The following is a 220000-nucleotide window of genomic DNA, read 5'->3' as shown; positions in this document are numbered from 1 at the left end:
ACCATTGACTTAAAACTACTTGTGTAAAAAAACTTACCTGTACCATTGTCTCTTTTTAGAGACTGGAAGAAAAACATTAAGACTTGGTGTTGTTCCTACCTTAAATATACCTGTTAAATTACATCCAACTACTAAACCAACTGAAAGAAGACACTTAAATATAGTTAAAGACATAAAATCAATAAATAAAAATGCCAACACGCCTGTAAACAACACTTTTGAAAAATTTAAAATGCTTATTCAAAAGTTAAAGTTGAATGAATGGGAAATTAGTATTTTTGATGAAACAATTCTGCTTAAGGACATGGAAAATCAGTTTTTATTATCGAAGTTTTTAGTGTTTGTTGACACAAGTTTAGATTATTCATGCATTGTTTTTAGTCGGTCTTTCGTAAAAAAAATATTAAAAATTCAGGGTACCATCTGCTCAAAAAACTAAAAAATCTATAAAGGACTGTTTTTGAAAAACATGCTAAAGAAATTGGAAAATGTATTTTTGTTTCACAAATTGAACAAATCACTTTTATTCTTTACTTTTTAAACTTCAGCTTTAACAAAAAAGCTGGGAGGTAAAAGAGCGCTTTCTATGTGTTGAAGACATGAATGATTTAGATAAAGACTTTTTTTGGTAATATCCAAGATTCCTACGCGCTCTTCAGCCGTAGTCCAGTTAGGTGGAAGATTCTGCAAGAACTGACCGGAATCTGGAAAAAAGTAAAACGGTATCACGATGAACCTGCAAATGCAGCTTTTCGCTATAAGAGCGACGAGCATCAATTTAAGGTAAACAACTTCGGATCTCACAATGCTCTCAGTGGAAGATGAGCTGGCTAAGACATATGATGATATAATAACAAATTTTGACGGTAAAAAATCAAGAAAAGAGTGTTTTATATAGGCAGTTTTTTGTTGTTTTAATTTCTAAAGATTGTCTAATAATGCATTTTATGTTGTATTTGTGTTGCTTAGTTGCATTTTTTAAAGATGTAATCTTTGAAAGATACTTCCGCAAAATGGTTTTAACAGAAATATATCACAACTGAAAAAATTCATTTTAAAAGCTTGTGCAATTATATATTGAGCAATTTTTTTTTAAAATCATGCATGCTTAAAGGGGCGCCTACTCAAGGCTATGCCCCGGGTGCCATAAAAGCTCTCGGCGGCCCTGCCTACTTTAGACGAATAAAACTTGATTCTGGAGAATTCAAAGTAGTGAATTTTACAATTGATGAAATAAGATGTTCCATTTGTAGCGTAATAAAATCAGAAAGTGAACTCTCGAACAACATTGATACATTACTCAATTCAGTCCTGTGAAGAGTGATGACATGTGAATGTTTGTTCATGTGATTAATAGTATTTATTATTAAAGTGGTTTGAGTTTATAATTTTTAAACAGCTTGCAGAGTTCTTACTTCATTCAGTTGTTTTGTGAGTCAAGTTACAAATCTTCGATTAAATATTGTATGGGCGCCTCATCGTTTTTAACAGTAAAAAGTCCAGATTATTACAATATTGAGCTTGTGATACATTTTATGCATGAAACGACTGATCTTATAAAAAGAAATACTGGATGCCATGGTTTTGGCATCAGTTCTTGAAGTTTGAAACAGTAGCTATTTTTGCTGCAATTTGGAAAAAAACGCACTTTTTAATCTAAATCGTCATAACTGAAATTTTTTTTCCAGAATCGAATTCTGCGTAAAATTTTGTCTCAGAAAACACTAGTTAACATGAACTTTTTGAAAAAAGTTTATTATTTACCGTACCCAACTCATAGGCTTTACGCTTTGCATCACTTTTACAATTGTATAATTATATATAATTATGCAATTGTAAAAGTGATGATAAATATATTTATTTATTCAACAGTTCAACGCACATTTAACTTATTTGGCGTTTACTTTCGTACACAGAAAGGTTTTTTCATTATTTTTCTTTAAATCTCGCTCATATAATTGCTTTGTAACGGTTTATTTTTTCTTTTTTATATATAAAAAATCTTTTTCTTGTATAATTTTGAATGATACACATCTCTTCACATTCAGATTTCTTATACCATTTAAGCCTCTCAGTGTATTTTTTAAGTAAGGCTGACACACATATCTGTGGCTCTGTGCTTAGTCCACTTCTTTTTATCTTATATTCGAACTATCTGCCGAACTATATTACTAATCACATAAATATTTATGCCAACGATTGCAAAATACTCGCAGTTCTAAAATCTAAGGAGGATAAAAGAAGCTTGAAAATTGACAGATAACTTAGTAGATTGGTCGCATAAATGGATTTTGCCTCTCAACTTCGATAAGTGTAAAGTTATGCACTTCGGGCGTGGTAACTCAAAATCTTTTCAAAATTGTTCGATGCTTGAATTGAGTGGAAACAGAATTCACTGAAAATCACTGAACACAAATATGATTTAGGAATACTTTAATCAGATGTTCTCAAAGAAAACTTAAAGTTAGTCATCATCAGCAAAAGCCAACAGTAAACTTAGTAGACTAAAGAAAAAATTTAGAAGTTGTGGACTCTTTTTGTGGAAAATACTCTACAAAATCTATATAAAGACCTCAGTTAGAATTTGCTATCCTTGCTTGGTCACCACACAAGAAAAAAGGCATCGCTATTTTAGAGCAAGTACAGAATAAAACCACTAAAACAATCACGGATATAAAGCACTTGCCATATAAAGAATGACTGTCATTTTGGCTTAACAACACTAAAAGAAAGGAAAGTTCGAGGTGATCTGATTCAGCAGTTTAAACTTTTAAAATGTATTGATTAAATCATTTTTGATAACCCTCAAGTCTACGCACCATCGATTTCCAAATACAATTTGCAATATCTTCGACTTGAACGTCAAAGGGTAAAAAACTGCAAAGAAGGATTCAATTTCTTTACAGTTCGCATCGCCAATGTATGGAATACGCTACCTTTAGACGCCATAAGTGCTGAATCAGTCAACTCGTTCAAAGAGAGTGTTTACAAATTGAAATTCAATATCGATGAAAGATCGGACACACGAGTGTCTTTTTTTAAGGCATGGCACTGCCTGGTGTAACACTTTCTCATCAAAATATATAAATGTAATATATGCATATATAATTAATTTCTGAAATACATACCCTCAAACTTAAACTCATATATACATAGTTTTTGAGCTTTAATTATGCCATGCCGTCTACACATTTTACACACAGCACTAATTTTTTCTTATTACCTTTCTATTTCGGTACGTTTTTTATCCTCGATTTTCTATATTATTGATAAAATATACGTAAAAAATTAATAATAATAAATCCGTTTTCGAATGATAAATTTTAATGTAACAAGTATATGTATTGCAAAAAAAAATCTTTAAAAATACTTAATTTAATAACCCTTATTACCTTTAAGAAATGAAAATAAAAACAGTACACAGATTATTCAAATTATTAACTTTTTTTTTTTTAATTCAAATCTATTTTAATTTCCTATTTTGTTAGTTTTGTTTTCTTTGTTTTTAAAATTTTTAATATAATAAAAGTTGCAAACACTTGTGATCAAGTTGTCTAAATTCGAATAAAATAAAAAATAGTTAATGAAATTTTTTGTTAAACTTTGTTTAACGTCTAACTATCAGCTATTGAAAAGCCTGGGGCCGTATTCTCATCTCTCCGTTAAGCTTAACGGAGAGATGAGAATACGGCCCCTGAACTCTTGAATTTAGTCTACAAAAATCTTGTATTTTCAATCATTGAAACTAAATTTATAATCTTCGAGAAATTTTAAAATTTATACAATAATCTCTTAACGTTCTCTTAACTCAAAAATTTTAATTATAACTTATAAAAAATTATTAAAAAATTAAGTTTGAACTCCCCTTAATTAGGAGGAGATATAAGTTTTATGAGGATAGTTTTTGAATACTACGAAGTTATTTTATAAAATTAAAAAATTTTCTTTTACAATTACAACTTATTATAAAACAGTTCAATTCAATTTCTGCAACAATCGTTGTTTAACAAAATCGCACAACTGTCGTACGACATTCTACAACTATTGAAAACCAAGCTTATCAATAAAATATGTCTTCTATTTTGAAACTTTTAATTTTTTATAAAATTTTAAGCAACAATAAAAAAACTTCACGCATAACAACTTCCGAACATTTTTTGTAATGAAGAAGCACGTTTACTATGATGCTAGTAAACTTTATTGGTCAGTATATTTATTCAAATGATTGTTTACCATATAAATCATTTTAATATTGATTTGTTTGAATAAAACTTGACAGAAGTTATTCAGTACAATCTTTACGATTTTATAACTCAATACAGTTTACAATTGAACGGGTCCTATCAGGAACACCGTAAGTCATTTTTAGACAAAATGAGTCAAGCACCATATCGTATTATCTGAGGATAGAAACATGTTTCTTTGAGAAATGACATTAGTTAGACCTTTCAGTCAACGTCTTATAAAGTGTTGACTAACAGGTCTGACATATATGCAACATGCCAGACTTTTTAGTCAATACTTTATATGTATCATTTTGTCCAAAACTTATTTAATGACTTATGGTCTCTGAAATGATTCGATCAATTAAAATCAATTTTTTAAATTATTTTAATTATTTATAATAAAGCTATTTTATATAATTTTAATATTATTGAATATTAATTTTCTCTTTATTAGGACCCTTTCTATCCAACCCCAACCATGAAAATTGAAGGGGATTCTTTAAATCCATTGCGAAAAAGTCTTATAGTTGACGGAGTGACACTAAGCAAATCAATTTCTGATATAACTTGTGACTAGGGTCAGGTCATCTTTATAAAACAATGTCTTTTCTATAGCATTACGTTTTTAAACGAAACAGTAAACTTTCTGGTAACATGGAAAACATCGCAAGTTTTTTGAATTTGTGTTATTAAATTATAGAATTTAATTTTTTACAAATGTTATTAATATGTTTCAAAACCATTTTTTAAATCAAGTTTTTTTTTTAAACTCGAAGCTTTTAAGTTTTTTTTCACCTTTGTATTTGCCCGAAGTCACGTCTCCGCAAAACGTATAATGGAAGTAGCGTATGAATCTTGAGAAAAATATCTTCTTTTTTTTAACTCCGCCAAATTTGATTTCACATCAAAGGCTATATTTTTTTTTTTACCTGCTCATACGATGTTCTGTCAAAGAATCACTATGTTATCAATATTTGGTGGAGAATGTTGTTCTGTCAAAGATTATTAATAGTTAATAGTTATTAATAGTCGGTAGTATCAACATTTTATAAATAAAAGTTTTTTTATTTTATTATTTTATAGTTGATAGTATATTATTAACATTTTAAAATCTATTTTTTATTTCTCTTTTCATAACCTTTTTTCCCCCCTAAATTCCTCAACTTTGGTTCTTTTCGTGGCAACTTTAGCATTCTTACAGTCAATAACCTATTGGACAATTTAATTTTAAGTACGACATAAGTAGTAAATGTGTCGTCACAATCAGAGGCGATTCTACGAATAAAATGAGACGGCGGGGGGTGAATCCTCAAAAAGTACCGACTGGCTTTTAAAAAAAAAAAAGTTCTCAAAACGAAAATTTGACCGACTAGCCGACTAAATTGGTAAAAAAAACCCGGCTATAACTTGAAAATCACCTTCTTCGGGGGTGTAACACCCCCTCCCCCTCCCCCCCTCGTAAAAATCGCCTCTGGTCACAATTGTTAATATAATTAGCAAAATAAATGGAACTCAATTTTTTATATTTACAAAATATATCAATCGTTCTTGCAAATCATTTTCTTTTGAAAAATGAAAATGATTTCATTTTTTTGAACCATTAAAGTAAACAGTTTTACAGTTTGTAACAAAACATTTTTTAACCATTTTTATTTCTAAAACGAAATAAAAAATTGTATTAATATTAATATGTATTATTGTTTAAATTTTTGAACTGTTTGAAAACCTTTTATGATACAACACGATACAAAAATGTAGATAAAGCAACTTTTCCACAATTGCTTAAACTTGTTACAGACAGTAGGAAATTCAGTCGAGTGCTATAATCCTTTTGAAACTTGAGGAATTTTTTCCACTAAAGCGAAGTAGAATATCCAGTGAAAAATTGTCAAACGCAACCAAACAAAAACCGTAGAGCCTTTGGCATCGGATGTAATTAGCACAAGTAATAACGGAAATCAAAATAAAATTACACCAGCAATCAATGACATGTTTAATATATGCTCCGTACCCATGGGAGTCACAGGCTCAGATGAAATACAGGAAATTTTGACTCCAAGAGAACAACTAGAAGCGGTAATTTTGAAACATCTTCGACACACGCAACCTATGAAAAGCGACGAAAAAAGAAAAAGAATCAAGAGAACATTGGCGAAATGTCTTACATCCGATGAATCTCATGCAAGATTAAATGAAGTGTAATCAATCAAGGATTAAATGAAATGTAATTAAAAAAAATAAACTTCCAAAAATAACTTAATTTTTTTTATATTAAAGTTGACAATATCAGAACTGAATCTATTTGATATATTTTAAATAACTATTTTTTGTCATGTTTTAAGCGCCATTTTACATTTTTTTAAAAGTGGTTTAACATTTAAAGCATAAAACATTTTACAATCAAAGTTACCCCAGATAGAGGGTAACATTGACAGTGGCACTTTTAGCAACATAAATAATTATCAATAATACTACACAAAAAACAAAAATTTTAAATAGTTTATGACAGCAATATCTTTGGTAAACGCTCAGAAATATTGGATACCAAATTTTTTTTGTCGAAAATGCTAGAAAATTTTTTTTTCTAAAGATGTGTCAATGTTACACCACTTTACTAAACTTTGTGCATAACAATCATCACAATCACTTTAATGCAAATATTAGGTATTATATCAAACCTTTTTCAACCATAATACAACAACTAGCCGTAAAACCCTCTGGCCCCTTAATTTTAATAGAATGCAAGTCGTGTAATTACGGTTGGTCAATGCACTGAGGAATACAAATAAATCCAGACGTAACTAAAGATGCATTCAAACAAAAGAAAAATACGGTTTAAAATTTTTCCAAATCTAAAGATAGCATTGAAGCTCAATTGACTCAACAAAAGACTCAATTGACTCAACAAAACAAAATTAACACACAAAAAAGTGATAGAAGCGCAACAATAACAACAATAAATTCGACCTTTAAAAATTACCTTATATGTTAAACAGAAATTTAATCGTTAGTTATGTCGTAAGCTTTTTATCGTATCGCTTAGACATCTTATTTTTTAAGAACTGCAACATCTTGTTTTGAAATTTATTTAAACTAATTAGTAATAACATTTATAGTATAAAATTATAATTAAAATAGGGTTTTTTGTCATAAACCCTAATTTAGTATATAACTTGATATTTTTTAAAAAAAATAAACAACCTAACTTGATTTATAGACTAGTATTCACGATGTTTAAGTTTTTGGAGCAATTTTTGAGATATCATAGAGTTACGTTTTACTTAACTTGTCACCTTGCAATGCAAGTGGGCAGATGACACTTTGAAAAATGCGATTTTTCCAAGCTATTTTTAGATCTAGCAATTTTTAGTTTATGAATTAATAATATTGTGTCACTACTGATTTAATTTTATTTAATGGAATAAGTATTGACTAAAATGCTTTTTAAATCTTGCCCCGTTTTCCCAAACAATTTTTTTAATGCTTTGTATACAATGTATGATAATCTTATTTATCTTTAAATATCTCTTTACTTTGAAACATACCAAAAGCCTTTGAAAAATATTAGTTTTCTAAATAAAACTTTGTCAAACAAACATTATTCAATACTGTATTGCCAATCGAGCATCAAAGATAAGCAATATAAACATTATATTGCTAATCTTTGTAAACTTTCGAAAGTTTATTATTTCTATATAAAACTGAGCAAAAACTAACAAATGCAAACATGCAAAAACACTAAGAGAAAAAAAGAAAATAAAAAATCTAAAACATTAAATCTCTCCCCTGAACCGATGAAATGAATGCAATATATATATATATATATATATATATATATATATATATATATATATATATATATATATATATATATATATATATATTGTGATGCTGTTTTGTGCATATACTAACAAGAAAGTGCTCGATTAACTAAGTCAAAGCTATAATATAGTAAAGATAAAACTACGTGATTTTCACTGAAAATCACGTAGTTTTATTTTCTACTATATATATATATATATATATATATATATATATATATATATATATATATATATATATATATATATATATATATAAACACACACACAGGTTATACATATATATGTTAAATAATATTACTCCACTTTTGACCGTAGTAAACATCACATCGTACTTAAATTGTCTTTTCACACATAAAAACCATTGTGTCAAGAAGTTCTTGATAAGGAAGGAATTGATGAAATTACGCGCGGCAGTTAAGAGGATATATAAGTTTAATTTTTTCGGCAAACTTTGTTTTTGATGTTTTATTTAATACATAGTGTAATACTTCTTTTAGATAAATATGTAACTATTGCAATGACTGTGATGTCGGCAAATAAGAACATGCAAAATGTACATTGTAGAAATGCGCATTTAACGAACACAATAATGTTTGTTCAAACGGTGTTTTCAGACATTATCATAATAATTGTTTCATGTTTTGTCAAAGTTTTGTTTTACAAAGTTTATTAGTTAAAGGACATCAACAACGAAAAGACATTGTTTTGACACAACCTTAGTAGCAATGAGCGCTCGTCTAGTTATCGTTTCATTATTATATGGACTCAAATATGTTGGAGCTGTCTGTTTGCACCACCAATGTTCATTTTCAAATGGCCTTTTGAGTCAAGATATTTCCACAGAAATTAATCAACTAGTCGAGCCAAACATTAAACATAATCTGCTACAGATAATAACCTGGAACGTTAATTCAGAAAATAATCAAACAGAAGAAGCAGACTGGGAAAATAGTAAAAAAGAATTATGCGAGTATTTAAAGAAACTTGATTTAATGGTAAAATATTTTTATTATAATTGTATATTACTAAAAAAGTAACTAAATTATAAAAATTATTATTCTGATTGAAAAACACTTTTTGTAGAAACAAATTTTCAACATCATTTTTTTCAAAAATTATATTTAGATATTTGCAATGCAAGAGCTAACTGATACTCAACTCAAGTTTATGGCGTTATGCTTACCGCTCTATTCGTATGTTGGATCTGAGAAAAAACAATCAACTAATTCTCGACAGAATTCTATTTTCTACAAGCGCACGCATTTTCTTAAGAATATTGAAAGTGGTACATTTTGGTTGAGCAAAACCCCAAACGCTCCTTTCACCAAAGTTCACAATTCAGTCGAAGAACAGACGTGTACCTGGATTAAATTCCAATACGCTGTGAAATTAAACTTAGAACCACAAAGTCAAGCAATAGAACCGATAAGTGAAAAACTAACTCGTTTACTTCATGACGCAACTGGTAAAAGTTTTAGAAGACCAATGAAAATGGTGACAAGGAAGCGATTTGTATACAGCTGGAAGAAATTCTACGTAGCAACAACAAAAATAAGCAACGAAAATGCTGACATTGCTGAGAACCAAGTTAAGATACTTCTAAATCATTTAAGTAATGAAATAATGGATAGACGCAGTTATCCACTTATATTAGCAGGTAACATTAACTGGGAACAAGAAACGTCTGTTTATGATGAAATTAAAAATCACCAACTTAAATTAGTTAACACGATGGAATCTTCGAAAAAATTATTCCCTAGACCGTCCGTTATTGAAATCGTCAATGGTGAAGAAAAACCAAATGCTAAATTAACAGACCAAATATGGAACACTGGCTTTTCAAACATTTTGTCGGGTACTTTGATAGATAAAAGGAGCCAAGGAGAAGGATTCTCCGATCATCGGGCTGTTTTTGCAGCAGTCCTACTGGAACACTAAAGTATGTTGCTTATTCAAACAAAACACGAAATACTTTTTTATGTATATTTATAAATAAACATTTAAAACGGATGCACTGTTAACTGTAAAAAAAAAATTTTTAATCAAAACTATTATTAAAGAAGCTTTAATTTAATGCGTTTATATAAATAACATATCTTTAAATATACATTATACATTTACATGAAGAAAGTTATTTTTTAAGTTAACAAAAATAACTGTGCAACAATTTAACTCCACTTAACAAGTCTGAAGGAAAAGTAACTGTAGATAAAGTTACTCTTTTGAGATTTTACTGCATTTATATAGCATACTATATAATACAATACAAAACACTTACCGTGACAGCTGAAAAAAGTCACAGATAAAAAAAATTTATTTAAATAATTTCGTAATTTCTTCATGTCTCAACTTGCGTTTTATCGAACTTATCGTTTATCGAACTTATCGTTTTATCATTTTGAATGAATGTATCGAACTACATTTTTCTGCAAGTACTTTCTACTCTGCATATTTAGTTCAAAGAATAGGGTTAAAACAAACCAACATTTAGGATTCGCAAACAGCCTTTTTTACAAATGGGTTTGGGTTGACAAAGAGTCGTTTTCACAAACAGGTTTGGGTACACAATTAGATGTTTAGAAAAAAAAAAAACTTTTTTATTTACCCAATAAATAAAAATAATTTTTTTATTCACCTAATAACCAAAAAGAATTTATTGGTTGCTACTTTTACAAAGTACTTTAGAAAAAACACTTTTTAATTGGTCCAACAATCCTTTTTTCGCATTTTTTTCTTCAACTTGAAAAGTTCTAGTTGTAATATTAAAAATCGATCCAAAAGCGATTGCTATTACTGTGCATGTTAAGCAAATAACATTATAAGGCATACTAAAGTCTGGTAGAGGAACAGATATTAGTAGCAGTTCAGTATAAATACGTCGAAATAGTAGATCGGTACCACGATTGCATTTTTCAAAGCTGAAAATAAAATTACAATCAAAGCAATTAAATATTTTCAAAAACTTTTTAAGCGCAAATTCAGGTATAAAAAATCAACGAATTTCTCACAATTTAATTTTTTCGATTCAATTAAATAAGTTGTCATAAAAACATTTTTTGACGGGTATATTTTGAAAAAACCTGGATTTGCTTTGACAAAATATAAAACGTATGCGGTTACAGCTTATATATATTCAAATTTGTAAAACGTCGAAAAAATGAATTTCAGGATGTACGATGCGTAAAATTTATTGACTAAGATTAAATAATTGCAGTAAAACACTCTATTTTACAATACGTTAAGTCTTCCAATCAGTTTGAGTATTTAAAGCTTTGATATTTATTACGTGTTAAAACCATATAAGTATAAAAACATTTTAAAATTATAAAAACAGTACAAAAGAAAAAAAATTTAAGCCAAATCTCTTTACTGTAAATAATTTATTATAAAAAATATTATGGGCAGTTTTTGAATCAAAATACAACGTACTTGCGGCATGCTCTATATGCAATGCAAATGTAAGCTTTATATCATATATATAACTTTTTTTAAATTTACCTTCCCAAGGCCGTGAAGGCCACTACAGATGAGGAGGCTACTTAACTGTGGTTATAACCCTCTCTCAACTCTATAACTCCGAAACACGAACCTTGACGAACAATGTCGCTGCGCGGAAAAAAACAAATTGAGCGCGGTACAACCAGGGGCGTGGGATATATCATATCAAATGCATATGTAAGCTTTATATAATATCATTTATTATATTTTATTTATTATATTTTACCTATATTTATATATAATTATTAAATTTTAATATAAACAGTTATAAAATAGATTTAAAAATAGTTTTAACAAAAATTAAAATGCACTATTAAGTGCATTAACTATAATGTAATATTTTTAAATGTAACATAAATTAAGTGTGTTTGTTTACACCGTTATAGAATTAGTGTTTGAGGACTTTAAAGTTAATACATTTGTTTATTTAATTAAAATCGAGTAGTTTTAATAAAACAGGCCTAAAAACAGTCATATACTGTGCAAATATTTAAATAAAAATTAACATATCTGTTATTTTAATGTTAACAAACTATATTAATAAGTTAGCCAAAAAGATTGGGTTTCGATTTCTATTTAATTGTTTATTTGTTAAACAAAAATAAAAATGTTTTTGTCAATAAAGGTTTAAAATATTTTAAATAATGATATAAAAAAAAAACCAAAACATTTACGAACACAAAAATTAAAAAAAAAAAAAAACAGCAAAATTAAAATGACCTCGTCAAATATGAACATAATTCGGATATTCCAGTACTGTTTAAAAAATCCGGAAATTTTCCACTGATTACTGAAGATCTAAAAAAAAAAAAAAGCATTTGTTTAAAAGTAAGTGAGCATTAAAAACGTAAACTTGAATGCGACCCTGAAATGTGAAAAACCGTTAGTTAGAAATTACGATGGACGCTAAAACGATTAGAATTAAATTCAATTAAGAGCCAAATTAGATTAAATCTCTTAGAAGAAAAAAACTGTCATATGAAGAAAACGAAGTTTGTTAATTGATGAGTAATTAAATATTTTATTTAAATTTGAAAAGAAAATAAACTAAGCAGCAACAATTAATAAAAAAAACAAAACAATAACAAACACAAACTACCTATATTAACAATAAATAAAAAATTCAGTTCAGTTTTCAAACTTGAGTTGATAACAGAGTAATTCCATTCAACTTAGTAATTTTAAATCTTTTTAAAACAATGATTCATATTTTTAAACATTGTATTGTTAAAACAATGTTTAAATAAGTAAAACTTAAAGCAATGTTTAAACAAGTAAGGCTCAAAAACTGACAATTTAATTACTTATTATAAATTGCTTTTGTCAAATTGCTTTTTTCGTCATGTCATGTCATGAAAGTAAATTTCCAATTTTTAATTTTTGTTTTGAATATGAAACTACTAATTTATTCGATAGTTTTAAAAAAAAACCACACTGACAAAATTACAATTTTTTAAATAGGAAAAATTTGGCATTAAATCATATAAAACGCAACTTTCACGTCAAATTTTCAATATTAGTACCTAATTAATATTTAAATTGCTTTTTAATTGAAAAAAAAAACGTTAAATTTTTTTTATTTCTTCCAAAAATTCAAAAATTCCGTCTCCAGTTAGACAGCATCAAGCCAGTTGGAAGGCAGAAACCACTGGAGGCGGCCTCTTAAATATCTTCTGGAGGTGACCACCAAGGGCTTTGCCCTATTGGCGGCGGACGCCAATCGGGAGGCGGAAGTCAGAATACTCTGTAGCCAAATTTTTTTTGGGAGGCAGCCGTCAATCGTGGTGAAAGAAAAGTGGTGGTGAGAAGATTCTCATCGTTTATCAACTCTGATCTGAATGACGATGTTTTATTAAATAGTAAAAATTATTTCAATAACCCTGTGTTCAAAATTTTTTTTAAATATTCCTAAAGATTTTCATTCTATTTCATGAATACCCTGAATACCATTGATAACGTTGAATAACACTATTACTAAAAGCTATTTAATTAAATATAAAAAACAGTTATCAATTCAGTTATAAATTATTAAATAATAGATAAATATTTACTTATTGTAAATAACAGTTATTAATTCAGTTATGAATTGATAACATTGAATAGCACTATATTATAACATTGAATAGCACTATATTAAATAAAAGACAAATATTTCTTAAAGTATAAATAACAGTTATCAATTCAACTATGGATTGATAACATTGAACACCACCATTATTAAATAAAAGACAAACAATTCCTCATTATAAATAACAGTTATTAATTCAGTTATGGATTGATAACATTGAATAGCACTTTTAACATTTAAAAGTCAAATGTTTTTCAAAGTATAAACAAAGGTAATGTAAATTTTGGAGAAAAGAAGTTGCTGTGAGACAAAAAATAAAAAAATGTCAAACGCTTAACAAAGCAGAGCAAAAATTCGCTTACCAAGAATAAATATATTTTTTACAAATAATTTAAAAACTATTTAAGCCAAAAGCTTCTAATTCTCATTAACTGATTTACCATCGAAAACTGATTTTAAATAAGTCTAGAATACAAAAATTTGATGAAATGCTCCAAGATTTACCTAATTTTGAAGCCTATTTTTAAAATTATCATACATTTCTTTTAAGATTAAAAAAAAAAAAAAAAATCATTTGAATATTAGAGAATTCGGCCTAAAACTTTCTACTAATATAACAAAATTCTATTTGTATACTGTACTCTGTCTACATATTCCCAAAAATGAATATTTTACATTTTTTGTAACATTAAATGAAAATATTTTCAACTCTCTCAGAATATATGAGAAAACCACTAATCTTTCCCGATTTTCTACATTTCAAATAAACAATATTATAAATACCATAAACAATCCTGTGTAAAACGATTTCGTTTAAATCAATGTGCAATAAACATTTTAATACCCATCTCTATATTTTAAAAAAACATACATACCCCACATAGTACCCATGATGTGAATCTGGAGGATGCTGAAGCCAATCAAGAAATACATTCTCAAACTCATATTCAATTGTTAACGAACTTTGTGGTGGTAACAAAATGGAAAACTCTATTGAAGTTGGTTGCTCTCGCATATTTGCAGGTTTGAATGTTAATCTATCTATTAAAATTAAAAGTTTTATAATCTTCTATTAAACTTATGTTTAGTTCTATTGTATATATAGTAGTTAGTTCTATAGTATATATATTAATTAATTCTATAGTATATATTGTATGATATAGTTTTATAGTTAATAGTAGTAATTAAATAATAATAGTAATCAGGGCTTTGGAGCCGAGGTCAAAAAATTGGCTCCAGCTCCAGGCTCCGGCTCCCTTAAAGTTTTTAGCTCCAGCTCCAGAGCAGCTCCAAAGGAAACAAATCAAAATAATAAAATATTTTATAAAATATCAGGTTTTGGTAGTTATATCTAAATTGCTTGATATAAACTCAAGTGTAGAAAATCACCTATCTAGACTTGCTTGTGAGAAAGCTTTGCTTGTGACTACTCTTCACACCTCTGTATCCTTTTAGGTATTCCTCAATTCCTTCAAAAGCTGATTTCACTTTTAAACATTCCTTTTCTTCCAGTTGTGACAGCCATCCATGAATTTGTATTAAAAATATTTTTATTCAAAAAATTAAATTTTGGTCACACTACTCAATTTCTTTTTTATCAAGCTCTTTTTTAAACTTGTCTAATTCTTTATATGATTCAGCTGCTTTTCTTATTTCTTGACTTACTATTATATTTTTAGGATTTCTTTTATAAGTTTTTTTTTTGCTATTGCTTTTAAGGCTTGTTTTGTTCATATATCTGATTCTTTTCTAACAATATTCTACAACTAGCATCAACATAAACTGCGGCTAGAAATATATTATAAATTTCTTAGTTTCTTTACAACATACTAGACCTTTTATATAAGTTGGGTAGTGTATGTTTCTTTTAAACCATCACAATTAGCTAGCTGTAAAGTGTGAACAACGCAGCCTCAATCTTGGTATGTTAACACCCTTCTGAAGAACTAAGGTTAGATTTTTTTACCAAACTGCTGCACTTTCTTTCTTGATCGTATCCTTTCATAAATACTCCTCATGCTCCTCATCCTGTATAGCTTTATCTAGAATATTTTCATTTAAATCACCTGAACTTTTATTTAAAAGTGTGATTATCTCGAATGCTTTAAAGCAACTTTTAAAGTATCGTATGCAGCAACAAAAACCACATGAAATATTACAAAAAACAATTTGATCAAAATTTATATTTTAAAAACACTAACGCTTTTTTGAATGTATTAATAACATACACATCAGCTCAAGTATAATTTATAAAATATTAAATTTCTAAGTGCCTCAAGGTGAGCATCAAATACTTAACACTAGTGATCAACTGAAACCGAAATAAACTAAAATTATGGGTTTGAAAAATTTCTCTAGTTTGATGCTGAAACCGACATTTTAGCAAATATTTTACCGAAACTGACATTTCGGCTAGTCAAAATTAATTTCATGATAAAAAATTATTTTAAAATGCAACTTTACATTTGTTGTTTCTTTATACTTGTATTATTTTAGAATTGATTACACACATATCATAAATGAAGATTTAATGCATAAGTTAGCAATATAAATTTACATCAAAATTAAACAACTGGTAGATTTTCTCCGCAAAACAAGATTTTTTCGAGGTATTTTGTGTAAACTCTCAAAATTTTTGTAAAAATTCTTAAAATATTTTGTGATAATTCTCAAAAATAATAATTTTTTTAAATTAAATAGAAAGTTAAAATCTTACAAATTTTTCGGTTTTCGGTATGTTTTTCAACCATAATTTTGTTTTTTACCGAATTTATAAAAAGTACTGAAAACAAAATTTCGGTATCCGTTCAAATTGAAATTTTTGCCGAAACCAAATCAGAATTTCGGTCACTACTTAACACTACTTAACACTAAATCTAAACATATAATATCAATATCAAAGTATAAAATGCTTTATTCAGAAATCATAAAACTTTAAATGACATTATCAATTATTACTGTTTATTTAAAAAAAAAGTTTTTCATATAAAAAAATAACTTTATAGTACTTAAGAACCCCTTTAACAAAAAATATTCATACTTTGATCTTCCAAATTATCAAAGAGAAGAGTTAGCTTGAAACCAGCTCCAGCTAGAAATTTTTCAGATCCTGTTCAACTCCTTGTAAAAACACCAGCTCCAGATAGCTTCGATAGTAACTATTATTACAAACCCCTCTTTTTTTTTTTTTTTTTTTTTTTTTGGGGGGGGGGGGGGGGGAAAAAAAGGGGGGGGGGGCAGATTTGTAAAAATAACTTTAAAGTACACTTTTTGAGTTTCTACTTTAGTTTTGATTTTAGCTTCAGAATTTATAAGAGTTGTTGTTGTGTAATTATTTTCTGTTTTATTTGCGCCTGTACCTATAGGATTGCTTATGTTTTCAAATTTTTTGCTATCAGCTTCTGTCTTTCTCGGAACTCTTCTGTCTTTCACGGAAAAGCATATTTATTATAAACTGTATTTCAACTTTAAGGTATTTTGGGAAACAAACTTTATATGACTCTTGATATCAAACTTTTTAAATCGCCAAAAATTATTGCAGGATTAATGTTTAGTTTTATTTGTATATTTGTAATTAGTAACTTTTGATAGATTTTGAAACTATATAATTTATTTATTATTCTGAAAAACTTAAATATTTCTTTTTTGAATTTTCTGTGTTTTTTAATTCAAGGAAGTTGTTGTGTTTTTTTTTAATAGATCAAAATTTGCATGGCTGTCATCATATCTATATAACAAAATCAGTGAAAATAAGTATATTTTCTTTAAAGCTTGTTTTCAAGTGCTGTGTTGTTTTTCAAAGTGGTTCTGCAACAACAATCATAAGAAACATTCCAATAGTTTCAAACATTCCAAACATTCCAAATTTGGTATAGCTCTGATTGCTATGTTATATATATATATATATATATAAAAATAACACTGACTTAGGCAGAGTTCAATTATTTGGTAAATGTCAGTTATAGCTTGTTTAAGTTATAAAGACATAAAACACAGGTAAGTACAGCTTTTTTTTTTGTATTCTTTGCAATATCTGGGTCAAATTAGTTCAAACTACTATAACATGTAAAATAAAGATAAAATAACAATGTTAAAAGTAATCATATATAAAAAACCGTTAAGAACTCATTAAAAGAGTGAAACAATATCACAGTAAAACTGTTTTAATACTTGAATAGTTTTTATAAAATAGGGTCACCCCAAAACACTTGCAGTAAATTCTTTTGCAGTTAATTCAACTATGAAAGAAAAATAAGAGAATCTCTTGAGAACTACTTAACTATGCACAAACGTTTCCTTACATAAAATCCTTCCCACTGTTTTTAACAGGGACAATGGTGTTAGAATTGTGCTAAAGTGACACCTTTTTAAGAAAATTATTCAAATATCAATATATTTTAATTAAAAATGATGTCAGTTTATCTTTCTAATGTCTTTTTAACAGTTTTTTATATATGATTTCCTTTATTACTGTAATTGCAGCTTTATTTTATGTCTGATGTCAGTCTGAACTAATTAGATAAAAATAGTACAAAAATAGTGCAAAAAAAACCTTTCCTTTTATTTATTTATTTTAAAAACAAATTTACATCAAACACTAATTAAATTTGTAGTTACAAAATAGTAGTCACAAGAAAATAAAAAAGCTGGTTAAAGAGTAAAAAAACATTAGTTAGAGGACTCTAAATTAAAAAAAAATTATATAAATCAGAAAAATATGAAGACAGAAATGAATTCCAAAGCACTAATTTAAAAAAAAAAAAAAAGTTTGTTGAATATAAAATAAAATAGCGCAAAAACATTTGCTAAAATCTTTTTTGTACTAAAGAGCAAAAAAATAAACCTTTAAATTTAAATTTAATAGTTCATTAAACTAAATATTGACAGGTCTGCACAAGATTTATTTAGAAACATGCCTGTTAAGTTTACTGAACTATTGAATTTAAATAAAAAAGTTTATTTTCCGCTTTTTAGTTCAAAAAAGGTTATATTTTTTAGCAAATGTTTTTGTTATATTTTATTTTCTACTTTTTAGTCTTTGCAATGAGTTACGATGTTTAGCAATGCATTTGTCGATTCGTAACTAAAGTGAGCTTTTTAGCCATATTAAAGAAAGAGTTTTTTCTGATCAAAGGAACAAAAAAATTTTTCTCTAAAGGATAGAAATTTTTTATATAAAATATAAAAAGTAAAATAATATAAAGTAACAAATACTTCATTTGGTTTGCCACCTTTTTCCTCCCACTTTTGTAGTGTATTTTTATATTATTAAACAAAATTATGTTGTAAGTATTATTTCACATTTTTATTTCAAAAAAAATTATTAAAAAAAGAATAAAAATAAAATGCAAACCCACAAGCAATCTAAAGCGATTTTAAAAATGAAAAGATTAATTAATAAAAAAAGATTTTTTTTAAAAGCAAACCTGCAAGCAATTTAAAAAAAGGTTAGCTTGTAGTGCATGAAAGACAACAAAGAAAACTGATGAAGAGTTTTTTTTTTTTAATAATCCACCTCCCCAAGGCCGAGAAGACCACTACAGATGAGGAGGCTACTTGTGGTTATAACCCTCTCTCAACTCTCTAACTCCGAAACACAAACCTTGACAAACAAGGCCGCTGCCCAGAGAAACAAGTTTATGTCAAGTGAAAGAAAAGATTATAAAAACAATTACAGTAAAAATATGTAACTTAACTGAATGAAAGATTTCGTACACATGACTCAATTAAAAGTCAAATAAGATTGTGTTTTTGGCAGGAGTTATAAAAAATGGTAGCTTAATTAAAAAGTTACTATAGTAGCATTTATAGAAAAAAAAAAAAGATACAATCGTACAACTTGTCACGTACAGGCCTAAGATTGAATGATAGAGACTACATTTACAATACTTTTTTGCACATTGCTTACTCAGCCCAAATATGATAACAGTATTATATACAAGGATAAATAAATGGTTTGTAGAGCTTGAAATCAAGAGTCAAAAAAGGAAAGGATAGTAAAAAGAGGTAACCTATTTATTGCATTTACAGTAGCAAAATTTTAGATATATCAAATTTGTAGAAAAGTTTTTGGTGCTTTTAAAGCAAATTTTTTCAAAATAGTCTTAAATATGCTAAAATTTTTACCTAATGTTTTCTATGTTAACTCAATTCGTAATATCAATTTTAAAAATAATAAATCATACTGGGAAATTAAAAAAATTAAAGTTAATAAATTAGTTCCCAGAGCCCTGATCTCAATACTATTGCCCACTTTTAGTACATCAAGTTTTGGCTGTAAATCAAGTTTGGGAGTACATCAAGTTTTGGCAGAACATCCACTTAATCAAAAGAAATCAAAATCAATTATTTTTTTATACTCTATATTAACAAATTTGTTTAAATTCATATTACAGTTGATGAAACTGTTCTTTTTATTCTAGGTAATTGCAAACAGTTTTAAATAAGGTTTAACTTCACTTATAATGTTTTTGAACTTTTAACAACAAATTAAAAAATAAACAAAATTTGTTTCTTTTTATTTGAATAGAGTTTAAAAGGTAACTGGCAATTTTCAAAGTAAATATTAAAGCTTCATCAGACTTATCTTGGGAGAGAGGCTTTTAACAACGAATTTTATTACTGTCATAATCTTGTTGGATATATGCTTATCCACTTTTGCAGGCTAAAGCTTTGTTCTTCTGCAGGAAGTGCTTCTGTATAAAGAAAACAATGCTTCCATATGAAGAAAAAGCCTTTTATGATGAATCATATGATGCTGGAATGCACAGCCAGAGACAAGCAGTATCAGCCAAAAGCAGAAGCTTGACCTTATTAGACTTCTATCAGTTTAAAATGTTTTTTAGACCATTATCTTTTGTAACTTATTGAAAAATCAACATAATATTTCATAATTTTTTGAAATAAATTTTTATCAAAACTCAGTTGTTTCAAAACATTTGGAAGACTTTTGGAACAAAAATTGTAATTAGCTGTTATGATCTACAATTTTTGGTGTTAAAACGTTTATATGAATTGAATTCATATAAAGAACATTTGGTAAAACTTTTAGCTGACTTAAAAAACTTTGTAAAAAGTAATTTTTTTTAACAACTGAAAAAAATTTGGTGTTTTTCAACATTTAGGTAGAATAGATATATTATACAATTTACCATAATGTAATTGAAATTATTTTTATAAATTTGTTATTAATAGGTGTTTTCTCGCCAATAAAACTACAATAATGATGAGTGATACTTCAACTCTGTAAGAATGAGTTTTGATATCAAAAGTTAGACTTCTATCAGTTTAAAATGTAGATTTATATAGCAATATGCATTCTGGCCCATTTTAGCATTCACTTGCTATGTAAAAACAGACAATGTGCAAATGAACAAGAATTTTGGATAACCCAGCAAAATTGGGAGAATGTCGTTCAACCAAATATTTTTGGAAGATTTTGTAAAGTCTTATATACAAGAATAATTAGTAAACAGTAAACTTAATTTAAACTATTTTTATTATAATGCCAATAACGGTATAAATGTAATTATTGGCATTACAATAAAAAGCACTTAAAATTTACAAATGATAAAAAGTTACTATATTACAATATCCAAAAATATTCTCTATAAATTAATAAAGATAATATTAAATATAAACTATAAAAGTTTTACCTGGCAGTACCAAGATATTGTTGATTTTCACTTTAAATGTACTGAAATAAACTCGTAAAAAATATGGAACAACTTCAAAATATGTCAAATAAAATGATTCTGTTGTATGTGTGTTCTTTATAATACAAAAAATTCCACCCATTTCCACACCATATCCTACACAAAAAAATTGAACCGTTTAAAAAATCATTGATAGTAACAACTTTAAAAAAGCATACAAAATTATTTTTATTATTCAAAATATCTAAAAGTTAAGCCATTTAAACATTTGGCATTTAGTAACCATTCTGAAAAATGCTAAATAAAGGCAAAATGAAGTTAACCGTAGTATTTTTCTATTCATCAGCAAGTCCTTACATGTTAGTTTTCTAATTAGCTACAATGGTCTACAACAAATTGGCAAAATATAAGCAGCTTGTTACATTTTAGAAATCAGTTTTATCTAAAAATATCCGCTTTACTAAAAAGTCCCATTTTCAGCCATTTGGGGATGGCTCGTAAATTTTTCTAACACTTTGTATTGATCTGATATTAACAGCAAATAAGGCCATTAGATCTAACTATATAAAAATGTAAACATCACAAACTTGTCATGTTCACAACAAAAATGGCAGCATTTTTTATTAACCCTATTTTTCAATTATCAGGGCTGAATAGTGTTATTGGAAACCAGTGCCCCTCCAACCTGCTTTCTGGCCCATGTGAGGGATGTAACCCACTATCTGTAATTTGTTTTACAAAATTTTATATAATTGCTATAAAAACCATTTCTAGCCAAGCATTGTTGTTTATGTGAAAAGCATAGTTATCTTTTTTACAAAATTCTTGTATTATCCCTTAATAATGGCAATACATAATAATGTAGTTGAAAACAATTATATATGATAATTCATTTCATCCTTTTTTTAATAAGATAAGAGTAAAATCCTCTAGTGTTTTTGAGCTCAGGGTCATGTAATGTGGCAATAATGTCACTAACTGGATACCAATGCATATCTGTGGTTGTTGGATACTTGAAATAATTGCCTGCTTTTTGTAAACAGCTAATACAAACTGTGTCACCTTTAAGATCAGTTATCTTTCCAGGAAAGAATTCACCAAAATAATTCACTAATACCCAATCATTAATATTGATATCAGTATTCATCGATTTTTGTGTATTAATGCAAGTATCTTCCAGCATGTGAAAAGAGTCAAATGTACTGCTCATTGATGTGACATAAGCTTTTAAACAGCATGATTGAGGTGAGAAATAATGGTATGAGCGAGTACCTTTGATGGCAGGAACATTCTCAAATCGTTTAGCAAGTACTTCATGTATAATAGCAGCTGTTTCGGTTTCAGAAATGTAGATAAATCTGAAAAAGAGTTAACATAAATCATAATTCTATTTCTAAATATGTATTTAGTAAGGTCTTGTTTTAAGGAATCCTTTTCTATACTATTTGATTTTTTATAACTAAACATTCATACGTTATTTTTATTATTTTTGTTTAAATGCCTATTATGATATAGGATACTAGACATCAATTATTTGAAAAAATATCATAACCTAAATGTACATACACTTTGACAATAGCATGATATATACCTGATGTTTTTAATTTTTTCTTTAGCAACTAAGAACATGTCCCTCGGTGTCAAAATTTGATTGCCAATTGGCCTTTGAAGGAATAGGTTATGAATAACTCTTTTCACTGTACCACCTATTCCATCACATGCACTTTTTCCATGTGCATGTGATGTCCCAAAAAAATTCCAGTCTGTTTTTAGTCCATAGTCTTTTTCATAAAAACACAGGTTTGTCAAATTAAACCTAAAATACAATAAGAAAAAAACCTATACAGTTAAAGATTATCAATTTTGTATCCAATTTCAAAAACATCATTTCAAGGGCTGAAAATAGTTTGTCTAGAATAGGTAATTGTTATCAAAATTTTTTAAAAATATTGTGATATGAAAATTTAACCTATTTTTATACTGGCTGCTTGCACCATCAGTGAAATAATTGATCTACTGAACTTGTGGATATTCCTCTTTCAAAATTGGTATGATTTTGGAAACAAAACTGAAAACTGCCTCAGTATTGTGAATTAGATTGTCAGATATAACACAATAACATTTGCTTTCTGGTGATTGGTTTCCATTTAAAGATTGCACATATATGACAAATGGATGGAGAGTTGGTTGATTTTTGGAAAAATAGGATGACTGAACTTCATCTTGTATATTAAATGAAAAATTTTCAGCAAAATCCATTTGCATAATACATTCATTTGGCTTCATGTTTTCTTTGAGCTGGTTTAAAAAGAATGTCTGTGATTTGCTGACATAATGATGTTTAGTGAGGTTATATAACTTGTCTGTTAACTCTTCTAGAAACTCATCAGGACTTTTAACTATAGTTTCCAAGGAGCATCTATCAGTCTACAACCATTGCTTATAAGTTATTTCATTTGCTGAATCCCCTAACAGTTCATTTAACTTTTTTTCAATTCTCTTTTTTCCAGGACACTTCTCACACTCATGAAACATACATAGTTTATTTTCTATTGAACATACAGCTAAGGCCATCAGATCTTTTGACTTTATTTCATTTTTTAATGATTTAACCATAAGATTTGGATTTTGATGGTCAATACAAACACAGACTGTGTGCGTGCCAGATTTTCCTGCAACAATACAATGTTGTGGCCTTAAAAGAGCAAATGATGTCAGTCCCACCTTTACTACACCATTAGATTTTGATTCTTCTAACCATTTCTGGTAAAGTTCTGAAAGATTGCATAGTATGAGTCGTTTCTGAATGTGCTGTCTACCATCAACTGTCTTTATGCTAATGTAATCCTTTGCTCCTGGCAATAACCTGCTGTTACTATCATCCTCATAAAAGTTGACAACTTGATTTACAACTTCAGTAGTCAATTTTTTAGGATTTCTTATGTCTGTTGATCTCTCACCAAGGATTCCTTTAACATCCCGCAAAGCTCTAGCTTGCTTCACCATATATTGTGTTGTTTTAAATTCATTTATTGTTTCCTGAATAGTCCAATGGACTGGAGCTAAAGTGAGCAATTTTATTTTTGTATGTATGTATGTATGTATGTATGTATGTATGTATGTATGTATGTATGTATGTATGTATGTATGTATGTATGTATGCATGTGTGTATGTATGTATGTATGTATGTATGTATGTATGTATGTATGTATGTATGTATGTATGTATGTATGTATGTATGTATGTATGTATGATGTATGTATGTATGTATGTATGTATGATGTATGTATGTATGTATGTATGTATGTATGTATGTATGTATGTATGTATGTATGTATGTATGTATGTATGTATGTATGTATGTATGTATGTATGTGTGTATGTATGTATGTATGTATACATCCATACATACATACATACATACATACATAAGATCCAACAATTAAAAACACATACAAATAATGTAATGAAAAAAATGGAAACAAACTGCAATAGCAAAGTTTATTGAACAGAAAAATATCAAGGTAAGTTATTTTGAGTTATAAATGCTTATTTATTTACATTTACAAAAGGGTATATTATATAGAATCATTGCATTTTTAGATAAATAGTTAAAATTAACTAATAAAATTGAAACTCATACTTTGTTAAAAAACTTATTTAAACAAAACATTAAATCAATATTGTAATGGCTTGATTAGTCTTGTTATACTTCATATTGTTAGTAATGTATGAACCCACTGTCCTACTATTGCCTTGAATTATTAGCAATTCAATCAACTATAAAAAAATCATCATAATAAAGGATAAATCGCAATTTTATGATTAACTAAATTTTTTTTTGAGTGTCACCTTTTAAAAATAATGCAGGCTCTATATAGTTATTACCCCTTTAGTTGTGCTCCTATCCGGTATAAAGTCCAGATCAGGGAGAAAGTAACCAACCATATCTCTTTTTTTTTAAGAAATGACTTATGATAGGCTACATCCCTCACATGGGCCAGAAAGCAGGTTGGAGGGGCACTGGTTTCCAATAACACTATTCAGCCCTGATAATTGAAAAATAGGGTTAATAAAAAATGCTGCCATTTTTGTTGTGAACATGACAAGTTTGTGATGTTTACATTTTTATATAGTTAGATCTAATGGCCTTATTTGCTGTTAATATCAGATCAATACAAAGTGTTAGAAAAATTTACGAGCCATCCCCAAATGGCTGAAAATGGGACTTTTTAGTAAAGCGGATATTTTTAGATAAAACTGATTTCTAAAATGTAACAAGCTGCTTATATTTTGCCAATTTGTTGTAGACCATTGTAGCTAATTAGAAAACTAACATGTAAGGACTTGCTGATGAATAGAAAAATACTACGGTTAACTTCATTTTGCCTTTATTTAGCATTTTTCAGAATTTTTCCAAAGTTTAGGAGGCTGCAGTTTTTTTCTAACATGATACAAGCTAATGAAAATCACAAATTTTAAGACAGAAATATCTAGAAAATAGTTCTAGAAAAAATGAGCCACTTGCTGAAAGTTAAAAAAAAGTTATAAGGCCTTAAAGTTGTCTATTTTTACCATTCGAGGAACCGAGGGGGGCTACCTGAGAGTGTTTGTAAGGCTATAATTTCTAAACCGTTGCACTTGGAACTCTGAAATTGCACATTTAACCTATTTACATCATTTAGATAATGATATGTAAAAATCAGGAAAATCAGAGATGGTACCCCACAAGCCATTGGTTGAAATATAATGATTTGACCCATATATTATAATATAAATGTATATATTTTATTTCTTAGTAACTAAAAATAGTATATAATTAATAAAATGAACTCATCGTTTCATACTTGCAGTAATAACAAAAGCTAACATTTGGGCAAGTTTCTAAATTTCCAACTGCAATGATACCTACAAAAAGTTGTAAAATATTGTAAGATGTTGTAATATATTGCTTTCATGTAAGCAAAAAAGAGAAAGCTAAAGACAAAGGGTCAAATTTTGCTCTTGAGTGTTACCAACTAGTTGCTGCAGAAATTGAAAATATATGGCACAAATTCAGTTTTCCAACAAGTGAAACAGAGGGAATATTTGCAAAAGTATGTAGATTATTGGAAAAAGCATTTAACTTAAATAAAATATCAAGACTTGAAAGAAATGACAAAGCTTATGCCAAATTGAAAGCTTTTGACAGCATGTTTGACATATGTATGTACAACATGTTTGATATATATGTAATTGATATGATACAGAAAAAGAAAAAAAGAAATGCGTTTGCACTTTTAAAATACCAATGAAAGAATAGGATGCAAATGTTGGACAAAAGTAACACCAATAACAACTTGAACTGTTTAATCATCCCTACACATCTACTTTTTATTTAATGATCAACACATTTTTAAATGTATTTACTTTAAAACTTAAACACACACACACAAAAAAAAAAGTACCAAAACAACAGCAGTTAAATACGCATAAAAATGTTGACAAAGAGATGATTGCATTACTAGTAGCATTGGTACTTTAAATGCTATCTTAAGTGAATTACTATAGTACATATAAACACATTTGGAAGAGCGATAAAAATAATAGAAACAAAACTTGATAGACCAATCCAGTGGCTCATTTGTCAACTTCATCTAAATGAACTTCTGTTTAAATATGTTCGAGTTAATTGATGGAAAAATCTCTGCTCCAGCATTATTTAATGGAGATATTGGTAAAAAAATAACAGATAATTTAACTAATTTAGCAGTAATATTCCTTTTGGAAAAAAAAAATGGTGCTTTTTATTTACTTCCTGACAACATCCTCAGTACATTAAGCTCAGATCAAAAATATATTTTTAGTACCTGTTCATCTATTCAATCAGGAGAAGTTTTAAATAAAATATATTTAATAAAATATAAAATATTAAATAAATATTATATAATAATAGAAAAATAAATATATAATAAAAAATATAAAATAAAAAATAAATAAATAATAAGATGTTAAACAAAATATGAAATAAAAATGTTAAATAAAATATAAAATAAAACAATTTTCCTGGAAATACTTTTCATTCTCAGTGGCTCACAAAAGCAAAGCATGTTCTATGCTTATATATTTCTACAGTAATCTAGACAAAAGAACTTGTCAACTTGGTTACAATTATTATACAATGCTATGCGCCAGGATAGTTCCATATCGAATCACATTATTTGGCAATAGATGGTGCTCACAATTTATGGTCTCTGGCTCAATTAATAAGAAATGCAATTGTTGATATAAAATACAAGGTAATGGAGCAAGTTTTAAAATGTGACACATGTTTTGCCAACATTGAGAATATTTTATTAGCAATAATAAATAATGAAAGAAAAAAAAGTTAAAACTGCACCATACAAAATCTACTCAAGTCCAGAAATAATAACAAACACAATAGACATTTTAACTTCCCACAACACTTAATCATGTAGTCAAAGATAACTGTGAGTTGGTATATTGGAATATTAAAGAAGTCAATTTAGCATGTCATTTCGAAAAGGACACAAGCCACACTTCTTCAAATTTTAACTTTATTTATTGGTGCTTTACATAACTCCTTCTAAGAAGATGCATTTTCATAAACCACAAGTTAACTTTTAAGCCAAATAAAAATTAAAGCCTGTTTGAGAATGGCACAAGTCCTGGACTTATGCCTCTTTTATGCACGAAACAAAATGTCAGATGTGACATCACTTTAATAGTTAAAAATATGGAGAATTGAGGACTAGCAGAAAATATAGAAAAAGTGTTTCAGGTGTAACTAATAGTGAGAGTTATAAACATACTCACATAAAAAAAGTTAAAATTGATGGAGCACATAAAAACCACTAAGGGAATGATATTGGACTAAGAAATACGGGAACTTTTTGCAGGTTAGATTTTATTTTCATTATTTTGTTTATTTACATTATTTGTTTTGCCACATATAATAATTAAAATTGGTGCTATATCATTATCTCCAATTAATAACATAAGTGGTCATCCATAAAGTATGTACGCTTTTATTTTGATCTCCCCTCCCCCACATTTTGATATACGCTTTTTTGAGTACCCTCCACCTTCCTAAAAGTACCTACGCTTTTAATCTACCTACCCAACATTTTATTATATATATTTTTTATTTTTAGTTAATTTTATAATTGACCATCTGCCCCCATAACTCATATACGCCATTTGCAGACTCCCTCTGCCCTATCTGAGCGAACATACTTTATGGACGATTCCTAATTATTATATTACTGCCTATGTTTGTCTTTTTATTATATTACTAACTATGTTTGCCTTATTTACAGATGAAATTCAAAATACCCTAGACACATACTTGTAGTTATTAATTGAAAAGGAGGAAATACAAAAAAAAACATTCTAGGTCTGAAGAACCTAAAAAAAAAGAATTTTATCTTTAATTATCACATTAAGTTAAACAGTTTTTGAAAAATAGTGAGAAAAAAGCTTTTTGCAGTAAGCTTGGAGTCTCTTTTAAGCAAGTTAGACATTTTCTTAAAAAAAATAGCCCATAGATCACAGAAGTAAGTCATGATGCATTACTTGGTGATACATTAATTAAAGTGAGCATATTAAGTCATTTCTTGTTAAATATGTGTATTACTATAATACAGACACCTCATCTTATTATTTAGATGTGATATTTATGCAGATATAATGTTGGGTCGGATTAGAAAATGCTTCGTTTGCTTAGATATTAGACTGCTGAGAATACTTTATGTTTCTTTTGTGCGGCCACTGTTAGAGTTTGCAGTACAAATTTGGTCACCTATTCGAAAGGGAGAAATTAAGTTATTAGAAAGAGTCCAACATCGTGCAACTCGATTAATACCATCACTTAAAATAATCAACTATGAGTATCGTCTAAAAGCTCTTGACTTGACTACCTTGACAAAAAGGAGGCAACGAGGAGATATGATTCAACTTTTTAAATTCTTCAACAGTTTTAACGATTTGGAAACAATCAAAAAAATTAGTGTTCAACAAACTCAAACGAGAGGTCACAGCTTTAAATATGTCAAAGAAATCACTAAGCAAGCCTGTCGTGAAAACTTTTTATTTAATAGATCGGCTAATTTGTAGAATAGTTTGCCAAGCGAGTTGGTTAAAGCACAATCAGTTAACAGTTTTAAAGCAGGTCTTTATTGCTGGATGAGCAGCAATCAAGCAAATCGGCTGTCATAGTGCGTTAATGCCACACTCACTGGCTCACACCAGTTACAGCAATTCTTAATACTAATACTAATACTAATATTATACAAACAAAAATATTCAGATCACCCTGTTAAATATATGTTTTACTTTAAATATTTCCACAAAAATTTCAGCCTATAATTTGATAAAAAGCAAATGAATGTCTATGGACTGTGTAAAGGGTTAAATATTAAATTAAAAAATCCATATGTAAATGGCGATTCAAAGTCTATCAAACAGATATTGAGATCCACTAAAGTCAAAACTAAGTGCAAAAACTGCTACTGGTAAATCAGTATTTTGTGTTTCAAATATTATATATATATATATGTATAATAATTATGTGTTTTTTATTTATCTTCTCCAATATTCAGTTTCATAAACACCTTAAACTTTTTTTGTAAAAAAAATTTATATATTTTTTTGCAAAAATAGTTTAAGGTGCTTATGAAACCGAATATCGGAGAAGATAAATAGAAAAATATTTTTGTTGATCCAGAGAAGTTTTAATTAATAGAACTATATTCCCTTCGAAATGACAGGTTCACCACCTTTACTAAATGTCTTTTCAAATATAAATATTTTGAAAGCTAATGACATTTCAAAATATCCTAGTCATAGTCAGAATATGAAAAGATATTGTTGGAATAATCAAGGCAAACACAAAGATATTGTTGGAATAGTCACAAAAGATATTGTTGGAGTAGTCACAAAAGATATTGTTGGAATAGTCACAAAAGATATTGTTGGAATAGTCACAAAGGCAACAGAAATTGGATATGACTATGAAAAGTATCATAAATTTGTAAAGCACAATGAAAATAAGACATAAGGAGCAAACATGCAAATAGTGTTTTGTCACAAAAATTAAAAAAATAATCTATGAAATAGTTTTGCTTTTATAAACTTCATAATATAACGCAGAGATTTTCATTCATAACATGTTTTCTTCAATGTATCTAAATAAAATAAAATCGAGGTAAAATGCAAACTCTGTTTTGTCCCAAACTAAATTCATTCAAAAAAATATTTGTCCGTCTAACCAATGAAAACAATTTTATTGCGGCCATTTTTTTGTGAATCAAATCACTTTTTGAATGAAATGCGTTCAAATTTTGAGGTTATCAGCTCAAAATTTGAATGCATTTCATTCAAAAAACTGTTTTTGTTGTCAGCTGTACTGCTGTCTACTGCATTGTAGTGGTGTTAGATAACTTTGTTGTTGTGGTGATTTTGTAATATTTAATTGAAAAAATAATTAGTGATGTCGGACCATGAGAAAGATATAGTTCTTGTGGGTGATGCAAATTTGGGAACCAGGAAAAGAAAAGTAACAAGTGGAAAAAGAGCTAAATATAAAAAAAATAAAAAAATCTGGTCCCCCAGGCTCAAACATCTATGAACCTTGCAACCACAATTCATCAAACAGTCGTTTTTCATGTTATAAAATAACACCATCATTTGCTAAGAATATAAGTGATAATTTTTATAAAGAGGCAAATAAACAGAGACAAGATAACATGATTGTCAATATGTTAGAAGTTTCAACTGTTATCAAAAGAAGGCAAAGACCCACAGCCCACAAACAAAAGAAAGGAGGTTCACAGGAATTTCAAAGTAAAATATTTTTTAAAATTTCACCAGTTACCATGCTTGCATGTTTGTAAAAAACTATTCCTCAGTGTAATGAAAATAGGTCATACAAGATTGCAAAATATTAACCAGAAAACAAGTGTTGGACAGAGCAAGCCATAAGTCTATTGAAAAGAAAGGTTCTGTGAGAGCATTCATAAGTCAACTGCAGGGTATGGAAAGCCATTATAATAGGAATAAATCAGGTAGAATTTATTTGTGATGTGATCTTAGAATCAAAAATTAAACACTCCATACAATAAAACCTGTATAAACAATAAGAAGGTCCATTTTGCAACGTTCAGAAGAATTTTTGTGAATAAATTTAATATAGGTTTTAAGTCTCCAGCTTCTGATGTGTGCAGTTTCTTCACTTTGTTGAAAATACAAATAAAAATCTCTTTAAAAGGCTCCAGTAAACGTAATAATATATCACTCAAAAAAGGGATTCACAAGAAATAAGCTAATGTGTTTTATACACTTTGGAAAGCAGATGTACCAACTGCTTTAAGTTTTTGTTTTGATAAGCAGCAAATCCTGCCCTTGCCAAAAGCTTTCATTCAAGAGGCATTTTATTCAAGACAAATAAACATTCATAATTTATGTGTTATTGATCTTAGCTGTACTAAGCCATTAATCTATACTTGGACAGAAGAACAAGCAGGTAAAAGCAGTCAGGAGGTATCATCAGCCCTACTGCATTTTTTACAGAATACCGATTTTTAAGAAGTTACTACCCATTTTTTGAGATGGATGTGTTTCTCAAAACAAAAACAATATTGTGTTGAGAACAGCAACACATTTTCTTCAGATTCATAACTCAACAAGTATAAACAAGGTACAGTTTTATTCTCCTGATCACAGTCATAGTTTTTTACAGGCAGATAGAATTTTTGGTAGGGTGGAAAAAAGTCAAGAAAATGTCAATTTATTTTATCCAAAGATGAATACTATGACAATTACTCAGAAGTAGGTGAAGTGAGAAAATGTGGCTGGGATTTAAAAGACACAAAATCACTGCAGAAATACTATAAGGATCTCCCATGATAAGTGATGTAAAACAAATCTATACTATCAAGAAAAAGAAAGATAACCAAAACTCGATCAAAGTTAGAGCAATGCAAAATTTTTTTTTTGAATCAGATGCTGAAAAGTTTCTTTCACTAACTAAATGAAATGTTAATAACAGATATTTGAAAAACTTAACACTTGAGAAGGTGCCTTTATACCATTTCATCACTGCAGAGAAAAAAAAGATGTCAAAAAACTTTTGAGCTTCATGTTTGGGAATGAATGGCAAGACTTGAAAGAAAGATGTTTTGATTTTTAAACACACATTCTTGGCCTACCAATATCATCTGAACAAAAACTGGAAGAAGAACTGTGTGATTACCTTAATTATAAAATTAAAATTAAACAAATTATAAAATTGTTTGGTAAAAAAAAGCTAAATATGTTAATGTTTTTAATTTAGTTATTCTTTAAAAATTATATTTATATATAAATATATATATATATTATATATTATATATATATATATATAAATAAATATATATATATATATAAATATATATATATATATATATATATATATATATATATATATATATATATATATATATATATATATATAAAAGAACGTCCTTTAAAATACAATTATTGTTATTTTAACATCCAGTAATTTCAATAGTCAATTTAATAAATAGTAATTTGTCTTTAAATATAAACATTTATTTCATATTTTAAAAAATTTAATTTTATTTATATATAAGCCATGATAGAAATAACCATGTGTACAAGCTGGAAAAAGTTTGTGCCTGCTGAAGTTTATAAACAGCAGTCCAAAAAAATCATTGAAATGAACTTTATGTATCAAGAAAACTTTTTAATTTTTTATTTAAGCACAAGATAAATAAGTAACTGGTTTAAACCAGTTTAGGGAATTGTAGGCCCGAGTAAAAGCTAAAACTCCCCATCCCCGCTATAGCTTGTATTACACACACACACACACACACACACACACACACACACACACACACACACACACACACATAAGTATATATATTCGATAATTTATGCAACATATTTTTAGTAAACAATTACATACTTGTTCTAACTATCAGGGTAACAGTGTACACCAAAATAAATTCTTGCACCATCATCTGTGGCAGATACTAAATACTAATTACTTTGATACTAATTACTTTGAATTGAATTATCCAATTGAAAATACTGTTCATACCAGTAGTTATTAAATTTCAGCCAACAAACTGTGAAACTTACAATAACTGAGTAGCAATATAAATCAGCAAACCAGTGGTTTGTGCCGTTGTGGTGCAAACTAAAACTAGTTCTTTTTCTTTTACAGTTTTTTTGTTTAATTTTATTGAAAGAAAAGGTTTTTGTTTTTTCATGCATGAAAGAAAAATAGACATGCATGATATTTTTTTTTTGACAACAGTATCTTCAAACAGAAACTGGTGATGAGTTTCTTAAGTTTCAGCTGAAATAATATATAGTTTTTAAATAGGCCAAACCAGTCCTTTGAACCTTATTTCAAAATTGTTTAAATCTACTCTTTTGTTTATCTAGAAAGTTTGTTTTTGTTTGGGCCTTCGCTTGCAAATTTTATCACATTCTGTGGGCCGTATTTAGCAAATGTTGAAATTCTTTTTAATATATCTTGTTCCATTTATATAGCGTAAAACAGCTTTTCTTATTGCTTCTTTGATATAGGCCAACACGTTATCCTTATGAAGAGCAAATTTAATACAAAAGATTTTTACTATAAATGCAATTCCTTTCTCTTCTTTCTTTAGAAAAATTTCTAAAACAATTTTTAAAAATTAATGTAATGATGCTGTCTAAAGTGATTCATTTGATAAATTACAAGTTTTAAAAAAGAGAGAATGTTCTATTAGTTAAAATCCATAGTAAGCATAAAACCCCTAATAAAAAAATATTGAAGAAAAAAAAGTAAAATAACTATCCTTAATTAGATGTGTAATTTTATAAACATGTTTTCATAATCTCAGTTTTTTTTTTAGTCCTGACAAAAAAAATTTAAAGCACATGACACATGTGGCATTGCACAACACATGTCACATGTGGCATTAAATTATAGAAAGTGTAACTCAGTGAGATGGTGTTGATGTGAACAGTGAGTGGTGTTTATACCACTCAAGTAATGTAATTATCATAGCTGTATGTGCTTTTTTTTTAATGCTTTATGTGGGAATCAAATTTTTTGTCAGGTGGAAAAAGTTACTTTCAAGCAATGTAAAACTTAACCTCATAAACAGGGAGGCATCAATAATAAAAAAATCAATATAAGAATCGTCCCAAATGCGTAAGAAAGTTTATAAATAAATAAACTATTCCAAATATTATAGTGTTACTATTTTACTAACATACCAATAGTTAATATAACAAAATAATAACATATCAGTAATTAAAAACAATTTATAGCATGTCAGTAAAAAAAATAACTTTTATCATACCTGTTGCATACTTGTGTGTAATTAAATATGGCAAATTAACATCTAAAAAAATAAAATATTATAAAAAATTATAAAATTATAAAGAAACTAATAAAAAGTTATTTAGCATTCTGAAAAATACTAATGTTGATATTAATAACAGCAATATAACTTATTTAGCAAATCATTTAAAAATTTAGTTTAAAAAATTAGTCAAGTTTTATGTCATATCACACAAAACCCATTTTTAATCAAGAGTATTTGTCATAAAAAAATAAAAAAAAGCTTTTTTTAAATCTGCACAAAGTGCTATGAGTCATAAATAGGGCAAAAGGCTAAAATTGAGAAAATCTTAGCCTATTTGAGCATTTTAGATGCACATTACACATAATGTAGTTAATTAAACTACAGAATCGCTTTCGATGTTTAGTATAATCTTCTACTCCATGTAATTTTAAATTTATAATAAAGTCTGCCTTAACAAAAAAATCCCATTTTAAGAAATAGCTTTGCAACTTTTTCCTGTGTGTAATGAAAAGCTGAAAATATATACACTTACATATTTTTGAGAAAGGAATCCAACAAAAACAACTTAAAACATTACAAAATTTATTTAAGATAAAAAAAAATTTAAAAAAATGACTCAGGTCGGACGAATGATAATCATGATAACTCTGCTACTGTAATATGTAATCCAATGCAACCTGTTCTATGTTGCTGTCTTATAGAATTCGCTAAGAAAAGGCTAGAAGTATACTTTCTGTCATCAATACTATCTAACATCTCTTGTCTATAGTGGTATCTATTTGACTGTAAAATGGTTGAAGTTGTCTTAGCTACTGTGTAAGCTCACCAAATATACTTTATATGTATGTTTATGTTCTATTTTAACCTCTGGCATGGTGTTCACTCATTCATGGTGTTGTTCATTGTTACTTGTATTTAAAGTTGTGTATGTTTGCATTCTCTCTGAACATCTGGGGCTTCCAAAATATCACACTCAATGTTTTAAAGTACTGCTTACAAAAGTAACTTCTTTTAACTACTTCAGATCAGGTCAGATGGATCATCACAATTACCCAGCTACTGGTATCATGTAACACGCTACTACCTCCTCCAGTCCTGCTGCCTTTTAAAGTTTGCCTTTGTCAACATAAGAGAATTAAACTGACTTGAAATTCCCCTAAATTTAGCCTTTTGGTTGAGTAAAAGTTAGAGATGGTGTTTCGACAAAAATACTTATCTTATGCAGAGGTTAACTGCATCCAGGTACTGTCTTGTAGAAAATCTCCTAGGCAAAAACTTTATAGGTAAACAGAATAATTCTGTTGACTAGCTTCTTCATCACCCTTTCTTAATCTATTAAACTGACGTAAATGTAAACCTGTGTTTACATCTGCATCTTCTTAACTACATCTATTTAATTGACAAACTTGACTCAGATTTTTGCTGGTGCCTTGCAAGTTTTTGTTGCATAAATGAATGAATGATTTATAGATAAATTTAAAACTACCAATTAAGTGTTTGTCTTTTTTTTCATAATAGGATTCTTAAAAAAAAATATTTTTTTTTGCAAAGTCATTGCAATATATGAATTATTTTTAAGTAAATTTAAATGATCAATTATGCATTGTATATTTTTATTTTATGCTGTTTGTACAACCTAAAACTTTATTTTATGTAACATAAGTAATTATTTTAGTTGCATTTTATAATATTAAGTATTCAGTTTAAATTTTTTTAATATTTATAAAAATTGTTTCAATATTTTTTAAAAAAATTCAACATTGAATTACTTGGATGTTATCAAACTTCCTAAATAAAGTTCAGACATGAATAGGGATGTACCAGAATTCCGGCCAGATTTTTTTTCTTTTAGATCAATTCGCTTCCGGCTAGAATTAAAAAATTTTTAACTTTTTATTAATGACATGTGACGCAGACTGTAAATAAATTAAAAAATCATTACCCTACAGAGCAATGAAGAACTATAAGTAAACCTGGGTAAAAAATACAAATGTAATTTTATTTGCAGAAATAGTAGTACTGCAAATACATTAGCATACATTACCTCAGTTTACTGAGGTAATGCATGCTAATGTATTTTCTTTATGAGCCTGTGTCACATGTCACAAAGAAAAAATTAAAAATTTTTTTTTTTAATTCCAGCCAGAAGCTGGAAGTAAATCCAGTACATCCCTAGTCATGAAGTACAACAGGTAAAAGGATCTCAGAATGCTAGGTGTTTTTTAAGATCCTAGTTAAGACAAAATATTTAGGCAGCCACTTAGTTTTATTTTTAAGAATTGACAAAATATTCCTGTTAGAATGCCAAAAAGCCTAATTTTTTTTGTGGGGGGGGGGGGGGGGGGGCTGGGGGGTGGTACAATTTTCATATGTATTTAGGTAAATATTTAGGATATACTTTTTTCAATACGGACCTCAAAATATCTGGTTAAATAATAGGTTGTAATGCTTCCAATTTCGGTTAGAAAATCATAAATTTCTTCATAAAAGCATTATTTTCCCTGCTGAGTATATTTTTAAATGTTTGGTTCACTTACCCTTTTTTTAAATATATATTCCACTACAAAATGCTAGGTTAATGAACCTCAGAATGCTATGTCAATGAAGCTTAATTAAAAAAAAATTAAAAGATATTTTTATTCAATTTCTTCTTGACGTTATTAAATGAATATTTTGCCTAAAGTATACTTCTGTAAAGTTCCACTATCAAACCTCCTTCAAAACAGACTTTAGTCAGTTTTCTTTGTTTGCTTTGAAAACAAAAGTGTGTTTACTAAAGTAAAATGCGAGTAAGAAAGTGTGTTTCAATACTCCTTTGGACTTAATCTTAGAGTTAAACCAAATAACAAATCAAGATGCAATGTTCAAACAGATGTCATAGAGATGAAAAATAAGCAGTTAAAGGAAGGAGTTGAGTGGTGTCGAATCAGCAATAAAGATGGTTGGGCCGCAATTAATTCAGAAAAGTTTCCACTAGTATAACTGATCTAAGAACAGTTAACAAACAACATTGTGTCATCAAAATTTGAAAGAAGAAGGAATATTGTTCAATTTTTACCAAAGATGAGAAAATCGCTAGCCTTTTTTTAAAATAAAAGAACAGGTAATAAACATGATTGAGAAATAAAACTATTATCTTATAAACTGTTCAAGTTAAAACGAATAAAACCTTTGTTTTTTATGATTATTGCATTAAGAAAACTAAACTTAAGGTATTTAGTTTTTAGAATGTTTTAAATGTTTTGGGAGTAAGAAAGCAAGCATGTAGAAACCTTTGTGGAAGCCAGATCACTAAGCTATCACCAAATGCTCAATGAGCACTCCAAACAAAGAAGTTTAGCAAATCTTTTTGAAAGCACTTAGATGCAAAATATCAAAAGTACATCACAAAAAAGAGTCTGGAAACTGTATTTATAAATTGTGCCTATAACTGCACAAAAGAAATGGCGCCTAACCATCTTAATGAGCTGAAAAACTTATAAAAAGTAATATTTTCATTAATGCAAACCAAGTAGAAAAAGGTGTATGGCGGGAGATAATGATACCACTAGGTTTTACAATCATGATGAACCCTCTCCTCCCCCCTCACCTTTTGTAAACTATGGAGTTGATGGTACTCCAAATAGTTTATTTTATGCTTTTATGCTGGGAGAGGAAAAAGTTATCAAAAGATGATATAAGAAAATAGGGAATGCGTAACTAAACATCCTTTTGTTTCTTTTGGAGGAGATAAAGCAACTTGCCAAATAGTCAAGGAAAAAGGGATTAATGCCCCCATGGCTCCAAAGTAGCAGTTAAACAAACTCCAAATCTCTTTATCTCCACAAATGACAGTGGCAGTGAAAATCACAATACACTTTTAAGTGACTATCAAATGTTTGACCTCTATTTAGAAAAAAACAATATAAAACAGCCTATTGTTGTCTTATCTGATGTCCATTTTTCAAGATTTGACTGTGATGTATTGACATTTCTAAGAAGCAAAATATTCAAATTTTCATCACTCTACCTGACACAACTGGCGTTACCCAGCTCCTTAATCAAATCAATCAGAAATTAGGCTCTGAGAACAAAAGTACTAAATCTGCACTTTATTCTTTGTTTATGACGATCAACAGAAAAGGTTTTATGAATAAACTTACAGAGTTATGGCCAGAGTGTACATCAAAACAAACAATTACAAATGCAGGTAAAAAGTTGGGATTTCAAGCAACGGACTAAGTGTTGAGTGGATGCAGGAAGATAAGTTCTTAAAAGCTGAGCTGTGTATTTATGAAAATACTGAAAATAATCAATCATCAACAGCACTAACAATTTCATCTCCAAAAGATGTTCGTTATGGCTTAGCAAGTTATTGGAAACATAAATACAAAATTGTCATGAATACTTAGCAAGCAATACCTGATAAATCAATATCACTTGAAGAAATACCTAATTTGTTGCCTGTAACCAAAATAACACCTAAAGTGAAGAAGGTAAATGTTAGACTTACCCGGGTTCATGGCTCAACGGATGGGGAAAAATGTTAGAAACGGTTTCATCAACCAAAGAAGACATTGTCAAAATTTGGCAAGCTAATAGAGAAAGGAAATCTTTCTATTATTATATTAAAAAAGCAACAAGAAAAAATAAGGAAGAGTGTACATGGGTCTCGAATGTTTGTGCTGCAAATAAGTTTTGAAAATGCTCGTGTTGCTGTAAATTTTTAAAATCTACATGAGTAAAGCATCATCTGAGGTGGAACAGGTTCAAGACCAATTATGAACAAACCATTTTGTGAAAGAGGAACCAAAAAATGCTTACAATTTGAATCTGATAAAGATAACGTCGAAGACTTCTTTTCTATCTCTGATTTCTTCCAGAATACAACATATCATTCTGTTTTCATAAATTTTGGATTATAATTTATATAGATCTTATCTTTATATTTTTTGTTCATTATATGTTGTTTTTTTAAGTTTGTTTATGTTACATTTTATATTCAATTCTCAAAAGAAATTAATGTAGTTTATTATATAATTTTTTGAATTGGTACCTCCAAATGCTAGATGAAGAACCACAAAATGCTAGGTAATTTGAAATGCAATTTTAAGAAAATTGGATTTATTCTCTGCATGTATCCTTTTAGCACTGTTTTTAGAGTCTTAAAGCAAAGTTTCTAATAACATTTTGCTAACTTATTTTCAGAAGGGCTCCAAAAATTTAAAATTGTTTAAAATAAATTTTTTTAATGGCTAGTAGAATTTCTTCAACATCTTTTTAGTTTTAGAATGTTTTCTAAAGATAATATATCTTTCTAAAGATAATATAATATATAATAATATACACTATATCATTTGTTCAGATTATTTATGACTTTAAGTATTTAATAGAAAAATTTGGGTTCTATGTTACTTAATTAAAAACCTGACATTTGGATGTCCCACTGCATTCTGAGGTCCCTTTTTCTGTATTACTAAACCTAAACAACAACAAAAAAAAAACTTTGACCATCTAAAAAAATAATAGCCCGTCAATTCCATGTGTTAACCGGTCAAATCAAGCAGTCATTTAAACATTCTATCTCTAATTTCTCTGATTCTCCTAATAATTCTCTGGATAAAGCTGAACTTTAAACAAAATTTGCAAAGAACTTTTCTTCTAATTCGACTTTTGAATCTTATGACCATACTCTTCCTGCTATTCTTACTATACAGGTTAAACCCGTTGTTATACATTTAAATCACTCCAGCTTCCAATGCTAAAGTTGTTTTTAAACTAAACTCTTCTACAGTTGTCCAACTGTGCTTGACCGAACCTGGTTTTTTTGCCTGCTAGAAAATGGCATCTGAGGTTTCAATTTTTAAAAACTCTGGAGAACATTGTGACCTCTCCAACTATTGTCTGATCAGTCTTCTCTTTATTATTAGCAAGATTTTGAGTCATCTAACACCCTATCTTGAGCCTAATAACTTACTCTATGACAATCAATATGGTTTTTGATCTACTCGTTCTACAACTGACTTGCTGATTACTGTGACTGAAAAATTCTGTTGTGCATTAGATGGAGACAGAAAGCCAAAAGCTATTGCTCTTGATATATCTAAATCTTTTGATAAAATATGGTATGCTGAGATTATCAAAATCATTTCTTTTTTATTGCTTTATTAAAGTCATCCTCAAAGGCCATCTTTATTTCCAGTAACTTTTGGGGTACCATTAATTTCTATCCTTGGTCTATTTATCTATCCTTGGTCCTGTATTGTTTCTTATTTACATTAATCTATATTAAATCTAAAGTGGCTCTATTTACTGACAAATCAACTTTATACTTATGTCATCACAAAAAGCCTTCTCTTTTTGATTACTTAGTAAAAGTCTCACTTCCGTAGCAGCCTGAGACTTCCAGGAGTTTGTAAATTTTAACTTGAACAAAACTCAGTTACTAACTGCAAACAATTATCAAAATACTGTTAATATTTCTATATTAATAAATGGCAATGCACTAACTGAGTCCTCTTCTTTACGCCTTCTTATATTATCATACAGTTGCACTTCAATCCTTTGGAACTCTCTCTTATCTTCATGTTTTGTCATACAAACTACAACTTTTCAAGTCTTCTGTTGACCATTTCCTTGCAGTAATATAAATATTTGCTGTGTGCCTGTTCAACTTGGTGTTACATAATTTTGAAATTACTTTTTTTGCCATTTTCCAATGCAAATAAAATAAATAAATTTAATTTAGTTATATAATTATGCAATTTACTAATAATAAATTATAAAAACTTATAATAAATAAATTTAATTAAGTAGATTACAACAATTGGTAATAATAGAAGATATTTGTAAATACATTAATAAAAAATATATTATAAAATATTTTAATTAAGTCAATATTATTTATAATTTAAAATAACTTGAAAAATACTATGATCATAAATAATCTTAAAAACTCACGATGTCTTCTTATATTCGTTGGAACATAAAGTTCAAAACCTTGGCTTAAATCTTCTGTAAAATCATCACATAAAAAATAAATGTATATATTTATTCATTGCCAAAACAAATAAAAAATAAAAAAAGTGATTTGTTAAGGAATTAATAAAATATTAGTAATATGTGATAAAGATGACAAAACTTTTAGGATCTATAAACACTTACTAATTTGTTTAAGATTAAAAATGGCTCTTTGAAGCTGATTGTCACCACTTGTTACTGCTCTTATTAAATTTGGTTGAGGATTGATTTTATCTTTCAACTAAGTAATAAACTTAAATGTTTGCAAAGAATAAATTTTATTTTTTTAACACTTCAAGTTTATTATTGAAAAAATTAGAAAAATGTATTATATTAACAAGTTATTATATATTTAAAAAAAAAATTTATATTATTAAATATAAAACAAAAAACATTTTTTTTGTTTTATATTTATTAATACAAAATATATATATATATATATATATATTATAAGGTATTATATATTATATAAAATATACTATAAAGTATAATCCTATATAGATAATAAATATAATATAAAATACTATAAGGTATAATACAAAAATCTTTTTCAAAATAAATATATAAAGTCCTTTTAAACCTACAAATGATGTTGATTCTTTTAACTCCTATTCCAATTTGTCCAAATGGTGACATATAAACTTCTTTTATTTATGTAGAAATTTATTTTGATTAGCACTTTTCATTTTTGCTCATGTTAACCATTATATTCTTCATCTTTCTTTTAGAAATTTACTTACCTCATTTGGAAATCTTATCATTTAACTTACTTAACTGAAAAATTGCCATTTCAGTTAAATTTAAAAAAATAAAATGAAAAAACAAGGTAATACTTTTCATTCAGTCATTAACATCATTTTATCAGATTTGAAATCTAATCAGTAAAACAGTAAATCTTTTTAATAATATAACATCACATTTTGAAATGAGAAACAAAATCAAAGGTTATATAAATGATACTGACTATCTTATTGCTATTAACAGCAGTGCTTCTTTTTTTTAAGGTTGTCAACATCTGATACTATGTGGTAACATGGTATCAGATGTTGACATGTGGTAACATGCTTTAAAAAACGCAATTGATAAAAAGAAACAAACTTATTCATTAGTTAACTCAGAGGTTGTACTTTTTTACTTATTGTTCTTTGTCATATTTTCTTTTAAATTAACATGTAAACCTGGAAACGATATTTTTATTTTTATTTTTTATAATTCACCTCCCCAAGGCCGAGAAGGCCACTACAGATGAGGAGGCTACTTGTGGTTATAACCCTCTCTCAACTCTCTAACTCTGAAACACGAACCTTGACTAAGAAGGCCGCTGCACGGAGAAACAAGTTGAGCGCGGTACTACCAGGGACATGGCGGGAATTGAACTCGAAACCTCTCGCTTATGAAGCGAGCGCTTTACCACTACAGCATCTATAAAAAGACTATTCAAAATTTTTACAATTTTGTTAATGATGCATCTTTAATGGTTTCAATTTATTTCTGTCAATTTATTTTATTTTTTGCTCTTTAAAAACTTGTCACATTCGTCATTGAGCACATTAATATAATAAGGGAACCTATAAACATGGCTGTCAATCTTTTTTTTGGCTTCAATTTCCATTTAAGAGATGAGCTATTCAGTTTTTATATACATATATATATATATATATATATATATATATATATATATATATATATATATATATATATATAAATATATATATATATACACATATATATGTATAAATATATATATACATATATATGTATATATATACATATATATGTATATATATATATACATATATATATATATATATATATATATATATATATATATATATATATATATATATATATATATATAAACACGCACCAAACAATGGTTTGCAATAAATCAAATTATCAATCAAAATTTAATAAATCTCTATTTTACATAATCAATTATTAAGGCAAATATAAATATATTTTTTATAGCATATTTTATCTATAAAATGTTTATTGTTAATATATTAAATAATTTTATTACAAGATCAACTTATATAATAATGTAACTATGCGTATAATAATGTATGTAATTATGTATTACAATTATTATAGGATTTATATCTAACTCTTAATATATCTAATTATTATTATTCTCTTATTTGACCCTGTATTGTTGTTATGTTTGGGCTGGTTCTTCTAATGATGCTCTTTTTCTTCTAGAAAAGGTCTAAAAATGCATTGTAAACGTAGTTAGACCCGCTCTATCTGCTAAACTTGAGCCTCTTTCCCATTGTTTTAAAGTTGCATCTCTTTCTCTTTTCTGCAAATATTATCATGGTCGCTGCTCAAAGGAGCTATCATTTCTAGTTCCATCAACTAAAACTCATACTTGCTTGACTTGTCATTCAGCCAAGTCACATTTATTTACTGTATCTGTCCCTGCATGCTCTAAAAACTTTTATTCGTGTAGTTTTTTTCCTCGCACCTCAACCCTTTGGAACTCTCTCCTATTTTCATGTTTTCCTGACTTTCAACTTTCTAGATCTTCTGTCAACCGTTTCTTTGCTCTTTAACTCTATTCTTTTTTCTAGTAACTCCCAACTTAATAGTGGTTGCTTGCAGCTTTGTTGAGAGTGAATCAGAATAAAAAAAACTAAAAAAAAACTGTTATATAAACATCTAGTTAACTGGTATAAATTGACATTTGGTATTTAGTTACCAAATGTCAATTTACTAAAGTAAAAAATACCTGATTTTAATTAATAAAGAATACTTAACTTTAAATAATAGCTAATAAATAATCTAATTTTATTGTAATTATCTAGAACTTAGTTTAATTTTTATGTTTAACACCCATGGTATATGTGTTGTTAAAACATTTGTGTGATATTGATTTGAAATAAAAAAACTGATTATTTACAACTTAATAACACTTCCTGACATTACACTGTTTTACAGATTTTTTTTAATTTTGATGACCTCTTGAAAAATTATCATTCAAGGTTTACAAACTTTTCCTACACTTAATTACAATCAAGTTTTTATGATCAATATTTCTTTCTCCTAGATAAATTAGTCCTAGATAGATTGTCTTTTTTATGGTTAAGTAGCCTAACCTGTCTAATGTAACTCACTGATGTAATTAACTAATCTTGATTAAAAAAAAATTAATATTTATTTTAATTTCAAGTATATTTAATAACTAAAATTTATACCTTATAACAAACTTTTATAGAATGATTAGAATTAGTAATATTAATTTTTCTGTTACAGTGCTTAAATAATAAAATGATGAAACTTACTTCATATTCAATATCTACTATAATGTTACTTGAAGATGCTAATGGGCATGTTGAATGCAATCCACTTCCAAATATTTGCTTCAAAGACCAATCTTAAATGATTTAGTTACAAAATTATTAGCTTTATCAGAGTAATAAATATAAAAATTAACATAAATAAAACGAAAATAATAAATATAAACAATTTATACTACATATATATATATATATATATATATATATATATATATATATATATATATATATATATAATATATATATATATTTCTAAAGTTTCTATTCAGCACAAAAGGTAATAAATAAGACAAATTTTTTAATTTTTGTTAAAACCATTAAATTTATAAATACATGTTTTAACTATATCAGTGTAGAGCTTAGAGAAAACTGGAAAACTTCAAAAAAAAGTTTTAGTTTTTGGTTATTTTGAATTGTAAAACCAGTTTTAGACACAGAGTTTTTATTATAAAAAGAAATTTATATTATTGCTGTAAAAACCCAATATAACTTACAGAACATACTAGAATTAGATCTGTAAACTAAAGAAAATTTTTCATACTTAAACTAAAATTAAGTATTTTCATTAATCATTAAACATTAAAATTTTCCTTAATTTTTGTATAGGTAATGAATAGGCTAAAAAAGTTAGAAAACATATATTTCAAAAAGTATATATTTAAACTTGTGTTTACGAAAAATCTTTCGACAAATTCATAAAAACAGAATGTCTTAAATTTATATATCTTTAAAACCAAACTATTTTAAGTATTTTACAATTAAAATATTGTTGAAAGTTTCTCTCAGTATGAAAACTATTAATAATTAGTAGAAAAAATATTGAAACAAAATAAAGCAATATGCAATATCAAAGTGCTTTTAAATAAAAAACTATATATATTTTTACAATATTTGTGCTATCCACGTTACTTGTTAGGTTATTTTCTCACTCTATGTACATAGATTTGTAAATTTAATTCATAAATTTTTTGTAAGTTAACTATACTAATGTTTTTTTTCCCGCCAAAAGCCATGAGTTTCAGGCATATAAGGTTTTTTAATTTTAAGTTGTACTAATTGTAAACTTTGAATGACAATTGTAGCAGGAATAAAACTTGGTAAGTGATTGTTATAATTTACATTCTATATTTAAGATATTACATTCTATATTACACTCTATATTTAAGTTATAATAAGATATTAGGTTCTATATTACATTCTATGTTTAAGTTATAAGATATTACATTCTATGTTTAAGTTTAGTTTAATGTTTAAATACAGAACTACTAGATTTTTATAGCATAGTTAACTTAGTGATAATAACTAGTGATTAGTAACTTTGCGATAGTAACTTGTAACTTAATAAATACTTAATAAAAACTTAATAAAGGTAACATGTAACCACATAAACAAGTAGACATCCTTTATAGAAATGAAAAGTTTATAAAATAATTTCATGTTCAAATAATTTTAATTTATTTTTCACATTGTTAAGCTTTTTAATGCTAATTAATTTACAAATCAATTTCGGAACTCTGTTTGAAAAAATAATTACTTTTCGACAGCGCTGTCAATTTCGTATTGTATCACCCCAATGCCTATTAGATAATATCAAAACAAGAGGACAAGAAATTTTTAATGTTGCAGCAAGAATCACTGTCTGGAAGCATCGATTGTATAGACAAAACTTTTTAAAAATGATAAGCAATTTGCTAAACAGAAACACAGAATTGCTAAACAAATGGAATTAGTTGCCGCTCCTGTAGAAGAACCATCAGAAAATCATGAGTCAACTACAGAAGACAATGACACTCTGGTAGTAAAAATCACTAGATGATGACAGCAAATTTACATTAAAAGCCTCAGAGCCAAAGGTAATTTTGGCATAGACCCTTAAATACAGACCTACTAGATTCTATAATGGCAATGAAATTGTTATTGAACTTCCTGCTCATAAATCAAAAGGAATTCAGAGGTTTAACAGATTCATTATTTGTTTTTACATCGATTGTGGTTCACTTGTAACATCGCGATGATCCAATAAATGCATTGAGATGATCCAATAAATGCATCGAGATAATCCAATAAATACATAAGAGATAATCATAAGAGATGTAAGTAGGATAAATAAATTTAAGAAAAAATATTCTTCTGATCCAGCAATTTAGTGAGCATAATGACCAGATGGTGCAGACAGCTGGCCTAAAGATGATGACACAACAATAGTGCTACATTAATCCAGAATTAGCATCTCTTGCTTCGTTTGCACTGCATATAATTTTAAGTGAGGGAACAAAAATATTTTTGAGTTTAGCCAGTCTGCTTGAGGAAAACATTTATTTAGATCATTATCTAATAAAGAACCTGGCTTGAGTAAACAAATGTGTGGATTGTGGCATAGGGTTGATGCAAATATTCAATGCCACAATTACAAAAGATGAAGCTCAAAAACAATATCTGCTGCAAGTAGTAACTTATAATAAATGTCTTATTGTATTGTAAATATGATGTATTATTTTTAAACTTACTTTAGAAGTCATGTGTTGCAATTTATGTGTTGCAAATATTTTTAAACATACTTTAGGGGTCATGTGTTGTGATTCATGTGTTTCAATTCATGTGTTTCAATTACTTTTAAACATACTTTAGGAGTCATGTGTTGCAGTTATTTTTAAACATTCTTTAGGAGTCATGTGTTGCAATTCATTCTCAGAATAATTTTTTAAACAGTGAAATTTTGGAATTAAACAAACTTCTTAGCTACTACTTTTATAAATGTTAATAAATTATTATAATCAAAATTCATAAAAATTATTACGGTTAAAAGATCAAAGTTTAATTATACCAATCTAGACAAGTTTTTATTAGTGCATATTATCAAGTGAAAATTGCATGATCTGATATATTACTTATAGTAAAGATTTTGATGATTTTATTAGACTTTGGTTTGATATACAAGATAGCTAAGCTTATATTAAATAATTAAATAGATTTTGCAGTTAATCATTGCCATTTCATTAAACACATAAATAGCAATTTATTGATATGTTTATAATACCATATACAAAACCATTTATCTCGTTAGCTTGAAGCGAAGGTCATAATAAATATATAATTTAGTTCTGATAAAAAAATATATGATTTAATTTAAAACTAATTTAATAAAAATATATAATTTTATTCTGATAAAAAAGATACACAATTTAATTTTTCTTTAAAATATAAATAATTAAAATCTGATTTAAAAAATATATTCAAGTTTAATAAAGTTAAAATTGATGTTTGGGTTTAACTTAACTGTCAAATTTATTTTAAAATATTACTAAATATTGTTCAATATTTAAATTTTATTTACTCTTAAAAAAAAATTAGCTAATTTTAATCGCAATTGTTTTTTCAGTTCTTCTTCCTAAAGATTTTTTTTTTTTTTTTACTCAAACTTAAATTTTAAATAAACATGTTCCGAGGCTGCATCAAAAGTTTGCATAAAATGCAAGTTAAACTTTTTTTTATAACACAAGTTAAAGCGCAGCAATGATTTTTTAATAAATAATATATACAAGGGATAACTTTAATAAATGGTGTTTGGAAAAATAATCTTTACTTTCACAACTAAATTGTTAATAAAAAAATAAACTTTAAATCTTCTTCTTCTTTTTCTTTCGGCATTTCCCAATTAGGGGTCGCCACAGCGGATCAAACTCCTCCATCTAGCCCTGTCAAGAGTGTCCTCCACTGACACACCAGCCACTCTCATATCCTCCACCACTGCATCCATAAACCTCCTCTTAGGTCTATCTCTCCTCCTCTTACCTGGAAGTTCCATCCCCAAAACCTTCCTGCCAATATAGCTCTCCTGTCTCCTCTGCGCATGTCCAAACCATCTCAATCTCGATTCTCTAACTTTATCTCCAAAACATGCTACATATGCTGATCCTCTAATAAACTCATTTCTGATCCTATCCTTCTTTGTCACTCCAAATGAGAATCTTAACATCTTCATCTCAGACACCTCCATCTCCCTCACTTGTCTCTTTGTCAGTGCCACTGTCTCCAGTCCATACAACATAGCAGGTCTCACTACTGTCCTATAGATCTTACCCTTCATTCTAGCTGACACCCTTCTATCACAGATCACACCAGACACTTTGTGCCATCCGCACCACCCTGCCTACACTTTCTTCTTTACCTCTCTTTCACTTCCTCCATTACTCTGTACCCTCGACCCTAAGTAGGTAAACTCATTGACCTTCACCAAATCAACTCCTTGTAAGTGGACCTGTCCACCATCTGCCCTCTCATTCACACACATGTACTCTGTTTTACTCCTGCTCACTTTCATTCCCCTGCTTTCCAAAGCATATCTCCATCTTTCTAAGTTTACCTCCACTTGCTCCCTACTCTCACTACAGATCACAATGTCATCAGCAAACATCATAGTCCAAGTGGACTCCTGTCTAACTTCGTCCGCCAGTCTGCCATGACAATTGTGAACAGGAAGGGACCCAGGGCTGATCCCTGATATAGTCTTACCTCCACTTTAAACCTGTCTGTCATTTGTACTGCACATCTCACTGCTGTCACATATCCTGCACCACCCTCACATACCTTTCCGCTACTCCTGACCTCCTCATACAATACCACAGCTCCTGTCTCAAAACTCTATTATAAGCTTTCTCTAAGTCCACAAACACACAATGTAACTCTGTCTGTCCTTCCCTATACTTCTCCATTAACACTCTCAGAGCAAACATAGCATCTGTGGTGCACTTAGCTGGCATGAAACCATACTGCTGCTCACAGATCTCTACTTTTCCTCTAAGTCAAGCTTCCACTACTCTTTCCCAGATTTTCAGGCTGTGACTGATCAACTTTATTCCCCTGTAATTACTACAGCTCTGAACGTCGCCCTTATTCTTGAAAATTGGCACCATTATGCTATATCTCCATTCCTCAGGCATCTTCTGACCTTCCAAGATTCTGTTAAATAACCCTGTCAAAAACTCCACTGCTATCTCTCCCAAACATTTCCATGCCTGCACTGGAATATCGTCCAGTCCAACTGCCTTACCACACTTTATTCTCCGAATTGCAGCCCTTACTTCCTCCTTACTCACCTGGGGAACTTCCTGATTTACAACCTCTGTCTCTTCTAACCTTCCTTCCCTATCATTCTCTTGATTCATTAGTTCCTCAAAATACTCCTTCCACCTTCCCAAGACACTCTTCCATCTTTATCCTTAATCATCCAAACCTGCTGCACATCCTGCCCATCATGGTTTCTCTGTCTGGCCAATCTGTACAGATCCTTTTCCCCTTCCTTAGTGTTCAACTTCTCATACAGATTACTATATGCTTTTTCTTTAGCTTTTGCCACTGCTCTCTTTGTCTTGCCACACATCTCCTTGTACTTCTGTCTACTTTCTTCATCTTGCTGAAAATGCTAATTCTTTTTAGCCAACCGCTTTCCTCTTAAACTTCCCTGAACTTCCTCATTCCACCACCACGCCTCCTTGTCTATCTTCCTCTGTCCTGATGTCACACCAAGTATCTTCCTAGCCACATCCCTCACTGTATTTGATGTCTCATCCCAGGTATCCAGAACACCACCACCCAGTGCCTGTCTCACCTCATCCCTGAACTTTACACAACAGTCCTCATCCTTTAACTGCCATCACCTGATCTTAGGTTCTGCTCTCACTCTCTTCTTCTTCTTCACCTCCAAAACCATCCTACATATCACCATCCTATGCTATCCTATAAAAAATTCTATCCTATCCTATAAAAAAATAAACTTTTAATAAATAAAGTAAATAAATTAACATAAATTTTTTATTTGTTACTCGCTAATTTCTTTAAAATAAAAAAAATAATTTTTAGCTGCAAAGCTGTAATTAGAAATTTAAGAAAAAATCGTTTTTAAAAATTTAACATATTTTAATTCATTTATAAAAATCTTGAGAAAAGAAAGAAATTTGTTTCTATCAAACATGTTCAAAAATGTAATATTAAATTTAAGTATTTAATATTTAAAAAAATTGAAAAAAAATAAACATTCCATAATAGCATTTCTACATTTATTTAAATTTATTTAACTCATTTAGTGATAATTAATAATATTGCGGCAGTTTAAAAAATAAAAAAATTTTTAATATCTTTAAAAATAAAAAAATAAAGAGAACTTCATAACATCAAACTCACATTAATTAAGCTTTTTTTTTTAAAACATATATTTCATAAGATCTTGGACTTATTGATTATTAAATCAATATTCTTAAAGATATTTTCTATTTATATATATATATATATATATATATATATATATATATATATATATATATATATATATATATATATATATATATATATATATATATATATATATATATATATATATATATATATTTATATATATATATATATATATATTTATATATATATATATATATATTTATATATATATATATATATATATGTATATATAAGGCTTGAATTAACGCAAAAAAACAATTATAACATAAAACGCCTTGAAAATAATACGAAATAAATAAATAGAACTGTTCTAATTAATAAATTAAAATATTATTGTCATAAAACTTTAAACCTTATATTTGCGCAAGCACATGCTTATAGATCATACCAGTCTATAATCTATAAACCAAACAAGTAAGATAAAAGAAAAAAAAACATTAGATACCACATTTTTTATTAATAGTTGAGTAATGTAAGTTACTGTAGTAAATTAACTGGTTGTTTTGATTTGCTTTACAGGTAAATTTACTGAAACGTACTTTATCCATTGAGTAAATTGGTAGTGGTAGAGCGCTCGCCTCATGAGCAAGAAGTTCCGAGTTTGATCCCCACTAGTACAGCCCTCAACTTGTTTCTCCACACAGCGGCCTTGTTTGCTGAGGTTCGTGTTTTGGAGTTATAGAGTTAAGTGAGGGTTGTAACCACAAAAGTAGCCTCCTCGACTGTAGTGGCCTTCTCGGCCTTGGAAAAGTGATTAATTTAAAAATAAAAATAAACTAATCTAAATATAACTTTAAAATATTATTGGTTAAAGAATTAAAGGTTATTGGAATTGATGGAAAAATTGACAAGTCTACATTAGTACATTCTGTCAGTTATAACACTGATGAAGATCCTATTATTGTTGCTTCAACCAAAGAAGAACATCATCTTACATTTACAGCAGAATGTGGACCAACAGCACAAAATTATTTGAATCATGTAGTTATACCTAATGGAACTGGCGCAACCATGGCAAATGTTTTAACAGAACATAATAGTTTTCAGAGCTTAATCACTGTTATTGTAGATAACACAACTTCTAATACAGGTCCAGATAACGGTTTGGTTATAAAACTCAAAAAAATTCTTAAAAGAAGTTAGCTCCTTTTAGGATGTTTGCTTCATCAAGTTGAACTTCCACTGCAACACATTATATGTGAATTAGATGGAAATACAAATGGTCCTAAGTCTTATAAGGGGCTTATTGGAGATGCTGCATCTCATCAAACTCTTCGGAAATAGAGTTGTTTGTTAGCAGTGTGGGTATTTCAAAAGGTTTTATATCTAAAAAATTTCTTGCAAAAAAACCTGGACCAATTTTTCATGCTAGATGGCTAACTCTAGCTAAATATATTGTTCAAGCCTATTGTGTAATGTAGTTTGCTATTAAGCGCTCCAGAAAATACAAAGATGCTTGTCAACTTCTGTACAAACCCATTCAATTAGTCAAGCTTCAAGACAGCAGGATTCAGAGCATTGTTTTTAAGAACTTACAAGGAAATTCATATTGTTGTTTGCAAGAAAATTTCCTGTACTGCATGCTGCTGGATGAAAATCTGAATATAAGAAATCAAGCCCTCAACCAAATCCTTAAAATAAGAGCCCCCAACAACTCTTTGCATAACCTCAGAAAATCTGAGAGAGGCTATTAAATCAAACCTAAAACTTTGTGTAATAGATGTCTAATAATTCTTAATCTATGGAGAGAGCAGTCAAATTAACCTCAGAGGCATCTAAACAGGTTTATGGTTACGAAAAGAGACACAAATTCATTTTGACCAAAACCCAAAGTCAAAGAGAGAGTAAAAGAAACGTAAAAAAGTGTGACTATTTTATAAAATGAATGTCTAGTATGTTAGTTATACTTTTTGTTTATTTGTTTTATTCTTTAACTGCTGAATGATGTATTTACTTAGTAAATGACCGCGGCTATGGCCGGGGCCAGGTTTGATAACACATAGCCGCGACCGAGGATGAGTTTATGATAAGTGCTGCATTAATATTGATAGATCCTATAAAAATGTTATTTTTAATTGAAATTTATGATATGAGTTATAATTAAAAACAATACTTTTATAGGATCTAACAATATAAATGCAACCCCGGTCATAAACCTGGCCGGAGCTGCATTAAAATTGATAGATCCTATAAAATATTGTTTTTAAATAAAATTCATATCATAAATTTTAATTAAAGATTTTTATAGGATCTATCAATATTAATGCAGCCCTGATCATAAACCTGGCCCTGGTCATGGCTATGTGTTATCAAACCTAGCCCCGACCCTGGTCCAGGTTGCTTACTATATTTACTGTAGTCAATAATCTAAGTATAGTTCTATTGATATTAAATTCCTAATTACATAGACTTCCAGGGCTGGTTTTCTAGGGAGGGGAGCAGTTGGTGAAATGGACACAGGCTCCACAATTTAGGGCCCCCTAATGGGGGCCCTAAATCGTGCCTAATGAACTTCTTATTAAAACTTTTTTTTTGTAATTAATTTAACAACTATTCAGAATGACTAAAAATACGCATAAAATTATTGTAATTATTAAAAATTTGGTTTAATCTTAGTTTTCGATAGTTTTTCTGTTTTTTATCTTTGAAACCTTTTTTTTCAACCAACTGAAAAATTCAAGAAGCCTGTTAGTATAAAATTATATTTATATCGATGGGCCCCTAAAACTATTATTGCACCCGGGCACCAGAAGTAGAAAACCGGGCTTTTAGACTGCTAAAAAATAGGCTATAAAACATATCAAAATGGCTAAAAAGTGTGATTATTAAATCCAATTTCCTGAAGGGAAAATAACTTTAAAAAAAGTAAATGTTATTGTTTTGTGTTATTAACATTGCAATAAACAAATGCCAGGGTGACTCTTTATGATTTAAAAAAAAAACACCTAGTAGGCAGCGGCCTAATATATATATACATATGTTTTGAAAATTTGTATACATTTTAAAAACGCGCTAAAAAAATCTTAACTATGAAGAAGCTTGAAAAAAAACTTATCGTTAAAGAAGCAAACAAATTTTCATAAATAAAATAACGAAAAATAAAATAAAAATAACTTAACCAAAACTAAATTAAAAAAACTAACTAAATGTTATCTAAAATAAATAATAAACTATAGCGATAAGATTATCTTAATTAGGTTTGGAATAAATAACTATGAACAGTTTATCTTTACTAATGTTTTTATAATATAATATTATGCAAAAAGCTTTTTAAATAAAATAACAACTTACATCCAACGATTGTTTAACAAATGTGCACATTTAAAAGTTAAAAAAAAATTCTTAACAATTTGTCGCAGTAACATAAACAAAAGAAAAAATAATTAAATCATTTATTTAAAAAGTTGATAAAATTTTATTTTTATTTAAAGACATTTATAATAAAAAATACATACTTATATAAATATAAAAAATATATATACTATTCATTAATATTCTTATAAAAAATCATCAGCAGTGATTTGTTACTTTAACTAAATGTGTTTCAATAATATAAAAACTTAAGTAAAGATTAAAGTTATTCAATTCAAACGGCTTTCAAAAAAGTTTTTTTTTTCTTCTCAACAAAATATATCTACTTTTCGATTTATTTGCTTTAATGATTTTTTATATAGCTAATTAAAGAGACTGTCGCTGTTTAAGTTGTCGCTTTTTAAACTAAATTTTTTTAATAATTTTTCCTTTTTTAATTAATAAAAAAATTATATAAATTAATAATACAAATAAAAAACTTATACAACTTTTAATGATACTTTAATTAAAATCATTAGCTACTTTATTTAAAAGCGTTTTGCTAATATAAAAACGTTAATAAAGATAAACGTGTCAAAGTTATTTATTTTCAATGTAATTAAAAATCAATTTTTTTAGCGCATTTGTTAAAAACCGTGGTTAAACCATCAAAATAAAATATTTCTTTCATGGTTAGATAAAGACTTGAAATCGCACGCATTCCTGGCCAAGCCTATATATATATATATACATATATATATACATATATATATACATATATATATACATATATATATATATATATATATATATATATATATATATATATATATATATATATATATATATATATATAATGTAATATTTTTACAAATATTTCATACCTTTATTTATGCCAGTATGATGTGGATCAAACACTAATGACAAAGTTTGTTTTAGTTCTAGATATACATCATCACAATCACCCTAAAAGATTTATCAATTACATCATCATAGTTTCTGTAAACAAACAGTATACAATATCAGCAAACCCTCTAAAGAATTTTTAAATTACACCATTGCAATCACCTTAAAAGAATTAAATTACATCATTGTAATCACTTTAAAAGTATTAAATTACATCATTGCAATCACCTTAAAAGTATTAAATTACATAATTTAAGGTAAAATTAAACTTTACATTGCACATAGAGCGAAGATGAACTGCAAGGGAATGATATGAAGAATCAAATAGATGACTAGCAATCAGTAAAGAGCCCAAACCAGCCTAAGAATAAAATATTATTATAATAAAATAAGAATTCTAATATTCTTTAAAAAATAAATTTTTTTTTAAAATACTAGCTTTTTTGCATTTTTTTTATTTATTTTATTATTTCATTTTATTTATTTATGATTAAAATGTTTGCCATTAGGTTATAAAAACTTTTTTGCATAGAACATTATTTATGATAAAACTTCATTAAAATAATATGAGATGCAAATACCATAATTTTGAACTTAGTTTTCCATTATTGGTTCAAATAACTCAATTGTTGTTTCAATAAGTAAATTATTTATTAGCAAGTATTCTAGTATAGTATAGCAAGTATACTCATCCAAACTAATTGGCAGATATTCAAGTTGAAGAAACCTTTTTTTTTTTTTTATGTTAATTCACCTCCCCAAGGCCCAGAAGGCCACTACAGACGAGGAGGCTACTTAATTGTGGTTATAACCCTCTCTCAACTCTATAACTCTGAAACACGAACAAGGCCGCTGCGCGGAGAAACAAGTTGAGCGCGGTACTACCAGGGACGTGGTGTGGATCGAACTCGGAACCTCTTGCTTATGAAGCGAGCGCTTTACCACTACACCACTACCGCATTAAGTTGTCAGTAAACAAATAATTTTATTATAATTTTATAAAAAAGTCACTTAAACTGTAAGCTACCATCTTAAAAACCAAAGGACAAAAAAATATTATAAGTTTATTTTTGGAAGTACTTCAATATTTAGTTTTAATTTTGATCTGTTTGTCTGATAATGTATATGTGCAAAATGATACTTGATTCTAGTGGTAATGTGGCAGTAAGACTTGAATACATTATTCAAGATAAACAAATTATTCCTAATAAAGCAACTATAAACCAATTAATTTAACAGTAATTAATATAACATTACAAGTATACATGTAGAGTCAAGATACAATTATGTCGAAAATTACTTGTACTAACCAATGATAAAATATCTTTTACCACCAGAAATTGGTAAAAGATATTTTTAAATTGGTTTAAAAAGAGGTGGTAACTGTAGTTGGTATACCATTATTTTAAGGTGTATAACTACACTTGTTCTACCCTGGTTTAAAAACAAAAAAATAACTTAGTTGACATGATGGTAGCCAACCATCAGCAAATTCAATTTAATTTTTTTTACCAAACATATTTCCAACAAGGCTACACGCGACCACTATTAAAAGTTAAGAGTTAACAACTTGGGCTTTGCAAAAGAATGTATACGTGGCTTCTATTAAAGCTCAATAGGTGATCCAAGCAGATGTAAGTTAGAAGACTTACCTTTAAATAAATGAATAGATTTTAGCCTTAATAAATAATTTTTAGCTTACTCATTATTCAGGGGTTTTAAGTTGGAAACCCTCTCAAAGCACATAATTATTGGCAGTTAGGTTGGAAATGCCGAACCTACTCATTAAATGTTTAAATCATTTTATCTAAATATAAAAAGCAAATGCAATAGATACCTCACCTCACTTCCACATGGTAGCAATTTTTTCCAAGGTGTCAAATTTTCTGTGCAAACTGTTTCTTTTGGCAAAGTTGCATGTCTTAAATGAAGTGTTGCATTAATATCATTTGGCCAAACACCTTGAGGTTTAAAAGTAAAATTTGGACTTGATGTACTTTCTTTATTAATAAAGTTTAATGATGAGCAAAACAGACCAGACAGCGCATTAAGTAAACCATTCCAGTGTATGTTTACACTAAAGAAAAACAGTTTGTAATAAAATAATTATATATTGACTTCACATTTTTTCTTTTTTTTACTGTAGCTTTTTTTACTTCCTGAGGCCAAATGGGCAAAGAATGTTCTTCAATCAACAATGTTGTGTTTTTTTGATGATATTGTGAGAGTGTATGCTGCAGTATGTAACTTAAAACCTGCGCTGGTCAATAATGCAAATATATGATGGAAATATGAAAACTTAATACCATTTAAAGTAATAGCTTATTTGTATTTTTTACCAGGACACGAAAAATCAACAAACGTGCGAACGTTTGTTAAAAAAAAACAGAAAAACGAACGTCACATTTCTTAACTTTTATTTAAGCAAATGTATTTTCAACGACTTTAAAAGAAACAGGATTACTTTAATAGCATTACTTTTAAGTTAAATATTAAGTACACTATTAAAGAAAGTTTTGTTTTAGCATGGTTTTTACATGCTTGTATTAAAGAAAGTTTTGTTTTTAGCATGGTTTTTACATGCTTTTATTAAAGCCTGCAAAATTTTACTTAAAATGAATGCATTTGCTATTACTTTAAAAGAAACCATGCTGAAACATTGTTTTATTTAAAAGCGTGGCTTTTTTAAATTTTTTTATCATTTAAGTGGAGTAATGTTCATTTGCATACTAAAAAGCACTATTAAAAAATATGATTAGAATAATTAGGTTTTACTGAAATATATATAATCTAATAGAATATATAGAATTATTTTGTTTATAATAGTTTAATTTATTATTATTGTAATAACATTATATTTTTAATAATATATACTTAATATTATAGATAAACTAATATAATAATTTCAAATTAAGTATTTAATAATAACTCAATATAATAACTTATTAAATACTTAATACAATATTATAATTTTTAAAGGTTTAAAAAAAGAAAAGTCGATACAACTTCTATTTTATTTTTAGTTCCCTTTTATTTTAATTTCCTCAAGTCAAAAAGTTTGTCAAATTTATTTACTTATAAAAACGTTTTTTCATAAGTAAATAACTTTAACAAACGAAATAAGGAAAAGTTCATTATTTTGTATTTAACTGTTTACAATCATTAAGTTATTGCATATCATTTAGGTTATTTTCCTAAAGACAAGGTTTTTTTTCGTCGATAAACACACGCCGATAAAACATTTTCGCTAATATTGCTGATCAATTCGCTGCAGCAAAAAAAAGTTAATTGTTGTAAAGTCTATTTAAATAGTATATTACGTAAAGTCAACAGTAAAAAAAAGCGAAAGCACATTGTTTCTTTAAAATGGCAACAACAACAATGAACAACAACAGCAATAAACAAAATGCTCAACTTAATGTTCTTATTTACTTCGAACTCACCCTGAAAATTAGCAAGCATTAGCAAACTCCTTAAATAAAGATGAATTTATGCTGTCAAATCCAAAAGTTTCACTTCACAAGAAGGTTTATCTTCCTTTTAGAGTTAAACCATTTATTACTTCTTGCAGTAACAGTTTTTCAATAGAAGTGTTCCTATGAGAAGTTAGCATTTATTTTCTTAAACATTCTGAAAAAATACAATACAGATATAAATCAAAAACTATTTTATATATATATATATTTTTTTTTCAAAAGCATACAGTGTAAACGTATAGCTGCTATTTTTTATTGATAAAAAAAAAATATTAGTGCGAAAATAATGTGATATTATTATATAAGATACGAACGTCGACATTTGTTAAAAAAAAACGATTTGTTGCGCCCTGTTTACAAACAAATTTGAAAAGAAAGGCCGACACATTTTGTGTGGAAACTTTTTTTCTTTCCCCAGCAGGGCCTGCAGAAAAATCCCTTCCATCTCCTATTTCAGAATAGTTGCTAAAAATTTTTTATAAGTTTTACATTTTTTAAAGTTCTAATGCACACATGTAATAATAATAATAATAATAATAATTATTATTATTATTATTATTATTATTATTGTTATTATTGTTATTATTATTGTTATTATTATTAAAATAGTAATAATAATAATGATAATTATTATTATTGTTATAATAATAATAACAATAATAATAATGATGATGACGATGGTAATAATATAAGTAATATATTTTATTTTTAAAAAGTAACTGTTTCAAAATTTTCTGCCTTGCAACTAAGAGAATAGTCACTAGGGTCTGTGCAAACAGATATCAAATAAGGGGAGAGGGACCACTGAAGAGACTTATGAAGTTATGAAGTCACGAGGGTCTAATTTTTGAGATGATATACAAGATTTCGTGATCTGAGAACTAGACTGAAAACAATAATATCTGGGTCAAAAAACTTAGAGATCCTAATTTTAATGTCACAATGAAAAGTTTCGATAGGGCTGAAGTATGTGAGTTAGTTGGCCTCTTTATTCTTCATACTATTAGTCAAGACTATGGGTTGCAAACTACTGAATTATATAGAGATTAATGGACCACTTTCCGAGATATTCAAGAAAAACATCGCTCATCTTTTTAAGGAGAAGTTTAAGCTAAAACTCACAATAAAGACCAACCTAAAAACTGTAAACTTGCTCAATGTTACCTTCAACCTGTCAGAAAATACTTACCAGCCATACAGAAAACCAGGTGACCACCGATTATACATCATCATAAATTCTAACCACTCCCCTAGTATTATTAAATCCATACGAACTATGATATCCAATATATATTAGCAATATTTCATTTAGCAAGGAAGTTTTTGATAGAGCAACATCATTTTATAAATGCCTCAGCAGCTTGTGGATATAATGAAAAGATTACTTCCAAAAAAACCTTACATCATCAAAATCAAGATCACAAAACATCATTTGGTTTAATCCTCTATTCTCACAAAATGTAAAAATCAACATCATTCAAAATTTTCTAAATCTAATTGAAAAGTTTTGCAAAATTTTTAATAGGAATAATTAAAAAGTCAGTTTTAGCTTTTTCCTTAACATCACCAATATTATTAATTCACACAATAAAAAAATATTATCTGTTTACAACATGTAACTGCCGGCAACCTTCAGAATGTCCATTAAAAGGCATGTGTCTTAATAAAAATATAATTTACGCCTGCAATGTAAAAACATCACTGTAAAATAGTGGTTTTAATTATATTGGTACAAACATAAAAACTCCTTTCAATATGCAAGTAAAGCTAATACCACAGAACTTTCTAAATAATCTTGGAGAAAAAAAAAAGTAGGGATTTATAAATCCAATTCTTACGTGGAAGATTATCGATAGGGCAGAGCTATTTAAACCTGGAAGAAAGTTGTGTAACCTTTGTTTAAATAAAAAATACAATACCATTACATCATCTTTGAAACTTTTGAATAAACAAAATGAACTAATATCAAAATGCCGCCATGAAAACAAATTTGTTATCTACAATTTAAACTGTATTGTATTTTCGTATATATATATATTTGTCATCATGGTTGTTTGTAATGTCTGATGATCGCATAAATGATGAAACTTTGAGTTATGTTTCAAATTTAATAGTAATAGCTTATAATTAATGTTTAGTTTAACGCTGCTGCTGCCATTACTCATTCGTGCATGCTTGACACGGAATTTTTTAAAGAAGATTAAGCACGCTTGGCCTTCTAATATTTATCTTTATAATTTTGCCACGTGATAAGTTATTCTTAAATCTTTATAATCTTTTAATATCTGCTTAATCGGTAATAACATCTAAAACTTTTATATTAGATAATTTGATGACTTCTGTAGTATAAACCTTAAATCACCTTATGTTATTTTTAAGGAAAAACCTTATGTTATTTTTAAATTAGTACAGTAACTTTTAAATTCAGTTAACTTGATTAATTCACGCATTTTAATAATAACACAATTCAAATCCTTTGTCAATTTTTTCAAAGTATATTAATATGTAACTTTTATTTTTAAGAATTAGCAGACGATGCTCTTTTCAAAGGTCAAACTTTTAATAAAGGTCAAACTCTTGATAAAGTAGGTGTTTATCTCCAAAACCCTTGCATCTCGCATGGTCAACTCTATGTTGCATGTTCAAGAACAAGATCGCCTAATACTATTTTAAAGAAATTACAGAAAATTTATTTGCTTTTATGATATTAGAAACCAGGTCATTTTGATCGTTTGTTTTTTAAAGTTGATAAACATTCATTATGAGGTCTGTCATTGAACAAATATTACAAAAATAAGGTTGTATTTATAAATGTTTCTAATTTATATATTTTTCTTAATTTGCATATTTAATTATTTTTATGTGCTGTTTATTATGTTTATATGTGCTAAGGTTATATTGGTTATATTTTGTAAGTGTGTTAATATCTTTTATATATGAAGTGTTTCTATGTAACTAAGTATGTTTGTGATGTGTTATAATTAGTAACCAGACTAGTCTATGGATAGACTTACAACACAGACATAGACAATTCTGTATGTTGTAATGGACACAACAAATGTTTAATTTTTTGTCCTTGTTGTGTCTATCAAATTTTTGATGGTGTCCCAAAATTGCTCAGTTAAAAAATAATTTTCACTTCCTAAGTCTACAAAGCATAATTTTTTGTCTATTTGGTGTCTATGATTTTGTCTAAATTTACTTGATTTCATAAAACCAGAAATCTTTCATTACCGTATTATTTGAAGATTGTTATGTAGAAAATTTATAATATTAAAAAAATATTGAAATGACATCAAAACTCCAAATGACGATCATTGCCCATGATTAATTATTGTTTAAAACTTGCGTACATATTCATCAATAAAATGAAAGTAAAAAACATTTTTCTTTTTCACTATTGTTTTATTCACAAACCTAAATAAATTTTAACACCTATTGGAATCTTCTACTTACTAATCCACATTTTATAAAGGACAACTCCTTGATCACATATTTTTAAAATAATTTTATTGAAGGTGATAAAGATTTTAGTGACTAAGGAAAATTTTTTAAATGATAAACTTACCTTCAACTTTTTTGAAGTAATCCCAGACTGGAGAGGGCATTTTAAAAATAAATTTTCACGCACATTCACTGAGAATTGAAAAACAACTGAACTGAGTAATTAATGAACTTCAATTGAGCACAAAATAGTCCATTTTGAGGTTTTTAAATAGACATTAACTTTTTAATCAACAGCACACGCTGGACAAAAAATTAAAAAATGAACTTCTGTTAGAAAAATTGTATTTTTAATTTTGTGCTCGTTTTCAGTTTTTGAAAGGATGCTGCAGTGAAAATTTAATTACTCGTTATAAGTCCAAATTATATATTAAATAGATCTTCTATACCTCATTAAAAAATCGAGATTGTTCATTTAGTGTCCGTTTTTAAAATGATTGTCTAGAAAGACAAACATTTTTTATAGACAATTCATTTTTGATAGTTGTAATTAAAATTGTTGCAATTAGTGCTTTGTCGAAGTCTATTTTTGTCCTTTTATAATAAGTCCATTAGAGATTGTCTGGTTGCTAGTTATAATGTTATGTGTTTATAGTTTGTAAGTGGTTATTATGCTGTTTACATGGTTTCCAATTGTTATGACTTGGCTTAGTTTACAGCAAGAGTGTTGACCTTGCTAGCCAAGTGGTGTACTTTGCTATAATGTGACTTGGCTTTGTTGAGAGCAAGAATGTCGTTCTTGCCAGTAAAGTGGTGTACAGTCATGATAAAACACATAAATTAAATCTGTTTGTAATCATAAAATGTGTTGAAAAAATATTGTTGAAAGAATGTGTTTAAAAGAAATGTTAAATAGATATATAGATTCTTAATATCTCTAATTTTTTTTATCATTTATAAATTTAAGTAAATTTTGTTGAAAATATATACTCTATTCCTTTTTGTTAATTATTTGTATTTTGTTAATTTAAAAAAAAATGTGTTTAAAAGATATATTCTCTGTTTTGTTTTTTTTTGTTAACAATTTATGCTTTTGATGATAAATAAATTTTGTTAAATAACGGGCTTCCTTTTACTAATAGCTCCTCCCCATTTAAACATTTAAATTTAGAGTTTTAGATTTTAGAGTTTCGATTTTCCTTCATTAGATATGCTTAACTTGAATTTTTTTTTTTTTTTAGGTAAGTATATAAAGTGTTATATACTTACCTAAAAAATTCATATATATATATATATATATATATATATATATATATATATATATATATATATATATATATATATATATATATACATATATATATATATATATATATATATATATATATATATATATATATATATATATATATATATATATATATATATATATATATATATATATATATATATAATATATATATATATATATATATATATATATATATATATATATATATATATATATATATATATATATATATATATATATATATATATATATATATATATATATATATATATATATATATATATATATATATATATATGAAGACCTTAGTGGAAAAACCGGCGTTGTCATATTTAAAAAGTATTGAGAAAGTATTTATTGATCATTAATAAAAGTCTTTATTTAAAGCAAATGAAACTAAGCAATTTAAAAAAATTTATATTATAATTATTTTATTTAAAATTTATTCAAAACAAAACATTTTGTAATTTTTTATACAAAAATTTTTTTCTCTTTGCTTTAAATAAAGACATTTATTAATGATCAACAAATACTTTCTCAATACTTTTTAAATGTGACAACGCTGGTTTTTCCACTGAGGTCTTCATATACATACACACATTTTAATTTTTCTGCATTGTATTATAGACCTTTTTTCTTTTGAATATTAAATATATAAAAACAATTAAAATAGTTCAAAAAGTTTCAATGTTTCCAAGTTTCTTCTCTTAAAGCAATTAAATGATTTTTTATAGAGGTTTTCTTTTATTAGTTTTGTATTTATTTAATATTATTTATTTATTCTTGCATTAAATGGGTTTCAAAGTTATGAAAGAGATTTTTCATGGAGGATTACATTTCACTGTTCAAAGCTATTAGTATTTGCCAAGCAGACAAGCCTTATAATTTTTTCAATTTGCTTTATTTATGAGTTCTTATCTTTAAAAAGTTTTTAATTTTTTTAAATTTCTTTTTACTGTTTTTTTGATTAAATACTAATAGTTTGTCAATAATTAATAAAATAACCTTAAATATATAACATTACTCAGTTATAAAGATTATATCAATTTATTTATAATATTAGTATAAGTTCTTGATAGAAATATGTTATCTTTACACAATTGTTATTATTATTTTAAAACATTTTATTTAAATATGACTAAGAGTAGAGGTAGAATATAATAGTTAATTATATTATGCTCTGTTTTATTTGCTTACATTGTATTTTAGATAAGTTTAAGAAAGAAAACTAAAAGTTCAAACTAAAAATTAGTTTAAATTGTAATTAATAGTTTTTGACAAGTATTTTTATGTCATATGATGTGGTAATGTGTGTTTTTATTGCGTTTAATATAAGGCTATATGGGTTTATAATTTGTTAGTGTTTCTACGTGTGTGGTGTTAGTAGTTAAAATATGTACAATAAACTATGGATAACTCAATACTCCTTTATAACTTAAACTAATTTTAAAATTCCAGTTGAGCCTTTATTTATGAATTATACTCCCAATAACTCTAACATTCTCTAGCTATTTTCTTGGTCCCTGGAGGTTTGAGTAATTTAGAGTTTACTGTAATGTTATTTGTTGTTACTTGTTATTTGTTAATTTTGCGATGTTATTGTTGTGTTGTTGTGTTGTTTTTTGATGATATTTTTTGTTGGTGTCTTTAGTTTAAACTGATGTTTTGTGTTGATAGATGACTTAGTTTATTTTCATTTGATCATTGGGTAGTTTCATTACTGAAACTGACTACATATAATCATACACTAAAATCTAAGGATTTAGTTTTCAAATAAAAACAAAGGTTTATCTTATTGTGATTATTTATTTTTAGCCTCGCTTTTTTAAAAAGAGTTGTTAATCCAAACTTGTAACAATAAATCTTGAAACTTTCACAAAAGAAAACCTCACAAAGTATGCTTTTTATTTGTTATCTGTTTAGTCACATTTTTGAGTTTTCAAATAAATAAATAGAGTACATAGCAAACTAATGTGTGTGACGTGTATTCAATTAATAACTTGGTTTCATTTTTAGGTTGAATTCCTTTTCTTATGACTATTTTTGAAAGTTCCTACATAGCAGAATTTAAGAAATGTTCTGAATGTTGATTGTATTCAAAAAGCTAAAACAAAGTTTGATAAACTTCATACCATATAAACTTACAAAAAAAAAATTACAAAAAAATATTATATTCAACATAAAAAGGTATCAAAAATACTTATAAAAGCAATTTAAATTGTAACATTGTTTCATTGTTTATATAACTTTTAGTAATTTATATTGTAACATTGTTTCATTGTTTATATAACTTTTAGTAATTTATATTGTAACATTGTTTCATTGTTTATATAACTTTTAGTAATTTATATTGTAACATTGTTTAATTGTTTATATAACTTTTAGTAATTTATATTGTAACATTGTTGCATTGTTTATATAACTTTTAGTAATTTATATTGTAACATTGTTGCATTGTTTATATAACTTTTAGTAATTTATATTGTAACATTGTTTCATTGTTTATATAACTTTTAGTAATTTATATTGTAACATTGTTTCATTGTTTATATAACTTTTAGTAATTTATATTGTAACATTGTTTAATTGTTTATATAACTTTTAGTAATTTATATTGTAACATTGTTGCATTGTTTATATAACTTTTAGTAATTTATATTGTAACATAGTTTCATTGTTTATATAACTTTTAGTAATTTATATTGTAACATTGTTGCATTGTTTATATAACTTTTAGTAATTTATATTGTAACATTGTTTCATTGTTTATATAACTTTTAGTAATTTATATTGTAACATTGTTTCATTGTTTATATAACTTTTAGTAATTTATATTGTAACATTGTTGCATTGTTTATATAACTTTTAGTAATTTATATTGTAACATTGTTGCATTGTTTATATAACTTTTAGTAATTTATATTGTAACATTGTTGCATTGTTTATATAACTTTTAGTAATTTATATTGTAACATTGTTTCATTGTTTATATAACTTTTAGTAATTTATATTGTAACATTGTTGCATTGTTTATATAACTTTTAGTAATTTATATTGTAACATTGTTTCATTGTTTATATAACTTTTAGTAATTTATATTGTAACATTGTTGCATTGTTTATATAACTTTTAGTAATTTATATTGTAACATTGTTGCATTGTTTATATAACTTTTAGTAATTTATATTGTAACATTGTTGCATTGTTTATATAACTTTTAGTAATTTATATTGTAACATTGTTTCATTGTTTATATAACTTTTAGTAATTTATATTGTAACATTGTTGCATTGTTTATATAACTTTTAGTAATTTATATTGTAACATTGTTTCATTGTTTATATAACTTTTAGTAATTTATATTGTAACATTGTTGCATTGTTTATATAACTTTTAGTAATTTATATTGTAACATTGTTGCATTGTTTATATAACTTTTAGTAATTTATATTGTAACATTGTTGCATTGTTTATATAACTTTAAATTGTAACATTGTTTCATTGTTTATATAACTTTTAGTAATTTATATTGTAACATTGTTTCATTGTTTATATAACTTTTAGTAATTTATATTGTAACATTGTTGCATTGTTTATATAACTTTTAGTAATTTATATTGTAACATTGTTTCATTGTTTATATAACTTTAAATTGTAACATTGTTTCATTATTTATATAACTTTTAGTAATTTATATTGTAACATTGTTTCATTGTTTATATAACTTTTAGTAATTTATATTGTAACATTGTTTCATTGTTTATATAACTTTAAATTGTAACATTGTTTCATTGTTTATATAACTTTTAGTAATTTATATTGTAACATTGTTTCATTGTTTATATAACTTTTAGTAATTTATATTGTAACATTGTTGCATTGTTTATATAACTTTTAGTAATTTATATTGTAACATTGTTTCATTGTTTATATAACTTTAAATTGTAACATTGTTTCATTATTTATATAACTTTTAGTAATTTATATTGTAACATTGTTTCATTGTTTATATAACTTTTAGTAATTTATATTGTAACATTGTTTCATTGTTTATATAACTTTAAATTGTAACATTGTTTCATTGTTTATATAACTTTTAGTAATTTATATTGTAACATTGTTTCATTGTTTATATAACTTTTAGTAATTTATATTGTAACATTGTTGCATTGTTTATATAACTTTTAGTAATTTATATTGTAACATTGTTTCATTGTTTATATAACTTTAAATTGTAACATTGTTTCATTATTTATATAACTTTTAGTAATTTATATTGTAACATTGTTTCATTGTTTATATAACTTTTAGTAATTTATATTGTAACATTGTTTCATTGTTTATATAACTTTAAATTGTAACATTGTTTCATTGTTTATATAACTTTTAGTAATTTATATTGTAACTTTAAATTGTAACATTGTTTCATTGTTTATATAACTTTTAGTAATTTATATTGTAACTTTAAATTGTAACATTGTTTCATTGTTTATATAACTTTTAGTAATTTATATTGTAACTTTAAGTTGTAACATTGTTTCATTGTTTATATAACTTTTAGTAATTTATATTGAAACTTTAAATTGTAACATTGTTTCATTGTTTATATAACTTTTAGTAATTTATATTGTAACGTTGTTTCATTGTTTATATAACTTTAAATTGTAACATTGTTTCATTGTTTATATAACTTTTAGTAATTTATATTGTAACATTGTTTCATTGTTTATATAACTTTTAGTAATTTATATTGTAACATTGTTTCATTGTTTATATAACTTTTAGTAATTTATATTGTAACATTGTTTCATTGTTTATATAACTTTAAATTGTAACATTGTTTCATTGTTTATATAACTTTAAATTGTAACATTGTTTCATTATTTATATAACTTTTAGTAATTTTATTGTAACATTGTTTCATTGTTTATATAACTTTAAATTGTAACATTGTTTCATTGTTTATATAACTTTTAGTAATTTATATTGTAACTTTAAATTGTAACATTGTTTCATTATTTATATAACTTTTAGTAATTTTATTGTAACATTGTTTCATTGTTTATATAACTTTAAATTGTAACATTGTTTCATTGTTTATATAACTTTTAGTAATTTATATTGAAACTTTAAATTGTAACATTGTTTCATTGTTTATATAACTTTTAGTAATTTATATTGTAACTTTAAGTTGTAACATTGTTTCATTGTTTATATAACTTTTAGTAATTTATATTGAAACTTTAAATTGTAACATTGTTTCATTGTTTATATAACTTTTAGTAATTTATATTGAAACTTTAAATTGTAACATTGTTTCATTGTTTATATAACTTTTAGTAATTTATATTGTAACTTTAAATTGTAACATTGTTTCATTGTTTATATAACTTTTAGTAATTTATATTGTAACTTTAAATTGTAACATTGTTTCATTGTTTATATAACTTTTAGTAATTTATATTGTAACTTTAAATTGTAACATTGTTTCATTGTTTATATAACTTTTAGTAATTTATATTGCTTTTATAAGTATTTTTGATACTTTTTTTATGTTGAATATAATATTTTTTTGTCATTTTTTGTATATTTTTATTTTTATCTCAAGTAAAATAAGTTTTTTGTTTCTTAAGAAAATTTTTATATTTTTTATCTTTAAAATTATTATTTTGAATGGTTATATTGGCTGTTTGATAATATTTCCCCTTTATTTTTATATGTGAATGGAAACCATTTATACTTTTATCACCTTTTGTACAATCTAGACAATTTCCATTTGCATTAAGTACCAATTTTTGCCTAACTCGGCAGTAAACAGCTTAATTGAATGAATTTGTTAAGATAATATTTTTTTCAGAAAAGCTTTTATAAAAAATATCAAACAGATAGAGTTAACTTATTTGAAATAACCTCTTTGGCCTGTTTTTCGATGTCCATTTTTCTTTTTAAATAAATCTTAATGAGAGGGTTAAAAATTTATTATAGCCTAAGTTTCCAAAAACACCTAAAGATATGTTACCCAACTGTCTTATATGTAAAGATACTTTTATTATGTAAAAAATATTGAAATAAATAAGTGCAGTTCTAAAGTATAGTAATATAATTGTTAATCAAAAGGCAAGAACTTTAAATCGATTAATTTTTTGCCATTTAATAAAACAAATTAAAGTATAGAGACCAAATTAAGAACAAGTTTAGAAAAAGTTGAGTGTGGAACAGACTTATCATATCGCACAGGTCTTGACAACTAGTTATTTTGTTATTATTCTAATATATATGCGCTCTACTTTTGTATTGAGCACTGTCTACCAAAAAATTACTTTGATCATTACTATATATCATTCTTCTCCGTTTAACCAGCCCTTTCGCACTTAAGTCTTTTCAGGCTTGCCCACACGCCCACAAAAACTTTGGTAAGCGCATAAAAAAACACTTGCCAAAAAAATAAAAGCGTTTTGTTTTAAGTTGCAGCAAAAAATTTTTTCTGTTTATTTGTTCTTTTATGAAAAAAACTTTTTTTACCAGCTTTTTTTTTTATTACTTTATCTAGTATTTATTCAAAGCAATCATTTCGCTATTTTTATTTTAAATTAAATAGCAGAAAAAAATTAATAAATTAAATCGCACAGGCTTACTAAAAAAAGACCATCCTGCCCACGCTTTATTGTGCACTGACTGATAGATATATATATATATATATATATATATATATATATATATATATATATATATATATATATATATATATATATATATATATATATATATATCAAACCTCTAAAAGATTGAAGTCGACAGATTATTGCTGACCTCAATCTTTTAGAGGTCGGCATCAGGTCGGCAAAAAAAATTTGATACAAAGGTCTTACCATAATGCATAGCAATGAGTTTGGCAATTTTTTGCGAATCTCAAACACTTTAAGGTTGGCAGTTAGGTCGGTATTGCCGCCGAATGCTGAGACTAATTCCAAGAGTTGATATATATATATATATTTATGTATATACATATATATATATCTATATATATCTATATATATATATATATATATATATATACATGGTACTATTACAGTTTTAAAAAATTCACAGTCATGCAAACTAACACCAGGAATAGACAGTGACATGGGGATGGTTACCCCAGTAATACCGCAGTAAACTGCAGTTTTTACCGCGGTAATGGGGCAGTTTTAAAATAAGTAAGGGTAATACCGCAGTAATGGGAACGATGTTGGCGGTAATGGGGACAATGTTTACGGTAATACCATGGTAATGGCGATAATATTTGTGCTAATACCGTGGTAATGGCAACAATGTTTGCAGTAATACTGCGGTAACAGTAATGACTTTTTATAAACACGTTTCAAAAATTAATTTTCAATATGACTTCTTTGCCTTTGGAGAAACGAGACATAGAAAAACTTATAATTTCAAAATCAACTAGAATAACTGTTATTAAAATTCTGGAACAAGTGAAGTCTGGCCTAATTTTCAAAAGGTTGATGTCAATGGCATGTTTGCTTCACATGGTAAATGTATAAACTGTAATTCACTTTTAATGTGGAAATCTCGTGACGGCACCAGCGATTTAAAGGCTCACATGGAGACCTGCATTAGACATAAAGATAATAGGACTAGAAGTCTTTCAAGTAGGCCTAAATTTATTTCAGGAATAGGCATATCATCAAACAGAGAAAAAATTTCATCACAAGATAAAACTGAACTAAATTATTCCATTGTAGAAATGTGTGCAAGAGATATTCAGAATGTAGATCTAATTACTTAGTTATGTTCCCATAGAACTATGTATATGATCAATAAAATATAATATATGTGCATTGTATTAAATATTTATTTAATAAAAATGAAATTGTTGTAAACGTTTAACATTTATAAAAGGATGTGCCTGTGCCACACTTTATTTTAACATTATGAGAATTTTCTCTTTTTTCTAATGGCATAATATTTAAAAAAACATTCCACAGATAACTAAAATCACATATTCGCAATGTTAAGTTTATGAAACCACTTTCTCATTTTATTGTTAAAACTGTATTTAATATATATATATATATATATATATATATATATATATATATATATATATATATATATATATATATATTATATATATATATATATATATATATATATATATATATATATATATATATATTGAATAAAGAAAACTATAGACCTAACCTATATGAGTGAAAGTATTTATATTAATAACAGATACATAACCTACCTTTGTCTTGCAGCTCTCTGTTGGGATATTATATTAATTATTTTCATTATATGAATTCTAAAAATGCACTGACAAAATTTAACATAAATTTAACTAAAATTCTGGCACTTTTTCGTTAAGTTTTTGTTTACAAAATGAATTACGTCATTAAGTAATTGTTATTTCGTTGTGTTGGTTTGACAAGGTTTAACTGAAACTTTTTATATTAAGAGAATTAAAAAAAAAATCTTTTTTTTTTATGTGCATTAAAATTATTTATATTATTGTTTTTTTATTTGTTAATGTATTCTTATTTTGGTTGACATATAAATGTAAATAAATAAATAAAAATAAGAATTATATAAATATTCTTATTTAGAGATTAAAAAAAAAAGAAGATTTATTTGTCTTTCTTTCAATATAAAAAGAATCAGTTAGAACCTTTTTTATATTTGTTTTAGTGAAACAAATCGTTTGTTTGGGGTGTCATCCATAAACATGTCACCCTATATTTGTCAATTCTTAACCCTTTCTTTTCTGTCACAAATGATCACCCCTCTCCTAAACTGTGATAGCAGTTTTTATGTCAAAAATATTTTAAAAGATTTAAAGGTGAATACTTTGCAGCATTTTAAAAATTCAACCTTATGAAAATAAAGCAATACGCATAAATGTTAGAAGTGTAAGTAAAAACTTCGACAAACCAATGACTCAATTAAGTAATAATAAAGTTGTAATACTAAAATAATTTTTTGAAGTTGCTCTTGGTTTTGCAGAAAAACTATTTTTGATTTGATAACTTTCATGAATGTTATGAAAAATCACTCAGGAAGAGTGCCACTAGTTTTTAAAAATTTTCCTTTTTAATTATTTTTAATGAATGAGTTCAATACTTTTGCAATTCTTTTGCAATTCTCAACATCTTGTAAAAATTTCTGGTACAAATCACTTTACTGATTCGCGGAAATCAGACCTAAAAGTTGAGGCAATTTTTTTACTTTGTTTTCCGTGTAACAACAGGTGTAAGTAGCATTTTTAGCAATAAGTTCGCCCTCTTTTGGCCAGACTTAAAACTTATTTTTTTCATAAGACTATCAGCTTTCATACAAAATAGCTAAAAGTTTATTTAAAAGTTTAAATAAGCAAATATTTGATAAAGTTATTGCGCGTGTAATATAAGTTAAAAATGGAATTGTCCATGCATATATTACTTATATGTTTTTATTTTCTCATCAAGCCATGCGACCGCAGGCGTTTCCGAAGAAGGCCTGATATATATATACGTTAAAATTTTAATTTTAGACGGTGTATTTTATTATTGTTTCTTTTAGTTCATTTAGCATCATTGAAGTACAAGGTTTTAAGTTCCTGGCAACAAAACTAATTTATTTTGGAGTAAAATCTGGAAATCTCGATAGTGACAACATCATTCCAAGTGCACAAACAGTTTCCAGGCATTTGGCAAATGCAGCAGAGAAGCAAAAACAGGAATTAAAAACTGAACTGCAATCTGTTAAGAAAATGGCTATTACTACAGATATGTGGACTCATGCATTTACAAATACTCCATATATTACAGCAACTGTTCACTATATTATTAATAAATGGGAAATGTGCCTAATAATTATAGCCACCAGAGAAATGGAAGAAAAGAAAACAGCAGAAAATATTAAAATTTTAATTAATAACATTTAAAAGGAATTCGAAGCAGATCGACCAAATAATGTTTTTGTAACAGAGAATGGTGCAAATATAAAAGCTGCTTTTCATGACCAGATAAGACTTACTTGCAGTGGACACAACATATATTTAATTGTATCACATGCACTGGATTCAAAAGGTGTTACAGATGAAGATCTATTTAAATATGTCATTGAAGTTATTTCCATTTATAAAGATATTGTCATGCAAGTTAAAAGAACTCAGTTGCAGACACTATTACATAAAACTCTAAAGCAAGCAATTCCAACACAATGTAATAGTGTATTAACAATGCTTAAATCCATATTTGATAATTTAGGGCAATTAAAAGCAATTGCTAATGATCGCATTATACAAAAATATTTGCTTGACATAAACGAAGGTCTACTCACAGCTCTTGTTGAACCTTTTGACACTGCTACAAAATTGGTTTCTGCCAACCAATCACCCACACTGCATCTAGTAGTGCCCATACAAGTGCAGTTATTAAAAGCTATACTTCACGAAGAAGGGGACTGTGAGTCTATTCGTCTACTAAAATTCATTAAAAGCCATTTTTATATACATGACTTACATAAAATTGCTGTTCTTTCTGACCCCCAATTAAAAAACAACATGAGCTTACTATCATCAGAATGTAGAGAAACAGCATTGGATGACATTTTCTTTGTTAGATGCAGACATGCAGTGCGAAGAGGCAAAACAAATAACCAATTCTATAACTATAACTTCCTCAGAATCCACACCAGCTAAAAATCCTAAATTAGAGACAAAAACAGGGGAATCCTTCTTTGAAGATATATATGCTTGTACACCCAAAACCAATACTACATACAGATGCATACATGCTGAGCACAGATTCATTGCAAGACTTGCTCACTTTGTGGAAGCAAAAAACAAACATTTCGCCAAACTGTCTAGAATTGCATGCATTCATCTTGCAATATCGCCTACAGTAACGTCATCTGAACATGTATTTTCATTAGCAGGTTGCACAATTGAAGACAGGCATACACAATTAGACACAGAAAAAGTGGATAATCGCCTTTTTATTCATGGACTAAAAAAATAATAGTTTGAACAACATTTTTGTTACATCTATTTTTTGTTAATCAAAAATGAATAAGACTGAATATGAAACATATTCCTATGTAAAGGCTTTACTTTTTTTTAGTATTTAATTATTTGCTGTTCTTTTTAAAATTCCATTTATTCTTACATTTAATATTAAAGATAATTTTAAATGCTAATTTAATTACAGTTTTATAATAAATACACATATTTATGTTTTCTAAAATGCATCTTCTCTACTACGCTTTTTATTAATACATTTATAATTGTCTTCTGTATGTGCTATAAAATGTTTAAAAAAAATGAAAATGTATGTTATTATTAAAAGGAATATTACAATATGTTATAATATTTGATAGAAATAATAATTTTGCTTGCGGGGAAACCTAAAAGGAATACGGGAATGGGACAACTTCTGCAGTAATGGAATGGGGATGGGGACTACCTCTGCAGTAGTGGGGTGGGGATGGGGACATAATTTGATGAACGGGGTGGGGATGGGGATAAAAACCTGTCCCCATGTCACTCTCTAGGTAGAATATCTACACAGACATAACTTTTGAAAACTAAAAGATTATTTGATGAAATCTAAAACTATAAAATTAAATTTAGTATAAGATAGTAAATTAAAATATTTTAGGGTTGCAAACTTTTTGGGGTTTTTGTTAGCAGGCTATAATCAGGGTTGTTTTTTTGCAATAGATTCTGATTTGAATTTGGAGTTTTCGCAATGCCTGAAAGTCTCATTTCTAAAATATAAAAAAATCCAGTGTTCGCCCCTGAATAAGGCGAAAACTTTACTCAAATTTTTAAAAATGATAATTATTTTATAAAAAAATATATTTATGATATAAAAAATACTTTTAAAACTGCCCTTTTCCATTTTTAGGAAAAAATATTAATTTCATATGCAGTATAATTTTAAAAAAATACATTTTAATTATTTATTTATTTTTTTTAATTTTTATCTAAACCCAAGTTAATCTTTTGATGAACATTTTTTTGGATAATAAGGACCTACTAAATGTTCAAGAGATGGATTCGGTTAAAGGTAGATGAGGTTCTTATTGGAGAGGAAGAGAAGTGAATCAAGGGAGATGCCAGTGATATGCTTGATCTATTAAAAAGGTTTTTAAAGTCAAAGAATATCAGACTGATCCAGGACTTTTGCAACAGTACTTCTAGATTCTGAGATAGCAATAAAAGTATTCATGTGCTAGAATAATGATTGATGCCATTGTTAATAATGTATTTGCACTAAATGCCGTTTAATCTGTGCTGAAAGCTAAAAAAGAATAAGGAATCGAGTTTATTGGAGTAGCAACTGATAGCAGTAACCATGAAGCATTAAAGCTATTTTTAACTCAATATTTGATTGTAAAAAGAATAGTTTACATTCTAATCTGTTGATTTTTTAAAATACTCTGAATGAAATATTAAAAATTGCTGTCACAATATCAACTGAAATCAAAGAGACCTTAAATGAAAAAGGACTTCACAAAATTTACAACACTTTGCTCCACAAATGTAGGGTAGATTTGGATACTACGAAAACCTAGGTCATATGAGCATACCAAATAATTTCGAAGATGCAATCAATGAAGTTCAAGTGAAGTGAAGTTGGTTTGTACTTTTTAAATTGATATTGTGAGGTGATAATAAAAAACAGTATAATTAGCATAAATTTATAAGCAGTAATTAGCAGCTCTCGTCTAATTAAAATGCTATTCAATTTTTCGTGATGCTAAAACATTATCATTACACATAAGGAGTCATCCATATATTAAGTACGCATCGAGGGGAAGGGGATGTCCTAAGTTGAGTAATTTGCATACAAGCGCATATGGAGGATAGGGGGTGGGTCCAACAAATGCATGTACATAAACGCAAAAATTGAGGTGGCAGTTCACATTCTCTTGCTTATTAATAAAAGGTGAACGCCACTCACGTTCATGGTCTGTTAAAGTTATAAAGGTTGAACAACGCAAAAAAATAGTGATCACGTTCGCGTGCATGAATGGAATTGTGGGAGGGGGAATAGACCACCAAGCATATGAAACTTAAATGATGAAAGAGAAGATAAGACCATTGTAGGAGGAGGGGTAAGACCACCAAACGTAGATACATATAGGGGAAGGGAGGGGGTAGAAAATGTACGAGGTGCAACAGGGGGGAGAGGAGGGGGTCAAAATCTAGAGATTTTTGCGTATGTAATATTTATATGGCTTGTAAAAGAATATAAGGCGCAAAACTTTGATGTTGAAATATAGATGCAAATATAAATATTTATTTTTTCATAAAGAAAAATATATTAGCTAAAAATCTGTTCCATTTTTGTTTGGAAGAAAATGCATTGAAACATTTATTTTTAACTTCATTTAAACACTATTTTTGTATAATATGAGCATGATCAAATTACCCAGTTATTGCTGAAATTACCTAGTTTAAAGTCCTACATTACCTAGTTTAAAAAATGGGGTGGTTTTAATTGCTTTTTGAATAAAAGCAAAATATAGTAAAAAATTTTAATATTTTAACAACATTAAATAACTTTCTGTAATTTAAATTCAAAAAATTTGTATTTTCATTGCCTAAAAGTTTGAGTTAATAAAATTGAAAAAAAACAAATTAAATTTTTTTTTTTTTTTTTGCGTAAAACAAAGTATTGTTTCAATTAAAAGCACCTTAAAATTTGATTTAAGCTTTGTTAATAACAAATTATTATATTCCAGAAATTATTTTTAAATGTCAGGTTGGTATTTTTTTACTTAATGTTATTTTTAAAATGCTCATATTATCAAGTGGTATGGGTAATATAAGCATTTTTGCTACTTTTTAATAACCTCTGAGATTTTAAGAAAAATTTTTGAACGCCCAAATATCTAACTGGATCATGAGTAGTGATCCCTAAAAATTGTTTATTTGCAAAAATTTTGGATCCAGCATAATTATTCTTAAAAGTATTGCGATTTTTGCTTAAGGTGCTCATAATACCATAATCTACCTTACTGGCGATAACTGCTTTTACTGGCGATACAAACTTTAGAGATGTTTATATATAAAAATTAGGTGGTAAAAATGTGCTTCCCTTTTCAAAAAACGATTAACCAAATCTTGTTGGTGTTGGTTACCCATCACATATTCTCAAGTATTCATTATGGTGTAGATCAAGTGGCTATTGATGTTGAAAGTATTAAGTACAAAATTCAGCATTTACACAGTTAGAAAAAAAGCTAGCAAAAGATTATTGTAGAAAGATTATAGTAAAAAAGTGGTTATCACTCTATCCTGAACAAACCAGGTTGATATAAATGTACCTTTCTTTGAAGTTATATTTTTTGTCCAATGATAAACCACTTAAAGTTATTAAACAGTCTTTTGAGAATTAAATAAGTGAACTATATATATATATGGCAATTGCACTCATTTGTTTGGATTTTTTATGAAAATAAAAACACACACTGTTAAAAATTGAAAAGTCAAAGGAATTTATAGTTGAAACTGTAGATTGTCTGAACTCTGTTAAGTCAATTATAAAGGATAGAGAAAAAGAAAAACCTGTATCACTGAAAACTAAATCATTGTTGCAAAATCTAAGGTAAGTTGAAAAACCAAAATGTGATTTATTTATGATAGATGTGTTGTTAATGTATAATTCATTTTCTGCTTACCTTGAACAATCAACAGGTTCTTTTAATGAGTTTGAAAGTTTTGCATGGATACTTCTTTCTAAACATGCAAACATGAGCTGGGAAGTTAAATCATGTGTTGATTATCTTGCTAAAAATAGTATTGAAATCAATGATTCCAAGTTATTTGATCAGTTTTAAAATTTATGTGTGTTTTAAAAAAATCAGCTATTTATTAAAAATTGATCAGTTTTACTTCAGTATTACAGCCCTCAGAATTAAGAAAAATGAGGATGGCAATTTATTGCCAACCTCAAACTGTTAGAGGTCGGCAAAAAAAAATTTGACTCAATTACCATACAGAATATTTTTAATTACCTGACAGATTACCATAAAACAAAAAAACAAGGTTTTATCTATTTTTATTATAATTAAATTGTTTTATTTTTATTATAATTCTAAGGCTAGTATTATGCCCCATAATGTCAATATAGAACCAATTTTTTTTTGATGTTATCACAATGGTCAAATGAAAAAAAACAACTTACTAGTTAAATTGGTGAATGCTTTTTTTCTATGAATATATTAAATGTATAATACTTAATAATTAATAGTTAAATGTAAATGCTATATAAATGTATTATAATCATCTTTTATGTAGAGAATTTATAGGCAGACACTGCTGCATTCTCAAAACGCTGCTAAGTATGCCTATTTTGAGAATAAAAATGCATTTCAGTGTAATTCACTGGACAAAAACTTATTTCATTAACTTTATTTTAAATTTAATTTAACAAAATATATTTTATATATCAAAACTGATTATTTTATTAAAAAGTACACATTTATTGTTCATATAAGTGATTTTCTTAAACTATGTTTTTTTGAAACAAAAAAGTTTTAGCAAAATAATTGTTATTGTTAAAGTTAGAGATAATATAATATACATAAAGTTATTTTATATAGCATGTTATATTTAGTTATGCTTTTATTATGTACAATTTGCACCAGATTTAAACCAGGCTAATGTTTAATCAGTGTCTTAAATTGTCCTATATAAAAAAAAATTTTTTAGTAATAAGCAATATAAATTTACACCAAATTCTCACATACTTATCTCTATCTAGGTCAGGATTAAACCAAGCCCATAATTCTATCCCGGTTGGTGCAGAAATAACTGGATAACCCCACTTACTATACTGCCAACGACCTTGTGTTAACGAAAGATGCAACTCTAATACATGAAACTTTTCAATAATCTCAGCAAAGGATTTAGGAAATAAATTGAAATGTTCAGCTAAAAGTATATAAAAAAAAGAGAATTAAAAAAACAAAACTTGACAACTACAAAAAAGATCTGATATAGAATATATATATATATATATATATATATATATATATATATATATATATATATATATATATATATATATATATATATATATATATATATATATAGATATATATATATAATATATGATAGAGAATAACTATATTCAATAAATATATTTAGAACTTAAACTTACGAAGTCTGTTATCAAATAAATTGACTTCTAAACTGTTAGTAAATTGAAACAAAGAATAAAGATGACCAGATGGCAATTGTTTTAGAAAAAGCTCCTCTGAAAACGAATCCCCATTAACAATAGTTGATAAAAGTAAAATCAATAAGATTTTAAAATACATTTTTACTTGATTTACATTACATTTAATTAATAGAAGCTAGAAATAGAAGCTAAAAATATAAATTATTTTGCATTTAATCAACGTTGAACAAATATCAATTTCATCAAGATCTCAGAAAACTAAATAAAAATGCTTTTTCGTAACTAAAATTTTAGGTATGTGTGTGTGTTTTTAAAAACACACACACATACACCAAAAAATTAAAAAACAGATCAGTATTAAGACAAAAATATTTATTTTGTACAAGTATTTTAAATACTTGTACAAAATAATACTTATTAAATACTATTAAATATTTAAGTAAAAGCCCACTTTGGCATTGTTTCAGTTGCCTACCCTTATCATTTTATGATTGATTTTGATTGAGAACTCCATGCTGAATAAGAATCGTATAAAAACATTAACCTGAAAATTTGAAGAAAGCATTTTAATTTGATGTTGAACTTTAAAAAATTATACTAAACTTTTAATCAGCATGAAATTCTCTATTGAAATTTTAAATCGAAATTTTAAATAAAATTCTATATCATATAATGGTTACAATTATTACAAATTATGAGGTTAAAATAACATTGCAATTCTATATCAAAATCAATCATAAAATGGTTAATTTACAAATTTATGAGGTTAAAATAACATTGAGTGGTAAATTGTCGTTTGATTTTTTTTTTTTTTGGCATTACTTAAGCGTAAGATTTAGGTCACGTTCGCGGTACGCATGTTAAACAAACATAACAAACTTTATATTTTCGGAGAGCATTAATTAATCTTGTTTCGAAATAACTTTTACTTATCCCATTCAAAAATTGCACCGCTATATTTTTTTTATCATCGTACTATAACCCCCACTTACTATACTGTCAACAAAATTACTTTTAATGAAAGGTGCAACTCTAATACGTGAAATATTTTCAATCATCTCAGCAAATGATTACAAAACAAAGTTGTCGAAACTCTCTAAAATTTAGTTTAAATGTTTTTATATTGTTGAAATTCTTAAAAGTAAATTCTTAAAAAAGTAATAAACTTAAAAGTAAATGTATCTCCCATCCAACCCACTCAGACTTTTAATTATGCTTTTCATCCCACCCACTCAGACTTTTAAATAATCTCTTCAATATTGCTAGATTGATTTAGTTTAGTTTAGTTTATTTTCTTAGGGGTCTCAGTGTTTTTGTCATACTTTTGTGTAATATTTTCCTCATTATCCTCCTCGTCTAGAACCATTAATTGACTCTTACTACAATTAGAATTTATTACAACAGACTTCAAATATTTATTATTCTAAAGTTAATTTCAAATAGAAAAAAAAAAAAAAAACGTTGTTATTATCACTAAATGAATATATCTTATTGAACATTAATATAGAAAATGTGTATGCATTAATATATATGTATGTTTATATTACTTTTATTTTAAATCAGTAGGAATATACTATAGTTTCAAGTTCTTTTAAAGACATTTTCAGCATATTGCAAAACTCATATCTATTTTAAAACGGATTATCTATTTTAAAACGGATTCCAGGTATAGCTTAATAGCTGTATTACCTTTTTTTATAATCGGATAACATAATAAAAGAAGGTAGTTTAAAGTAGCAAGTATATTGCTCGATTTTTATAGCAAAATTTATGTGAAACAATGAGTAATTGGTACAAAAAGCAGCGTTGATTACACCCACTAGTTCCACCTGCAGGACGGGCTTGTAATATTTTAATAATGATTGTAATAATTATCAAGAGAGAAAAAAAAGGAACATTATTTGCATAATTTTAGGCAAAAAATTTAAGACAAAATAGAAGATTTTTTGTAAAATTTTTAGAACTTTATAACATGAAATGTAATTGAAAATTAATTTGATATTGTGAAATTCCATTTAATTCTTTTTTTCTTTATTTCCTTTAAGAATTAAATTCTATATAAAAAATTCATTTCGATTTCGAAACAAATGAAAAACTTTTTTTATCTTATTTAAAAATAAGTAACACACATCTTAAAGTAAAAAAGTCATTTCCAGTTTTCGAAAGCATGATTCAGGGTCCCAAGGCAGAAAAAAGCTGCAGAAAAAGTTGTAAAAGAATACTAGAACAAACGTACACTGGAAGAGTGTGGCTTCAATGAAGTTCAAAAAAAACATCAACATAAACATAACTGTACATCCGACCAAGTAGTCGAGGTGTAGGTTAACAGCTTTATTTTTTTATTCAGAATCTTATATTCATAATTTCATTCCAAAACTGTAAAAACAGTTCTTTTTTAGACGGACCACGCTACCAACAGCGTCGATGAACCCTTGAGTTCAAGAAAGTCATCTTCCCTTTCAAATTTTTAAACGATCTCTGAAGAAGATGATGATAATTGGGTGAGTTTAGGACGCATTCTTATTTTATGAAAAAGCTACAGATATTAAAAACATATCATTTAATATTTGTAGATTCTAAAAACATATCATTTAATATCTGCAGACATTAGACCACAATTCTTAAAACGCTTTTTTTTAATTTAGGATAAAGAGGCGATTCAACTGGGTGATCAAGCTGTTAGAAATGACCCCGCTTTGTGGAAGAAGGTTTTATCCAAAGTTGAACGCGATATAGTCATACTAAATGGACCACCACAAAATCCGGCACTTTTTTTTAGAGATTTTACAAACAAAAAATTTCCTAACTCGAAACTTTTTTTACGAAACTTCTCTCAACGGAGAGAAGATTAACAGACTTATGACTTAGACTGGCTTATCTGGAGTGGAACTGCAAAAGCTTCCGTTTGTTTTCCTTGTTCTATTTATGGACAATAGCATAATTTTGGTCCTGGATTTCAGTTCTTTCCTTGATGTGATCACGTCACGGTAAGGAAGGAGGCGTGAACTTCCCGGTTAAATGCACTTCCGCGGTGCTCTGTGACAAGACCGTAAGGACTTCTTGGGGCACCTAAAAAAAAAAAAAAAGTGAAATGGCGGAATAAAAGATAATTGGCGAAAGCTAGGAGAAAAGATTAAATGCCAACAGTGAAATGTTCAACACCGAAATCACTACGTCGTCTGGAAATCAGCCTTTAAAGCCTTGAGAAATCAGACCGGGATCGGTTCAGAACTTGCAAAGTCAAAAAGAAAAAAGGCATCTTAGTCGTATAAAATTTTACGCTGCGTCCTGGACGTCACTCTCCATTTAGCTTCGAGAAATCTAAGTTTTCGAGGTGCGTTAGTTTATGTTCATAAAATAATTGTAATGTTGCTTAGAATATTTATCTGGATGTAATCTTTATTTCAATATCATGTTCATATTTATGTAGGTTCATCAAACATGCTGGACGAGTATGATAATAGTAATTTTTTAGTCACCCTTGAGCTGTTGGGGAAACAAAATAAGACACTTCAGTTCCATCTTGATGAAGTTTCTCGACACCAAAAATAAGGAACATGAATGCAAGCGCACTATTTGAGCTGGAAAACTCAAAATGAGCTCATTATGGCGTGTGGTGAAACTATTTTTGCTACTATTATCGAAGAGGTCCACACAGCCATTCATTTTTCCATTATTGTTGATGGAACTCCGGACATGCCTCATACGGAACATATCACTTTCGTTCTTTGATTTGTCCGCCAAGGATCTGACAATCAATGGGTAGTAAAAGAGCGTTTTCTGAAGGTAGAAAATCAGGAGGAAAAAAAAGCGGTGCTGATATTGCGATGCTGATTATAGAAGTTTTGAATCAAAACCGAATCAATCTAAAGAACTATAGTGGCCAGAGCTATGATAACGGGGCTAATATGTCCGATGTATACAAAGAAGTGCAGGTCATCATTCTCGAAAAAAACCTTAAGATTTGTTCATGCCTTGCAGTGCATAGCCTCAATCTAGCTGGCGTTCATTCTGCAGAATCCTCTACTGTAGTCAAACACTATTTTGGCAACATCCAATTATTGTAGAACCTTTTTAGTAGTAGTCCCATGCGTTGGAAAATTTTGACTGATGCAACTGGGCAGTCCCTTTACCAAACGTTCCAGTGATGGAGTGCGCGCATGGAGACTATCTGGCCATTGTCGAAACAACCAAAAAAATACTGAAGTCCTTGAAACTTCTTGAAGAACTTGATTTAGAAGAAAAAGTGGATTTAATCATTTGAATTTATTGTCTTGACTTCTTTCTGGTTCAAGGTTCTTCTAAGTGTCAACGATGCCTGCCTCCTCCTTCAATCAGAAAGCATTTCTTTGAAAGACGAGACAAAGTTATTAAAGACTCTAACCGATGATCTTGATCGACTAAGTTTTTCTTGGCCCCAAATCCTCCGTGAAGTGACACTGGTTGCATCTGGGTTAGCTTCGTTTGGGTTTCAAAATGATTTTGTTAAGAAGAGGGCAAGGAAAAGAAAACACTTTACGGCGAGTCGATGAACTCAACCCACTTCTACGAAGACGAATCAAAGGGTTTTGAGGCCAACTTATTTAATATTGCTCTTGACAGGCTGCTCCAGCAGATAAGACACAGAATAGATACAGCTCAAAAGACAACAGATGTTTTTGTTCTTATGGTGTTTTCCATCTCCTTCTGGTGAAGAAAAAATTCCTGGTAAATCTCTACGTAAATGATGTAAAAGAAGAGGAGTTAAAGAAATTTAGATGTTTTGAGGCGATTAAATACTTTTGGACATACAGAATCTCTATCTTCTATCAAGTTGCTCAACAGAATCTACTAGAAAGGTCTTCCGTCAATATTTCCTTCGATCTGCATTTTTTATACAATCACGGATTCAGTGGCCGAAAGAGAGCGCTCTTTCAGTAAACTAGCTCTCATCAAATTCAAATTGCGATCAACGACTGAAGAACGCCTTACTGACCTGATGGTGATTTCAATTGAGGACCACCTTGCCAAGACATTGTACGAAAATGTCATCTCTAGTTTGGCAAAGAAGAACGCCAAAAGAACGCAATGTGAAAATAGCGCGATCTGACTAGTTTTCATAATTAACATTTTATTGATGAATTTTATAATTCCATTCATTTTAAATTGTATTAGCATTTTCATTTTATCATCTATAACCGAGTTCAAATATGGTTTTTAAGTGCAGGGGGGGGGGGGTTAATGCAAAAATAATTGTTTTTATTAAATTGTAATGCGATAGTAATCATACGAACGGATAAACAGTGAAATTTGCGCTTAATTCAATATCACCAGGAATCCAAAGTTTGGGGCACCGAACAAAAATTGACCCTGGGCACCACAAAGCCTCTGTGCGGGCCTAGTAATGATACCAAGAACACAGCTGTGTTCCAGTCATATATATTTAATTAGAAAAAAAAATTATTTTAGAAAGGAAAAAAACGACAAATTAAAATATGAAAAGATTAGCTATATTTCAATTTATAAAATTTATTCTTATAAGTTTGTTATATATATGCACGGGTTCCGAAGCAGTAATTCTTATAAATAAGTCTTTCTAATTGTCTAACATTACACTAAGTTACGTGTAAAAAATCGCCAGTCTAGAAAAACGACACATTTACAAATTCCACCCTTACATTGACTATATTAAAACTATCGCTAAAACAAATGCATAACATAAACTAGATTCTACAGAAGCTATTCCTCTCCAGATCCTGTACTTCTTTTCACTCGACGCCTTTTGGGTGACTGACGAGGTGAAGGCTTGTCTAAAAAGTCAAATAGTAAAACTGAAAAACAAAACTACCGGTAATTTAGCAAAAGAAAACTTAAAACGCGCAAATAAAAATGATGAAAGCAGTTGAAAACTTGACGTACTAAATGCAGCTGCTTCTTTTGGCAACCAATCATAGTCGATATCGGTTCGTCCATTTTGAGTGCCAGTCTCAGTAGCGGCTTGACGAGATTGTTTTTTAAACTATAACAAAGTATATAATATATAAGTATAAACAAAGTATGAACATATTTTACACATCGACCATTCCTGAGACCATAAATTAAATTTCAATCAATTAGTTATCACGTTTCAAACATAAAAAAAAACAACAGAAATAAACATAATTTTAATATTTAAAAAGATCAAAAGCACAAAATTAAATTAAATTAAAATCTTACCCCACTTTTATTAAATGCATAATTTATTCCAAAAATAACTAACAACCCAACTGCAACTAATAAAACATATAAAAAGAAAGTTTCTCCGTCAAAGTTTTCTTCCAACTCATGAAATGTAACCGTTTCATTAAAAACACCGGCTCCGTATTGATTACCATCCTAGATATAAAGGAAGTAAAAAAGAGATATACAAAAAGAAAAAAAGAAGAAAATTTTTCATTCAAGTAAAAATTAAATAAAACAATAAAACTACATACAGAATCTTTATACAACATCATAATAGTGAGTCCAAATGGCCGACCACCATAACTTTCGTGTGGATGAAATCCATATTTAAAAGAAGCCTCCTCACCGGGTTTTATTAGAGTGTTATAAGCTGTACCAGTAAAGTTTTGAATATAGTAACTGTAATCTTGAGGATAACGAAATGAAGCATCTAGACTTTCAATAATGAAATCTTTTTCTCCTTTGTTATGGAAACCAACTAAAACATATATAGGTTGACCAGCCGGAAGTTCTATATAAACAATATATACAGGAACGTAAAATTAGAAAGAAAAAAATCTCATAAGGAAAATAAAACTTTTGATTTTCCTAAACTATACTCACTTTAATTACATAATTATTACTAATTTAAAATCCATTTTTGCGCGCTTATGTAAGTTGTACTACTCCATATTGACATTTGTGTTTGCGCGCATAGATTGACAGTTCATCATTACTTGAAAAGAGTAATTCTTACGTTTTTCTGGAAAGTCTGGAAAAAGTACAACAGTTGATGCATCTGGTGATATTCTTAATCCTTGTGGTTGCTTTTCTTCTTCTTCAGCATCCTTTAAATTTAATACAATTCTGTTAAGAGTTGTTGTCCTTTAACAATAGTGATTAACATTTTTCAAAGTTGAATTTTCTTTAAATTAATTCTATTAACTGCAGGTTTTTTTTATGTAAAAATTTAAAAAAAAGATAAACTAAGTGTCAAACTCCGAAAAAAAATTTATTTAACAAAAACGTATAAAAATACTTTTCCAGTAGGAGCAGTAGTTTCTGGTTCTGGTTCAACCTAAATACAAAAATACTTAAAATTAATACAAGTAAAATTAAAAGCACTTAGATGGTTGTAAACTATAATTACATTCATCTTTCTTTAGATGAATGTAATTATAGTTTACAATTTTTGGGTAAAAGATTTTCTATTATGTTCAGATATGATGCTCAATAAAAACTTAAACAAAAAGCACAAAGTAAAATTATTAAAGAAATATAACTTTATACTTTTGTCAACAAAATTTTAAAACAAGCATAATTAGATTGTTATTTCAGTGGCATCATCATGCATTGCTCAAGTGTGATAGATAGCACCTATGGAATAGACCTTTTTTAACATGCACAGCAATGAAGTGAAGACGTTTTTTTTTTTTAATTTTAATGTTTTAGGTTAGAATGTTTAATATATAGAATAAATAATAGCATTTAGATATTAGCCAATTGATATAGCATTTAGATATAGCAAATATAGCATATAGATATTAGCAAATTATAAAAACAGTTAAAATTCTATTCAGCTCTTTTTCAAAACATTTAAAAAGAGTGCAAAACTATTGTAAACAAATTTTTCATTTACAGAGTAAGCATTGCAAAGCAAACTCTTTGTTGAACCTTTATTTGCGTCAAACCAGATTCCTAACCATGGCCTAAATAAATCTAGTTATCTTTTTTCATTATCAAGCTTAAACTTTGCAATTCATTTTATAACAGCTTGCTTTATATTGTAAGCTGTATCCTTTTTTTCTCTCTGATATAGCAGAAATATTTTTTTTTTACAGATTTGGCAAGATGTTTTAAGTTTTATAAAGCAATTATAAAACTTATTACATCTATAATCTCAATAGATGTTTTTAAAAATTCAATTCGAATTTTTAAAAGTTCAATTCGAATTTTTAAAAGTTCAATTCGAATTTTTAAAAGTTCAATTCGAATTTTTAAAAGTTCAATTCGAATTTTTAAAAGTTCAATTCGAATTTTTAAAAGTTCAATTCGAATTTTTAAAAATTCAATTCGAATTTTTAAAAATTCAATTCGAATTTTTAAAAATTCAATTCGAATTTTTAAAAATTCAAATCAAATTTTTTTAAATTCAATTCAAAACTTTTGTTAAACATTTTATTTTAGCAGATATACTGTTGACAAGCTGTTTTAACTCAGTAAGTTTTCATAAATGAAATCTTTTTAATCATAATGTAAATCTGATAAATCTTGTACCTTTCTATAACTTATTATTTATAACCCTAACTCTGAGTTACTACTGATCTAATATTATTCTTATTCTATTATATAATAATACTAATTTAAATAACTAAATTTATAATTTTAACCTTTCTTAAACTGAAATATTTTTAATAGTATTTTCTTCATCAATATTATTGTTATTAATATACTTTCATCATAATTATTATTATTGTTACTGTTATTATTATTGTTATAACTATCGTTAATGTTATAATACTATTATTATAGTACAGGCTTGGACAAAAATGGTGTGTAATTGAATACCGACCATGCAAAAGATTTTTTTTTTGACAACGTGACCACAATTGTTTAGATGTTTTGATGATTTAAACATTTGAGATATGCACTGAACGGTAAGCTAAAATTAAACTAGGATGAAGTTTAAAAAAAAAAGAAAACAATTCTTATTTCTTTTGTTACATTTTTAATTACACTTGAAATAAATTACCTTAATTTCTGAAACGTTTTATTAAAGTTACGCAAAACGCTTTTACATAAAGTAACAAATTCTAATGATTGTTTAATAAATAAATTTCAATTAAATTATTGAAAAAAAAAAAAGGAATCTTTTAAAAATCAAAAGATTTGATAAAAAATTTAAAAAGATGATCGCAAGATAAAAACATAACAAAATACTTCGACACTTTTACATTAATCAACAAAATACATGCTTATATAAGTAAATCAAGTTATTTTATACTCTAGTATAATTTATGTAAAACATAAAATGTTTTTACATTTGTTCTAAGCAACTAGTCGCAAAAAGTTTTAAACTTATTCATGATTTAAAGTAACTTAAAAAAAAACTTTCAAACGATTATCATTAAAAAGATTATTAGAAAGACTTGGAAAATAGTTCCAAACTTTTAAATTCATCATAAAAACACATGCACAATTTATAACATTTTTTTAAATTAACACAAAATGCGTTTATTTAAACAATCATTTTAATTAATTTTTTATTTTATATAACTTTTTTGCCAGCAAATCTATATACACCGTAATAGATATACGTATATCTATTACGGTGTATATAGATTTTATAGGGATCTCAAAATATGTACTAACTACAAGAGTTTTTGAATTATAGGAATTCAATCCTAAATGCAAAACCCTAAATGGGGCCGAAGAATTTGTTTGATTTTAAATGATCCTTTGAATTACTGGAATTCAAATTAGGAGTTCAATGCTGTGTGTGTATATGTATATGTATGCATGTATGTATGTATGTATGTATATATATATATGTGTGTGTGTGTGTGTGTGCACAAGCCATCCGAGGATTGGCATATATACATATAACATTTTGTTTTCACAACTTGGTCATGGCTCTTTGCATGTTCTGATAATTTGCATGTTTTAGAAATGCACTAAAATAACCAATATAAACTAAAGAAAAATTAAAAAGAATTTAAATTCTTTAACTGAAAAAAATAAAATAAATCTAAATGAATATGAAAATACATAATAGGTAAACTTTAAAAATTTAAAAGCATTCCATTTAATAGACTTTATAAAAAAGATTGAAATTCACTTAATTGAAAATATCGAAGTTTAAAAGTTATTTAATCTAAACATATTACTTCTAAACCTAAGATTTAAAAACTCTTAAACTTTGAGATTTTTTTGTCTACCGAGTAAATAAAGCATTAAAAAAAGTCCCTTAAAAGGATTTGAATCCAAACCCGATAAACAAATTGTGAAAGAAAAAAAATTATATGCATAGTATATGCATATGATTGCACACCTCTCCTTAGAAGGCTTGATATGTATGCAAGTCAGGCCTTATTTAAAAGCATTTCAGAAATTTAGAAAAAATATGTTAAAAGGCAAGGGAGTGCGCAACAATATACATTTTTAAAATAAATCCAGAGGCTATTCTAGACCGTTTTTGACAGCATCAACCGTATTAAGGCACTGCCCAAATTAAAATTTGAGGACCTTTTTTTCCTCGTGACGAATAATATTTTTTTCTTGCGAGAAAACACTGATTTTCTGCTAAATTTCTCCGTGACAAGAGGGGTACCACCGCCCAAATTTTTTTCCTATAATAGTCCCTAAAATGGTACTCGGAAGCCTAAAATAATCTATGCTTTCACAACAAAATTGCTAGTAAAGGAATTATCTAGAGTTTTTAACTTTACAATAAGTTATTATTTTTTATTTGTTACTCATTAATTTTTTTAAAAATAAAAATTTAACATATTTTAATTTATTTATACAAATGTCAAGAAAACAAGGAAATTTGTTTATATAAAAAATTTTTTTAAACGTTCAATAATAGCATTTCTACATTATTTTTGTTAAGTTTATTTAATTGAACTCGTTAATGTCTTTAAAAAATAAAAATATAAAGATAATTTTATGACGTCAAATTCACATTAAGATAATATGTAAAGCATTTTTAATTTAAGGCCTTGTGTATGTATGTATGTAAGTATGTATGTACACATAAATATATCCATTTGATTTTTCAAAAGTGTTTTGAACAAACCTTTACATCACTTGTATCTTCTTCTGTTGTGACCTCTTCATCGTCTGCTGCTGTTGCTGTTTCTTCATCAACTGGATCTTCTTCAGCATAAACTTAATAAAAATTAAAAAAAATTAAAATGGTTATTCTAAAAAATTACCAAAAATAAATATCTTTTTATATTGCTAACAGAGATTTAAAGACAAACAATTTTTCTAACTAATAGTGAATTAATTGTAGTTTTTATCAAACTATTCATAAATAATAACTGGTCATAGCAATCATTATATTAGATATAGTCTTGCATGAAATGCCATCTCAGAGGGCTTTGTATTGAATTGACTGAGGGTTTGGATACTATCTAGCTATGAAGGACTTTTATTATGACAAAAACAACAACAAAAAATTGTTTTGTATATTATTCTTGGTTTTATTCTTCTTTTTCTTATAAAACAGTCTGGACTTAAAACAACATACATTAATTTATATTTGTTATATAAAATATTACAGTTATACATTATACCATTTATATATCTATATATGAATGATATAAAACTATATAAGTTATACAGTAAGTATTTTTTAGTGTAATTCGATATATAGAATCTATTAATTCATCAACTAGGATGTAATTTTGTATAGCTATTATTTTAAATAAAAGAAATTTTTTCTATATCAAAATATTTTGGCAATATATTTAATGTATTTAGCAATTATTTTGATAACCAGCCCTTAGAATAAGGAAAAATAAGGTTGACAAAAAACTATTAACCTAAAACCACATTAGGTTGACATCAAGTCAGCAAAAAAAAATTTAAAGAGGTTTCCGCAAATTGACAAACATGCGATTGTTTACCATAAAGTTAATAAAAAAACAAACATCAAGTTCACTGACTTTTCTTTTAAAGGCCAAATCTTGATCAATTATTATTTTAAATCTATTTTATTAAAAAAAATTTTGTTTTTTTATTTTTAATTTAATTGCTTTGCTTCTAATTTTAATAAAAGGTTCATTTTTGGAATTTAACTATAATTTTTATTTTGTTGTTTATTTGTATTATTTTATTAGCAAATAAAGAGTTTTTTTTTTGTATTATTCAATTTAGAATTTAAAGAAAACATTTACTATACTGTTTTTTTATTTAAACTATTTTATTTAGAATTCTAATACATTCAGGGCGCAACAAATTAATGAACATTTGGTAAAAAAAAAAAAGAAAAACGAACGTCACATTTCTTTACTTTTACTTAAGCAAACGTTGGTGTTTGCTAAAAATTTTAAAAAACGAACGCTTAACTTCAGCAATTTTTTTTCCAAATAATTATGGGATTGATAGTTTTTTATTATTTTTTAATTTTTATAAAAAAAAAAACAGAATTATTATAAAAAAATAAATAAAACTTAAAACACATTTTCAACAACTTTAAAAGAAACCATGCTAATACTTTCTTCAATAGCATTACTTTTAAGTACGCAACTGAAGAAAATAATGTCTTGGCATGATTTTTACATACGTTTATAAAAGCATGGGAAATTTCAGTTAAAATGAATGCATTTGCAATTACTTTAAAAGAAACCATGCTAATACATTGCTTTCTTTAAAAGTGTGCTTTTTTTAAATTTTCTTATCATTAAATTAATGTTTGCTTGTCCTATTTAAAGTTTTGAAATTTTTTTTTAAGATTTGCAGAAATATATATATAATTTAATAGAATATATAGAACTATTATGTTTATTATAGTTTTCATTTTTTACTGTGCATTTAACAACACCAATAATATGATATTTTATTATTAAATATTTATATAATTTTAGTTTTCTTTTATTTAATTTTCTTCAAGTTTATACGTTTCTTTATAAGTAAATAAATTTAACAAACTAAATTAAGAAAAATTCACTGTTTGGTATTAATGGATAACAGTTTACATTTATAATGTTATTGCATATTAGTTTTCATTAATTTGCGCGCGCTTTGCAAGTGCATGAAAAATTGTTTTGAATTAATAAAAAATTGATAAAATTCAATAAGGATCTTTGATATATCTAATAAATATATATATTATTAACTAGAACAAGAGCTTTTTGAAAATAAAACTTATAATTTAATCAAAAATTATTTGAATAAAAAATTTTAAAAAATTGAAAGAATGGAAAATAAAACTGGCATTCATGGCAGACGACACAGGTTTTGAAATGGAGGTGCACAACCATCTATTTCTAAAAAGAAGTCCTCTATATCTATAATTTCTCTTAAAAAAAAGAAAAAAAAAAAAAAAAAGGAGCCCCCCTCCCCTACATTGTTGGCCCTGTTATTTGACATACTCTTAAATTAGAAGTTTGTCAATAAATAAAGGAACAAATGTCAACACTTACTTAAAAAAAAACAATTTGTCGGGCCCTGACGGTTTTTTTTTGTATTTATTTAAATTATTTTATTTAAATAAAACTTAAATTTTAAGTTTAAATTTAAAGCTCATTTTGCCATTTTTATTTAAATTAATTTATTTAGAATTTAAACAAAGTGTTTGTTTTGCCATTTTTAGTTAATTTGATGTAGCAAATAAAAAAAAGATTTAAAACTCTGAGGTTAACAATTGCCAGCCTCAGACATTGTCTATTCGGCATTGCCAAATGCCAACCCTAAGTCTGAGGGCTAGATAACCCAAATAAAAATCTATCATTGTTGAAATTACTCATAGAAATTACCAGAAAAGCATTATAATAAATCCTGATGTATTCGAAGAGCATTGAATCAGCAAGGATATTTTAGAACTTATAAAGTGATTTCACTTTGATGAGTAACCAAGACTGGTAAAAAGAAAATCTAGTATATATATAAAAAAGACGCATGTTAAAAAAAAATTATCAATTTTTGTGTAACATTAAGGAGCTTTATGCAGCATATAAGATATAAAGATCATTAAATTAAATTCTATAAAATGTTTGGTCCTCAATCTAAATGGTGCATCATTTGCTGGTCCAAAAGGTATACATACTGTTTGTATGTATGTGCAATACACATAAATAGAATTGATGTTAAGTCCAGTAAGTGTTACATTGTCTTAAAATAAAAGCATTGAAATGATTGTCTGCAAAGAATCAAAAGTTTGCATGATGTACTAGCTGTTAAAAAAAACAAGATGAATATTCTTAGAACAGTATCTGACTCAACGATGATTAAAAATCCAATATGAAAGTGATGAAAACAAAGAATTCGAAGTGTTAGTTGGTTAAGTCAAACATGATAAAGTTAAACAAAAATTTAAAGCCAGCAAGCGTGTAAATCAAATTATTTTTAATAATGCAGTCAACACCAGTCAGAAAAATCTTTGTTTAGAAGATGTCATGAAAATTTGTTGACTAGGTTGCAATTAGCATGCGCCCAAAAAAAACAATCAAATAAAATACCTAGATGACTATCAGATGTCTAATTTTGTTAACACATTAATTTTTTTATGTTCATTTAAAATTAAAAATAATAAGAATAAAAGAGTAATTGTTGAGATTTGGAGCAGAAAAAGCTAAAATCAAATTTCCTATAGTATACAAAAACTGATTATAACACAAAATAGTTAATATACAGACATTTTTACGAGACTTTGTTGCATAATAAAAATGCAAAACGCATATTAATGATACTAAACAAAGATCAAGTCTTTCCAGATTTGATCTTTGTTTAGTAACATTAGATTTGTGTCCAAGAAAACTATATATATTTTGTAGACAACTTGGTCACGGCTGTTTTATTATATATTAGTGTTTCAATACTCAATTATGCCATGCCATCTACACATTTAAAAACTGTTTCATATTACCTTTCTATTCCTGTACGTTTGTTATCCCTAATCTTTTAGCGCTTTGTAATTTTGAATACCTGTTGCTTTTAAACATTTGGCTTAGTGCGCTTAGTTCTACCTGCTACCTCCCTACTATTATTGGTGAAATATACATGAACAATTATCATATAAATATACATAAACAATTATCAATAAATCTTTATTCAATTTTGTGTTTTTATACTGAACATTAGTTGAACACCTTTTAATAATTTTTAGCTAACTCTTTCTCTGATGTAATCTTTTCTCCTTCTTCCTTGAGGCTCCTATGGCTTTATGTGTTCCACTAAATTAACAATTTTACGAGTCCGGTTGCGAATGATAAATTTTAATGTAACAAGTATATGTATTGCAAAAGAAAAAAGAAAAAAAATCTTTTAAAATACCTTTTAAAAAGAAGCAAAAATAAAAACAGTACACAAATTATTTAGATTATTAATTTTTTATTATTTTTTTATATTTAAATATTTAAATTTATTTTAATTTCCTATTTTGTTAGTTTTGCCTTCTTTGTTTTAGAAACTTAGTTTTTTTCTATTGTATTGCATTGTATTGATATATTAATATTTTATTATATTAATATAACAAAACTTGCAAAGGACCTTGACCAAGTTGTCTAAAAAAACTTTATTGGACAAACGAGAGAAAAAACAATAAACATTGCTTGGGAAGGTTTGAAGATTACATATTTACAGTGTTGAAAATTATACTGTGTAATTAGCACATTTCAAAATGCTGTATTATAGCAAAATTTAATTTTAAACCACATTTAAAATCTTTTGAACAATACAACTATAAAAAATATTACTGTGAAGTCCAAACTAGGTATTTGAAGGAGATCATATTTCCTTATTACTTATTTCTCAAAACAAACTTATAAATAACATAACTATCTGCTTCTTAATTTTTAAAAAACTAATTTTTTTGATTGCTTTTACATATTTTAATCTATGATGAAGAGAATTTAATGCTCTTACATAGTGAATTATAACTTTGCAAATACAAAGACAAAAAAAATTATATCGTAAGTAAAAAAGCTGCAAAAATATTTTACATTCCTTTAAAATTAAAATAAAAATTTTAATCTTAAAATCATATTTAAAGTGATTGCTAAGTGCCAAACCAAGTTGTGTTCATATCATAAATAATCCTTAAAAAATAAGTTTCATGTTAATAAAACTTTTCAGAACAAATAAATTTATCCAGATATTAGCAAAAAACTTTCAAACACCTTTTTTTCTTTTTGTAGTTTATGTTCCAGATTGTTGATTTTTTTATATAAAATAAAATACTGGTCTGATTAATGCGCTTTTGAAGTTAATAAATGACATCAATTAACTCAAGTTATAAACATTATGCTAAGGTTTTCTCTTTTACAATTATTTTTTATTTATAAGAATGACTTTATATAAAACCTTTTATAAAATATATAACAGGCCTTGTTTTAAAGCGTTAAGCTGCTGGCAATTTACATATGCATTATTACATCTAGAATAATTTCCATTAAGCAACTTTTCATCTTTTTTTAACTTTTAAATTGTTCTATAAGCGGTAAGATAAAAGAAATAATCAACTATATAAAAAACCACATTAACTTTTGAATGAGGACCATGTAAAAAAAGCTTGAATGATAATTATGTTAAATGTAAGCGCTATTTACTTATAAAAAAACTCTAACAAAATTAAAAACTACGAAAACTTTTTTGCTTGAAAAACATTAACACTTAAAGCTTGAAGCAAAGATCATTATAATGTAATTTAATTCTGATAAAAAAATATATGATTTAATTCAAAACTAATTTAATGAAAATGTATAATTTTATTCTGATAAAAAAATATATAATTTAATTTAAATTTTAAAAGTATATGTATTAACTCTAATTTAAAAAATATTTAAATTTATTTAAATTAAAGTTAATACTAGAGTTTAACTTATATGTCAAATTTATTTTAAATTGTTACTAAATATAGTTCAATATTTAAATTTTATTCTTTTTTGTGTGTAGTAGCGATTTGTTTCTATCACCATATATTCAAATAAATTGTCCCCAATAAACAGCTGAAGCACATCAACTACATTCTCAGAATTGTTTGGCAAAACAGAAACTTTTTCCTACGAATTGCTTGATTATAGGTATGTTATCATTTTTTAACCAGTCCATTATTTCAAATAACAAAGATTGAAGTTTGTTCTGACCAACTCACTGAATAAATGGCCAATGTAACATAGACATTTTTACAAAAGATATCTGGGTATTTATACAATCAAACAAAATGACAATAAAAATTTAAATAAAGCAGTAATTATTGCAAGAGTAATTACAACGTTGATGTCTACTTATTTCAAAATGCATAGTATGGTGTCTGTCTAACGCTATTTTCAAAAGAATTACATAATCTTGCATATATTAGACAAAAACAAACAAAAAAAGTGCGTAACTTTTGTTGAGTTAAGAAAACAAATGAATGGTTATTGAAAGGAATAAAATAAATGGTAAAATACAATCTTATTCTAACGCAGAGCAACGAGTAGATGAATATACTATATAGGCTAATGGCATGATACCAAACAACGTTTTAGAAGACTATTAATAAAAATCTGACGAGAATCATTTTATAGATGCTGAACAGCATATATGAGATTATACTACATAGATTAGATTATATTTTCCTTAAACACTAATGCATGCAACAGGCACTAGAGCTTTATCCCTCCCTAAAGTTGGTCTAGATTAGCCGATAGTATTCCTTTAGCTTATAAGTCTTTACTTAAGGTTTTTTTTTACTATATAATAATTTTAAATTATTAAAAGGGATTTTTCTACTTGTGACTTAATTTTTTTCTTCCAAAAACCAATGTGTTTTTTAAATTATACCCGCTACGCAATATAGTTGCGCTTATTTGAGTACCCGCCTAAAAATGTCTTGGCACTTGGAAATGAAATCCCTTTAATTAAGAGTTTTTTTTAACTTAAAAAACTTTAAATAAAATATGTTGAAAGGTTAAATATAAAAGCATTTTGATTTTTTTTATTTCAGTTTGAGAACTTTTAAGTATAGAAAAAATCTATTAACAGTATGCTTTTTTTTATCAAAAAATAAATTTCTTCACAACATCAGCAAAATATTTTTTACAATAACTAATTATAATTTTATGTTTTCTAAATAAATCCTATTTAAACTATATCAAAAAACATTTAAATATTCCAATTGATAAGAGTTTTAGGGTCCATTCTTATTTTATGTATGTAAACTAATTCAGTGAAAAACATAACTCACATATTAAAAGTTATCGTAATAAAATTATCATATTAAACATAAATAAAAAGTTATTTTGTTATTATTTATGTTAAGATTTTCAAACAAGAGTATGCATAAATTAAGAAATTAATAAAACCTTGTACAGCATTACATTAAAAACATGAAACCTAAAATATACAAAGAGTTAATCAAAATAATATTATTAATACTTTTCATTTTTATTGCGCTTTTTTAATTAAAAAATGCCATTACCACAAGCATTACGTTCTTTTGAGACAAGAATTACAATAAAAGAAAACAAAGGGCTATAAGGTTTTATTTACAAGCTATTTACATACATTACTTGGGAGTTGGGAGAAATTCAGTCACAAAAAAAAAGTAATTTTCACTTTTGGGTTTGAATACATTAGAAAGAAAATATAAAAGTTTTAAATATACTTCAAAAACAGATTTTTATTATTAAACATAACGAAACATTTTTCTTTTGCATGATGTTGCATAATTATGCAATATCATTTTGTAAAGCACTTTTTAATTTTAAATATTCTTGCTGTGTTTTCACTTTTTTTGTTTACATACATAAAATACAACTCAACCAAGTTTTGGCATAACATAATAGCTTAACCCATAGGTATAACTGCCTTTTTGTATCTAAAATACGTACAGCGTAATGCTTCATAACAAGGCCAGAATATGGTTAGTTTTTATAACAGAAAAATAAATATAAACATAAGTTAAACAAGTATTTATTTGTAACATATTATATCTATATACTGGTAACCAAGTTTTTGATCTAGTTAAACAAAATATCCTGAAGCATCAGCATGTCAGCATTATGATTTATAACTGTTATTATATTACATCTCTAAAATTTATTAAAAAAATGAAATACTAAATTTTATTTAGGATTTTAATTATTTTTACTTTAAAAAAAAAATTTTCATAATTTAATTACTTTTTATTTTTTATTAACTTTACCTATTATATAGTTTAACTTAAACTCGTAACTGTGTCAAGTACTGAACTTTTTATGTTAAAAAAAAACAAAAAAAATAATAAAAAGATTAAAATTAATTTTATTTAAGTTTATAAGGTGTTTGTTATTATACAAAATTAAAATTTTTATCAAACGATTAAGAATTCGCAAGTGCAGCTGAGTTGTAAATAAATTATAAGCATTATAGAAAGTATTTACCCTATTGACAATTTTTTAACATCTTATGCAATTTTAAAATATTATAATACGGATGTGATTTATAACTCTTATAAACGTAACAAAACATTACCTGTATTAATAGTTATCAAAGTCGTAGGAAATAACAACACTCCTAAAACAAGTAATACAGATAGTAACTTGAACATCTTTTTTTAATTTTCAGCTAAATACGATCATAAAGATAATCTAAGAATTCTTTATTTACTAAACTTTACTTTTTTGGTGATTTTAAATATTTCTAGTTTGTTTTGAAATATTAGCGGAGGTTTGGAAGCGACACGTATATAGTTTTTTTAAAACAAATGAGATGTTTTTTTTTACGTTTGCTGAAATCAAGAAATAAAGTAGTTAGTTTACAGAACAATAACCATCGTTTAAGATACAATATTGTTTCAAAACAAAACCCAGTGAGAAAGATCTACAAAACAAAAAAATACTGCAAACCTATTGTAAACTTCTCAGAAGCACTATAAATAAATCAAGCCATAGGCTATTGTAGTCATGATATGGAAAGTCTTATAAAAAGTAAAAACATTTACTTTGTTTGAAATATATGGTTTCATTTGTTCACAAACCCCTCTAACGTACACTTAATTGTAACAAGACAACTGAACTTTACCGCAATGGATTGTGTTGCGTGAGTTAAGCTACAATACTGAAATTAAAACAGATTTTGAATCAGTAACCACAAAGTTTTTGTTTATAGTTGACCACGAGATAAAAATTTTAACTATATTTTAACATATTTAAAAAAAAATTATAGCATATTTAACAATATGGAATAAAATGGGATCAATGAAATAGTTAAAAATTTTAACTAATTTATTTTGTCAGAGGAAAAAGATTTTTTTTTTTTTTTATAAGTTGTAAAAAACTTTGAGCTGTATTTAAGTATATACAAATCAAATTTAAAATAAAAAAAATTTTCAACTTTTTAACAAACCTTGAATGAATTGAAAAAAAAACTATTCTAACCCTTAACTCTTGGTGAGAATAAAATATACTGGTCGATGTGTAATTCAAAGTACACTTAATTAAAAAAAGCAACCAATAATAACAGTTTTAATCCATTGAAAAATAATTAATGATACAATCAAAAAAAAAAAAAAGAATGTCTGGTGATGATTTTGAATCGTTAAGTGGTTAATAAGAATGAGTTAAATTGTCAATTGTACGGCGCTTTTTGGTGCAATAAAACTCAGTGCTCTTTGATATGCATGTTTAACTAAGTCAAATTTTGCATTTTAAACGTTCGCGCTTCTGCTACTTACTATTTTGATTTGTTAAAGCATTACGGCACTTTTTACACTTGACTTGGTTTGTTGCTAGTGTTGTATATATTAGGGCACTGCGAATGTTCAAAATTTCGAATCAAATCAGAGCAGTAATTTGAGATTCAATTCGAAAAATTTCATATATTCAAATCAAGCTAACTTCATAAAAACATTTATATGAAAATATTTTATAAATGATCCACACTATAATATACGCTAATTTTTAACTTAGTAAACGTGGCTTAAATAATTATGTCTAAATTGACCAATAAACCTCTTTATAAGAACTACCACTTTAGTAAATTCGTAACTTCTCCATCGGGATTGATGGAAGATAAGCAATTTGTGCAGTGGCTCGATGGTATGTACGTTCACGCCAAAATAAAGAGATTTGCTGAACCATAATAAGTTAAAATAAATTAAAAATAATCGGACTCAAACTTTTTCCTGCACGAAAGTAAAATTGAAAAAGAAGCAACTAAATCTACAATTTAAAATTTTTTATAAAATTTACTATTGACATGGTTTGCTGCTATTGTTGTTGTTGTTGAAGTTATTATTGATACTTGATTTATTTTCTGCGCATTATCAACTTTAAAAAATACGGTAATTTTTAACTTTGTAAACGTGGCTTAAGTAATTATGTCTAAATTGAGCAATAAACCTTTTTATAAAATTCACCACTTTCGCAAATTTGCAACATCTCCCCCTATAACATTTTAAAGTTACGTTACGTCTTAATCGGTTACAATTGGTAACAAGGTTACATTCTCTAACTTTTAATTTAATATTAAGTAAATAAATTTGATAATGCAGTAAATATTTGTTTTATATTGCCGTATTGCTAAAAATCATCTTTTATTTTATTTTTATTGTAAAATAGCTTCGTCTCAATTGGTTACTTTGTCACGAAAAAAAAAAAAAATCTCAATTCGCAACGTTACGTCTCAATTAGTTTTCTTTTTAACTTTATAAAGTGTAACCAAATAAGACGTAACGTAACGTTAATAAATACAGATTCGAGACGTAACTAAACTACGTGACGTAAATGGATTTTTTTAACGTAACATTATGTCTTAATTGGTTACACTCTAACAAGTATCAAGATAGACGTAAGGTAACGTATAATAAATTAAATTTGTGACGCGTTAAATTCGCGAATGAATTTTTACTAAATACGTAACATCACGTGATAGATGGTTACAGTGAAAATCATATATATAAGGAATTAGATTGCTTGTGGGTTAGTTTTTTTTTTAAATACTTTTTTTATTACAATGGTCTGGACAAATGCATTCAGGGCATTTACAATATTGTTAATTCAACAAATTTGTTAAATACTGTAATTCATTTATGAGTTATGGTATTCAACGATACATTTCTTAAGACAATAGTAACTAAAAAAAGTTTTAGAAAAATATTTTTTTGTTAAAAAATTCAAATCGCAAAGTTGCAACTTCGCGAATCGAAACGTTGTTTTCGTGACAAATTTGTTATAAAAAAAAATTACAACTAATTTTTTGTATATTGTTAAAAGTTTAAAAAAATACCAGTATGGTTTTTTTTAACTTATAAATATTAATTAAAAAAAAACCATGACACTTATATAATAAGTGTAAACTAAGACGCAACATAACGTCAAAAAAATTTATAGGTGTTTTAAATGCGTCTCACATTTAGATTATATAAAGTTACATCACGTTTTATTTGATCAAAAGCTTTTAAATTTATAAGTTTAGAAAATAATCTTTGTTAAATAAAACCCACAAGCTATCCAATGTAATTATTATATATAGACTTAATTCTTTTTTACATAAAAAAAATCTCAAATTATTCCTGTTTCTTATAAAATAGCAAAATCAGTCTGCTAGTGGGCTTGATTTAAAATGAAACTTATTTAAAGTCTTATAAACGGCGTAAATTGTTAATAAATCCGAAGACGGCATTTTAAAACATTTTTAATACTCAAGTTTTTTTGCAACTTTTTTGATTAAAACTTAGATTTCAATGCGGTAGAAAAGTATTATTTTGAGGTACATAATACAATACACAGTTGATGTATGAACACTCCATTGCGTCTGAACATTATATTTATATCTGTAAATGGCGTAAACACGATTTGGGGGAGGGGGGAATCAGGGGTCAATTATAAAAAAAAGAAGAAACTAAACTAAAAAAAAGGTAGGTACGTTAAAAGCGCAGGTTCTTTTATTGAGGTGAAGGGGACTACAAAGGAGAAGGGGAAGAAGGATTGAAATAAAAGCGTACGTACTTAATGAACGACTCCTAATTAGAAATACATTTATACATATACAATTAGCAATGATAGTTAAAATTATGCTTGAATTTTTTGGTTTTTAAACTAGACATTAGAGGTGTTCAAAAATTTTTTTTATTATAAAACGAAAATACACAAGAAACCCAATATGGAGCAAATATGAAAAAAATACGATTACAAAAAAAAAATTCTAAAAATATTGACATTTACCTTGTGCTCAAGCAGCAAAAAACCACGGAAAATGCGCTAAATATTTTCTGAAAACAAAATTTCTTATGGGATAATGACCCAAATTTTTTTTAGATTGTTATGTATTCCGGTTTTTTCATAAATGTTGTTTAAGTTTAAAAAAAAAGATTTAGGAAAAAAATAACTATGGGCAAATACGCAATAAAGTTTTATTTTTTTGACTAAATTTTGCGAAACTTTATTTTATTTTAAACAACAAATACGAAAAAACCAGAATACACAATAATCTAAAAAAGAAATTGGACCATTATAATTACATTAGCATTTTTTTTTTTTACAAAATATTGAGATTTACCTTGCGCTCAAAGTCAAATAATTTGGGGACAATTTGGGGCATTATTCGAGGTGTTTTGCCGCTAAATTTATTTATATTTTAAAAAAGTTTTACTGTTGTGCTAATGTGATTTCAATAATTATGTAATTGGATAAATGTTTTTTTTTTTTTTTTATCGATTCTATTCCTTTAAAGATGTAGATTTTATTTTTATATTTTAAAGATTCTCTGCAGCTAAGATTGCAAAAACGCATTGATCTCCATAAGGTGGCAGAGGCGCTCGGGGATCAATTAAAACGAATGCCAATGCATGCAAAACGCGCAGTAATCAATGCATGCGAAACGCGCATTAATAGGCATACCAAGTCGGGCACCAAAGAAGGCTAGTATTGCACCTGAATTTATTGGTAATGATAATTCTGAAAGTAACGCCTTTGATGATATTTGCAACGATGATAGTTCGATTACCAAAGACAGTAGTTAAAGGCAAAATGTACACAGAATATATTATTACTATGTTAATTATTTTTTTCGTTATAATAAACTTCTGAATTAAATGCTTTTTTCTAATCGTCATCAATAATTTTTATATGAAATTTGAAATATATATGAGGAGGAGGGAGGAGAGTAAGCAGGTGCAATCGATCCCCCTTTATTTGCATATTCTCTTTATTTCAAACAACTTTTAAATGCAAAATTAGGAAAAATTTATATTTACTATTACAATCTGTCTTTTTTCTAAAAATTTTCACGTTACGGGTCCGTATATATATATATATATATATATATATATATATATATATATATATATATATATATATATATATATATATATATATATATATATATATATATACATACACAACACATAAACGACTTATTATTAATGTTAATTACAATATTGTAAATCTAATTACGTTATAACTTTTAATATAAATAAAACGTTTTTAAATTATTTTTGTTTAATCAGCGTAACACTTCTTTTGTTTTTATTGTCCCACAAGCAAAAACGTGTATAAAATGTCAATTTTGACAATTTTTCCAATCGTTAATGAGAATTTAATTACACTACGGTAAAATATTTGGTTATAATATAATGAGGATATATATTTAGTACTAAGGTTTTTTGTTTAAGTTTATATGTGATATACAATGTGTGACATGTATCAGTCTACTCCTTATTCCCTGGACGATGGTATACTCTTATTAAGCTATTTAATAATAGGCTGTTAGAGTAAATTGCAGCATTAATGTAGGCCAATAATTAGTTTTTTATTGGCATACTAGATAACAATTAAATATCGCCAATTTGAAAGCCGCCGCAGGTGATCATGATCACGTCTTATTAGGTCAAAATGTTACGTATTAATACGCTATTCGTTACATCTCGGATACGTAAAAATTATACTTTTGCACGTAACGTTACGTTACAATGTTACGTATCATTACGTAAAATCTTACGTCTCGGTTACGTAAAAATAACGGACATTTTGCACGTATTGTTACGTTACAATTTTACGTATCATTACGTAAAATCTTTCGTCTCGGTTACGTAAAAATAACGGACATTTTGCACGTAACGTAACGAATCTCGTTTACGTTACAATACGTAATGTAACCTGAAAATGTTATAGGGGCTCCATCGGGATTGATGGAAGATAAGCAATTAGTGCAGTGGTTCGATGGCGTGTGCATCCCCGCCAAATTCCAGATAAATCCAGGTTAATCAATTATTTTACTAGATAAATGTAATTAATTCTATCGAATTAAAAGAATTTATTTTTGGTTGGAGTAAAAAAAAAGTTTTTTTTGCATTTAATAACAAGTAGTTAGCCCTGAATCTATTATGTTTTTAAAGTTCCAAATTTACGTTTATATGGACGTTTTTGTTTTCACTAGTATTATATAATATACTTTGTCGAACGTGTCAGATTAATTAAGACTCGTAGTACAAACTTTTCACCATCGACAAATGTGCCTTAGGATCAATTTTTTAACGTTTTTAAATCCTCCCAAAATTGTAGCTCTTTAAGTTGTAACGCATATTTTGAAACCCTATACAGGCTCAGAATAGGCAGAGATATGCGCAATCTGATTCGCTGGTTTTGAAAGAGAGGCTTTGCGCGTAAGTTTAAATCAAAACAAATGTCAAAAAACGTATAGTAATAAAAGATTACAAAGCATTGTAGCATAATAAGCTATAAGAAAAATTTATAACCTGATGTCCACAAGTGCGTTTTGATATAGTAAACTGATTATAAAAAGGAATAACTCTTAACTTACACACACCTTTATGAAAAACTAGGTGTAAAAAGGTAAAAACAACAAAAATTGAAAACATACAAGTTCATGTTGTTGTTTATTTCAATTTCAAAAGTCAATACATAAAAAGCACATGTTTGTTGATATATAGCTTTTAACATTTTTTATTTTCATCTCTATTTTTATTACCAATTATAGAATATAATGACCAATATTTTTTTTAAATATTGGTCATTGTATTCTACTGTACAAAAGAACTGTTCAGTAGAAAAACTAATATCACAACTCTTGTTAAATTTTTCAATAAATTATTAATATACAATTTTTATCCAATTTAAGTTAAAATACCCGACCAAACTTTTTTTAGTTTTTCACAAAGTGTTTGAACATTTATTTTAATGATGTTTTAACAAAGTTAAGTAAAGAAAAATATTGGCCTTATTAGCCTTTTTAAAATTTAGGTTAAACAGTAACTTCTTCAGAGTTCTTAGATTTACATGGAACATGTAAGCTAGTTTAATAACACATCTGTAAAAATTTTCTTTTTCCTAAAATTTAAATGTTTCAATATTTATAATTAGCAAGTTGGTATAAAGATGCAGTAACAAGTTTAGAACGACCTCTGTCTCAGCTTAAAATTTATACTTTGCATACTTTAAGTACTTTACCAGCAGTCTGGTGCAACTACATATAAACTTTGTATTGAGCATGCTTTATAGAACATGGACATTATATTTGACGAGAAACAAATTTAGAAATCTTGCAAAATTGCACACATACATACAAAGCACATTTGATAATAACAAAAATATTCATAGCATGACAACTGATTTTGTTCTTTTTTTTGATAACTTTATGGTATTTTTTTATTACTCTTCTTTCATTGAAACGTTTGATTTTAACCACTTAATTTGGTTTTTTAAAATCTTTTTTTTTCAATTATTACAATGCAAAAAATACCACAATTATTTGCCATAATCCACTTTTATTTGGTTAATTTATTTGATTTCAATAATTTTTCTTGCTTTTAATGTCAGTGTTTATATGTAACTGTACAAAAAATTACTGTTCAATAGACAAACATATAAAGTTCACTTCTTTTGTTAAATTTTTAAATAATATTTTATATATAAGTTAATGCAGCCTGCAAAAATTTTTCTAAATTTTTAAAAAGTGTTAAATGGTTTAATACGATGTTTTATTAGAGTTATGTAACAAAAAAAATATATCAGTCTTCTCAAAACTATAGTTGAAACAAAACATGAAAACAAAATCTCCTCAGAGCTCATATATTGACATGGAACATGTAAGCTAGTTTTGCAATCAGTACAAATTTTCTTTATTTAAAAACTCTAATGTTCAACTCTTTATAACAAACATATAAATCAATTTATAAATAAAGTTCTTCCCCAGTCTGGTAAAACTGCATAATCTTTATATGCAAAAGTACTTCACAAGTAGCGTCGTACAACTGTATATAAACTTTGTATTTGAGTATGCTTCATGGCCAAAAACATATTTTACAAGAAATACATTTATAAATCTTTTCGAGTTTACTTCAACACATACATTTTTTTTCCATTTCTTTAAATTAACAACAGATAAAACCTCCATCACCAAGGTAAACTTTATTGAAATTTTGAGATTTTTACAAGTGAAAGTTCTCTTGTACAAATAGATTTTGATACCTTTTAAATACTCTGAAGAGTACTAAAATAAAATAAATTTCCTGTGAAGATAATAACTCAAAACTTGTATTGATAAACTTAGCTAGTCATTACTACGAAACTTATTTCGATAATTCGTTTAGATTATTAATATATTTTTCAACAAATGCTCACTTGCCTCTCTTTTAAATTCAGCGAATCAGATTGCTCATATTTCTGTAAATTCCGAGCCTGGATAGGGTTTTAAAATATGCGCCCCGCATAAGTAGTCAAAAACCACTAACCCTTATCGTCCTAGAGCGTGACGTTTATTTATAGACTAAGGTAGCATATTTTATTGAATGTTGCTTTTGAAAACCGTATCGATTTTTAGTTAAGATTTTATTATATTATTATTATTTTATTAAACACCCTCTTTAAACATTTTTACAAAGTAAAAATGCATATAAAATAGTTTAAAAACCAAGGGTAAAAAATGGGTTACAAATCTATTTTTTTTTAAAGTTGTAATTATGGCAAGATTTTTTATAAAACTGTTCAAACTTCAAATATCAAATAGTTTATATTTTGATTATTTAAAGTTTTATTTTGTTTATTGGTTGTTATTGTTCCTTATAAAAATAAATTTAAATATTTCAGATATTTTTCTCAAAAAAATTAGTCAGAATACTTTGTACAATGCCTCAGCTAGTGTAGCAGCTTGTTGTCAAAGTTGCATAATTTTTGTTTATAAATTTATTAGGCATATAAAATCAATAGAAGTTTGTTAGCTTACTATAGTTATGCTCTATTGCTATAGCATAATATGCTTTATTGTATTCACTTTTTCGCATACTTTCGCAATTTTGAGTAACTTTCAAAGTAACCCCACTACATAAATAGTCAGAAACATAAAACTGCTTAAAATTTTCTTTGTCATACATGTATTATATATATAATTATTACGATTAAAAATTAAAATATCATGTGTATAAACAGTAAGTCGCACATACACACATTGATTTTGTGGGTATTATGTGTACGCGTGTAGTTTTAGCTTCTACTAGCTTACCTGACGTGCTAGTATAAGATAGTCCTTTCTGGCGGGCTTGCTTTATCTTTTGTCGTTTCCAGGTTTGAGGATTTGTTTTACGTTTTTTCCCTTTTAATGGCGATTTATTTTCTTCATCGAATATTATTTCTGAATCACTCATGATTATTAAACATAATTTTCCAACAGCAATTCAAAAAATTGTTAATTAGTATTTAACTCAAACTATACAAAATAATAGCGTTAATTGTTTATCAATTATCTACGTTTGTACTGAACTTACATCTTATAGACTTAGGCGCATTCTGGTGATGGAATTTTTTGAATTTGATTTGGCGCGTTATAAGAATTGAGTAGAAAATTGGTACTAGTCCTGGACAAGTATTGTTCTTTAAATAGTTTAAATTTACTTTATGGCAAAATATAATGAAAAAAAGATGGACTAGTATTATTTTTGTAGTACATAGAGAGATCAACATAAGTTAAATGAAATTATGAAAAAAAGTGCAAATAACAAAAAATGGACTAGCACTGTTCTTCTTCTCACTGATTCGATTAGATAATTAATTAATTAATCAAGTGAACTAAAGATTAAACTAAATACCTGAAACTTAAAGGCAAAGTAACGTACACACAAATGACGTACACAAATTCCTTATCTTTTCTTTCGGATTGAAATTTGTTTTTAGTGAAGCCGATCTTTTTATAACTTTTTATGCCAAGTATCATTTTATAACTTTTTAAGTCAAGAATCATTTTTCAAAATTAAATTTTTAATTTCCAGTTAAAAGTTATGAGTTAAAAACAGCGAACTATGGGGTTGAATGATATACTGAAAATGTTAACTTGGTATATGGGGCTTTTATTATCTAATTATGTTTAAACTGACCAATAAATCTCTGTAAGTTCTTCGCACAAATTATAAATCAATTATTATCAAAATGGTTTTAATTCTCTTCCGTTGTGTTCTGTGATAAAACCGGAAGGACTACTTGGTGCACCTTAATAACCAAGTAGTAACAATAAAAAAAAAGCTTATCCAATGATTATTTAAGAGCAAAAGAGCAAAGCGTTACACAAAATTTTGATTTTACCCTGCTTTACTTTACATCGAGTAAAAGACCGTAAAGCTCAGCTATTTTGTTTGATAGTAATCCATATATCACGGTGCCCTTCACTCTCCCTAACGTAAAATTTTACAATGTTGTAAATACTTTTTGTTTGAATCGCGCTTTATTTGAAAAAAGCTACTGTTAATAAGACAGAATAATAAAGCTCATAATATATATATATATATATATATATATATATATATATATATATATATATATATATATATATATATATATATATATATATATATATATATATATATATATATATATATATATATATATATATATATATATATATATATATATATATATATATATATATATATATATATATATATATATATATTATAGCCGCAATTGCCTTAAACGTGAGAACAACAAGATGTTAAAATAACTTTTTACTATTCTCAGCTAAAGAGGTTAGGCGTATAACTATCAAGTTTTCGCCCCCTTTTGGTTTATGTTTAAATTAGTTTCTTAAATCGCTAAAACACTATTATTCCAACGATAATGCCTACGAACAATTATAATTAATTATATATAGAAGTTAATTAATTATTACAATTAATTAACCGCTTATTTAACAGGAAAAATTAAAAAAAAGTCTCGCAATTTTCTAATACTTAATTGACTATAATAACCTTTTAATGCTATTAAATTGTATTCCCAACGGAAGAGATTTCCCAGGCATATATAAGTTGTTTGTTTAAAATTAAAAAGTACCAAAATGAAAAGATTAACAGTTTGAAATAAGTTATAATTTTTTTCAAAATAAAACTAAAAATGAGTGAAATAACTTTTAGAGAATATAGATGCGAATGTTGTTTCAAAAGATTGGATAAAGTAAAAAATAAGCGTGGAATATCTAAAGTTGAAAGAACACGGAGAAAGGAGAATGAAGAAATAAGTTCACTGTTAAGTAGATTTATAGAGACTCAGTCGTTTGATTTTCAAACAACGAATCTTGAGTTGTCTGAAACGCTTGAAACAACTCAAATATCAGCTTGCCCACCAATTATTGAACAAAATGAACAAATATCACTAAAGTCTTCAAAAAGTTTTCTAGCTGAGTTTAAAAAAGAATTAGTTGAGCTAAAAAAAAGCGAAGGAATGAGCGAAAAAATACATCAATTTTGGTGGATATACCTTGAACAGCTGCGTCTCGTCGTTATTGCTTCGTATGTCACATTAATAATTCTTTAAAGAATTTCAAATTCTTTTCAGGGCAAGGCATTATTGACGCTTGTGTCCAAAAAAAAATTCTTATACCTACTGGATCAAGATGCTGCGGAGAGCATTTGAACGAAGTTGGGTTATTAAACAATGAAGCTTTAAATCAGCTGATTATTGTTAAAAAGAATGTGAAACTAAATGCATCAGAAGTTAAATCTTTACCAGAGATATTTCGATATTACGCTCAGCATAGCAGTTTATTTTCAAAGTTTTCTGATATTTCAAAACTACCTGATTCTATTTGCCAGCGAACTACTGGATTCAATAGACAACAATTTGAAGAACTAAGTGGATTTTTGATTTCACTCAGAAACACCAGCAGTAGATCTAAATCTCAAGTTCTAGCCATCTTTCTGTTTTGACTAAAAACTGGTCTTGATCAATACACTGTCGCTGATTATTTTGATATTGTCTCTCATTTTAGTATCTCGATATTTGCAACAAGTAAGAGATGCTTTTGTCAAAGATTTCATCCCTAATAACTTAGGTGTAGATCACTTAACAAGGAGTGGATGTTTGGCAAATAACAGCGAATTGGCTAAAGAAATATTTAATGCTAAAGAATCTCAGTTGATATTAGTTGTCGACGGAACTTACTGTTACTGTCAAAAGTGCAGCAACAACTATTTTCAACGAAAAACATTCAGCGTACAAAAAAAAAACACATTTGGTTAAACCTTTTTTATTTTCTATATCAAATGGAAAAATTGTCGATATATTTGGACTTCACGAGGCAACAAAAAATGATGCTTCAATCATGAATGATGTACTTTTAGGCGACCAAAATCTTAGAAAAATGCTTCATCCTGGTAACATTAAATTACTTGATAGAAGTTTTCGAGACTTAAAAAAAACTTATTATTTGGAGCCAAAAATGCCTGCATGTGTAAAAAAAGGTCAAAAATAGTTGATAACATTACAAGCTAATCAATCTAGAATAATTACCAAGTGTCGTTTGGTTATCGAAGTCACAAATTCATTTCTAAAAACATCTTTCAGAGCCTTAGATAAAGTGCGCAATAAATGTTTGCCTCACACACTCACCGACTACAGAATTGCAGCATCCCTTATTAATAGATTTTTCAAGCTTCTTTACTCAGACCAGGATGACAAACAAAAAATTATTAATAACATGAAAGTAAAGCTTGCTTTAGAAAATAGTTTGGAAAAGCTGGTCAAAACTGAAAAACCAAACAAAAAGAGTTTGTTTGTAAACATTGAAGCAACACTTGTACTTGGTTTTCCTAAATTGCCTGAAGAAATAATAAAAAACAACATCACTTTGGGCTCATATCAACTTAGGCAATGCTCAAGCTACATTTCTGAATATTTCAATAAAGGAAAGTATGAATTATGAAATTGTTCAATCGATAGGGATATATATGTGATCGATAGGGATAAATCGATAGGGATAAATCGTTCAGATCGATCAGATCGATAGGGATAAGATCGATAGGGATATCGATCAGATTGATAGGGATAAATCGTTCAATCGATAGGGATAAATATGTGAAATTGTTCAACCGATAGGGAAATCAAAAGTTCTTTCTCTTATTATCAGATCTCGTCATTCTGGGTCTACAAAGTATAAAGTGTACGTGCAATATTTACCTAATACAAGTAATAAAACTGGAATCGAAGGATGGTGCTGTACTTGTAAGACCGGCATAAGAACTGTAGGCTGCTTTGCGCATATCGCTAGCGTAATTTATTATTTAGCATGAGGAAAGTACTTAGAGGTGCTTCCGAGTCCAGCTGGATTACTAACATTCTTTTTTACTAATAATGCTAAACCAGAAACTTCAATGTTGACACAAATTGAAACTTCGGAAGATGAAGTTTATGAGTCAAAAAAATTTAAAAAGTTTTTGAAAAAGAAGCCTAAAATTAATTTAGTTTCTTCTTCTGAGTCATATGATGATCATTCAAGCATAGATGAAAATAAATCTATCAAGAATAAAAAGCGTTCGCTGTCTAATAAGCAGGATGTAGTCAGTCCAAAGAAATTAAAAAAGTTTAAGAAAAACAAAGTGAAAACTTGTGGTTTTTTAGTAATATTCCTAAATAGGGAGGAAAGCTTATTAAATCAAATTTTAAAAAGCCAGTTAAATTATTGAACATATGTACAATTGATTATTTTTTACTCGCTTTGGACAAGCAAGCTGTCTAAAAACATATTGATTAATTTGAAAAACTCTGATATCAGAGAAAAAACTGCTTCTATAATAGGGTTTATTGATTCCAAGTTCAACTAGAACTATTAATGATCTCTACTTCATAAAAGTAGGTGAAGACGTAGTCTTGAACTTTTTTCTTAAAAAAAAGTGTTCTTATTGCTCACATCAACTTTCGATTTCAAATTATTTCAATGGTGCTCCTCCTTATCTTTTTATTGAGTCGGATATTCAAGATAAGTTAAATGTCCATTAACTACCGAATGAAATATCTTTTGGCGAAGGTAAAGTGTACAAGTTTATATGCGCTACCTATTGCAAAAGACAGCATTTTCGAAGTATTTTTAATATAAAATCAAAACTTCATTTAGTGGATGATTTATGCCCAGAGAAACATGATTTAGATATCCCTAATCATCATATTTCTACTTGCGTTTATTATTTAGTGTGAACGAGAGATTAAAGTAACACGAATCGAATCTATCTACATTGTGTGTTCCGAATTAAACTAAATTGTTTTTTGTAAACTTTTTAATTTAAAAACAACTGTGCAGAATATGTAAACATACTTAAAAATACTAGATAATATTTTTTTTTTTTTTTTTTTTTTTTTTTTTTTTTTTCTCTGTTTTAATATAATATAAGATTTTACAACTTCGTAATATAAAATTTCAATAAATAAAATAAGTAAAACAGATAGGGGCTCAAAGAAGATGAGGATGACAGTACGTTATCGCAATCTTTTCATAGAGCCCCTATAACAAGATTTCAAAAAAATATCGTAATATGTTAATGCGTAATAAAATTTCAATAAAATATCGTAATAAAACGCGTAATTCGCTAATAAGATTGATAAGCAACCAACAAAAGTAGAAATAAAACAAAAACAGATTTATGAGAAATTATTCAAAGTATGATTAACCAAAAACATTTCTTATATTTTAAAAATTTCTTTTTTTGTTAAAAACTTGAAGGAACTTAACGAATTTACCGTGCCTTTGAATCCTTTTTGAAAAGTATTCCATACTTTTGGACCTCGATATAGAATGCTGTACTCTGAATATTTGTTTATTATCCGAGGCAGTTTATATGTGTTGGACATATTCGCTCTAAGATTATAGCTATCATTTTTATTTATTTTAAACTTGTTATTAAAGCTTATAGGAGAGATATTGTGATTATAACGATACATGAAAATTAAATGCTGGTAGATATTAATTTCAAACACATTCATCATTTTCATATCTTTCATTAAGGGCTTAGCGTGTTCACGCCTATTTTTTGAGTAAATGATTCTGCAGGCATGTTTTTGTAGACTATAAATTTTTTTAATCTTTGCCGCTTGAGTACTTGCCCATGAAATGTTTGCATAGCTGATGAAGCTATGAATTAGCCCAAAGTAGATTAATTTAAGACTATTTTTATTGACGTAGGAGCGAACTCGATACATCAAACCTATTATTTTGGTGATTTTTGACTGGATATATATTATATGTGGAAGCCAGGATAATTTTTCATCAACAATGATTCCTAAGAATTTTATATTGGATTGCTTATTTACTAGTTTATCATTTAGAGATAGGTTAGGCAACTTGAGAGGAAGATTTTCTTCTTGTGTTTTTTTGTGAAATAGTATATACTTTGTTTTCTCAGCGTTAAGTGAGAGTTTGTTTGCCTTAAACCAGTTGTTTACTTTACACAGTTCAATATTCATGTCTGCATATAATTTCTTGATATCATTGTTGGTGAGAAATAAGTTTGTGTCATCTGCAAACATGACCGAGTTCATTTTTAAAGATGCATTACAAAAGTCATTTATATATATTAGAAAAAGAAGTGGACCAAGAATCGATCCTTGCGGGACTCCACATATGACATTTAATACTCCAGATTGGACATTATTTACATATTGTTTTCTGTTTGTAAGATAGCTTTTAATCCAATAATAACTTTTATTTATTATTCCGTAGTGCCTTAATTTATCTAATAGAATGCAATGGTCCACTGTATCGAATGCTTTTGATAAATCAAGAAACACTCCTAAAGTAAATTTATTATTTTCAAAACCATTAGTTATTTGATTTACTATTTCAATGATTGCATGCTCTGTAGAGAGATTTTTTTGAAAGCCAAACTGATTTGGGTAAAAAAAATTGTTTTTAATGAAGTAATCATAGATTCTATTATAAACTACACGTTCGAAGAGTTTTGAAAATACAGAAAGTATTGATATAGGCCTGTAGTTTGTAATGTCAGAATGATCATTACATTTGTATAATGGAATTACTTTTGCCAATTTAAGTACATCCGGAAATATCCCAGAATTTAATGAGAGCTTAAGTATATGAAACAGGGGTCTATTAAGACTGTGTTTGTTTGCAATAACTATATCACTAGATATCTCATCAAATCCTGGAGCCTTTTTTTTTTTTAAGGAGGCAAAGGCTGCCTCTAATTCTTCATAGCCTAATTCATAATCAAGCATGGTAACGTTATTCGTGTTTTTAAGATAGGTTTTAAAGGATACAGATGTTGGTACAATTTTATTTACAAGATTTGGACCAATATTTGTAAAATATTTATTGAATTCTTCTGAAATTAGTTTTTGACAAAATATATCGTTATTTTCAATAACAATTCGTTTAGGAAGAGAAGGTGAATTTAGTTTTTCTCTTCCCATTAAGAGATTAATGATGGACCATGTTTTTTTGCTATCAAATTTGCATTTGTTAATTTGATTACTGTAATATTTTTTTTTTGCATTTTTAATGAGATCTTGGTAAAAAAATTTATAATTTTTGTAATTTTTTTCATTATCATTGTTTCTATTTTTCAAAAATTTATTGTAAAGTTTTTGCTTTTTTTTTGAGCACTTTAATAACGATTTATCCATCCACGGATTAGCAATTGCTTTTGACTTAATTGTTATTATCTCTTTTGGACAGGTTTCATTAAAGTACTCCAAAAATGTACTTAAAAAGGCATTGTAAGCTTCATTAGTATCTTTACATTTATATACGTTGTTCCATGTTTCTTGTTTTAGTCTACTTGTTAATTTATTAGTGTTACTCAATTTTAAATTTCGTTTTTTTAAATGTATAATTTTTGAATGACAATCAGACATAGATTTAAAGTTTTTTATTTTTATGAATATCGGGAAATGATCGCTAATATCTGTCAAAAATATACCGGTTTCAAATGTCGTTTCTAAATAATTATTGATAAAAATATTGTCTATTGCTGTTGCAGAGGTTTTTGTTACTCGCGTTGGTTTATTAATAGTTGACAAGACATTAAATTTAAAAAGCATATCAAAAAAAGATTTTATTTTTGGAAATTTTGTGTTAGAAAGAGCATCAAGATTTATGTCACCAGTTATATATAATGTCTTATTTTCTTTATTTATTTTCATAATCGTATTTTTGATAAAAGTTTCGAAATTTTTTATTTTTCCACTCGGTGGACGATAAACACATCCAACTAAAATGTTTCGGTATTTTTTATTAATAATTTCAATGAAAAGGCTTTCGTAATTATCATTTGAAAAGCATAGTATATTTTTTATCTTGAAAGCATATTTTTCTAAGACATAAATTCCTAATCCTCCTCCTTTTTTCCCATTTCCTCTTGATTGACTTATTAGTTTATAAAATGGTAATATATAATTAGAATTTAATTCAAGAGAACTTTCTGTATCATGCCAAGTCTCTGAAATAGATATGATGTCGAACGTGTAGTTTAAAATATTTAAAAATTCTTTAAGTTTATCAAAATTTTGCTGCATGCTTCTAATGTTTATGTGTAATACAGAAAATGAGCCATCATCTGCTATTACTTTAAATTCAAAAGGATCAATATACGGTGTGTTAATTAAGTTCCTTTGAGTTTCTTGAAAAATATTTATATTTTCTTCTGATAGGTTATTTATAAAGTTGTCCTCAAAAAAGTCTAAATTTAAATTGTGAAAATCTAATTTCTGTGGAAAAAGCGCTGCCATTTTTTAAAAATGTATAATTTAAAAATATTTAATATAATTAAAAACGAAAATACTCAAAACGCTTACTCGTTTGTAAATATAAAATTTAATAAATAAAATAAATGCTTAACTGAGCAAAGAAAATTTAACAAGCAATTTATAAGTCTTTATTTTGAAATATAGTTGAAAATGTATTTTTTATTTCATAGATTAGCCCTTTAATTCATAGATTAGCCTTTTATCAATTCCAAGTAAAAAACTTTAAAAAAAACAGCTAAGAAGCCATTTTAAATAGCGCTTAGCAAAATTGAAATATCTACTCTCACCCCTCGTGTTTGCAAGATTTTTTTAGTTTTTATTATTTATAAGGGGCTTCTAAACAGTAAATCATTAACAAAAGTTGCACACACGAGGGGTGGAAACAGGGGCGAAAGCAAACACCGTGGGTTGGGTTTTTCAAAAACAGTGGTTTTGAAAAAACAGCTGTTACTGTTTTTCAATTTCAAAAAAACTGTTAACAGCTGTTTTTACTGTTTTTTAAAATTTTATAAGAAATTAAAATAATGACACAAGTTAAGGAGCAAAAAACGTCAATGTCCTTATATTTGTCAATGTCGTTTACAAAAATAAATTTAGAAGCTTTACTTGAAGAAGACTAAATAAATAAAGCTATTAAAAAACGCAATTTTTGAATTTTATTAAAGGATGAAAAACTTTAACTATTTATTCAGCTATTCGAATACAAACTACAATTTTTTCTTCATTTTTTATAATAAAATTTTAAAAAGACAAGAGCTTTAAGTGACACGTCGGACAAACGCGATCTAATTTTTGTGCAAACTGAAAAAACACGCTCAACGTCAGTTGATGTTGGTTTAATACTTAAAAGTGCATTGAATAATTTTTGAAGGTTTTCTGTACGTTGTCCAGTGTTTTTATAAAGAGTGAATTCCGATTTTAACCATTTGAAATCTGATCCAGTTGTTGTTGTTGTATGTTCTTTACGAAGAAGCAAGTTTAATTCGTCGTTTAGTGATAGACTAACATTTTCAGATTCGGATTGTATCGACTCATCTATTTCAGTTTCTTCATCAAATCCAAACAATCGAGAAGCAAGACGACCGGCAAATATCAATGTTGCTTTTGTTGGAGTGTTTGAAGGATCTTTTAAACTCTTTAAAAGATTCATAACATCCTTGTTCAATCTTTCATCAGTACGGATTTTCAAGTTATTGTACAATTCTTCACTGATTTTGCTGTTGATCATTGACAATTTTTTAAACATAAACTCCAAAATTATTTCAGCACTTGCTTATTTTGCATCTTCCCGACTTAAACGTTGAACTGCAAGTTTTATCGGTTCCATAGCATTATAAAGATTACGAAGAGCAATAAAATCAATTGAATCCAAAATGTGTTTCGCATTGAACTCAAATAAAGTCTCTCGAATTGCCATTTCAGTCTTAATAATCGAGTCCAACATGGTTGGAATTGAATTCCAGCGAGTTTTTACATCAAGATGTAGTTCAATTTCACGTCCTGTTAAAGCTTTCACTTTACTCAAAAAAATGTTGTTGCGAACTGTTGAATTTTTTATGAATTTGACAAGCTTTCGAGAATTTTTAAGCAAATCGTGATAACTAATTTCAGATTGTTCAATGTCGTCATCATTTAGCAAATCAAGGGAATCATCAAAGCAATCACTTTCATCAGATTCATCGCTATCAAAATTGTGTTCCTCAATTTCATTCTCTTTCTTGTATAAAGTATCGCAGACACCCAAATGTAGAGCATGGTTTAGGCAAAACTGGCCAATTATATCCACAAGTCTAATGAATTTTTTATTCACTGCTGCTCCATCCTGAGTTGAGCCAACAATATCTTTGTTCAGGTCAATTCCAAATTCAGTTAAATGTTGTTTCATAGCAACAACCATGTCTTCAGCAGAACAAGATCCAACAATGCGAACAAGACCAGTTTTAATAATGACTTTATCATCACTGCTGTGTATATTAATTCCAAAGAATCGTCTTCCTCTTATTGTTGTATATTCGTCTACGCACATACTGAATTTTGCTCCATTAGCAAGTTTTTCCTTAATTATTTCAACAACTTTTGCCTTCTTCTCGTTAAAATCTTCAATAATTAATTTCATGACATCACGTTCATTAGCTGGAAGTTTGTAACCATCTCGTGATATAGATTGACGAATATAATTGTTTCTAGTTATTGCTCTAATTGAAATACCATCAGTTGCCATATCTGTAACTATTTCTTTGAGGGATTTTTGATTGAAAAATTCAAAAGTTGATTTTGTTCTTTTCTCTGCTGTTGGTTCTTGGTTGGATGTGCCAGCTGCTGACCTTTCAAAATCAATTCCATGTGTCTCAAGATGTGCTTTCAATGTAGTTGTAGAATTTCCAGAACAGACAATGATTTTGTTGCATCGCGAGCATTGTCCTTCGAGAGATTTTGTTTTTAGATTTTTTCGTTTTGTAGCAAAATCCCATACTGACGACATTGCTGAAATATATAAGCATTGTTATTGTATTCTTAAATCAAATTAAAATGATTTAATACGTACTGCTAAATGTGTTACTTTTAAAAACACCCCAGATTTTACTTTCTTCTCTTTGAAAAACACAAAGAAAAACACTAATTTATCACCAATACGTAATATTTTTTAAACATGAAAAAGTCGTTAAAAACAGTAAAAACAGTTCTGAAAAACAGCTGTTTACTGTTTTTCATTTTTGACCAAAAAACAGCTGTTTTACTGTTACTGTTAAACAGTAATGAAAAACCCTAACCGTGGGTGGTATGCCTCTTTATATTCATTATTAAGTTTCGAATTTCAAACAATAATCTTTAAGCGTTTATAGTTTATGACCTTTTAGTATTTGAGCTGCCCTTCAATTTGAGGGGGCTATAAATTTTATAAGGTTCACATATATAAAGAGTAAACTGGGGTAAGAGTAAACGGTTTAGCACCAAATTCAAATATCTTTTTAAAGAAAAAATATTTTATGTTTATTTTTTTTTTGTTTTAAAGAGAAATTTTTACATTATATAAATATATAAAAATTAAGAAAAAATATTTTGAAAATCCTTAACAAAATCGGTATTTATGAAGAAAAAAAACGTTTACTTTTCCCTTATAATTGGGGAAAAGTAAACTAGTTAATTTTTAATAACAATTATTTAAGATATTAAGAAAATCAAAACTAAATAAGGATATTAAGAATATTTAAAATTAATTAAAAATAAAATGAAAACTAATCTTATTAGAAGCTAAGTTTACAAAAAACTATTTTAATCAAATATAAGAAAAAAACTATTTAATAATTTAAAAAAAGAGTTGTTTCATCGGAAGAAGCAGGTTCGCGGCATTTTTTCATGCAAAAACACTTTTCACCGATTTTGTATTTTTTGGGTAAACACAATCGACAAACCCAAGACTTGCAACTAAAAGCTTCACATTGGTACCACATTTTGTTTTGAGTTGGCAATGCTTCTTCCCAAACTCTGCGACACTTTTTGCACCTCTTGATATCTTTGTCTTGTCTCGTTTTTTTTGAACGTTGCAGTTGCTGAATTTCATCTGAAGCTTCACTGAAGTGAATTTTGCGTTTCATTAATTGCTTTGACTTTTTGGCTTCATTGTCTTGCTTTAGTTTCTCGAGCACTTCAGATGTACTTAGACACTGGCCTTCAACTCTCGGAATGCTGACTCTTTTGGTTTTTTTTTGCGTGTCAACATGGTGGCGCTGTAAAACATTTTTCAAATTCCCTCGAGTCTTTCTGTGAAGTGTTGCAACATTTGATACGTTTGAGCAGGAGTCACTGGTGTTGTTGTTAAACTTTGAAGTTGGCGAATCGTTGGAGTTTGATGCTGACTGATGTTAGATGAGGATATAGGCTGGGATGAGGATGATGAAGCAGGCTTGGTTGAGGATGATGAAACAGACTTGAATGAAGTTGACAAAACAGGCTCAGTTGAGGATGGTAAATGTTTGAGCTATTTGTAATTTTTAAGATAAATAGCAAAAAATTTTAGATAAATAGCAAAGGTTGCCATATTTATTTATGTTTTAAATAATTAATAACTATTAATTAGTTTAACCGCGCTCATCTTAATGCATAAGTGTGAGCAATTAGCATGTTTACTCTTCCCCCGAAAAACATTTATATTGTTTTTTTTTTCTCATAACTTTTTCCCGGAACTTACAAATTCAATTTTGAAAAGAGATTCTTGATCGTCATAAAATTTTCTACAAAACAGCCTTTTTTGTTTAGTAAAATTTAATTTTAGTTTTGGGAGTTTTGAAGTTAATTTTTTAGAAAAAAAACTTTTTTTTTTACGAGGGTGAGAATTTTGAGGTTTGCTTAGGCATAATTAAATTTTTTAAAATAATTTTTACCCTTTTAGATACAGTACAAAATTCTCTACAAAATGGTGCCTCTCATTTTTAAAGATTTTTTGTTGCAGCTTTCAATAAATGCAAAAGAAACAAAATTGCTAAACCGTTCACTCTATACCTTTTAAACGCTAACAGATGATATTATGAAATCTAGTTATCTTAAACATTAAAAAGTGCTGCATCCGCACACAAACAAACGCATACACGTTTATATATATATATATATATATATATATATATATATATATATATATATATATATATATATATATATATATATATATATATATATATATATATATATATATATACATATATATATATATATGTATATATATATATATATATATATAAATATATATATACATACATATATAAATATATAATATATATTATATTTATATATATACATATTTAAATATATATGCATATATATATATATATATATATATATATCTATATTTATATATATATACTTATATATTTATACATATGTATATATATATATATATATATATATATATATATATATATATATATATATATATATATATATATATATATATAAATATATATAATGCAATTGTGTAATGTTAATCTTTTCACTTATAGTTTGATTTATACGAGGTATGATATGAAATGTTTTTAGAATTAATATATATAATGTTCTATAAATCAATACAAAATACTACATTCAAAATATACAATTATCCACTCCTAAATCTTATTATAGAATTGATACTATACAATCGTATATTATGCGCCCTATTTGATCGTACCCTGCAATTGTAGGATGTATGTAATCATCTGACCACCATGCTCGTTTTTCAGGATCAGACAATGATGCTAAAGGAAATTGACGAGCTAGATCACATGATATAGTCCAATTGGATTTATAATTTCGTATTTTTTCATTTAAAATACCCCAAACGACTAAAAATTCATTATAACTAGAATAAACACGTTTGCTTAAAGGCATTCTAGTCTCAGGAATTGTTAAACTTACAGTTGAAACTCCATGTGAATGACAAAGTTCATGCAAAGCTTCAATTTCGGAAAATATATCTACTTTTATGTCCAACTTAATAAGATCATTTAGTCCACCAAGTATGACTACTAAGTCTAGTGGTGCTTCTGTTACAAGAAGCTTTTCTAATCTTTTATACATTTGAATATGCACTTTTTCTCCACCTACTCCTTTGTTTATAATTTCAAACTCATTTCCTATGTTCTTTTTTAGCAAATAGCCAAGCATAACAGAGTACGGATGATAAATTTTACGGTTCCCATAATACCCGGATGTCAAGGAATCTCCTATACATAAAATACGTATTTTATTTAAATTTTCTCCTAATTTAGTTTTTCTTTGAGATTGCTGGAAAGAGCTTTTAGTTGGAAGAGAAGAATCAATTTGATTGGTTGGAAAATTAGGCTGTTGAATAGAGTTCTTTGGAGGATTATTCCATTGCTGCACAGAATTATCAAATGGAATGTTGTAAATGTTATAAGATTGCTGATTTAACTGTTCCATTTGAGCAACTTTGTTTGTTTCAGGTTTGGTTCTAAAAATTTCATTATTTACATAGCGCAAAGGATCTAAATCTATTTTGTTTTTGAAATTCCAATTGGGAGTTGATTGCTGATTGTATAAAAATTGTCCATATGAAGGTTGCGAGTAATCAAATTTATTATATTGTCTTAGATCATTCTGAGGCGGCCATCGAACAAATGTATTATCTTTTACTATATTACCTAATTGACTTTGTCTGCCCGTTATCATAGCAGGTATTTTTATTGCTGTGGGATTGAAAGGAAACGCTGGTACTGTCGGCAATAAGCCTGGTGTTCTTATGAAGTTGTTGTCTCTATAACTTAAATATGTACTTGCTGTAATGGGATAAACACCGGGGTATGTCATTTTATTTTCTTTTTTGTTATAATCTGTGTAAAAATCAGTTGAATGACTTAGTTGGTTAGACTCTGTTACTCTAGATAAGTCATCTGAGGAAACACTTGCGAAAATGGGAACATCTATATTTGTTTGAGAATCGTCTATCTTTTTCATCGAATGTTCGTCGAATATATCTTGTGATAGATCGTTTAAATCTTGCACCTCGTTATTGAATGGTGTTTTTATAGCATCTTTTGAAAGAATAGGAAGAAATGTGCTTTGTTTTTGCTTAATTCTTGCGTAGCTTACATTTTTTAAATTAGAGTTTTGTTTAAAAGGCTTTGATAAGTCATTAAAAATGTTTTTAAATTTTGTATATTTTAGTCTGTCGTTGTTTTTCGTAAATGGAGGCCCACTAGATTTAAATTGACTAGAAAATATTTTTTTTGTATCTTGATTGTCAACAAATGAATCTTGATAGCGGTTGATTTTTTGTTGAGTTTTAAATAAGTCTTTTTTAAAACCAGTTTCGTCCTTTAGAACGCTCGTTATACCGGCATAATTTTTTGAAACTAAATTATTATTATGATGAGAACGATAGCTTATTAGTTTTGCCCCCTTTATTACAACTCTTGGCTCGTCTGCCAAATATTGAAGATGTTCTGGTATAAAATTTGTTTGATTACTTTGATGTTGTGTGTTTAAAGCTTGATTTTTGAACTTGTAGTTGCGACTCTGTTTTATCTGATTTAGTTGAGCTTGCTCGTCAACAGCTATGATTTCACGGAGGGGAATATTACCGTTTTCTGGTAAATCAAAAGATTTCTCATCACCTTTTGCATCTTCAACTTTGTTAAGTTTTAAAACATAGCTAACGTTTTGGAATGATAAATAAGTCTCCGGTATGTGTTTAAGTACAGCGTTTCGAGTTGCATTAAGTATTGCGTCAAGGGAGCCTCCATTAATTTCTTGATCTGTTTTAGGTTTTAAATTTTCTTCCTGTAACTTCTGATTAGAAAACGCAATAAGCAGAATCAAAAAAACTAATGTTCTTTGCAGTATTTTGCAAGAGAAATGAAACATTACATTGTCGAACTATCATGACCATTGGTTTGCCATGCAATCAACCGTTTACAATTGTTTGAACGGCTAAATATGAAGAAAAGTAGAATAGAATATGGTTTAAAAAAAATTTATTAAACAAGTGTATATAGTTTAAAACGTCAAATTACAACTTGCGAGGGGGCAACAGATGTATACTGTTTTGTAGAAGCGTTTACCCAGCAGGGAGTTCTCTAAACTCTATACATCTCATTTTCAGCTAATTGAAACAAATTAGTTATAAAGAATCATACTCAAAAAATTTAATGAAGATAAACTAAATATATTATTAGTAGTTAGAAAAATTAATCTGTCAAAACCTTGCATTATATTCACGACTAAATATATCGCTTAAAAAAACTTGCTGAACTTGAATCTTGCGCGGGCTATCATGCGGCAATACATAATTTAAAAAATATAAATAAATTGCAAATATTTTTTATTTTTTTAAAAACTGTTTTTCAAAAAAATTAAAAAATAAATATAAAAATTAACACAATTTTCAAAAAAAAAAGTTAATTTAATTCGCTAATTATGGAAAAATCATTTGGTGCAAACCAAATACCAAAAATTTAACTGAACGTAGGATATTTAACTGGAAATCTTCGAACAATTTCAAAAAATTAAAATTTTTTCAAAAGAATATTAATAATCAGAAATTAATTTATTTCGTACCGAAAAACATTAAAATATTTAAATTGTAAAACTACTTTTCGTAAATTATACTTCCGAAATTTAGATTTCCTCAAGTTGAGTTTAAAAAAAGCTCTTTGCAACTAATGAAAGTTTTTCGGAAGTAGCACTTGCCAAACGATCGCTTTTGTTGAACTACTTTTTGCAGAGAGGCTTGTTTGCCGGATGGGTAGAATTGTAAAATTGAAATATCTTTATATACCAAAATGTTTGCGATGAAATGTTTTTTTATATATTTATATATATAAATATAAATTAAAAATTTAACCTTTTTTGAAATAATAAAAAAAAAAAGGAAAATTTGTTTTTAAACTAAGACTTAGAAACTGATAATTTGCGGAAAAGTCACCAAAGGAAGAAAACACGAAATAATAAATAAATTTGACTTTTTATAAATTTAACAAGTTTAATTAACTAAATAGCTAAATGCAAATTATTTATTGATCTTTATAAGTGTCAAATATTTATACAAATTTTTATGAATAAATATAGACTTTCATGAAAAAAATGTCATTCAATAAACAATAATTAAATCACGAAAACAATATAACACTAACGTTTCCATTTTTGGGGGAAAAAAAAAATTATAGCTACTAAATTACATGTGATCGCCAAGTTTTATTAAAAAATTTGTCAACATCGTAAAACAAAGTACCTTGAGAAAAATATTTCTTAAAGTCTATCCAATATTTGGAAACACACCATGCCGTAACTACTTAAGAGAGAGAAGATAAAGAATATATTAAAGAATTTTACGTTTGTAACATTGAATAAGCAAGACAAACAAATTCAAATTTTTAAATTATTAACTACAAAACGATTTCATTTTAAAGTAAATACCTAAGAGAGAAAGATGAATATATTCGGAATATGTTTCCGAAGTATATACTCGGAATGATTTAGAAAAAAAGAATAGAAACAACCTTTAATTTTCTGATGCAGACAATGAGGCTCTATCAATTGAAATAATTATTCGCAAAAAAAAAAAATTTTTGGAACTACTTGTTACAGGCCACGCGATAGCAATATTATTAAATTTTCTATTTGAACCCGATTTGGTGTGTGTTGTTGACTCAGACATCATGTCTGATGTCATACTGAAATAGGCTGTTGCCGGGGGCTTCAATACATACATCGACTATTAAATAGCCTGACCCGTAAGGGAGTGCTGCTACATCGACTGAATGTTTGGTATGGGGCAGCAATCTTTTCTTTCGTTATTCTTTGTTTTTTCCTGTAAAAATCATATGCTATAAAGATAAGCAAAACGAGTAAGCAATTGCTGAAATTAAGTGTTTGGGACACTATTCCGTTTTTACTATTTGCGACACTATTCCTTTTTTTTGTTTTCGACACTATTTTTCTTTTTTTTGTTTTCGACACTATTCCTTTTTTTTTTTTTCCCCTCACTATTCGTTAAATTCATTTGCGACACTATTCCTTTTTTTTTTTTGCTACATTAGGCCTTTTTAGTATACTCGACACTATTCTGAATATCATTTTTCGACACTATTCCTGTCACCCCCAGATTTTTATTAAAACCAACAATGAGTAAAAAAAAAACCTTGTTTGTAGAGGAATTTTTTTTTTAAGTTTTAAAAACATAATAAAAAACGAAACAAACAATATTTGTTAAACAGCAGGCTATTAAGAAAGTTTTCGTAAGATCTAATTTCAAAACTCCTAATTTTTAATATCACAATCTATTAATTATCACAATCTATTAGTTTACAGAGTTTAATAAAATTAATAAAATAATTTCTGCTTATCAAAAATATACAAAATTTATAAAATATACGATTTTTTTTTTGTTTGGTCTGGCCTTCTTAGAATCGATTACGGCTGAGATTTTAACTGGTTAGAGTTCTGGCTCTGAACCCATAGGTCTTGGGTTCGACGCCTTCTCCAGCCCAACAAGCGACATTGATACGGAAGTAGGCCAGAACTTCCGATTAAATGCTCTTCCGTGGTGCTCTGTGTTTATGCAATATTATTTAAATGATTGTTTAAATGATATTGCATAAAGAGCATACATGGTGAAGCATGTATGCTCTTTATGCAGTATCATTTAAATAATCATTTTATTAAATTGTTTATAGTAACTATTATTTTCATGTAAAGTTATCAATCACACTGAAAAAATGTTTAAAATTCATCTATGTATAATTAGTTTTTCAAATAATTTATTATAGAAGGTTATTATTTTTTTGATGGCAGCATGAAGTTAAAGAAGCATGCAGCAATGCAAACAGAAATATGCAACATGAAATTAAAGAGGAGGTTTTGGTCTAAGATAATTGAAATTTTCTTTGTTTATGTTTGAATAATCATGAATATAATTGTTAGTATTCTACACTTGGTTACTATTGTAAGTGGATTTTTATTGTAATTTAAAATTTAAATAAACTTTTGTACTATTTTTTATTTATGCTATTTTTTAACAATTATAATAAACTTTTTATTTAAGAAATTCAATAGTAATGGTGTTTTGTTTTTAAAGTTGCTTTGAGGGGATTAATTTGTAACAATAAACTATGGTAATAAATGATTTTCCTTTCCTGAACCTCTACTTAAATTCAGCTATGGATTGCAGTAGAGGTCCATATGAAAAAAAAAATGAGTTTTTGCAAAATTTATCTAAACTATTTTCATCAACTTATCAGAATGTTACAAAAAACAAGTTGGTTGTTAAACATTAACTGAAACCAAGCATTTACACTAAGACCCTACTGTATCAGAAATAGCAGAAAAGGTTTTTGCTGACATTGAAAGAATTCTGTCAAAGTAGTCAACTCTTGTGATGTTGCATACGTGTTGTTATGTTGCATACGTTTGTATAAAAACAAATCAGAGCCCATGGGTGGATCTAGGGTTCGGCACATTTGACGGCCGCCTAAGGAGAAATATTATATTACTATTAAAATGTAACTTGCTTTACATTTTAAAATTCCATCGGGCATTTTTTATTATTCCCGGATTCGGCGTTGCTGACGAGTAACTACGATAAGTGTGGGAGCGTTACAAACTATGATTAGGCATAATGACTTTTTCATGCATTAGACGAAATAAGTTTTGCCCAATCTAATCTCGGGACGAGATGTGTATTTTTATTCACTTTAACTAACGAAAGTTAAATTATGCCTAAAGTAGTATGGAACTAAGTGATCAATCTACCTAATCTGATCTGGATCTAGATAAAAAGTCTGGAAATTAATTGTGCAACTTAAAAAAAAAAGATAACAAGCCGAATAATTGCATAAAGATTTTTAGTTAGCATTGTAAAGTTCTTTAAGTGGTTTATTTATGATGTCTGACATTTGTTTTAATGTAACAAATGGCTTGAGAGCAAAACATTGTAGTTTTATTGAATGAAATTTAAGTAGTCATATAAAGTAAATTCTTTATGTTATTTGTATAAAGGAAACCTGCATTAATCTTAACCAAAACTTCTGTTCAAAAACAAACACCAAAAGCTCGAAATCGGATAAACTTGTACCCATTCAGAATACTATTAACCGTTTCAAATGCTTCATTTACTTTATGCTGTTATGCAATAAAGCAACAATTTATTTTTCAGTGAAGACAGTTTGTTGGTTTATCTACAGTTTTATGAATTTGCAATAAGCACACAATAATTTGTTTTCTCTTTTTGTTACATTATAAAGCATATGCTTGGCTTAATGAATTACAAACTGCCAGCACAGTTTTGTGATAATGCTGCTGTTATTTTTGTATATGTAAACATATATAATTTTTATGTATTATTAAAATATTATATATATATATACATTTATATATATATATATATATATATATATATATATATATATATATATATATATATATATATATATATATATATATATATATATATATACATATACACATCACAACATCAATGTTAAAAATTTTCATTTAATAACATTTTGAAAATCACATTATCTAAATCTGTAATCTATTTAAAAATATGAATTGTGCTCAGTTGGTATATATTTTTTAAAACTTTTTTAAGTTTTAAAAACATTTGCATATTTCTTTATGGGTTTACATTGTAGTACTATAGCTTTGGGCCCCACAGTTTTAGAGGCTTTGGTTCATAGAAAAATATATTTTTAAACGAAACTTTGAAAATAAATTTTTTGATTAATCATAGAAAAAGGCGTCCTGGATTAAAACAGTCCTGGGCCCCAAAAAGTTGTTATCCACTACTGTACATTGCAATAATATTTTATATGTAATCCAAGAATAAAAATGTGCAGGGAAAAGCAGTTTTCTAATTGATGGTGTATTTTTCTGTCATATGCCTTTAACCGTTCTGCATAACAAATCGTACACATCAATAGGAAGGAACCTTGACGTGGTTCATGTGCTTTAAACAAATACCTTCCACACAGATACTCTTTCAACCTTTATACTGTGGAGGTGGAGCATCAGCATATATTTTGAATTTAGTTTATACTTAATGAACAGAAATTTGACAGTACTACTTGTGTTCAAAGAATAGTAATATTCAGGTTATAAGAATCATTTTAAAATTACTTTTGAATATTAAAATTGTTTTCTTTACTTTTAGTAATGTACAATGTGGATTTCAAGAATGAGATATAGGTGTAATTTTAATTTAAATTTATGGATATTTTTATAGAAAAATAATGAACCAAATTTAGTAAGGATTTTTAACATATATAATTAAAAAAGTTTGACTCAGTCATAAAGTTCTAGTGTGCAACAGAAATTTATTATGACCTCCCCCTGTTTACTTTGTTAACAGTCAGGTCATAACAGGGAGGTCATAATAAAGTGAAGTGAGAATTTTTTGAAAATGTGAAGATGAGAAAAAAATTCACAATTGATAAATTACTAGGTGGCGTTTCTTTGGCACCTGACATGAGTTGTGCATGAAAGGGGGTTTTGAAATTAGTTGGGGGGGGGGGAGCGGAAAGTTACACAAAAAAATTTCGCCAAAGGAGAAATATATCCTAGATCCATACCTGGAGCAAGTGCGGATCAGTAAAAAATGCGAGAAAACTGTAAGAAAAAAGAACTGTAGAAAACGATTTCTAGAAAACAAGCTGAAAAATTTGTATGTTTATTTGTTGTTGTCTAATGTTTATTAGTTATATGTTGCACACAAGACAACAAAGTAACAAAAAAAGCAGAAAAAAAGTTGACGAAAAAGTTGTTAAAGCTTTTAGTACTAAATAGTATCTACACATATCCGATACTGGTAATAAATTATCCGACACTACCCAGACAGCAAGGATACAATGACCTCGCGCTGGTCCTGTGTAGGCTGACGCGCTACGGACTGGCTACGGTTGCCGAAGCTCCGTTTTGCTCAAAGGATTTTTCATGGACCAGCCGTGGCTAGCCAGTGATGGCAAAACATCGGCTAGCCAGTGCAGGACAAGAACTGCCTGGACAACGATTAGCTATTATTACAACGTACCATCGTGATTTTGCCTTTGTTAACTAACTGGGTTGCGCATGGCACATGGGATTGTTATGGATTTTCATTGGGCAATCCTATTTGAAGTCCTATATTTTCCTTGAAGACCCTCGTCTTCTTAATTATTTAAAGTTGTCTTTGGCATAATCGCCTAAAATTTTTTGGCGTTTTTTTCATTAGTTTAAGGACAATAAAATGTATTAGACACATGATTATTGATATTTTATACTTTTATAAATAAATTTGAAATACAGACTTAAATTTCAAAATATATTTACGCGACAAAAAACAATTGATTTGATTCATAACCATTCGACAATGGTGCTTTTCTGCGGTTCATGTCCAATTGTCAACACATTTCGTTATAAATTTCTGTTTCAGTTTGTAACGTTATTTTCTAAAGTGCTCGCATCCATTTTAACTTTAATAAAATAAAAAATAAATATAAGCACAACTTAATTTATTAAATATATAGTTATATAACATTTTTTTACTACTGACGAAAAAGTTTAATCCATTAACACCAAACCATAGTTACATAGACTTGAGTTAAGGATCTTTTTATAACTTAGTGAACTAAAATGTAATCAATATCACAATGAAAGTTTATAATTAAAACAAAGAGCAGGATACTTACAAATATACTTATTAAAACATGTGGTACTTGGATTACTATGAACCAAAACTCCATTCCCAATTTCATGTTTTGAGATTTGACATTTGATGATTGAATAATTAATTTACTTCACAGCAGATTCTAAATAAAGTATATAACACGCTTTGACAAATTAATTGATCATTTTATTATAAATAGATGACTTTAAAATATGCGACAGTATGATTACAATTTAAAGCATCTTAAACATTTTAAAAAAGATGCACAGCATCATTATACCATTAAAATACTTAAGATTGAGCAGATAACATTTAACATTATTTAAATTGAAACCCGAATATAATGTTCTTCATTATTGGCAATATCCAGATGAAATCTGTTTATATAACTGCAACAAACTTGACAGCAAGGGAATAGAAAAGGATTTAATTTACTTCCTGTGTCTGGTAGGTATAAGGTGTTGGGGAGCACTAAAAATGTTGATTTATAAACTACATTGAAAAAAAAAAATCATCAAATTTGAATAAGACAATTGTGTAAATTTAGACATATGTATATGTGTGTGTATGTGTAAGTATACTCATGTTTGTCTGTTTATAGTGAGTAAACAATTATATATGTATTTCTGGGTGAATCTTTATAAATGTATTATTAAACAACTATTTTTTTATTTAAAATCTGTTTAGGCGGTTCTCGATGACAAGATCTTATGATCTCCTTGCGAGTATACGTGTTCTTATTGTAAAGTTAACAAAATTTGTAATTCTTATTGTATGTATTTTATGTATTTTATTTATTCTTTTACTGTAAAACTTATTTTAAATTAATAAAAATAAAAAAAAATTATTATAATTAAAATGCCTCAATCTTCCTAAATATTTTTTATACACAGAAACTATTTTATAAAACTCAGTAAATCATTGGTATTAGTAAAAATAAGGAAAAAAACAAACATTTCCTTCACTTAACCACTGAAAGCAAAAATATTAATAACTTATTTGATTAAGTATAAACTTACCAGATTTAGATGAACTTGAGATTTGGCATTTTTATGTCAACATTATGTTTATTGCCCTAGCTTCATTATTATTTGCTACATTTATGTGGTGGCACATTAATCATCACAAATAAACTGAAAATGAAACATCAATACTATTAAATTTAATAATTAAAATTATTTTCTTTAAAGTTTTTTTATATAAAATAACGAAATAAAAAAAGGCAACAAATCTATGAAATGGAGTTTTATTATCACAGTAGGAAAGAGTTAGGTATAAGCTACATACTATAACAAAAATCAGCTCAATGGCATCATTATTGGCAATTCTTTATAATTTTTAATAAAATCATTTAAAAATAAAAATTATAGAAAAAAAATGACTTTGAAAGTTTGACATTAGGGCGAATGAAACACTTTTAAAATATTTAGATAAAAGAAATATAACATTAATACTTCCATCATTATTTAGACCTCACCTTGAATATTAAACCCCATTAAGGAGTTTACATATATATAAACATGATATTATGATTGAACAACTCCAATATAAAGCAATTCCTGTTTATAATTTTAAAGATTTATCATATAAAAACTTACTGATGAACCTTTCTCTCCACATTAGAAAATAGAAGATCAAGAGGCAACGTGATATAACTATACAGATTCATTAATGACTTGGATGTAATAAATTGGTAAAATCTCTGATATTTATAGACAATTTTATTACAAAAGCCAACAATAATTGATAAAAAACAACAATCAAAAAAATCAAACAGTCAACATAATTTTTTGATAAATAGAATAGTAATCAAATGGATTTATAATAAGAAGTTGTGAAAGGGAAAAACTTAAATATATATTTTAAACACTCTATGATACATATAGACAAAACTGTGAAAAGAAATCCACTCTTGTATTAAAATTGGTCAGTAGTGATTTGTTGTAACTGGCCATCAGATATTGAATAATAGTCAAGCTAACTGAGAGAGAAATACAAAATAACAACAATTACAACAACAACAAAAAAATAACATAAAAAAACAAAGCAAAAAAAAAAATACAACAACAACTCGAGGAGCAGAAAAAGGATTGGTTATTTAAACTATTGTAAATAAAACTCTTAACTTAATGGCACTGTATCCAGTTCTTAACAAGTATAAAAAGAAACTATAACAACAATAATAAATAACAATAATAATGAAAAGCTGTTAAAGTCTAAAATCTACTTTTGTTAGATTTTTGTTATCTATACACTAATAATGTGTATCACACCTTTGTTGGTTTATTTATATTTATTTATTGTATTTATAAGTAAAAAAATTAGCAAATATATTTAGAAAAAATTATTTAATAATGAATAAACTCCTAGAAAAAATAAATAAATTCACTAACAAATTTTTCAATTAATTTTGCTATAAACATCTATATGTCCATATTATGTATAGTAACTTTTATTATCTTGTGCGCCTCATATGTTAATAATATTTAGGTATCCAATTTTTGACTGTAACAACTTTGCATAACATAATAACATTTTTATACTATATTTATAACAAAGATGTTATCTTTATATTATTCCTAATAAACTATAAAAATATAAAAGATAAATGTGTTATTTTTAAAATTATATTTTAAAAAAATATTATAATTATGACAACAAAATAATAATAAAATAAGACAAATTTGTTCAAATAATCTACGCAATAATATACATATATTTTATATATTTCTTTTTATAATATACAAATATTTTATATATTTCTATCAAACCTACCTATCATTTTTTTTCTATCAATATCTATTATTCTTCAGTTGTCGTTGTTTCCGTAAATTAGGTTTTTAGTTTCTATAACCAGTTTAACTTGGTGAAAAAAATTTATTTTAAACATTAATCCAATTTAATGGTTAATGTTTGATGTAAATAATGACTTGTAAGCAATGCTGATATAACATAATCATTATGTTATTTGTAGTCTAACAACATATCCAATACGAAACCTTGTTTATTTAAAAAAAGAATTAACTTACAATAATTTATTTAGAAATTATTTTTAAAACATAAATTTCCTTTAATAAAATATTAATTTAATAAAAATTTATCTAGAAATTATTATGTACGCAAACTAGAATATAAAAAAAACAGAATAGATTCTCACCTAAAAGTCTTTTTTAAACGATAAAATTCTTAGATATATTTGTATGAAAAGTGAAAAAAACGACTTTCAAGATGGATGCGAGAATCTGTCTGCGCTGTAAAGGCAAATGCTCTTGTTTATATCAAAATTAATTTGATTTTACTGATGGGCCAGTATCGCTCAATGCAACTTAGGCATAGTACACGTTTTTCCGAACAAAAATGCAAATTTTTCTATTACTATATATGTAAGTTTTTTCATCAAAAAGTATGACATATTTGGTATGTATGGAAAGATTATTTTAACCACTATTATAATCTGGTAAATATAATGCGACTAGTCGTTATTATATTATGCGACTAGTCGTTATATAAAGTAATGCGACTAGTCTAGTGTTATAGTCGTGACATTTATAATCAGACATTATTTGGGAAAATTATCTATGAAAAACCATTTTTTTATGAAAATTGAAGTTATTGTTTTCAATACCACACCAAAATGAGTATGTTTACCAATAATGTCGCGTTAGATTCAGATAAACTATTGTAGTGTTGATTTTTCTACAAAAGTCGTTTTTGCATAAATAATTATAACTTTTAGCCCCATTCAAAAAACTTTTTTCGGTATTTTGTATCATTTTTTGAAATACTTGGGACTCATTCGGCCATCTTGAAGAAATATTTTTTTTCATTTAAACAATTAAAAAGCAGAGGCGGTAAACTTTATAAACAAATTACTTTCATTTTCAAACTCGTTTCGTTTGATATAATTAGTAAACTTAAATTGACATTTGGTTTCTTTTATTATTATAACAATAATTTAAAAGTAGCATAAGTTACTTTTAACTAGTAACCAGACTAGTCTATGGATAGACTTACAACACAGACATAGACAATTCTGTATGTTGTAATGGACACAACTAATGTTTAATTTTTTGTCCTTGTTGTGTCTATCAAATTTTTGATGGTGTCCTAAGATTACTCAGTTAAAAAATAATTTTCACTTCATAAGTCTACAAAGCATAATTTTTTGTCTATTTGGTGTCTATGATTTTGTCTAAATTTACTTGATTTCATAAAACCAGAAATCTTTCATTACCGTATTATTTGAAGATTGTTATGTAGTAAAGTTATAATATTAAAAAAATATTGAAATGACATCAAAACTCCAAATGACGATCATTGCCCATGATTAATTATTGTTTAAAACTTGCGTACATATTCATCAATAAAATGAAAGTAAAAAACATTTTTCTTTTTCACTATTGTTTTATTCACAAACCTAAATAAATTTTAACACCTATTGGAATCTTCTACTTACTAATCCACATTTTATAAAGGACAACTCCTTGATCACATATTTTTAAAATAATTTTATTGAAGGTGATAAAGATTTTAGTGACTAAGGAAAATTTTTTAAATGATAAACTTACCTTCAACTTTTTTGAAGTAATCCCAAACTGGAGAGGGCATTTTAAAAATAAATTTTCACGCACATTTACTGAGAATTGAAAAACAACTGAACTGAGTAATTAATGAACTTCAATTGAGCACAAAATAGTCCATTTTGAGGTTTTTAAATAGACATTAACTTTTTAATCAACAGCACACGCTGGACAAAATATTAAAAAATGAACTTCTGTTAGAAGAATTGTATTTTTAATTTTGTGCTCGTTTTCAGTTTTTGAAAGGATGCTGCAGTGAAAATTTAATTACTCGTTATAAGTCCAAATTATATATTAAATAGATCTTCTATACCTCATTAAAAAATCGAGATTGTTCATTTAGTGTCCGTTTTTAAAATGATTGTCTAGAAAGTCAAACATTTTTTATAGACAATTCATTTTTGATAGTTGTAATTAAAATTGTTGCAATTAGTGCTTTGTCGAAGTCTATTTTTGTCCTTTTATAATAAGTCCATTAGAGATTGTCTGGTTGCTACTTTTAACTTATTGTTATAAAAGCAATTATATTTCTGTCTACTAAGTCGATACAAATAGCTATTATGGCTTCAGTAATGTATTAAGATAAATACTTTTTGTTGCTAGCACAGCGCAAAATGAAATTTATATATATATATATATATATATATATATATATATATATATATATATATATATATATATATATATATATATATATATATATATATATATATATATATATATATATATATATATATATATATATATATATATAAACTGTTAAAACATGCGCTTCGGTTGTTTATAATATTTTGCCATTATTTACGAATTCTTTGTTTTCATAAATTAAATATCAATAAATAAAAAGTTGTTCGGTTTGCCACAACCAATCGGATTTGTTTAAAATTATCGGCTTTTTTTTTTACGAGTTGGTTTGTTCTGGGTTAGGGTTAGGGTTAGGGTCAGGGTTAGGGTCAGGGTTAGGGTTGAACATGAAATGTTCAACATACGCCTTAATTCCTGGAATCGATATTAACAAAATAAAACCAGTAGCTACAACCTCACGACGTATTCCTAAAAATATCTCCGTCATAACAGATGAAATAAACCGCTTACTAAAAAAAGACATAATTCAAGTAAGCCGCAGCCCTTGGCGAACTCAATGTTTTGTAGTATCAACAGGAAATAAAAATCGCCTCGTGATCGATTATTCGAATACAATTAATTTACACACTCCGCTCGATTCATATCCTACACCACGAATCGATGACTTAATACTTAAAATAGCAGTCCATAAAATTTTTAGCACAATTGATCTCAAATCGGCGTATCATCAAGTGAGAATACGACCTGAAGATTACAAACTAACCGCATTTGAAGCTAATGGCAAATTATATGAGTTCAAACGCTTACCCTTTGGATGTACAAACGCAGTACCAATCTTCCAAAGAGTAATGGATGAATTCATTCAGGATAATAAACTTGAAAACACATACGCTTATCTTGACGATATAATTATTGGTGGAAAAGATGCCCAAGAGCACGATAAAAATCTTAGTCGCTTTCTACACGCAGCTAAAATCGCCAACATTGAGATAAACGAAGAAAAGAGTAACTTCAAAAAAACTCATATCGAATTCTTAGGCCACATTATTGAAAATGGAACTATAAAGCCAGACCCAAAAAGATACGAAGCACTGATAAATATGCCTGAGCCAAGATCGTTAAAAGAGCTAAACCGAATGATAGGTTTATTTGCTTATTACGCTAAGTGGATACACAATTGCACAGCATTAACTCTCCCACTTACTCAAGCAAGAGACAATTTTCCAACAAAGGGTTTAACCCCACATGCCAATGAAGCAATAAAAATACTCAAAAATAAACTTGTAGAAGCTTGTCTAGCCTCCCCTAATTTAAAAGTTTCATTAACAATAGAAACTGATGCCTCCGACTCAGCACTCGGAGGAACACTATTACAACTTGGCAGGCCAGTTGCCTTATTTTCAAGAACATTAACTAATGCCGAAAGGAAGCATGCGATAGTTGAAAAAGAAGCGGCTGCCATAGTGGAGTGCTGTAGAAGATGGAGGCATTTGATTAACTCAGTACCATATATTAATATAATAACCGACCAAAGATCCATTTCCCTTATTTTCAATAAACAGATGCAACAAAAATAAAAAATGAAAAATTAACTCGATGGCGTTTAGAATTAGCTGATATTAGTTATACAATCTCATACAGGCCGGGGAACCAAAACATTGTAGCAGATGCCCTTTCAAGATGTTGCTCGATTGTAAATAACACTAAAGCGTTTTACAGTATACATTCCCAGCTATGCCATCCCCAAGGCAATTGTCAGTGTGAACGAATAAACGGAACAATACTAAAAGCTGTTAGTCTAGCTCTGAAAACCTTAAGTCTAGGAAAAGAGAAATGGGAAATAGTATTGCAAATGGCTTTGTCCTCCATAAGAGGACTTCTGTGCACCGTCACTAACGAAACACCCCATCAGAGGATGATGAACTTTCAACGCTCATCAATAATAGGCACTGTTTTACCTAACTTCTTAACAGAACAGGATTCCACAATCCTTTACAGACGTCAAGTACGAATGAAAGGAGATCCACTCGTTGACAGAGTTCAACTACTAGAAACAATATCGCCCCACTACGCTCGAATAAAATTTCAAAATGGAAAAATTGATACTGTTTCAACAAAAGACCTCGCCCCACTAGAAAACCTAAATCCCCCAACAGAATCAGTTCAACAACAATCCGGTGATTTGAACATTGAAGAGATGATCAACAATACCAGCAATTCAATAAACAGAAACCAAGAAGAACTAAACGAAACCAACGAAGTAACTTCAAGCCAATTAGTTGAGAATTCAATTATAGATAGTATCCCTTGTAATCAGTCACCTACAACAGCGGTACCTAGTCAGCCTATGCAGAAAGTTACTACTCCCGAGAATCTTACTAACATACCCTCAAGAACAGGACGCGTTACGAAGAGGCCAAAGTATCTCGACGACTACTTTCTTTCCTAGTATAATATCAGAGGTTAAGTCTATACTCTCCGCCCTAAAACTTTCATAATGTGGAGAAGACTGTTATAATTTAAGTAATAATGCAATATAATATTAATCACGTCACTTCCCGTCTTCTGAATATTACAGTTATTAGTAACGCTATTTATATATAATCTATTATACATACGGTTATTAGTTACGCTATTTATATACGATAGATGTTTGTAGTTCTTATATAGCCTTTTTCTTATATTTGATAAAAGCCAAAATATACATGAAAGACTTTTTAATTATGGTTTACAACAATACTATTATTATGGTTTTACTATTTTATTATGGTTTACAACAGCCTTCTAAGGCATAGAACAAACCAACCCAAACCATATGTTGGTTTGTTCTATGCCTTCTAAGGCATAGAACAAACCAACATATGGCCGCTCAATGCAACTAAAGTTGCATTGAGCGGCCATATGTCTGTTGATTTGCTTCGGCAAACTTGAACCATTAATGGTTTTTTTGCGGCTACCCAGCTCAGGCAACTTTATAAAGGCTCGGCAATTGCCCGGTTACAGCTTCCCAGAAATGGCAATCCAAGAACGTCCTTTAATGAATTCGCTGGCATAGGCAAGCCATTATCGGACCAGTATATCCTTGTTGTCTGGGTAGTAATAAATTGCGCATATTTGATGGTGTGAGTTTAGACACTGCTAATAAGATTGAATAAGAACCATAGCTTCAGTGTTTCTAGAAGATTTTAGACTAGTAACAGCAAAGAATCATTCCAATGTTTTCGATTAATTGATGTATCGATACATTTTATAAGATGCGACGTAAAAGTTCGAGACAAGTAAAATATTGTAAAATGGAGTCAAATAAAATGTAGTACAATGCCTTTGTTTTGATGAACACACACGGATAAATCTTTAGTTAATACGAAAAAGACAATTGGAGTTTGGCAAAGAATACAGTCAAACACTTACTGCAGAACACGTGTCACTAACAGAAGAGCATGGTTTTACGTAGGTTGGTCATTTATCATTATCTAATGGGAGAAATCTCAAACTTAAACGTTAAATCTTTAAATAATTTTGGTTGCAATTGGATGCGATGGCACAAAAGTCACATTGGACGAACCAATAGTGTCATCAGATTGATAGAAAATGAAGTAGGAAAACCATAATTGCAGTTAGAATGTCAGCTTCATGGTAACAAATTGCTACTGTGCAATTTATTCCAACACCTTGATAGTCCAAAAACTGGTCCTCGTCCATGATCATTTGCTGGATCTATTTGTAAAACTTTTTCAATATGCTAATTAATTTCGAAAAAGTTCGTTTTGTATTCATTTTGCATTAAATCTAAACCTTCTGTTTAGACTTAATGGAGAATGTTTTGACTGAATGGAGAATGTTTTGACTGAATTTAGAATGTTTAGACTTAATGGAGAATGTTTTCATGACTTGATAAAGCTATAAAAACAATCTGCTTGCAACGAATAAGGATAAGCGTTAACATGATCGTGAAATATTGTTGCGCAGAAATTTAAAGGCAAAATCACAGCGAAATCCTGGAATTAAATAATTAAAACGTAATTGCTGAACCACGATAGTTTCGATTATATCTTCATTGATATAATCGAACACTAATACCACCGAACCTCTATTGACCTTTCGGACGCAGTTATTAGAGATATGGTTAAAATGGTAAATCATCTGTTGTCAATTATTTCAGGTTTCCATTACAGATATTAATGCTAAATATTGAGTTGAGTAATTTGATATAAATGTCCACATTTAATCTTCATGGGAGAGTGGCACACCATGATACACTATTGGTTTTTTCTTCTTAAAAGTTTTTCAAAATAAGCCTTCTTTTTAGGCAATTGGTTTAATTGGTAGAATTAATTTTCACCTACAAAACTAAACTTATTAATCATGCTTATAGTTTATAACTTTTTATAACTAATGAGTTTGTATCAAGGTACCCACCCATGGGGTACCTTGATACAAAATATGAGCATCATTAAAAAAAAAAAAATAGTCAGGGAAAAGATTTTTACTTGAAAGACAAACAAATTAATAGTAATAATTAATAGTTATAAGCCAATTAATGCATCCAATGGTCTTAATCTCATTTCAGAAATCCAGAAAATATATCGTTTCTTAAGCGTCAATAAATAATGGCTTTGTATCGAAATTGGATCTTCAAGTATTATATTTACATAAACCTCGCGAAAAATGGCTGTAAATATTAAAAGAAATGAATTTTATAGTTGTTTATGTCACGATGAAGTGCTATTCTACAGTTTTAGAGCCCTCCACAAATGCTGTATTAACAAACCCGATACTTGCTAATAGAAAACTACCGGTTTATTTTTAGTATCAACTTATTTTTTCAATAGTTTTGTTTAATGAAGTAAAGAGCTTACGGATTGTAGTTTACAAAATTATGTTACTCACCTATAGACACATTGAATAACATACCTTAGAACTTAGCAACTTTAAAAACTAATAAACTACTTTGTCATCAAAAAACACAAATTTTTTTTGATATTATTAGGCCCTCTCAGGTCTAATGATATCAAATGATAGAGTTTTTTTTGTCAAAACATAGATCTAGTAGTAAATGTTTCACCATATGAAAGTGGTGGTCACAACTCTTAAGATGCCTTCACAAGTACAATGATCATAGTTCCCAGGTATCACGGTGCCCCACTCTCCCCTACTAGTATTAAAGTTATTTAAATTGCTTTTATTTATTTTAATAAATAATGACGTTTACTTTTACATGCCATTTGTTTGTTATTTTTGTAATACATAAATAATAAAATTTTTGTAAATATGAACCTATTTTAATAAACTTTTATTAAAACTGGTTCAAGTTTTTCAATAAAAAAACTACAGTACGGTTCAAAAAAGGCTGCTGCGCGGTTCAAAATACTATTAAAAAATACTTTTATCAATATTTTGTATAATACTATAGTATATACTATACTACGATAGCCTTTTTCAGTTTTAGTGGTTTTGTTCCAAACGTATATTATAAGCGAGACATGCTTATAATTAATAGTGAAAAAAAAAAGTCGAAAATTAAAAATAAATAAATAATAACTAAAAATAATAATTAATGTTAAATTAAATACAATTACGGCAATTTATAAAATTCCGACTTCTACAAAAACTAAATTGATAAAAAAATTATTAATGAGCTTCTGGCGTGTTAAGTAAGTAATATAAACTATCCATATGAGCAACCTCGCGTGGTGGACCAACAATCCAATTGTTTGCAATCCATTTTATTCCTTTTCGAATATCACATCCGCCGTGAAGTGAATACCAATCCATTTCTCCTATAAATATTTTATAAATCTAATTAAAAATAACGTGCCAACCTCCAAAAATGAATACTTTTATATGCATTTAAAAAAACAACAACAGTTAATTCAGTTAAAAAGTACGGAGTTTTGCACCTTAAAACTTAATCATTAAGTAATTAGGTTAAATAAATACAAAAAGCGATTTTTTTAAAAAAGGAAGAAAAATTTCGCTAACAAAAAGTTTGTTATTTAATTTTTTTTTAATCTTAAAAAATCTGAGTTAATACTTTTAACATCTTTTATATTTATCTAAACAATCTACTTTTTAAAAGATTTAAAAAGTAGATTGTTTTAATTATTATTATTATTTTTATTGTTTCTTGACCATTTTACTTTCACATTAAAATAATAATTGCGTTGTTAAGTTTAATATTTTAAACCATGATTCTCAATGCAATCGGAACTTAGTTAAAATATTAAAGTTTATTATTTATTACTTTATAATTAAACAATTCTTCTCAACTCATAAACGTCCAGTTATAAATATTTTTTTATTAAAAAATTAGCATTTGTAGTTTAAACTACATACCACGTTTATAAGAGACATAAAGTGATAAACTAGGAAGTTTACATCTTGTAACACCTTATATTGCATAATTCTTTTAAAATATATAATTAGTTTGTCTGTTTGCAATTGCAGTAACTCAATAATAAACTGTTTTTAGAAATTTAAGAAATGAATATTATAAATAAACGACACTGAAATGGGAATTAAGGTACCTTACAAAAACATTATAAAATATTTCATAAATATATTTCAAAAATGATTATAAAAAATGTACAACAAAAGTAAATTATGGCGATGAATTTAAGTTACGAAAAAAAATATTAAGAAACATTTAAAAAAAAAAAAATTAGCAATTAAATTAAACTCACCTAACCAGCCATCCTCTAAGTGATGATTGTACCAAAACACTGCTCTGCCTTTTTTCGATTTTACAACAAGAGATGCATTATAGCAATGTTCACTCAAGTTATAAAGATCTCCATTTTTACGTTTTTTAAACTCCTAATAGAAATAAAATTAAATTTCTAAGATAAAATTGAAGTTATATGTAATAAAATATATAAAGAATATTATGGGCGGATCCAGCATTTTTTGATGTTTGGGATTTTTGAGATGTTTGAGCTAACCTCCGGATACGGAACAAACTTCAAACATTGTTTTTACTTTTGTCAAATAAGAATGCTTTACAAAAAATTGCGATGATTGAAGCCTGGGAACAAAAAAGCCCTAAATTTTGGCCACAACTGCCCCAAACGTGAGAGCAACAAGCTTATTAAAATGTTTTATTTACTATTCTTTAATAAATTTATATTCATCAATAAACTTTAAATTTTATACTATAATCCCTGAGCGTTCAAAAATTATAATTGTATAAAGTTAAGACCATCCTCAATTTGAGGGGGCTACAAATGTTATAAGATCATAACTTTTGAACGCTAAGAGATTATTGTTTACTTATTGCTTAACTTACAACCAATATATTATACATCATTCTGACCTACATGACAATTCGCTTTCAAAACTTTGAAACGTTCAAATAAAACTTTATTGTAAGAAAAAATATACTTTTACATTTACACTTAGAAACCATTTTGTTTATTTATTTATTAAGTTGTAGTTTTTGTAAAATATTTTTACATATTTTTCATTCACTCAATGAAAAAGTAGTTTTGTCTCATACAGATCCCTCCTGGATCCTTCTGGATTATCCCATATTGCATTCTTATGAGAGTTTTTAACCCGAAACTAATAGGGTAGGTAATTACACATAATTTCACATGAGATTCTTATTGTCCCAACTAATATATAAATTGCTTTCTCAATTAACAAATTGAGAAAAAATTTTTTTTTTTAATTACCCAAGTTAGTTATCTTAGTTATCCAAGTTATATTTTATTTTTATTTTATTTTATTTTTGTTTTATTTTTATACCCAGTGGACACCGGACCAAAAAAAGACGCCTTTGAACGTTCAAATGATGTCCAAAACCTTCTAAAGACATTCAACAGATGTTCGGAACTTTTGAATCTTTTGTTTGCGTCTCGTATCCAATGGGAAGTTATGCAAGATAGGCAATAAAGTCTTTCTCACCAATAGTGTTAACAAAATAATACAATTAAAACACAATATATTTGATTTTAAAGATGCTACATAATAAAATTTACTGAAAAATATGGACCTTAATCCACTGCTAAATATCAAAATCTGCTTCTGGTTTGATTACCTCTCCGAAGGACAAGGCATATCTATTTCCAAATATATTTTTAAAGTAAAATATTTTTCTCTTCAATCTAATGATCACACTCTTCCAGTCAATCTGTTTGAATGTTAAATTGTTTAAATGTTAGTTTATTTTCAGACATCTACACTCCTACTTCTGTTGCTATAGTTATTTCTCACTTAAAGTTCTCTACAGCTTTTTTATTTTTAATAAAATTTAAATATAAACAAACTTCACAAAACATTGTTTTTTTTGCCCAGTGGGCACCGGACCAAAGAAAGACATCTTTTAAACGTTCAAAAGACGTCCAAAACGTTCAAAAGGCGTTAAAAAGACGTTCGATACTTTAAAAAGACGTTCAATATCATAAGTCATAAGTTGCATTGTTTGGTTGTGAAATTGTAAGAATTTTCTATTTAACCCGCCAAGTTTACTCCGCCTTTTAATTTCCGTACACGTACATTCCTTAGATGTATGATCCTTAGATAGTTTAGCATGTGTCTAGTGGTAGAACCCTCAGTTCACAAGGGGTTCAAAATTTAAATCCAGCTTACAGCTATGGAAGTTACGCTCAATCTGCTTCTCTGCTTAGCAACTATGTTTAACAAAACTCATGTCTTTAGAGTTTAGGATCGAGAGAGAGAGATAAATCTGTCTGTCTTTTAAAATCGGCAAAAAAAAAATTAAAAAAAAAAAATTAGAAGAAATAGTAAACATATTTATATACATTTGGCGTTATTATAAACTAAAAAATATTTTCAAAAAACGAAAAATTTTTTTATATAGCTTTGAAAAATATGCAATATTAAAAACTCAATATATGTGCATTTAAAACAAGCACTAACCTACTATTTTAAAAGAATAATAAAATAACTACTTTGGAGTTAGCAAAACTTAGATTTTTAATACGCTAATTATACTAAATATTCTTGAATCCGATTTAATTATATCCGATAGTGGTATATTTTTGACAAAAGAACTACAATGAGCGCTTGAGATATATTACAAGAGAAGAGACCCAAAATTCAATGATTTTCATGACCAAAGAGTGATTCCATTTGATAGTAATTTAAAGCCTAATTCTAATTTTCATGAAATTTAATTGACTTGAGATTTTTTTTTTTTTCACAAGCTTTTTTATTACATTTTTCTTAAATTTCCATTGTACAAAAGATTTAAACCTTTTTCAAAATCCTAATAATATTTGCTATTGATATTTCATTCATCTTTTATTGTTATTTAATAGTTCATTCTTTATTACTATTTTATGTTGAAAATTTACCTGATGTAGTAATATTCGCCAAAATTAAAAATGTAATTTTTCGTGTGTGCACGCAAACTTTGCACTCTGCATAATAATGTTATTTTATGCATTATTTTATTTTGCACGCTGTATAGTTATGTTATTTTAGGCCTTATCTATAATGATGAAGTTAAAATTTTAAAAACGTTCTGGTAATAATTGCTAAAATTTAATTTTTTTTTAAAGAATTATTTTTGAACGTTTTATTTTAAACTTTTTCTACGCTACTTCAGCATATATTTTATAGCAAAACAAGTTAATGCATATTATAGCAATTAAAAGTTAAAATAGAAAATTTAGTGCATACGTCATGACTGTAGTTTTCTTTATCTGCAACAGGAAATGCCGTTTCCCCTCCTTCTTCAACATCGTTCAAATAATACAGAACTGTGATGAATCTATAAGATTAATACAAAACTGTGATACAGAAAAGTAAATACAAAAAAAAAAAAAAAAAAATTAAGTAAAAAAGTAAAACGTTGATACGTTGTGAATAAACAATACAAATGTTTCATCTATGAATGAAGAGGGAGTATATAACTCCGCAAAAATTAACCATACGCAAAACGAGTCTTATTAAAAACCAGACGGTTACCAAACCCTGACCTTGATATAAAACAAATTAAGTGTAAGGACACTTAGAATCAGGGTTAGAGTATGGCTTTCGTTAACAGTTATTTCGCGTGACTCGTTTTTTATGGACTTATAAAGTGGATTGTCTAAAATACACGTCCAAACTTTTAATTTACTTTAATTAAATATTAAATTTTTTATCTAAAAATCACTTAAATACCATCTTCATTAGTTGTTTTGTTCAAATATTTTTTGTTGTTATTATTTCTGACCTTTGCGCTGTTATTATGGTCGTTAACGCTCACGGTTTGTTTTAGTTGCCACAGGCAACTATATTGCTGTTTAAAAAACTTATTGCAAAACAATTTTGCTTATCACATTTTTTACATAATGGTGAAATTTGTTAGGTAATCAAAAAATTGAATTATAAATCTGGAAAACAAGAAAATTCTGGCTCCATCAAGTTAAAATACTCTTTGATGTTATTACTAAAATTACTTTTATGTTTGTTTTAGTATAACCCACATAGAAAATTAATATTTTTATGTTCAAAATTGCATTATCGTGTTATTCGTGTTTATTTACGCATTTATCGGGTACACTCGATAGCAAAAGTTTTTATATCTGTATCATTGTAAATGTTAAAATTTCATACATTTAAGTTTATATATTTAATTTTATAATTAAGTTATTTTAAAACTTTTTTCGACTTTTTTAGGTAAAACTTTTTTCAAATTTTTTGGCTAAAAGGTTAGAAAAAAGATATATCTCAAAAACATAAAAAATAACCTGCATAATCGGCACTTGAAAGGTTGAGATGCTAAATCTAAATGACAACAAGGATAGTCAGGATATTCTGAACGCGATTGCGCATCGAAATGGGCATGATAATGACCAAAAGGTTTGTATCTTACAACCTGTAATGGTTCTCCCCCAGCTATGATATATGCAGGAAGATTCGTTAGTTTTGTTACCCTGATAAAAAAAGTAATATATGCAAATAAAGTCTAAACTTATTTATAAAATATCGTCATTATTAAAACTTTGAAGCGTAAAAATTATTGTCTCAATAACATTTTCATTAGCTTCTTTCTTACAATAATAATAACCTAATAATAATAAATTAATTTTACTAATAATAATTAACAATTTTTATTTATTAATACTCTTCATCTTTATAACATTCTATTTATCATACTTCTCTCGTAATCTTTTCATAACACTATCGCTCATATCATCCTGCTTTAACCAAATTTGGTCACTAAATCGATCTCGAAACCTTGGGTGTTGTTCCCTTAAATCTTTCATATATTCAGCAATACCTGCAGTATTCATTTTTTCAAACTCATCTATTGTTATTAGCCCATCATCAAGTTCCGTCATCTTTAGAGCAGCAAAACTATGTGAAATATATATATATATATATATATATATATATATATATATATATATATATATATATATATATATATATATATATATATATGTATGTGTGTGTGTGTGTGTGTGTTTGTGTGAGTGTGTGTGTTTGAGTTTGTGTATTTTAAAAACTATTGTTGAAAGTAACTTTGAACTAGTTAATTAAATAAGCTCTTATAAAACCCGAAAGCTGCAAATTCTATAAATTGCGATTACTGAAATTGCAATTGCTTGTGGTTACGTTTGGTTAGTGTTTGTGTTTGGTTTGCGTTGGGTGCAGATACTTTGTCTGTTTTTTCACCATAATAATTTGCTATTTCAGAAATGTTTTTTTTATTGATGTAATTTAATTTTGTTTGTAAATTACTATAAATGATATAAAAGACTTACATTTCATCTACATCAGTTGAGTTTAAATACAACTTTAGCTGTCGTTGAGCCATAGTAATCACCTGAATTTAAAAATTACAAATATTTTTAACCTGCAAACATAAGTTTGGTTTCCTATAGTTTTAAAAGTGTTGTAAAAAAGTCGAGCAACTTTGTTTTGGTCTTTCTGGTCTTAGTTTTTTGCAAAACAAAATGAAATTTGGTCTTTCTGGTCTTAGTTTTTTGCATGAACAAAAAGTTCATCAACTGCAGTAAACATTTGTCTGCTAACAAAAAAAACTGTTGTTAAATATTTTTATTTTATCAAGTAGAATCTTGAAGGAGAAAAGGGAAAGAAAGGGGGTAGGGTCTCTTAAACTACTGAGAGCCTTGAGAGATCCCTCAAATCTTTGAAAACCTTGATTGACCCCCAATCCTCTGAGAACCTTGAGAGATCCCCAAACCGTTGAAAACCTTGAGAAACCCCAAAACCTCTGAGGATTAATTCATAAAATTGATATGATGCTAACATTTGCGTAAAATAGTTAAATAATCATTAGACAATTGAACCATTAAGTCTTAATTAAAAACATTTAGGAGATAATAGTACCATGAAGTCTTAATTAAAAACATTTAGGAGATAATATACCATCACTCAACTTAACAAATTTATACAAAAAATTTTTTTCCTGAAGTTTAACTGAAAAAACATTTATAATCTAATGTTAATATCAATAATTAAAAAAGGTCGCTTTAGATTTACTTTTAAATGTATCTAGATCTAGGTCAACAATATCTGCACAAAAATTTATACGTATAGCTACAATACTAAATTAAATTTAATATTTTTGAACAACAAAGCTGTTGTGCAAGCATCAGGGAAGTATTTATGGTCATTTCCTTTAGCATTATTGGAATATTTTTGAATATTTTACTAGCTTTATTTTAATCATAAAACATCATTCTTAGTGTAGATAAAGTTTATAAATATTTAAGGCTCCAAGGATATGTAGGAGACTTTCATAAATAGAGGTAAGCTCACTTAAGGGTAACTTGATGGATTTAGCGAGAAAATATTATTATTGCAAACAATACATGTGGCAATCAAGCGTGTAATCATTAAGATGCTTCATAATATGGTTGATTGCGGTAGTAATAATTTACTGGCAAATTTACTGGTAAATTATTGTCATGGTATTATTAGGATTTACCTATTTTACGGAACTCAACTCTATTCACAGAGCACGGTTTTATTTGCTTTAAATAAAACTTTAAAAAGACTACTATAAGATAAGCAAAAGCCCCTCTTGAAAGAGAAGAGATTTTGTTCATCTTAAACTAGTTTTAGTTTCATTGACCTTGACTGCCCTTTTTTAGCTAGGAACGCAAATTGACTGCCCTTGTTAGCTAGGAGCACAAATGGACTGCCCTTGTTAGATTGGAACGCAAATTTAGAGAGCTGTTAAGACCACTACAAATAAAAAATTTATACAGAACCACCAAGAATCGAAGTACCATTTTTTAGTAAATCTGATAAATGTCAATCAGAATCACATTATCCAACCAATCAACAATTATTAAAACGATCAATGAGTATGTTTATAAAATGTATGAAAATAAACTTTTGAGTTTAAACTGCTGAGTCAGCATTAAAAAGCATAAATTTTGAGTTAATGGTTGTCTATAAATTACGTCACGCAGTTTTTGACCGTTTTTGACATCCTTCCCCCCCCCCCCCCCCTCGTCACAAAATTGTAATACTTAAGAAGCAAGTTTTGTATGAGTCGTCACAAAACCACCAAGCCCCCTCCCCCTCCTTTGAAGCGTGACGTTATTTACGGACGACTCCTTATGAAAAATATTTAAAAAAATTCTCTATCAAACTAAAAAAAAAACTTGATAAGTACAAGTGTCCTACCAAACTAAAATTTTTACATATTAGAAAAAATAGTTAATATTTTTCGTAAAAATCAAGGGACTCTATGAAAAGACTGCGATAACGTAATGTTATCCTTATCTTCTTTGAGTTCCTATCTGCTTTAACCTTATTTTATTGTAATACTAGTGTATACTCTTGTAACAGAATTTATTTTATATATATTTAAACGAGCATTGTAAAAATTATTATACTATGTTAAACAGAAAGAAAAAAAAATAATAAAAAAAAAATAAAACAACAATATTACTACCACTGAAGACGACTAGCTTTATTTAACTATGGGGAGTCATCAACTAAAGTATTTATGTGTACCACTATATCTTATTTAACCATTGATGACTATATTTTATTAAAAACTATTTTTTATTTAACTATTTAAAGAGGTACTCGTTAATAAGACTTCCTCGTCTTCTGTGAGTTTCCTTTACAACAACATACTTATATTTAAAAAAAACATAACTATTTTTTGAATAAAACATTGTCAGTTTTCTATCATTATGTTATATTATGTGATATTATGTTATGCTATCTATTGTGATTATTTATTATTTAGTTATGATATATATTATACTGTTTAGATTGTAAATCTAGTGTGTAGTGATGAATCATTAAAAAGTTGTAAAAAAAATAACGCACTTAAAAAAAAACTGCAAATAGAGCCTGACCACCTGGAATTATACACGAACTCACTATTTGGAGAATCTTTACATATTTATAATTGTATTATAGTTAATTAAAAAATTAATAAATATTTTGTTAAACTTTTAAATATATGAAAATTTATAAATATTATGCTTTATAAATGTTTAAAGTAAAATTAATCGTAGTTTTTATTTTACCATTCCCTAGGAAAAAAAGAAACTGTATTACAACGCTGCCTAATTTCTGCAAAATTTATTCCTAATAAAATTAATTACACATTTGTAAAAAATGAGTAAAAAACAGACCATGAACTGCGCCTTTGCTTTATCTACTCGGCGTTTTTGCAGTTTGAGCAGTTCAGTGATGTATTTAGGTTTATTTGGTGTTCAACTTACAATAACTTACAGACATAGTGTAAACCAAAAAAAGTTTAGTATGTTCATTCTTATGTCAAGTTTTTTCCAAAAGTTTCAATAATTAGATTTTGGGAACAAAATAATCTAAAAACGGGGAATTGGTTTCAAAAAATATTTCCTTACAATACTCTCAGTTTACTTTTACAGAAACTTTATAAAAAAATTATACGGAATTTATTACCATGTAACCTCTTCAAAATAAGGAGGCTTAAAATTTAATAAATATAACCTCCAGCAAATATACTTTTTTTTTTATATATATAATTTTAAATCTATTAAGGTAGATTAGGTTAATATGAGCACCTTTGTAACATGAGCATACTTAAAGATTTCTTAGATGTAAGCAGTGAAGTTAAAGTTGTTTTGTATTTTTTGAATCGACTTTATGTGGTGATAACAGGAAGCAGTACCGTTAGCGTAAGTTTATATGTAGTAATTTGCTATCATTTAATTAAAACGCTGTTAAATTTTTTGCGTTGTTAAAACAATATCATCACGCATGAATAAACCTGTGGCGCGAAATTTTGGTTTTGAAAAACAATGCAAATATTAGAAACATAAAAACATTTAGTTTTAACTTTATTTAAAAAACCCATTTTTGTGTTATATGAGCATGCTCAAATAACCCAGTGTTTTTCATTGAAATTATCTAGTTTAAAGTCCTAGCACTGGTTTTAGTTGCTTTTTGAATAAAAACAAAAGATAGAAATTTTTTTTAATATTTTAACAAAACTAAATATGTTTCTGTAATTTTAATTCAAAAAATCTGAAAATTCAAAAAAAAGCGTTCATATTACCAAGTGATTTGGGTAATATGAGCAATTTCACTACTTTTTTAAAACCTCTGTGTTTTTAAGAAAATATTTCGGATGCCCAAATATCTAAGTGAATGATGAGTAGGAATCCCTAAAAACTGTTTATTCGCAAAAATTTTGGATCCAGCATAATAATTTTTGAAAATATTTCAATTTTCGCTTAAGGTGCCCATTTTTGAGTGGGCGAATTCTTTTGTTTCCAGGCTTTAACAATTATACAAAGCAAAGAGTTTTCTTAGTAAATAAACTTTGCTATAACTATATTATTCGCTCATTTATTGTCACATAAATTCTGAACTTGCTAGTAAAAACAAACTTGAACTTTTCTATCTTCAACAAAAACTTATTGCTCATCTTATTAATTTTAAGAATGGATTTACTCATACCAAGTCTCTATTAATTAAAATTTTTTAATATATATGAGCCAAATGATATTGCCTAATGTTTAATATTAATGTTATTTGCTTTATGTTTTAATGAAGTAACAATGTATTCTTTAGGGGATACTTTTTCTACTTCGCTACTTTTGTACTTTTTCGTATTTGTTTACCAAAAAAAAAACTTAATTTAATGTACAAAACTATTTTAATCTTGGAAAATATTGCATTTCGTTTCGAGGAGCTTTACTTTAGAATAAAATAATTTCGGCAAACTTTGACTTTTCTCTAGAGTTAAGCCATAACACTTTGAAACAAAAATTTAAAAAAAGTCATTTTTTATTAGATATTTCAATATCTAATAAAAAATTATTCTTTTAGTCTCTTTTAAATTTCTACGTTTTTTTTATTTTGGTTTGGTTTTTAATTCTAAATTGTTTTTTATCTTCAAGTATAATAAATACTCAATAATATAATAAATAATACTCCTATAGAAAATTTCTTATGACGAATTTCTTCTTAATTTAGTGAAAATCTTATTAATACGAAGTTTTAACTCGTAAACTTTTTAGCGGTTCTAGACGACAAGATTTTTCAGTTTCCTTCGTGTTTCAACATCATTTAAACTTTTATTATATTTTTTTAATTTATATTTTATACCATAATTCTTTTTAAAATGTAATAAGCAACAAAAAACTAAAAAAAACACAATATTTTAGGCAAATATCTTCGTGACGAGAATATTTTGCCACAAATTATGAGGACTTATTTGACATAAATAACCGGAAATTACTTAACTCAAATCGAAATAATCTTAAATCATAGTCCTGCAGCTTTTTCAAGTTTTTTTTTCAATAAAAAACCTTAAAAACAAATCTCAAACTTTTTACTTCCAACATCTCGAAGAATGAAGAGGTTTCGACGTTTTCATTAAAATGTTTGATGATCTCGGACTTCTGATTTAATAGATAAAAAAATAACATAGTAAATATTATTGATAATCTATGATCTTAATCGATATTTTACTTTAAATAAAACGAAATTGCAAATATAACAATATAGTAATAATCTTTTAGCGGCTTATTAAAAATATTTCTAAATCTTTTACTTCAATCGGGTGTGTTTAATGACGCTGTTTTGATTCAATATTTTATAAAGTTTTAATAAAAACAAAACATTTTAATTCTCGTTACTTATATAAATTATTGTAAATAAGTGTACCGTGTACATAAATAAGTCAATGTCAAAACAAGGCCGCAGTCCCATTTTCGGTTAGAGGCCGTGTTATTCAACAATATTAATGTTGTTACCCAAGTACAAAATTAAACCAAGAACGTATATATATATATATATATATATATATATATATATATATATATATATATATATATATATATATATATATATATACATATATATATATATTTTTTTTTTTTTACGTTAAAACGTGATAAGGATTAAGGTTATTTACATAATAACTATGTATATATATATATATATATATATAATATATATATATATATATATATATATATATATATATATATATATATATATATATATATATATATATATATATATATATATATATATATAAATTAGTAAAAAACACTTATCTAACTTTTATCTTCTACTTTAACTTTCACCATTGCTGGATCATCAGGAAGAGTACTCTTCCTGATGATCCAGCAATGGTGAAAGTTAAAGTAGAAGATAAAAGTTAGATAAGTGTTTTTTACTAATTTATTATTGCTCTGTTCTATATGAACATAGAGCACTCTATTTTCAAAATACACTAAATTAATTTATATATAAATATATATATATACATATATCTATATATATATATATATATACATATATTTATATATATGTATATATATATATATATATATATTTATATATATATATATATATATACATATATATATATATATATATATATATATATATATATATATATATATATATACATAGTTATTATGTAAATAACCTTAATTCTTATCACGTTTTAACGTAAAAAAAAGTTCAAAATATAATTAAAGAAAGGTTTTTAATGCAATCTCCGACTTAAAAAAGGGATGAAATCACGTAACATATAAATAGACTCTTCATTATTTGTTACTTGTATAGCATAAACAAATAAATTGACTTAAGTTTGAACAAAAGCATTTTCAGATTAAATATTGATAAAAATTTAATCAAATAATCATTCAAATAATTTTAATACTCTAAAAATTCAAAAATAGTTCTGAAATCCCCCAATTATTTTTGTTGTCGAGTAATAATAATATATTTACAGTTTCTGAAATTTGTTTAAAAAAATAACGACTAGAAATGTTTACAGAAATAAACAACTCAAAATCCGCAAACTTAAAGCCATTAGAACTTTGAATTGTTACGCAAATGTTAAGCAAACACAAATTAATAGTTTTTTAGATGATAAAATTCTCAGAGAAAAAATACAAGATAACATTATCGAGGTTTGGTGATAAGATTAACAGAAACTTTTTCAAGCCCAGGTCATGTAATAATTCTTTATAAATTGCGATGGTAAATTTTTTTTCCTATTGGCTAAGTGTTTTTCTGAAAACAAAAAAACAAAATTAAAAAAAAAAAACTTGTCAGGTTTTTCTTCAAAAAATCTTAATAAAAATATGCCGATTTTATTTCGTTGTGCTTGACTTCTAACGACTTATACGTTAAGTTGTATAACTTAAAAGTAAATTTTAAAGTTCTATAAAATCATAATACAACTTATGTTATATATTGATTTTGGCAATTAAAATATTAAAATAGACTAAAGTTTTATTTTAGTTCACAAAAAAAAGTACCTCTTGTGAAGCTAACCAATTATACTATATATGGGGAAGGAAAATCATATAAAAGAGAGAAAAACTAATATCTTGTTTTCAAAGATATACACTTTCGGAAAAAATTGGTAAGAAAAAAACTCTTCCTTACCACCGCCCGTACTATTCCTGCTGGGAACACTAGCTTTTGCATTTTTTAGAAATTTTTAATCTATAACATTCTTTACATTATAAATGGTTTTAAAATAATACATTTTATTAATATTAAAATTGAAAAAAATTTTAGTTGTTAAAATTTTAACAAGAGAAATAATTTATGGCATGAGAGTAGATAAATAAATTCCCTTTGTATTTAAACAACATAAGTAATGTTTTAAGATGATTCATAACTACCGGCCTACAAAAGATATTATTATTTTTCTCTCAAATAATTTGAAGAAAAAAATAATTGATCTAGGATTACTGTTGAAACGCTGTTGACTTCCGACTTGACTACCAATTGGCATAAAAAGATTAAACACTCTCCTGTAAAATGAAAAAGAACGTATTAATTCTTGATTAAGTTAAAAGGTGGAGAACAATTTGACGACAGGCGCGTTTATTTACGTTTGACTTTCTATTGACTTCGCTGAGGTGTTCCTTAATACGTTTTTGTAAAAGCAACTTGCTAATTTTATACGAATAAAATAAGTCTTCAATTTTTAAGGTAAAACGTTTTTTTACTAAAATTCTTTTGTTTTGTATAAATTGTTATAATTTTTGTCTTCTACTATTTTAAATATAAAAGCAAACTTTCTTAAAAATTTTTATCTTCCATTATTACGCGTAAACATAAATAAACAGACTTTATATTTAGAAAAATCAAGAAATGGCAAGACGAACGAAGCAAATAGTTGCTATAATATTTACCTCGCTCATTTTTATAATTCATCTTGTTTTCAACGGGTTAGCTGGAGCTGGAGATAACAACCTTTTTCCTACTAGTGTTGGCAACATATCCAACGAGTTTTCTTTGGAGATCACTCCTGAGTCAAAAACCTTTAGTATCTGGGGGGTTATTTTTACATACCAGGCATTGTGGATAATTTATGCCATAAGTACTATCTTTCGCAATAGCAACGCAAACAAGATTTTATCGACAAAATTTTTTGTCTTCTTTAACCTTGCTGTCATTACTCTAACTGTCTGGCTGTTTGTGTGGTGCGTCAAGTCAATAGTGGGAAGTTTCGTAGTTCTAGTAATAGGTCAAATTTTTTTGGATCTTACATTGTACTTTGCATTTACAGATTTTTATGAGTTCACCTCTACTCAGAGTAACTTGACCGAAAATAAATGGGACCTTTGGGCTCATAGAATCCTCGTTCAAAATGGTATTTTATTCTATGGAACTTGGACCACTGTTGCATCTTTAATTAATACTGGCATTTTTTTAAAATACGAATTAGAAGTCAAGTCACAAACTGCTTCGCTTGTTGGTCTTTCAATCTTAGCGTTTTTAATTTTAGCGTGGTTTATCTTAGAAAATTTTGTACTAACCGCCTACACTGGTTACACATTTACAGCTTACATTGTGTTAATCTGGGCATTTACTGGCATTCATATTGGTGTTTGGAATAAAAATACTCCTGTCGCCGTTTTCAACTGTGTACTACTCGTATTTTCATGTCTGTTTTTGGTCGCAAGAATCGTTATTTTAATCGTTCGCAATTCTAAGAAAGCATCTTATGAAACCATAGGATACGATGCTAAACAAGGAGCAGTTCGCACTTAATAGACACTTAGTAGTGCTAATGTCTTTTGTCAAAAAAATAAAATTCAAAAGAATTTTTTCTTGTTTTACTTTAGAAAAATAAATTTACAATTATTAAACAATTTTTCTTTTGATAATCTTTTTAAAAAGCCATTTACCTCATTCTTTGATACCACACTATCTCCATTTAAATCCCACTGTAACCAGTTTCCAAATGAGTTTGTGGCTTGCCCTTAAAAAAAAAAAGTCAAATTTATAGAAATTGGTTATGAAATTATTGCATAGGGTGTCCTCAATAATTCTACATAAAATTTATATAATTATGTTTTCCAAAGATTTTTCAGTATTATTTTTTATAAGATTTATTATATGTTAACAAAGTTTAGCAACAAATTCATCAACCATTATTATTTAACGGAGGCCAAGTTACAACAGGTCTGGAGCCGTAATGTCATCTCTCCGTTGAGCTTTTGCCTGATATTTGATTACAGTTTCTTCAAATGAAAAAATGTATTTTATTTAAATACATTTAAATAAAAAAAAAACTCTTTATTAAAAGAAATACGTTTGAAAAATTTTTTTAAATGTTTTTTTTATTATTATAATTAAAAATAAACTTTCGGCTATTAAAAATATATAGTTCTGTATTCAAATAGACCTTAAAAATTAGATTTGTTTTAGCAAGGTGGTTTTATTTCTTTCAGCAACGCTTACTGCAACGGCTTTAGGGGTAGTCCATAAAGTACGTACGCCAAAAATTTTGAAATTTAACCACCCCCTCCCCCTGTTGCCATACGTACTTTAAGCCCCACCCCTAAAGAAGTACGTACGTTTTCATAACCCCCCCCCTAACTTTTTTTTTTCAATAAAAAAAAGTTTATTGAAAAAAAAAGGTGGAGGTTACCTTAGATACTTTATACAACCTCAAAGCCCTTTGTTTACGCAATTTAAAAATGTATTTAAATATATATAAATATTGATTTTAATACAGTTAAATTACAAGTAGTGAACGAGTGTGCTTAGCCGAGAGGTTAATGGGAAGGACATAAGTGCGGAGACCGGAGTTTAAATCCCGGAAAAGTCCGTATTGTACTTTTTTTTGTTTTAATAACGAATTAAATAAAAATAAACTATCCTTTAGGCGGACGTTTTTTTCAGGTTCTTGAAACCTTTTTGTAAACATGTTATGTAACAGTTTCGTAACACTACGTCTCGCTACGTATGATTAACAGACATTTTGCACGTATTGTAACCTTGTTTCGTTTCCCACCCCACTTTAGTAAGTCCGTAAAAAACAACTCTTACGCGAGATCAGTAATATTGAAAACAAAGGCTAAAACCCAGTGCCGAGGGTAGGTTAACCATACCCTTAATTGGAGGGAGGGGGAGAAGCAGCAAATTTTGTATCCTTTTGCTAATTTAAGGAGTTTTTATTTTAGCAAAACCTAGCGGTAAAATTTAAAAGATTTTGAGACCCTAATGACAGTTTTTTGTTGTTGTTGTTGGGGGGGGGGGGGGAACCATTAACCACGATCCTGCTAAAACCTGTTTTTCGTCGACTCAAAAAATGGGTTGCCTGAAATACGCCTTACTTAGGGCCAGTATATAAAGGGTGGCATGTGTGTATGGGTGCCCGGAGGATTTTTTGAGGTTCCAAATAGGACACGTTTATACCTATGCCAAATAAGGAGGCCTTGCAAAAAATTGAGATTTTTAATTTTTTTCATTTTCTTTTTATTTTTTAGGTTCCCCAAGAAGTCCTAACGGTCTTGTCACAGAGCACCGCGGAAGTGCATTTAACCAGAAAGTTCACGCCTCCTTTCTAACGTGACGCAAAAACGATGGCGGAGGCCTGGGAGCAAAAAGCCATAAAACGCTTTGTATACTCCATTGGATAAAAATCTTTGTAAACGGTAAAAAAAACAACCAAATGTTTAGAAGATATAATTATTTTTTCGATAACTCTATGCGAAAATCAATTCCACAAAGAGATTTCAAAGACATTAATCTCTTGTAAGAATAAAGAAATTGCTAAAAGAAAAGATAATTATATAAAATGAGCTTATTCAAGACTTAAAAGTAACTAACGATAAACTTTATTTCTTAAAAATCAACCAAGTCAAAACATAAATAGTAGTTCAAATCCACATCATAAAAACACGCGTTCAAAATCTATCATTGAAGCTACACAAAACGTCGATAGGTCTTGCGGTAAATTATTTAAAAATATCCCTAAAGTATCAAATGCAAATATTGAAAACGTAAAATCTTATTATAATGCCCAATATAAAAATAAGCTTTTTAATTATCACACGCTAAGTGAAAATAAAAATTTCAAATTCACCGCAAATGTTGCAAAAGATATTTTTCAACAACCTTGTGGAAAACCGATTGCAAATAATTATACAGAAAGCCAATCACATAATGTCAGAACATATGCAAAGGTTGCGGTTCAACAACAACAACAGACCACAGATAAAACTAAACAATCAAAATTTGGATTTAAAGAAAAACTTTTAAATATTGATAACAATCCAAATAGTTTTATTTTAGTCGGCAAAAATAATAAACCTGCTCGCCAAACAATTATTCTATCCTTCGATAAAAAGCATAAATTATTGGAGACTATATTTGGAACAAAAATTCCGGGAAATGAAACTATTGCTGGTAATCGAATAATTCGTAATTTTGAAGTTTTTATAGGTGGTTTAAGCAACCAAATCAACGAAGAACAGCTTCAATGGCATATGGAAACTGAATTAGGTATCACACCTATATCAATTACATTTAACAGAGAAAACGAATTTAATAGATCATATAGAGTTTCTATAAGTATTTCAGGAAAATATAAAATTTTAACCCTTCATTATGGGATAATAATATCATTATTAAACCGTTTCGGAAAAGGCGCATATTTTCTAATGTGGATCAACATTTTGTTTAACTTGAACCAGAAAAAAGATTCCTAATTAAAATGGCTTCAAATAACTTATTGGAGGAAGAAAATCTTCTAAAAACGCTTAGTTTGAGTACATTTAATTGTCAGGGACTTGAAACAAATATTAAATATACTGAGACCCTAATAATTTCTCAATTGACACAACATTTATTTGCGAACACTGGGTATCATAGCTGGAATATTCTATAATCAAAAACATCTGTAAAAATTTCCACTCATTATATTTCAGCCAGGCAAATAAACATGAACTGGGTCGACCTTCTGGTGGAAATGCCTTTTTTATACGAAAAAATCAATTTCAAAATATCATATCTCTTGACGAAGATGATAATATATTTGCAATAAAATCACAACAAAATTATATCGACATTATTCTAGTTGGCATTTATCTAACCTCTTCACGAAACAATCAAACATCATTGGAAAAATACAAAAGTCAATTAGACATACTTAAAGGAATTATAATCATAAGGGTAATGGCGAAGTAACTATACTTGAAGATTTCCAGTCATTTCCGCACGGAATATACGATCTATTAGAAAGAACTATCTCTAAGAGAAATAATTATTCTTTGATTTTATCTGAATTTATTGAATCAAACGAATTAGAATTAGTCAATGTATCTAAAGGATATGGTCCTGCAATTACTTATCGACATCTTACATTACCAAACTCATCGTATATTGATCATATAGCTATTTCAAAGCATACATCTCTTCTAGTATATAAATGCATCGTTATTCCTCCTTTTTTTCAAAATGTAAATGATCACTTGCCGCTATCGATTTCAGTTGGACTAAAAGGTCAGTATTATCAAGAAAATATAAATAAAATAACAAAGGATTTTAGCATTCCAAGATATCTCTGGAATAATCTAGACTTTATAAACTTATATAAGGATCACTTAAAAACCAGTTTTAATAATCTTAACCTTATTGGTAATTTCGAAAGTGAACTTGCCGAAATCTATACTACTATTACTAATAGTGGAGCATGGGCTCTTAGAGAACACTTAAAGTCAAATAAACGATCTGCATATTCAAAATCCTGGTGGACTCCCGAGTCAACTCGAAGTAAAAAAAATTCTTTCACATTATCTTCAAAAATGGAGGGAAACGGGATTCGTAAAAGACTCCACCTCTTCTATCTTTAATCGATACCTCTTTGCTCGTAAGAATTTCCGTAAAGCCGTCAAAGCAGCCCAAAAAATAAACTATATCAACAATACATAAAAATTGAAAAACTAAAAAACTCTAACCCAAAAAACTTTTGGAATGTTTTTAAGTGTATAAAAAAGAATACAAATCCAAAACTTTTTGCAATAAACAATAAAAATGATAAAGAATCGATTATCGCAGAATTTGCTACTATATTTGAGAAACAATTAAATACTGAAAGGTTAAATCATAGTTCTATTCATCGTCAAATTCCACCTTGTGAAAATCCTGATGAAATAGTAATTACTTATGAAAATATAAAAGTTGCTATTTCTTGCCTAAAATTAAATAAATCCCAAGATCATTTCAATATATCTGCAGAACATTTAAAATATGCCCTGTGTGATGCACTAACGTAATGGATAAGAATATTTTTTCACTTTTCAATTAATCAGGGATGGACCCCTGCATCTATGTCAACTTCAACTATTATACCGCTTGTCAAATCGTATAAAAAATCACTTACCGACCCAAATAACTACCGAGGTATCAGTATTATTCCAATATTTACAAAGCTTTTAGAAAAGCTTTAAGAAAGAAACACATCCCCTTCAATTTGGTTTCAATAGTAAAAGTTTGAACTTGCATGCTGAATTTGTTATAAGCGAAACAATTAAGCATTACAACAACAATAATTCACCTATTTATTTATGTTCTTTAGATGCTGAAAAAGCTTTTGACAGCTGCAACTGGGAGATTCTCTTTGATAAAACTTACTTTGATAAAAACTTACCTCTCCAAATAGTTAACACTATATCTTCTTTATACCACAAAAGTAGTGCTACTGTTTCTTACCTAGGTTCCAAATCAATTTTATTTGCTCTTAAGCAAGGAGTGAGACTAAGATCCATTCTGTCCCCCTACCTGTATAACATATACATCGAAAAGTTACTCGAAACTATAAAAAATGATAACGTTGTTGGTACTTCTATACATGGAAACTTCACAGGTGTTGTTGCTTATGCTGACGACATCATTCTTCTTAGCTCTACTCTATCTGGTCTTGAAAGGCTGATTACAACGTGTAATATTTACAATAACTTAAACGGCATAAAGCTCAATGCTGTCAAAACGGAACTGTTGCTTTCCGGAAAAAGACAATTAACTAAGTGCAAAATAACCGTAGACAACCATCAAATAATACCAAGTGAAAAACTTAATCATCTAGGCTTTGTTTGGAATACACAAAAATCTATTTTTGCCTCACTCAATAGAATAAATATTAGCAATAGGGTATCAATTTTACAAACAGCAGTGCAAACTCTGATTCAATCTGGTATCCGGTTTGTACATCCATCTTCAATTATTCAATTATATACATCTTTAGCAGTTTTGACGCTAACGCATGGTCTGGAACTCTGTGAAAATAGAGAGTCAACAATGCAAAGACTTAATAAACTTGGAAGAAATGCAGTTGAGTCATTTTTTAATATTTCCAAGTATAGCAAAAACTATATAAACTCTCTGTTTAAAGTTTGGGAGATATCGACTTACATACAACAAAATAAAATAAACCTATTTATCCGTCTATTAAATAATAAAGTAACTTTTGAAATCATCAATTCTCAGCTTAACTATTGTTCATTAAAATATTCACTTTTAGATGATATAAAGGAATTATGTAAGATCCATATAATAAATATGAAAAAATTAATTCAGGATAAGAAGAAAGTGAACATCATTATTTCAGAAAACATAATTCCTGAAGATACTTATCAAATTTTAGTACAGGCAATTCAATGTTGGAATGCAAAGCAACAGCGAACAATTTTCAAAAATACTCTTGAAGAAAACATTCCCAAGTGATCTACTTTATTCTCTCATTATATATTTTAGACTATTTTTATGTATTTTTACCTTGTAAACACATTTACAGAGGGTGTTTAATAAAATGGTGATAAATAAATAAAAAAGTTATGACCATGCAAAGTTTACACACACCTCGTTTTGGGGGGTCGGAAAGTTTGCATGATCATAACTTTTGTAATTTACTATATTTTTCTACAAAAATTAAAATCTGTCGATAAATTTAAATTTAGTTTTAGATAGTAAAGTTGAGAATTTTACTACATTTGTGCCCTCGCGTATGGGCAGAGGGGGCAACAGTTTTGGGCTTTTTGTTCCCAGGCCTCCACCATTCCAATTTTTTGTAAGGACCTCATTTGGCATAGGTATAAACATACTGAAGTTTAAAGTTTGCGTGATGGGAAAGTGTCCTATCTGGAACATCAAGAAATCCTGAGGGCGTCCATGCATGTGTGAACATAGAGGGAAACTATACTCCCTACTCCCTAGACCATACATCTTTTTATGTTGGCAAACTAGGATCTATAGTCAGAATTTTAACTTTTCTATTTATAAGCTGGTTAATTGTGATAAATTAGAAAATCGAAGTACGTACTTTTAAATTAAATTCCCCCACCCCACCCCTATACGCGTTCATTCACTTTTTGAAGACCTTCCCCCCCCTATGAGCGTACGTACTTTATGGACGACCTTTACTTAGATTAGAAAATATGGCGGTTTTTTACCAAGTTTTACAAAATCTAAAAACTCAAACCAATTGCAATTGGTTTAAGTTCTTAGATTTTGTAAAATATTTAAAACACACAAAAAACTAATAACGAAAAAGCAACTATCCAGCTGTCATTTGGTCACAAAAAGACATCTTTTAAACGTACAAAGGACGTCTTTTTAGGACCAAATACCGGCTGAATATATAGTTGCTTTTTTTATTTATTAGTTTTTTGTTTTATTTTAAATTAAATAGTTTAAAGGAACAACATTATTGATCAAATTGTCTTGATGGGGTTTGGAGAAAATACCGCAATACTATTGCATCAACATTATTGATCATATTGTCTCAATAATATGGTAAAAATATGGAGAAAATTTCGCAAAAAGGTGAACGTGGGTAGATCAACACTTGAAATTAATGTTGAATCAGCTGCCATACAGTTTAATAATGACGAAACTGTTATGATAGATGTTTTTTACAGTTTAGGAATTGTTTCAGGACATTTTATCAAAAATGGTGGCTCGTTGCTGAACTTTTTCAAGTGTTTTTGGATCCTTTTTGCTTGATGGTGACCAAGTGCATACTAGGTATTCCAAATTTGGTCTGACATATGTTATATAGAGTTTCTTCCATAGTGTTGGCTCTTGCAATATAAAAATATTATTCAACAGATCTTTTTATTTTTTATTATTATATTTTTATAATTTTATTTGCAGTTGACGCAACTTTATTTACTTATTTTTCTGGTTTAAGATCCCGAATTATTATATATAGAGAGAGAATAGTACCTTAAACCGGAGTTACTTTTAATACGGACCACCTTATGTACAATAGAATTAGAGTCAGGACGGTTTGATTCTATTTGCTTTTTTGTCTGGTTTTTTTTTTGTTTTTTTTGTTTCAAATTGCATGAATTAAAGTTCCTATAAGTTATAGACTAAGTAATCTTTTCAGTGAAAAACTTGAACTAACTAAATAAAATAAAAATTTGTATATGGAAAAATGTGGGATTTACCCATTAGATGTAATTATTATCCTTAATCGTTTGCCAGATTGTAATTAACACATTAAAAATGTAGTCACCAAGCAACAGCTAATGTATTTTAACAATTGTTGATGTCAAGGAAAAAGAAGACTCAAAGGGAAAAAAAGAATTACTTTTGATCTTGAAAAAAGTGTTTGTTTTTTTTGAGGATTTTTTGGCAAAATGTAAAGATGTTTCACTAGCATTGTTTTCTGTAAGTGAAACTGATATAAATGAGACTAACTGATATAAATGAGACTAACTGATATAAATGAGACTAACTGATATAAATGAGACTAACTGATATAAATGAGACTAACTGATATAAATGAGACTAACTGATATAAATGAGACTAACTGATATAAATGAGACTAACTGATATAAATGAGACTAACTGATATAAATGAGACTAACTGATATAAATGAGGCTAACTGATAAATGAGACTAACTGATATAAATGAGTCTCTATTACGCTAGTCCTCTTAAAACATATCCATTAAAACCAAAAAAAAAAAAAAAACCAAATGGGTGTTTGTTATGAAATAATATTTGAAATAAATGAAATATTATTTATTTAAATATTTTATTATATTATTTATACTATTTTATTAAACTAATTTTTGACAAGATGTGGTTTTTAATAAATTTTAAAACAGAACAATGGGTTTTTGAATAGGTTTTATTTTTACAAAAAAGGTATTCAAAGTTACCTCATTTTTAGGGTAACTTTGAATGAATAATTAAATTAATATTATACAAAATTATTTTGTTTAAATATTATTTTGAATTATGTAAGAGTTAACCTTACCCCCGATATGCAATTTGTTAAATTTCAATAGTTGTCAATAGTAAAGGATGAGCAAGTGAAAATATCTCAAAAACATTCAAAGTAACACCTAGTTTACGGTATATGAAACGTTTTTAATCTGTTTTTATATGTAAACATATTTGTATATTCAATATATAAAATTTAAATATATAATATTTAAATATATAAAATTTAAATATATAAAATTTGAATATATAAAATTTAATAAACATTTCTGTTGTGCTAACTTTTACTTTAAAAGAAAAAGTTTTGTCCAAAATGTTCATTTTAGTGAGTTTCATGTCCTGATATAAAAAATTTGAATAATATATTTAGGTCCATAATGTCATAGAATATGCATATGATGCTTTAAGATACAAAAATATTTTCAATTCTTGATTATTTTGGGGCATTTACAGACCTTCCAACTCTCCAGGTTTTACCGTGAGACTCGCGGTTTGATAACGAGTCTCACTGCTTCACGGATCTAAAATTCTCAAGATAAATTTTAAAAACTTTCAGAAGAAATTTTTTTTTAATTTACTCTCAATGTTTTAGCTTAAAACAATAGCAATATTTATCCTGAAAAAGGTTGTCATTACATCAAGAACTAACGAATATTAAATGCACAAGACAGATCATAAAACCTGCACCAACATTTTTATTTATTTTATTTATTTATTTAACTTTTATTTTGCTGATTAAACAATATTACAATTTTTCATATAAAATAAATAACATCGTAAACATAAAATAACCTTTATAAAAAGCGTCTTTTTATAAAGGTTATTTTACGTAATCTTTTTAATTTATAATATATATATATACTGTTATAATCAGTCAAGGACTCAAAGAAGGTAAGGATGATGCGTTTATCATCACAACCTTTTCATAGAGCCCCTTTAGTCACTATTGAAATAAAAATAAAAAAACACTTTAATTTTTAAAGGAAAATAAAAAATTTAATAAAATTAAAACACATAAGAAGAAAAAAATAAAAAATAAATAAAAAGAAAAAATACAAAAAAAATCTGAAAACAAATACTGTAAACTATAATACATATGTCAGGAATTAAGGAGATGCATTTTAGTTTGTTGTTTAAATGATGAAATGCTTTTTAGGTCTTTAATATTTTTATTTTGGAAACGATTCCATATTGATGGACCTCGGTTTGTAATTAGAAAACTTGACTGCTGTGATTTAATTTTTCCTAGTTGATAGTCGTTCCTGGTATTTGAACGCAGATTATATTTTTCAGAAAATGATATAAGAAAGTTATCTGAAAAAATGCTTTGGCGAAGATTGTTTTTATATTTATACATAAAAATTAATATCTATAATGTGTTAAGTTTCTCAATATCTAGAACCATTATGCTTTTTATCACTGGGGCCGGGTTTACTAACCTATTTAAATAATTAATTGCATGCATGGTTTTCCAGACTTTGAAATTTTAGCAATTTGGTTTTATGGGTGCTGGCCCATACAATATTTGCGTACAAAAGCGGATTATGTACAAGACTAAAGTAAAGCATATTACGTGATTTACTATCGAGAAAAGGTCTTGACTTATACAAAACACCTATTACAGAGGACACCTTTGTTTCAAGAAGACCAATATGGTTTCTCCATGACAAATTTTCATCAAAAAGTACTCCCAAAAATTTTGTGCATTTGTCACGTATAATTTGATTTTTATTAATAAACAGTTTAGGCAGCTTTAACGGAAGATTAATTGATTGTTTTTTTTTATGAAATAGAGTAAAGCTAGTTTTTTTACAATTTAGGGATAATTTATTTGCTATGAACCAGAGGTTGAAATTTTCGAGTTCAATATTCATAGTCTCAAACAAAGTCTTTGCATCAGGATAATTAAAAAATAAATTTGTATCGTCATCATACATAATAGTAGATATTTTTTGGGAGGCTTTATGCATATCGTTAATATATATTAAAAACAATAATGGACCTAGGATTGAACCCTGAGGAACTCCACACGTAATATCAAGGGCTCATGACTTTTCTAGTAGTACAAATTGCTTTCTGTTAGACAAGTAGCTCTGAATCCACTTAAATGTTGAGCCTATTATGCCGTAATATTTTAGCTTGGAAAGTAAAATACTGTGATCAACTGTATCAAAGGCCTTGGAAAGATCAATAAAAACTCCTAATACTAGTTCATCACAATCAAACGACTTATATATTTTGTCAGCAAGTTTAATAATAGCATGTTCAGTAGAGCAATTGCTTTGAAATCCAAACTGATTTTTGTATAATAAATTGTTTAATGTAAAGTACTTATTAACTCTATTATAAATCACTCTCTCATATACTTTTGAAAAAACTGGGAGTAGAGAAATAGTTCGGTAGTTAGAAATATTATTGCAATCACCTTTTTTAAGAATGGGATTAATTTTGGCTAATTTAAGTTTGTCAGGGAATATATTATTTTCAAATGAAGATGATATTAAATAAAATAATGGTTTACAAATGCTGTCCATAACATAAATAGCTACATTACTGGAAATACCATCATATCCACATGACTTGTTGCGTTTAAGTTCAATAACTGCTTTATTAAATTCAAGTTTAGTTATTTTTTTCATTATTTATACTAGTGTTGGGTTTTTCTCCCAACTTATTAAATGTTTTATTTGGTTGCGCAATGTTAGAAGCAAGAGAGGGGCCTACATATAAACATTGTTTTTTTTTTTAGATTTAATATGTTTGTTTATATTATATATGTTTGTTTATATTATAAATCAAATCCGAATTTTTAAAAATAGCAAACTTAGCTTAACATGGTGCGCAGACCAACCTGGTTAGGGCGATGATTTTGATGATAATACTTTTAAAGAGACTTTATTATTATTGAATAAAGACAATTTCAGCTAATTTTGGTCGCAATTTGAAACGTTCAACAAAAGTATTTGAAATAATAATTAATGAAATATGGTATCATAAAATGTCGATTCTGTAATGAAACATTGGTTCATCTCAAATGTTATCAAAAATCTTTTCAGATACCTTAGGAACAATATTCCTCACAGTAATGCTGAACTGGAAAAGTTGTTGAGCATTGTAAAACAAAGTTAATAAAAAAGGAAACCACCTGAACAGCTGTTGTATACCTCAAGAAAAGGAACAAAAAATTACAATTCTAAACATAATGAATAAAACTGAGTTATTTATTTACCAAATAACACTTACCATACTTTTTAAATTTTTCTTGTTTAAAAAAAGTTTTTTTTTTTTTAATTTTACGTTTATTCAGGTTTTTGCGTAAATCTCAAGTTTTTTTTTATGAATCTCAAGGTTTAAAAAAAAAAGGATTGAAAGGTCTGCATTTATATATATATATATATATATATATATATATATATATATATATATATATATATATATATATATATATATATATATATATATATTCCAACACCTTTGTAATTGAAGCATGACCAGATTCCTATCGAGCCTCCTCCACTTTGTACAGTCGGTCTAATGTACCTGGCGTAATACTTTTCGTGAGCCATTCTTTTGACTGTTATGTTAGATTTGCAATTGATAAGCGCAAAGTTACTCTCATCACTCCACATAATGTTTTTCCATTGTTCTATTGTCCAATACCTTCTTTCACGACACCATTTTAGTCTCCTTTGTTTATCATATGGACGCAGGAGCGGTTTTTTCAAAGCAGAGTAGACTCCAATCTTGTATTTGATAAGTATTCGGCGGACTGTGCTTTGAGAAATAGATGTATTTCACGTTGTATTGAATTCTGTGGTCAATTCTTTGTAAATAATTCTTGGATTAGCTCTGACAGCTCTAAAAAAGGCACTATCGTCCTTTCTGGTGGTTGACAAGGGCCTACCTGGCCTCGTTTTCTCGCTGGCACCACCAGTGTGAAGAAAGTTTTGATTCGTTGTCCGAACGTATTTCTCAGAAACTCCAATTAACATGGCGATTTCTAAATTACTTTTGGTTCCTTCTTTGATGTGAGCAATAATTTGCCATCTTTCACCTTGATACGTCTTTTCCCCATTTTTCGCGTCTTTTTAGTGCAAAACTAACTTAACATTTGTTTATTTATTAAATAATGATTAACTAATTCGAGGTAAGTCATATTTATATAAGGTTTTTTGAAAAAATCAATTAATGTAGGCCTATTAATGAGAAATATGGGAAAAAACTACTAATTAACTATCAATTAACAAGATAGAAGACTTTTTTGATTGGGCGTGTAAATTTATGAATAAAATAAAATAAAGCTTATTAATTAACTTTTTTGTGCTAATTGGTATAGAATGAGTAATAAACATCCTGTAAAAAAATTAAGGTACTTTATAATAGAGTTTCACTTCCTCTATTAAATTATATATCAAACATAGCGGTAGCACTTTTATTTTATATTTATATTACGGCTTCATATAATTTTTGAGATATCTTTATTAAGATCTTTTCATATTTTTGAACCTAAAACAGCATAAACTTGCTTAAAAAGTAGAAAAAAGCAAAACAAAATAAAATCTTTACATTATTTATTCTGTTAATTAAGAACTGGAATAATGGCAGATATGGCAATTTTTTCTAGCAGTCTACCACCTATTTAATTTTAAGAATAACATATACAAATACAACAATGCAACTCAAGCTGGTTCACCATAGGGCGTGAGGGGGTGAGGAGTTGCCCGCCCGCGCTCCGTTAGCCGATCAACTAAAATATAAATTTCTCATTACAAAGTTCTGCGTTTATTTTAAACGAAAACAGAAAACTAGGTAATAACAAACCATTGTTTACATATATCTACTTTACAAGTTTGCCTGCAATTATGACAGAAAAAAAAACAGAGACGTTTTGTTTTAAGAAAATATTTCTAAAAATCATAATGTACACAGTCGATGCATTTTTAACATAGTTAGACTTTTTTTTTTAAAAGAAGAAAACAAAAAATATAAATTAACTGATTTCAACGTTGTGAAGCATCTGATCTTATGATGTTAAAATTGTTTTAAAAATGGCACCCTTTCTTATTTGAAACCTACTCGCGCTGGCCCTACTTTCAAAGTTTATCCGTCAATATCTCCAGCAACGACAACTGAACTACAAACGAAAGACGTACATCCTTTCTTAATAAAGAAATAGATGGCATCATGTTCTCATAACTTGTCTATACTCTATTAAGAAAGGATGTACATCTTTCATTTGTAGTTCAGTCGTCTTTGCTGGAGATATTCTGTTTCGTGCTAGTTTATACAAAAAAAAGTTGTATAAACTAGCAGGAACGTAAATTTCATTTTAAATGCTTGTTTTCAGAAACACGTATAGTGTAAATACATTTTTTATATAACCAAACCATTGCAGTAATATTTAATATTTCGTGTTTTTTTTTAGCTATAATTGTAACCAAAGTAAACTTAGCAAACTCAAAGTTTAGATTATTTGGTGTTTATTTGGTGTTTATTTGATGTTTTAGACGTACTTAAAAGTTATGATAAAAGGCACATAAACTCATCAATAAAATATATTGATCACAAATGCGTTTCTCAAAAAAAAATGTTCATTAGAGGTTAATGTGGTTTCTCGAAAAAAAAATGTTCCCTAGAGGTTAATGTCCACCCTCAACTCCTGCCACCCCCTACTCATTCTCAAGACTTACCCCCCCCCCTTCCACCCACGATGCTAAACCTCAATCTGCCACTGGCTTTACTATTGTATCATACAAAGCAGTAAGTGAATTTTATTAAATAAAACAACGCGCTGTTTTAGTATGTAAAACAACGCACTGTTTTATTAATATAATATATATTTAAATTATATTTAATTTCTATAAATGCTATTTATAGAAATTAAATATAAACTAAATAAAAAATATTTTGAAAACTTTCATTTTTATCTATTTATTTTGATTAAAAATAAGTTACCGTATTTATAAGACTAAAAATAAGTTACCGTATGTATACTCTTTGGACAACTTAATTTTATCATCAACATGAAGACCGCTACTAGACAGTCCAAAATGAAGAGATTTGTCAATAATGTAATCGCATTCCTCCATTGTTAAAAAGTTATCTATAACTTAAAAAATAAGGACAAAAATTTAGAAAACTGTTTTGATGCTGTTTATTTCGTAGTCATTCTGCAATTGCATTAAAAAAAAAAAAACTTACTGAACACAGTTGGTTTAATTGCTTGAGTGACCATCTTTATTACTTCCCCGCCACCTAAGTCAATTTCTCGTTCATAGCCTTTCTAAAATAAATTTGTTTCTGGATTTAGTAAAAGTAAATGATTTTAATAATATGATTTGAGTTAGTCCAAAAGACAGTTCTTTTTCAACATTTATGAAGGTAAATTAGTTACACGAATTGGATCCCATTTAAATAGTTTTTCTCTTCCGGCTAATTTCTCGTCTATTTCATAAAAGAAAGGTTCATCGTCGTCTTCCTCAAACTCGCTTGCTTTTTCACAAACTCCATCCGATTGATTTTTTGAGCAACGTTCTTCTTTAGTATATTTATTACATGTTGTAGAACAAACAACCAACAAAACCAAAAACAAAGGAAGGTTCATAACTGAATTTTTTGTATATGACTAAATTATAAATAGTACAAAATGTCATAATCATATGTTTCCTCCCACAATTCCCAATGTAACTTTGGTTGCTAGTTGTATATATATATATATATATATATATATATATATATATATATATATATATATATATATATATATATATATATATATATATATATATAAAATTCATTAAATTGGTATTAGTTTATTTTTTGTGTGCATAAAATGTCAATATTTTGAAGGCCCCCCATGAACTGCAACCACTGCCTTTATACATCTTGGCATGGAATCAACAAGAGCTTTTATACTAGGTTGTTCAATTTCCCTCCAGGCTTTCTGTAGATTAGCCCAAAGTTGTTATTTGGAATCAGGTTCCTTAAAATAATAAATTAGAAATTTTTCATCGTTAAGTGTTATTTCATTAAATATACTCTGAGAGGTGACCATTAGACCTTCTTGAATTATCATTCAAAAAACGAGAAAATAATATTATCCGCAAGTTTTACTGGTATTTTACTTGATATAAAATGTTAGAAAATGTTTGTATTGGTTCGTAAAAAGTAAAATATGAAGAACAAATTATATTAAAGCAAGGAATGAAATAGAAAAAAAAAAAAAACGTAGAAATATTTGGAAAGAAGAAAAAGAAATTAAATTTCTTTCTCTTTTTTTTATTCTTTTTTATGGTAATAGTTAAACACTTAAATGTTTTAAATGTTAGTTATCCTTTAAATGCTTAAATTTGTTAAATAATAAATTTAAAAAAACTTAAACGTTTCAATATCTAATGCAACAAAAGGAAAATCAATTTTTACATCATTATAAAATTTTTTTACCACATCAAACAGCATACTACTAAGTATTTTATACGCCATTACTAAATGCCATGAGTTAAATGTACATTACCAAAATGCACGGTTTAAATTTACACAAATAGAAAGTAAGCATAAACTAGCGCAAACCACATATATTAAAATATTTTGTTCTATAAAAATCTTGAAGAAACTTTTAAACATAAATTTGTTTGTGTTTTAAATCTTAAGCAGAATTAGAAGAGGCATGACCTTTTAATCTTTATTTTATTCTTGATGTATCATTTTTGATGTATCATCTTTGATGAATGTTACCTTCATTTTGTTAAAACGTGCGACTTTGCACAGAATACAAAATAAGAAAAAAGACAGAATACAAAATAAGAAAAGGCTGAAAACCAATTAGTATTCTCATGTTCGTCATAACTTTGAATTTTTAACTCTGTAGGTTACTAATTTTTGATTGCACCATTGGTTAGGCATTATGATTTGAAATATATATTCTCAAAAAATTAAAAATGTTAAAAAAAAATATTTTTAACTAAAAACAAAACAAAAAAAAACAATATTACTTTCATCATAAAAGTATGGTTTTATTAAAAATTCATTTTTAATTTTTTGTAATAATATTTTTACAAAAATTTCCATAAATTGCCGGTGCCTAACAAACATATTTCGTAAAAATGTCAATAGAATTTTATGAAACATCTTTTTATAATTAAAATGCAAGTATATACGTTAGACACCTGCAATTCCTGGATTTTATCACTTCAAACAATTAGCTTCCATAAAAGTTAGAGTTTTGGTGAAAAAAAAATATTTCTAATGTTTAGCAAAATCTATCTTACTTTAAAATGAGTTTCAAAGTTTGAATATAAATAATGTGCCTTCTTCATGTCTTCTTTTTTAAATATACAATAGTATTGGCCGCTTAAATAATTTTAACAAACATTACAAATATTTCAACTTGGTGATGTTGCAAGCAAGGCCGGATTAATAGTCTTGAGGGCTGGGTGCAAATATTATTTTGGGGCCCCATTCCTCAAAATATATGTTCAAAAATAAATGCAGCAAAATAGGAAATTATCTTTTTTATTCATAAAGAAATTTTTCTTGCTTTTATATTGACAAAGTCAATTACGACATCTTCAAAGTACACATCACAAAAGGAATTCAAATGACCATTAAACTTTGAGAAACGGAGATCATTTTTAACTCTTGCTATTTTTGAAAAAGTTGAGAAGGGTTAGTGAGAAGGGTTAGTTTAATCTTCTTTCTTGCACTTTCATGCTTGAAATGCTTCGGAATAATGCTTAATCTTCCTGCACATTTATAAATGTCAAGAAAGTCTTTACGAACTTATGCCACAAATTCCTTACGAACTTATGCCACAAAGTCAGCACTTTTATCATGAACTTTGGTAGCATCAAATTGTAACATGATTCTCAAAGCCATAAGCTAAAGCTCCTTTATAAAAGACACATAAAAAGATACCATTTTCTTGAAAAGTATTTTAACTTTATTTTGTGTATGATATTTTTCATCTTTATCTAGAACAATAATTCTAGGGTCTCAAGAATATGGCTGTAATTTGCATGTAGAATTTGAATAGAAATAGCTTCTGCTGATCATCTTCTCTAACTCAGACTTTTAATGGTAACTTTTCTACTCATTTCTGCACCACTTACGAGACAAATTATTTGCCACCTGTGAGTTAAAAAAGCATAGCAATTATAAAGACATTGAAGAAACTCAAAAAAATCAAATACAGTCTTACAGCTGCCATTTACGCCAAATAAATTTAAAGAATGTACAGCTCAAGGAATAAAATTAATGTTTGTATTCATCTTTTTTCAGTTGTGCTCGCAGGTTATTGTATTTTCCAGACCAGATGAACGAATTGTCATAGGACCACAAGCTCTTTAATTTTTTCTTGAGTGCATCTGTCCTGTGCCATTCCATTATTTTCACAAGAAAACTCAAACCTAAAAAAAATTTTTTCCACAACAGCTTCCTCGCTTACATATCGAATGATTATTACAAGTGAGTTGAAGTGTGCAGTGTCAGATAATAAGTCTGCAATCAGTAAAAAGTATTATGGTTTGGACGCATTGCTACCAAAGGAGCATTTTATGTCATCAAGAAAACAATTTCAATAAAATGTATGAAAAATTTCCTCTGCCGAGATTTTCTCAGTTTTTTAAGAGTTAGGCACGGAATAGGTGAAATTTTGAAAAAAACTCCAAGGCCCAGAGAAAGTTTCAATTACTGAAGGTGTCTTTTCTTTCTAAGTTACCTAAAAGCTAAATCTCGGCTACACAAAAACTTAAAGCTTTCAATAACTTTTCTCAGAAAATCTCTCATCTCTTTTATCCAGCAACTGCTGTTTTAATTGAGCATCAATTTTTCTTTTGTTTTAACTTTTCTAAAATATCACTGGACTGCCTCAGTGAGTTGTTTGGTACGTTTAGGCCTCTGCATAAAATGCTGTCAATATGACCAGTCATCAAATTCAGTTCTGAAGTCGCCATCCGAGCCTTGAAAAAGCAGCAGAAGAAACAAAATACTCTTCGAGTAGACGGCAAATAAACAAGTCCCTTTTCCGAATTTCACTATTTTTCAGCACCCTAAATATGTTTTTGTCACTTTTTTGCAGAGATTTAGTCAAGACAGTAAAGGCCAAGACCAAGACTAAGACTAAGACATTTAGGCCTAAGACCTAGACCAAGACTGAATGCTTCAAGACCAAGACCAAGACACCAAAAAATTAACCCAAGACCAAGACTTTGAAAGTTTTTACAAGACCGGGATCAAGACTTAGGTTCTTGGTCTTGATCAATTTTTTTCATTTTTATACATCAATCAAAAAAGGAACATATAAACAAATAAAAAAATAATAATATAAATAACTTCAATGAAAGATTACAAAAAAAAAGTTAAATTTTTTTTAAAATTCTTCTAACATAAAAAATTTCAGTTAAAACCGTGTCAAACCAACGCGATGAACTCTCATTGAGAGCAGGAAGTTGCGGCTAATCTACGGTTTGTTATTAATAACTAAACCATTCATTGAGTTGATTTTTACGTAAGAATCAAGAAAGTAGAGGTCCGAGACCAAGACCAATACTCAAGGCTTTCAAGACCAAGAATAATACCAAGACTTTAGGCTTCAAGACTAATACCAAATCCAAGACAGTTAAAGGTAATGTTGCAGAATAGTGGCGTAAAATAGTTTTATTTTTTCGTTTGTTATGAGACTTGCTCAAAGTGGTGACTTTTTAATATAAACATACGGAATATTTTAATATCTTTTTTAGATTTTTTTTTAAAGTTTTTTTTCTATTATTTGATAGACTGCCTGCCCCAACCAAACCCTCCGTCGATGTAGTGGCACTTCTTTGTAGCAGCAGGCTATAAGATAGTCGATGTAGCAGCACTTCCTTGTAGCAGCAGGCTATAAGATAGTCGATGTATGTACTGAAGCCAATTAATATTAGTCTATATTAAAAAGTCACCACTTTGAGCAAGTCTCACAACAAGCGAAAAAATAAAATTATTTTACGCCACTATTCTGCAACATTACCCAGTTAAATATGAGTCTCGAGGCGTCTCAAGACCAAGACTTTGGTCTCGAGACCTACATCTCTGCTTTTTTGTATTTTTCAAAATCTTTTTCTACAACACTTTGATCCGGAACTTCTTTTATAGAAATCCAGTAGCTTTGCGCTTCTTTCAAATTCTTTCACAATCCTGGGTCAGATTGACATATTAAAAAATTGAACTAAACCGAAAATTTACGGTGAAGTTTTTTTTGTTTAGTTTGCTTTTTCATTTAAAAAGTTTTTCATGCAGCAAAAGTTTTTTAATTTAAGTTTATAACATAACGTATATTTTGCTCATAACATAAGTTCGTTCAGCCTTTTTACCAATTTAAAAAAGACTATGTATATTAAATTAAGAAGTTAAAAGTAAAAAAATACATTTGACGAAAACAAATTGGAAGCCATAAAGTTAACTACAAAAATCAGATTATATACATAATCTGTTACATTTGAAAGATAAAACCAGCTACAAAAATAGATTAAGATGTGAACCTTCTTATCCCGCTCAATCATGTTATTTTACGTATTAAAAAGCTGGACATTTTATACGTTTTTAAGCCCTTGCAATAGTGATATAGAGGATCCAAAAAAGCGCCCGACTCCCTGAAAAATAGGTTCTTATTAGCATGCGCATGCTTTAATCCGACATTGGTTGCAAGATTTTTTTTTACAAGTTGTACTATTATTTAGTTGGTTTGAAGTTTTTGTAAATGTGTATTTACTCAATAGCCATTTTATCTTAATCATTTATAGCCATAACAATTATTTTATTTTTATATGTAAGAAATTATAATTTTTTTTATTTATTTATTTATTTATTTCGCCGTTTAATAACTTTTACAATTTACAAGGTTTATAAATAAAAAAAAACTGGCGGGGCAAGTAGAAGACATTATTTTGTCTTATCACCGAGCCCCAATCGTACGTATTTACAATAGCCGGATAATATATTTATACTTTACAAACTATTTATTAAAAATTATAAATGTAAAAATAAACAACAATTAGTTTAAGAAATACTTCAAGAACAATATTCATGTTAAGAGTAATAATCAAGTAAACAAGAAAAACTGAAAGAAAAGTAAAAAACAAAAACAAAAATAAATAAATTAATTAAAGAGCACGTATTTTCAAGAGCCACACTATATACGTATATTATACAAAGTATTTGTTGAAGAATATGAAAATAAAATTTATAACAATTTGTAATAAAATAATATTTAAATAAAGAACAAAAAATTCAAAATAAAAGAGTACTTAATTTAAAAAAAACCGTTTTATGTATGTATATTTCTAACCAATTTAATTAAAAGCAAAATAAATAACAACTCATTAATAGTTAAGTAAAATGTTGATAAACTAAGATTTCACCAATAACTTTTAAGATTAGAGGAAACACCATAACTCAAATAATGAAAAAACTATCAAACAAAAATTGATAAATTGATAAATTCTGATACATATTTTATATAATTGATTTTTAGTTTAAAAGAGGCATTTAAAATCGGATATATTAAAATCCATAAGTAATAACACCTGTTTCGATTCTTTTTTAAACTGATGTATACTAACTTTTCCGTATTTGCAATATTAGGAAACTTTTTCCACAAATAGGGTCCACGATATTGAATTGAATATGTAATTTGTTTTGAATTATATTTAGGGACAATGTAGTATTATTTGAAAATTTTGTCGGATATTTATGCTCTACTTTTTCAAAATAGGACTGAAATATTTTAGGAGATAGTCCCATTTTTGTTTTATACATAAACATTAAAACTTGATGTAAGTTTATTTTATAAACATTTAATGCGCCCAGTATACGCAGAAGAGGCTCGCATGGTACAATTTTATCAGCTCCAAATAATATTCTGCAGGCATGTTTTTGTTTACTGTACAATTTTTTTAATTTTGTATGATTTGTACTTGCTCATGCAATATTACAATAAACCAAATGACAATGAATGAAAGAAAAATATAAACTTTTTAAAGATTTATTGTTTAAAAATGGTTTAGCCCTATATATCATGGCAATATTTTTTGATAACTTTTTCTCAATGCTTTTTATATGATCACTCCAACGTAAATGTTCATCTAATATTACTCCCAAAAAGTTAATTGAAGTTTCTCTTTTAATGTTAGCGTTATTGATTATTAGATTTGGGAGTTTAATTGGAATATTTTCTAACTTATTTACTTTATGAAATAAAATAAATTTGGTTTTCTCCACATTTAGAGACAGTTTATTACTTATAAACCATTCATTAACCTTACCCAACTCTTCGTTAGCTGTTTCAAAAAGTGTTTTAATATCTCTGTGAGAATAAAAAAGATTGGAGTCATCTGCAAAAAAAATACAGTTTAAGAAGTGTGTTGCTAGATTTAAATCATTTATATATACTAAGAATAATAAGGGTCCTAAAATAGAGCCCTGGGGGACACCACAAGTTACAGCATATGGAATTGTTTGTTTTTGCGCATATTGGATGAATTGCATTCTATTGGTCAAATAGCTTTTGAACCAAAGTAAGTTATTATTTTTTACTCCATAATATTCAAGTTTTTTTATAAGTATGTTATGGTTTACAGTATCAAAAGCCTTTGACAGATCAATGAAAACTCCTAATGTAAAGTAGTTAGTACTAAATGCGTTTGTTATATGATTGACTATATCAATCACTGCATGTTCAGTGGAACATTTTTTCTTAAAACCAAACTGTTTTGAGTACAACATATTGTTTTCTGATAAATAATTAAATAGCCTGTTGTACATTATTCTTTCAAGCAATTTTGAGAAACACGGTAATATAGATATAGGTCTATAATTAGAAATAATAGAGTCATCGCCAGTCTTAAAAACTGGTGTGATTCGTGCAATTTTTAATTTTTCCGGAACATTACCTGTTTTAAAAGAAAGATTAAAGATGCGAAACAAAAGAGGTTCGATTATATGTTAAACAGATTTTACAACATTAACGTTAACTTTATCAAATCCAGCACTTTTGTTGTTTTTAAGACTATAAAAGGCGGTTCGCAATTCAATTAATTTAAGATTAGGTTCATCCATAACTTTATCGTAATTTTTTAAATAAGACTCAAATGAAGTTGAATTCAGAGGAATTTTTGATGCCAAAATTGGACCAGCATTAATAAAAAAACTGTTTATTTTTTCAGCAATAATTGATTTATCATAAATATTTTTATCATCAACTGTTATTTTTTTTGGCAGAGTGTTTCTCGTATAATTATTTTTGCCAATTACTTCTTTAATTACATTCCAAGTTTTTTTGGTGTTTCCGCATGCTTTGTCTAATAGTTTTGCATAATAAAGCTTTTTAGAGCTTTTTTTTGTTTTTTCGAATACATTTTTGTAGTTTTTATATGTCATTTCGTTTTTATAAGTTTTTTTTTTTTAAGTATTTATCATATAATTTTTGTTTTCTTTTTGAGGATTTTAGTAACCCATTAGACATCCATGAAGTCATAACTGTTTTTGTGTTCACTATAATTTGTTTTTCAGGAAATGCTGTTTCATATTGCTTGCAGAATTGACTTAGAAATAGATCATATGAGTTGTTAGCATCGTTTGATTGCAATACCAGATTCCAATCAACGTTGTTTCTTAAAAGGTTTTGAAACTGTTTTACAGAGTTTTCATTGATCTGTCGCCTAAATATGGTAGTTTTAGAAGGAATGTTGTTATTTATTATGTTATTAGTAACTAAGAATCTTGGGAAATGATCTGATAAGTCAGTTTTGATTATATCTGTGTTAAGACGGTTATTATGAAAGTTATTAGTTATTATATTATCAAGAAGTGTCGAAGAGTTGTTAGTCACTCTAGTTGGCTTGTTTATTGTTGGAATTAAGTTACTTTAAAGAAGAGTGTTTATAAAATTTTTTACATTATTATTTGAAGCATGTTTTTTTAAGTCAATGTTTAGATCAACAGCCAAAAAGACATGATCTCGCGTTTTATTGATAGCTGTTATAAATGATTTCAGATGAGTTTTATATTTTTTAAAATTACCTGATGGTGGTCTATATGTCGCATTTACAATTATGTTTTTTGTGTTTTTATTTTTTAATTCAATACATAATGACTCACAATCTATTTCATTCACACAGAGATCATTACGTAAACTATAATTAATTGAGTTGTGGATAAAAATACTTACGCCCCCACCAATACCAAAATTACGTGGTTGGTGAACTGATTTGTAATTAATTAGTTCAAATTCCGCATTTGTTTCACCACACTTACACCAAGTTTCCGTAAGACAAATAATTTTAAAATCATGTTTTAATTCATCCAACAAAAACTTAAAGTTTTCAAAATTTTTTTTTAAACTTCGAACATTAATGTTTAAAATTGAAAAAAAAACTTCCTTTTTTTGTAGATATTGGAAAGATTCAAAAACTGTATAGTATTGACTTTCAAATATTTGTTGATTAAAATTATCAGAGTCATCTTCGTCCCTGAGAATGATATTTTCATCAAAAAATTTAATTATTAAGTTTTCTTCCATTTTTTGTTTATTTGTTTTTAAACAAAATAAAATAATAATAATAGAAAATAAAAAGGATTTGTATAAACAAATAATTGCAAATAAAACAATAAAACTTAACTCTTGCTTTCTTGGCACGGTTTTTTTGATACCCAATTGCGCACAATTAGCTTATCATACGATATATATGCAAATTTTCCCAGCTGCCTTTCAGTTTTCATTCTTTCTCTAAATTCTTTTCTTATTACATTAGTTTCGTAGCAACAATCTTCATTAATGAAAATACTTTCACCCTTTAATTTAAAAGAATTTTTTTAAATTTCCACTTTATCTTTGTAATCTAAAAGTTTTATCATGATTGTTCGTGGTTTTTTTGCATCTTTACGTCCGCAGCGATGCGCTCGTTCAATTTTAACATTTTTTACCCCTAAAGTCTGTTCAAACAGTTTGATCACTTTTGTTTCACTTTCCGTCCATGTTTCATTTTCGTTTTCTTTCAGTCCATTAATCTTGAGATTATTTCTTCGTGACCGATCTTCAATTTCTCTTAGTTTATTTTTAAGGTCGGTAAACTCTATATTTTTGTGCGCTACATTTTTAGAAACTCTTTCTTTCTCGATAGATTCAATATTATTTTTAATCTTTTTTTCAATGAGTTCTTCGTGAAAATTTAAGCTTTCTTTTACATCAAATACATCCTTTTCGAGTCTTTTAATTTTTTCCATACTGTCGATAATATTTAATTCTGTTTTTTGTTGTCTATCACTCGTTATCTTTGCATTTGCACTAATGACTTTAAGAACGTTTTCTTCTTGTTGTTTTATTAGTAACTCTATGTCTTTCTTATACTCAGCAAACATTTCTCTAAACATATTTCTTATTTCGCTAATTGTAACTGCCATATTTAACATAATTAAAGAGCCTATTTTTCATACAAAGCGGCTAGCAAGAAGGGGGCTAACAACAGCAGTATAGATTTTTGCGTTATACGCAAGAACGAACAATCTTAGCAGAAGAATTCTCTGTTGAATACACTCAAGCAGTATATAGTCCCAAAGTTTTACAGAGAATACATTCAAGCATTAAATAGTCCCATAGTTTTGCAGAGAATACATTCAAGCAGTATATAGTCCCAAAGTTTCATAAATAGGCAAAGTCTAGTTTACAACTTATTCAGCTATTTAATAAGTTGTATTGCGCTGCCCAAAATTTGTAGAAACTGTTTTTAAGGCCTTCAATTTGAGAGCTCTAACTCTAGTTAGTTCTTGCTGCTACATCCTCTCCCCCCCCCCGGGTCCGTCACTTACATTATTTTGATAAACAGGGATCAATTGTTATTAGTAAGATTTTGGAAACAAGAAAAGCTCCAAAGGCGTTATTAAAAGTCTAAAAAATAAATTTAAAAAAGTGTACTATGGGGAATGTCATTCATGTTTTGAGATACTTTTAGTTAGTAGATGTTATTAGGTATGGTACTAACGAATGAAGAGCTAGTACGGTATTTCAATTCAGAATCGAAAAAATCCTTCAAACTTTCTTGAAAGCAGTGAAACGGACTTCTTAAGGAGAAATTTATATTTTAGCTAAATGCATCACAAATCAAAACAAACATAAAATCTTTTAAAACAAAAAAAGAATACACGTTATAGTTTTTGAAATTACTTTGAGTTAATGTATTTGTTCCAACTTGGAACAAATATATTAACACATATATTTATATATATTTACACATATATATGTATATATAAATTAGCATTTATATATACATATATATGTGTAAATATATATTATATATATTTACACATATATATGTATATATAAATGCTAATTTTATCATAACCTGGACTCTAGTTATTTTTTTGACTTAATAAAGCACTACGCAACTCGATTAAACTCGATTATAGTTTGAATTTTAGCTTTTATTGATTTATCGCTTTCAAATAGTTTTGAGGAATATTAGTTGTCATTATTAGTTGTCATTATTAGTTGTAATATTGCTTGCATTGAAAAATATCAGGAAACAATCCGTCAAAATTAGTCTTTATTACATCTGTGTCATAGCAACTGTTAACAAAGTTGTTATGATTATATTATCAAAAAAAGAAGAGTTTTTAGTTATTATTGTTGGTTTGGTTATAAGTGGATTGAGATTGTGTTTCAAGAGAGTATGAACAAAATGTATAATATTTTCATTTGAAGTGTATTTTTAAATATCTAAATTAACCTAATTAGTAAATGTTTTCCGTGTTTTATTTACTTTTGTGGGAAAAGTTCGTAAAAAATTTTCAAAATTTTCAAGTTGTCTATGTGTAGCATTTACGATGTTTTTAGTTTATTATTTCTTTAAAAATGACTCGCAATCTTTTTCATTAACACAAAGGTCATTACGTGGTACAAAATTAATAGAATAAAAATACTAAAGGTGAATTTCCACTCATACGTTTTTCTACGGAAACGGAAAAGGAAATGGAAAAATATCCCGTGAGTATGCGGATTTTTCCTTCGGACAATATAAAACTTATACCACGCCTACTACCGTAATCACGAGAACATTTTTCCCTTTCATATTCTCCCATATGAGCGTTGCTCATATGGGAGATGTTTGATTGAGGAAACTTTTGTCGCTCTGCGCTGAACTCTTTCAAGCATATTGATATCCTTTTTTAGGTGAGGAGACCATGCTTGAATAGCGAATTCCAGGTGTGGGCGCACATATGTGATGTAAAGCGTTCGCCAGAGATAAATGCTTCTGCTTCAGAACACTTCTTTTAGTAGGCCCAATTTGTAATAGGCTACTGAGACTGCAGACTCTACCTGGGCACGGACTTTGAGGTCATTTGATATTAGAATACCTAGATCTCGTTCAGTTTCAGTTTCCTCCAGGTTTCGACGAGTGCCTTCTGTGTTCGTCATTGAATAGACTTGATTAGATTTTCTGTTACCTCGACCGACATGCATTGTTTTGCATTTTTCCACATTAAAGAACATCAACCATTTGTGAGACCATTTTATGGCTTGATCAATGTCTGATTGTAAAGCTAGCATATCTTCATTCGATTTTATCATGTTCATAATTTTACTATCATCTGCGTAGAGCTTGAACTGGCTGGTAATGTTGTCCGGCAGATCATTTATAAATAGTACGAAAAGGAGAGGGCCGAGGACACTTCCTTGAGGGACGCCACTTGTAACTTTTTTCCAATCTGATGTGAATATTTTAGCAGTTGAGTGAGTATCAATGACAACACGCTGTTGTCTATTGTTAAGCCAAGCATTTATCCACATTAGTGCTTTCCCGCTGATGCCATATGCTTTCAATTTGCCCAATAGGCGATTATGTGGGACTTTATCAAATGCTTTTGCAAAATCAGTGTAAATCATATCGACTGGATACTTCTTGTGTGCAGCTTCTGTGAGGAAGTCGCGAGTTTCGAGGAGATTAGTCAAACAGCTTTTTCTTTGAACAAATCCGTGTTGTGCTATGCTTATTAAACCGTTTAAGTTACAGTGTAGCATTATTTTTTCATGTAATATACTCTCGAATATTTTGCATGGTATGGATGTGAGAGAAACTGGTCTATAATTTGATGCTCTTAGTTTGCTTCCTTTCTTGAAAATGGGCGTGACGTTAGATTTTTTCCACAGATCTGGTATAGTGCTGGTTGAGAAAGATTTCTTGAAAACTAATGTTAGTGGCAATGCGAAAGCTTCTGCGCAGTGTTTGAGTACACGAGGGTGAACGTTATCAACACCAAGAGATTTAGATTCGTCTAGGTTTGCGAATCGAGCACGGATATCGTTGATTGAAAAGATATTCTCGTCTAATATACATTTATTGTCAGTTCGGGGTTCTAATTCCGGCACAGGTCCGTCTGGCTCGTTGACAAATACTGATTGGAAATAATTGTTCAGGGTTGTGCAAATAATTTGAAGATCTGTTGAAATTGTTCCATCAATTGTTTCTATGGAGTTGAATACATATTTTGAGTTGGTTTTGTTTTTGATATGAGCGTGTAGCTTTTTAGGGTCGTTTTTATGTAAATTAGCTAGGTTCTCTTCATATTTTAACACTGCTAATCTCAAAGTTTTGGTTACATTTCTGCATGCTTCTTTGTACTTGTCTTTGAGCTCTCTATGTGTATGGCGACCAGAGGCAATATATTTATTCCAAAGTTCTTGTTTTGTTCTAATAGCTTTTAAAACTTCGTCTGTTATCCATAGTTCGTGTTTCTTCTTGAAGGGCAAGGTAGTCGACGGAATGAGTTCTGTTGCTAGTTCGTCGTACACTTCTAGGAATAGATTGTAACATTCGTTAGCTGAGCAGTTTTCGAATAAGCTTTTCCAATTTGTTGAACTTAATTTTAGCGAATTATAAATGTATAAATAATATGCTGTTGCTGTAGAACTTATTTTATTATTGTTATTTGAAATTTTTATTAAAATAAAAATTCAAAATTAATGGACCGTGATATGCGGGCCATGCCATTGGCTGACGAGGGCCACCTTCTGGCCCGTGGGCCACGCGTTGGACAACCCTGCCTTAGATCATTATGTATAGTATGTTTACTTTAAATAACTTTCATATTGTTAATTGAGTTAGAATAACCAAGTAACATTCATATGTTACTTGGTTGTTTAAAGCATGATGATGTTGTTTAAAGCATGATAAATAATTCTAATTTATTACGAAGAAGAATAGTCGAAATACAATCTACTTTGAAAATAGAATGCTGGTAGTTTTAACTCTAAACACGCGTACAATAAAATATTTAAGAAGCTTGGTAAAAATAGGGATATAATATATAGTATATAAATGGTATTGTGGTTTATCCTCCGCCAGCTAATTGCCTTGTGGAGGCCACATTACCAAGGCCCGCAGAGATAAGTTCAGCTCCCGAAGGACCGTCATTGCATGCTCTACGGACCAAGAGTAAAGTGATTTTGGGGAGAACGAAGGTATAGTAGAGTGTAAGATAGAAGAAGTCGCATTAGAAAGATTGCATAGAGAAAACGGACAGGAACTGCACACGATGTTAGAAGGTGCAATAGTACTGTTAGTCGGAAGACTTGAAGAGTTCACTTGATTTGATATCTTCCTAAAGTAACTTTGTCGTCCCAAATATATAGTATATAAATAGGGATAATGCTAATTTAATTTTATAAGTTAAGCTTGGCGTTGCGTAATTTATGGACGATCTCTAACACACTGTTAAATAAGAAAGTGATGTAAGAGAAAGAGTTTTTAAAACCTTTTTCTTTACAACTGTGCGATTTATTGCTCTTAAGCTTTAATATGCATTTTTCAATGTCATTTGTTGAGATAAATTTGAAATTAGGTCATTGTGTAGATGTAGAATTTGCGTTACTAATATACATTCAATTTTATTTTGGTTTTATATTCTGTTTTGACAGCTTTTTTGACAAGTTTTTTTTTATCTTTGATATACTATGCAATTCGCTGATTTATTACAATCGGATTTTTGCTTTTATTTAAAATAAAATAAAAGGTTATCATTGTATTTTTTAGCCTCTTGTGACTACCAAGGTTTTGAATACTTATATAAAATGTTTATCAGAGTATATTCTGTTTTATAAAGAAAAGTCAACAGTAACTTTTTTTACAAACCTTATGTATTTGTTATTTTTCATTGTTTTGTTTGTTTTTTGTTGCTTGAAGTTTGCTAAATAAATTTGTGGTTTTTTAATTATAAATGTAAAATATTTCAATATTTATTTTATCCTCACATTCTAAATTCTTCACATTTTTATTTACTTTGTTCTATAAAATGTAGGAAATTTCTTATTCTTTATATTTAAAGAATTTGTCTAAGAGGTTCAAGAATCCTTACGGTCTTATCACCAAGCACCGCGGAAGAGCATTTAAAAGTAAGCTCACGCTCCTTCCCTTACCCAAGTTACTTACAAACGGTCTAATGCTTAGTCGCAGTACGAACCTCGGACCTTTTTGTTCAGAGCCAGAAGTCTCAGCCACGGCTGCCTATGTATATATTTACACGGCCAATAATTACAGATATAAATATAATATACTAATTTTTTTGATATCACTTGGCAAATAATAGATATTAGTAATAAAAAATTATGTTAGTTTAATACCTATAATTACGTATAATAAAAGCAAATCATAAATCCACCAAGTAAAGCAAAGTGAAAAAGATTGAGAAAAACTAAAAGTGAAAGGATCCTTCATTAAGAAGCAGAAGACAAAGAAAATGCTCCTTACAATGAATCCGGAGCATTTTTAAAAAAACCTAGTAATAGTTTTTGATAGTCTCCGTTTATATCAAAAAGTGGTTTTTTGATTAGGGGGCATTAAAAAGGTACGTAAGCAGTAAAACTGATTTAAAACTCCTCTCACCCTTGTACGCACCGTAATGCTTTCAACGACCTCCACTCTCTCTGCATACATACACACTAGTTATCACGAAATCACCACCATTAACGAAATCACACTCCCGTTCTTACCAAACGCACACGTTTTCAAAACATTAAAAACGAAAATACTTTTACCAAGTTCGATATTTCACTGTTATTTAAAGTAATAGCTTTTTGAAAAAAAATCGTAAAATTCAATGCTTTGTTAAAAAAACAAAAAGAAATTAAGTTTAATGAGAGATAGAGAGCAAAAGCAGAGACGATTTTGGTGGTGTGTTCAACCCCCCTCCCCATCCCCAGAAAAGGTAATTTTCATGTTATAGTTAGTTTTTTGACTAATTTAGTCGGATGATTTTTAGTTTTGAGGACCTTATTTTAAAGAAGCTAGGTGTTTAAAAATTCCCCCCCCCCCCCCACACATTTTATTTGTAGAATTGCCACTGAGCAAGAGATTGACAAACCGCGCACGTACTCGCTGTCTTTAACACCCCCTCCCCTTCATACGTTTTTGTGTAACTCCCTTCCCCTCATAAAAGCGTACGTACTTAATGGTAGCCCTTTTTATTAGATGACACAAATTAAGAAAATATATCCCCAGTTATGTTTGTTCGGTTTCTTTAAAATTTTCTCAGTAAGTTTAGCATACAAATTTTGACAGTTTTTTTTTTTTAAATACTCAATCAAACCAGCATAATTCTTTTTTATATTTGATTGAAAGATTTTCTACAAAATCTAAAAAGTTTGGTACTTTACAGCCCCTAGACCTGAAGGCCAGCAAGCAGCAAGATTTTGCAAAACCATTTTTAGCGACAAAATCTAGAAATTACTTTAGAAATCAAGCTCTCAAAGTGCTTTCGAAATCGTCAACAAAAGTATTGCAAAATAGTAGAATGTCAGAAAATTTCTCTTCTTGACTAACTGACAAAATTGACTTTTTTTATTTTTAGTTATAAATTTGCCGTTTAAAATAATTACAACTCTCGTATTGGTAAAATATACATGGTGGTATGGTACATGTAAAATACACATGGCGGGGCAAGAAGAAGACAAAATAGTCTTGTCGCCAAGCTCCCAATAATCCTTAAATAATATAGCCATCAAATCTTGTCATTAAAAATGTTGTCAAATGTAAAAAGAAGAAAAAGAAAAAAAAAAAATTTTTTTTTTTTTTTTTTTTTAAAGTAAAGATAATAAATTCTAAAATTTATTTTCAAATATAATTGAACACAAAGCAAAAATAAAAAAAAAAAAAACGAAAAAAAAAGATATTCAAAACTATAAATAAAAGTTGTTAATTATTGCGATTAAGAATTCCTAATTAGGAAATATAATGAAAAGAATTTAAAATTTTAAGGAAAAATTTTTAGTTTTTCGTAATAAGAAAATAAAAAATTAGTTTTTAGAGAACTAAATTTTTAAACCTTTGCAAATAAAATGAAAATGTACTATACAAGATTTTAAAGGCCAACAAATAAATATAGCTCTTGAAGAAGTCCTTTATGTTTTGATTAGTTAAAATTATTTCTTTTAGTTTTGATTTAAAAACATTTATGTTTGCAAGCCTTTTGATGTCATTTCTAATTACTATACTCCGTAGTTGGGGGCCTCTAGCCGTGATAGAAAACTTAGTGGCTTCAAAGTGAGTCTTAGCTTGAATATAGTTATTGTTTGCATGTCTAGTTAGGTATTTGTGCTGTATTTTTTTAAATAGCGTTTTAAAAATATTTAGCATCTTATCGTTATTGATTTTATAAATAAAAATTAAATGATGATATATATTTATTTGGTAAACATTTAAAATTTTTAGATTAATAAATAGTGGTTGTGAATGAGAGAGACGGTCTGCGTTGGATATTATTCTTATGGCATGTTTTTGTTTGTTAAATAGTTTGTTTAGTTTTTTTTATTGGTGCTGCAGCAAGCCATGTTAGCATGATTGAGATAACAGTGAATAAAAGAGAAGTAGATATATTTTAAGCAAATTTGATTTAGATAAGGTTTTACCTTATAAAGTATGCCAATATTTTTTAGAAATTTTATTTTCGATTAATTTTAAGTGGTTTATTTATGTGATATTTTCATTAAGAAGAACACCTAGAAACTTCATTGAGTGTTCTCTTTTTATAAATTGATTCCCAATGCTAACATTTGGAAGCTTTAGAGGAATTTCGTTTCTTTGATAAAGGCGATGAAAAAAAAGATACTTAGTTTTGGTTAAGTTTAATGATAATTTATTTGTATTAAACCATTCAGTTACTTTTAACAATTCTTTGTTGACTGTTTTAAATAGAGTTTTTATATTACTATGGGAATAAAATAAATTGGTATCGTCAGCAAACAAAATAGAGTCTAAAATATTCGAAGCTCTGCTTAAGTCGTTAATGTATATTAAAAACAAAAGCGGTCCTAAAATGGATCCCTGAGGAACTCCACAAGTGATTGTCTTATTGTCAGTTTCACTACCATCATAAGAAACATACTGCTTTCTATTAGGCAAGTAGCTTTTAAACCAAACTATATTTGCATTCTTAACTCCGTAATTTACTAGTTTTTTTAAAAAAATATGGTGGTCAACTGTGTCGAAGGCTTTGCTAAGGTCTATAAAAATACCTAATGTATACTATTTTTTTATCAAAGGCTCGAAAAATATCATGAACAAGTTTAAGAATAGCATGATCAGTTGAATGACCTTTTTTGAACCCAAATTGTTTGTTGTATAAAATATTATTTGTTTCTAGAAAAGAGAATAGTCTATTATACATTATTCGTTCCAGTATTTTAGAGAAGCGAGGAAGAATGAAAATAGGTTTATAATTAGAGACATTAGAAGGATCACCCGATTTGAAAACCGGTATAACTCTTTCAGTTTTAAAGTTTTCTGGAAATATTCCTTGATTTAAAGATTAAAAATATGCAACAGTGGTGTTATTAAATAATGCATAGATTTTATTACATTACTACTCATTTCATCAACTCCTAACCCTTTGTTTAGTTTTAACGTTTAAAAAGCAATTAATAACTCATTTTTAGTCAGTTTATTGTTGGTCATTATTGTATTGTTAGCAGTTAAATATGACTCTACGCTAAATTTTCCAAGTTTTAGTTTTAAGGCTAAATTTGATCCTACACTAACAAAAACTTGATTAAATGTTTTTGCAATTTTTGATTCATTAAGTATATCAACCCCATTAAAGTTTATTGTTTTTGGAAGACAAGTAGTTGATAACATTTTTTTACCAATTAATTCTTTAATTTAGTAATTGATTTGAATAATATATTTTCTTTGAACGATTTATAACTAGCTCAAAAATACCTTTCTATTTTTTTATACTTGGATTCATTATCAAATGTTCTTTTTTTAAGAAATTTTTTGTACAAACGTTGTTTCTTTTTTGATGATTCTGATATTCTGGTAGTTATCCATGGGTTCAAATACATTTTAGATTTAATAATTTTTGTTATCTCTGGAAATGCATTATTGTAATGTTTTTGAAGTATTTGAAGAAAATTGTCATAGGCTTTGTTAGTGCTTATTATTTGTAATATATTTTCCCAATTTTCAGAAGATAAAGATTGATTAAAAAGTTCAATAGAAACGTCATTAATGATTCGCTTAGTTATTTTCACTTTTTGCGAGTTTTTTGATAGATTATATTTTTGAGTTGCAATAAAAATTGAAAAATCCGATATATCGGATATAAATATTCCAGGTTAACTTTTGTGTCTGTAAATTTATTTGTTATAATTTGATCAGTTGAGGTTGCACAAATTTGGTGATTCTAGTTGGTTTATTTATGGTTGGAATAAATCCATTTTGAAATACTAAATTAAGAAAATTTCTGACGTTTTTATTTGAGTCGTATTCTAATACATTTAAATTCAAATCGCCCACATGGTAAACGCATTTATTACAAACATCTTTATTTGTAATTAAACTTTTAATGTGTTTATCAAATATTTTTATATTACCTGAAGACGGTATAAAACATGCACAATTACGTTTTTGGTAGTTTTACTTTTCAATTGTCAATGACTACTTGCTGTAGATTGATTACTTCGCGGTTTATAAATTAATTAGTTGTGGATAAAGATCCATACTCCTCCACGTGATTTTTCAGAGTTTCTAAGTTGATGAACTACTTTTTAATTTTTTAACTGAAAATTTGAATTGTTTTCAATTTCAATATTGTGACACCAAGTTTCTGTGAGGCAAATAACTTTAAACTCCATTTTTGTGCTAAGTAAAAAAAGTTTAAATCTCTGAAAGCTTTTTTGAATGCTTCTAATATTTATAATTAAATTTTATGTGTATTAAATGTAGGATTGAGAATGCATCTATATTTATTTCAGGATTTGAAGTATTTAAGTTGTAATATAATGGACTTATGCTTTTGACTTCATCGCTACTATTGTAAAAATTAATATCTGGATCTGAATGACTCTCTAAAAGTATATTTTTGTTTACTTGAAAATATTTAAATTGTGAATTTTGATAAAAATTTATAGTTTTATCCATTATAAAAACCAAAAAACATAATAAATTGAAATGATTAGATTTTGGAGTTCTGATTTTTTGAAATTCTTTTACTGTTAGTTTGTCATAAATAACAATCGAGTACACACCGTTGTTCCTGTTGACTCTCATTTCTTCAAGTAATTTTTTCCGTATCACCATTGAATCGAAGGAATAATCCTCGTTTATGTAAATATTTGTTCCTTTGAGTTTGTGCGCGTTTTTTTAAATATTTTAATCTTATCTTTATAATTTAATAACTTCATTACAATAGTTCTCGGATTTTTAAACTTATCTTTCCTGTTCTGTGTGCCCGTTCAACAGTAACTCCTTTTATGTTTTCAAATACTTTAAAAACTTTTAATTCGGTTTCCTCCCAGCTTTCCGATTCGTTCTCTTTAAGTCCATCAAGTCGTAGATTGTTTCTTCTTTGCCTGTCTTCTAATTGTCTAATTTTATTTTTCTGTTTGACCGATTTCTGTTTTGTTGTGAATTTTTTCCTCTAGGTCATGAACTTTCTTTTCTTGAATATCGTGGGAAAAACTAAGACTCTCTTCAATATCTCTTTGAACACATTCATATTTTTTAAATCGTTCGTTGACATTTTCAAGTTCTACTTTCCTTGATTCGTTTTCATTAAACAGAGTTTTATACGATTCTTTTTTTGATAATAATTCTGCATTCAAGCCATCAATTATGTCGCTAGATAATTTTAGGTTCCGCTGATAAGTTTAAGAAAGTCATTTTGCTGTTTTTGAAACATTTCTTTGAATATTTCTCGAACAATACTTATTGAAACTTCTTTATCGTCATTAATGCAAGATTCTGTTGATAACTTTTTCAATTTATTCATTATAAAAAATAAACCTTTTTAATCCACCAAGCGAAGAAATAATAATAATAAAAAAAACGGAAAAAAAAATATATATATATATTTTTCTCTGCTAAGCAAAACGCGTCCGTTCACCTCGATGTTTTGAGCAACTTGAATATGACTGCTTCCAGTTTTAACAGATTTACTTGCATGCTGCCTATTAGATTTTTTTTTAAATTATAAAGGTGCTCCACAAAACCTAACGGTGTTATCACAGAGCACATTTAATCTTGAAGTTAACGCTTCATTCTGGGTTTAAGATACAGCAGCTTTTAATACTATTTTTTACAATTACTTGGCTTGGTCTTTTCCATTCCAATTATATTAGTATACCATACCATATTTTGTTTGTTTTCTGTCTCCATGCTTTTGAACATAAATGTATGCATAATAATGTAAAATGTTGAACATAAAGCATAATAAATGCACTTGTTATTAATAAAATCTAATATTTTTATGTATAAAAATATTAAACTTTATTATGTAATATAATTTGCAACAACAAATACGTTAATGCGATAGAGGTGGGAGCAGGAATCAAAATAAAGCTTTTAAACAAATTGGCTACAAAGATCTAGAATAGCTTCCAAAAATCTTCAAAACAAACCAATTATCTATACAAATTTTACAATAAATAAATATATAAGATGTAGGACATATGTTATGAAGAACTGAAACAAATTGAATACTTTACATCGTATCAAACTCTTTAGTTAATGAAATAAAAAACATGGTGTGTTTTGCTCAAAACATATCTTATTTTAGACTCATTTTCATGTTTTTTTGTCATGTAGATTAAAAAGTTTTTTTATAAAAAGTTTCACGTTTGTCACCAAATGGCGGGGGACCAATAATTTGAATTAATGAATCGTGATTAATAACTTCTTTTTCTAATAATTCGCTGGCAAGCTAAAATTAATAGACATACATTTTAGATAACAAAAAAAGTTAAGAAAAGAGTAAAATATAAAAGATATATAAATAAATATATAAAAGATATATAAACCTAATAACAAATATATAAAATATATTACAAATGAACCTTGTCAAGTTTGATTTTATTTTCTGTTATAACTTTATTAGTAACGTCTAATGCTTTTGAAACAAGTGAACGAGCTTCCTAAAGTTAAATACATAATTAAATCAAACTATGATCATAGCATGGGCGTTTGGCGGTCCGTTAAAAACCGTTAATTTTCGTTGCGTTAAAAAAATTACTTTCGTTAAAACCCGTTCCTATAAAAGTTATTAACGGTAGTTTTCCGTGAATGACCTTAAAGATATCGCATTTTTTTAATTTTAAATTTTATAATAGTTTAATACAATACAGGGTGGATGCTGGAAATCCGAACAATTTTAAATTTGCCGACATTTTTTTTGTTTTTAAATTCTATGTTGCGAAATTCAAACATTAATCAAAACAAACATTGTACTCTCGGGAAAAAAAAATAAAAATTGCAAATTTAGCACATCATGTCAAAGGAATATGACCGTAGAGTTGCAGTGGTTGAGTCACTCCGCGCCGGGCACTCTGTCCCAGAGATTATAAAATGGTTTGGCTTCCCAAAAAGCACAGTTTATGATATTGCAAAGAGGTTTAATGATGGTGCAGAGTCTGTAGAACGAAAAGAAAAGACTGCTCACAAACCAATCAGGAATAAGGCCTTCATCAGCAGAGTACAGAAGTCGATCAACAAAAACCCCAGCACCTCCATCAGGAAAATGAGCAAAGATATGAATGTGTCTCATTACACCAAGAGAAGAGTGATCTGTGATGACCTTAGGTACAAGTCCTATGTCCTGAAAGTCAGGCAGATGCTGTCTGCTTCAATGAAGGAGAAGAGAGTGGCTAAGTGTTTCGTTCTTTTAGCATCAATAAAACATGAAGCTGCCGGTAAACTTCGTTTTTTCAGCGATGAGAAAATTTTTACTGTGGATGCCAAAGTGAACTGAAGAAATGACAGATGGTTGGCTCAATACCCAGAAGATGTCCCAGTGATTGGTCAGACAAAATTTCCAGCCTCTGTCTATGTCTTTATGTCTGTTTCCAGCAAAGGCCATGTCATGCCACCACACTTCTTCCTTTAGGGCCAAAATGTCAACAAAGAAGTCTACTTGGACCTTCTGATTAAGGTGGTGAACCTTGGATTGACAAGTGTTCCAATTGTAGGCCATATGTGTTTCAGCAAGACTCAGCTCCTGCTCATACCTCCAATTTGGTACAGGGTTGGCTTGAAGAGAATCTCCCTATGTTCTGGTCGAAGCACTTTTGGCCTCCAAAATCACCAGATCTCAATCCATTGGACTATTATGTCTGGGGTACTTTGGAACGTGAGACCAATAAATCAAGTCGCAACACTGTTAAATCTCTAAAGCGAGCAATTACTACTGCAGCTGCCAACATGTTGGCCGATGAGGTGGAGCACGCCTGCTCCAGGTTCATGAAGCGTATGAAGCTAAAGGCAGCTGGATTGAGTGAAATGAAAGCTCTTATATGTGTACATTACTGTTTAAAATTTCAGAAATATAGCTTTGAAACTAATACTTTTATTGTAATTTTTATTTTGTGTCAAAAAAGTCCGGATTTCGAGCATCCACCCTGTAGATTTGTTTATCTTTTAACTATATAGTCAAGGATAAATATTAGCTAAATTTTAATAATTATAATTACAAATAAAAAAATATTTTTTAGTTATAAATTAATTTTCTTGTGAAGAATTACTCTCACTTTTCCAGCTTCGAATTTAAATCGTTTTCACTGTCTTCATTGATCTAGCTGACCATTGTTGATCTTGAAAAAAGTTCAGATTCCTTATTTCTTTCTTTAAATGAAATGGTTTAACTTCTTTACTTTCTATAATAATTTCAATAACTTTTTTTTGTTGGTATTTGTTAATATAAATTTTTCACATTTTTGTACTATATTTATTTGCATTAATTTCAAATTTTCTTAAGTCATTTTTTATTTTTATTATATTTTTGTAATTATTTCACATTATTATTTCCTAGGTACCCAGTTCAGTAGATTAATTTTTAAAGTCCAACAAGCAAATCAACAGTTAGTTGTGTTATTGTAATTATTGCTAATGTTAATAAAGGTGTTAAGGTTATTAGTGATAATGTTGATAATGGTGTTTAAGTTATTAGTGATATGTAAACAACGGTGTTAATGTTATAGGTTATGGTATAATTAAAAGTAATTAACTGGTAAATATACAAAGCATAAATTGGGCAAAGTAAAGTATTTGTAAGGTTTGAAACATTTTAGACGCGGTTTGAAATATTTTGGATGCATTTTTTATATTTGTAAACATTATGTAATAGAACTTACAGGAAAAAATAAAGGGTTAAGTATCTAACCCCCTTTTTATCTATTAGGCTGGGATAGATGTAAATTTGTGTTTCAATATTTCCTACCTAAAATGATAAACGCTGGAGTTTATCATTTTAGGTAGCAGAGTTCTTCTTAACTCTGCTCATGGATATTTGCTTCCATCTCCTTGATAGCAACTATGCAACTCATAGGTACCTCCTATTAAATGAGGATACAGCTTTAATACTCAGTTTAATTCTGAAGCCGACTAGTAGTAAGATTTTCCAAACTCTGTGTTAGCTCTCAGAAAAGCTGATACATCAACAGCTGTAAAATATTAAAATAACAGTCTCGTGTTGTTTGTGGAAGATATATGTTGGTATTTTTGGTGTGGTTTATCAAAGCCACTTGAGTTGATTAGAAGGTAGGAGGCAACTGCATAGCTTATTGTTTAGGGCGTCTCTTAGTATTAGGTGTTTAGGGTGTCATGCTCTGATTGCGCCAAGTTTTCTATTAAACCAAAAAATAAAGTTCCTAAAAATTATTTCCACCAAACTGTTTTAACCCTTTAAAAATATTTGTGACCTTCAAAGTAACTTTTTGTTTGTTGAAACTTACCTTTTGCAAAATTCACCAGACTTACTTGCTCTTTATAGCAAAGACTCTAATAGTCACATACTTGGATCTATACTCAGGTCTGAGCATACACTTACATAATGATTCCCTTATCAGATTTAAATCCTGAATACTCTTTAATTTTTATTTAATCATCTTCTTTTTTTCTTCTTATAGATGTTGCTTCTGATCAAAATGGTGAAGCTCTATTTCTTCGTCTCTCAGACAATATTGCTATAATTTGAACACAGTGTGAAATCACACCGAGTGGTTAAACTCTTGTCCGCCAACCCTGGTGGCTTTAAAGCTCATTTTTTGTATTTTTCAATCTCTTATTCAGATGAATTTTTTTACTTGTTTTCCAAATTACCTCACCTACCTTTGCTCTGAGATTAAGAGTATCTTAAGATTACTATCTTGTCTCTGAACCTAGCATGTGCTCAGTTTTGCTTTTCTCTCCTTTAGGTGGTCCAAACCATGTTATGATCTCACTAAACCTTTATCTCTTGCTTCTTCTACATCAGATGCACCCTACTATGATGCACCCTACTATTGCACTTCATACAACTACCTTAAAGCTCAATTTTTTTTTCATGATTTTCTTTGTGAAGGCTCTTGACTTTCATTTCTATGCTGAAAATTATGCCTCCTTTGCAGTCTATGGGATTCTGGGAGGTATGAAAGTTATTTCTCCTGAGTCTAATAATTACTGGTTAGTCTAGTGGATGAATATGTGGTTCAACATTTATTTGGATGAATATGTGGTTCAACATTTATGTGGATGAATATGTGGTTCAACATTTATGTGGATGAATATGTGAATCAACATTTAATTGAATGAATATGTGGATCAACATTTAAATGGATGAATATGTGGATCAACATTTATTTGGATGAATATGTGGATTAAAATCTATGTGGGTGAATAATATGAATGGAAAAGTCGGCATACTCTGCAAAAATGCACTAACTACTTTCTTCCACACCATCGAGATATAAAAATTTTTCTATCAAGTGATGAAACATTTTTGGGCAAGTGTAAAAGATGTTTTCAGTGACGCAGTTTGTTTGTGATGTTTTCAGTGACGCAGTTTGTTTGTGATGTTTTCAGTGACGCAGTTTAGTATTTGAATCTATTCATATCATACCTTTCTAAAATAATTTTAGGCAGCAAAAACCAATTGCAACTTTGTTTAAGAGAAAAAGCAATTCTAATTTTAATGGAACTCTAGAAAATATTTTTTAATTGAAACATTTGATATATTGTACCACCTGATTACCAGATCACGACTGATTATCAGGTTTTTTGCAAAAACTTTTCTATAACTCATTTTTTAGAAAATGTCATATTCTGAATTTAAAAACCAAATTTTTTAATTTAAAGATAAAAATTCAGAAAATGCAAATAAAAGTAAAATGAGATCATCAGAAACAAAGGTGACAACAAATGATGTCACAACTATTATAATCCTAATCATGATCATTATCCTAATCATGATCATTATCAAAATAATGAGCATAATCATCAGTGTACAAAATTTTCTTAAACTGTTTTGATTTATTAAAATAGACTTAAAATTGAATAAAATCAGAATTAAAATCAGAATCATAATTAAAAAAGTAAAATCATCCATAAGAATTAAAATGATTTACAAAAAAGATAAATAATTATTAATTATCATAATTATTATTCATCACTTTATAATGTATTAATTAGTACTAATAAAATTAAATATTAAACTATTAATATATGAGCGTAACAATGGTAATACCAGCCATATTTATAATACCTCATCTATTATGCGTGCCAAAGCATCACTGTATGGTTTGCGTGAAAATTCCTCACTGTTTTTCATTCTAAAGGATATAGGTCCAATACGCTCATTCATACCAAATGTTACAATCTGCAAAAAACAAAACAAAACAAAAACTACCATACAGCTATAAATTACAATAAAAAATAATAATGAAACATAAATACATAAAAAACATTAAATTAAAGAAAAAAATTGTTTAGTCAGGGATATCCTTGCAATGCTTATATAAAATAATGAAAAAAAAATTGAACAGCATTATTGTTCTTTATAAAAGTTAACAAACTACCCATATTTTAAGTAACTGAATTTTTAGTATAAGCAATAGTAGATAATAAAATTATAATAAAAGTAATAAACCTGCTGATAAGCCATTTTAGTTACTAACTTTAGATCATCCTCAGCTCCTTTTAATAAACAAGAAATATGAATAAGTAAGATAAAAAAAGAAAAGAAAAAAAAGACAAAGTAAATATATCCAATTAGATAACTTAAGACATGCTAAAAGAGATATTCATCTTGTAAATATCATACCTTAATTATCCTTTTAAATTAAAAAACACTTAGTCTCCATTCTATTATTTTTCTAATTTTATACACTAGCATGATCTAATATATTCTAGTAATAATAGTATGCAATAAAATATGTACAAAATAGTAACTATAAATAAAATATATACAATATAGTAATTATAAAAATATAAAAATATTAAACAAAACTTAATTCAAGTTCATAAATGATTACCAGTTGTTATGCGACCAAAAGTAATTGCCTCTGCAGCCCTTCCACCTAAATGTCCACACATCATGTCAAATAACTAAAGATAAATAAAAAACAGAGCAAATAATTAAAATTTAATTAAAAAATTAATAAATTGATAGACATATACAATGAGTTTATTTCATATAAAAATATAATTAAAAAAAAACAAAAATGGAATGCAGTTTTAATTTTTTACATGCTTGGCAACAAAGGATATCAATATTCCATTAAATATCATAAAAACACTATAAGAGTTTAATTCATATAAAAAAATGTTTGTTTAATAACCTATAAAAAAACATATTAAGATAATATTTAAATTGTGTACACATATAAATACATATGTGTTATATATATATATATATATATATATATATATATATATATATATATATATATATATATATATATATATTAGGGTGGTGGTAAAAACAACTTATTTTAAAAATGTCAGCTGACAACCCCTAAATGTGTTTTATATAATAAAATAATACTGGATTTAAAAAATTTTTTGAATAAAAAATATTTTTTCGGGTGCCACAAGGCCCTTATACATCAAACAGGTTCCTAATATTATAAATAAAAAAGTTTTTCAAAAGTATATCATGTTGGGTCTCAAAAGAAGCAAAATTTTATAAAAATTCTAAAAATAACAATTATTTTATAAAAAAACTATTATTTAAGATTTTTTTGAAATTATAATTAAAAACAATAAACTTTTTTCATTTTTAGTTTAAAAGGTCATTTTTTTTGCAATAAACTATAAAATAACAATTTTTTTTTAAAAATAATTGTTATTTTTGAAATTTTTATAAAATTTTGCTTCTTTTGAGACCCAACATGACATACTTTTGAAAAACTTTTTTTTTATAATATTAGGAACCTGTTTGATGTATAAGGGCCTTGTGGCACCCGTAAAAATATTTTTTATTCAAAAATTTTTTAAATCCAGTATTATTTTATTATATAAAACACATTTAGGGGTTGTCAGCTGACATTTTTAAAATAAGTTGTTTTTAGCACCACCCTAATATATATATATATACATACATATATATATATATATATATATATATATATATATATATATATATATATATATATATATATATATATATATATATATATATATACATACATACACTATAGTGTATAAAGATAACAAATTGTTACTAGTTTTTCCTACCTTTATAGCATTTTGAGAAAAAGAAGAAATAAAAGAAAATAAAGAATAATAAAGAGAAGAGAAAATGAAAAATAATAAAAGGGAAGATTGCTGCTCCATGCCAAACCCTTAGTCAATGTAGCAGCACTCCTTTGCAGCAACAGGCTATAGTATAGTCGATGTATTTACTGAAGCCCCCATTTGTAGCAGGCTATTTCAGTTTGATGTCAGAGATGTATCTAAACATGCATTGATAGTTATATATATATATATATATATATATATATCCTGTCAGATCAGGTTATCCTGCTACTGGTAACATGTAACCCAGTACAATCTGCTTCATGTCCTGCTGCCTTGTAGGATACGCCTTTTTAGGCAAAGGCTAGGAGATGCCAACTCCGATTTAAAACACCCCCTGCCTTGGGACTCTTGGTTGAGTAAAGGCTAGAGATGGTGTCTCGATAAAAATACTCATCTTGGGCAGATGTTAAATGCACCCAACTACTGTCTTGTTGAAGGCCTCCTTGGCAAAGACTTAAGGGGTAAACAGTTTCTATCTGTTAACCAGCCTCGCACCCCTTCTTCATCTATTAGGCTGGCGCAGATGTATTTTTAATACATTGTTTCCAGTTTAGGATGTTGAATGCTGGATCTTCTTGACTCAATGCATGGGTTTTGCTTGTGTCTCTGTTTTTATGACTAGGCAACTCATTCTATTATCTCCTAATGAGGGTACAGCTCTAAAACTCAGTTTTATGGTTCTGAGGCCGGCTGGTAGTCAGGTTTCCCGAACTCTATGGTAGCTCTCAGAGAGGCTGATTCTATCAACAGCTGAAAAATATCAAAGTATTAACAGTGCCATGTTGCGCATGGATGGTGTCCCTGTTTGTACTTTTGGTGTGCATTGCGGAAGCCACATTTGGAGCCCTTTGTTACGGCTTAGGGTTTATTAGTAGTAATGAGACAATTGCTTGGGCTATTAAACAGTGTTCTGAGTACTATCTATGCTTTGAGTCAAGTTCTTCAATCTAATTTAAAAATGAATAAAGTACCAAAAACTATAAAACACAAAAAACCATCATCATCACCAAGTTCTCTAAACCTATCATTAACTAATATTCGTGGTCTTCGAAGTAACTTTTCTTCTGTTGAGTCTTATCTCTTGCAAAGTTCACCAGACCTACTTGCTCTTTGTGAGACTAATTTGAGTTCGGCTGTCTCATCTTGTGATCTTAGTGTTGATGGTTATCTTCCTCTAATTCGTAAAGACTCCAATAGTCACATGCTTGGCCTGGGCATTTACATTCGTAAGAATGCACCCATTTGTTGTGAAACTAGGTTTGAATCCACAGACTATTCTTTTATGTGCTTTCATTTAGCACCACTTCACTCTATTGCCTTTCTCTTTGTTCTATATCGCTCTCCTTCATCTCAAAACTGCACACTTTTTGACGTTATTTCTGATCATATTGACCAAGCCCTCTCTCTTTATCCATCAGCTAATATAGTTGTTGTTGGTGACTTTAATGCTCACCTCTCTGAATGGCTTGGCTCTAGTGTCAGTGATTCGGCAGGCATTAAAGCCCACAACTTTTGCCTTTCTCAATCCCTAACTCAAATAGTCAACATTCCAACTCGCTTTCCAGACAACCCGAACCATTTACCTTCTCTACTCGACTTATGTCTTGTTTCTGATCCTAGTCAGTGCTCAGTTTCTCCACATTCACCCTTAGGTTCTTCTGATCACAGTTTGATCTTTCTAAAACTAATATCTCATTCTTCTTCATCACCTGAATCCCCCTATTATCGAACCTCTTACAACTACAGTAAAGCTGACTGGGATTCTTTCCGTGATTTTCTTCGTGATGGCCCTTGGGTAGAAATCTTTCATCTTCCTGTCGACAAATGTGCTTCTTACATAACTTCGTGGATTCAGGCTGGCATGAAATCTTTTATTCCCTCTCGACGATTCCAGGTCAAGCCTCACTCTCCTCCACGGTTTTCTTCACACTGTGCTGCTGCGATTGCCAATCGAAACCGTTACTTCCATATTTATCAGCAAAACAATTCTCCAGGAAACAGGCGTCTGTTTATTACTGCTAGAAACAATTGTAAAAAGGTTTTGTCTAACACCAAAACCTGCTATTCTCAGGTCATGAAATCTCGTATCTCATCTCAAAAATTAGGCTCTCGTGACTTCTGGAGAATCTTTAATAATATCAATAATAAGGGCAAATCTATAATTTCACCTCTCTTGTATGGTTCAGACTTTGTCACCTCACCTAAAGACAAAGCTGAATTGTTTGCTAAAAACTTTTCATCAATATCATCTCTTGATTCCACTAGTTGCTTTCTACCTGATATTGCCAACAAACTGGTTGATCCATTGCTTGACATTCATATCACTCCAGCATCTGTATCTAAAGTGATTTCCTGCCTAGACTCTTCTACAGCTTGTGGCCCGGACAACATACCTGTTATTGTCTTGCAGAAGTGTTCTCCGGAGCTGTCATTATACTCTCAAAACTATTTAACAAGTGCTTATCAGAGTCTTGCTTTCCAGCATGCTGGAAAGCGGCATCTGTTATCCCTATCTTCAAAAATTCTAGAGAGCGATCTGATTTGTCTAACTACCGTCCTATTAGTCTTCTTCCTATCATAAGCAAGGTTTTTGAATCTTTAATTAAAAAACACTTAATTTCTCATCTTGAATCTAATCACTTACTTTCTGACCATCAATATGGATTTCGATCTTCTCGTTCTACAGCTGATTTGTTAACAGTAATCGCTCTCGACATTTCAAAAGCTTTTGATAAAGTTTGGCATGCTGGTCTTCTCCATAAACTTTCTTCTTATGGTGTATCCGGCAACATCTTTAAGATCATTGAATCCTTCCTTTCCAATCGAAGCATAAAAGTTGTCCTCAATGGACAACACTCTTCTTCTTATTCTGTAACTTCAGGGGTTCCTCAAGGTTCTTTCCTTGGCCCTATACTCTTTTTAATCTACAACAATGATCTTCCAGATATTCTCTCATCTAAGGTGGCATTAATTGCTGATGACACTACCATTTATTCTTGTCGTGATAAAAAACCAACACCCTCTGATTGCTTGGAGGGGGCATTTGAGCTTGAAAAGGATCTTACTTCTGCTACAGCATGGGGCTCACAGTGGCTGGTGAACTTTAATTCAGATAAAACTCAATTTTTTTCAGCCAATCGTTATCGCAATAATTTAGATCTTCCTATATTTATGAACGGTGATGTACTCAATGAGTCACCTACTCTTTATCTTCTAGGATTAACTCTTACTTCCAATCTTTCTTGGAAACCATATATCAAATCAGTTGCAAAATTAGCATCTGATAAGGTTGCATCTTTTTATCGAGCTCATCACTTTCTTACTTCGGATTCTATTCTCTATCTCTATAAATCTCAAATCCGGCCTTGTATGGAACATTGTTGCCATATCTGGGGCGGATCCTCTAATGATGCCCTTTCTCTTTTAGACAAGGTGCAAAAACGCATTGAAAACATAGTTGGACCTGCTCTTGCAGCCAACCTCCAACCATTATCACATCGTCGTAATGTTGCTTCTCTTTCTCTTTTCTACAAATACTATAATGGGCACTGCTCTAAAGAGCTAGCATCTCTTGTGCCATCTACTATAACTCATTCTCGTGTTACTCGTCATTCAATTAAGTGTCATCCTTTTTCTGTCACTGTTCCTAAGTGCTCCAAAAACGCTTATTTGTCTAGTTTTTTTCCTCGAACATCAGCTCTTTGGAATTCGCTTCCTTCATCTTGCTTTCCTGACTCATATAATTTGCAATCTTTTAAGTCGTCTGTCAATCGTTATCTTGCTTTAATTAGTGGCTGCTTGCAGCCTTGTTGGAAGCAAGGATGTTTAAAATATATATATATATATATATATATATATATATATATATATATATATATATATATATATATATATATATATATATATATATATATATGTATATATATATATATATATATATAATTTAACAAAAATGGCAGTAAAACAAATATCAAATCTACTTTATTTCTTATTATCTTCTACTAAAACTAAAAAATTTATAAATTGGTATGATTAACTAATTACAAATGGAAAAAAAAATTAAAAGTATTCGATTTGTGGAGAAAATAGAATTAGCCTCATTTTGCTATATACAAGAAAATACAGAAAATATTTTGTTTTCACGCTCATTTAATGTTTATTATTGCTTCCTGAATTTTTAGTGACTTCAAATACGCGACTTGACATAATAGTCACAAGATTTTGGATATTTTCTATAGATATTTTATTCCAAGCTTCTCTGATACAAGTTTTCAACTCCAAGGTGGATTCAAATTGCTTACCATTTTCATAAACCTTTCTAGAAAGTATTCCCCATAGATTTTCAATTGGGTTAAAATGGGAACTACATGCGGGCCATTCTATTATGTGAACATTTTTTTCCCTAAACCAAGCTTTTGTAAGCTTTGAATTATGGATAGCAGCATATCTTGTTGAAAAGTGAAATTTTCATCCATCGATTCCTCACCATGTTCAAGCAAACTTATTTCTAATAAGTCATTGTAGTCCTGTGAATTCATTTTTGTAAAAATATATGCCAGTGGGAGTTCTCCAGCAGGAAAAAGCCCCCCAAACCATAACAGTTCCACCACCAAAGTTATGACTCATCCAAGTTTCTTTCTCTTTTCAAAGATCATGCCAGTAATATTGATAACCATCAGGACCATCTAAATTGAAATTTTTTTCATCACTAAAGAGAACTGGATGCCACTCTTCCTGCCAAGACATGTGTTCTTTTGCAAATTGTGATCTAACTTCTTTATGACGAGCAGTAAGTTGGTTTTGGCTTACGCTTTTTCCAAACTGTGTTTGGATCTTCATGTAAGATTTGTCTCACACGTTGAACAGATACAGGTAATTATAAATTAGCACGAATTTGAGATGCAGTCATGTGCTGAGCAGCAGCCTCATCAATAATTATTTTCAGCAAACTGAAAATAATTATTGATGAGGCTAATTCTATTTGTTACCGCAAATATCAAGTATTATAAGCTTTATGTTTTATCAAATGTACCGCAATTTAATTATGCTACAGGTATACGTACCGCAAAAACACTAAAAAAAGCACATCTCAATAACTTTTTTATTATTTGCTTTTGAGAAAAACTGAATGTGTTTAGAGTTGCTTAAAGTTCTTCCCAGCTAGTTTGATTAATTTTTAAGAAATAGTTTTGTTGTTATTGTTAAATGAACTTTTGTTGTTTTTTGTATGTGAACCCCAAAAACCGCATTTAATTTATCGATTGTATCTCTGCAGCTAGTGAAACTATGAAGCTGAAATTTGGCGTGTCCTAATATTATTTGATCTGCTTTAAATAAAACCAGTTACTGCTAACTTAATCTTGGAGAAAATACCAGATGCACCACAAAAACCACAAGATAGATATACCTAAAAATTTTATACGCTATACATGTGTTCTCACATTTTACTATGATTATATTTGATTCTATGTAACCTCTTGATTCTAAAGATGTCATTGCAGTGTTTTAAACAAAGTTTGCATCGTGTTTTTTTACGTATTAAAAATCAATAACATTTTTAGAACATAGTAATTGCAAGAATTTATTAAAACTTACTTTGTGTTTGAACCTAGAGCAAAATCTAAATTTTTACTTGAAAGTTGTTTTTTAGTATTTAGATATGTTCTGTAAGCGACTAATGTACTCTAAAATGTTTAACGATAATTTTTTTAATCAAATAGAGTTAGAAAAAAATAACATAGAAATAGCATAAGAAGGAAGCCAAAAGAAAGAAGAAACTAAAGAAAAATTTATTAAATGTAAAGTTGAATGTTTTTGCAAACAAAGGAAATGTCAAGCTTTTGGCCTAAAGCAATGTCCTAATTGTCTTGATGTTCTCCGTTCAATTTGCAGCAAAGTTAGTTGCAGAGTTGATGGTGTTAAACCGGTTATGCTTTTACCAGCAAACCAGCACTTCTCCACATCTAAAAGACTGATATACGACCATTATAATGAATGCAATGACAATCAATAATCTTTTTTTGAATTAAAGTACTATTTTATTATTTATCTATGTTATCTTAACATTGTTGTAGTAACCTATTATTATAATAATTTAATAAAGTTTGCAGCCATTTTAGATATCTGTGTTATTACTGCTGTGTTCAAATATTGTTTTTAAGAAAAATATATACTATTTTCTTTAAAAAAAATCAAATACAATGGTAATTTATTGTTGCTGTTTTTTATTTCAAAACATAGTCTATAAAGTGAGTTCTATAAAATGTATCCCAAAAACAACAATAATACTTCCTTTCTTTATGAGGGTGTTATAAAGATTAATAACTACTTGAGAAAAAAAAATTTTTTCAGTTTCTTATCCATAGGTAATAGAAAATCTATATTTTGCTAACTTATTCTTTGATATGGCTTCTAGGCTCCTACAAAACAAAAAAAACTACACACTTTTATAAATTTTTACTCTAGCGCAAATACCAAAGTATTTAACAAATAAAAAAAATCACTAAAGCTGCTTTAATCTATAGGCTGACATATTAGCTATCATAATATATCAAGTTTTTTGAATCCTGAATCTTTTTCTACATGCTAGGTCACTAATGCCAACATTGTGGTTTTTGCGGTACAGTTGTTTTTGCAGTACATATACCTGTATATTATAAGTTGTTATTTGTAACAATAATTATATGTGTGTGGATACAAAAGATGCACTGCAAAAACTTGCTTACAGATTTACAAAATATTGGATTAGTACATGGTGAGGCTAATTCTATTTTCTCCACTGTATAAAGTGCTTCCAGAAAGTACTAGCACACTTCTAATTTTTTTTTATCTCTAAATGCAACTTTAAATGAATATAAATCAAACACTAATTTTAATTTGAAACTAATTTTATTTTAAATAAAAGGTGAGACACAATACAATACTTATAATTTTAATTATTTGATTTTTTTTTCTTCAAGAATTAATTTGAAGTTAAATAACTACTCTGAGTGAAAATTTCCGAAGCTGACTTTGCATGACAATTTTAAAAAGATAACACTCCTTGCCACACAGCATGCTCAATACAAGGAGGAAAAACATTGAATCTGGTGCTGGTAGTAACCTGCTTGCTCACCTGATTTGAATCCTTTTGCAAATCTTTGGAGTTGATGAAATCCAAAATACAAAAAAGCAAGTCCACTAACTTGCTGCAGTTTAAAACTGCAAGCAATACTGTGCCACAAGATTTAATCAAAAAATTTATAGACTTCATGCCAATATATATATAATATATATACACACATATATATATATATACATATATATATGTATACTTATATAAATATATAAATGCGGTATAAATTATATAAATGCTTTTATATAAATATATAAATGCGGTAGTGGTGTAATGGTAGAGCGTTTGCCTCATAAGCAAGAAGTTCTGAGTTCGATCCCCACCACGTCCCTAGTAGTACCGCGCTCAACTTGTTTCACAGTGCAGTGGCCTTGTTTGTCAAGGTTTGTGTTTCATATGTCAAATATGTAAGCTTATTCTACAAGAAGTTCAACTCAATGTTCTCATAAGACAGAGCAGTAACAAATTAGTAAAAAAACATCTAACTTGAACTTTTACTGTCAGTTTCTCTTTCAATAGGATTATCAGGAAGCTTTCTGATAATCCTGCAGAAAAACACAATATTTTAAAATCTTGACCTGTATCGAGTTACACTTAAAACATTAGTTTAAAATCTGAAACTGAAGACATTACAGAAAAACAATAATGGACAATAATTGTTACAAGCCAATAAAAATCACAAATAATAATGACATAGTAAATAGCTAAAAATAATAGCATTAGTAATAAAAATAATAATAATAAAGTAGACTGATAAATTTACAATATAATAAAATGCGTGTTTATTTAAAGAAGTCAATATGTCTTTATCAAATCAAAGCCATATGTTTATATTTTTATAAATAATATTTACATATATTTAGATTTACTATCAATAAAACAACTAATTTTATAACAAGAAAGAACAAAACTAAAATTTTTTTGTAAAAGACCCATTTATGTTTTTTTGTGATAAACTTTGATGCGAATTAGACTTTTTGATAAGCATCTTAAAATGCAACTGGATTTTCCATAGCAAATTTAGATTTTTTATCTTATGTTTTTTATGAGATATATAAAGAAATCTTGAGCTTCAAACTCTGAATTTAAAATAGCAATATTGTCATCCACATAACATTCGTAAAAAATTGGTACGGAAGATTGGCAATTATTACAGCATATTTGCTCATGGAACCTGATAAACATATTTGCTATAATTGGTGATAGAGAAAAAATTATTGCAATGCCATTATCTATTTTCATTATATTTTCATTGATCATAATATTTTTAGTTAAATAAGAAATGAGAAGCATATTTTGAAAATTAAAGTAAAACTTTTAATTGAGCCTTAAAAAAGTATTTTGAACTAGTTATGTTTTAAAGAACAAATCTGTAGCTACTTTTATAGTTTCTTTAAGTGGAATATTTGTAAATTAGTTTTCTGTAAACTTGTCTATTATATCAACTCTATTTAACTTTTCAACAAAAGAAAACAAGTCAAAATTAGAAAAATGTTTCAGTAAATGAGAAGATAATAAATCAAAAAAATGTTTGACAAATTTATAACATTAAAAGCATGCTGTTGTGAGCCAAACTGTTTGTTTAGGATAAATTTTACTGTAAATGTCTTTTTCAAAATATTTGAATTGTTTCCTAACACACACTACTAATTACATTATGACTAATTAGCTTTAATAAAGATACCAATTATATAAAAGTTTAATACCGGTGTAAAAGATGAACAATTATTATATTGATATTTTTTAATTGTAACAACAAAACATGTTACAATAAACATTGTAACAATGAAATTTGTTATGATTAACACTGTAACAATGAAACATGTTATGATTAACATTTTAACAATGGAACATGTTACAATTTACACCACAACAACAAAACAACGTTACGATTAAAGAATATCATGTTGTTGTTTTTTTTAAATACTTAAAAAGTAATAAAATATAAAATTGTTTTATTTGATTATAAATCAAAAAAATATTTCAAACCTAAATAAAAATAATGAACACTGAGTACACTCAAACTTAAACCTGTTCATTAGTATGAAGTTTTATGTCAAGCGGAAACTTTTGTGTGTATCCAAAAGGAGAAGACATTCGAGGTATAATTGATATCTAAACATAAAATTTTTAAAATGATAAAAATTCAGTCAATCCATCAACACGAACAAGCACCATTTTTATTCAAAAATTTATTATATACATCAAATATTTTTCTTATTTTGTTAAATGTGTTATTTATATTTTTTGTACTTTATTTCTATAAAAGCAAAAGAATAAAAGAATTTTCAATTCTAAAAACCTTAAGCACAGGTTCAGTGTATTTTAACATCCAATTGACAATAGCATGACCAGCTTCATGATACGCAACTATACGTCTTTCTATATCACTCATTGTGTTGGTACGCTTTTGAATACCTAAAGAAAAATGCATTTTCAATACCTAAAGAAAAATGCATATTGTTATAAATAAATGTAATCTGCCTGCTAATGTAGTGCATTTAACCCTCCTAGATTAAGCTTATGTAAGCTGCAAGTGACCCTGCTAGAATATGCTCAGTCTTAGACCTCAGTTTAAAACTCTGCCTTGACATCATAATCAATTGAAAATCAACATGTATTCTGTTATCTATGATTATTTTCAACTTGTTTCTCTGCACAGTGGCCTTGTTTGTCAAGGTTAGTATTTCGGAGTTAGAGAGCTGAGAGAGGGTTAAAACCACAATTAAGTAGTCTCCTTGTCTGTAGTGGCCTTGTCGGACTTGGGGAGGTGAATTAAAATAAAATAAAAATTAAAGCAATTTAATAATTTTTTTTTACTTTAGTTAAAGTGATAACCAAGTGCTAAGTCAAGTTGTGTTCATATCATAAATAATCCTTAAAAAATAAGTTTAATGTTAAATTTTCAGAACACATTATTTATCGAGACATTAGCAAAAAACTATATAATTTTTGATGTCATTTTATTTTTCTCAAAGGTAAGTGCAGGCTTTTTGATTTTTTTTTTTTTAAATACTGGTCTGTTTAATGAGCTTTTGTAGTTGATAAATGACATCAATACAAAAAAAATCTTTCAAATAGCTTAAACTCGAGTTACAAATGTTATGTTTGGGTTTTTCCTATTGCAATTAATTTTTATGAAGAAGAATACTTTTGTATATAACCTTTTATAAAACAAATAAAAATAACATGATAAATAAATAAACGCTTTAAAAGTCTAACTTATATTTTTATTGGTATTATACTGGTATTTGTTAAAAACAAGTTCTGCTTATAAAATTTTAAAACCAAAAATTTTTTTCTTCTTTATTGATTTTTTTGGATTTAGTAAGAAATAATGCATATTAATAAGAAATTTCAAGGTATACAAAAACAAAATATTTTAATGGAAATAAAAAGTAAAACAATGTTAGAAAAGCAGTATTCTTCGTTTAAGTACAATTTTTATTTTGTTCTAAGTTTCCAGTTGAACTGATGCGCAAAACAATTTTTTAAAAAAAGGGGAAAACCCAATCTAATTGTTTAGTTGTGTAAATCGTATAAAAAACTTTGCGGTAAGTAGATTTATTATTAAAACCAGATATTTTTATAACGAAAAAACTATGCAGATTCATGGAGTTAATAATAACCTCTAAACTGGAAGTATAATGGCATAAAAACAAATGTTTTTTGTTAATATTTCAATAAATCAATTGTTTTGTTTATTTTAATAAACTTAAAACTTATTTTCTGTTTATTTACAAAAAAAAAACATAACTTGTTTCTGCACTTGGGAATCCCTTTAAAAAACAGTTAAAAATTTAAACTAAAATTTGATCCAATACTCGCTTTTTATTTAGGTTAAAAGTGTGATAATTTAAACACTGCATTGAGTATTTATGGCTGACATAAACAGTCCTTTATTCAACCTGGGCAAATCCTGTACTCTTAGGTACCCAGGCGCACTAAAAACATTAAAATGTATCAACTAAATGTAAAAAGCTTTTTTCAAATTATTACTTATTAAAGTAGAAATGCTAAGACACCTGTTTTCCTAAAACAAATTAAAAATTCAACATTTTTTATCAAGGTTTTTGTAACTAATAAAAATAGTTTATTAGTGCAATAGTGTCATGTATTATTTATTGTCATGTACCATTTAAATACAGAGGCAGAGCTTTCACAAGTTCAATATAGCTATTTCACAGGCATAGTGTGAACTCATAATATTTCTATTTTAATATCAATGTCAAATGAGGATGTGTCACAAAAAATTATGGTAATTGAAGCTTGGGGATAAGAAGACCCCAAATTATGGTCCCCTAACTCTTTAGCAGGGGATACTGTATTTTAAACATAATTGTATTGTTCCCAAGCTCCAATTAACACAACTTTTTGAAACAAATACTTATTTGACCTGCATTTATTAGTATTAAAATATAAATGTTTGGAGTTCACACCATGCCTGGAAAATAGCTATATTGAACATGTGAAGACTGTGGCTCCAATTCTAAAATATATACATTTATCATTTATATATATTAGGGTGTCCCAAAAAACAACATTTTTGAAAAATATATGCAGAGACCCCCTTAATGTGTTCGATCTAATACAAAAACACTAGATTTAAAATTTTTTTGAATAAAAAATATTTTAAGGGGTCCCTCAAGACCCTGGAATATTTAATGGGTCCCTAATATTTTCAAAAAAAAAATTTTTCAAAAATATGTCAACCTGGTACTCAAATGAAGCGAACTTATATAAAAATTTCAAAAATAATATAGATTTCAAATATAGAATTGTTATTTTTGGTTTTATTACATGAAAAATTACGTTTTTTAACAAAAAACAAAAAAATGCATTTTTTATGTATTTTTATGACAATTTTGATAAATAAGTTAAAATTTTTCAAAATTAAATATTATTTTTGAAATTTTTATATAATTTTGTTTCATTTGAGTACCAGGTTGACATTAAATATTAGGGACCCATTAAATATTCGAGGGTCTTGAGGGACCCCTTAAAATATTTTTTATTCAAAAAAATTTTAAATCTAGTGTTTTTGTATTAGATCGAACACATTAAGGGGGTCTCTGCATATATTTTTCAAAAATGTTGTTTTTTGGGACACCCTAATATATATACATGTATCCTTTATTAACCTTCATAAAAAATAAAAAACTCCTTGATAGACTTTTACTTTTTAATAGACAATAACTTCTTTGGCAAAGAATGAAGCATAGAATGTGTTAGAAAACTATAATATATTTATATAAATTCATATAAGTATATTTATATAATATTTATGTTAAGTTTATCACAGGTTTCTCAATTAACTCTTTTTCAGTAACATGTTTTTAAAAAACTGGTTTTACCTGACATAAAATTTTAATTTCGTGAACATTACTATTTTTTTAAACTTAAATGTTAAACTCAAATCTTCTGTAAACTGTTCTCCAAAGCATAAAACTGAGTTAAAGAATAAAATTGTTGTAATAAACCTTAGTATAGCCTCCTTAAGACAATATATTGCTTACAAACAATACATTTTAAAAAATATATACATAGTGACAATGTTTTAAACAATATATTGCATAGAGACAATATATTTTAGATAACACATTGCATTGAGACAATATAATGCAAAGAGAAATGTTTTGAAACATTTTAACATTTCCAAACCTAACATTAATATAAAAAGACATTTAAGATAAAAAAACTTGTTTCTCCATTTTAAAGGCTGGAAAAAAAAAGCTTGTTATTTTAATCAAGGTTTGTTATTCAGAGTTATTGAGTTAAAAATTTAAAATTTAAAAAACAATTAAAAACAAAATGAGTAGTCTCATTGACTGTGGTGGCCTTCTTTACCCTTAATAAGTGAACAGATATAAAAAATTTTATAAATATTTATTTTTCTAATTTCTTAATTTTTATACATCATTTATTGTAGCAACAAAAAATGGAAAAATTTACAACATTTTATTTTAAGATATTAACAAATAAAATACATTAAATAATAAATAAAAATATTTTGTAAACAGAATCAATAACAATATTCAAATTTTATTTATGTAATGATTAAACTTAGTAAATTAAAAAAAGTATTTGTTAATAACTATAAAATAAAAAAAAAGTAAAAAGAACCTGCAATTACACGTTCAACAGCATACTCAAAATTTGCAGAGTCCACACATTTTTCATTTAACCGAGCTGCATGCAACGCAGCCTCATTACAAATGTTTGCTATATCAGCTCCTACAAAATTCAAAAGTTTTAAAAAGCAATTTTTATCAAAAATAAGTTGAAAACTCTTAGTTATAAATGTAAATAAAAAAGTAAACAAATATTACTCAAAAAAATGAAAATTACATTATCAAGATTATTGATATTCACATTTATTTCATTATTAAACAATATTTTATAAATTTTAACGCTAAAGTTGTTTCATAGAAAATTAACTATAAAAGTTAATGAAAATTTCATATAAAAATTTTAGTATAATTTCATAATTATTTAAGTTTAATTTACAACTCGGATTAATATAACTATTAGGTATAAATTACTTTTTAAAAATTTATAATTTATAAAAAATATAATAAGCAGAGTTATCGACCATAATAATTATAATTTAATATCATAACTATATTCATAATTATAATATTAATTACATAACCTGCTTTAAACCAAAAACTAAAAAACAATACTTGCCGCTTTTTCCAGGAGTGAGTTCTGCTAATCTCTCAGAGTATTTAGTTAATGAACTCCCTAACTTTAAATCACTTAAATAGATTTCAAAAATGTCTTTACGCTCAACAAGTGTAGGTAAATCAATTGTAATGGTTCGATCAAAGCGACCAGGACGCATCAAAGCCTGTAAGATAAATGCTAAATATGTTCCAATAACACATAAGAATAAAATTCTTAACATAAAAATAAAAACTAAACCTGGTCAAGAATATCAGGTCTATTTGTTGAGGCCAACATAACTACTCCCTCTCCACTGTTTATACCATCCATTTCAACAAGTAGTTGATTTAAGGTACTTTCTTGTTCACTGTTGCCACCTTGTCTATAAAAACATCAAATATCACTATTATTAGTAAAAAAAAGTCATTTAACTCTGCCAAAATATCTGGTCAAGTTTATTTGGTCTTCCAAGGTCAAGTCTATGTGTCACTTTCTACTTTTTTTTTGTAAAACTACTCTTGAATAAACCACAAAATCATTGTATAAAAGTTCTGCAATCTTAGTTTGCTTATAGCATGATATTTAAAGCTGCTTAATTTATTCAATTTTTCTCAATAATTTTGTGGCTACAATTGAACTTTTTTGTAGCTATTCTTAGCTTTTTAGTTCATTTTTGTTTCTAAAGTGATTTATCTGATTCTTCTTTAAACTTCTCCTAGAAATGTTTTGCTAAAATTTACCTTATGTTAATTTTCTTTGCATAAAATACGTACAATCATGGATTTTAATGTGTTTTTTTTGTTATTAATAAGATTATTTTCCCAGAAAAAAGGAACATTAATATTAATATAAATCAAAGATGCAAAGAAGTGCCAGTTGTTAAGAAAAAACAAACAAAAAAAAACACTTGATGCGTTTTTCATTAATGGAAAGAGGAAAGGAGGAAGGGAGGGGGAGGGGGAGGGAGAGGAGAACTAGGGCTACTACAGTCAGAGAGGCTAACTGTTTTTTTTTTTTTTTTTTCGGACAATTTTATTTGATTTATTTTATTGAACTCACTGTCAAACCTAAACTCTAAAACTCTAAAAGAAAAACCTTTTTGAATAATAAGTTTCTTAAACTTAAGCTGGCCAGAGAAACAGGTTGAGTGGTGTCTATAACACTCATTTCTTTTTATAACTGTGTTTCAACCCTCTCTTAACTCTTTAACTCCAAAACACAAATAATGGCTGCTGAGTGTGAAGAAATAATTTGAGCACAGTACTAGTTGAGCAGGGGTGTCATGGAGATTGAACATATGATATGAAGATAAAAACTTACAACACCCAACCTTTCCCAAATTTATGCAAAACTAATAATTTTTAGGAAAAATATATGGGTTTATATTTTGTAAATGTGTAAATATCTTTTATATATGAAGTGTTTCTATGTTTGTGATGTGTTATGTTATGTGTTTGTAGTTTGTAAGTGATTATTATGTTGTTTGCATGGTTTCAAATTGTTGTGACTTAGCTTAGTTTACAGCAAGAGTGTTGACCTTGCTAGCTAAGTGGTGTACTTTGTTATAATGTAACTTGGCTTTGTTGAGAGCAAGATTGTTGTTTGTGCAAGTTAAGTGGTGTCCTGTCATGATGAAACACATAAATTAAATCTGTTTGTAGTTAGTGTAGTCATAAAATGTGTTAAAAAAATATTGTTGAAATAATGTGTTTATAAGAAATGTTGAAAAGATATAGTTTCTAATATCTATAATTTTTTTTATATTTATAATTTTAAGTAAATTTTATTGAAAAGATATACACGGTGTGTCCCAAAAATAACCGAACTTTTTGGATATAAAATAAAACACACATTATATTATCATTGAAAGTTATTATTTATTAAAAGTAGGTTCCATCAGACTCAATACAATGTTTAGCACGATCAACCAGCGCATGCATAGATTTTTTTATGTCATTTATAGGAATGTTCTTCAGCATCACGGTTACAGCTGCTTGAATGGCTGGGATATTAACATGCTCCTTTCATCTTGGTTTTCAGTTTTGGAAATAGAAAATAGTCACATGGTGATAGATCAGGCAAATATGGAGGGTGGTTGATGAGAGAAATCCATTTTTTCATCAAAAATTCGTTCACTTTTTTGGTCGTGAGGTGGTGCATTGTCGTGCAATAAAAACAGTTGTTGCCCTGCTGTATATTCAGGTCTAACACGACTAATTCTTTTCCACAAACGATCTAAAACGCCTAAATAGTATTCTCCATTAACAGTTTGACCTTCTGGAACAAATTCCTTGTGGACAATACCCTTTGAATCATAAAAAGTAATCAACATTGTCTTGATTCGAGACTTCTGGAAATGCATATTTTTTGGTTTTGGCTCGCCTTTGGAGTTCCATTCAGCAGATTGACGCTTAGTTTCAGGGTCATATTTAAAGTACCATGACTCATCACCAGTTATGATCGAATCAAGAAAGTCTGGATCGTTTTCAACAGCTTCAACAATGTCTTTGCTCCACACGAGCGATTTTTTGGTCTTCATTTAATTTATGTGGAACAAAACGCGCACATACCTTTCTTTTACCCAAATCTTGAGTTAAAATTCTCCAAATAGCGTTTTTACTTGTATTTAATTCCTCAGCCAACATTCTCGTAGTAAAATTTGCATCGATACCAATGATTTCACGGACTTTTTCCACCAATTCAGCACGATTACTAGCTTCTGGATGACCTGGCCTCAGATCGCCATTTAAATCCTCGCGATCATTTTTAAATTATGTAAACCACGTATAAACTTGAGTACGACTCATACAATCATCACCATAAACTTTTTTCATCAATTCGTATGTCTCAGCGAATTTTTTTTCAAGTTTAACACAAAATTTTATATTCGCTCTTTGTTCCATTTTTGTTTTGTAACATTAGGACGAGTTTTTCTTTTATTGAAATGGCTGTAACTTTCACATCTGTCATCCGATTTACATGAATGTAGGTACGTTTGAAAGAGGATGAATGTATCTTTTTCATGCTGCAAATTATCAATGGATGGCGCTGCATGTTAAATGATTTAAATATGAAGTTCGGTTATTTTGGGGACACACCCTGTATACTTCATTAAATATCTATATACTGTTACTTTTTGAGTAAGTTTGTTTAAAAGATGTATACTCTGTTCTTTTTTGTTAACAATTTATGCTTTTTATGATAAATAAATTTTGTTAAATAACTGGCTTCCTTTTTACTAATAGCTCCTCTCCATTTAAACATTTAAGAGTTTCTATTTTCCTTCATTAGATATGCTTAACTTGAATTTATTGTTTTTTTTATTTATAAAGGTAAATATACAAAGTGTTACATAAGTTTTAGTAACTTTCATTAAGTTTTTAGGACTTTTTGTATACTTTTTAGAGGATTGTTTGTATATGTTTTCTCCATGATAAGTATGGATCAACTTGTTTGTCAGCTATAACAAGAGGATGTGATTATTGGAATCAAGAGATGAGAATGATGAGAAGTTCTTAGCAAACAATTCAGCTTTATCTTAAGGTGAGGTAACAAAATCATGCAAGAGAGGTGGAACAAAAGATTTCCCCTTAATATAGACACTGTTAAATATCAATATTTACTGTCATTTTGTAGAAATGCTATATGATGATGATGTTACAATATGATGATCATAACTACAATGGTGACTCCAGTGATGCTCAGTTCAGCCAAGAGAAATGTTAAATACAACAGATAAAGAATATAAAAATATGTTATTTAATTTTTAAAAGAAACACCAAATTAATTGATAAGAACCATACCTATGTGTAAATATAAAAATACAAAACTAAGTAACATTACTTAGCAGGAATTATAATTGTAGGCTAAAATATTACAAAGAATAAACATTTATAAAAAATACCCTGGTCTCCTTGCTCTTCCAATGGCATCAATTTCATCAATATACACAATACATGGAGACATTTTGCGAGCTTGAGAAAATAAATCTCGTACTCTAGCAGCACCAACCCCTTTAAACAACATTAAAAAAATGATTTTATACCATTTTAGTAAATATAAAAATAAAAATATTGATATATAAATTGTAGTATATTAAACCTACTTATTATATACTATATTATTATATATTGTAAAAATAAATATTAATTATATATAGTTTCCTTAAAAAGCGGATGAAAAAAGTGAAGACTAAAAAGAAATCAGTTCAAAAGTTTAAGACCACATCAATGACATTTAGGAAATGCAATGAGAACTTGCAATTTAAAAAAAAGAAAGTGTTTTCTAAAAAATACTTAAAGAAATAAGAAAACTTTACTATGAATTTACACTAAAATGCTCTTGCTTTTTAAATGTACATAAATGATAACAGATATTGTTAAATCTTTTTTGTAGTCAAAGTAAATCCCAATAACGTCAAAAATTTTAGGTTTTAAAACATTCTTAGCAAATGTTTTTACTACTTTACTTGATACTATTATGAAATAAAACAATAACAAAGATCTTATATGTATGTTTCTTTAACATAAGTTATTATGAAATAAAACAATAACAAAGATCTTATATGTATGTTTCTTTAACATAAGTTATTATGAAATAAAACAATAACAAAGATCTTATATGTATGTTTCTTTAACATAAGTTATTATGAAATAAAACAATAACAAAGATCTTATATGTATGTTTCTTTAACATAAGTTATTATGAAATAAAACAATAACAAAGATCTTATATGTATGTTTCTTTAACATAAGTTATTATATAGTAAATTTATGTTTCTTTGAAAAAATACTTGATTTCATAGTGCTACTTCAAGTTTCTAGTTTTCTAAAAATTAGTTTTATAGCTTTAACATTTTTATTTTTTAGACAAGTTTTCTGTATAATTTTGTTATATAGTAAGTTGTAATTTGTTAATAAATATGAGAACCGAGAGTTTAATGTCAGTGAGAAATATAGATAGTAACAAATTATTAAAAAAAAAAAATCTTAATGTCCATATTTTTTGAAATGTTAATGTATATATTTATTAGAATATATATGCATATAATATATTTTAGCTATATTTTTATACATAATATTTTTGAACCCTGATATAGAATTGTTATGTTATTAAGATTAAATTATATAAAATTTGAATAAAATAAAATCAAAAAATCAGATATAAATTTAAAAAAATCAGATTAAAATAAACAAAATCCCATTGAAATCAAAAAAATCTGATAAAAAATTAAAAAAAAAAATGGTCATGATGTTTAATCTTTTGATAAAAAAGATGTTCTAAAAGAAGACCAATGCGTTACACATCTCCACTCCATCTTCTGGTGCATTATTTCTATAGTACTTATTTTTTTAAGTTAAAAAAATAATAATATTGACAATATATTAATTGTTAAATTTCACATAATTTAAAAAATCATTTTTTGACTTGAATAAGACATAAACTTGAGGAAACTAAGCATTTTTAAAAAGTAGATCGTGAGATCTACTTTTTAAAAATTTAACTTTTTTATTTTTTAGACAAGTTTTCTGTATAATTTTGTTATATAGTAAGTTGTAATTTGTTAATAAGAGAACAACACAACTAAAATAAGAGACACAACTTTTATAGTTTCAAAAGAGAAAGGCCTATAAAACTTGTAAAAACAAACTCAATATAAAAAATGCTAAAATAGTCTGAGCAAATATCTCTGTAAGAAACATGTAAGAACTTATGTGTTTAAAGATTCTTTAAAATGTTAGAAAACATTCTAATAAACATGAGCATTAATTGAAAAATGATATTTAAAAAAATCTCATAATCAGACAACTATGGTCAGATTGTTTCTTTAAATATTAAAAAAAGTCAAGGTTCAAGTTGCTGCAAAAGATTCACTTTTCATATTGTTTTGTTGGTCTTGTTGTTGTGGAGAATATTTGTGGTTCAATGGAAATATGTTTATTTATAATTTGGAATTCAAGAATAAATTACCAATAATATTGTATTAGAAAAGTTGGCAAGACTTTACTGATTATTTGATATCTTTTAGTAGATCTAGTTGTGGTGAACAGTTTTGGCCAGAGTGGAATAATGTGCACCCATAATTATGGGTAGTGGGGCCTATTCTCTCAGACCTCTACCCCAAACTAGCATATATTACCATAATGTGGCATCATTTTATAGGTGTGATTGTAGGAAGCGTTTCTTTATTCAAAAGTTATGGTGAACATTTAAAATTAGGGACTCTAAGAGAGCATTTAAATAAATATTATATTTGTATACTGCTGTTTAACATTACTCACTTCAATGTGTGTGCTTTAAAAACACACTTTAAAGTGTGTGTAGATACTGCT

The 220000-nt window shown here is 27.8% G+C and overlaps 7 protein-coding genes and 2 long non-coding RNA genes across 14 annotated transcripts in view; 3 read left to right on the top strand and 6 right to left on the bottom strand.

Moving 5' to 3' along the window:
• The first annotated feature begins 8645 nt into the window (after window positions 1–8645).
• hyp1 (Hyp1 protein) lies at window positions 8646–10109 on the top strand. The gene is given in 2 exon segments (NM_001287353.1): window positions 8646–9045; window positions 9176–10109. Coding segments are annotated over 2 exon segments (1083 nt in total). The 5' UTR covers window positions 8646–8775; the 3' UTR covers window positions 9989–10109.
• Window positions 10110–10672: 563 nt separating this feature from the next.
• Window positions 10673–79927, bottom strand: LOC136072021 (GPI transamidase component PIG-T-like). The gene is made up of 13 exons (XM_065819905.1): window positions 79722–79927; window positions 79309–79492; window positions 57202–57436; window positions 55634–55720; window positions 55338–55419; window positions 44917–45008; window positions 41780–41876; window positions 41576–41629; window positions 34631–34672; window positions 21272–21427; window positions 14492–14657; window positions 12269–12346; window positions 10673–10968 (listed from the first exon to the last, which is right to left on the bottom strand). The coding sequence occupies exons 1-13, from the start codon at window positions 79879–79881 to the stop codon at window positions 10704–10706; spliced, it is 1698 nt and encodes a 565-aa protein (XP_065675977.1). The 5' UTR covers window positions 79882–79927; the 3' UTR covers window positions 10673–10703.
• Window positions 79928–85215: 5288 nt separating this feature from the next.
• On the bottom strand, window positions 85216–99329 carry LOC136072058 (translocon-associated protein subunit alpha-like). Its single transcript, XM_065820146.1, has 8 exons — window positions 99084–99329; window positions 90721–90812; window positions 86962–87000; window positions 86680–86770; window positions 86195–86454; window positions 85938–86096; window positions 85641–85740; window positions 85216–85531 (listed from the first exon to the last, which is right to left on the bottom strand). The coding sequence occupies exons 1-8, from the start codon at window positions 99157–99159 to the stop codon at window positions 85461–85463; spliced, it is 888 nt and encodes a 295-aa protein (XP_065676218.1). The 5' UTR covers window positions 99160–99329; the 3' UTR covers window positions 85216–85460.
• LOC136092282 (uncharacterized) lies at window positions 88112–131515 on the top strand. The gene is made up of 5 exons (XR_010644317.1): window positions 88112–88141; window positions 88455–88579; window positions 96543–96670; window positions 126869–127019; window positions 131403–131515. It is a non-coding gene; the product is annotated as an uncharacterized LOC136092282 (long non-coding RNA).
• Window positions 121609–125493, bottom strand: LOC136092416 (uncharacterized). The gene is made up of 2 exons (XM_065820639.1): window positions 125307–125493; window positions 121609–124006 (listed from the first exon to the last, which is right to left on the bottom strand). Exon 2 carries the CDS (start codon window positions 123938–123940, stop codon window positions 121694–121696), a length of 2247 nt encoding a protein of 748 aa, XP_065676711.1. The 5' UTR covers window positions 123941–124006; window positions 125307–125493; the 3' UTR covers window positions 121609–121693.
• Window positions 130313–134196, bottom strand: LOC136092281 (uncharacterized). Of its 3 annotated transcripts, XR_010644316.1 has the most exons (6): window positions 133873–134196; window positions 133491–133714; window positions 131735–131848; window positions 130996–131186; window positions 130738–130857; window positions 130313–130521 (listed from the first exon to the last, which is right to left on the bottom strand). It is a non-coding gene; the product is annotated as an uncharacterized LOC136092281 (long non-coding RNA). The 3 variants fall into 3 exon arrangements; XR_010644315.1 differs by having other exon boundaries at window positions 130738–131186; XR_010644314.1 differs by lacking the exon at window positions 130996–131186 and having other exon boundaries at window positions 133873–134195.
• Window positions 134197–141400: 7204 nt separating this feature from the next.
• The window catches only part of LOC136072099 (transmembrane prolyl 4-hydroxylase-like), a 116997-nt gene continuing 38397 nt past the window's right edge, over window positions 141401–220000 (bottom strand). The window contains exons 2-11 of the mRNA XM_065820391.1: window positions 171220–171452; window positions 171027–171108; window positions 170809–170934; window positions 156490–156563; window positions 147601–147662; window positions 146990–147190; window positions 146581–146766; window positions 145526–145616; window positions 142564–142696; window positions 141401–141660 (exon numbers count right to left, since the gene is read on the bottom strand). Of these exons, the coding sequence (XP_065676463.1) occupies window positions 141512–141660; window positions 142564–142696; window positions 145526–145616; window positions 146581–146766; window positions 146990–147190; window positions 147601–147662; window positions 156490–156563; window positions 170809–170934; window positions 171027–171108; window positions 171220–171429 (1314 nt within the window). The 5' untranslated portion in view covers window positions 171430–171452 and the 3' untranslated portion in view covers window positions 141401–141511. The remainder of the gene's footprint in view (window positions 141661–142563; window positions 142697–145525; window positions 145617–146580; window positions 146767–146989; window positions 147191–147600; window positions 147663–156489; window positions 156564–170808; window positions 170935–171026; window positions 171109–171219; window positions 171453–220000) is intronic.
• On the top strand, window positions 155116–156453 carry LOC136092352 (uncharacterized). The gene is made up of 2 exons (XM_065820392.1): window positions 155116–155287; window positions 155438–156453. The coding sequence occupies exon 2, from the start codon at window positions 155450–155452 to the stop codon at window positions 156350–156352; it is 903 nt and encodes a 300-aa protein (XP_065676464.1). The 5' UTR covers window positions 155116–155287; window positions 155438–155449; the 3' UTR covers window positions 156353–156453.
• LOC136072098 (mitochondrial inner membrane m-AAA protease component paraplegin-like) overlaps window positions 192710–220000 on the bottom strand; it is a 69890-nt gene continuing 42599 nt past the window's right edge. For all 4 annotated transcript variants that reach the window (XM_065820387.1, XM_065820389.1, XM_065820388.1 and 1 more), the window contains exons 10-20: window positions 217573–217681; window positions 213927–214050; window positions 213690–213852; window positions 213126–213236; window positions 209305–209420; window positions 209034–209117; window positions 198622–198694; window positions 198237–198283; window positions 197853–197966; window positions 193177–193254; window positions 192710–193043 (exon numbers count right to left, since the gene is read on the bottom strand). In XM_065820387.1, the coding sequence (XP_065676459.1) occupies window positions 192930–193043; window positions 193177–193254; window positions 197853–197966; window positions 198237–198283; window positions 198622–198694; window positions 209034–209117; window positions 209305–209420; window positions 213126–213236; window positions 213690–213852; window positions 213927–214050; window positions 217573–217681 (1133 nt within the window). In that variant the 3' untranslated portion in view covers window positions 192710–192929. The remainder of the gene's footprint in view (window positions 193044–193176; window positions 193255–197852; window positions 197967–198236; window positions 198284–198621; window positions 198695–209033; window positions 209118–209304; window positions 209421–213125; window positions 213237–213689; window positions 213853–213926; window positions 214051–217572; window positions 217682–220000) is intronic.

The sequence above is a fragment of the Hydra vulgaris genome, chromosome 15 (genome assembly GCF_038396675.1).
Source record: "Hydra vulgaris chromosome 15, alternate assembly HydraT2T_AEP".
Taxonomy (NCBI): domain Eukaryota; kingdom Metazoa; phylum Cnidaria; class Hydrozoa; order Anthoathecata; family Hydridae; genus Hydra; species Hydra vulgaris.
The sequence above is the reverse complement of the archived record's forward strand: the minus strand, read 5'-3'. Positions and strand labels throughout refer to the sequence as shown.

What these genes read in the sequence shown, in the direction of transcription:
- LOC136072021 (XM_065819905.1), bottom strand. Translation starts at nt 79,881, where the DNA reads ATGTATTTTAAAATCTTATTGATTTTACTTTTATCAACTATTGTTAAT. An exon ending in TGCTACCATGTGGAAGTGAG is followed by an intron (nt 55,721 to 57,201) that starts GTGAGGTATCTA and finishes TTTTATTCTTAG; the next exon opens with GCTGGTTTGGGCTCTTTACT. An exon ending in TCATACTGGCATAAATAAAG is followed by an intron (nt 45,009 to 55,337) that starts GTATGAAATATT and finishes AAATCATTTAAG; the next exon opens with ATTGGTCTTTGAAGCAAATA.
- LOC136092416 (XM_065820639.1), bottom strand. Translation starts at nt 123,940, where the DNA reads ATGTTTCATTTCTCTTGCAAAATACTGCAAAGAACATTAGTTTTTTTG.
- LOC136072058 (XM_065820146.1), bottom strand. Translation starts at nt 99,159, where the DNA reads ATGTTCAAGTTACTATCTGTATTACTTGTTTTAGGAGTGTTGTTATTT. An exon ending in TTTGATAACTATTAATACAG is followed by an intron (nt 90,813 to 99,083) that starts GTAATGTTTTGT and finishes ATTTTTATTAAG; the next exon opens with TTTATGCTGAAGAAGATCCA. An exon ending in AAGATACAAGTGATGTAAAG is followed by an intron (nt 87,001 to 90,720) that starts GTTTGTTCAAAA and finishes TTTTGTATTTAG; the next exon opens with GTTGAACCAGAACCAGAAAC.
- LOC136092352 (XM_065820392.1), top strand. Translation starts at nt 155,450, where the DNA reads ATGGCAAGACGAACGAAGCAAATAGTTGCTATAATATTTACCTCGCTC.